The sequence below is a fragment of the Drosophila nasuta genome, chromosome 2L, assembly GCF_023558535.2.
Source record: "Drosophila nasuta strain 15112-1781.00 chromosome 2L, ASM2355853v1, whole genome shotgun sequence".
In the NCBI taxonomy this organism is placed as follows: domain Eukaryota; kingdom Metazoa; phylum Arthropoda; class Insecta; order Diptera; family Drosophilidae; genus Drosophila; species Drosophila nasuta.
Window position 1 is genome coordinate 21,643,090 of NC_083455.1, and position 277,358 is coordinate 21,920,447.

General features: G+C 39.4%; 43 protein-coding genes, 2 long non-coding RNA genes and 1 pseudogene across 71 annotated transcripts; 24 read left to right on the forward strand and 22 right to left on the reverse strand.

The window, feature by feature from the left end:
* Nucleotides 1-10,000: 10,000 nt before the first annotated feature.
* LOC132796533 (insulin gene enhancer protein isl-1) lies at nt 10,001-36,815 on the forward strand. The gene is made up of 9 exons (XM_060807737.1): nt 10,001-10,887; nt 29,366-29,555; nt 30,253-30,383; nt 30,462-30,650; nt 33,647-33,767; nt 33,833-33,995; nt 34,057-34,272; nt 34,979-35,165; nt 35,254-36,815. Exons 1-9 carry the CDS (start codon nt 10,743-10,745, stop codon nt 35,526-35,528), a joined length of 1,617 nt encoding a protein of 538 aa, XP_060663720.1. The 5' UTR covers nt 10,001-10,742; the 3' UTR covers nt 35,529-36,815.
* Nucleotides 36,816-37,146: 331 nt separating this feature from the next.
* On the forward strand, nt 37,147-41,121 carry LOC132796512 (large ribosomal subunit protein uL13m). Of its 3 annotated transcripts, XM_060807710.1 has the most exons (7): nt 37,162-37,320; nt 37,384-37,507; nt 38,728-38,984; nt 39,160-39,308; nt 39,368-40,106; nt 40,169-40,497; nt 40,555-41,121. In XM_060807710.1, the coding sequence occupies exons 1-7, from the start codon at nt 37,297-37,299 to the stop codon at nt 41,021-41,023; spliced, it is 2,091 nt and encodes a 696-aa protein (XP_060663693.1). In that variant the 5' UTR covers nt 37,162-37,296; the 3' UTR covers nt 41,024-41,121. The 3 variants fall into 3 exon arrangements, with proteins under 3 accessions (XP_060663709.1, XP_060663693.1, XP_060663701.1); XM_060807718.1 differs by lacking the exons at nt 37,162-37,320; nt 37,384-37,507 and adding an exon at nt 38,541-38,657; XM_060807726.1 differs by lacking the exons at nt 38,728-38,984; nt 39,160-39,308; nt 39,368-40,106; nt 40,169-40,497; nt 40,555-41,121 and adding an exon at nt 37,747-38,179 and having other exon boundaries at nt 37,147-37,320.
* Nucleotides 41,122-41,374: 253 nt separating this feature from the next.
* On the reverse strand, nt 41,375-52,855 carry LOC132796543 (uncharacterized). Its single transcript, XM_060807749.1, is given in 7 exon segments — nt 41,375-42,158; nt 42,324-42,567; nt 42,569-42,610; nt 42,676-42,807; nt 43,426-43,620; nt 43,693-44,214; nt 51,707-52,855. Coding segments are annotated over 6 exon segments (1,140 nt in total). The 5' UTR covers nt 44,017-44,214; nt 51,707-52,855; the 3' UTR covers nt 41,375-41,955.
* A 452-nt stretch (nt 52,856-53,307) lies between these two features.
* LOC132798082 (histone H2B) lies at nt 53,308-53,776 on the reverse strand. Its single transcript, XM_060809806.1, has one exon. It carries the CDS (start codon nt 53,740-53,742, stop codon nt 53,371-53,373), a length of 372 nt encoding a protein of 123 aa, XP_060665789.1. The 5' UTR covers nt 53,743-53,776; the 3' UTR covers nt 53,308-53,370.
* A 163-nt stretch (nt 53,777-53,939) lies between these two features.
* Nucleotides 53,940-54,443, forward strand: LOC132798072 (histone H2A). The gene has a single exon (XM_060809797.1). It carries the CDS (start codon nt 53,998-54,000, stop codon nt 54,370-54,372), a length of 375 nt encoding a protein of 124 aa, XP_060665780.1. The 5' UTR covers nt 53,940-53,997; the 3' UTR covers nt 54,373-54,443.
* Nucleotides 54,444-54,848: 405 nt separating this feature from the next.
* On the reverse strand, nt 54,849-55,299 carry LOC132783421 (histone H4). The gene has a single exon (XM_060788562.1). The coding sequence runs from the start codon at nt 55,256-55,258 to the stop codon at nt 54,947-54,949; it is 312 nt and encodes a 103-aa protein (XP_060644545.1). The 5' UTR covers nt 55,259-55,299; the 3' UTR covers nt 54,849-54,946.
* A 1,804-nt stretch (nt 55,300-57,103) lies between these two features.
* LOC132783417 (histone H1-like) lies at nt 57,104-58,045 on the forward strand (annotated as a pseudogene).
* Nucleotides 58,046-58,405: 360 nt separating this feature from the next.
* Nucleotides 58,406-58,853, reverse strand: LOC132783419 (histone H2B). Its single transcript, XM_060788561.1, has one exon. The coding sequence runs from the start codon at nt 58,825-58,827 to the stop codon at nt 58,456-58,458; it is 372 nt and encodes a 123-aa protein (XP_060644544.1). The 5' UTR covers nt 58,828-58,853; the 3' UTR covers nt 58,406-58,455.
* Nucleotides 58,854-59,039: 186 nt separating this feature from the next.
* On the forward strand, nt 59,040-59,488 carry LOC132783418 (histone H2A). Its single transcript, XM_060788560.1, has one exon. It carries the CDS (start codon nt 59,084-59,086, stop codon nt 59,456-59,458), a length of 375 nt encoding a protein of 124 aa, XP_060644543.1. The 5' UTR covers nt 59,040-59,083; the 3' UTR covers nt 59,459-59,488.
* A 548-nt stretch (nt 59,489-60,036) lies between these two features.
* LOC132783422 (histone H4) lies at nt 60,037-60,459 on the reverse strand. Its single transcript, XM_060788563.1, has one exon. The coding sequence runs from the start codon at nt 60,416-60,418 to the stop codon at nt 60,107-60,109; it is 312 nt and encodes a 103-aa protein (XP_060644546.1). The 5' UTR covers nt 60,419-60,459; the 3' UTR covers nt 60,037-60,106.
* A 1,799-nt stretch (nt 60,460-62,258) lies between these two features.
* On the forward strand, nt 62,259-63,205 carry LOC132795725 (histone H1-like). Its single transcript, XM_060806600.1, has one exon. It carries the CDS (start codon nt 62,329-62,331, stop codon nt 63,103-63,105), a length of 777 nt encoding a protein of 258 aa, XP_060662583.1. The 5' UTR covers nt 62,259-62,328; the 3' UTR covers nt 63,106-63,205.
* A 348-nt stretch (nt 63,206-63,553) lies between these two features.
* On the reverse strand, nt 63,554-64,031 carry LOC132795744 (histone H2B). Its single transcript, XM_060806623.1, has one exon. It carries the CDS (start codon nt 63,984-63,986, stop codon nt 63,615-63,617), a length of 372 nt encoding a protein of 123 aa, XP_060662606.1. The 5' UTR covers nt 63,987-64,031; the 3' UTR covers nt 63,554-63,614.
* A 151-nt stretch (nt 64,032-64,182) lies between these two features.
* LOC132795736 (histone H2A) lies at nt 64,183-64,688 on the forward strand. The gene has a single exon (XM_060806612.1). The coding sequence runs from the start codon at nt 64,242-64,244 to the stop codon at nt 64,614-64,616; it is 375 nt and encodes a 124-aa protein (XP_060662595.1). The 5' UTR covers nt 64,183-64,241; the 3' UTR covers nt 64,617-64,688.
* A 415-nt stretch (nt 64,689-65,103) lies between these two features.
* LOC132783442 (histone H4) lies at nt 65,104-65,547 on the reverse strand. Its single transcript, XM_060788597.1, has one exon. The coding sequence runs from the start codon at nt 65,493-65,495 to the stop codon at nt 65,184-65,186; it is 312 nt and encodes a 103-aa protein (XP_060644580.1). The 5' UTR covers nt 65,496-65,547; the 3' UTR covers nt 65,104-65,183.
* A 1,784-nt stretch (nt 65,548-67,331) lies between these two features.
* LOC132783439 (histone H1-like) lies at nt 67,332-68,280 on the forward strand. Its single transcript, XM_060788594.1, has one exon. It carries the CDS (start codon nt 67,403-67,405, stop codon nt 68,228-68,230), a length of 828 nt encoding a protein of 275 aa, XP_060644577.1. The 5' UTR covers nt 67,332-67,402; the 3' UTR covers nt 68,231-68,280.
* A 355-nt stretch (nt 68,281-68,635) lies between these two features.
* LOC132783441 (histone H2B) lies at nt 68,636-69,105 on the reverse strand. The gene has a single exon (XM_060788596.1). The coding sequence runs from the start codon at nt 69,069-69,071 to the stop codon at nt 68,700-68,702; it is 372 nt and encodes a 123-aa protein (XP_060644579.1). The 5' UTR covers nt 69,072-69,105; the 3' UTR covers nt 68,636-68,699.
* A 182-nt stretch (nt 69,106-69,287) lies between these two features.
* LOC132783440 (histone H2A) lies at nt 69,288-69,772 on the forward strand. The gene has a single exon (XM_060788595.1). It carries the CDS (start codon nt 69,327-69,329, stop codon nt 69,699-69,701), a length of 375 nt encoding a protein of 124 aa, XP_060644578.1. The 5' UTR covers nt 69,288-69,326; the 3' UTR covers nt 69,702-69,772.
* A 434-nt stretch (nt 69,773-70,206) lies between these two features.
* Nucleotides 70,207-70,629, reverse strand: LOC132783443 (histone H4). Its single transcript, XM_060788598.1, has one exon. The coding sequence runs from the start codon at nt 70,586-70,588 to the stop codon at nt 70,277-70,279; it is 312 nt and encodes a 103-aa protein (XP_060644581.1). The 5' UTR covers nt 70,589-70,629; the 3' UTR covers nt 70,207-70,276.
* An 893-nt stretch (nt 70,630-71,522) lies between these two features.
* On the reverse strand, nt 71,523-75,160 carry LOC132794011 (coatomer subunit beta-like). Its single transcript, XM_060804226.1, has 7 exons — nt 74,690-75,160; nt 73,356-74,638; nt 72,637-73,292; nt 72,412-72,573; nt 72,073-72,346; nt 71,904-72,009; nt 71,523-71,833 (listed from the first exon to the last, which is right to left on the reverse strand). The coding sequence occupies exons 1-7, from the start codon at nt 74,999-75,001 to the stop codon at nt 71,768-71,770; spliced, it is 2,859 nt and encodes a 952-aa protein (XP_060660209.1). The 5' UTR covers nt 75,002-75,160; the 3' UTR covers nt 71,523-71,767.
* Nucleotides 75,161-75,641: 481 nt separating this feature from the next.
* On the reverse strand, nt 75,642-79,548 carry LOC132798554 (ionotropic receptor 25a). The gene is made up of 9 exons (XM_060810454.1): nt 79,376-79,548; nt 79,016-79,165; nt 78,678-78,953; nt 78,183-78,621; nt 77,995-78,109; nt 77,672-77,917; nt 76,972-77,564; nt 76,392-76,907; nt 75,642-76,333 (listed from the first exon to the last, which is right to left on the reverse strand). The coding sequence occupies exons 1-9, from the start codon at nt 79,479-79,481 to the stop codon at nt 75,943-75,945; spliced, it is 2,832 nt and encodes a 943-aa protein (XP_060666437.1). The 5' UTR covers nt 79,482-79,548; the 3' UTR covers nt 75,642-75,942.
* Nucleotides 79,549-80,127: 579 nt separating this feature from the next.
* On the reverse strand, nt 80,128-82,807 carry LOC132798559 (etoposide-induced protein 2.4 homolog). Of its 3 annotated transcripts, none has more exons than XM_060810464.1 (5): nt 82,703-82,807; nt 82,399-82,578; nt 82,021-82,319; nt 81,127-81,801; nt 80,128-81,068 (listed from the first exon to the last, which is right to left on the reverse strand). In XM_060810464.1, exons 2-5 carry the CDS (start codon nt 82,411-82,413, stop codon nt 80,549-80,551), a joined length of 1,509 nt encoding a protein of 502 aa, XP_060666447.1. In that variant the 5' UTR covers nt 82,414-82,578; nt 82,703-82,807; the 3' UTR covers nt 80,128-80,548. The 3 variants fall into 3 exon arrangements, with proteins under 3 accessions (XP_060666447.1, XP_060666449.1, XP_060666448.1); XM_060810466.1 differs by having other exon boundaries at nt 82,399-82,566; nt 82,703-82,791; XM_060810465.1 differs by lacking the exon at nt 82,703-82,807 and having other exon boundaries at nt 82,399-82,667.
* Nucleotides 82,808-83,227: 420 nt separating this feature from the next.
* Nucleotides 83,228-86,581, forward strand: LOC132798560 (major facilitator superfamily domain-containing protein 1). Of its 3 annotated transcripts, none has more exons than XM_060810468.1 (7): nt 83,228-83,319; nt 83,974-84,512; nt 84,571-85,098; nt 85,158-85,635; nt 85,698-85,816; nt 85,884-85,983; nt 86,160-86,581. In XM_060810468.1, exons 2-7 carry the CDS (start codon nt 84,320-84,322, stop codon nt 86,206-86,208), a joined length of 1,467 nt encoding a protein of 488 aa, XP_060666451.1. In that variant the 5' UTR covers nt 83,228-83,319; nt 83,974-84,319; the 3' UTR covers nt 86,209-86,581. The 3 variants fall into 3 exon arrangements, with proteins under 3 accessions (XP_060666451.1, XP_060666450.1, XP_060666452.1); XM_060810467.1 differs by lacking the exon at nt 83,228-83,319 and adding an exon at nt 83,521-83,610; XM_060810469.1 differs by lacking the exon at nt 83,228-83,319 and adding an exon at nt 83,843-83,941 and having other exon boundaries at nt 84,026-84,512.
* A 204-nt stretch (nt 86,582-86,785) lies between these two features.
* Nucleotides 86,786-93,504, reverse strand: LOC132798555 (eukaryotic translation initiation factor 4E-binding protein Mextli). 6 transcript variants are annotated; one of them, XM_060810458.1, is made up of 10 exons: nt 93,402-93,504; nt 91,614-92,207; nt 91,210-91,555; nt 91,069-91,140; nt 90,651-90,711; nt 89,957-90,291; nt 89,817-89,890; nt 89,346-89,748; nt 89,137-89,255; nt 86,786-87,796 (listed from the first exon to the last, which is right to left on the reverse strand). In XM_060810458.1, exons 2-10 carry the CDS (start codon nt 92,013-92,015, stop codon nt 87,683-87,685), a joined length of 1,926 nt encoding a protein of 641 aa, XP_060666441.1. In that variant the 5' UTR covers nt 92,016-92,207; nt 93,402-93,504; the 3' UTR covers nt 86,786-87,682. The 6 variants fall into 6 exon arrangements, with proteins under 6 accessions (XP_060666441.1, XP_060666442.1, XP_060666438.1 ...); XM_060810455.1 differs by having other exon boundaries at nt 86,788-87,796; nt 89,817-90,291; XM_060810456.1 differs by lacking the exon at nt 93,402-93,504 and adding an exon at nt 93,094-93,345 and having other exon boundaries at nt 86,788-87,796; nt 89,817-90,291.
* Nucleotides 93,505-93,754: 250 nt separating this feature from the next.
* LOC132798558 (uncharacterized ENTR1 family protein) lies at nt 93,755-95,627 on the forward strand. The gene has a single exon (XM_060810463.1). The coding sequence runs from the start codon at nt 93,938-93,940 to the stop codon at nt 95,504-95,506; it is 1,569 nt and encodes a 522-aa protein (XP_060666446.1). The 5' UTR covers nt 93,755-93,937; the 3' UTR covers nt 95,507-95,627.
* A 92-nt stretch (nt 95,628-95,719) lies between these two features.
* On the reverse strand, nt 95,720-96,729 carry LOC132798561 (small ribosomal subunit protein uS2m). The gene is made up of 2 exons (XM_060810470.1): nt 96,621-96,729; nt 95,720-96,561 (listed from the first exon to the last, which is right to left on the reverse strand). The coding sequence occupies exons 1-2, from the start codon at nt 96,643-96,645 to the stop codon at nt 95,765-95,767; spliced, it is 822 nt and encodes a 273-aa protein (XP_060666453.1). The 5' UTR covers nt 96,646-96,729; the 3' UTR covers nt 95,720-95,764.
* Nucleotides 96,730-96,806: 77 nt separating this feature from the next.
* Nucleotides 96,807-98,905, forward strand: LOC132798557 (vacuolar fusion protein MON1 homolog A). Its single transcript, XM_060810462.1, has 3 exons — nt 96,807-97,545; nt 97,613-97,764; nt 97,826-98,905. The coding sequence occupies exons 1-3, from the start codon at nt 96,893-96,895 to the stop codon at nt 98,665-98,667; spliced, it is 1,647 nt and encodes a 548-aa protein (XP_060666445.1). The 5' UTR covers nt 96,807-96,892; the 3' UTR covers nt 98,668-98,905.
* A 430-nt stretch (nt 98,906-99,335) lies between these two features.
* LOC132792103 (metabotropic glycine receptor) lies at nt 99,336-126,444 on the forward strand. Of its 8 annotated transcripts, none has more exons than XM_060801338.1 (15): nt 99,336-99,438; nt 100,915-101,305; nt 113,287-114,143; nt 120,260-120,493; nt 120,564-120,622; nt 120,761-120,880; nt 120,948-121,028; nt 121,089-121,437; nt 121,502-121,570; nt 121,626-122,027; nt 122,093-122,287; nt 123,766-123,947; nt 124,005-124,116; nt 124,515-124,535; nt 125,021-126,444. In XM_060801338.1, the coding sequence occupies exons 3-15, from the start codon at nt 113,406-113,408 to the stop codon at nt 125,216-125,218; spliced, it is 2,760 nt and encodes a 919-aa protein (XP_060657321.1). In that variant the 5' UTR covers nt 99,336-99,438; nt 100,915-101,305; nt 113,287-113,405; the 3' UTR covers nt 125,219-126,444. The 8 variants fall into 8 exon arrangements, with proteins under 8 accessions (XP_060657321.1, XP_060657353.1, XP_060657345.1 ...); XM_060801370.1 differs by having other exon boundaries at nt 123,820-123,947; XM_060801353.1 differs by having other exon boundaries at nt 99,353-99,438; nt 101,063-101,305.
* A 3,219-nt stretch (nt 126,445-129,663) lies between these two features.
* Nucleotides 129,664-136,106, reverse strand: LOC132795773 (chorion transcription factor Cf2). 4 transcript variants are annotated; one of them, XM_060806668.1, is made up of 5 exons: nt 135,926-136,106; nt 133,155-134,336; nt 132,804-133,069; nt 132,053-132,231; nt 129,664-130,804 (listed from the first exon to the last, which is right to left on the reverse strand). In XM_060806668.1, exons 2-5 carry the CDS (start codon nt 134,163-134,165, stop codon nt 130,629-130,631), a joined length of 1,632 nt encoding a protein of 543 aa, XP_060662651.1. In that variant the 5' UTR covers nt 134,166-134,336; nt 135,926-136,106; the 3' UTR covers nt 129,664-130,628. The 4 variants fall into 4 exon arrangements, with proteins under 4 accessions (XP_060662651.1, XP_060662642.1, XP_060662667.1 ...); XM_060806659.1 differs by having other exon boundaries at nt 132,804-133,084; XM_060806684.1 differs by having other exon boundaries at nt 132,137-132,231; nt 135,926-136,105.
* Nucleotides 136,107-136,611: 505 nt separating this feature from the next.
* LOC132795764 (serine/threonine-protein kinase RIO3) lies at nt 136,612-139,033 on the forward strand. The gene is made up of 3 exons (XM_060806647.1): nt 136,612-136,872; nt 136,941-137,667; nt 137,722-139,033. The coding sequence occupies exons 2-3, from the start codon at nt 136,942-136,944 to the stop codon at nt 138,826-138,828; spliced, it is 1,833 nt and encodes a 610-aa protein (XP_060662630.1). The 5' UTR covers nt 136,612-136,872; nt 136,941; the 3' UTR covers nt 138,829-139,033.
* A 1,029-nt stretch (nt 139,034-140,062) lies between these two features.
* Nucleotides 140,063-158,186, reverse strand: LOC132795835 (uncharacterized). Of its 2 annotated transcripts, none has more exons than XR_009633468.1 (3): nt 157,666-158,184; nt 156,649-156,787; nt 140,063-140,805 (listed from the first exon to the last, which is right to left on the reverse strand). It is a non-coding gene; the product is annotated as an uncharacterized LOC132795835 (long non-coding RNA). The 2 variants fall into 2 exon arrangements; XR_009633469.1 differs by lacking the exon at nt 140,063-140,805 and adding an exon at nt 153,688-153,818 and having other exon boundaries at nt 157,666-158,186.
* LOC132795824 (uncharacterized) lies at nt 144,495-146,087 on the forward strand. Its single transcript, XM_060806735.1, has 2 exons — nt 144,495-144,906; nt 145,099-146,087. The coding sequence occupies exons 1-2, from the start codon at nt 144,607-144,609 to the stop codon at nt 145,855-145,857; spliced, it is 1,059 nt and encodes a 352-aa protein (XP_060662718.1). The 5' UTR covers nt 144,495-144,606; the 3' UTR covers nt 145,858-146,087.
* Nucleotides 147,028-162,233, forward strand: LOC132795794 (sialin). The gene is made up of 8 exons (XM_060806696.1): nt 147,028-147,664; nt 150,409-150,463; nt 160,040-160,111; nt 160,182-160,661; nt 160,722-161,092; nt 161,157-161,289; nt 161,351-161,592; nt 161,658-162,233. The coding sequence occupies exons 2-8, from the start codon at nt 150,424-150,426 to the stop codon at nt 161,835-161,837; spliced, it is 1,518 nt and encodes a 505-aa protein (XP_060662679.1). The 5' UTR covers nt 147,028-147,664; nt 150,409-150,423; the 3' UTR covers nt 161,838-162,233.
* An 820-nt stretch (nt 162,234-163,053) lies between these two features.
* LOC132795803 (probable serine/threonine-protein kinase ndrD) lies at nt 163,054-169,730 on the forward strand. 3 transcript variants are annotated; one of them, XM_060806724.1, is made up of 4 exons: nt 163,054-163,202; nt 166,674-166,761; nt 167,015-167,463; nt 167,563-169,730. In XM_060806724.1, the coding sequence occupies exons 2-4, from the start codon at nt 166,752-166,754 to the stop codon at nt 168,250-168,252; spliced, it is 1,149 nt and encodes a 382-aa protein (XP_060662707.1). In that variant the 5' UTR covers nt 163,054-163,202; nt 166,674-166,751; the 3' UTR covers nt 168,253-169,730. The 3 variants fall into 3 exon arrangements, with proteins under 3 accessions (XP_060662707.1, XP_060662700.1, XP_060662691.1); XM_060806717.1 differs by lacking the exon at nt 163,054-163,202 and adding an exon at nt 163,815-164,058; XM_060806708.1 differs by lacking the exon at nt 163,054-163,202 and adding an exon at nt 165,377-166,572.
* Nucleotides 169,731-171,034: 1,304 nt separating this feature from the next.
* Nucleotides 171,035-173,884, reverse strand: LOC132795756 (serendipity locus protein H-1). Its single transcript, XM_060806635.1, has 4 exons — nt 173,753-173,884; nt 172,929-173,690; nt 171,782-172,805; nt 171,035-171,726 (listed from the first exon to the last, which is right to left on the reverse strand). Exons 1-4 carry the CDS (start codon nt 173,792-173,794, stop codon nt 171,242-171,244), a joined length of 2,313 nt encoding a protein of 770 aa, XP_060662618.1. The 5' UTR covers nt 173,795-173,884; the 3' UTR covers nt 171,035-171,241.
* A 13,658-nt stretch (nt 173,885-187,542) lies between these two features.
* Nucleotides 187,543-189,820, forward strand: LOC132790653 (fork head domain transcription factor slp1). Its single transcript, XM_060799280.1, has one exon. It carries the CDS (start codon nt 188,410-188,412, stop codon nt 189,511-189,513), a length of 1,104 nt encoding a protein of 367 aa, XP_060655263.1. The 5' UTR covers nt 187,543-188,409; the 3' UTR covers nt 189,514-189,820.
* An 11,285-nt stretch (nt 189,821-201,105) lies between these two features.
* LOC132798846 (fork head domain transcription factor slp2) lies at nt 201,106-203,724 on the forward strand. Its single transcript, XM_060810835.1, has one exon. The coding sequence runs from the start codon at nt 201,376-201,378 to the stop codon at nt 202,804-202,806; it is 1,431 nt and encodes a 476-aa protein (XP_060666818.1). The 5' UTR covers nt 201,106-201,375; the 3' UTR covers nt 202,807-203,724.
* Nucleotides 203,725-217,861: 14,137 nt separating this feature from the next.
* LOC132794996 (uncharacterized) lies at nt 217,862-218,932 on the reverse strand. The gene is made up of 3 exons (XR_009633401.1): nt 218,805-218,932; nt 218,330-218,749; nt 217,862-218,264 (listed from the first exon to the last, which is right to left on the reverse strand). It is a non-coding gene; the product is annotated as an uncharacterized LOC132794996 (long non-coding RNA).
* A 20,183-nt stretch (nt 218,933-239,115) lies between these two features.
* On the forward strand, nt 239,116-243,653 carry LOC132793135 (tubulin monoglutamylase TTLL4). Of its 2 annotated transcripts, none has more exons than XM_060802819.1 (8): nt 239,116-239,266; nt 239,837-240,420; nt 240,948-241,413; nt 241,481-241,861; nt 241,916-242,102; nt 242,164-242,334; nt 242,392-243,400; nt 243,465-243,653. In XM_060802819.1, exons 2-8 carry the CDS (start codon nt 239,863-239,865, stop codon nt 243,612-243,614), a joined length of 2,922 nt encoding a protein of 973 aa, XP_060658802.1. In that variant the 5' UTR covers nt 239,116-239,266; nt 239,837-239,862; the 3' UTR covers nt 243,615-243,653. The 2 variants fall into 2 exon arrangements, with proteins under 2 accessions (XP_060658802.1, XP_060658811.1); XM_060802828.1 differs by having other exon boundaries at nt 240,960-241,413.
* A 531-nt stretch (nt 243,654-244,184) lies between these two features.
* On the forward strand, nt 244,185-250,010 carry LOC132783477 (uncharacterized). Of its 2 annotated transcripts, none has more exons than XM_060788652.1 (9): nt 244,185-244,629; nt 244,707-245,088; nt 245,173-245,510; nt 245,576-246,763; nt 246,826-246,966; nt 247,025-247,164; nt 247,469-247,608; nt 247,678-247,968; nt 248,029-250,010. In XM_060788652.1, exons 1-9 carry the CDS (start codon nt 244,483-244,485, stop codon nt 249,681-249,683), a joined length of 4,422 nt encoding a protein of 1,473 aa, XP_060644635.1. In that variant the 5' UTR covers nt 244,185-244,482; the 3' UTR covers nt 249,684-250,010. The 2 variants fall into 2 exon arrangements, with proteins under 2 accessions (XP_060644635.1, XP_060644646.1); XM_060788663.1 differs by having other exon boundaries at nt 245,176-245,510.
* Nucleotides 250,011-250,477: 467 nt separating this feature from the next.
* LOC132783480 (sterol carrier protein 2) lies at nt 250,478-252,884 on the reverse strand. The gene is made up of 5 exons (XM_060788678.1): nt 252,723-252,884; nt 252,106-252,429; nt 251,853-252,043; nt 250,898-251,781; nt 250,478-250,832 (listed from the first exon to the last, which is right to left on the reverse strand). The coding sequence occupies exons 1-5, from the start codon at nt 252,765-252,767 to the stop codon at nt 250,642-250,644; spliced, it is 1,635 nt and encodes a 544-aa protein (XP_060644661.1). The 5' UTR covers nt 252,768-252,884; the 3' UTR covers nt 250,478-250,641.
* Nucleotides 252,885-255,140: 2,256 nt separating this feature from the next.
* On the forward strand, nt 255,141-256,791 carry LOC132786059 (sterol carrier protein 2). Its single transcript, XM_060792449.1, has 4 exons — nt 255,141-255,265; nt 255,327-255,650; nt 255,713-255,903; nt 256,072-256,791. The coding sequence occupies exons 1-4, from the start codon at nt 255,221-255,223 to the stop codon at nt 256,733-256,735; spliced, it is 1,224 nt and encodes a 407-aa protein (XP_060648432.1). The 5' UTR covers nt 255,141-255,220; the 3' UTR covers nt 256,736-256,791.
* A 25-nt stretch (nt 256,792-256,816) lies between these two features.
* LOC132787279 (uncharacterized) lies at nt 256,817-266,894 on the reverse strand. Its single transcript, XM_060794223.1, is given in 17 exon segments — nt 256,817-257,165; nt 257,167-257,303; nt 257,305-257,737; nt 257,794-258,173; nt 258,229-258,552; nt 259,802-260,072; nt 260,133-260,632; nt 260,634-260,772; nt 260,836-260,939; nt 260,941-261,210; nt 261,641-261,943; nt 263,749-264,031; nt 264,088-264,533; nt 265,227-265,425; nt 265,493-265,878; nt 265,941-266,217; nt 266,766-266,894. Coding segments are annotated over 16 exon segments (4,782 nt in total). The 5' UTR covers nt 266,199-266,217; nt 266,766-266,894.
* A 5,689-nt stretch (nt 266,895-272,583) lies between these two features.
* LOC132792402 (uncharacterized) lies at nt 272,584-272,951 on the reverse strand. The gene has a single exon (XM_060801767.1). The coding sequence runs from the start codon at nt 272,949-272,951 to the stop codon at nt 272,688-272,690; it is 264 nt and encodes an 87-aa protein (XP_060657750.1). The 3' UTR covers nt 272,584-272,687.
* A 60-nt stretch (nt 272,952-273,011) lies between these two features.
* On the reverse strand, nt 273,012-273,793 carry LOC132792411 (uncharacterized). The gene is made up of 2 exons (XM_060801779.1): nt 273,186-273,793; nt 273,012-273,111 (listed from the first exon to the last, which is right to left on the reverse strand). The coding sequence occupies exons 1-2, from the start codon at nt 273,227-273,229 to the stop codon at nt 273,012-273,014; spliced, it is 144 nt and encodes a 47-aa protein (XP_060657762.1). The 5' UTR covers nt 273,230-273,793.
* A 1,936-nt stretch (nt 273,794-275,729) lies between these two features.
* LOC132798450 (uncharacterized) lies at nt 275,730-276,099 on the forward strand. The gene is made up of 2 exons (XM_060810309.1): nt 275,730-275,910; nt 275,978-276,099. Exons 1-2 carry the CDS (start codon nt 275,870-275,872, stop codon nt 276,072-276,074), a joined length of 138 nt encoding a protein of 45 aa, XP_060666292.1. The 5' UTR covers nt 275,730-275,869; the 3' UTR covers nt 276,075-276,099.
* A 122-nt stretch (nt 276,100-276,221) lies between these two features.
* On the forward strand, nt 276,222-276,651 carry LOC132798449 (uncharacterized). The gene has a single exon (XM_060810308.1). It carries the CDS (start codon nt 276,231-276,233, stop codon nt 276,450-276,452), a length of 222 nt encoding a protein of 73 aa, XP_060666291.1. The 5' UTR covers nt 276,222-276,230; the 3' UTR covers nt 276,453-276,651.
* Nucleotides 276,652-277,358: the final 707 nt, after the last annotated feature.

A 277,358-nucleotide genomic window follows, 5' to 3' on the forward strand; every position in this document is an offset into this window, starting at 1 on the left:
TTGCCGCTTCAACGCATTCGCAAGTCACAATTGCTAAAAAGGATTCAAAGCATTTAAACGGCAACACGCGACGTCGAATCATGGATTTTTTTGCATTGCATTTCCAGTAAATTTGACAGAATTGTTACATTTGCCAGCCGCATTAAAATTAATGACAATATGCCACTGATAATTGAACGACCTGCAGCGACAACTCCTTCTCCTTCTCCTTCCCTTCTGCTTGCCTTACATATGTATCTGGTTGTGGGCTAAGCCCTGGCAACAGTCTAGGTTGAAAAAGGGTTGTCAAGTCGCCGGCTAAGCCCCAAGTTCGCAATCCTGAAAACCGAAATGATTTTGCTTCTGGCAAGCCAAACGGTTTATCTTTGGCATTATGTTTTATTATTACGCTCCTGCCTCAGTTCTTCTTTCTCTCTTCCTCAGCTCATTGCTGCCCGAGGGACAAAATTTTCCCCAATCGCCAACGTTTATGGTACGTTCATGGTACGCATCTTTTGCCTTAGCATACCCAACTTTTTCTTATTCCCATTTACTACTTTTTCTTTCTTTTTTGCTAGCCACATTTCTGCGCTACACTCACAAAAAGGTCGAAAACTAGCCGCATTACTGGAAGGAAGTTTTTGTCATGGCTTTAAATTGAGTTAACTTCTATTTTCTCAAATCTGAGACATCAGATCAAAGATGGTTAGATGATTAACAAACACAATTGTAGAAAAATTAATAATTATTATTTTTCATAATAATTTAAAATTAATTTTTGAAATTTAAATTCTTGGGAAAATTGTAAAAATATTCGATATCTTCAACTGACTTTCGTTACGTTACAAATCGATAATAATAAAATTAAATTTACTTGTTGAACTGTATTCCTAATCAATATATCGATTCTTTAAAGAAATATGTTTCTGAACTGTATTAACAAGAACGGTAAAAGTTAGAAGAAAATTCTATCTGAATTTAATTAGTTGTTGAACTTTTTTAACAATCAATATATCTAAACCTAAATTTATAAATAAGAAATTCAAATGCAGACACATTTTATTTCCTGCTCATCACTTGACTTTAGCATCTATTGTGCTATAAATCTATCTGAAAAATTATTTAAAGAGTGTGTTCTTAAAGTACATCAATCAATCAATCTTCAAAATTCTTTAAACAAAGAACACGAATAGTTTCTCAAATCTGGTCTGCAAATTTTGCAGCGCATTAAAATAGTCGCTTAGGCCCAACAACGCCATTCTTGTTTCTGCATTGTTCTTATTTTAACAAATTGTTGTTGTTGTAGTTTCTATTGTTATTGTCGATGTTGTTGTTGTTGTTGTTGTAGCTGCGCACTTTTGTTCACCATTTTTGCTTTGGCCAACGCGTCGCTGCTTTGGCTTTTACTGCTCTGCATAAATTTCCCCTCAAGAATTGTCGTTGCTGCTGGGTTAGGGTTTGCTTCTGGGTCTTATGCTGAGTTTAGCTGGGGGTTTGGGTGAAGCAACACACACAAACACACACACACACACACACACACACACACTTGTATAATAGCTCTGGGCGATGGCGCGTCGAGTCGCAGGTGCCGGCAACAGCAACAGCAACAGCAACGTTAGCGACGGCTTCGAAAGGGTAGCAGCGACAAGTGCAATGGGGGCAGGTGGCCAAAAGGGTGATTCCCAGTAAAGAATAGAAGAAAGGGAAAGAGGAGACTGCTGCTGTTGCAACTTGTCTAGCAGCAACGTTTGTTGTGTGTTTTGCCTGACAACAACAACAACAAGCAAGCGCTTGCCGCCATTTTTAATATGGCGCACAGCAAACACACCACATCAACACACACATACCCACACACACACACACACAGAGAGTAACACCCACACAGTTGTAGAGTGTTATACCTCAACTTGAAGGTAGAAAAATGAGCTGCCCTTTGCCATCCGCCCGCTGCCTTTTACTTTTATGGCTCCTCTGTTGGATTTGCATATAAAACATTTGCAAATGTATGCGCGCGCACACACACACGCACACCCACATAAACCTACAAACACACTCACACACTCACAGATATCGCATATGGTATTTGCATTTGCTTCGAGGGCTGCGGCTACTGTTGTAGGAATAGGGAGGGGGAAAGAACGGGGGAGCTCTGTGTGCGCTTTACCGTCATATAAATTTTCGATTGATATGCAAACTTAAAAGGAACCGCAAAAATTATGCTCCACTGAGCTGGTTGGACTACGGAGCTCCATCTGCCACACACACCCCCGTATATGGGTGTGTGTGTTGGAGTGTGTCTGTGTGTGTGTATGAGTATTACTACAGAAAAACGCTAGCGAGGGATGTTTAGCAAGTACGTAAGACAAATATTCTTTGGGAATCATACATTAAAAAAATTAGAAGAGCAATTGCTTAAAATAGATCAAAAATACAAATTCTTCTAAATTTAAATTTTTGCAGAAATTGGTATTACCTTAAAACAAAGTTGTTTTAATTTGCGAGCAACTACTGTATAACTATTATGCAGTTGTAAATATTTTCATGAAGCTGGTTATTAAATTTCAGTAATTGGCTTTTTAAAGCACTTAAATATTTCAATAAAAAAAAATGTTAATCCTAAAAATATAGATAAGTTACATATTGGTCTATTTATTAAGAATGTCATTTATATTATTATTATAACACATTGAAATATAATGACTAAAAATGCAGCACAAAGTATGTTGTTCTAGGGATTCTAAATGTATATATAAATGTATAAATTAGTATTAACGAATTTGATTGCCCAAATACACGAGTCTGTAAAAACACACAATTTAAAATATTGAAAAAAAAATTAGATTAAGTGAATAACGAATTGTTAGAGGTTATGCAATGACAAGTGCTGCCCTCGCATATAGACAAAACTTTAGCAAATAACTGTGTAATCCCGAGTATGTACGTGTATTAATGTGGGAGTAGTTGTCAGTGTATGTGTATTGCATGTGTGTGTGTGTGGCCACGTTATAAAAATTCAACGAGCTGCTGCTAAGGCAGCCCGCCAATGGAGCAGCTTAGTCCAACGCTATACAAATAGCTCTCTGGTTGGGTTTTGAATGCTGCTGAATAAAATGTGGCCAAAGAGCGGGGATACTGAGCGGGGTGAGGAGGGGAGGCCAAGTGGAATACCGAAGCTCGCCCTAAAGCATCAATGGGAACTGGAAACCAAAGCCCCGCTTAAACATTTAACAAACTGCAGGTCAAAAGCTGCACTGGCCGCGTTTGACTGACGTTTGACTGTTTTGCCATTTTTGTTGCAAATGGTTGTTGCTGTAACAGTTATTGTTGCTGTTATAATAATTGTTGTTGTTGTTGCTGTTATTTTCTGGCCATGCATATTGCAATAGATTTGACGCATTGAACACAGAAACCAATGAAATATATTTCCAATCAAATTGAAATGCAAACATGTCAATGCTGTCGATGCTGCAGCAATGCATGTGGCAAGTGCCAATGTGGCAATGTGGATATGTGGATGCCGCACATTCGTATGCTGCCAATGCCGAAAATTGGAATTGAAAAAAGTCATGACAACCAAAATTGCATGCTCTGTGACTTTGAATGACAGATGAGCTGCTGCTGCTGCTGTTGCTGCCATTCGAGTTGCTGTTGCAGCAAGCATAGCAACAACTGCAACAATAACTACGACAACAACTGCAGCAACAAAAACAATGGGACGCAACTAAAACGACGATGGCAATAACAGCAAATGCAGCAAAGCGTCAACAATGAAAATGTCGCGTTCGCGTTTGCCAAAAAGAAAGAAAAAAAGATACGAAAACAATGACAGCTGCAAAATGGCAGTTCGCAATAACAACAACGCGAGCAACAACAACACCAACGAGAACGAGAACAACAACAACAACCTTGTGTGCGGGCGTTTGCTGGCTGGAAACTTAATTCAAAATCAACAATAACAACTGACAACAACAATGAAATGAAACAACTGCCAATCGCAAAGCCGAAATTTGCTTACACTGACCAAAATTATGGATAACTTTTGTAATTTGAAGAGAAATCAAATCTAAATATTTGAGTGAATTAAATAACAGGAATAATCTTTCATAGCAACTCAATTGGAAGAGTTGTAAATTAATGTTGTCTTGAAACATTATGTAATAAAATATATTCATTTAAAGTTCATTTTAAATCAACAAAGTAATAATCTTAACAAAAAAAAAAATGTACAGAATGTTCAATTTTAGGAAAGTTATAAAAAATCGGAATAAGAGAAGAATATATTTTATAAATCTTGCTTAAATGATTTAGCTGTAAAATGAAAACTAGTTCTTATAGATGAAACATAATTTTATAGAAACGTAATCACTTTAGAAATAATATTTCCTAGTTTTAACGCACTTGTTTAATATTTCAATATTTGCTTATGATAGGAAGAAATAAATATGAATATAATCCTTAATATGAAAATATCTTTATAAGGTTACAAGCTAAGCGTATTAGCTAATAGTGTCTAGGTGTTGTAAGTTGATACTCAACCTGTTCTGGCAGACGGAAACGGAAGTGGCAGCCAGCTACAGCGCCAAAGACGCTCGCGACAAATGGCGGTCGCAACAAACTGCGTACAAGAGGCAACTGAATGAATGAATGAATGAGTGAGTGAATGAATGCATGACTAGATGACTGGCTAACGAACTGAGTGGTTGACAGAATGAATGAATGACGCTGTTGATGTTGATGTTGTTGTTGATGTTGATGTTGTTGTCGGCCTTTTGGGCTGCTGCCTGCCTCTGCCTGCTTGCTTGCTGCCTTTGGCTCAACTGACTAACTAACTGACTGACTGCTGTTTCCGCTTTTTACGTTCATTGCCTCTGCCACAATTTTAATTTTCCTAATGGATATCGATCCCAGTCGTCGGTCGCCCAACAACAACAGCAGGAACAACAATAACAGAGTCCTCGACGTCGTCGTCGTCGCTGGCAAAAAGGATAATAGACTTCTTTATTGTGCATGCGACTCTATAAAAGTCAACTCTGGACTTTGTTGTGTGTGGCGCTGCTCAGGTCTACGGACTGCGGACTATGGGGCGGACTGCCTACAACAACGGACTGACACACAAACTGAAGCTTACACACAGACACAAACATACACACACACACAGAGTTCAGCACACCTCAACAACCTCACACAATAAATAAATGCTACGTCATGCAGCGAAAACAGTTGGCAACTCTCTCTCGCCCTATCTTTCTTCCTTAACTTTCTTAGTCTATTCATTTTTGAAGTCCTAGCTTTGCTCTTTAAAGCACACACATTGAAAATTAGATTTTGCTGCACGCCTATAAAAACCAAACTGACCATAAGAGTTCACATTAACCCACTCTCCTTCTTTCTGCTCTACAATTTTCGAAGCTGTCCGCCCGGCAAGTGCGAAAATTAAATGAACCGCAAGTCGAAGACCCAGAATTTCACATACTGTTGATGAGCTCCAGCTAGAAGCGTTCTCCTCTGCTCCTCCTCTCTTCTTTTCACCGCGTTTTCCCTCCGCTGACTTGCCATATTGCCTCATGTTTGCGTAGGTGTTTTGCGTGTTTCTATTTGCATAAATTTTCGCTATTTGCTTTGGCTTGGCAAACGTGACGGGGCCAAAAGATCCAAGCCAAGTGAGCTAGGGCCAGAGCACGCTACTGCTGCTGCTGCTGCCACAGCTGCCACAGTCAGAGATTGATACTAGGAAACTAACAGCGGTAGTAGAAGCTGCTGGGCAGAATGCCGACGACTCGTATTTGAAATTGAAATTGGAATTTGGAATTTGCATTTCGTTTGGTTCGGGTTAGACAACAAAATAAAACGGGTTTCAATGGTTTTGTTGTTGCTGTTGTTGTTGGTTTTGATAAACAGTCACATTTTATGCTAAATATTAGCAAACACTCACACTTGCACCCGCACTAGCACTCACATTCATATTCGTTTTCATTCTCCTACTCAATTCTATCTGCCACTTTGACGCGCTGTTTCAAAATCACAACGATAGTCAACAGCCTTAAATTAACAGATCTCTGGTAATCAAAGCAAAAACATTTAAACGATTCAACTAAAAGAATTCTAAACAATCGTTCCCTCAATTATAATTATAAATATATGCAATTCGCTTTTAAAATATCTGTCAGCATTGTTAACATTTCAATAAGTATATCTGGAATAATTCAATAAATTTACTGACAAATTGATATATTCGAAAAAAAAAACATTTGTAGCTGATATTTTCAATTGACGGACTTTGGCGTAGACTTAACTTTATTTATTGGCTGATTAGCAAACTATTTGCATTAAAACCCTTGATTTAACATATCAGGAGAAAAACGTGCAATAAATTCTAAGATTTATGAAGTTTTTACAGAGCTTTTAAATATGATTTAAATGGTTCACTTACCGATGCAATAAGGAATCTGAAAATATAGAAGAAAAACATTTAATTAGAAAAACACTCAATTAAAAGGAATTCGAAAGTAATACAGTAGAGAGACTTTTACTTTTGATGAATACCCCCGATCCCAAATCAGTTTGGCATTGAGCAAAGCTGTCCAAGTTTTAAAGAGAACGCTTTAACTATGCAGGAAGCACAACGAAAGCTATGCACACAGTACATCGTAGAGCAACGTCTTATCGGAAAGAGAGCAATATTGAATTGTATGTTGTCTAGAGTAACTGACAACCAACAGGACTGCCAAATTGAATACTGATTGGACGACGCCTCAGTTGTTGGGCAGCAAAGCAGCAGCTGCTAACCTTAAGCTGTCCATGCCACATGAGGCAACATGGAGGCAATCAATAGCTGAACCTGACTGTGGCAAACACACACGGGAAGCAATCAAAGTGCAAGACAGTTCAGATTTACAATGGGCGCAAACAAAATGTTAGTTCTGTCCGACATTTCTAATTAACTAGTTAAGAGCAGAAGCTGTCAGTCAAGGGAGCAATTCAACTTGTTAAAAAGTCGACTTACAGCTGCAATTGATAGACGTTTTCATTTTTAAGTGCAACTTGAATATCGTTATATTGTAGGGCAAAAAAAGACGTGATGCAACGTTCTTGGGGAAGGTGGAATAGAAACGCAGGTGGAGCTTAATTTGTTTGAATGGAAGTGGGGGATTATTGAAGGGAATATATTACATTGTATGAAACGAATTTGGCGATCTAGAATTTGATTTAATTATTTTTCCAAACATTCGAAATGTTTTTAATGAGAATTTAACTTCTTCTTTATACGTTTGAAGAAATTTAACTAGATATAAATATGTATATTTTAAAATAAATGTTCTAAGGTTATTATAATAATATAAAACTATAACTAATAGAATAGAATAATAGAATAGAACATTCCGAAACTATATTAATATCTTATCTTAAAAAAAAATATCAAAAAATTGAAAAATTACCAATGGAAAAAGTCTATTAAAAATATGAAATTTATGTTCATTGATGTAAATTGATGAGTAACATTATTAATAATATTCGATGTATTTGGAAAATATGAGCGGAATGAAAATAATAAGTGTTTGCGAAGCTTTTTTTAAAGTATACTTTAAAGAATTCAAATAAGTATTCTATAGTAAGCTTATCAAAAATTAAGCAATTCCTGTTTATTTAAAATTTTCAGGGAAATAGAAAGCAGAAGTAAGAGTAACCAAGAGTAATCAAAGGCAACTGGGAGACAAAAGCAAAAGCGATAGATTCACCAACAAGTTGAAAACATTTCATTAAGTGACAAAATTTAAGGGGAATATGCAGTGGGAGAGGAGAGGTTTAGATTGTGGCTACTATGGCTTGAGTGACATGTCCTAAATTTGAAAATGCGCTGCTTCCCATCATCATCGCCACCGACGCTGTAGTCGACGTCGTTGTTGCTCGTCCAGACTTTTACCGGCATTTCAATTAACCCAATTAATGGACGGGACCTAATTAAATTTTGAAATCATGCTGCCTTCCCTGCACACACACACACACACACACACAGACACAACAGCAACAGCAACATGGCCAGACATCAGTCAGCTGTTTTTGCTGTTGGCCAGCTGCGTGTGAGCGAGGGTGTGTGTGTGTGTGTGTGTGTGTAAAGGAGATGGCGCGAAAGCTTTTACAGTTGCGGCAGCGATGCCTCACAGTGCGATACGTGTAGCGAGTGTATGTGTGAGCGACTGTGTGTGTGTGTGTGTGTGTGTGAAAGCATGTACTAATGTCAGCGTCTGGCTAACTGCGAATGCGACTACGACTGAAGCGAAGTGGCCCAAGCGGAGCTGATGACCTTGATTACAACATGACGAGCCCTTCACCTCCTGCCACACCTCCTCCCCCGCCTCCCATCGCATTTGACGACGTCTATTTCTTCTACATCTCTCTCTCCCTCTCTGCTCTGCTCTGCTCATCCACAGCGGAAGCAGCGGCAAATAAAAACGGTAAAAATAATGGCAACTGGGGAACAGCAGTCAGCAGTCGGCGAGCCAGACAACCAACTGGCAACTGGCAACTGGCAACTGGCAAACTGTAAGCGGGCAACTGGCATCGTCGCCACATACAACAAATCATGAGGCAAAGCTGGTGAACTGGGTGCCAAGTCAACGAACTGCTAACCGCAACAAAACACACACACACACGCACACACACTCACACGGTGTGCAGACATACACATTTTGTGGGCGGTGCGGCAGGCGTGGCAGATGTCATTAAAATTGCAACAGAGCCTTGAACGTAGACAACAAGCCTAAGCACAAGTACCCAAGTATACTACAAAATCAAAAGATCAATAATTATTATGATGTTGCTACGAGGCCAAAAGACGACGTTGCCACAGCAAAAGCAAAAGCAACTGCAGCAGCAGCAGCATCAGCACCAGTTGAAGTTGTAGCTGTAGTTGTAGTTGTAGTCGTTGCCACAGCCGCAGCCAAGAGTCAAGACAAGGTGCGGCTGTGGCTGCCAAAAACTTCGACAAGCGCATTACACAGCCAACAATTGCAGCCAACAAGCAGTAGAAGCAGCCTGAGTTGAGGGGGGGAGGAGTTGCGCACCCAACACGAAAGGGGAGAGCGGAGCGGGTTGGCAGACGAGCGGCATTTGCTTACAAGTGCAACCATTTTGTAGTACAAACTTCGAAAACCAAAAGCGAAATTGGCAAAACAAAGGCAAAAGACAGCCAGGCAGGCAGGCAGCAAAAGGATCGAAGAAAGCAAAAGGGGTGCAAAGAGGAGAGGGAGCAGCGACGGGGACGGGGACGCAGCAAGGCAAGGGTGCGCTGACTGCCTCCATTTGCCTGTGGATTGCCAAAACATAGCGACGGCAAAATGTTGCAACACACACACACATCGAGTTTTACTACAGCTGGGCTGCCGCCACAGTGGGGCGACTCATGCGCAGTGGCGCCAACCGATTGGCCCGCTTGGACGCCATTTAGAAAACGTGACGAGCGAGACGGCATGCGGCAAAGTGTGCGAGCAGCGCAGCCAAACACCTGTTCCTATATGCGCTACAAACTGCTGTGACTGTGGTTGCTGCTGCTGCTGCTGTTGCTGTCGCTGCTCGGCTGCTGCTTCTGATTCTGCTGCTATTTTCGAAGTTCGAGACGCGCCCCAGACCCAACACAAAAAGGCCAAACCGGTTGCAGCTGCTGCAGCGACGTCGCGTAGTCAAAACACTAGCTGCACTGCTCACACACGACAGCCCTGCCGGTGGCGTGTGAAGAGTGCAAAGCGTGGCCAACCAACGAGGGGGTAGCTGCGCTGACGTCGCTCGACGTCGACGTCAACAGAGCGCACGACACGACACGAAACGAACGATGACGACGACAACGACGAGCGACGAGGCGTGTGCATGTGCATGTGTGTGTATGTGAGTGTGTGCCTGTAAGTTTGCCTGTGAATCCGAAAGATACACACAGTCAGCCGGTTTAGTCGTTCAGCAGTCGCAGCGTCGTCAGCATCGCTAGATACGCGTTCCGTATATTATTGTAGTCGTCGTTGTCGTCGTCGTCGTCGTCGTCGTTGTTGTTGCTGCTGTTGTGCGTTACGTTAAGCAACAACAACATCAGCACACACACACACACCCTAACAATTGTCGGTTGTCGTCATCGGTAACTGCCGTCGCATTCGCATTCGTCGTCGTCGCTGTCGTTTTGTTTGAGAATTGAGAAACCAAAACGGTTTTTTGGGCCGTCGCCTTTTTGGATACGAGATAACCGAGAAAACTCTGCGAAAACTCCCTACCTATGGCGTTATTACATTTACCTGTTCGCGTGTGTTCCCAACTGTGACAACAACAACAACCAACATCACCAACCAACAACAAGCCACATCCAGCAGCTGCAACCACAATCTCAACCACATCGTAGGCTCAGCTTAAGTCTCCCCCGACAAAAGAGTGCGTGCAAGAAAGTAAAGTAAAGCAACAAAAAAAAGCTAACAAGAAAATAAGAAATATATCTCGCTATATACCGCAACAAGATACAAAAGTATCTCAAGCTAACTAAACTGTATCTGTACAAAAAGTGCCTTAAAGCCGTAGTCGCAAACGCAATCGCATTCACATTAAACGGAGTCGCAGCGTCGGATCCAAATTTTTGGGAGAACAGAAAACGTAGCAATAACACAACAACTTTTTGCTCAAATGCACAAAAATCATTTGCGCGATTTTTGAGTTACCGACTTTTTTGAGTTTTTGTTCCGATTAATTTCTCAATTGTGTTTTGGGTGGTTGCCGGTCTATAAGCCAAATATATGGTAATGGCAGAGATTGGTGGCCATTTGGCTCACCAGCTACCATTGCACAATCATAATCACAATCACAATCAAACTGGATTACAGCCATCGCTGGTGATGAATCATCACCTGGATTTGGATTGTCACGGCCATGATGTGATAAGTAAGTACAACAACAAAACAATTACTACCTTCTCCCCAAATACTACGTCCATATATAGTATGGCAGATATAATCTCAAAGTGCCCATAAATCGGTTCATGCATCACATTCTAATTGCCCCCAGAACAGCCGTCGGTATTTCCCACGTCTCTTTCTCGGTTCGAATAAAAACCAGTTTACAAATCACAGAAGCCGGCACAAATATCGCAAAATCTAAATGAGAAACTATAGTAAAGATCAAGTGGAAGATACAATATATAATACTTGTTATAATACACTTAACAACACTTTCTAATTTAAAACAATTGAGTTCTCACTAACTCCGCATTTTAGAAACCAAAGTACTTTGTTTTGAAAGACCAAACACTTTGAAAAACATTTTCAGTATGTCCGAAATATCTTTAAACCTTTTCTGAATACTGTTCGGTTTTTAAAACTTAATCAGATCACATATTTGTTTAAGTACCACTTATTTCTACTCTCACCCAATGATCAGATGATTACCACAATTATTTTGTGATAGAAGTAGTTTATCGAGGCGTATCTAAAAGCTAATCCTTAATTATAGCGATCATCACTGAACAATCGAATCATTTAACTGGGGCAAACGAACTCAATTACTCACATTACGGCTAACTATGTAGTCATAGAGCTAGAACCTCCACTCATCACATCCCGTATCATATGCGACTAATAAAGCTATTTAAACGAGTTAATGACTTATTTATTGTCATTGTCGCGGTAAAAAACAAATTAGACAGAAAACAACAAAAATTTGCAAATTAAATTGCCATTAACCTTTCGAAAAATGAACAAAAACAAAAAAAAAGAGAGATCAAAGTTAAAAAAGTTAATATAATCAGAAAATTGACAAGTAAAAGCAATTCGTTCAACTGTAAAATAAAAAAGACTCATCCATATTTTGTGGAATTGTCACATAATCAAATACAGAAAAAAAACATAAATTTGTTGACATTAAAGGCTAATAAAATGACAAAAGGCGTTAAACATTTTGATTGCTTGGTTTGTCTAACAAATAGACAACTCAGTTTAAGTTTTTGTTAGTTTGTTTATAAGGTGAAACACTTGTGGCATTTAGGAAGAAATCTTAGCAATTTAAAGTTGATAATTTAGGTCAAGGCTAGCATTGTAATCGAAGTTTAAGTTCTCTTTAAAATAATCTACATTTAAATTGTACCTCATTATTGCTTTATCAATATTAAAAATACTGAAATGGATAATAATCAAAGCATTAATCTGAATTTCTTCGAGGTTAAAACAATTATCTTTAATGCAATTTAAAGTCAAAAGTTAATTTAGTGAATTCACATTTTTTATTCAAGCTTCAGAGAATAATTAAGATTTATATTTAAATATACTTTATTTGCGTGCACTGATTAAAATTATAAAAGATAATTGGAACGTTTTAAGAAACAAATTATTGTTGATTTATGCCATCTCCCAGGAAGCCATAACTCGTATAATGCATCTTAAAGATACAAATGCATAACCATATATCAGATATATTGAATTTTAAGTACACGACGAGAACTTAAAGCCCTGCTATCTGACAATTACACTCGAGATGCAGTCCGAAGATTATATGGCAACAAAAAGCTGATTTAATGGTTCCTTTTTTTGGAAGGTCAACCAAAAAACCCTTAGACTTTGGTCGTTTATTGCTGTTATTGTTTTGTTTTTGGGCATTGTGGCGGCATTAACTTTTAAATTATAGCTGTGTTTTATTTTAAAGTAGAATATAATTTTTTGTGCCAGCCGCCCAATTAATGGTTGAATGACATTTTAATGCGCACCGCGCAATTAAAGTGCGCGAATGCAAAAAGTAAATTTATCGCATGCGATAAATGCATCAATTTTACAACTGACAAATTTTTTCGGCTAGCCCGGAAAAATGTTGACCATATTTTCATACCACTGAATTTCTAAATTATTTTCATGCATTTTTAAATGCTTGCCAGCCCGTCCATGAGTTAACCAAAAGTGTCATTAAAAAATGTTCATGTGTGTGTTTGTGTTATAAATGTGGCAAAATATATTTTATTTAAATTTTATTTGACGCTAAATTGTGACAAATGTTAGCTGCCAATTTTCTAACCAGACAAAAGACCGCAAAAACATGCAGAAAAAAACAAGTAAAAAATGTTTTACGTTAGACGAGAATACACGACTAACGTATACTCAGTGTCATTGCTATAAAAATAATATAAATATTAACAAAAATTTTGATTCTACAAACAAGGCATTATCTTTGAGGAAACAGAAAATTGACAACATTTGGTTGATTGATTGAAAAGCCAAAGTTATATTATTTTCCCTCAAAATCTTTATATTTTAAAGTGCAGAAGGGACTGCAGAATACAGAAAGACAGTCGCACATAAAACGAGAGAAAGACGAAAAATCATAATCATAAACACGTTGTTCATGCAGTGGACACTGAATAATAGATGAGCCAAAAACACCAGCAACGACTCTAGTGAGTGCTGCAGATACATTTTGTATCTAATAGACAGTGGCTGGATGTTAGCTGAAAGTGTAACTGCAACTGTCCAAAATGCAGCCGCATTGTAATTTCAATTTTAATTAGTTTGCACTGCGCACACACTAAATATTTAATGCAACTAAATTTTAATTTAAAAACTTTGCCAAAAACTAAAAGTTTGTGCTCGAAACCAAAAAGGAAGGTTGACGGAGGGGGAAATAAATTGAAACTTGCGCACAGAAAACTAACAAAACTGAAGGCAAAAACTTATTGCTCGCTCGTCTCGAGTTGTGAGTATTTCAGATTTTGTTTTTTTCTTTAGTTGAATAATATTTGAAATGAAAACAATTTCAGTTGCCGTATTTTATTTTCATTTTCAATTTTTGTTTTTCAACTCGTCTGTTTGTCTGTCTGTCCGAGTGTTGCTTTTGTTGGTTTGTTGATTTTGTGCGCCTGTAAACATTTTAATGAGTTTTTCATGTCACAGGCCCATTGGCTTTCCCCACAGCTAACCCCGTACCCCCCCCCTCTTTGGCTAGCTCGCTCGCTCGCTCGCAATATAACCGGACACACACACATGTCGTTGCTAACTTCTCAAGTAGTCGTTAAATTAATTAAATATAGTAGAAGGAAATACACAAAAGCCGCTCGAGTTGAAGTTTTGTTTACACAAAGCGACACTTTTTTTCTTCATTTGTTATTTTTTGCTCGGCTCGAGTGGAGTTTGCCAATCTTCAAATGAAGCAGAAAATAGTGAACCGAAATTAAGTGCGTTGTGATAATATCTATATATTGGATTTATGAAAGAATACTCTTCGAAGGGGATTTATGAAGGAATGAAAATATAAATATAAGTTTGACTGTATTAAAGAACTTTTCTTTAACTTTTATAAGTTCTAAAATGACTTTAGTCACAAAAAATATGAGTTCAAACTATTTACTAATCTTATTTCATTCTTTTGTTTATTTCGAAAAAGATTCTAATCACACACCACAAGAACCAATGAAAACTTTTCGGATTAATAACTAAAACAAGCGTTCAAATAATATACAAATTTTGTTGCATACTTCGTGACAAATAACAGTTTTGTTATTCGTTATGTTATTGGCAGATTTCCCCTCGTTCTTGCCACTCTTGATCTGGTTTTGCCGGACGTCTAATAAAATCCATGGTTTTTATGCCAAACTCGTTAAAAATTGACAATTATTTGCGGTCATAAAAATCAAAACGATTTTCATTTTATAGTTTGAGGCCAATTGGCCTCAAAAATCTGCATGCATCGCGATGCTGTGTGTGTGAGTGTGTGTGTGTGTGTAAATTTGTTTACCATAATTTAATTAAAATTAATTAGATTTAAATGATTCGCAAGCTAATTTAAATTTGTGAATTGTAAAAAAAAAACTTTGGCAGCAGCAACAACAAACAACAAAAACGTTAACAAGTTTTGAAAGTTAATTGTGAAAAATTGACTGGGCAAATGTGCAGACAACAACAAGAAGAAGCAAAAGCTAAAATAATTTTACAAATAATCGGTTAAATGACAAAAACAACATCAGCAGAGCTAAAGAGAAATGTGACTTTAAATGTTTTGGCCATAAAAGGCAAAGTTGTTTTTTTTGGCGAAGCTGTTGGAGAATGGCACAAAGCTTACGGATGGGATTGCGAGATAGAAACGGACAGCTAGATGGATAGATTAACTACATATATAGGTAGTAGTAGTAGTTGTATGTAGGGTGGCTGGTTATATTTATAAAGTGTCTGAGCGTGTGACAGTCATAAAGCTTCGTGAAAGGCGAATGGGTAACAGATTGCCTCTCGTGGCCATAAATGTTCTACACACATCATTAATCGTACATAATTTGATTTTGTTCAAGATACGAAAAAGTCTCTAAGAGCTACTTAAAAAATACTAAATGCATACAAGCTTCTTGATTAGCTCTTCTTTTTTTGCTGAGATTTCAAGTCACACTTTAATATGAGCTGTGTGTTGAAGGCTAGTGGAGCAAAAGTGAAATAAATCGATTTGAATTCAAATTACTTATAGAGATTGTTGTTTAATTTTTCATTTCAACAATTTACTGCCTTTCCAATATTAGCAATCTATAATTAAATTTCTCTGCACTTTAAATTTAGCTTTGAAATTGTGCTTTTAAGATTAAATTTAATTTTCTGTTTGCTCATCTACTTCGTAAACTCAATTTTCACATAGATTTCGAATTGTAATTCCAACTAATTTGCTTCCTCTCTGTATGCCAATTTTAGCCCCCTTCCTTTTTTTATTATCATTCGATAACTCATTATCATTTTTACGTTGGCTAATCAGTAAAGCAAATGGGCAAAAATGTTTGCTGCTGTTTTGATTTTTTTTTTGGTTTTTTGCTCATCTGTGAACGGAAATTCCAGGCATAATTTTCTAATTTCACAAGTCAAACGGACGCTCCAAGAGCTGTTAATTAAAGAGAGGCTACGAAAACAAACACAACAACAAATCTCGAGCAGCATTTACCTGAAATCAAAATCAAATTCTACTTTTGCGTATCTCCTCCAACTGTCTCACTGTCTGACTGCCTCGTCAGTCGCCTGTTCGAAGTCCCTTTCAACACACAGACTGAGAAATACATGCGACAAATGCATTTCAAATGTGACAACAGGCGCAGGCGCACAGCTGTCTTTCGGGGTTCTCAAATTGTGGTTCGGAATCTGGGTCCGGTATTTATTTCGTTTTTGTTTTTGTTTTTTTTTTTGTTTTAGTCCCCCGTATCAAGCGCAGCCCGCACAGGTTTCAGGCTAACACACAAGTAGTATATATATATTGATCTAGTGCCGGACCCAAGTGCAAAATCAGATAAGCTTCGTTCAGGGTTCTCAGTGTGTTTTTTTGGAATTTATGATTTGCGCCTAAATAACTTTATCACCCTATGCAGACAGCCTGACAGCGGGAGCAGGAACACACAGAGCAACATGAACAGAAACTGGAGCGGGAACGGGAGCGGGAATGGGATATACACAGTGGACAGTCGACAGTCGACAGTCGACAATCGACATAGTCAGAGACAGGACAAAAATACCTAATATCGGGCCGGAAACCCGAAAAAAGCAAACCCATAAAATATAGACGAAATTTTTAGCGAGTGGCGCATAAATTTTGTCATGTGGGTGTGCCAAAGGAGACCATTTCAATGCCCTATAATCAAAAAGGGTTAACGCTGCAAATATATTTCACACATTGTTTATATTTATGTCAGTCGAACATGACAAAATTAAAATGCCAGAAAAGTTAGCTTTAAATATATGGCTGTGCGATTAATTGAAGAATTTTTGGTAGGAACTTAGGAAAGTATAACAAACTTTATTAATGCAAGCATTTTTGCATAAACTAAGAAAAGTATAACGAACTTAAATGATGAGTAAGCATTTAGAAGATAAATGCAATGAAAGTGTTGGATTAGCTTTATTTGGAATATAAGAATTAATAAAAAGAACTTTTAATTTTGAGAGAACTTCTTATTAAGAAAGTCAAAATCAATAAAGAAAAGTTAAATATGAAACATAAATAAAATATTCTCATGCATGAATTAATAGCAAAACTTTTTAGTTTGAAGAGAGAACTGCTTATAGAAAAAGCAAAATTTATTAAAATTCACAAATATTCTTATTTACACTTTAAAGAGTATCTCTTAGACGAATACTAAATTCTAGCATTGCAAAGTCCCTTGTTGTTTGAATGTTGCATTCTAAGTTGTAAAATATTAATTGCATAAGCTCGAAAGCTGCAGTTTAACTCGGAGTATCCGACAGATAGTACGCAGCTTAAAGACCAAATGATGTTGTGGCCTAATTACAGCGCGTGTGTTCAAGTGCGAGTTCGAATGGAGTCGCTGTCTGACCTGGGGACCCAGGCCTGGGCCTGGGCCACTGGGCATATTAAAGCAGACTAAAGCGGACTATTAAAGTGCAATTAAAATTGTGAGCTCTTAAAGTTCAGTCAAGGTGTCAGCGCTTGTCAAGCGCGCTCAGCTACTGTTTACCGACCAGGCAAAAACGAATATTAAATTTCAAAAAGAATAAAGAGACAGAAAGAAGAAAACAAAATTAAAGAGAGCGAGCGCAGGGCAAGGCAGGCAGACTGAGGAACTTGCATTTTGAGCGAGTTGCACATAAATCAACTGATAAATAATGCCAAAATTGGTTTTTGCCTGGCCAGGGCTTGTTGCATGCCACGCCCGTTTATCGCGTGTGCTTTTTGAATGGCCAGCAACAGAAATGAGAACCAGAACGAGAACCAGAGTCACAGTCGCAGTCGCAGTCAGAGAATCAACCACCAAAGTGAAACTCCACAGAGTTTCGTTGTTGTGTTGTGTCTCTCCAGGCGCTCATTAAACGGCGCCTTTTGGCGTCGCATTTCCCGCTGGGATTTTCGGGGGGGGCGCATGTTAGTTTTGGGCTGCCGTTTCAACTGGGCTTGGAACACCCGCTGCGCCATATGACACCTCTCTACAGCGAGTGTGTGTGTGTGTGTGTGTGTTGTGAGTGTGTTGTGAGTGTGTTGTGAGTGCTCAGGTGCATTCGTCTGACTGTCAGTTGGCCAGCAATGGAGCTCTGCGTCACTGTGTATTGCTGGCGTGTTGCATGCAACGCGCCACAACTCTTTAATGGCGTCGTTTTTAAAGCTCTTTTGGGGGGCGCCTCGCAGCCCATATATCTGTCTCTCTCTCGCGCTTGCGCTCGCGCTCTCTTGCCTCACTTTTTACGAGTGTCATTTTTATAACCCGCTTTTAATGACTAATTAACCATGAGACAATAAAAACAAAACAAAAAACAGTAACAGTAACTGAAACAATAACAAGAGAGCAATAACTTCCAACAGGATGCAACTACAACGCATTCTCAATGTTAGATTCTTTTAAAACGAGAGCAAAATCCCGAGATTTGGTTACATCAAATAAAAATAGAGCAAAAGTCGCCGACAAGTCGCCAATGTGACGATTGAGAGACGCCACCGGCTCAATTGATGGCGTCAGCTGAAGTACACCAAATCGAAAAAAAAGAACTAAATTTGTAAGCGACACTTGTATGAAGTGGCAGCAGGACTTGCCTTATATAATAGGCATCTAAAGCAGATATATCGCATTACACATCAACTACTTTTCCGCATCGAACGAGAGAGAGAGAGACATTTAGCATGTCGCTTGTTTGTATTGAGAGCTCTTAATCTCAAGTATCGTCTGGATATTCCAGCCAGCCAGACGAGAGGCTATCAACAGGTTGACCGCCCCTCACAAGCACTCTCTCTCTCTATCTCACACACACTCTCATTTCCTTACTCGCTCTCTCCGACCGCTTGCTGTGACGATGTCGAACGTCGGAGGGTCGCGCTGCGGGGCAACTCATTCAAAAATTAGATGACGACGTTGCGGTCTGGAGACTGGAATTGAAGAACGAGCGTAGACCGTAGACCGAGGCTGGCAGACAGTAGCCTAGTCTGGCTAATTACCGTTACCTGCAAAATATTTTGACTTGCAGCGAGGATATTATATCGTTATATGCCTGCCTGCCTACCTGCAACTAAATGTGGCTCATTATGTCAAATTGAAATGTTGCCAGACATCAAACTGGCCAAACAAGTTGCACATCTCAATGTTGCCAACTTTGGTTTATGTGACACTATTATTTCGACCATGGTTTATTACTGTTTCCCCTTCCACTTCCCCTTCCCCAAAACAAAAACAATAATTTGTTGTCATTTCGTACACAACACAACACAACACAAAAAACCAGAATTAATCAAATCAAATAATTTGTGAGCGAATAACGAAACAACGTCACAATTATGAAACATAAATCAATGCAAAAACAGAATGCTAAACTCTTTAAACTGGTTTCGAAAATTTACACAAAACTTGTTGTCATCTAGTTATGGCTATTGAGAGCTTGTCGAAATATGAATTCGTTTTCATAATATTTATGATATTGCCAGCGTACAGAATTTCCGAATATTGCAGCTAGTTAATAAAAGAAATAGTTATAAATATATCAGCAGATAAATCAACATCCGAGTTGAAGTTTATTATTCATCTGTGTAGATTTAACAGAATTAATTCAATTCAAAATTCTCTTATACATACTCTGAGGAATTTAAAGCAAAAACTTTTAATTTCATTTAAAAATTGAAATGGAAATACTTTTTATTGGCTTTAATATTTTATCAATATATCAGAATACTAGAATAGAATCTGTACATGAAGCCATAAAACTGTTGGCAGACATTTTAAAGTTATTTTAATGCAAATGGAAATTGATAACTTACGCATCAAATTTAAAAAAGCCCTGTGAACATAATTTATACACATGTTTTCTTCATATGTTGAGGCTGCTAAGATTCTAGTGTTGGCATTGGTAGCTTGACCATCTGTGGTTATGCCTACTGGTAACAAAATGTAGCTCATTATGTCAAATTGAAATGTTGCCAACGAAGTGTGAAACTCGCTGAACAAGTTGCAGTTGGTAGGATATATGTAGGGTAAAAAGGGGATTCGTCTTTAGTTTTCAGTTCCAGTGCCGAAGAAGTTCCCCCTCAGCAACGTTTTGTCGCCTAAGTGGGCAGCAATAAGTCTTCGAAGCCAACGCCAATGAATCATAGCATCAGGTGTGAGTGTCTGTGCCTAGTGCACAACGCAGCAGAAGTGAGTGCAATGTGGAGACCTCAAGCAGGACCATAAAGCAGGCCTACTTAAAACGCCATAAAACCAGCAATTTATATACCTTCATTGACCAGTTTGCCGGCATCACAGTCAGACTCAGACTCAGACTCAGACTCAAACTCTGACTAAAACTGAGACTGAGACTGAGACTTGCAGTTGGACTCGAGTTGCTGCTGCTGCTGCTAGCAATCAACGCCGCAGATCCGGGGACAGTTCAGGAACAGTTCGAACATGCCGCAGCGGTGCAATGCTCCTTTGAAATTCAAATTTTATGAAGCTCATTAAATATAAATTTGTCGTTCGTTCGTTCGTTTGGCGGTGTCCAAAGATGCAGATGCCAAGAGGGACAGAGAGAGAGAGAGAGAGGCAACGCCAACAACAACGACGATTGCAGGCAGCCACAAGGCATGTCAACAGCAACAGCAACAACAACAACAACAGCAACATCAACCGAGATCTGTGGCTCTCGCTTGTATACGACACCCAAATAAAATAATATAAATTAATTAACAAAACGAAGCCGAAATGAAGTTAAAATTTGCATGAACAACGCGCAGCCTTTGGCGGCCTTCCTTTATTTTGTGAGCCTGACTCCAAATGAATATTTTGATCGGCAACTTTAGACTTTAGACCATTTCTGCTGCGTTCGTTGCGTTCCGTTCCGTTGCGTTGCGTGCGCGTAATCGACCAGCTTCAACTTTATGCACATATAAATATTCACAACATATATACGTATAGTATATATATTTTGTAGTTACTCTCAAGCCAAGGCATATAAAAGGACCACAACGAGATGCCAGAACTGAGAATGACTATAAGATGACGGCGTTAAATGGTCAGCGCGATCTTCACCAGCCATAAAGCAGCGGCGGCCTCTTTTAATGAGGTCTTAAGTTTTTATAACGGTGTACACACACACAGTCGTACTCATACGCACTGCGCAATGTGCATAGGAATGTGGCTTTAAGGCACACCTCAACTCTCAATGCGAGGGCCAAGTGAGCAAAGCAAACGCTTAAAGGCATCTCTAGAGATGAGCACTCGAACGCATGCTTAAATTTAAGCATAAGCAAAAGTTCTTAAAAGCTTAACAAAGTTGGGGAAAAAATGTGGAAAGTGCGAAAGAACAAATAAGGGCTTCTAAAAAAGAATAAAAATATTTAAAGTTATGCTGAGAAGTTGGCGGCATAAAATTTAAATAATCAGAAATATCTTACTTTAAATATTATATTATAATATTATTTTCAATCAATAACACTTATTAGCAACAACTTGAGTTGAATATTAATCATATAAGACTGATAAAGTTATGCAGAAATAAATAACTCTAAAATCATTCACCTTAAGCTTAAAGTTCTGTCTTTATAAAATGATTTTTTTCACTATTAAATTTGGATAGTTCAGCATTTTAAGCACATTTCGACTAAATTTGTCTCTTTTTCTATCTTTTTCAAGAAATTTATGTATATTATTGTTTACTAATTGGAATATTTTGATTGATTAAAGCTTAATAATGATAAACCATAGCTTAATAGCAAGTTCTTTAAATAGAGAAATATGTATATTAATATTCGAGTTTATTCTAACGAAGTTAAACTTGAACTGCAGTCAATTTAAGCTTCCTTTGCTCCACACATTTCACATCATTAATTAAATCCCATCCTGCTGTTGATTTGCTCCTCTCTAGCTGCAGTTTTTTGTAGAATTTGCAGCATTCAAGTGATATTTTGCCGACTGCTGCAAGTATGTTGCTAACGCATGTTGCACGCTGCACGTGTAGTCGATAGAAGGGGACTGTGGGGGATGAGTGGGGGCTCTGAACAGCACAATGCAAGAACAGCAAAAGCAACACCAAGAAACAACAACAATCGCAAGTGCAAAAGGTGCGCGCATGCGCAACAAAAACAGCAACAACGACAACACAACTTGAACATCCCCGAAGCCCGAAATGCAAACAAGACAAACGTAGTTGTTGTTGTTGTTGTTGCTGTTGCTGCCACAGACAGTCAAGAGTTAGCTGGAAGGAAGGAGCTGCCCGAGAGAAGAGGAGAGCTAGGCTAGAGAGGGCGGGGAGTAGGAACGAAAGGGAGCTGCTTCGCTTGCCTGGCCATGTTTGCGCAATATTTGCGACAAATAAAGCATAAAAACTGTTAAAGTTCACACGCGTCAGGTCAAATATTTACACAAGCCGCCTGCCATCGAGAGCAAAAACAACAATTGCAAACACACCAACACCAACAGCAACAGCAACAACAGCAAACAAACTGTAATGCAACAATGTGCCACACGCAAATCCCCACAACAAATCTTAAACTCACATAATCTTGGCCAAAAAGCAAAACTGTTTTGCTAATTAGTCGAAAAAAAATGGAAAAAGAACACGGCAAATGCCAAACGCATTTATGATAACAGCAAAGCAAAAACTGCAAAACTAGTTGAATATGTAAATTCGTTTATATTTGGTTTTTTTTTTTGTGGGGCGTCTGAGCTGTCAGCATTTGCAACATGTTGCATGCGGCCTTAAAAGGTTAAACTGCATTTTGATTTCCAATTTGGATATCGAATTTGTATTTGAATTTCAATTTGTTGTTTAGCTTTAATTGCTTTTCTTTATACACCGCGCAACATTTGCTGTGATGTGACGCGCGACTTTTTCGAGGCAAGTTTTCCACGTTCAACTTGAAGTTGAAGTTGAAGTCGAGTTGACGTTAATTTGACACTTTTTGACTCTTTACTGACGCTGAGCCGTCAGTCTACAAAAATTGGATTCGAATTGAATCGATGGCTTTCTCTCTGTGAACCTTTCTTGTCGCTTGTGTTTTATTGTTCACTGACTTTTTTGTTGTTGTTAGGGATTCCGATCGTTGGTTTATTTCAAGGCGCCTTTTTTTTTGGCCATTGGCGACACTTGTGTTAAAACACCATAAATAAATGTCGCGCGCTTATCAAACAGAAACACTCACATACTCATACACACAGAGTACACACCCAGTGGGATCCTTGCGTCGGCGGTTGGGCCAAGACAAATGCGTTGTCAACGCAACCTGCCTAATAACCCATCATGATCATCACTTAGCCCGCGTGTCCAAGATTCTCTCTCGCTCTCTACTTTGTTGCCGTACAATCGAGCCGGTTGTACAAGAAGCTCAGAGGAGCTCAGGCTCCGACACTATCGCGTCTTGTCATCTGTCTGCGCGCCAAGCAACACGCAACACGGCAACAGCCACAGCAACAACAACAGCAACAACAACAACGGCAACAATCTGTGGCAGCATTCTGAACCGCAGTCGAGAAGAACTCGGTCGGTTGCAGTTGCCTCGTCTCGACTCGTCGGCATTTTGTTTCACACACACACACACAGACACACACACTCACAAAAAGGTCATTTCCGTTGCTGCTGCTGCTGCTTGCAACACCACTCAAATATCTCCCAGTGTATGTGTGTGTGTGTGTGTGTCTTTTGGCTGGCATAAATTGTGTTGCAGGCCCATGTCCATTTTGAGTCCAGGCACTCTTTGATGTCGCGGCATTGGCAGCTTCTGCCGCGCTGCTGCTTGCTGCTTGCTGCATGTCTCGTATTCAAATTTGGCTTCAATAAAACGACAGCCAACAACTACAGCAACCACAACAACAACAACGATCGGCCAATACGAAAATCAAACACTTCAAAGTGTCTACAGCCGGCGGCTTCTTTTGGTTTCTTCTCCGCTGCTTTTTTCATCTCCACTCTCTGTTTTTTTTTTTGTTTTATTATTTCTTTAGTTTTATTTTTTTTTTTATTTTGGAATCGATTGAATTGATCGAGCCGATTGATTCGAATTCGAAGCCAACTGTTCAGTTCTGTTATATTTATATTGACTGCGCTTGGGATTACACACATTCATTGGAGAGTTTGAACGCCACGCGCGTGACACGAACAAATCTGTCTATCAATCAAATTGGTATACAAATCAGGCTTAAAGTTAGCTAAAGAGAGCAGAAAAGAGTCTGAATATTCAACACACGAATAGCTATGCTCAAATTGTTGCAAAAATAGCTCAAGAGTTATGCGAAATTTAATATCTTAATAGCTAGAGGTGGAGGCTCAAATTGTGTCTAGCATAAAAAAATAATAAGAAATAACATTTTGGATAGTAATCATAAAAAAACAACAACAAAAATGATATCTACAATTTTAATAAATCTCAAATTGCTTCCTTATTTGGCTTTAAATTCCAGCTCATCTCTGGTTTTTAATATCCCAATTAACAAGCAAAACAATAACAAAAATTAAGAAACTTTAATACAGGGAATCTTCTAATCATAAGAAATCTTTTTTTTTTCAATGTCAATTCAATAGCTGATTATTCAGCCGTTGCTGTCATCTCTAGTTTCTAGATTCCAATATCAAACAAAATAAATCCTAATCTCATCACTTATATTTTCACCATAGAATTTAACTCATTTTGATATAAGTTCCAACAGAATTAAAATCTCTAATATTAAAAAATTCTGAACATTTTTAAATGGTTTCAAAATGAAGCTCACGTTGTCATCTCTAGTTTTACAATTTACTCTTTCGCTTCATCTGTTTCACGGCCTGTATTTGTTTTATTATTGCTGTGCGTTGTGTTCCCCCAACCGAAATGCTCTTTGGTGTTTTGTGTAATTAATTAGGCAAATTTATATGTACAAACATACATATTTATGTTGTATGTAGTATGAAGGTACAATGTATATTTATGGAGCGGTCTGTTGTTTTTGATGTGGCCCATAGCAAAATGAAGATTACGTTGTCATTGTCAAAGCAACTGCACTTAATTAAGCCAACTTAAGACACACAATCAGCACGATTGGGGACTGCAGAAACCCCAAAATTGCAATACACAGAAAGAGAGTGAAAGATAAGAGAGAGAGAGCGGGAGTGGAGGAGGCTTGGACACAGACAGATATAGAGGGACCACATAATTGATAGGATCCAGCAAGCAGAGACAGACAAACAAATCAAAAACCACAAAGCTTCCTTCCACACAAAAACCCAATGACCAGCTGGACAGACAGAGAGACAGATGAACACCGAAAGGGAAGTAACCCAAACCCAAACCCAGCCCACGCAAGCACAGCAAAACAATGACCAACGAATGTTGCCTAATCAGTGGAGAACGTCCAAAAGGACCGAACTGAATGGACAGAGAGAGATATAGGAAGAGAGAGACGGAAAGGGAGGAGGATGAAGGCTGCGTTCGTTTCGTACTATCTACAAAATTGATGAGTCTGTCAAAATGTGAATTCGAGAAATCGAAATCAGCGGTCGATTCCGTGCATTCGGCACGTGTTCCCAAGCGCTGCTTGCTTGTCATCATTAATTTTTTAAGCGTTTCGCTTTGCAGGCCAACTCAAAACGAAAAAAAACAAAACAGGTAAACCATCAAGGAAAGGAAAAAATCGGTTCGTTTTATTCCTGGAAAAATGACAAATTTTCGTAGAAGTCACGCGGCAGCAATCACGAAAAAGTTGATAGTTTTGCCGTCGAATATATATTGTGGGGGCGACTTGTTGTGTAGCTTGTAGCTTGTATCTTCGGTGTCGCTCGTCGCATTTTTATGAGCATGTGAAATTCCTAGTTTTCGGCGGCGGCACTTGCTTTTCAACTGTCAGTGGCTGCGCTTTGTATTTCATTCAACAAATGCGCCATAAATCAAAAGGTAGCTGCTGCAGACTCCACACAAGCTACACACACATACACATACACACAGACCCCAATCAGGCAGAAGACCCGAAGCAGACTTAAACAGTAGTTGCTTTTGAAATCGCGCGCATATCCGCAGAGCTTCCATAATTTTTTCATACCTCAACTGGGTGCTGCGTACTGAGTGCGCTGGTCTCTCATCGTTTTCGTTTTCGCTCTCGCTCTGGCATTTGTATCTTATCGATGCTTTGCATTTTGCATGTTGCTGTTGTCGACAACAACAACATGGCTGCAAAAGCGATACTGCCAACAGAGAGCACAAGGAGCAAAGACTGAGCACAGCCATTGCCATTGCTGAAGACAACAAAAAAAACTGGTTAACTCTGCTTGCATTTACTCTTCGTTTTTTTTTGCGAGTTTCGATTTGGACCTTTTGAAAGATTGCCGACTGTGATAAGGCAGCTGCCGGTTAGCTGCACATCTCATACCATTTTGGCCACATTTTCGATGGGCGTTCATTATTTTGCCATGATATGTTTATTGCGAAATCCGTCAAGCTAGCACACAGCACAGCTTATAAATATCCATCAAGCAAGCACAAACACTTTCCTTTCTCCTCTGCAACTTCTACACGAACGAAACGCGTGTAATTAGATAAAAACGCTTAAACGCGCCAGATACACGTTATCAAATCTATTTGCTGTTAGTTAGCAGCCAATCTTGAGATACTTTTAGCTTCATGTTGTCTATGTATTTACAACGACAAATTGCTAGCTGAAGTAGATATATATTCTGGCGTTTTTTACCCTATTTAAAATTGGCAATAAGGAAAAAAAGGTTCAAGTATGGTACAACCATAAAACAATTTAACAACAAACCAAGCATAAAAATTCAACTTAAAGCCAAGATCACAGCGAGAGCAAACAGCAATGACATTGGACAAAAAACAAACACAACGTGTTGCCAGTTGTTGCTGTTGTCAGTTGTTTAATTGAAAAATTTATAGCCGAAAAATGGCAAAGACATGGAAAAATGACACGCAGCTTGCAAATGCTGCAAAATGTTGCAAAATGCTGTGCCGAAGCATTGCTCGTTAAAAGTGAAAAAGCCTCAACAGCCGCATGTGCCACACCTCATACACCCTCGCTTTGCCTCCTCCTCTGTCTCTTCCCCATTTTTGGATCTACACTCTCAGACACACACACACACACACATACAGCGAAAGCGTTGCCGCAGTGGCAAGGAAAAATTCATAGACGACAAACACGGAACGAAAATTGCATTTTTGCCGCCACCATCTGTCCATCCGTCCGTCTGCCAGTCTGTCTGTCTGTCTGTCCCAAAGTGTGCCGCAAAAAGCGCCGAAAAACGAAAAATCGCGCAAACCACGACGCGCCAAATGCCAAAGCCATCCCCCGCAGTGGCAACAACCCCCAAACAGTTTTTCGGGGGTCGGTTTTGGGACACACAACATGCAAAAGATACGCCGCAAAAGCGGAAAGACCCCCGAAAAACTCCCCAGCAAAAAAAAGATACAAACACAGCGGCAACGTTGGAGTTGCGCTTAAATTCCCATTACGACTCGTAATGGCTGCGGTGTGTGTGCGTGTGTGTGTATGGGTGTGGGTATTGGGGGTGTTGGAGAGGGGAGCAAAAGAAAAATGAAAACGCAGTGCGCAGGATCATTAAGGCCAACACCAACACACACACACACACATACAAGCACACGCAGGCAACAAACAATGAATGCGAAATGTTAGTCAGCAAAAGATACGCAGCCTGGAAATTTATACAAAAGAAGCTGTCCAAAAGCAACAACAACAATCAGAACAGTAAACAGTTCAAGCAATAACAACAACGAGGAAGAAGAAAAATGGTGGCCACGCACACACAACAATAACAAGAACAGCAACAGCAACAGCAACAACAACACATGACTGACTATATAGGGTAGCTTTATAGGCAATGCGAAATGCGAGCGAAAGCGAGATCGCACGCATTTTGGCGCCTGAGTGTGAGCGCAACAGCAATGTGAACAGAAAAAAGCGCACATGCCACGCAAAAAGGCAAAGGCAAAGGCAAAGGCTGAGGCTGGAGAGCTTCAAGCATGAAGCTTTGAGCTTGAGGGCTGCTAACGAAGGCCGACTGCTATGGGAGTGTGAGACATGAGTGAAGAGAGTGGAGGAGTGAGAGAGCGAAGAGCGAACGCAGTGTACATGGAAGTAAATGCTGGCGTCTGAAGTGCTTGGAAGCATGAAAGCAACAAATACACACAAGCAAAACGAGAAACACAGGCGAAAAAAAACTCGCCAAAAACGAAAAAAGAAAGAAGGCAAAAACAACTATAACAACAACAACTACAGCGGCAGCAAAGAAAAAGGAACAACAACGAACAGCAGCAACTTGTCTGCTCCGCCTTTATAAATAATTCATGTGCAGAGGCTGCGAGTGCGAAAGATACGCAAGATACACACACACACTATTACATTTATATGTATGTGCGTATACAGCAGCCGCTGGCTGATATACAAATACAACAAACTGCGATACGCAGCCACGTTTAAAGATACAAAGAGGAAACAGCCACAAAGCTTCGTGTGTGTTTCTCTCACTCCTCGTCTGTGTGTGTATGTGTGTTGATGGGGCGGGGATGAGGAGGCCTCAACGAAACATTTAAAACGTGCTAAACGCGCGTCAAAGTTTTTCTTAATTTTTCAACAGGCTAAAACTTTTTCCTGTTGCAAAAGTTCTTTTTACGTTTTTTTTTCTTGTTACGTTTGCCCTGCCATGGATTACAGCCCCACACACAGACACACTCACATACATTTATACAGAGTACTACAAGACGGAGGCTGTAAAGAGAAGGTAACGAGGAGGAAGCGAGAGGGCGCGAACTGGCTCTCGTACATAATGTGGCAATGATTGCATTGATTTTTTCTGCTATTCGCGAGAGAGGACAAGAGATTTGGAGACGGGGGCGACGCACGAAAACTTTTACCCCGAGTTGCAACTTAAATACTTGAAAACTGTGCGCGTCGCTTGGCAGATTTATGAATTTTTCAAATGTTTTTCGACAAAAGTTTTTGTTGTTCTTGGTTCGACCCCCCTGATGCCGTGGATTATTTGGTTTCAGTTTTGTTAATTAGCGCCATCTTTGTTTTTCGTACTTACTTGTTTATATTTGCTTACAGTTATTTTCGGACGCCGCATAATTGGCAAAGAAAAAAGTGCAGCGCCAGCTAAAACACAATTTAAGCGTTATGCAGACGCTTTGCATTTGCCGTCGGCAATAAAGCACATTATCACAATTCACAATACAATCACTATATATTTAAACACATTATTTATAAAAAAAAAAATGGTAATTTTGTTACGTTTGCCGCGCGCGATCGCATTTTTTCACTTAACAGTGCGTGGAACTGTCAACTTAACAGTGGTGTTAGAAAAAGCTTTACAGCTGATGTTTAAATGTAAAGCGAGTGCCATAGTGGCGAGCTTAACAACTGCAGTCATACCAGTGAGCTTATTAACGGTATTCAAGCAGCTGTAATTAAAATTTCAAATCCAAATGCATTTCTAACGGATATTTTCTTTTTTTATCATTGCAGAAAAACAACGTTTATCACATTGCGTGGGCTGTGGTGGACAAATACACGATCAGTATATATTGCGAGTCGCACCCGATCTGGAATGGCATGCGGCGTGCTTAAAGTGCCAGGAATGCAGGCAATTTCTGGACGAAAGCTGTACGTGTTTTGTGCGCGATGGCAAAACCTATTGCAAGCGTGATTATGTTAGGTAAGTCCACAAGAGAATCAATTAAAAATTGCCGCAAATACACTTCTCGACATTCCTAAGCATGTTGTAATCGGAATAATTAGTTTACTCTGACAATCTCAAATACCCTGCTACACGCTCCATTGAGCTGCTGATCATGCGCTTGGCCTTTTTCAATAGAAAACGCTTGTTGGCCATGTTAATTAGATGGAGCATGCCAACGGTTATTGTGCCAACCAGTTGTTGGGGGAGGCAGAGATTCTTGGCAACAGCTGTCGCTCTCACGGGTTTCATCATTTTTTGCGCTAAACTGTGTCTATGACGCGCGCAATGAGGTTTGAATAGTCAGTTGACTCTATTGAAGTGGATATGCCAAGTCTAGCCAAACTACTTGTATTTTGTGGTATTTGCCAGGCAAATCTTTGAATAATTGATTAGCACGTGCATGGCTATAAATTAACACTTTACTTGCACAAATGATTGATGTTCGCAGCGCAGCAGCCGCTGTCGTCGTTGCTGCTGCTGCTGCTGTTGATATTTTATTTTTATTTATTTTTGTATTTGTATTTGTATTTTTTTATGTTATTCAATAGCCATAAACAAGAGGCGGTCAGCACTTGAACTTATTCAAGGCTATTTACAATACAATACATTCACATTGCCAGCTAATCATGAGACTAAAATTCACTCTCTATATACATATTTGTATTTATTGCAGGTTATTTGGTACAAAATGTGATAAATGCGGTAACTCCTTTAGCAAAAATGATTTTGTGATGCGAGCCAAAACGAAAATCTTTCACATCGAGTGTTTTCGTTGTTCAGCGTGTGCCCGACAATTGCTGCCAGGTAAATACTTCACATCTCATCGCAATTTTCCCCTCCTTCTTTGGATAAACAATAATATTGATTTCCCCTTTTTTTTAGGTGATGAGTTCGCGTTACGCGACGCGGGCGCATTGTATTGCAAGGAGGATCACGATGTGCTGGAGAAATCATCGCAGAGTAGTCTAACATCATCATCGGTGGAGAGCAACAACAACATTAGCAGTAGTAACAACAATAATACAAATCTTAGCAATAATAACCATTCCAGCGAATTGGGTTCAATGTCAGGTGAGTGACATCAACAACTACTTTAAGCCAACCTCACCTTACGACTACCAAATAACAAGGCATTCAAGGCCTATATTCATCTCTCATTTAATTGACTCAAGTGACTTTTAAGTTGTCACTTGAGTTCGAGTTCGACTTCTCGTCTTGACATCGACTTGAAGTGCGTTTTATTATCCCATTGTTTATACTCTTAACTTTAGAGAATCTTGTGGGTTACCTTTAAGGGAGGATTTCGTAGGGATGTTTAGGTGATTTACGTGATTATAGTTGCTGAAAGATTAAGAAACTCTTTTCTTGACTGAAATAGAGTGCATCAATTTATTTGAAGCTGAGAAATGATTCTAAAACATAATTATCTTATGCTACAAATAGATTAGGTACTTTAATTTAGGAATTACTTCAGAAATTCCTTAAAGAAATAATGGCATCTCATTCATATTTGTAGTTACATGTTAAATAAATCTAAAGGATTGTTTGGGAAGATTTCAAGATTTGCCCTTATATAAATTTCCAGCATTATTTTTATATTTTAGTATAATTTGTAAAGAATTCGAGATAAATAAATTCTCAGTATTATTTCTCTTTCATCTATTTTTCTTCCAAATTTCTTATAAATTATGTTTATTTAATGTTATTCCTCTTTTGTCAAAGATTTCTTCTTCTCCTCAAAGTTCCAAAGACCTTCGCCCAAAAGTTCTTGCAACTTTATCAAAATACTATCCATAAATATTCAGTATTTTCAATAACCAGAAATAAGTTGCACCTGTCAAAACGCAGTCAACGCTGCTTGGCTAGTTTCCAAGGCGTAAAACTATTGCCAATTAGCGTTAATTGCGAAAAGCGACGACGACGACGACGACGGTTAACAGTGCTCATTGTTGTGGCCTAGTTATTCGCATAGATTGCAATTGCATCCTAATTAGGCTAAATAGCTTTTCACTCAATGAGGTAGTAAGATAAGGAAAGAGAGAGAGTGAGCATGAGAGAGTGGGTCGGCAGGTACAAAGGGTTGCGGTCGTGTTTTATTCTTAGAAAAACAGCGTTACATCCTTGTAAGCGATACGAGAGTCAATAGAAATCGGCAAACGTCAAACGTCAAACAATGTACGACAATTGTCAAACCATATCGTCAACATAATCTCATTGTTTAACCTGAAGAAGACGCAAGCAGTCAGCTGAGTGGAGAGTGGAGAGGAGACGCTGCAGTCGTCGAACAAGCCAACAGACCTTATCAACATGCGGCGGTGTTGTCAAAGTCAATGAAGCTCGTGTGCGGGCTTGAAGCGAACACACCGATAGAGAGCAAGACAACAACAAGTGTGAGGGGGGAGGGAGTCAGAAAGAGCGAGTGAGAGGGAGTCTCTAGGTGCCTAATAGTTTGACGGGGAATTCGCAAAAAGGTGTCAGGGGAAGGGACAGGGGCAAACAATATACTCGGCATTGCACTGAAGCATTCAAGCGGGCAAACATTGACAACTTCTTGGGAATTTTTCGTTTTCGTTTTCGTGCTTAGGAGTGAATCAAGTTTTGGGTTCTACGATCGTCGGATCTTCGATCTCTTGCAGCGCCTGATCAATCAGCTTCTTTCCGCCCGTGACTGCCATTCATAGGTTTTGCTTGCTGCCTGCCCACTTGTTGTTAGTGCCTCTGTTTGCTCTCTACTCGAATGCGGCACGCAGCGATGCCTCAACCTCTACCTCAAGTGTGTTTGCCAAACTGCGGGCCTTTGAAGTCAAGTTCCCCTAGTGGAATCTCCATTCGCAGTTTCCCAACTAATTCTCTTGGTTGCTTCTTGACTTCAGAAGTTTCCTAAGTCATATTTACAACTTCCTTTTTGCTTTTGAAATTCCTTGAAAAAAATGTGAAGTAATATTAGTTCTCTCCTTTCATTTGACAACAAAATCAGTAGTTTTACTTTTACTAGTTCCTTAAGAAGTTATCGATCAGATAATTCTCTTGGTTGCTTCTTGACTTGAGAAGTTTCCTAAGTCATATTTACAACTTCCTTTTTGCTTTTGAAATTCCTTGAAAAAAATGTGAAGTAATATTAGTTCTCTCCTTTCATTTGACAACAAGATCAGTAGTTTTACCTTTACTAGTTCCTTGAGAAGTTATCGATCAGATAATATTCCTAATTTACAAGTCAGTATTTCCCTTCAAAATACTACCTTGATATTCTCCAAGCTCGCTGAGAAATTTCCTAATCTTTAGAGAGTTTTGTTTTAGTTTCTTCCAAGTGTGAGAATTTGTTATATATAGTTTTTTGTACTCTTTATTTATTACGAAATAATAAGCTGCGCTAGTTTTTTATATCCTTTGAAGACTTTATTTCATTGATTTCGTCAGGACAATTTTCTCACTTAGTACTTGAACCCATAGAAGTTTCTCTACTGGAAAAATAGGAAAAACAATTTTTGTGTCAAGTTCGTGGCCTCTTTGATCTTTGCAAGCGCATCTCTTTAATTTGTATAAAAGTTTTTGGCAATTTGGCATAACTGAGCAAAAGACACAACTGTTTACAATATGTTTTTGTCAATATTTTGGAAGGCGGCTGCACCTTCAAACGAAACACCGCACCTACGATGAAAGATATCGCGATCGAGATCGATCTGCTTATATATTTGTTGGTGACTGGCGCTGCTTTTCATTCATCGATGTGATCAAAAATTAGATAACGATAACAACTTGTCGCGAGTGTTGTGAAACACGACTTAATTACGAGCCCCAAAAAAAAACTAAAGACAAAAACAAAAACAAGAACTTGAAGACTGGAATCACGCATGAATTTTGCCCGTGCCGCCGTCGAACATTCCAATTACCGCCTCAGGGAGGCTGACAAAAGAAGGGGGATCTATTTTTGGGGTGACATTGGAATTTTCAACTCATTGAGCGAAAATTTATCATTGCAACTTCAAAGCGTGTGCGAAAATAGCAAAAATGATTGCGAATCCATTGGCAACAATGCTTTAACTCTCAATTCTTTCTCTCTGTTGCAGATTCTGGCAGTGAATCGGGCTCACATAAAAGTATTAGGGAAAAGCGTCCCTCGGGTCCATCGGATGGCAAACCGACGCGAGTGCGCACCGTGCTCAATGAAAAGCAGCTGCATACGCTGAGGTAAGTTTCTACTCCCCTCGATTAAATAATGCAAAACTTAACAAGAATATATATATATATTATAGAACCTGCTACAATGCTAATCCGCGACCTGATGCGCTCATGAAGGAGCAGCTGGTTGAGATGACAGGACTTTCGCCGCGTGTCATCCGCGTGTGGTTCCAGAACAAGCGCTGCAAGGACAAAAAGAAGACCATTCAAATGAAACTGCAAATGCAACAGGAGAAGGTATGCATAATTTATTGAACTACATTAACATCAATTAATATTTGTCTTAAATATATTTCAGGAGGGGCGCAAGCTCGGCTATGGCGCCATGCAGGGCATCCCCATGATTGCCAGCTCGCCGGTGCGACATGATTCGCCTCTCAATCTGCAGGGTTTGGACGTGCAGACATATCAACCGCCATGGAAAGCCTTAAGCGATTTTGCCCTGCACGCCGATCTCGATAGCAATGGGGCCATCAATACGCATACGCCCGCATTTCAGCAACTGGTCAATCAGGTAAGAATAACAACTTCAAACACTTTTTGATAAGAAAGGGGGAATTTTAAGAGAATTTCATTATTTTATGAACGAGAGAGTCGATGGCCTTAACAGCTAGCATTCCCTTCTTTTAGTTATATATATATTATTTGGTATAATAATTAACATGAAAATAAATAAATAATATAAACGAGAAATATCCTGTAAAGGCAATAACTTCTTCAATACTAAATACAATACATAAGTATTTGAAAAGAATTTAGATTATTTGGGTAAATATAATTTGGCGTTTTTAATAAGCAAACTAAGTTTTAATATTCAAATATGCCAAAAGGTGTTAAAACATTTGTGTAAGTGATTTAATTTGACTACATTTATAATAATCGGAAACATATTAAGCATAAATATATTCATTACCTCATTACACACATTAAACACAAAATTAACACTTGAAACGTTTTCAAGGAGAGTACTGGCGCCATCTAGCGCTCGTTGCTTAACAGCTGTTGCATTTTATACTGAAATCAGTGATGAAAAGCTTCCCACAAAATGCCACAAATGTGACTAGATAGATATGAACATAAATATATATGTATATGTTAGGCTTATATAAAAAGTATTTATGTATGTATGTACTTAACATCATCATGGGACCCTTTTTTAAATAACAAACTTATAACGATTTAATTAAAATGTTGTGTTGCTTGTTATCTTTGCATTACAGATGCATGGCTATGATTTGAATGGAATGCCGGTGCTGCCGCCGCATCCGCCGCAGGGACCACACCCACCACCGCCGGGTCAGCAAATGAATGGGCCGCCCGGGGGCAGCAGCATGGACTCGGGCATAACGTCGCACCATCATCCGGATAGCACAGACTCGTACGTGACCTACCTGGAGAGCGATGACAGTATGCAAGGCAGTCCATAGGCATAACATGTCTATGTCACGAAAACAAAACAGATCGAATCTAATCTCAGCTTCTTTTGTTGCTCCAGAATCCAAGCTGGCGCTGACGCCATCGTCCTCGTCATCGGCATCGGCAGCCACATCGATCTCATCGCCGCCATCATCAACAGCTGCTGCCGGTGGTGGTCTTGGCGGTGGTCTAGTGGGCGTGGGCATGGGCGTTGGAGTGGGCGTGGGCGTGGGTGTTGGACTAGGTGTGGGAGGTAATGGCGGTGTTGGTGGTGGTGGTGGCAATCAGTCGGCAACGGAGCAACTCATGCAAATGCTGCAAAAAGTAACCGGCTCGCCAGCCTCAGTGCTCTGAGCGCAAGCGAAACTTTGTCAGCTGACAGCAACAGCAGCAGCGACAGCGACAGCGATACAGCTGCAGTTACAGTTACAGTTACAGATAGAGATACAAATGCAGATGCGGATGCAGATACATTTGTAGTTGCAGCTGCTGTAAAACAGCTTGCGGGCTTTTGTGCAATGTTGGCGCAATTTTACTCGTCTCGTTACGTTTTTTTTATTATGTTGTTGATTCGGTGCCAAAAATAGTCTGTAGGCCATTGGCTGGCTTTAAACTGGGTTCTCTCCTCCTCCTTCTCCTTCTGCCCCTCCCTCTCCACCCGCCCTTCACACAGCCCCACGGCGCCCTGCTCGGCAGCAGAAACGGAGACAGTTGCAAGTTTCATTTTTTTGCTGTTTCTTTGTTATGTAATATACACGATTTTTGTTGTTCATTTTTCGAATTAAATTAATTACACAAAACCAGAAGTAAAAACAAAAAAAAAAATACAAAATGCTCATACACTTGAAAAGTTTTAACAATAATTTCGCATTAAAAAAAAAAACAACACAAAACAACAAAAAAGCTCGTCAAGTAGGGAATTTCATTAAACACACAAAAATTGTACATAACTTTTATATATAGAAACAAAAACAAATCATATACATATATTTTCATTAAAAATGCAAACAAAAAACCTAAATGAAAGCAACAAAAAAAAGAAACACACAAAATTCATATGCATACATAAAAAATGGAAATGAAAAAACGAGAAAATTGACTATAAAAACAAAATAAAAGAAAACACAAAAAAACCAGAACCTCGTGTGTATTATATGGTATATATATCCCTTTATATATATACGACAAAAGTAAACTATAAAACCGCACTTGGCAAAGAGTTGTAAATCGAATTAATACAAAACAAAAAACAAAAAAAAGCAACTATGTTAAGTTCATTAAATTGTATTGCATTGCGAATGAAAAAGAAAAAAGAAAACATGGAAACTTATATAAGTGAGAAACTGTAACTAAATCTAGACTTATTTGTTAGTTTTTTAATATATATACAAATATATATGTGTATATATATATTTCCATTAACACAAACAAAATAAAAAAAAATATAGTAAATAAAACGAAAGCAAACTGTAAGGCAGCGAACGTACCAAGGATGTTTATAAATTGTTTCGTGAAACAACTAATGTATTTTCAATAATATTTAACTAATATTAATAATAAACAGTGCATAAGTAATTTTAGTAACTATAGAAAATGTTTAAATGAAATTACAAACGAAAATAAATAACAAAAATCATCACACTCTGACGTTGTTTTTCTTATACACAATTTGAATTTGGAATTTTACGCGCGCAGCACGTTATCCTTGCGCTTACCAGTGCTGCCATTTAGAAAATCTACGTAAGCGCAACCAACCTTAAGTCGGCTCTCATTTGCGTCAACAGCCTACTTCACGTGAGTCAAAAATTGCGCACAGCCTAATTCACATGAGTCAAAAATTGCGCAGTCTACTTTGAACATGTTGGAAACAACCAGCATTGTTTAATGCATTTCCTGTCATAATTTTTAAGTTTTATTACGAAGAAATTCTAATTTTTTAACAGACCAAATTTTTTTTTAAAATCATAGTAAAACCAATCAGAAGTCAATCTAGTATTATTTTCTGCGTGCAGTTGTATTTTTAAATTTGGCGCTAACGGTCACACTGGTTATAGGCACGTAAATAAATTGTAGTCTTGTTTTAGACTGTTTTTAAATTATTTTCAATCAAATTGAAAGAAACATGTCTATAGCTAAACGTGTGCAGGTATGTTTGCAACCAAACATTTTTTAATCAATATCAATAAAATTAATTGATGTTTACCTACAGCAATGGGCCACATTTGCCAGACAATGGCACATTTACGATTGCACTTGGCAAAATCCTTTCGAGTCCGCTCGGCTGGTCAAGACACATCTGATGGGTCTGCACAAGCCCATCTATCATCCAATGAGTAAGTTGAACACAAAACCAAGTTTCATTATAATAGTTTTAAGTGAAAACGCGTGAAAATACGTTGTTCATTTTACGCGCGTTACGTCACGAGTGTCGCGTGTTTTTGTTGCTGTTATTGTGAAGCCGGTCGAAGTGAAATGCAAGTTGAGAAGATTTCCACAAGTTGCAGCAAGTCTAGGTTAGCTTTAACACCATTGTTTCCACAATCAAGTCTAAGTCCCAAAACATAAATTGCAGATGATTGCGGCGATCATGTGGTGCTTATTAACACCAAGGAAATAGCGCTACCTGGCGACGAGTGGGTGAAGCGCGTCTATTTCCATCACACAGGCTATCCAGGTGGCGCTTCGTGGACACTTGCTTGGCAACTGCACGAAAAGGATCCCACTATGGTCATGAAGAAGGCCGTGTACAATTCAATGACTGGCAATCTGCAGCGTCGACACACAATGCAACGTTTGCATCTGTTTGCCGATGATCAAGTGCCTGAGGAGATTTTGGCGAATGTCACGAATCAAATACGCACACCACGTACTGTGCCGCAACGACTAGATCATATTGATAAGGAAACGCTGGAGAACTTTCCCGCAATTATGGATTATCCCAAAGATTATGTGCTGCGTTAAAACTGTATTTATTAAGCAAAATATACAAATGGAAAAAGTATAAATCAAGAAGGCGCGACAATTACTTTTCACAAAGCACAGGGTGTCTCCGATAGAATTTTCGATTTACTGATAAAGCTATCGATATATTGTTTCAGCCGGCGTGTCGGTAGGCAGTGTGACCAATGGTTGTATATGTTTAGCTTTCAACAATATTCGCTTGAAAAATATTAGCGTTTGCTGTTGATATCTTTCAATAATAGACGAATTTCGCTGGAAATCTGTTTACATTTGTATTGTGTGGCAAATTGGTGTAGACGCGTTGATATAAGTAAGTTGTCTAAGGTTTACGGGTATATTTGGTATATTTTGCGATTTATGGTGAAAGTTCCGGTCACGCTCAATTTTTGCAACACCCACACAAACTTGAAGTTGTGATTGTGTGTGATCTCATTACTTGCAGTTTTTAAGCGTTGTTCCGCGCCAAACAGCTGCTAACGTTGCATTAATTAATCTATTAACCGCAAGCCTACATTGTTGATTGTGGGCAACGCCTTTTATCTTATCGCACAACTCGAACTAAAAAGCATAAACGTTTGCCTTTTGTTTGCAGTCTTTCGGCGAAACTTGTGCACAACACAACAGCCGGCAATTCATCAGAATAGTTTGTCATTAGTACCGATTTATACGCTACAACAACGCCGAAATATGGGCCGTTTGGGTAAAGTTGATCCTAGCAGCTACTCGCAGCCAGAGCTGATAACCACCGAGCACAGCGCCATCAATTGGCAGGTGGACTTTACTAACACTAAGTTGAGAGGCAGCGTCCTGCACAAATTTAATGTGCTGAGCAATGAGCTGGACAAGATCGTAAGTAGTTGAGTTAACATTTGAATGTTGATAATTTCAAACCCCAGCTGGGTATAAAATACAATCAACCACTATCTGCTTTATATCTTTTATCATAAACAAATTGCATTTAATTGCAAATTGATTATTGACATTGTATTCTAATTAAGCTTTCGTTAAAACTTAAATTTCTTAGTTGTTGGATGTGCGCGATATTGAGGTGAAGAACGCCACGTTGCTAGCTGGCGGCACTGAAGTGCCCATCAACTACTTCATCAGCGATCCCGTGGCCGATATCGGCCAAAAGCTGACGCTGGAGTTGCCAGCCGGCACAGCAAAGGGCATGTGAGTGCGATAAGTAATCTTTATGATAATTGTAAATAATCCATGCTTATCCTTATCAGTTTAAGCGTACGCATTGATTACGAGACCGCAAACAATGCCAGTGCCCTGCAATGGCTGAGTCCCGCCCAGACGCTGGGTAAACAGCATCCCTACATGTTTTCCCAATGCCAATCGATACATGCGCGCTCTGTCATACCTTGCCAGGATACGCCTGCTGTCAAGTTCAGCTACGATGCGGTTGTTGAGCATCCCAGCGAGCTGACGGCGCTGATGAGCGCCATCATTGACAAACAGGAGGCGGGCAAGACTCACTTTAAGCAAACGGTGCCCGTACCAGCATATTTGGTGGCCATTGCCATTGGAAAGCTGGTGTCACGTCCACTTGGCGAGAATTCAAATGTGTGGGCTGAGGAGGGCATTGTTGATGCTTGCGCCCAGGAGTTTTCGGAAACATCGACTATGTTAAAGACCGCCTCGGATTTGTGCGGTCCTTATGTGTGGAAACAATACGATTTGCTGGTGATGCCTCCATCCTTTCCCTATGGTGGCATGGAGAATCCTTGCCTGACTTTTGTCACGCCCACTTTGCTAGCTGGCGACAAGTCGCTGGCTGATGTGGTGGCCCATGAGATTGCGCATAGTTGGACGGGTAATCTGGTGACCAATAAGAATTTTGAGCATTTCTGGCTTAACGAGGGCTTCACGGTGTTTGTTGAGTCCAAGATTATGGGTCGCTTAGAAGGCGACAAAGAGCTGGACTTTAGGATGCTGAGCAATCTTATCGAACTGCAAGAGTGTGTAAGTACCTAATTGATGTATAAGCTACTTTTGTGTGAATTTAAATTCCATTTCGTTTGCAGTTGCGTTCACAACTCTCTGATACACCCGAACTCACCAAATTGGTGGTCGATTTGAGTAACTGTGGACCCGATGATGCCTTCTCGCAGGTGCCTTATTATAAGGGCTCCACATTCTTGCGGTATTTGGAAGATCTGTTTGGCGGTCCTTCCGTTTTTGAACCTTTTCTGCGAGACTATCTGAAGAAGTACGCTTACAAATCGATTGAAACCAATGACTTTAAGGAAGCGATCTACGACTACTTCAAGGATTCAGCGCAAAAGGACAAGCTGAGCGTTGTCGACTGGGACTTGTGGTTAAAGGGCGAGGGCATGCCACCCATTATTCCTAAGTAGGTGCAGCTTAAATCATATTTTATAGAACTGGAGAATTAATAATTACTTTGTAGATTCGATGAAACCCTGGCAAATGTCATCAAGGATTTATCGAATTTGTGGAGCACCCAGACTTGTGAGCAATTGGTCAACAACCCTGAACTGAAGAAACCGATTTCGGTGCATCAACAGATTGCCTTCTTGGGCAAACTGATTGAGAGCAAGGACATTGTTGAGCTAAACGCCCAGAAGATTGATCTGCTGGAGAGCACCTACAATCTTAAGCAATCGAAAAACGCTGAGTTGCGTTTCCGCATCAACCGTTTGATTATTCGTGCTCGTCTAATTGAGCGCCTTAATGACATCATTGATTTCGCCAACTCCAATTATCGCATGAAGTTCTGTCGCCCCATCTATCGTGATTTGGCTGCTTGGCCCGAGGCTAAGCCCAAGGCTGTGGAGAACTTCCTGAAAGTGAAGGATGAAATGATGGCCATGTGCTCGTCGCAAGTCGAAAAAGACTTGGGCTTGAAATCGGCATAAAGTTAATGTTGTATAGACACGTATATCATTTTGAGAATAACACCTGCATTTTTGAGAATTTAAAATTAAAAGAGAAAGAAAATTTGTTAGTACTCGTATTTCATTCTTGAATTATTTGTTTTTATTAAAAAATAAGCAAAACTACGTTTATAACAAGTTGATTTCCATTTCCATTTCCATGCTCATTGTATGCAACCCACTCTCTATTCCCCTCTGCTTTCTCATAATGTGAAATTGCCTTCCCTTTGCTTGATTCGTTTTTTTTTTTGTTGGGTGTTTTTGAATTTTGCATTCGAATTGTCGAAAAATTTGTGAATCGCTTTTTGTGCAATTGGCCCAAAGCGTTGCCAATTATTTATAATTTCTTCATATTTTTTTAGCCCAGTTTCATGGCCTTCTAACATTTATTATTTTTGTACAACTAACCAAATTGTTGTTTACGTTTTGTTTTGTTTTTTTTTATGTTTGCTTCAATTTACGAGTCCTAGGCGACAATTTGTTGTTATACATTTAACTTAAAGGTTGTTTAATCTTCAACATTCTTCATCGCTTCTTTTTCTGTTGTCATACAATTTGTTCTTGTCTTGGTTTTAAATTCTTTAAATTTCTGCTCGTAATTTACCTTGTTTTTTTTTTTGTTTATACACACACACACAGATATTAAATTAATTATTGTTGTTGCTTGCGGTTTTTGTTTTCGTTTTCCAACTTTACGTTTTGCTTTGTTGTATTTTGTTTTTGGTTTTTGGTTTTTTGTTTTAAACTAATCAACAATTTGTTTTGTTTCTGCGACCCAAAATGCAACCTCAACTTTTTATCTATCGCTGACATTTATAGTGGACAAAAATTTGAGTTTTTTAGTTGTGGTTTTACTATCATCATATAAATTTCATTTTCTTGTTGCTGTTGTTGTTGTTGAGGAATAAAAAGTATCACGCACTAGAATTATCATTGGAACGGGACGTGGATGGACCGGCACCCAGATCATCGCCTACGACGAATGTGGGACTCTGGCGGGACGTTGACGCAACCGGTTGGTAATGATAGCCCTCGCGATAACGCTGATTCGGTTTAATGCGTGCGGTTTGTGTGTGACCCAATGTTGGACGCTGGTTCAGCTCATTGGGTCGTTTGGCTGCAAGTGGATAAAAGCAATAAGTTAATAGGATTCAACTCAAGATATTCTGAAAATTTCATAACAATTTAACAGTTAACAAAGCAGTTATTTAATGATAAAAGCGGGCAATGAAATAAGAACTCTGAAGTCGATTCGGGGTATCTATTTATCTGCAAAACTCACCAGGTATATAAGGCTTTTGATTATAGGACGATTGTTGTTGGTTATATGCATCGGCCGCCGTTGCATTGCCGTTGGTTTGGCTGCTGTGCTGATACTGCGCCAGGCTGTGATTCGACTCTGGCTGCAACTGCAGATCGGTGCTATTAATGGGACTCATCGGCGTCATCTCGCGATCCTCGATGAACAGCTCGCTGGCATCGTCGGGCACCTGTCGATACTGCGACCAGGGCCACGAGGCGATGCCCCGACAGCAGTAGCGCCTCCAAGGCGCATATATAGCCAATCAGCTACAATATATCAGAGAATATATATAAATCCTAGAATATATATTTCGCATATTATATTTGCTTACGCCTGTCGCTAGGAGCGTGTCCCTGGAGTGCTTGGATACCCATGTGTACTCAGTCGCATACAGCACCATGTGGACGAGAAGCGTGGAGCTCAAAATAAATATTAATCCAATGCTCAGGTACATCCACGTATTCTAAGCAAAAAATAATTGCAAGTACAAATGAATTAAATAGTTTAATTCACTTATTGTTATAGTAGTTAAAAAAAAGGTTTGAAATTTGGATACTAAACATTGCATTATTTTTTTTAATTAAATAAAAATAAATATTCCAATTCGTTTTCAGTGAGTTTATTAAAAGTTCTGACTTAAAGAAATATATATATAGTATTAAAAGCCAAGTCTGTCTATGCAAAAACTAGATATATATAACTAGATAAATAAATGAGCAAATTATAATAATGTTCCTTTGTAATTAATTATTTTAACAGTTTTTGAAGTTGGCAATATTTTATAAAATTTATTATTTTTAATAATATATAATAGTATGATTTTTATATTTAAAAAATACGTCAAAAGATTTGTAGTTAGTGCAATCTAATCAAACAGAATGATGGTCAAATCGGAGCAACTTTTTTTTAAGGTTTAAGGGTCAATTAATAATGCTTTAGACATATTCCTAGGTATGTTCATTTTATAAATTAAAAAAAGGAAACATTTATTAGGAATTCTTATATTCAATTTAAATAAAAAAAATCGATTTCATTGCAAATTCTAATTATTATAGACAATCTTTCTTTTTTTCTAGCTTACCACTTTCGTCCAGTTGAATGGGAACATTAGCGCTATATGCGATATATCGAGAAAGATCATGAGGCATGTGATGAGTAGCGAGAAGAGCGCACAGAAGACCATCAGCCTCAGGCGTCCGATGAGTGGCAGTAGAAAGAGGCCAACCTGGACTGTGCCCGCGGAGCATTCGCAGGCCAGGCAGACGGCCGAGGATAACTGTAAAAGTGTATAGAAAGAATTTAATAATACCTTATATACACTCGACAACAATGATTGACTCGAACATACCACCAATAGTATGCGCACAATCCCTGTAGGCGTTTTCAAGTGTTGCGGATCACAGTGTAGGGCAACGCCCCATGGCAGCGGCGTTTGTTGTTGCTGTTTGTAGTTGGCATGGGAATCCCATGAGGTGCATGTGCCCAATGGCGATTCAAGGGATAGCGAGAGCTCGCCGGCCCTGCTGCCAGCTATTTCAAAGTCCTGCTCATCGTCCAGCTGACAGCAGACCGGCTCCAGCTCCAGCTCACGTATCTCGTCCAGCAGCAGTTCTATCTCGTCCGTGCCATATAGATCAGATACAGACGGTATATAACGTTGGGGTTGTTGCATCGCCCGTTGCGGGATGTGTCCCACATCACCGTTGCGTCTCCTGGGCGTGCAAAATTTGATGCCTCCAGCGGCGCTGACTTTCTTGTCTCTCTCTCTCTCTCTCTGACTCTTCTTTACGTCACTTGTATTTCACCTGCTCCGTTTTGATGTTTCTCTATCTCTCACTCGTATATCTCTCCGTTTCGTTTTCGACTGCTTCTGCAATAGGTTAACATCATCCATCAGTTAAGAGCAGTCGATTCTCCCTTGTCGCTCATTAGTCGTTCCCATGTTCACATAACCATAATCGTAATTTGATATGAACTGTCACTCATACGCCGCGTATGCCAATCAGCTTTCACTTCATGGAGGCGTCAGGGCTTGTCAGCTATGACAACAAAGTTGCATAAATAAAAGCTGATTTAAGGCAAACATCAAAATTAGATTACAATTGTGAAAAACGAACTAAATCCTGATAAGTTTTTTTATGAAATATTATTGATTTAATTAATACTAATAGTAATCATTCATTTACTCAACTGCCGTTTTTACTTATTATTATTATTATAATTTTAGGACACTTTAATACAAATGTATAACAAAATCCTGAAGTTCAAATTTTTTGAAGTTTAATATCTATTTTTATACATTAAAAAAAGTTTCCAAGTACTTAACAATATGAAGTAGCTTTTATTGAGTACTGGACTCAATATAAAATATATAAAATATTTGTTTGAGAAACTTGACGAGTTAAATGTCAAAACTCTATTAAAAGATCTCAAATTTAGAAATTAATTTACTTAATTGAATTAATTATTGACTGGAAGTTCGCTTAGTGATTATTGATTTAAGCGTAAGCAAAAAAACAAAAAGAAAAACATAACTGCAAAGCGGCTGAGAACACAGCCACAATTAATTGCCACGACTTAACCCACATGGCGTATACTTAATGGCCATGCAAAGAGCATTTCGATGGCGGTCTGTGCACGTGCACGCCTTTTCCGAGCATTCAATTTAATTACGTGTGATTCGGAATGCGATATGCGAGTTGTCGTGAGTTGTGAGACGTGAATGTTGCTGCCAACTCGAAATGAAATCAATTTGATTTCCCTGACTGTAATTCGAATTGCCCCTGCGCGTATGCAATGCTTTTTTTAAGAATACGTTTTTTATGTCACACGCCCAGGCAATTAACACAGATACAAAAGAGCATGCCACATGAGAGTGTGTGTGTGTGTGTGAGATGCCTGCATGAAAGCGATTCCATGGAGAATATAGTGTACATATCGAAAGTCAGGCTGCATTTCCTTGAGTTGTCATAATCAGGACATACAAATGAAGGTGGCTGTCGTTGCTGCTGTTATTACAGTTACAGTTATTGTTCGTGTTGTTGTTGTTGTTTCTGTAGTTAGTGCAGGACAAGGACTCGTTTGCTAGCAGCAGGACAACAAACAGGCAGGCAGCTGCAGCTGGCCAGTCGACCTGTGGATAGAAGACGCAAAGTGAAGATGCCACAGGCAGCTGTGTTCCTGCCTGACAGATTTCTGCCTCACTGCACATATGTCTACATGTAACTCTTTCTCTTTCTGTCTTTCTCTCTTTATTTCTCTCTCATTCTCTCTCTAAGTTTGCTGTCTCTCTCGTTGTCGACAGTCGACAGGCAATGTAACCATTTGTGCTCTCATTCGTGTTATTTTTATGTGAAGTTGTTGCTGCTATTGCTGCTGTTGCTGCTTCTGCTGTCGCCGTTGTCCTTGCTCCAGTTTGCGCGCGAGGTTGTCGCAGCTTCCCCGCTCTCTTCCTCTCTTTCTCTCTCTGTCCCTCTCTCTTTCTCCTTCTCTATATGCTTATCTAAGGCTGTTATCGCTGCACATCTGCAGCTGAACTGAACTGAACTGAGCTGAGCTGCAGCCAAAGCTTCAAGTGTCTAATGAGTGCGCTCTGCTTTCAGCACATCATCTTCATCCTCAACAAGCGGTTCTCCTCCTTTGCCTCCATCTCGACCTGGACGTGTGCTATCTATCGTGGCATCTGCTGCTTATGCCGTTAAGCTCTTCACTGTCAAACAATAGAACCAGCTCGCTCTTAGTCCTCTCAACCCTTCTTCTGGCTTCTTGTTACCCATTTGAAATCAATTATGCTCATCTGCATATAAACCGATTTGGACCTGGCTTCCAGTCGAAAAAGTTCGCCTTTCTCCCTCCATGCGCACGTAACGGAAGTGCTTCGCATGTAAATTTATTGTCAATCCCTTCTGCTTGTATTTGCTTCATAGTTGAAGCCTGTTACAGTCTCGTGTGTGGGGCGTCGTCGTCGTCGTCATTGTCGTTGGGTTTGATGGAGGTGCCAACGTTTGCTGCATTTCCTATTTATGAACATGCATAGACAATGACCTGACACTCCTCTTGGCCTGCCTTCCCCCTCCCTGCATTAGAAGCACTCCTCGTGGCTTTATATTACATAAGCCTAGATATATTCATAACGGATACTTGGCTGCTCGAGCAGCTGCTGCTTTTTGTTGCACTCAATGGACTATGATGTGTGTGTGTGTGTGTGTGTGTGAGTTTCACTGTGCTGCATTGGCAAATAACTTTTAATAGAATTTCTAATTGGCTTGACTTGGGCATGCTTCACACTTGTGTGTACATTGAAGCACTCAGTTGTTGGCATTAATAATACCTACATATGTATATTGCTTCTATGTGTATTCTGTTTTAAATCAATGTTATTGAATGTGAATTCTATTGTACTTTAAGTGAATATTGTAAGCATTGAATTCACACTTTTCCGCTTAAAGAATTTCATTTAAGAAAAACTATTGGTCCTTAAAATTAGTTTTGGAAATTGATGAGCACTGAGCAAGAAGCAATAGACAATTCACAATTTTAAGTTTTGTTTGCGAGTTATAAATGAATGTAAATATATTTTATTTGCTGTCAGTGATTTTACCAACAATTAGTTGAGACATATGTACTTATAAGGAAAATTAAAATGGGAAGCTAACCATGGAATCATTTAATGTGTTAATGCTGAAGTTGTTTCCGATGTATGCATGCTAGTTACTAGAAGTAAATGCAACCGAATCCACTTCTTCTCCGCATGGTCTCACCTTTAATTCTTTTGGCTGATAAAATATTTACTGAACCAGAACTGATTTTCTACTAACAGTTAGGCTAAGATATATTTGGTCATTGCTCTCTACCAATGTAAACACCACTCCATTTAGAATCCATTTTAGAATCGAATGCAAATAAGTGAAACTAGTCCCTTTATATAAATTATTATTATGAAGAATACCGACTAGCCAGCATATGTTCTATATGTCGCTTAATATTGATTCTTGGTTTGATCTTACAAATATTTAAAAAGAATCCTGCGTAAATATAAATTTTAATCATATATAATTTATATTATTTAATACATAATTATTTATAAATACATTTTATTCTTAAATAAAAATATAACATCCTCATACATCTTAGCATTAATATCATTATTGAATTTCATTTAATTCGCAACCATAAAGCGATAAACTCGCACTAACGATAAAATCGTTCTGGTTATATACATATATTGCCCATGCTTAGATGTTTGATCATTGTTATGATAAATGTTTATTTTATGCAATCGAGAATATAATATTCCACACACACACACACATACACAGACAGAGAACAAAATTGCATTTTTCGAAGGGCGATTTAGACTTGAGTATCTGATTATGTTCTCGCTGATGTTGATGACGATGATAATGATGATGGCCTGACCGACCTGGGACAGCACCACTTATAATATATACATATAGACGCCTATATATAGAGCACTCATATCACCGTTGCGCCATGTGGCCAATGAGGCAGCATAAAATGTGCTGTCGAGCAAAATGCTGCTGCGATTTATACCGGGCCAGGCGTCGACTTTTGCCCTGCAAGTTGCGTATATAAATTTGTGCTAAAATATTGGAATTTTATGTTGTTTTGGGCGAACTGTTGTTCGGTCTGGCCTGCAGACAACTTGACTCTCGTCCTCAATTCGATGGCCGTGCTCAATGGCGACACGCTCAATGCGGCAGTGGAGCATTGGAGCATTGGAGCAGTGGCAGTGGCAGTTGCAGAAGCCTGAGCTGCCAGTTGCTGTTTCGGATTTTGCCTTTGGCTTTTGGCTTATTATGCCCGGCGCTGGCTGCCCTGGTGCGGAATTATCGATTACGAATGAATATTTCATTAGCAGACATGCAGAACAGGCTTTGGGGGCAAATCGTTTGCTACCTTAATACGCTCGCTCGACTATGCTATGCTTTGCTATGCTCTTTGCTTATGCTGACTTCATTGGCTTCCATTTCCGGTGATGGTTCCGGGTCGAGACATTTCTTGCCATTCAATTAAAATGCAGTGTTTTTTTTGCGTCCATCTCCTCTTCGCATTTGCAAATGCATTTGCCAAGTTTTTACTTAATGCATAATTCCATTTTTTTCCGTTCCTTCTTTATAATAATTACCAGCAACTGGGTAATTAATGCGCCATTGCGTTGGATGGTGCCAAATGAGCAGCGCGGCGACCAACTGCAGGTCAGTGAGGGGCAGGGGCAAAGTTGGGGTTCGAATCAGGTTAATAGTCGTATTCATTATAAAGCCATAGAAAAGCGGCGGGTTCTATTTGAATTTCGGTATTATATTGCCAGAGAATAAAGTTTGATTTTTAAAAAGTTTTGTGACTACCATAAGTATAGCAAACATTGCTGGCGAATCGAGCATTGTTAAAAACCTATGATATGAAATGAAACAAAATTATATAAAGCGACCGTAGAGTGCTCTTCTACAGTCCAAGAATATGATATTATAAAGTATTTATTTTATAATATAATATTAGAGAAATTAAATTAGGTAAAATATGTAGAAATGAAACATCTGCCTAAAGTTCATATTTTAGAATTTGACTCCAAATAAATAAAGGAAATGACAATTTATTTATGCAATTATACAGCTTAGTTTAAAACTTTAGTAACATTTGAAATCTGTACACTCAAAATATACTATATTATTATTTATTGCCAACTGTACTACTAAGATAGATGGATTACATTTTATGATAGTTCGCACATGAATGTTGAACGTGGAATCATTTTTTTTTTTATATAGTATACTTCTAAAGAACTTTTTATATATATTTTAGTTTTGTATATATTTTAGTTTTTGATTAATAAGTAAACTTTAAATGCGGATGCCATTGATTCATGTGGCTTGTTGTTCATCAAATAAATGTAAGATGCTAATAAAGTCTGCAATTTAATAACGAGAGAGCCTTAAACTTATTTCGTATCAAGTAAGTACTCCCAAAGCACATTGAACATGTAGCTTAATTACAAGTTTTCTCTCCCCTTGTGTCGAATACGAAATTCAGCCATTTATTCGTGAAATTCTGGCACTGTTGTCTCCACAGATTTTCTGTATCGCCGGGAAGGGAATAATACTTATTAACAAACTCATGACAGATCTATTAGGGACTCATTACCCACTCACGCATGTTCACGCATTCTCACTCGTTGTGCCCAATCTCTCTCTCACACTCACACTCTCACTCTCTCTTTCTCTCTCGCTTCGCTCTCTCATTTCATCTGCTTGTTAAATCCCGTATAAAGGTGTTTAGAAATAATTATATAGGCAGCTTTCGGGCGCAGATGTTGGCGCTTACGTAAGCTCCTAAAGGGATATTTAGCCACTGGGTAAGCGACTGTATATATGAGTGTGTGTGTGTGTATGTGTATGTGTGTGAGTGTTTTATGCATATCATTGTTTTATGTGTGTTTATGCGCGTCTCTCGCTCTCTGTCTGAAATAAACACCTCAGCGCCTAAGCAGTGGCGAAAAGGCCGAAGCTTGTCCGCTCTGTTTGCTCCCCAGACACGTGAGCTTCTCGCCCATAAGTTTATACTGTGTATACATATATATATATATATTATATATATAAAGTAGACCTCGCCATGTCATGGACATGAATGCCGCGACACGCAATCCCCACAAGTCCCAGAACTGCCCCCCGCAACAAAACTCCACGGCCGCATCGCGTTTTCACTTTTGTTAGAAATCTTCGTTTTGGCCTTTTTGTTTTTTTTGTTTTTTTTTTGTTTTACACTACATAAACAGGGGCATTAAATGTGAATGTGAGTTGTGAGTTTTGAGTTGTGAATTGTGGATTGGGAGTGAACGCAAATTGTGGCCACAGCTGCGAGAATTCCAGCAGCAAACGTTTGACCACGTCGTGGTCCCAATTTGCGCCCCTCTCAAAAGTGGGTGACGAAGGCGGTGCAACAACCTCGTTTGTAGCCATAGTATTTGATTGCTGCATGCAGCACGCGAATGACCTTGAACCAGTTTCATTTCTAATACGGGCCTTTTTGTGTAGCACAAGGGGATGATGTAGCGTAGCAGGCCAACTTAAATGAGAGTATTAATAATGACCAAGAGCCTAAATGCAACTTAATTGCAGACACAAGTGGTCAGTATATTTGTGTAAGTATTTTAGTGTGGGTGTGTGTCATCCAATTGTAGGAATGTGCGTGCGTGTGTGAGTGGGAGGTGAAAGTATATATATGTGTGTGTGTGTGTGGCAGCTACTATGACAGCAACTAAAAATAAACAAATGAGCCAGCGACTGTGAGTTGGAGTGGAATTTGTAAGCAAGTCTTCGCGAGCCTGTGAACTATGAGCTATGAACTGTGAACTGTGAACTGGAACTAACCAGCTAGCTCATGCGACTGCGTGGAGAGAGAGAAAAAGAGTACAATAAGAGGGAGAATGAGAGAGAGAGAGAGAGAGAGAGAGTGCGAGCTTAGCATACTAAGCGGAGAGCGAAAAGGCTGCAGCTGCTGCTTTTGCTCTGCTGTTGTTGTAAAGGATTTCAAGGAAGTAAAATTGCTGCAGACAGGAGTTTGCACAGTTTGCTCTCCTCCACCCCTTCTGCCTAATTCATCCCCCTCGCAGCCCGCCTGTAACTTCCTGTTCTTTTGTACGTCTGTATGGATGTGTGTGTGTGGCCGAGCATTTTGTTTGTTAGAAAACACGTTGGGCCTGGCCTATGTACCACAACTGCCACCTCGCTTCAGCGCTTCCCACTCTTTTATTTAACTTTTCATTTTGCTCCAGCCCTGCCATTGCTCCAGCCCTAAACCTACTGCCTGATCCCACTCCATCACTGCTTCCTCTGCTTTCTTTCTCCTATTCCTAACTCCTACTCCACGCTCTCCACTCCCTTCCTTCCCGCTACACCATTTCTACTCCCTCACTACCCTGCGTTTGCTCCACGCTACTTCAAAGTGTTATATTGACATTTGGCTACAATTTGAGCTGTCCAAAACATAATGATTTATGCTGTTCTGCATATGTACACACACACACACACACACACACACACACACACACACACACACACACACACACACACACACACACACACACACACACACACACACACACACACATAGACACGCAAACACAACTAATGTATGTATGTGTGTGCCATGTAATCGTTGCTCTATTTTTGGGCAACGCTGCAAAACATGCTATGCGTTTTTTTTTTTTGGATTGTGGGTGTTTCGTTCGCATTTCGTGTATATAACTAGTTAAAATAAATTTTTTGCTGTTTTTTTTTCTGTTTTATTCGCATTGCTTTTCCATTTTCATTTTCATTTCGTTTTTCTTTTTGCACTTGACCCACCTTTTTTTTGCTTGTAGTTTTATTTTCAACTGCTGTGTGTGAGATTATGGGTTTTTGTGTGTGTGTGAAATGCGCGGCACGTTCCAAAAATGACAAGTTTCTATTTCGGTTTCGATATTTCTATTGCTTTGACAAGGGCACAACGGGAAATCTATGAAAATGGCCTTTTTATATGCTTTTAAATGTTGACTGTGTGCGAGAGCTTGTGTGTTTAATGTGTATGTGTGTGTTTGTGTTTGTGTTTGTGTTGGTGTGTGGGTGTGCTTGCGTTAGCTATGCTCGTCAAGTTTTATGTCAGTTCATTCATCGGCCAAATTTCGGGCACAGGACGCAGGCTGTTGTCGCCTCTGCATGTGTGTGAATGTGTGTACTGTGAGTGTTCTGTGTGTGTGTGTGTGTTTGTGTGTTTGTGTGCGTGCCTGCTGCTGCCAATGTCAGATTTGTATTTCAGCGTAGTCGCTTCGCCTGCCTGCATATTTTCATTTTCATTTCGAAGCTTTTCCTTTTCCCTTTTTGTTGTTGCTTTTAATTTGCATTAAGCACTTGCAATTATTGGATTTTCCTTTTACTTTCGATTATTCAATTTGTAATTCGCATTTTCTCTTTACTTTATTTTTTTCGTACTTTGTGCTGTGTTGTGTTGTGTGTTTTATTTGTATTTCGTATTTTTCACACACGCAGCGGGCACACAAAAATCATTATTCGGTGCGCCCAAAAGTATGCAACGTTTTTCAGTGCTGTCTTTTCGGGCCATGCTGCTTTCAACATTTGCTTACACACACATGCACATAACACATAGAAAGACGCACTCACGAACACAAGCACACAGGCTCACAGGCTGTGGCACACACACATACACCCATATACACAATAGGCAGAGATAGCCTAGGCAGCAGACACACGCGTTCGTCCGCGGCACGTTCTGCCTTTTGGGTGTGAGGTCGGAGCGCGACAACGACGACAACAACGACAACAACGATGACGGCGACGACGACGACGTGCAACGCAAAGTAGCAGCAGCAGCGGCAACAACAGCAGCAGCAACAACAACAACAACAGCGACAACAAGCCACGGGCAGCGAGGAAAATAGCCTCAAAGAATTATCGAGTTGGCCACGAAAAATTGACGACAACCGACAATGTTGAAAGCCAGCAAAAGACTGAGAGCCAAATTGCCAATGAACCGCTGTAGGTTGCAGCTGAGACCCAAAGCTAAAGAGAGTAAGAAAGAAAGATACTGAGAGAGAGCGAAATCCTTTGCAGAATTCAACTGGTTCCGGAACTTGGTAATCGTTTTGCTGTGCGGGCAAATTAAAAGTAACACGGAGACGTGCATTGTGTCGATTTACTAATACTCTGCATAAATTTATGTATTATATTTAAATTTCATAAAAACATTACTACGATACCAAACTTAATTTAAATTATATAGAGCTTGCCGACCTAATCCGCAGGTTTGGTCGCGAATGTGTTATTATTATTTCTGACTACTACGAGCACTGGCTTTGCGATCTTTGGCTATCTTGTTGAGATTTGCTTTAATATCTGAAGTCTTTGTACATTTAAACGTATCTATATTTACATTTAAACTCTTTGGATAGGTAATTTGTGGCCCTGAAAAGGGCCTTTTACTTTAGGTGTGTAGGTTGTGCAAAGAAATCGAATTACTTCGAGCTCGTGTACTTGGTGACAGCCTTGGTTCCCTCACTGACAGCGTGCTTGGCCAATTCTCCGGGCAGCAAGAGACGGACAGCGGTTTGGATTTCCCGACTGGTGATAGTCGAGCGCTTGTTGTAGTGAGCCAAACGGGAGGCCTCGGCAGCAATGCGCTCGAAAATGTCGTTCACAAAGCTGTTCATGATGCTCATTGCCTTCGATGAGATACCGGTGTCAGGATGGACCTGCTTCAGCACTTTGTAGATGTAGATGGCATAACTTTCCTTCCTCTTGCGCTTCTTCTTCTTGTCATTCTTGGTGATATTCTTCTGCGCTTTGCCAGCCTTCTTGGCTGCCTTTCCACTAGTCTTGGGCGGCATTCTTCAAACTCACTTTCAAAATTCACTTCACTGATATTTTGCTAGAGATCCAAAACACGTCCAATTTATACTTTTATTGTAGCAACGCTTTCCGTTAGACGAGCTCTCAACGCGACCGGTTTTCAGCAGCAGCTGTCATCCCTTAACGGAACGAGTAGGTAGCTGGAAAAAGTATAAATAGCTGGCAATGGTTGCATGTGGCAGCAATATTCGAGTTTTGTGTGTGAAACAGTGAAGTAACAAATAATAATAAAAATGTCTGGTCGTGGTAAAGGTGGCAAAGTTAAGGGAAAGGCAAAGTCTCGTTCCAACCGCGCTGGTCTTCAGTTCCCCGTTGGCCGTATTCACCGTCTGCTTCGCAAGGGCAACTATGCCGAGCGTGTTGGTGCTGGTGCTCCTGTGTACTTGGCTGCTGTGATGGAGTACTTGGCCGCTGAAGTTTTGGAGTTGGCTGGTAACGCAGCCCGTGACAACAAGAAGACTAGGATTATCCCTCGTCATCTGCAATTGGCCATCCGCAACGATGAGGAGTTGAACAAACTGCTTTCGGGTGTCACCATTGCCCAGGGCGGTGTTTTGCCTAATATTCAGGCTGTTCTCTTGCCCAAGAAAACCGAAAAGAAGGCTTAAATTAAAATTCAAACTCGCATATAAAACAAATCAACCAAAACCCAAAACGTCCTTTTCAGGACGACCAAAAATTTACTAAAGAGAATAATTTTTCTAATATACAAAAATAATTATATTTATATTTATTCATTCTTGAGCAAAGTATTCGCATGGCGCAACGAGGTACAGTTGCGTCAAAAATGACTTTCAAATTCCGATCTTTACAAGAGCAAAGTATCTGCTCTGTACAAGGGGTACAGTTGTGTCAAAAGTATTTTAAAATGTACAACACGCTGCATCAGTATACTATATTCTTATTTCAGCGGTTTTGGTTTTTTTAAATATTAACATCTCACAAATGAACAAATTTATTTATTTGTATCTTAGAATTAAATTCTACAGAATAACAGGGGCAATCTGGATGAATTTGAAGGAGTTATTCTCTAATGTTAATCAAAATATTGTTTTTAGTTTCTTTATTTTTAACAATAAATACATATTGATTTTATTCTCTTTAATGAATTTTTTGGTGGTCCTGAAAAGGACCGATTGATGTGGGTTTTGAGTTTGTACTTTGTAGTAGATACAAATTTTCTTAGCCGCCGAAACCGTACAGAGTGCGGCCTTGCCTCTTCAGAGCGTACACAACATCCATGGCTGTGACTGTCTTCCTCTTGGCGTGTTCGGTGTATGTGACTGCATCACGGATAACGTTTTCCAAGAAAACCTTCAGCACACCACGAGTTTCCTCATAAATAAGACCAGAGATGCGCTTCACACCGCCACGACGAGCTAGACGACGGATAGCTGGCTTCGTGATACCCTGGATGTTATCACGCAACACTTTGCGATGACGCTTTGCGCCACCTTTTCCCAAGCCCTTGCCACCTTTACCACGACCAGTCATTTTTCACTTTTAATATTTTACTTTACACTCACCGAAGTCAGAAAGATACTGTTGTTCGGTTCGACTCAAACGCCTCTATTTATACTCAAAGATACAAAAACCAGAAAGAGTCAGCAATATGTATTTACGTGCTGCTCGCACGCTGGCACGCTGGCATGGCAACAACCCGATCGCTCGTTCTCGCTCTCGCTCGGCAACCCACCACCAGTTTTACTATAAATACGAGTGCCGAATCGCTTCGTCCGATTATTGTGTTTTAACATTTGCTGTGTGAAGTAAAAATTGTGAAATAAAAATGGCTCGTACTAAGCAGACTGCTCGTAAATCGACCGGAGGCAAGGCGCCTCGTAAGCAGCTGGCAACTAAGGCGGCTCGTAAGAGTGCGCCAGCCACCGGCGGTGTGAAGAAGCCTCATCGTTATCGCCCCGGTACTGTTGCCCTGCGTGAGATCCGTCGTTACCAGAAGAGCACAGAGTTGCTGATCCGCAAGCTGCCTTTCCAGCGCTTGGTGCGTGAAATTGCTCAGGATTTCAAGACCGATCTGCGTTTCCAGAGCTCTGCCGTGATGGCACTGCAGGAAGCTAGTGAAGCCTACTTGGTTGGCCTGTTCGAAGATACTAACTTGTGCGCTATCCATGCCAAGCGTGTCACCATCATGCCGAAAGATATTCAGCTGGCCAGACGTATTCGTGGCGAACGTGCTTAAATTGTGACAACCTTGTGCGTTGTGCTTGTCAAGCATCAAATTATCAAACAATCGGTCCTTTTCAGGACCACAAATTTATTGAAAGAAGATTTACATTTTTCTTTAATTACTTTAGTATTATATTAAAAAATTGTACAAATTAAAAATAAATAAATAAGAGCGTGCTTAGTGAATCTCAGATACTATTATATCTACATTTATATTAAATAAAATTTAGCTAATAAAAATAGCGCCGTCGCTGTTACGCTGTCGAAATGTGGTTTTATTTGCTAAACAAATACTGCATATTGAAAGTAAGATACACTTCAAACCAGTGACAATTTCTCTAGAAGATACATTCAATAATTTAATAATTTATTATAGATCAGTGTATATGAATAAAATAATACATTTAAATTAATAATAATACGAGAACGTAAATATTTATTAAATATCTTTTGCATTACACTCTTCATACGTTGAATGTTATGTATGTACATATGATTGTACTTACTTTGTACTGTCTAATGGTAAAGATGGTTTTATACGAATGAAATGCATATTAAAATGATAGAATTTTGTAGATATTGAACAAATCGTTAAGAAAATTATATTATATAAGTAATATATTTAAAAATTCTATTTTTTACATTTATTTCGATTTTTCCATATCAATTTTCAATAGCTTCTAACTCTATGAGGTCGCTTGGTTTTCACTGTACATGGTCAAGTTTGAACCAAAATTAAAAATATGAGCAATAAATTATATTTATATTAAATAATACATTTAACAACATAATTGTTCAAAGAACTTGTTTTCAGATTCAAATATTGTATTTTTATTGTTTTTATATTTATAAATTGAGTTTTTATATGATAATTGTTTTTGTGTAGACACAAAGTTGAATTTAAGGTGAAATTTTAAACACAGTGAGTAATTGTAGATGAATGCAATTAATTTTATTTGGTTGTTCGAATATTTAAGCAAATATTTCGATACATAACTATTAAAATATCAAAATATTAACTATAGTTAATATTAAATAAAGAATAGGTTAATGGCAAACTTGTTTGGCGGAAACGTTCACCGCTGTAAACATTCGCGTTGCGCCTTTCTACTCGATTCTCACAGAATCGGGTGACCAACCAAATTCAACCACCAACTGTAAATTCCGTTAAAATTGATTTTAGTGTGAAAGTAAAGCAAAACAAAGTGAAGTGAAATATGTCAGACTCCGCAGTTGCAACATCCGCATCTCCTGTGGCTGCCCCGCCAGCGACACCCGCAGCCGAGAAAAGGTGGCTGCCAAGAAAGCAGCATCTGCATCGAAAGTGAAGAAGCCGGCAGTTCCTCCATCACATCCTCCAACTCAGCAAATGGTGGACGCATCAATCCTGAACCTAAAGGAGCGTGGTGGCTCGTCGCTTATGGCAATCAAGAAGTACATCAGTGCCACATACAAGTGCGACGCCCAGAAATTGGCACCATTCATTAAGAAGTACCTGAAGAGCGCTGTTGCCAGTGGAAAACTTATCCAAGCTAAAGGCAAGGGCGCATCTGGTTCGTTCAAATTGTCTGCATCTGCCAAAAAGGAGCCGAAGCCAAAAGCCAAGGCTGCCTCAGTGGAGAAGAAACCGAAGAAGGTCGCTGCATCAGCAGCAGCAGCTAAGAAGAAGACTGCCGGCACCAAGGCGAAGAAAGCAGCTGGGTCCGCTGAGAAGAAACCAAGCAAAGCTGTAGCAACCAAGAAGACCGCTGAAAAGAAGAAGGCTGAGAAAGCAAAGGCTAAGGAGGCCAAGAAGAGTGGTACAGTAAAAGCCAAGCCCACAACAGCAAAGGCGGCGGCCAAGTCGAGTGCTGCAAAGCCAAAAGCACCAAAGCCCAAGACCGCAACTGCCAAGCCGAAGCCAAAGAAGGCAGCAGCGGCAGCATCGCCAAAGAAAGCCGCAGTGGCTGCTAAGAAACCCAAGGCAAAAAACTGCAGCTGCAGCCAAGAAATAAGAAGAGAGCACAAGGACATTGAAGATTGTCGTGCACAAGTTTCAAGACTATGAAATTTGTTATTTAACAAAGCCCTTTTCAGGGCTACTAATTTTATATCAAAAGAGAAATGAATTTTCAAGTTATGTGATATTAAGAGATGACTTTTATGACTATAACAGAATCGTATTTTTAACACAAAGCATCATTTAAGGCGTGAGCCAGGTAGCTAAATAAAAAATCCCTATAGCAACAATAGTAATATAAGAAACTGAACCTTTCGACAACACGCAATACCTCTGTAGTGCTTCCTCACTTATGAAGTTCTCTGTTCTCACTAAACCAAAAAAAGTACAGTCCCGTCTCGGTTGAAAATTTGTAAATGCTGGTCTAACGTCGTATTTTTAGGTATACCTTCATTATGCACTATTATTAATATTTATATTTAAATTTCAACTCTTTGGATAGGTAATTTGTGGCCCTGAAAAGGGCCTTTTACTTTAGGTGTGTAGGTTGCGCAAAGAAATCGAATTACTTCGAGCTCGTGTACTTGGTGACAGCCTTGGTTCCCTCACTGACAGCGTGCTTGGCCAATTCTCCGGGCAGCAAGAGACGGACAGCGGTTTGGATTTCCCGACTGGTGATAGTCGAGCGCTTGTTGTAGTGAGCCAAACGGGAGGCCTCGGCAGCAATGCGCTCGAAAATGTCGTTCACAAAGCTGTTCATGATGCTCATTGCCTTCGATGAGATACCGGTGTCAGGATGGACCTGCTTCAGCACTTTGTAGATGTAGATGGCATAACTTTCCTTCCTCTTGCGCTTCTTCTTCTTGTCATTCTTGGTGATATTCTTCTGCGCTTTGCCAGCCTTCTTGGCCGCCTTTCCACTAGTCTTGGGCGGCATTTTTCAAATTCACTTTAAATATTCACTTCACTGATATTTTGCTAGAGATCCAAAACACGTCCAATTTATACTTTTATTGTAGCAACGCTTTCCGTTAGACGAGCTCTCAACGCGACCGGTCTTCAGCAGCAGCTGTCATCCCTTAACGGAACGAGTAGGTAGCTGGAAAAAAGTATAAATAACTGGCAATGGTTGCATGTGGCAGCAATATTCGAGTTTTGTGTGTGAAACAGTGAAGTAACAAATAATAATAAAAATGTCTGGTCGTGGTAAAGGTGGCAAAGTTAAGGGAAAGGCAAAGTCTCGTTCCAACCGCGCTGGTCTTCAGTTCCCCGTTGGCCGTATTCACCGTCTGCTTCGCAAGGGCAACTATGCCGAGCGTGTTGGTGCTGGTGCTCCTGTGTACTTGGCTGCTGTGATGGAGTACTTGGCCGCTGAAGTTTTGGAGTTGGCTGGTAACGCAGCCCGTGACAACAAGAAGACTAGGATTATCCCTCGTCATCTGCAATTGGCCATCCGCAACGATGAGGAGTTGAACAAACTGCTTTCGGGTGTCACCATTGCCCAGGGCGGTGTTTTGCCTAATATTCAGGCTGTTCTCTTGCCCAAGAAAACCGAAAAGAAGGCTTAAATTAAAATTCAAACTCGCATATAAAACAAATCAACCCCAAAACCCAAAACGTCCTTTTCAGGACGACCAAAAATTTACTAAAGAGAATAATTTTTCTAATATACAAAAATAATTATATTTATATTTATTCATTCTTGAGCAAAGTATTCGCATGGCGCACGAGGTACAGTTGCGTCAAAAATGACTTTCAAATTCCGATCTTTACAAGAGCAAAGTATCTGCTCTGTACAAGGGGTACAGTTGTGTCAAAAAGTATTTGAATATTTTGATCTTCACATGGACAAAGTATCTGCAGTGTACACGAGGTACAGTTGTGTCAAAAAGTATTTTAAAATGTACAACACGCTGCATCAGTATACTATATTCTTATTTCAGCGGTTTTTGTTTTTTTAAATATTAACATCTCACAAATGAACAAATTTATTTATTTGTATCTTAGAATTAAATTCTACAGAATAACAGGGGCAATCTGGATGAATTTGAAGGAGTTATTCTCTAATGTTAATCAAAATATTGTTTTTAGTTTCTTTATTTTTAACAATAAATACATATTGATTTTATTCTCTTTAATGAATTTTTTTGGTGGTCCTGAAAAGGACCGATTGATGTGGGTTTTGAGTTTGTACTTTGTAGTAGATACAAATTTTCTTAGCCGCCGAAACCGTACAGAGTGCGGCCTTGCCTCTTCAGAGCGTACACAACATCCATGGCTGTGACTGTCTTCCTCTTGGCGTGTTCGGTGTATGTGACTGCATCACGGATAACGTTTTCCAAGAAAACCTTCAGCACACCACGAGTTTCCTCATAAATAAGACCAGAGATGCGCTTCACACCGCCACGACGAGCTAGACGACGGATAGCTGGCTTCGTGATACCCTGGATGTTATCACGCAACACTTTGCGATGACGCTTTGCGCCACCTTTTCCCAAGCCCTTGCCACCTTTACCACGACCAGTCATTTTTCACTTTTAATATTTTACTTTACACTCACCGAAGTCAGAAAGATACTGTTGTTCGGTTCGACTCAAACGCCTCTATTTATACTCAAAGATACAAAAACCAGAAAGAGTCAGCAATATGTATTTACGTGCTGCTCGCACGCTGGCACGCTGGCATGGCAACAACCCGATCGCTCGTTCTCGCTCTCGCTCGGCAACCCACCACCAGTTTTACTATAAATACGAGTGCCGAATCGCTTCGTCCGATTATTGTGTTTTAACATTTGCTGTGTGAAGTAAAAATTGTGAAATAAAAATGGCTCGTACTAAGCAGACTGCTCGTAAATCGACCGGAGGCAAGGCGCCTCGTAAGCAGCTGGCAACTAAGGCGGCTCGTAAGAGTGCGCCAGCCACCGGCGGTGTGAAGAAGCCTCATCGTTATCGCCCCGGTACTGTTGCCCTGCGTGAGATCCGTCGTTACCAGAAGAGCACAGAGTTGCTGATCCGCAAGCTGCCTTTCCAGCGCTTGGTGCGTGAAATTGCTCAGGATTTCAAGACCGATCTGCGTTTCCAGAGCTCTGCCGTGATGGCACTGCAGGAAGCTAGTGAAGCCTACTTGGTTGGCCTGTTCGAAGATACTAACTTGTGCGCTATCCATGCCAAGCGTGTCACCATCATGCCGAAAGATATTCAGCTGGCCAGACGTATTCGTGGCGAACGTGCTTAAATTGTGACAACCTTGTGCGTTGTGCTTGTCAAGCATCAAATTATCAAACAATCGGTCCTTTTCAGGACCACAAATTTATTGAAAGAAGATTTACATTTTTCTTTAATTACTTTAGTATTATATTAAAAAATTGTACAAATTAAAAATAAATAAATAAGAGCGTGCTTAGTGAATCTCAGATACTATTATATCTACATTTATATTAAATAAAATTTAGCTAATAAAAATAGCGCCGTCGCTGTTACGCTGTCGAAATGTGGTTTTATTTGCCAAACAAATACTGCATATTGAAAGTAAGATACACTTCAAACCAGTGACAATTTCTCTAGAAGATACATTCAATAATTTAATAATTTATTATAGATCAGTGTATATGAATAAAATAATACATTTAAATGAATAATAATACGAGAACGTAAATATTTATTAAATATCTTTTGCATTACACTCTTCATACGTTGAATGTTATGTATGTACATATGATTGTACTTACTTTGTACTGTCTAATGGTAAAGATGGTTTTATACGAATGAAATGCATATTAAAATGATAGAATTTTGTAGATATTGAACAAATCGTTAAGAAAATTATATTATATAAGTAATATATTTAAAAATTCTATTTTTTACATTTATTTCGATTTTTCCATATCAATTTTCAATAGCTTCTAACTCTATGAGGTCGCTTGGTTTTCACTGTACATGGTCAAGTTTGAACCAAAATTAAAAATATGAGCAATAAATTATATTTATATTAAATAATACATTTAACAACATAATTGTTCAAAGAACTTGTTTTCAGATTCAAATATTGTATTTTTATTGTTTTTATATTTATAAATTGAGTTTTTATATGATAATTGTTTTTGTGTAGACACAAAGTTGAATTTAAGGTGAAATTTTAAACACAGTGAGTAATTGTAGATGAATGCAATTAATTTTATTTGGTTGTTCGAATATTTAAGCAAATATTTCGATACATAACTATTAAAATATCAAAATATTAACTATAGTTAATATTAAATAAAGAATAGGTTAATGGCAAACTTGTTTGGCGGAAACGTTCACCGCTGTAAACATTCGCGTTGCGCCTTTCTACTCGATTCTCACAGAATCGGGTGACCAACCAAATTCAACCACCAACTGTAAATTCCGTTAAAATTGATTTTAGTGTGAAAGTAAAGCAAAACAAAGTGAAGTGAAATATGTCAGACTCCGCAGTTGCAACATCCGCATCTCCTGTGGCTGCCCCGCCAGCGACACCCGCAGCCGAGAAAAAGGTGGCTGCCAAGAAAGCAGCATCTGCATCGAAAGTGAAGAAGCCGGCAGTTCCTCCATCACATCCTCCAACTCAGCAAATGGTGGACGCATCAATCCTGAACCTAAAGGAGCGTGGTGGCTCGTCGCTTATGGCAATCAAGAAGTACATCAGTGCCACATACAAGTGCGACGCCCAGAAATTGGCACCATTCATTAAGAAGTACCTGAAGAGCGCTGTTGCCAGTGGAAAACTTATCCAAGCTAAAGGCAAGGGCGCATCTGGTTCGTTCAAATTGTCTGCATCTGCCAAAAAGGAGCCGAAGCCAAAAGCCAAGGCTGCCTCAGTGGAGAAGAAACCGAAGAAGGTCGCTGCATCAGCAGCAGCAGCTAAGAAGAAGACTGCCGGCACCAAGGCGAAGAAAGCAGCTGGGTCCGCTGAGAAGAAACCAAGCAAAGCTGTAGCAACCAAGAAGACCGCTGAAAAGAAGAAGGCTGAGAAAGCAAAGGCTAAGGAGGCCAAGAAGAGTGGTACAGTAAAAGCCAAGCCCACAACAGCAAAGGCGGCGGCCAAGTCGAGTGCTGCAAAGCCAAAAGCACCAAAGCCCAAGACCGCAACTGCCAAGCCGAAGCCAAAGAAGGCAGCAGCGGCAGCATCGCCAAAGAAAGCCGCAGTGGCTGCTAAGAAACCCAAGGCAAAAACTGCAGCTGCAGCCAAGAAATAAGAAGAGAGCACAAGGACATTGAAGATTGTCGTGCACAAGTTTCAAGACTATGAAATTTGTTATTTAACAAAGCCCTTTTCAGGGCTACTAATTTTATATCAAAAGAGAAATGAATTTTCAAGTTATGTGATATTAAGAGATGACTTTTATGACTATAACAGAATCGTATTTTTAACACAAAGCATCATTTAAGGCGTGAGCCAGGTAGCTAAATAAAAAATCCCTATAGCAACAATAGTAATATAAGAAACTGAACCTTTCGACAACACGCAATACCTCTGTAGTGCTTCCTCACTTATGAATTTCTCTGTTCTCACTAAACCAAAAAAGTACAGTCCCGTCTCGGTTGAAAATTTGTAAATGCTGGTCTAACGTCGTATTTTTAGGTATACCTTCATTATGCACTATTATTAATATTTATATTTAAATTTCAACTCTTTGTATATGTAATTTGTGGCCCTGAAAAGGGCCTTTTACTTTAGGTGTGTAGGTTGTGCAAAGAAATCGAATTACTTCGAGCTCGTGTACTTGGTGACAGCCTTGGTTCCCTCACTGACAGCGTGCTTGGCCAATTCTCCGGGCAGCAAGAGACGGACAGCGGTTTGGATTTCCCGACTGGTGATAGTCGAGCGCTTGTTGTAGTGAGCCAAACGGGAGGCCTCGGCAGCAATGCGCTCGAAAATGTCGTTCACAAAGCTGTTCATGATGCTCATTGCCTTCGATGAGATACCGGTGTCAGGATGGACCTGCTTCAGCACTTTGTAGATGTAGATGGCATAACTTTCCTTCCTCTTGCGCTTCTTCTTCTTGTCATTCTTGGTGATATTCTTCTGCGCTTTGCCAGCCTTCTTGGCTGCCTTTCCACTAGTCTTGGGCGGCATTTTTCAAATTCACTTTAAATATTCACTTCACTGATATTTTGCTAGAGATCCAAAACACGTCCAATTTATACTTTTATTGTAGCAACGCTTTCCGTTAGACGAGCTCTCAACGCGACCGGTTTTCAGCAGCAGCTGTCATCCCTTAACGGAACGAGTAGGTAGCTGGAAAAAGTATAAATAGCTGGCAATGGTTGCATGTGGCAGCAATATTCGAGTTTTGTGTGTGAAACAGTGAAGTAACAAATAATAATAAAAATGTCTGGTCGTGGTAAAGGTGGCAAAGTTAAGGGAAAGGCAAAGTCTCGTTCCAACCGCGCTGGTCTTCAGTTCCCCGTTGGCCGTATTCACCGTCTGCTTCGCAAGGGCAACTATGCCGAGCGTGTTGGTGCTGGTGCTCCTGTGTACTTGGCTGCTGTGATGGAGTACTTGGCCGCTGAAGTTTTGGAGTTGGCTGGTAACGCAGCCCGTGACAACAAGAAGACTAGGATTATCCCTCGTCATCTGCAATTGGCCATCCGCAACGATGAGGAGTTGAACAAACTGCTTTCGGGTGTCACCATTGCCCAGGGCGGTGTTTTGCCTAATATTCAGGCTGTTCTCTTGCCCAAGAAAACCGAAAAGAAGGCTTAAATTCAAATTCAAACTCGCATATAAAACAAATCAACCAAAACCCAAAACGTCCTTTTCAGGACGACCAAAAATTTACTAAAGAGAATCATTTTTCTAATATACAAAAATAATTATATTTATATTTATTCATTCTTGAGCAAAGTATCCGCATGGCGCACGAGGTACAGTTGCGTCAAAAATGACTTTCAAATTCCGATCTTTACAAGAGCAAAGTATCTGCTCTGTACAAGGGGTTGTACAGTTGTGTCAAAAAAGTATTTTAAAACAGTGTACAACACGCTGCATCAGTATACTATATTCTTATTTCAGCGGTTTTGTTTTTAAATATTAACATCTCACAAATGAACAAATTTATTTATTTATATCTTAGAATTAAATTCTACAGAATATGGATGAATTTGAGGGAGTTATTCTCTAATGTTAATCAAAATATAGTTTTTAGTTTCTTTAATTTTTAACAATAAATACATATTGATTTTATTCTCTTTAATGAATTTTTTGGTGGTCCTGAAAAGGACCGATTGATGTGGGTTTTGAGTTTGTACTTTGTAGTAGATACAAATTTTCTTAGCCGCCGAAACCGTACAGAGTGCGGCCTTGCCTCTTCAGAGCGTACACAACATCCATGGCTGTGACTGTCTTCCTCTTGGCGTGTTCGGTGTATGTGACTGCATCACGGATAACGTTTTCCAAGAAAACCTTCAGCACACCACGAGTTTCCTCATAAATAAGACCAGAGATGCGCTTCACACCGCCACGACGAGCTAGACGACGGATAGCTGGCTTCGTGATACCCTGGATGTTATCACGCAACACTTTGCGATGACGCTTTGCGCCACCTTTTCCCAAGCCCTTGCCACCTTTACCACGACCAGTCATTTTTCACTTTTAATATTTTACTTTACACTCACCGAAGTCAGAAAGATACTGTTGTTCGGTTCGACTCAAACGCCTCTATTTATACTCAAAGATACAAAAACCAGAAAGAGTCAGCAATATGTATTTACGTGCTGCTCGCACGCTGGCACGCTGGCATGGCAACAACCCGATCGCTCGTTCTCGCTCTCGCTCGGCAACCCACCACCAGTTTTACTATAAATACGAGAGCCGAATCGCTTCGTCCGATTATTGTGTTTTAACATTTGCTGTGTGAAGTAAAAATTGTGAAATAAAATGGCTCGTACTAAGCAGACTGCTCGTAAATCGACCGGAGGCAAGGCGCCTCGTAAGCAGCTGGCAACTAAGGCGGCTCGTAAGAGTGCGCCAGCCACCGGCGGTGTGAAGAAGCCTCATCGTTATCGCCCCGGTACTGTTGCCCTGCGTGAGATCCGTCGTTACCAGAAGAGCACAGAGTTGCTGATCCGCAAGCTGCCTTTCCAGCGCTTGGTGCGTGAAATTGCTCAGGATTTCAAGACCGATCTGCGTTTCCAGAGCTCTGCCGTGATGGCACTGCAGGAAGCTAGTGAAGCCTACTTGGTTGGCCTGTTCGAAGATACTAACTTGTGCGCTATCCATGCCAAGCGTGTCACCATCATGCCGAAAGATATTCAGCTGGCCAGACGTATTCGTGGCGAACGTGCTTAAATTGTGACAACCTTGTGCGTTGTGCTTGTCAAGCATCAAATTATCAAACAATCGGTCCTTTTCAGGACCACAATTTTATTGAAAGAAGATTTACATTTTTCTTTAATTACTTTAGTATTATATTAAAATAATGTACAAATTAAAAATATATAAATAAGGGCGTGCTTAATGAATCTCAGATACTATTGTATCTACATTTATATTAAATAAAATTTAGCTAATAAAAATAGCGCCGTCGCTGTTACGCTGTCGAAATGTGGTTTTCTTTGCCAAACAATACTGCATATTGAAAGAAAGATACACTTCAAACCAGTGACAATTTCTCTAGAAGATACATTAAATAATTTAATAATTTATTATAGATCAGTGTATATGAATAAAATAATACATTTAAATGAATAATAATACTAGAACGTAAATATTTATTAAATTTCTTTTGCATTACACTCTTCATACGTTGAATGTTATGTATGTCATATGATTGTACTTACTTTGTACTGTCTAATGGTAAAGATGGTTTTATACGAATGAAATGCATATTAAAATGATAGAATTTTGTAGATATTGAACAAATCGTTAAGAAAATTATATTATATAAGTAATATATTTAAAAATTCTATTTTTTACATTTATTTCGATTTTTCCATATCAATTTTCAATAGCTTATAACTCTATGAGGTCGCTTGGTTTTCACTGTACATGGTCAAGTTTGAATCAAAATTAAAAATATGAGCAATAAATTATATTTATATTAAATAATACATTTAACAACATAATTGTTCAAAGAACTTGTTTTCAGATTCAAATATTGTATTTTTATTGTTTTTATATTTATAAATTGAGTTTTTATATGATAATTGTTTTTGTGTAGACACAAAGTTGAATTTAAGGTGAAATTTTAAACACAGTGAGTAATTGTAGATAATTGCAATTAATTTTATTTGGTTGTTCGAATATTTAAGCAAATATTTCGATACATACCTATTAAAATATCAAAATATTAACTATAGTTAATATTAAATAAAGAATAGGTTAATGGCAAACTTGTTTGGCGGAAACGTTCACCGCTGTAAACATTCGCGTTGCGCCTTTCTACTCGATTCTCACAAAATCGGGTGACCAACCAAATTCAACCACCAACTGTAAATTCCGTTAAAATTGATTTTAGTGTGAAAGTAAAGCAAAACAAAGTGAAGTGAAATATGTCAGACTCCGCAGTTGCAACATCCGCATCTCCTGTGGCTGCCCCGCCAGCGACACCCGCAGCCGAGAAGAAGGTGGCTGCCAAGAAAGCAGCATCTGCATCGAAAGTGAAGAAGCCGGCAGTTCCTCCATCACATCCTCCAACTCAGCAAATGGTGGACGCATCAATCCTGAACCTAAAGGAGCGTGGTGGCTCGTCGCTTATGGCAATCAAGAAGTACATCAGTGCCACATACAAGTGCGACGCCCAGAAATTGGCACCATTCATTAAGAAGTACCTGAAGAGCGCTGTTGCCAGTGGAAAACTTATCCAAGCTAAAGGCAAGGGCGCATCTGGTTCGTTCAAATTGTCTGCATCTGCCAAAAAGGAGCCGAAGCCAAAAGCCAAGGCTGCCTCAGTGGATAAGAAACCGAAGAAGGTCGCTGCATCAGCAGCAGCAGCTAAGAAGAAGACCGCCGGCACCAAGGCGAAGAAAGCAGCTGGGTCCGCTGAGAAGAAACCAAGCAAAGCTGTAGCAACCAAGAAGACCGCTGAAAAGAAGAAGGCTGAGAAAGCAAAGGCTAAGGAGGCCAAGAAGAGTGGTACAGTAAAAGCCAAGCCCACAACAGCAAAGGCGGCGGCCAAGTCGAGTGCTGCAAAGCCAAAAGCACCAAAGCCCAAGACCGCAACTGCCAAGCCGAAGCCAAAGAAGGCAGCAGCGGCAGCATCGCCAAAGAAAGCCGCAGTGGCTGCTAAGAAACCCAAGGCAAAAAACTGCAGCTGCAGCCAAGAAATAAGAGAGCACAAGGACATTGAAGATTGTCGTGCACAAGTTTCAAGACTATGAAATTTGTTATTTAACAAAGCCCTTTTCAGGGCTACTAATTTTATATCAAAAGAGAAATGAGTTTTCAAGTTATGTGATATTAAGAGATGACTTTTATGACTATAACAGAATCGTATTTTTAACACAAAGCATCATTTAAGGCGTGAGCCAGGTAGCTAAATAAAAAATCCCTATAGCAACAATAGTAATATAAGAAACTCAACCTTTCGACAACACGCAATACCTCTGTAGTGCTTCCTCACTTATGAAGTTCTCTGTTCTCACTAAACCAAAAAAAGTACAGTCCCGTCTCGGTTGAAAATTTGTAAATGCTGGTCTAACGCCGTATTTTTAGGTATACCTTCATTATGCACTATTATTAATATTTATATTTTTATTTATATTTAAATTTCAACTCTTTGGATATGTAATTTGTGGCCCTGAAAAGGGCCTTTTACTTTAGGTGTGTAGGTTGTGCAAAGAAATCGAATTACTTCGAGCTCGTGTACTTGGTGACAGCCTTGGTTCCCTCACTGACAGCGTGCTTGGCCAATTCTCCGGGCAGCAAGAGACGGACAGCGGTTTGGATTTCCCGACTGGTGATAGTCGAGCGCTTGTTGTAGTGAGCCAAACGGGAGGCCTCGGCAGCAATGCGCTCGAAAATGTCGTTCACAAAGCTGTTCATGATGCTCATTGCCTTCGATGAGATACCGGTGTCAGGATGGACCTGCTTCAGCACTTTGTAGATGTAGATGGCATAACTTTCCTTCCTCTTGCGCTTCTTCTTCTTGTCATTCTTGGTGATATTCTTCTGCGCTTTGCCAGCCTTCTTGGCTGCCTTTCCACTAGTCTTGGGCGGCATTTTTCAAATTCACTTTAAATATTCACTTCACTGATATTTTGCTAGAGATCCAAAACACGTCCAATTTATACTTTTATTGTAGCAACGCTTTCCGTTAGACGAGCTCTCAACGCGACCGGTTTTCAGCAGCAGCTGTCATCCCTTAACGGAACGAGTAGGTAGCTGAAAAAAGTATAAATAGCTGGCAATGGTTGCATGTGGCAACAATATTCGAGTTTTGTGTGTGAAACAGTGAAGTAACAAATAATAATAAAAATGTCTGGTCGTGGTAAAGGTGGCAAAGTTAAGGGAAAGGCAAAGTCTCGTTCCAACCGCGCTGGTCTTCAGTTCCCCGTTGGCCGTATTCACCGTCTGCTTCGCAAGGGCAACTATGCCGAGCGTGTTGGTGCTGGTGCTCCTGTGTACCTGGCTGCTGTGATGGAATACTTGGCCGCTGAAGTTTTGGAGTTGGCTGGTAACGCAGCCCGTGACAACAAGAAGACTAGGATTATCCCTCGTCATCTGCAATTGGCCATCCGCAACGATGAGGAGTTGAACAAACTGCTTTCGGGTGTCACCATTGCCCAGGGCGGTGTTTTGCCTAATATTCAGGCTGTTCTCTTGCCCAAGAAAACCGAAAAGAAGGCTTAAATTAAAATTCAAACTCGCATATAAAACAAATCAACCAAAACCCAAAACGTCCTTTTCAGGACGACCAAAAATTTACTAAAGAGAATAATTTTTCTAATATACAAAAATAATTATATTTATATTTATTCATTCTTGAGCAAAGTATCCGCATGGCGCACGAGGTACAGTTGCGTCAAAAATGACTTTCAAATTCCGATCTTTACAAGAGCAAAGTATCTGCTCTGTACAAGGGGTACAGTTGTGTCAAAAAGTATTTTAAAATGTACAACACGCTGCATCAGTATACTATATTCTTATTTCAGCGGTTTTGGTTTTTTTAAATATTAACATCTCACAAATGAACAAATTTATTTATTTATATCTTAGAATTAAATTCTACAGAAAAACAGGGGCAATCTGGATGAATTTGAAGGAGTTATTCTCTAATGTTAATCAAAATATTGTTTTTAGTTTCTTTATTTTTAACAATAAATACATATTGATTTTATTCTCTTTAATGAATTTTTTTGGTGGTCCTGAAAAGGACCGATTGATGTGGGTTTTGAGTTTGTACTTTGTAGTAGATACAAATTTTCTTAGCCGCCGAAACCGTACAGAGTGCGGCCTTGCCTCTTCAGAGCGTACACAACATCCATGGCTGTGACTGTCTTCCTCTTGGCGTGTTCGGTGTATGTGACTGCATCACGGATAACGTTTTCCAAGAAAACCTTCAGCACACCACGAGTTTCCTCATAAATAAGACCAGAGATGCGCTTCACACCGCCACGACGAGCTAGACGACGGATAGCTGGCTTCGTGATACCCTGGATGTTATCACGCAACACTTTGCGATGACGCTTTGCGCCACCTTTTCCCAAGCCCTTGCCACCTTTACCACGACCAGTCATTTTTCACTTTTAATATTTTACTTTACACTCACCGAAGTCAGAAAGATACTGTTGTTCGGTTCGACTCAAACGCCTCTATTTATACTCAAAGATACAAAAAACCAGAAAGAGTCAGCAATATGTATTTACGTGCTGCTCGCACGCTGGCACGCTGGCATGGCAACAACCCGATCGCTCGTTCTCGCTCTCGCTCGGCAACCCACCACCAGTTTTACTATAAATACGAGAGCCGAATCGCTTCGTCCGATTATTGTGTTTTAACATTTGCTGTGTGAAGTAAAATTGTGAAATAAAAATGGCTCGTACTAAGCAGACTGCTCGTAAATCGACCGGAGGCAAGGCGCCTCGTAAGCAGCTGGCAACTAAGGCGGCTCGTAAGAGTGCGCCAGCCACCGGCGGTGTGAAGAAGCCTCATCGTTATCGCCCCGGTACTGTTGCCCTGCGTGAGATCCGTCGTTACCAGAAGAGCACAGAGTTGCTGATCCGCAAGCTGCCTTTCCAGCGCTTGGTGCGTGAAATTGCTCAGGATTTCAAGACCGATCTGCGTTTCCAGAGCTCTGCCGTGATGGCACTGCAGGAAGCTAGTGAAGCCTACTTGGTTGGCCTGTTCGAAGATACTAACTTGTGCGCTATCCATGCCAAGCGTGTCACCATCATGCCGAAAGATATTCAGCTGGCCAGACGTATTCGTGGCGAACGTGCTTAAATTGTGACAACGTGGTGCGTTGTGCATCAAGCATCAAATTATTAAACAATCGGTCCTTTTCAGGACCACAAGTTTATTGATAGAAGGTTTATGTTTTCGTATATAAATCCTAAGTGTTCTAGATGCATTAATATAAAATACAAAGTTCAATTAGGGTCCTTTTATATTTACGAATTCCAAGAAGTTGAGCTGATATGGTAAATGTAAAATAAATAATTATTTAAGATGTTTATTTTTAATAACGATTAGTGTATATTTAATTTCTTTACATTTACAAATTGAGTTTTATATGATAATAAGCTAATAATGTATAAACTAAAGGAATTCCCCTCAGGAGCAACGAAGAAGATGGCTATAAAATAATACATATGGAATAGACGCGGACACTTGAAGCAAAAACCATCAAATTGCGCGGCCAAGGCGAAAAGAAATCCATGTTGATAGAGAATGGTAAAGTGGCATTTATTCACATATTAGGCGACCTGCACCGCCTGCTTTTGTGAGGAGCTAATTTTATCGCCCAGGCTAAGTGCCATGCCCTAAATAAATGGTCATAGAAAATAAATTAGTAATTAAATAATAATAGCAAAAATAAGCAAATAAACCTACCTGACTCTTGGCACGAATTCGAATATGGCCGGTCACCTTTGAATCTGGATCATCAACTGGCTTCTCAATGCTGAGATTAGCTAATGCATTCTCCCCGAAAATGGATCTGCAAAAGGCAAAATACACAATTAATAGTATAAGTCGAAGAGGAGTAAGAAGAGACACTCACTTGGCGTATATATTGGCGGCCAAGAAGCCGCATTGACCTGATAATGCTTTCTCGGGCGTCAGGCATTTCATGTTCGTGCTCTTGAGCAGATGCTTCAGATACTCGTGCAGATCGGTGAAGCTGGTGTTAACAGTGACCTTGTTTTCCCACTCAAAGTCCTGCCACATCTGACGGAACTCGGTGTCTGTGCAGCTAGCCGGGATTATGTAATCCATGATGTCAATGTGTATGGTATTGAGTACCACCACATTTGTATTCAGCGCTGTGTCATAAACTGTAAGGACACCAAATTTTTACAATTGATCAGTAACAATTAGTAGGGTAGTAATACAGCCTTACCTATGTTGCCGAATATGATACCGTTCTCGGTGGAGGAGACCTTCACATTGGCTTTAATGTTGCAGAAATCATGCGGAGCCAACACAACGGGTTGCGGACGCTCTACCAGTTTCAGGTCGCCTAACGTGGCCAATTCCAATGTGCAGCTTTGCAGTGTGTCATCTACGTAATTGAACAAGGAACGAAACTCATTTAGGAGCATTTCAATTGATTGATTTCACTCACTTGTCTGGTTCACGATTAGCACATCCAAGACAATGTCATATTGATTAACATTGACATACGCCTCTGCATAGACGGGATCCGAGAAGCCCGTTAACTGTGTGACCTTGTTGAGCTTATTATTGGGCGACGAAATGTCGTTGATCTGGGCGTTCTTGGTGCCAGCCAAAGCCTGATTCAGACTCGACTCGAACACATTCTCTCCCAGCTGATTGTCGCGTCCATTCGAGAGCTGTGCAAAGTTCACAGGCGAATCTGGTTGTACCTTAGCCGTGACACGTTGTTTCTCCTTGAGCAGGCGCTGATCTTCCTCATGCTGGGCATCTAACATTTTGCCCAGAGCATCGCGACAATCATGCATAAAAACAGCAACAGCTTCGGGCGTGCGCTCGCTCAAAGTTCGCAAACAAATCATGATGCGATCAGAATCATCGTGTGTTATGGGTTTCGTGGGGAAACCAGATTTGCCCAGATGCAAAATGGAGCTCATGATAAGCATCACCTGTGTTGTGAGACGATTCTGTGTGCGTGCATCTGGATGTAGTTCAGCATATCGCAGTGCCAACTTAGTCAAGGTAGCCGAGAGGGCGGCTCCAATGAAGAAATCACCATCCATTAAATACTGACGCAGTGGCGGACGCTTCTCCTTCTTGGCAACACTATAAAAATGAAGAGAGACATAAAATTTAAATTACTTGAGAGTTTTGGTTGTCACTGCTTACGGTGCCAAGCTGTAGGCGCTCTGTGTGGCATAAGTGCCATCGGAGGTGACCTTGCTGCTGCTATTGGTGGTGTTGTTGACAACTGCTGCCTGTTGCTGCTGTTCCTCGCTCTGGTCACCAGCCAAACGCCTCTGCTCTGCATCCACCATGGGAATGTCACCCAGTGTTTGCTGAATGGCCGCAATCACCTCCAAGATTTGTGCGCCCTCCACATACTCTCCCAATATCCAAACAGCAGCGCGATGTATCTTCGAGGACTTGATTTGTGGAAAGGCTTCAATCAAATGCTTTATGATCAGAGGTTGCAATGCCGGAAACTTTTGTATGGCTTCGCGTATAAAGATCAGAACATCAATAGCAGCCAGTTCATTAGTGTCCGACAAGAACTCAACCAGCACAGGAATCACATGGCTGGCCACATCGGGGAATTTGATGGAGCACGTATGCAGGGTGCGCACCAATAGTTGACGATATTTTCCCGTATCCTCGTGCTCCACATTATGCGTTTTGGCCACCTCCTTCTGCAGAACCTGCACCATCTCGTTGATATTGCGCGAAGACACCAAATCCATGGCCAAAGCCAAAGTCTTGCGTCGCACCTCAATATCGGGTGCGGCAAGCACACGCAGCACATCCATCACCAGATCCTGCATCACCTTCTCCATATGCTCGTTCTCCTTCATTGCAATCAAACGATCCAGAACAATCAGCTTCACATTATTGTCGCTCTCCTTTACGATCAACTCAATATAACAACCAGCGGCTGCCTTGATTGCCGTGGGGGCCAACGAGAGGGTGACAAGTGTGCCAGCGGATTCGTAGCGCACTGCATTAGATGAGGAGTTTAGGAGATTGTAAATGCAGCGTATAAAGCGTGAACGCTCGGCGGGATTGGCATGGCACACCTTATAGATGAGCTCCACAATCACCAACTGCAATATGTCACCAAAACTCTGCACCTGATCAATACACGATGCCAAATAATTGAGGGCACGCTCCTGATCCGCATGGAGAAGCATGAGGAATGCGTTACGCTTGCACGACATATCCTGCTGTGTGTCCAGAAATGTGGCAATCAATTCGGGACCATCGGGCACCAGCCAATCAAAGTTCTTGTAGATGGTAAAGATCGCCAGCACTGCATTGCGACGCACATACGAGTGACGATGATCGAGACAAGCGCGTATAGCTGGCATTAAAGGTTCAAGGAGCTCGGGCTCCTTGAGCTTGCAGAGAAAACGCAGCGTGGAGCCGCGTAAAAACTCATTGGGATGTTGCAGATCCTAAACAATAAATAATGAATCGATAGCTGCGTTGATGATTTGCTAACTTACCTTGCGAAAGGCATCGCACACGAGTATCATTTCTTGCAGCAATTTGCCATCGGATGATGTTTTGGGCACAATCTCCCAGAAAATGAGCAACAGCTTCTTAATCGTATGATTTTGCACCGGCAGCACAAAGCGTATGATGGTCATAATAAGACCAGGATAGCGTTCACCATTTAGTAGCAGCTTAATCACCTTTTTCAGCGTCTCAATTTTTACATTCGTGTCGCCTTTTTCGAGGTCTTGCTTCAGTTGCATCTCGTTCGGCACCTCGAGATCCGGTGAGTTGATGATCGTGTAACACGGCACTTGACTCATTTTGACTATTGGTGTTAAACGGCAATGCTGTCCACGAATTTAACTAAGTTTGAAACAGTAATTTGTATAAATTCGAGGTGATTTATTTTACTATTTGTCTGGCACCAACATCCAATTCACTCGACGTGTCATTTGTTTTGGAGCTTATTATCGGTGTGACCAGACCGAATCGCGGTATGCCACAATTGGTTACACTGTAGTGCACAGCTGTGAGTAGTGTTAAAAAAATGTGAACGAAAAGTCGACAGGTGGCGCCAGCACGTCATTGAGGCTGCCACTGTGCTAACTTGCAGCGTTGCCACTTGTCAAATTGATTTTTGAAATTTACTGAATATTTAATAAATGATTCAGATTTGTTGTACTAGTTTATTAATGGAGACATTTTGCTATTAATTATCAATTATTTATCTACTCGAAAATAAAAGATATTTTATCACTCCATGATGATTCTTAATTTATGTACATCTCGATTGTGCCACCCAATAGCCCCTCAACCCATAATGCTTCAAAATATCAATAAAATAAGTATGCTGTAGTGGAACATAATTTTTTAAGATAACTCCTAGAAATAGATAAAACCGAATAAATATTCCAAAAGAGGGTAAGAATAAGATGAGTAAGTAAAACACATAGAATTTATTTGAAATGACATAGATTGATTAAAAGTGCCTCCAAATGGTGAAAAGGTTTGCAAAACATTTGCATTGTTACGACGTAGACGATCTCAGTGTGCGATGCTCAAATATTACATAAACCCATTCGTATCTAAATATATCGTCACCTTTTCGGGAAATTATCGTTCCATTATGGTATAAATTTATCAGATGGTTTATAAGTAGCTTTGGAATAGGCTTGCACCAAAGTCAATTTAATAATTATGTATATGATTTTATGCCGTACGATAATTTCCCTCAAAATGGTTCGATATATTTGATGGTTCCTTAAAAACGCGGCTTGAAAGTGGCCGGATATTGTGTGAAACGAGGACGAAGGGCAGCATTTGACTTTTCAAACTTCTCGCCCGTATGTCCTAGTATAACACCATCGGCCAATTTGCCGCCATCCTTTGCGTTGGGACGCTCTGCATTGGCTTCGGCCACATCGATGATGCGTGGATTCTTGCGATACTTGTACCACCAGTATTCAAAGACGAGCGTAATGCAGGCCATACCGATGCCCACAAAGATGACGATGAATACGCCACCGATATTCTGTATGGATATGCCATCTGATTGATCCTCGGGCTTCTCGCATTTGGCCTGCGCCTCATCGTTTTTCCACCACTTCTCCTTGAGTTTCTCCAGCTGTCGCTTGTTAAGCAATGTTAATATGCTAGCAAATTGAATATGAATTACATTACTGTCCCCATCAGTGAGTCTAAATAGCTTACGCATTGTTAAATTGATCCTTCAGATGTGATCCCTGCTGCACAGCAATTGCATATGGTTTGCGGGAGAACTCCTCGCCAACCACCTGAAGATCACAATTGGTTAGCTGCAGATAGCGAATATCGGTGGCATCGCCCAGAAAGGCAAAACCCGTCGCTGTGCTAGAGTTGCGGACACGCTTCACTGCCTCCTCCAATGTGGCTGGCAATCCTGCCTCCTGCATGGCTTGCCACATTTTCGTATACTTATCACTAACTGGATAATCCCAGACAGCCAGCTTCGAACGCTCCAAGGGGGTGAGTGAATCGTTCAACGATAAATCCTTCCAGATCTCGTAAAACATCTGTTCAATATTCGCCATACGCTCAAAGTATGTCATCGCTGCCGAGCCGTTCAATGGAGCATACAGTATCTTATATTGCTTGGCCAGATCATCCAGTGACTCCACCGGTGTATCCAAACGGGAGACTGTTAAAAAGGCAGCCAAATTGGCCGTATACGAAGCAATGATAATGAAACTGTCGCAAAAAGAGAACAATTATAAATTACAAGTGCAAAGAAACGTTTGAAAGAAAATGTTACCCGAAGAGCCACCAAGTGGCTGCCACAAGACGACCAGAGAGATTTTTGGGTGCTTCACCGCCACCTTGCGGTGTTAGCGAAGTCATGCAAAACCACAAGCATTCCTTCAAATTAAATTCACGCTTCTCCTCATCATCCTTGTACTTCTCCCGATTGTTCTGATAACTGTACGGACTCCAGCGATCGAAGATCCACATCAGGAAGCTGGTAAAGAAATATGCAGCCAATATGCAGAGCCAGACATTTGTTTCCAGCACAGTGAGGAACTTGAACAACGAACTCGGCGATGTCGGACGCTGCATCATAATGGTGATGCCCACAAGATCATAATACGGCACCGTGAAATCGATGACAATCTCACGTTCGGCCATCACGGACATACTACCCAGTCCAATGTCAGCTTTTTTGTCAATCAATTTCTTTACAATGCCATTCCATTCGCCCTTCTCATCCATGTTGCCGAACTTGCCATCCTCCACCTCCTGTATCTCATAGTCAAAGTGCACAATTGCCGCAATCTCATCAATCAAGTCGATGCAGTAACCCTTGTAACCCTTTGGCGCTGTCTCATCGCGCATTATGAACGGTGCTTGCTGTGGGATTAGGAAACATATTAGCCGAAAAACAAATTGTTGAACACTTGTTAACCAAATTACTTGCCAAATTACCTCTTAAAAAAGTGTTAGAATTCAGAACTTACCACCACTGTGTAGATGCGATAGACTGTGTCGGCAGTCAGATTCTTCATCTGCTCCTCATCTTTGACGACTAACGGCGAGTCGAGCCCAGCTGTCCAAACACCAATCGATTTGCTGTTCACCGAACTGCCGCCACGTATCTGGAGCACATTGATGTCCATTTCAAATTTCATATAGCTGAAGCCGTTAAAGGGTTTCGTTCCTTGCGTGACCAGGTCAAAAGAGCCATAGGATGTCGGTTCGCTAACCTTTGTAAGCCAAACAGAAAAAAACCCAAAAAAAATGTCCATAGCCAAACTAATTGGGGCATATATGAAAGACACACCTGTGTGAAATATTGCCGGAGATCAATATTACGTTCAGGTGTGTTTCCTCCCTGAAAATCGTCACAGTTCAGATATTCCATGTCCTTTGGCCAGGCGCCTGACATCAGCATTTCTCTGGCAAATGAAAACAAAAACAAAACATAGGCAATAAATATTGACCAATTATCCAATTATTGATTATGGTTACTTGATGGCCAAAAAGCTGCGCAGCGCTAGATCAAAGTAAAAAGCAGATGCCAACTGCGGTTCCTCATTCAGATTGAATGTGGTGCGCAGCAGACCCAAACGATCACGATATTGCGTATACGCCATGGGCTTGAGGAACATAATGGTCGCGTTATCACGCTGACTGCTGACCTCGCCTTCGCTCTGTGTGATCGCATGCCAGGCAAAGTTGCGCTCAAAATACGCCGGCTTCACAGACTCCAACACCATGCGTATGGACTGCAGATTGCCCAGAACAAAGAAGTTGTTAATGTCCAGATTGCGTAACTTTTCGATTTGTTCCTCTCGCTCCCGTTTACCATCCTTGGCAATGGCTGTAATCACATGACGTGTCTGTATGTTTTGCAAAAGCGACTTGTACTTGTGATCCATCACAAATGTATCATCGTAAAGAATGGCAGCTGAAGTAAGAGATTACTCTAAAATTCGTGTAGTCTTTAGGAAGGGGATCGCTTACCATTGGTGATGTTGAGACGCTTGACAATGCTTCGCACTGCTTCCGGTATAATGTCGGCTGGTGGCATCACCTGCAACAAATACTTTTGTTTCGATTCATCCAAATCACGCCACTGCCGCAAATCACCCTCCTGGCCATAGGAGGCGCTTATTGTGGGCAAACCCAAGGCCTGTGTAAAACTCTTGACCGTCTCAGAGGCAACACCCGATTTGGTTGTGTCAAAGATCAAATGCGGCGTTTGTTTCTTTTCAATGCTTTCCGCATATTTGTTGCAAACTAGCAAATTATTGTGGCTCGAATCAGTTGATAGTATGACCATTAAAGAGATGAAAACTCACTTGCTTCCAGTAATATTTTGGCATCGGTTTTGTTAGCCTCAATTGATTCAATTTGGACAGACAAACCATAGCTGGGATTCTTTTTCAAATAGGTGAGTACCACATCAACGGCCTTGGTCGCTGGCTCATTGTCCACTTCATTGATGAAAACTAGTATAAACGGGTTACGTGGATCATTAAAGCAAGGACACGACAGTAATTCCATACTTATTATTTATCTACACAAAGTCAATCCAACCACCCCAAATACTCAACCTCAACTCAAAACCAAGCACTTAATTAGTGTTTACCCAAGACTTGTGAGAGATATATGTACATATATGCAGATATAGTATATAAATCGATTTCATAGGAACTTACACACATTAATATTCTGACTCGTTTGTGCTGCAACTTTATCCAAAGGGATTGCAACAACTTGCAGCAACCACAAATACTTTAAAATCTTCAACCACTTGTCTATCATTGTAAAGGCGCATCCACAGTCAACACAACTTGCACCACTCGGCCCGAACTTCAAATGAGAACTGACTGAAACTTCTGACCAGCAATTGCTGGACAATTGAACGATTGCAATGTGTGGACATATGTGTATCCTTGGTGATAATCAATTGACCCGCCCCTCTAGCCATGGTCCTGACCGCACAATTTCGTTCGTGCCAACACTCAATGCGCTAATTGGTGACACCCCAGCACCGGAAATGACCCAACTGTTGGACTAATGAAATGTGGTTAGAAACCATATGATGATGTGTACAAAGTTTCAGCAAAAAAAACCTTCAAAAAAACCCGGCGTACAGGCGAGCAAACGAAGAAGGCAATGATAACAATCTAGTTGGGGTGTTTTATATAGATCTGTCTTAATCTTAATGATATGCTTTACAATAATGAATTACATATATACTTAGGTAGAAAAAATCGATGGCTTACATTTTTATATTATAATAAAAAATATTAAATTTTAAACCATAATGCACTTCGCTATGCTATCAATTCCATATACTTATAGATAGGATTGGCCCAAATAGCTTAGCCAAGAAATCCGATATCATTTATGCAACTCATGCAGATGCAGCAATTATATGTCTATAAATAAAACCATTGCATTTGACGAAAATACAAAAAAACCAAATGTTTATTACAATTTGTCAGCCCGCCCGCAAGTTTAACAAGAATTGTCGCAAGGGTCGCTTTGCTATAATCTCTAAATGAAACGCTATCAATTATGCATTAATTGGGCGTCGAAATACACGTAGTCTTATATAGAAACATTAGATAAGTATAGCAACTAGTTGTGGACAGCAATCCCACGCTGCTCGCTAGGCATTTGCCAGTTATTATTACTATTATTATGAGTAAACCTAAAGTATAAGTTTTTCCCCTTTTTTTTTTTTTGTTAAACATACACAGTTCTTGGATGTACATTAATATATATACAGAATAAAGCCTATGATATTTATATTATTGTTATCATTATTATTATTGGTACTTCTATATATATATGCGATAAGTCTGTATAAGCAGTATAAAATCTCACAAGTTCCAGTCATCGGGTCCCGACTCCTCACGTACCACAATCGGTGCACGTGGCGCTCCAGGCACAGGCGTGGGCACCAGGGGTGTATTGCTACGCATTCCAGCAGCAGCCGCGCCTCCAAAGTACGGTGGTGCCCTATAATTTGTGCTGGGCGTGGCCGCATTAGAGCTGTGCGTTGACGACGCCGAAGAGTCACGCACACGCGATGCATCAAACACCGGCGGCTGGGCATAACGATACGCCCCCTGACCAGGTGCAGCATTCTGCGGTGTCTGGGAACGCGAATGCGGTTCGCGTCTGTGGTGCAGATCGTGCTCACGCTGCTGTTGCATTAGATATTGCTGCTGTTTCTGCTTGAGCAACGTCTCCTCGCGCTGTAGCATTCGCTGGCGATGTTGCAATTCCAGCTGTTTGCGTTGCTGGGCCAACAGTCGATTGGCCTTGCTCCAGGGATTGCCGCCAAAGCACATGTTAGATATGAATACCACTGGCGAAAACAAGCGCAGCGAGAATTCACTAAAGAAACCCGAATGAATAAAATAAGGAATTGTTAAATGTTGTGTCTATTGCTTACGTGGTATCCACAATGGGCTTCGCCTCATTGCCGCTGAGTATGAAAAGCGGAAAGAATATGGAAAATATGCAGCTACTGACAATCACCGAGCTGGACATATTTGTGAGCACCGTGAGTGGTATGCCAAAGCCGAAGAAATATGGCCAATTCTTTTCGATGTAGGTGAGACGTCGATGCAGCTCCCAGCCCATGTTGAACCATTTGTACTCGAAGGAATACAGCGAATACAGCAAGCACAGGTGCACAAAGCATAGCGTGGAGCCAACATATTTCACCGGCACCAAATTGACCAGCATACTCTGCACCAAAAACAGCATTTGAACCACCATGCTGAAGAGGAAATCCGCCACCAGCTTGCTGATGCTGGGTATCAGTTGTGGACGTCCCTTGCGCACACGATACGCAGCATTCGCGATGTCAGCGAACCACAGTGAACTGACAATTTTGGATAACATAAATATGGGCAGCACCCACATCATGCCAAACAGCAGCGACAGTATCGGATGCAGCCAACTCCAAACAAATGGCAGTGTATCGGACTGTGTGCCATAAAAGATGGTCAAACAAAACTTCAATGTTGGCAGCAGTACCGACTCGAACAGTACAATGCTTAGCCAGGTGAAGCCGCCATTAAGTAGACAGCATTTAAATAGTTTCTTGGCGATTTTTTTCTCGCTGCAAATGCATAATAAATTTATATATTAGTCATTGGTTTGGCTATTAATATTATACGCCATAAACAGATTATGCTGTGTAAAGTTGACATACATCTTGTTTTTGTTTTTGTTTACGTTGAGCATTAAACAGCTGTTTGAGTTATCGATAACATTTTTCAATAGCATAATCAGCTTGGCATTGAACCCCCTCCCACCATTTCATGCAGTTCGTACTTACGCCTGTGGCTCTGCCTTCTCAGCAGGTTTCTTTTTCAAGATCTTCTCCAGCGTTCGCTCGTCAGAATGCGCCTCCGCACGTTTGGCATACTCTTCGCGTATCATTGCGGCTGCTGAACTTGGAACTGGCGATGGCGTTCTTTGTGTGCGTTCCCTGTATTGTTCCCTGTCCATTCTGCGCAGTTGGCGCATTGTCTCGAGCTCTGCATTCTGGCGCGCCACCTCATTGTCAATGTGCAACACCAACGTCATGCCCCGTATGCTGTCCCACAGGCCATACAATATGCCCAGAGCGATGTTCTGCGTAAACATGCGAAACAACGTGTAAGCGTGTAAATTTACAACTCACTACAAAATAGTCACGTATTTATCAACTTACTTTTATCGCTGCCATCTCCTGACTGTCTCTGGCTGCCGCCTGTCTGTTTTGTTTGGTTACACGTTACAACAGCTGCTTTAGCCAACAACACTAAGTACAATTATTACGCCTGTTGTGAGCATTACAAAAATAGATGCGTGTATTACAGTTTGAAACGTTTTTGTTTCCCTGCAATATGCGCTGTTGTTGAGATGACATTATTTCATAGTAACACAAATTTCGGGTTTACACGATGAACGCACAAAACACAAAGAATTAATGTGTGATAAATTGTATAAACTACAGTTGTCTGCTGTTAACCTACTTGTTGCTTCGTTTTAAGGGATTAACCTGTCCTGTGTGGTTCACCACATTTGAACTTTGTGTCGCAGTTAAATTTATTTATTTACGTGATCTGTGTGTGATCGCTTAGAGGTGGAGGTACATCGATAACACTATCGATAAGCCGATTATTTACAATCTAACATCAAGAAACCTAATGTAAATTCATTACTGAATGAATTATTCTTTTTTTTGGAAGAAAATTGAGATATTCTTTATAAAAAATGGGGGCTAAATAAGGTTTTTTTACCACCTGTATCGTTTAGATGTAATAAAATACAGTATGACTGTTAATGGTCATCTGGTTACACTTTAAGTGGTATATTGGTATATTTTCCATATACATGTCGGAAGGCGGCATTTTTAAAACAGCTTGCTATTTACGCGTTTAACAAAAATACGTAGACGATGACAACCCCATTTTTCTCGCCAATCCTTATCAAACTTACGTTAATAAAAAGCAATTTTCAAAAAACTATTAATTTACAGAAAGGGCTGCATAACGATAGCCAAGTTATCGATAGAACGCAGCCGTGCCTATGCATGGAGCCAAGTGAAAAGTAAATATTTCAGTTCGGTTTTTCCGCTTGCGGAAAACAGGTAGGAAACGCTCCAAGCTGACAGGTGGACTTGCCACCAGGACATTTTACTGACTTGTTGAACATTATTTCATACATATTTACATTGTGCATATGTGAACGTATTGTGTTTGTTTTGGAAATGGAAGAATAACAAATGAACAAAATGTTGTTATCAGTGGGTTTAGGGCAGTGCTTTTGAATCAGGTGGCGCGCGCGCCTAAAATCTAATTTCAAAACAAACTCAATCATCACATTTAAAGTCGTTGATTAATTGTGTTGTGTGACGTGCGTAGTTGGCATTGATAAAAAGGTATTTTTTACGTTAGTTGCCGTCGGTGTTGTCTCTTTGTATTCCACCTTTGTGTAGATGTGTGTACATATGTTTGTATGTAAATGTTTACATAGTATATGTATATGTGTGTCTATTTAGGTAGCCTGCAAGAGCTTATTGAAATTTTAAACCAGGTGTCTATCACTTAATGCTTCACTAAAGCCGCGCACAATGCATGCACTTAATTGATTAGCAACGCATTTACCGTTAGTCCAACAAACTGACAAGATTTTTCCTCTTGTTTGTGTAACGGACTTGGAACGAGGTTCCATTCACTCGTCGATGGCGTGACTTTTAAACTTCTAACTATGTATGTATTTCTAAATCCATTTTCCATGGCAGATTAACTACAAACCAACCTCCTTCTCATCAACCCCCGCCCCATAACATCAAGCAACTCGAACCAGAGTGACGACGCTAGAGGGCGCTTGCACTTGCAGTGAAATAATCAATAAAGCAACAACAACAACAATACAATACGATGTGGGCCAGTGATAAGCAGCAACAATAGAAGTCAGCCGCAGGCTGCAAAAAAGCACAAAAAAACAGGCGAACCCCAATCGAAGCCCTAACCTCATATTCGAACTCATCTAAGCATCAGCATATATTTACATACATTCCCATCCACACATCCTTAATTCATTACTTCCGGTCTTCGTTTATCTTTGCTGTGTACTAAGCAAGGAAAATGTCTCGCGAGGAGCGTCTGCCCATTGTGGATTGCTCGAGCAGCAGTGGCGATGATGAGGCGAAGCCTGTGGTGCGTAGACGCAGCACAAGGGATACGGTTTTGGCTGTGCCTAAGGATCCGGGATGCTGTGATCCTGACAGCACACCGCATCGATTTTTGGCCTTGGTCTTTATGTGTTTGCTGGGTTTTGGTGAGTCCACTAAATAGAATGGAGTTTCCCTTAATTATATTGCCACTCCTTGCAACAGGTTCCTATTTTTGCTATGATAATCCGGGCGCATTGCAGGATGTATTTCAGAAGGAGCTAAATTTAAATGCCACCGAATTCACGTTCATTTATTCCATCTACTCCTGGCCAAATATTGTACTCTGCTTCGTTGGCGGCTTTTTGATCGATCGTGTCTTTGGCATACGCATGGGAACAATCATTTATATGCTAATCGTGCTATTGGGCCAACTGATATTCTCCACTGGCGCTCTATTTGGCCATTTCTGGCTAATGATTGTGGGTCGCTTCATCTTCGGCATTGGCGCCGAGTCATTGGCCGTGGCACAGAATAGCTATGCTGTGTTATGGTTCAAAGGCAAGGAGTTAAACATGGTCTTTGGTCTGCAATTATCGGTGGCACGCTTTGGTAGCACTGTTAATTTTTGGATAATGCAACCACTCTACGGTTATGTGTCCAAGTTGTATGCTGGCTATACTGGCTTGGGCGTGGCACTCTTCATTGCCTCGAGCACCTGTGTCATGTCATTGATATGTACTCTCATTTTGGGTAAGTCTATATCGTATATATGCAATAAGCTCGCGAATAAAACAAATATTTAATTCTAGGATGGATGGATAAGCGAGCGGAGCGCATACTTAAAAGGAATAACAATCCGGGCGGCGAGATTGCCAAACTGAGTGACATCGTCTCATTTAAAATGGACTTTTGGATGGTCTCCGTAGTCTGTGTGGCCTACTATGTGGCCATATTTCCATTTGTGGCGCTAGGACAAGCCTTCTTCATATCCAATTTCCAAATGACGCCCGAGCAGGCGAACAATGTCAATTCGATTGTGTATTTGATCTCGGCGATAGCATCGCCGCTGTTTGGTTTTATTATCGATAAGGTGGGACGCAATGTTACCTGGGTGTTTGTGGCGACAATTGCCACGCTTGGCGCGCATATGTTGCTCACATTCACCCATTTGAATCCCTACATTAGCATGTGTATTATGGGACTATCGTACTCCATGTTGGCTGCCAGTCTCTGGCCGTTGGTGGCATTGATTGTGCCCGAATATCAGCTGGGCACGGCCTATGGCTTGTAAGTAGAATTACGTGATTGCAATAATTGCATATATAAATTACTTCATTTTCGATTTATAGCTGTCAATCAGTGCAAAATTTGGGTCTGGCTGTGGTCACTATTGTCGCTGGCATGATCGTTGATAGCAGCGGTGGCAGTCACTTCTGGTTGCAGCTCTTTTTTATGCTGTTCCTTCTGAGTAAGTAATCTTAGTTAAATTTGATAAATCATAGAAGTAATATATTCATTCATATCGTTGCTTGCAGTTTCGCTGTTGGCTACGTGCATTATATGGGCCTATGATCGCAAACATCAGGGCAATTTGAATATGTCGCCGTCACAACGGGCCACATATCATACATCAATGTACGTGAATATTGAGTCTAGTTGATCGTGAACTTGCTATTGATGTTGTATTGGTTTTGGTGTATTGATTGTGTGTGTATTTTGTGTGCTGATGGCGCAGATTCAGCATTATGACTAACTTGAATCATTCTTTTCCCTAAAATGCCTGCAACTCTTGACTTTCTCTCACCGAAAAGCTCCACCCAACGTGGTACTACGGATCGACGGCCTTTATTGGGCAACTAAAAACTATATACACAGAAAAAACGAAGAAAAAAAAAATATATATATATTAAAATATCATATATAATATGCATATATGCACACATATATAGTACGATAACCAATGTGATGTTGTTTGCCATCTCTTTAGCTCCGTATTTGTCTCCTATTGCGTAACTTTGGCACATATAATATATAATATATATATGTGTAGTATTATCGTATATCCTGGATAACCGCACAGTTTTCGGTTTTGTATTGCTTAAGTTTCAAGCTTCAATATTTATAAATAATTGATCCTTTACATATCAAGATTGAAACTATTGTTATTGTGATTGTGTATTATTGTTGTTTATATTCAGTGCCAAAGATAAATGTTAAATAAAATAAACATATCTAGCAAATCGTTATCGTTGTATTATTTCGTGTTTTGTTGGAGTAAAATAAAAAACAAACAATGAATGAAATGAAATAAATTCACTGATATTTATTCAATTTATTTATATAGCATATGTGAACGGTTTCATTTTTGTTGTTGTTTAGAAAATATATAATTTATAATAAATTAATTAAATTAGCTAAAACATAAACAGAAATTCCAGAATTTTGGCATTGTTAAATATAGAAAAAACTAAAGTTTCCATAACGCATTGGACTAGAGAAAATACAATTACAAATCTTTCAACCGATATTCATTGTACAAAAAGAATAAATCAAGTTAATCGAAAAATACAAAATTCGAAAAAAAAAACATTAAATACATTTTCCATTTTTTCTTCTTGAGAATTGGTTACGTACAAAAAAGAAAATAAAGATGAATTTGAGAGAATTATGAAATGTTGCTGAGAGAAAATTAAGATTTCGTTTACTATTGAATAAAAATGCAAATTTCCATTCATTTTGGCCGTTATTAAAGTTCGAACCGCGTTTTCGTAATTTGAGTAATGCCGTTACGTTTCGAGCGTTTCCATCAATTAGTTGCATTTTGTTATTTGTTTATCTCATAGTAAGTATATTAGTAAAATATATATTCATCGTTTCTATATACTTAACTAAGAGCATCGTTTGATCATCAAAGTCTAAGATGATTGATTTTCTTGAACATTTTCCATATAAATCGTCGTCGCTTTTCTATATGTAATAGCTCCTAACTTAGGTTAGTATTTAGAATTCATTTTGATTGATTTACTTTTTTTTGGTCGATTTTTTTAATATTAAGAAATGTAAGTGACATGCTAAAGCTAAAAAAATCATAGTACAAAAACAGAAAGATAGTTCGTGTGTATTGGAAGCAAAAGTGTTGAAATATATAATCTCAATATACTTGGGAATTTAGATATCCCTTCCCCCAATGAGTCAATAACTCTCAGACACACTCCTACACATAAAGATTAGCTATTGTCAGTTATTTAGTTTGATTCTTCATCATGCTCTTCGTGTTGGTTTTCCAATATCTATATCGTTTATAGGTTTTAAGTGTTATACTCTTCTTTCATTGTTATTCATCCAAATTTTCAGTTTCGTCGGCGGCCACAATATTTCGTTTGGTAGCACTCTGAATGCTAGCTAGATATTTCTCACCATCGAACCGCTGGCTCTCATCCTGTAGATCCTGTGCAAACAAAACAAACATTTTAAGTCGAAGTGCAAAGGAAAACATTAATCTTATACCATCACTTATGGACATACAATTCTTACCTTCAATGTGATAGTGTGTGTATTATGTGTAAGCGTGCAGATGTGAGTTTGTGGAAGTTATGGGCATGTGAATTGGGTATGTCGAATTTGCAGTTAGATAAAGCCCAAGCATTTTGACTTTGCAAGTCATTATTTTATTTTACATATGTATATATGTATGACTGGTATGAATCTATATAAATTTGATGGGAATGTCTTAAAAAACGCTTACTTCTAGATTTATTACATTTAACCCTTGGTTTTCCAATTAGTCTTGTTAAACATTAATTACAGTGTGTGTGTGTGTATATATGTAAGTACGTTTGTTATTTGTAAGGGTGTGAGGTGTTTTGTGAATTCTGAATTTGCTTCGGGTTGACCGGCAACGTTTAGAATAACTCTAGCGAACACTAAAATCTGTTTCACAGCCAAAACACAGATTCTTTTTAAAGTTATACGTTAATTTCCACTTCGCTTCCTCTTTCAATGAAAACTTTAATAATAATATATTTATATATATATATATATATATAAGAGAATCATATTTGTTTCGAAGATAAAGCCTACGACTAGAAAAACTAAATGTTATTTGGATAAAACTTTTTCTTTTTTGGTTTTGTTCTTTGGATGCTATAATATAAGAATACTGAGCATAACTTTTATGAATTGGTATTCGATCAGTTTGTGAATTGAACTGCTTAATTCGAAATATTAAATTGTCCGTATATATTTGTAATGAGATTGTTATTAAAATGTCTTTTAGATAAGAGCACGATTATTATTAAACTCCTCGCTGGAGTATGCATCACACATGGCCAGCGAAAACTCATCGTTCTCGCTATAGCGCTGGAATACGGTCTTAATTTGTGATTGCTGTTGCAGCGGCAACTGCAGCTGCTGCTGATGGCTGCGGCATTTACTTGATGCACTTGATGCTGAGGCAGATGCCTCCATTGTATTTGTTATTATTTGTAATTGCTTGTTGTAGAGCTTGCGATCGCGTTCATAAGAGATCACTTTGCGTTCGGATGTGTTATCTAGCGTTACAGTTATGATCTTTGATTGCATTGGTGATTGCTTGTTAATTACATGGTTCTGATTGCTTGCATTTTGATTATTGGGGACACAATTGATTGTGGTGTTATTTGGGAGTCCAGAAAGCTGATCAGCGTCTCCTATGGTGGTGGTTGTAGTAGTTGTTAATGGCGAACTATGTGCTAGAGTGATATCAGCGCTGAGCGATGCAAAAAGATGCACATCAACGGGTTGAATTACCTTATTGCGTAGAATCGACGGCACAGTTTCCAGCATCTTTAGCCACTCTGTTGGCAGCGCCCAGGCGTGCGGACTCTTCGAGTAGTACATCAAATGTTCAATATCATAAGAGACGCGTGCTGCAATAAATATCAGTATATTTGACACTATTCAAGAACAATGGCAAACGAACTGAAATCCGTTTTACGACGACTAGTTGCACCACTTACAGGTATTCGTCTTGAGAGAATTGACAGCCTGTTCATGCTCGAACTTTTCGCGAACAGCCTTTGATTCTGGTGTAGACTCCTTACGTGAGAAATGACTGCGACGAGAGCGCGCGAGGCCATTTTGATTGCTGCCACCATTGGCGTTGACTGGTTCGGCAAAGACTTCGTCATCGCCATCACCATTGTTGTTGCCTTGTCCAGCCGCATAGTTGAGACCGATGCCGCTATCAGCCAACGGCAGTGGGTTGCCCATCATAAATTGCGGCGGTCCCGACCCAGGTAATGGTGTGGAAGGTGTTGTCACCGGACTGACCAGCGAAGTACCATCGAACGCAGCGCCCGCCTCTATGGAAGCCAAGAACTCTGAGCTGCTAAAATAGTCATCCAGCACCAGCTTTGCCACCTGCCAAACAAAGTAATAAAAAATGCAATTACTTAAGTGTAGATTATAACCAATAATTTGATACTTACGCGCACTAATTCGCAGCAGTCGCCGGTGATCTTGATGAGATGCTGGCCCACGTTCACCGTGAACTTGTATTCACCTACGGAAGCATCGTTTGTGGAATATGAATGCATAAGCAGCTGCTGATTGGGTCGCAAAACTTTACCGGCAGCAGCTGTTGCCGCCGCAGCCGCATTGGCAACCTGCTGCTGATGGTGATGATGCTGTTGCTGCTGCTGGTGTTGCTGCTGATGATGCTGCGAGATCTGCTGGGCCGCCGCAGTGGCGGTCATAAAATTCTGTGCCGAATTGAAGCTTAAACGATTGGCCAGACTGCTGCTCCCACCTGGAGTGCGTGGTTGTACGACAACGGCATCATCCGAGTTCGATGAGTTCAGCGACGAACAAGAGCCACCGGCACCGCCAGCCGATGGTGCAGGCTCCAGACGCACTGGTGAAGCGTTGCGACGAATGGTATCCTCCATCAGTTGTTTGGCATAACTGCAATATACATCAAAATGTGAGAATTTAATTCAGTAATCTTATACGCTTAAGCTTAAAAGCTATTTCTTCTGTAATCACGGCTGCAATATTTGGTATTTTTTTATAACGAAATTGGAATATCTTCTGACTGTTCATATATTAAATAGTTCCTACATGAAATTAACATTTTATTGTTTGCCAATAATAATATTCTCAAATATAATTCTGCCACTAAAAAATTTAATTCATTTTAATTAGAATATTCAACTCATAAAAAGGCTTTTCGATTTCAGATTAATATCTCACTACATCCTTCTCTACAATTCTTAACTACTGCTTACCGATTTAAAGAAATATAATATTATTCAGTAACTTACTTGATTTTATCTTCGGCCGGTCCGGTAATCTGCACTAGACGTTCCTTAGCACCAGGATTGACTGCGTTTGGAGTATATCACATTAATAGTAAAATCAGTAATCACAATTTTAATAGTTTGCAATAATAAGTGTTATATACAAATGCATTTATATGGTTTATTCAGAAATAACGAGCCGTGATCCAATTAGTGAAAAACAAAAATGCAACTGAAAATATATGGATTTCAGTGAAACGTGCTGTTTGTGAATGTGTGTGTTTGTGTAAGTTGTTCTTTAGATGCATTAGCAGGTCAATTAATATTTATAAAATGTGCGTTAACCCAATTGAAAACAAGCCAATTTGCAAAACGAAACATAATGAATGTTTGTGGACTTTTTGCTGTGTGCTTAAAGTGAAAGTAGCTGCTTTTTGGTTACCTCTTTGAAACGATATTATTGTTTCGCTAAGTTCCTCAATCATGTGAACACGACGCCCTTTAATGCCCATCACTTGTGGCCAATAGATAAGATAAGAATGTATAGGATAAATGTTGTAGTCAACAACCAAATAATACTTACCTTTGCCAGAGTCAGCATTGCGTATGACAACCTCATCCTTGCAGTACGTCTTGCCTGGAATTTTGGTGGGCTTCGGGAACTTGCCAGAGTTGCGGATGACTTCACCAGGCGGCAACAGCAGATGCTGTTGATTGGGTGAGCCGACCGCAGCAATGGCAGCTGCCTGGGCCGCAGCAGCAACTGTTGCTGCATTGAATGCAGCCGCAGCTGCTGCAGCAGCGCTGCCGCCGCCAAGAGCGCCCAAGCCGCCACCGACGCTGACACCAAATGTGGGGGAGGTGCTGAGAAAGGCTTGCTGGTTGCCCACGATGCCGGTGGCATCGTGTTGATATTGTTCAGCGGGTAGCTACAATTAAACAAAAGACAATTATACATTTACTACACTTTAGTCATTACAAACTCACCTCAACATTGGACACCTGCTGCTTGGACTTGTAGTAGGCAATTGTGTCTTTGTCTTCCCAGCTATTGGCACGTAATTCGATCAGTTCTAGCAGCTTGAGACGCGTCATTATGTTCAATCGTTCGTCCTGCGAAGCATTGCGGAACACAACAAAAGCTCGATCCAGCGTATCCTTGGAAACCGCCTCCAGCTGCGGTCCATGGACGCGTAAGTTGTGCAACAGAAGTGTTATTGATTCCGTCGTCGTATTGCACGACTGCAGACCGACAGTCACATTATCGATCAGCTGTATCAGCTCTTCGATAACCAGGTAGCTGTTCTTCAGCGACGACCGCGACTGTGTCTTGAGCGGACGTGGTGCCTCAATGTTTTTGACAGCCCTGCCCAGATGTGTGTGTGCCATTCTGCCTCTGTTTCAGTTTCCGCCTATGACTCTCTTTTCCTCGTTCGATTGATTGTGTTTTGTTAGTTTAAGAAGCTCTGTTTTATTATCTCTCTGGTTTGTTGTTCGTTCGTTTGTTTTGCTGTGTTTTGTTGAATGTTGCGAAAGTTGAGTATGGAAGAAGAAGTCGTAGAAGCGATTCCGCACCTCCCCCTGTAAAGCAAATTAGGTCAAACTTTGCTGCAACTGTTTTTTTAATTTTGATCGTCTTAGACTAACGATAACGATAATGTAACAGCCATTGAAGTTATCGGTATCATTTACAAGACGTTTTGAATGTGCTTAAATTGCGCCGCAGCAAACGCGCACATACATATGTATGTATGTATGTATGTAAATACATTTGTATATATTGGGCTTATGTACATAATATATGCATTGTGTATATCGCATTTGCAACTGTATGATAAGCGCTAACTGATAAAATGAGATTTATTATAGTTCCAATGCCTGGCCTAGTCAAAAAGTATTAACGTACACTTAGCATAACCTCTTTGGAAAGAGCTCTGTGATTCATTGCAAAATATGAATGACAATTGCGTACGAACATTCCAAAAAAAGGTTTGCACAAAAAATGGGCACAATGGCCGTTTGTTAGTATGAATACATGTAAGTGTGTGTGAACACGCCGTGCGGCATTTAAGTTTCATTAACAAAAATAAAGCGTGCGACGCTTAATTGTTGCTGGCTTTCGACTCTTTCGCTTGGTGATGTTGCTGCTACAGATACACATAGATTCTGATTTTAAATAGCATTTACACACACAGAAATATTACAAAAAACCGCCACAGCGAACAGCAATAGAAGAAGCAGTAGCAGCAACAACAACAGCGATCATGTCCACTTATTGAATCATATGTCGAGAATAGCAACAACAAATATGACTGTGACTCTAGACTGCGACTGCGACGCCATGATGTTGACGCAGGCAGAGACTGTGGCAGCGACCGCGCTGTTAACGTCGTCTTGGGCGTAGGGCAAGTGTGCCGTTAAATATGATGCGTTACTTCACAAATGCAATCAATTCATACCGACTTACATCAATTTTATTTGACTTGACGATTATTTAGTTGAAATTTATGTGCCACCGTTTGGATATTCTTATAAAATTGAGTAATAAAATTATACGTGTGATGGAAGAAGAAACTACGCGTTGGCTGCGCAGGCAGCGCTTCACTTGCTGTTGTAACTTTTTTTTATTGTTCACCACTTTGCGAGCAAATGCCACGCTGAGCCACGACAAATAATTGTGGCCGATTAGAGTAGTTAAATGACTACATGCGCTTTTTTGGAATTGCAATTTACACAATTAAACACTAAATACAAAATAATTCACTGAAAGCTTACCAAAAAATCTCTGCGACTACTAGATCTGCAATATCGTTATCGGTGCTATCGGTAGCAATGGTAATAACGATTAATCGCTTTATTTGAAATGGTAAAATGCAATTTGTAATTAATTCAGTTGGAAAATTTTGTAGCTACTTATAAAAAACAGATGTTAAATACACTAACTTTAAGAGTTTTACTGGGATTGTTAATGCTAAAATTAATCGATATGCTTCTTTAAGATATTTTTCGATTTTTAGCATTAACAGAAGTCATTCATAAGTACAACATATATTGAATCATATTAGCCTTGAAAAACTTATTATTAACACATAAAAGTCATAAAGTTATTAATAATCTTGGCATTGTTATTGATAGAAACAGTCGTGTGGCAACCATAATCAGGAACGCAAAGCAGCCCTGGACTATCGAGAGCACCTGCAATAATTTATCGGCCTGATTTCTAAGTTTTCACGACAACCACCCTTCGTTGTTGCGCCCGTTCTTAACATTTAACAAATAATTATTAAGTATAAGTGTAAAATATCTATTAAATGGCCGAAAATACGCTCACTGAAGGCGACAAACCGCCTTTGGAGGCGACGATGAAAAAAGAATCTCAGGACGATGCAGCCGCCAAGCCGCTGAAAATGTCTTTTGCAGATTGGAAAAAGTGCAAGGAGGCTGAAGCCAACAATGAGACGGAATGCGAGGCAGCAGCAACAACAACAACAGGACGCAATGGACGACAACAGAATCAAAACAAATATGACAAGCAACACAGCTTTAATGGCAACGGCAATCGCAATAACAACAATAACAATCATCATCATAACATCAACAATAATAATAACAATGGATTCTCACCCATGAATCGGCCGCCTCCGCTGCCTTTTCCCCTTATGTCCATGGGATTCAGCAACTTTGGACCCGGTCCCGGACCCTGTGGACCGCCCCCAATGATGCCACCTCAACACGGCAACATGATGGGTCCTGGTCCAGGCCCGCGCAAGAATCAAAGGGCGTTGCAAGCGCCGCCTTTTTGGCAGGACATGATGTCGCCACAGCATCGCTCACCGCCCATTCAACCGCCCATGCCCAAGTGTCCCAGTTTGTGGAATCTCGTGCCCAAGGACAAGGGCAACAACAACAACGCTCAGCGACAGGGGAACAACAACAAGAACAAGCAACAGAATCAACCAAACAAAAAATATAAAACCAACAACACCCCAAACAGCACTTCAAAGGATGCAGCACTGATGCCGCCGCCTCCAGTACCAGGAACAACAGCAGGAAACAGCAATAGCAACAGCACCACGAGCAACCAAAATACAGCATCGCCCACTAAAGCAGTGGTGAAGAAGAAAAAGAATGGGGGAACATTTGTACAAATCGATGGAAAGTGGATACAACGACCCGAGGCGCCGCCACCACTCGAAGAGGCACCTCCCGGCACCAAGGAGGATCGACAGCGCCAGTGGCGCGAGTATCGACAGGCGATGAAACCGTTCAAGAATCGTGAATTTCACAATTGGAAACGCACCGTGCAACGGTTGAGCAAATTGCCGCGCAATGAACTCGATGAACGGCAGCTGGAACGTTTGCAAAAGGCCGAGGACTACATTGGTGCCCACAAGGCGATGTTGACTGTGAAGCATGCCGAGCACTGGGTGCAGCAGAATACACATAAAACCGATGCCACTGGTGGACAGGTTTATGTGCGCAAACAGGCGGTGACCAGCTGGGAGCGCAAGGATAACCCGAATACATTTCACCGCGGAATGTTGCCGATGCGCAACAAACAGCAAACCTTTGGAACAGGACGTGCTATCAAAGGTGGCATTGGTGGGGAGCTGACAACAACGACATCAGGAACAACTGGTCAGCCAGCTGGCGTCATTGGTGCGCCGCCACCGCCACCACCAATTGGACAGTTTCCCGATATAACTGCTGGTTACTTTAGCCAATCTCAGGGGTACAACAGCAATGTGTACGGTGGCCAGGATGTCGCCATCACTGCCGCAGGCTCCGGAAGCAGTAGTGGCAACAACGGCAGTAGTAATCCATTTTATGCTAGCTACAACACCAATTTCGTTAAGGGTGGCACTTTGCTGCCACCCTAGAACGTGGCTTGGAGTGAACGTTATACTTAGTTTGTAAGATGGACGTCGTTTCATCACTTTTTAGCCTGATATCTACAATACATGTAACATAATAAATGTAATAACTTATTCCAAGATGTAATCAAGTAGTTTGAACTGTTATTAATAACGGAATTGCTCTAGAAACATTTCGAAACACAGAAATAGCGTGCGTCGGTTTTCTTTTTTACATATTTTTATTAACAATTTAATGGTTACAATAGTAAAGCATCATTTCTCCTAGTTCTTCTTAACAAAACTGCGACTGCGTCGATCCTTGGATGACGATCCTTCCTCCAGTGGCGGTAGCCCTAGAAGTTCGCGGCGCTTTCGCTTGCCACGCCATATGGCCTCCTTGAACAGATTGCAATAGAGCTCGACGGCAGCAGGCGAATCGTCATTACCGGGCACCGGATACGTGATTAAATTGGGATTGCAATTGCTGTCCACAATGCCAATTGTGGGTATGGCCATTTTGGCAGAGTCTCGCACAGCCGTATGCTGGGTGAGCACATTGTTTTGCGTGTTGAGGAAAATACATAAGTCAGGCAGCCGAGTCACTGCATCGAACTGTACATTGGCGTTGGTAAAGATGCCGCCACGCCAGAAGCGTGTGTGCGAGAATTCTCCCGCCTCCCTCGCTTTCTGCTCCACCAACTGAGCGTTGAGGGCGTTGCGATTGAAGAACAAGATGATACCATCGCGAAAGGCAATGTGTGCCGCAACATTGAGAGCATCACGCAAATGGGCGGCCGTTTTGTCCAAATCGAAGATCAGGTGTCCCAGGCGACTCCCATAGAGATATGGACGCATGCGATCGTCAAGAGAGCCCTCTTTGTGGCCATAGTGGACGCGTGCGTTAAACAGATCTCGCACTGTGAACAGATTGTGTACCTGGAAGTAGTCGGCATGTTTTAAAATGCGCTCTTCAACGTTGGAAATGTCCTCGGGTTCGACGTCATTTGTGGCCCCGGCGGCTGCAACTTGTGTGCTTTGTGGACGTACTTGGCGTGCGCACAGTTGGCCAAAGCGAGGCACTGCAATGTGCAAGAAGCAATTTTAATAATTATATGCAGTTTAATTCAATTTAACTTACAATTATTAAAAGTTTTCCTCAACATTGTTTTACGCGTGCTGCAGCCGCTGTTTTCATAACATGAAAGCAGTGTGGACGCGTTTAATAAGACTGTGGTCAATTGCTTATATGGTATATTTTTTGAATAACTACATATGGTCCGACTGTTCGCGAAGAATATAGTTATATGGTATTTTTTATCGAATTGTAACTTGTGGGCACACTTATTTCGCGAGAGTGCCAAGAAACGCAAATAATGTTTACGTTTTGTTTGCAAATTTAACAATTTAATCATGGAAATTGACCAAACGCCCCCAAATGCCGCCACATCCGACACGAATTCAGCGTGTGGAGAGTTCATGGATGCGGAGAGTGAGCCAGAGCAAGACGAACGCGAGCTCAGCGCTGGCGATCTCTACCAGGAGGCGGAACTTGAAGCAGAGGCTGAGCAACAGCGTCATAGTATTATCTCGGAGCTGCGTGATGAGCTGAGCACGCGTTCGAGACCACGTTCGGCGCTCAGCCCAGACGGCGATGGCCCAGGGGCAGCTGCGGGACAATCTAGAGATTTAGCTGCTTCCGTAGAATCGCTGGCGCTGAGCACTTCAACGAGCGCCAGGACCGAGGATAGTGGCTCATCAAATGCATTGGACGAAGATGCCTTTGATTATCAGCATGACAGCGTGTGGCGTGGTCAGAAGAAGCACATATTTATATTGAGCGAGGCGGGCAAACCAATTTATTCGCTGCATGGAAACGAGGATAAGCTTGTCACATTATTTGGCGTCATACAGGCGCTGGTAAGTTTTGTACAGCTTGGTCAAGATGCCATAACATCTATACATGCGGGCGGCATTAAGTTTGCCTTCATGCAGCGTAATTCGCTGATTCTTGTGGCTGCCTCCCGCACCAATATGAGCATTCAACAGTTGCAACTTCAACTTAGGTGAGTAATCAAATTAATTGTGATTAATCGCAGCTAATTCTTTTTGTTGGTCATGTTCCTTTTCCAGCGACGTATACTATCAAATACTCTCCACGCTCACCTATTCACACATTTCTAAAATTTTCGAGAAGCGCAAGAACTTTGATTTAAGGCGACATCTAACCGGTAGTGAACGTTTAATCTACAATCTGCTGGCGAACGACAGCAGCAATGCCAGGGGTAAGTCTTTAATTATATGCTTGTAATATCTGATATATCTTATGTACTTGTTTGTTCGCAGTCAGTAACAATATCTTCACATTTTTGACCAACTCTATACGCGTCTTTCCACTGCCAACAACTGTGCGTTCGACTATTGTGAGCGCCATACAAAGCAATTGCTCAAAGATCAAGAAACTGGTGTTTGCCGTGCTGATAGCCAACAATAAATTGATTGCTTTGGTGCGGATGAAGAACCATTCCATTCATCCGGCGGACTTGCGTTTGATCTTCAATCTTATTGAGTGTTCGGAGTCGTTCAAGAACTCCGAAAATTGGACTCCGATTTGTTTGCCCAAATTCGATATGAATGGTTATTTGCATGCACATGTTTCTTATCTCACAGATGATTGTCCGGCCTGCCTGCTCCTCATGTCGGTAGATCGTGATGCATTCCACACATTGTCCGAAGCCAAGGAGCGCATCACGGAAAAGCTACGTCGCAGTCTTTGTCTTCAGGCCATCAAGGATGAGCTACAACAGCCGTACAATGCGAAGCTATATCAGCAGGTGGTCAACATACCCGATTTGAGGCATTTTCTGTACAAGCCAAAGGCAACGGCTCAATTGCTGTGCCCCATGCTAAGGCATCCATACAAATCTTTGCAAGAATTTGAGCGCCTCGAGGCCATCTATTGCAGCGTGTTGCATCGCATACACAACACTGCAAGGCCCCTGAAATTAATCTATGAGGTGAAGGAACGAGAAGTCGTGCTTGCTTGGGTAACAGCCACCTATGAACTGTATGCCGTGTTTGATTCGATTGTGGACAAGGCAACAGTCATTAAGAATGTAGACAAGCTAATCAAATGGATCGAAAAGGAATACGATGTGTATTTCATACGTAACCATGCGACCTTCTAAATGATTTGTATAATATTCGAAGCAATTATGACACGTGAATGTATTAACGAATGCCTGCTTAATTGTTTAGCAATACGAAACTGATGTTGTTGTGTTTGCAGTTGAAATTACTATACTACAATATAGTATATATTATGAATGATTTTTATACATAAGTCTATATGTATGCCATTTAATAAGCATGTACATTTGTAATTTAAAGCATTAAGTAAACTGAACAAAGCACTGATGTGTTTTTTTTTTCATTTATTAATTTTTCAATAATCGGAAGTGTTAGTTACGATCAGTTTAAATAACGGCTAATATGCAAATAAGCATTGCCACAGTTGTGAAAGTGTAGTGAAATTGGCAAGTAACAGGAAATTGGGTCACGCAAATTAAAACAAACATACTCTAGAAGTGTTTTAACAGAAATCTGATTAGTGGAATTAATATACAGTTTTGAATAGCACGACAACCACAAAAGCTTCTTTTAAATCACGCGCCTATTTTTACGTTGTTTAGATATTTATCGGAATCGCTATGGAATTGTATTATCGCCGTTTGAATGTTGGTATATCTCATTATCGGTGTTAAAACGTATATTTTAGAAAATTTACTTGTGGTCACACTTCGATACAGGAGCTTTGCAACAGCTTTTTTTAAGGAAACAAAAAGTCTGAATTCATCATAAAAAAGGCTTCCTTCAGTTGAGTACAGGATATAAGCGTGAGCGGTACAAAAGCGCGCTACAGCAATCGAAGCTCGGAAAAATAAGACACACATACACAAGTATGCAAGTAAAATAGGAAAAAAGTTAACTAGTGCTCTTAAAATAAAATGAAATATTCAAATTTAATTTGCAATTGTGAATGTGAAATAAGTGATTGGAAAAATGAGAATATGAATGCAACTGTAGAATATCCAGTTATTTCGAAGTTGCTGTTGTCACTGCCTGATTTACTCCCTTTTTAACATGCGCCACGCAATTTTGGGTGTTAAATGCTCGTGTATCTGTCGGTTTTTGCGCGCTAAGCTACGTCGGGCAACAGCAGCAGCGCAGCGGCGGCATTAATACACGTCGTCTACTCCGCTTCTTTACCCGCACCCAATCCCACACCCACGCATACACTCGCAGTCGAAGTCGAAGTCGCCGTCGCAGTCGCACACACACACATACACAGAGAGAGACAGGCAACGGCGCCCACTGTGCACGAAAATAGGCAGAAATCAAGCAACGAATATACTACTATTTATGTATTTATGTTCATGTCCTTTTGCTCTGAGTGTGTGTGTGTGTGTGTTTTATGCTGTCACTGCTCCGCTTCGTTAGTTTTGCGCGCGTGTACGTGTGTGTGTGTGCGTGTGTGTTTGGGGTTAGTGTGCAAATCATTTAATTTATTACTAAATGTATTTTTATACACATTTCTCGTGCACTTGCGTTTCGCTTTCATTCCGTTTGCTCAGCCATTCGTCGTTAATTTGTCGTTCGCTTTTTAAGCCAAATTCGTACACTCTCATGATTATATCAACAGCCAGTCAGTCAGCAAAGAACAACAGCAACAGCAACAACAAGCCGTCCTGGCAGTCAAAGTTTTACCTTTGTGCTTAGCAGACGCACACACACACACATACACACAAACACTCATACGTACACGAAAACCAATACTAACACGAACCAAGAGCAACACGGACACGGCGTGTCTTTTTGTGTATCCTAGAGTTATTTTTTGAAAGCAGCAAACTGGCGAAACGCGCGCGTGTTTTGCGAGCGGCAGTAGAGCGCTCTGTCGTCGCTGACTTGGTTTTTTCTTAAAAGAGAGAGGATAACACAAAAGTGTAGGAATCTATTTTTTGCGGCTAAAGTTTTGTGTCGTCTTTTTGCTTTTATGGCATCGCGTCATATTTGTGTGCGTGCGTGTTTGTGTGTTAAGTAAATTTTCGGGAATTTTTCAACAATTCTAACAAGAAAGAAAGAGTTGTTCCAATAACAGGAATATTTGTGTGCAATAATTTTGGCGTCAACATATTGATATGTTAAAAATCGTTGCATACTTTTGGGCATATTCACAAAAAATCAAAAGTTGAATAGTTGAAGCATACTTTCGGGCTGCATTACACATATCTAGTATGTATAGCCGCAAAGCAAAACAAAATAAAATGTCGATGCCGTTCGTCAAATCTAATCCATTTCACAATTTGATTTAAAACCCACAAAAAGAATTCAACGCTCATATAAATAATTAAATTTAAAAATAACATCAATAGCTAAATACTATTAACCGCTGCAACAACTAAAAGCCCTCAAACAAAAATAATACAAACAAATAAAAATAGAGAAAAAAAAGCAATCTCCCCTAACAACTGCAACAATCTAAATACAACAATAAACGCAACAACAACATCTACTCAACAGCAACAACTACAACTACTATCACCGAAAAAAGAAAATACAAACGGCAATTTCGTATTAATTTTATTTGCGCATACATTTTGCCGCGTGCTTATAAAAATTTACATAGAAACCAACACCAAAGGAAGCAACAACAACAACAACAACAACAACTACAACAGGAACAACAACAACTGCTGGATGGCAAAGTGGAGTACACGAAGAGGGTCCTGGTTAACTGCTGACCCAGCCAGCCTACGACTTTAGGTTAGTATGTCTTCTTCGTTGCAAAGCGCAAAACCAACTGAACAACACAAGCGATGGCTACGATTAACTATGTCACGACTAGTAGATACCCTGTCTAGTTAAATAGCACAAGGCATCATTAGCCCTAACTGCTGCACAGATCAACAGATGGAGTAGCCAGATGCCTTTGATGCCTGCTGTATCCTCCTCCTTGTGTTATCTATGACACTTATTTACTCAGCGTTATTCAAGCCAATGCTTGGCAATTGCCGTCTACAGGGTACTCCAAATGTCCCTTTTTCGCTTTTTCCCTTTTGCATTCGTTTAACTTGTGCTTCAGCTTCAGAGCGTATTCTTCTTTTTGTTGCTTGGCGCTTCATTTTGCTTATCCTTTTGCCCGGCTGCTGATCAAATAGGCATCATTTGCCTGGCAGGCAACACAAAAAGGTCGCCAGCAATTTCAAACGACAGTCAGTTGATGACTGTGTTGACATCAAATTGAAGACTAGAGCGAAGAGATGGAAGTGGAATGTGGAAGAAAAAACAGCATCTCTATATTTATCTATGTGTATAAGTGTGTGTGCGAGTGTATGTGTGTGTGTGTGCTACATTAACCCTATTTTTGACGTCAATTAATGACTCGGCACTCGCAGACGTTTCGGATGAAATTTAATTTTTTTTTGCGCCATATTTCTTGGGGTCGACAGCGACTTCCGGTCACATTTCGTGCCCTTTGCCGTTCGCGTGGCCGTTGCCTATTTTTAGGCGCTCTATAAGAAATTGAAAAAATGAAAACGAAAACGAACGTAAATTAAGCGTATGTATGTGTGTGCGTGTGCGTGTGAGTGCTGCGAGTGTGTGCATGTTGTGAAAATAAAAGCATCATGGCAAAATCGTGTCTGTGTGGCTGTTGCTGCTGCTGCTGCTGCTGCCAAGCTCGTTTAACCCCACGTGCAGAGAGTCAGAGACAGAGTCAGAGTCAGAGCTCTCTGCTGTTCGTTTTATCATGCACGCACATACACAGGCGCACCCACTCACCCATACACACACACACACACATACACCGGGGCAACATTACGAGCATTGTGCGGAATTTATTGAATTTTTATTGGATTTCTCTCTTGCGTAGCAGCAGTAGAAGGCAGTCAGGCAGCATTTCTAGCGCCATGCTGGCTGCTGCTGTGTTGTCTCGTTAGGCGTGGCATAATTCATTATGTTGACTCACCCGCCCACCCGCCACCCGCCACCCAACCACTCACCGCCCACTCATCATCCACTTTGACAGCAACAGAAGCAAAGAGGGGCAACTGACTGGCGTGCTTTGCATATTAATATGCATTCCTGTGGGCTCAATTTATGATTTAAAGAGCTGTCGACTGGCGCTTTCCAGCTCTCCTCCAGTTTCGCGCTCTGCTACTGTGGGCTCCTCCAGCCTGTTGCCTAATCACTACGCACTTTTTGTGTTGCCTCCACATTTGCCAACTCATTTCAGATTTTGCGCTACATTATAATAAACATAACAAAGCCAACGCCTTGTGATTAGCAAAAAGTCAAAACGATTTTAAAGAAATTATTACGCTGCAAAGATCAAAACCAAACGCTTGAGGCCCATGACCCATAATCTTACCTTTCTCTCAGGTTTTCGTTTGCTGCTTTGCCTATTGGCCAATTGTCACGAGACGAAGGCTTCCTGCTTCACAGCCTGCCAACAAATTGTTTGTCAGTCTTATGATTGCGGCAGAGAAGGCTTTAAAAACTTTTGCACATATTTTTATGACAGCAGCAGCAAAGTTAAAAGAACTTGTTTGACAGCTGAGATTTGGCACAATCAGCAACTATTTTCAACATGTAACACTTTAAAGTATGCTGAATATCTCAAATATCAAATAAGAGAAATGTTTAAAACAAAAATCATATATTGTGGACTTTGGCTAATGAATTTATTTTAACAAAATTTTTATTTTCGATACGTGTATATCACTTTTCAACATCACAATATTAAATGGGGCTTAAATAATTCATAAATTTCAATATAACCTGCAAAGAAAACACTTTTGAAATTTTGATATGCATTTCGTTTGCTCAAAATTTAATTATTGAATAAATCTGGTTGCACATTTTCGATTTTAATTTTAATATTTTAAATAGTTTTGGAGAGCATGGAATAAAATACTGAGGAAGTTTTGATGTGCATTTCTTTTGAGCAAAATTCACTTTTCAGAACAAAATGTTTTCATATTTGACACTTGAAATGATTCTCAAGAATTCAATATAACCCGAGAAACAAAATGCAATAAATTACTGTGGAAATTTATTTGTGCATTTCTTTCGGCAAATATTTTAGAATGTATCTGTTTTCACTTTCTCAGAGTTCAGAGTAATCTACATATAAGTGTTCTCGCTTCCTGTGCTGCTGCACAATAAAGTTGTGCTCAAGCATTCATACTTCATACACATTTTCGAAACTTTTGCTTAAAGTTCTTCATCAAAAGTTTTCAATATCGTTGCGTCGCGTTGCGTTGCGTTCCGTTGTGGTTGCGTAAGGGATGCTATCGTCTGACCCCTGACTCCTATCCCCTGTTGTCCTCTGCACCCAAAGCAAACGTTTAATATTCACGCTTGAGCGCACTTTCAGCGAATGAAGTGAGGGACAGAGAGAACAGAACAGAGTAGAGTTTGGACAGTGAGAGGGGGGGAGATGGGGATGGGGGTGGCGGTGGCGGTGGCGGAACTCGGAAACTGACAGGCCCAGTAAAATGTGTGAACTGTTTGACGCTTATCTATGCTTCTGCTTTTGACCAAATTTTATTGCCTCTTTCCAGGCCAAGTGTTTCGTTCCGTTACTTTACCCATTCTCCTCCCATTCGCATTCCCATTCGCATTCACATTCTTTCATTTCTCCTTCTCCTTCTGTTTGTCTATGTGTGTTTGTGTGTATAGCAAAGCAAAAAGATGTCAGACAGAGAACAGCTGCTACGCTGTGGCACTGGCAATTAGTGACTTGGGGTAAACCAATGTTGGCTGTTCATTACTTGCAACTGTAATTATATTAATCATACGCCATGTTGTGCGCACAACTTGTCCACTAATGAAGCAGCGACCGATGCGACGCGATGTCGCAACCTCATCGCAAAATGCAGCGAGCATCGTCCAGCTAAATGCAAAGCATTTGAAGCACTTTAAATGCAATTTGAAATGACGCTTGTTTACATAGCCGGCCATGTCCTGGCCTGTGTCTGTATCTGTGTCTGAGACACAGGCAGACACAGTGCCAACGTAACGCCAAAGCAAACGTGATGGCCCAACGAACGATTGCAAAGTGTCTTTTGCTTATATAGTATTCTTGTTGCTGATGTTGTCGACGCTGTTGTCCGGGTTCGTGATTTCAGCTGCCGGCGCTTGCAACTATCATTCAACTTTTATGTGAGCCACTGTCTATCTGTGTGTGTGTGTGTGTGTGTGCTTGTGGCAGGCACAAAACAAGCCCTGCCATGCCACAGTAGCAGCAGCAGCAGTCTGTGGGTCTCTCATTCACTGTGCTAGTCAGTTTCTAGTCCAGGCCATCAACGGAAGTGCTCGTCGCCATTTTTAGTGCACTTCTTGAAAGTGCGCACATTTCCGTTTGGCATCAATGATTCGCCCACTGGCCCAAGGCATACGACACGCCTCCTCCCACCGCCCATCGCCCACTAGCAAATGCTATACAACAACCACACACACACACATTCTCCCTCTCCCTCACTCCATCTGGTTGTCTCTCTCTCTGCTACTGCTTGGCTCTTCGTTTTTATGTTTCGCCTCTGGCTGTTGGCTTTTTACTTTTGCTGATTTTAATTTTGGTAAAAGTTGTCACATTTGATTTTTAGCAATTGTTTGGTTTTATGTATCCGCCTCGTTCGCAGTTGTTGTCTTAACTTACTTCGCTTTTTCGTTTCGTTTCGTTTCTTTCTTTATTTTTTTTTTTATTGCCTTCTTTTTTATGTGCTGGCAAGGCATTCTTAATGCCGCTTTCAACTGGCGCTAGTCCAGATTGGCTTTAATCGAGACTCTGGCTTTCTGCTTTAGTCCCTTTGCCTTTGCCTTTGCCTGTTGCTTATGACTGCAAAAATTGCGGTTAAAGCAAAGATTTTCGAGTGGATTAAAATACGACTGTGTGAAGTCGAGTTGTGACTGCGAATTGAAGTAATTTCAGAGGTTGAAAGGAGTCGACTGATAAAAAGCAATTACCATGGCAAAAAAAAGAAGAGGAAATGAATAGGAAAAGTGACTGCGACCAGCTTAGAGAACTTTGGGTAATCACTGCTCCACGATGTTATCGCAGACATTGAGACATTGGACACAATTCAGATACACAAGCTGGATAAGTCAATGGGAGAAATGACAACTAGATGCCAGAGTCCATTTAAAAACGCGTCGCAATGATGGCGAAATAAAAAAGTGCGTTCTGTTTAGCAGACTTATTTAGAGTCATTTTAAATAGATTGATTTGAAGATTTCAAGTGAAATAAGAAATAAACACATTTATATTTATAGCTGTGTAAATTGTCTTAATTTTAAATACCAATAATATCAGAATATACAGATTAACATTTAAGTAATAAATATATTTATATCTCTGGCTACTTAAATTACAATTGGTTTCTATCAATAAATACAAAATTATCAGATTAACGCTTCAAGATCTTTTGATCTTTAATTTTGTATTCACAAATCGGATTCAAATCATTCAATCAAGATTTAAAGATTCGAAGATTTAAACTGAAATAAACACATTTATATTTATAACTGTTTAAATTGTATCAAGTCAGACTTATTTAGAATCCTTTTAAATTACTAACTTACACAGAAGTTATAAACACATTTATATGTTATCTATGGCTGCTTAAATTGTATCAATTACCTCAGGCTATTTATTTAATCCATAATTAATACATGCTGTCGAACTCTTAATTATTAATATAGACACAAATATATTACTCATTTACTATAATCGACTGCACTAAAGTAATCGACTGCACTAAAGTAATTTATTAATAATGCATTTAATGTGTGTGTGTTTTATCATGGCATAATTAATTGGCTCTTTTCGGTGAGAGTTCATTGTTCATTTAAGTTTTATATGAATGCAATCTATTTTGCGCCCCAAAGCGGCATTTAGCTAAGCCAACTTCGTAAATTATGCATTGCTTGGTAATTTGGTGCCAAAGGTTTAGTTTTAGTTGAATGCAATACAAGTGTACTTAAAGTGATTGTTTTGTGCATTTCGCCCCTGGGTTGCTTAGCTCTGTGCTCTGTGCTCTGTGTCTGGACATGGATATGGCTTAATATTGAAGGCAAGCGTCGCTTTCTCTCTCTCTTTCTATTTGTAGTGTGTTTAGTGATTATACAACCAAAATGTTGCCCACTCTGTCGTGTCACTCTCGATGCCAGCTTCTGTCTCTATCCTTCGTGTGACATTGCCGCCTGGCTGCATTTTGTACGATGTACGACACACGAGATGCATGTTTCCACTACAGATACATACGCCCAGGCAGAGACACAGACGGAGGCTCAGACTCTGACATAGAGAGCGCACATGCTGTGACAGCAGCGCCAAAAAAGCAAAACATAGAACTGAATGTGCCACGAACATATACACTTTATTTCATAGAGCATTTTTTAACAAAATATTTATATGAATATGAACAGATTCAATATGCATCGAAAGTGTGTTTAAAATTGAAGTTATTGATTTTGAAAAAGACTCAAAAGTGTGTACAGCTTGTGTTTAACCCATTTTGCAGGGTATACGCTGAAGAGATAGCGAAATTTGAAACATTGTTAAGCAGAACGCTACAAATTTTCGTTAGCATAGAATTTGGAGCGACATTTTTACGCTCTTTCAAGCGAAATAAACATGAAAATGTTTGCGACTATTTTATGCGATATATTTATGCCCAACTCACTGTATGTGTGTGTGGGAGTGTATTTATGTGCTTGTGTGTGTGTGTGTGCGTGCTATAGACCCACAACAAAGCCAATAAAATGCTGTAACCTCGAAAAGTTCAATTTTTGCTTTTTTTTTTGCCGTATACATTAACATTGAGATGTGCTTGACAATTTTTCACTTCAAGCAACAAATTATGCCGTAGCACAACATTGGGGCGCACTCATCTAAGCTTCGTTGGGTTTTCAAGGATGCCACGCCCCCACGCCTTTCCCCCCCCCCTCCACTTTCTGCCGCCGCTTCTTGGCCGCCGCCGTCGCCGCTCATGTCCGCTTTGGATGTAATGCGTGCCTTGCCGCCTCGCCAGCGACTTTTATCTAAAAGCGCACTTAGCCCAAGTAGGCCAAGTAGATTACGGCCAAAGCGCTGCTGCTGCCTTCTTTAAGTGAGTGTGTGTGTGTGTGTATGTGTGTGTATACACACGTCTAGATGTTGCACGTATTCTCATATAATATAGCAACAATAATTGGGTTTAATAATCTATTAATTTTTTTACCTTTCGTCATTGAATTTCAATTTGCAAAATGTCATTACTTTATTCCAGACTTTGGCAAATTCAATTTTGCTATTAACTTGCATTTAATTCTTTCTTAATCACAAAGGGTCTTTAGACATAAATCTACATAATAATCTAATATTTGTCACATTCAATTTACTACACTAAATCTATAAATACAAAAAGTATCTTTTGTCTCTCAAAGATCTTTAAGAAATTAATCACTTATTAGATTAGAGTTTATAGATTAAAGCTTAGATATTTATTTAAGTATATATATCTGCTATACTTATTTTATATTATTCAATTGGTTTCTATCATAAATACAAGAAGCAGCTAATTGTCTCTTCAAAATCTCTCTTTATGTTTATTTACTAATCAGATTAAGATTCAAAGATTTTAGATAACATCTATTTAAATAGTATTCCAAATGTAATGTAGTCCTTACATTATATTAAGTTGACTCAATAAATATGAGTACTATAATCTGGACTTAAAAGCGTACAAACATTATTCACAAATCAGTTAAAAAGCTTTGATATTGTGATACAAAGATTCTAGATTAGATATCTATTGAATTTGACTGCATCTTAAGTTGACTCTTTAAATACATGCACATGTCTAATTATTCCTTTAGAAATTAATCGCAAATCAGCTCAGAAGAGTTAAGATTTTGTTCCATAGATTATAGTCTAAGAGCTGCTGGATAATATGTATGTGGGAGGCATCTTTATGTGCTGTTAAAAGATTGTTCAAGTTCATAAGCTATGGGCCCATTATCTACATTGCTTATTTACCCAAAGGCTGTGCCATCATCAAGTTGTGCTTATGTTGTCTTGGGCAACTTTATAGACAATGCATCCTGCGATGTTTTAATGATATAAACAGCAAACACTTGAGCAAATTGCGCATGTAAACAGCCCAAAGAAGCGCTTCCAAGTGGGTTAAGCAACAGCAGCAGCAACAGCAACAACAACTCGAATACCGGGTGCTAGATCCTGAAAAGTGATTAAAAAAAAAGGGAAGGAATGAAGAAAACTTGTTGTACAACAACGGGAACACAGCATCGGCATTCGGCAGCGGAAGCGGTGTTGACAGCGTTTCTGGTTATGTCCTTGGAAGATGTTTTCAAGCGAGCGAGCGAAGCCAAGTCGAGACCAGACCAGACCAGACGAGAGGAGACGAGTTGAGTTGCGTCGAGCCGAAAAAAGCCTTTTGGCGCAATAACGGCACAACCGTTACAGTTTTTCATTATAGAAAACCCTAATTGGAAAAGTGTTTTGGGCTGCCACTCGAAGCTTTTAGCTCAAATGTCAGACAATGGCACAGGAGATGAGCGGCGAGATGGGAGAATGGGAGGATGTGAGGCAATGTTGTCCGATTTGTTGGCTTTTGAGGGTCGCTCTAGGGGGTAGACCTAAGTAGGGTAGAAGAAGGGTTCCCTCTTCTTTTTTTTTTTTTTTTGGGTGTTGGCATTAGGTATTGCGCTTGTCTCTCCGCTGAAGCGCAGCTGCTTCAAATTATTTAAGCACAGAGAGAGAGAGAGAGCAGTACTGAGGCACAAAGGATACGCCATAAAGGATAACAAAGCGTCGAGAGGCGACTGTGGCAGCCGGCACACAATTTGTCCTCAACGTGTTGTGTGTCGCAAGCATTGCAATCGCTTTGCTTGTTGCTTCAGCCATTGTCTAATTGTTAACCATTTTTAGTAGTAGCTCTCTCTACAAAAGTGTGTGTGTGTGTGCTTGCATTTTGTTGCATTGTTTGATTGTCACACGGCTGCAACATTGTCTTTGCTGGCAGCTGGACAAAATATCATTTGTCTAAAGCTGCACAAAACGTTTTTACCTGTAAATTATTTTATTGTTGGCAATATAATAAAATAATTGAGATTGAAATCTATAAACAGCTGCAGGAATTACAAAAGTGTCTGTCCTTATTGAATAGCACAAAGATGGATTGAAATTGCATAATACACATATTTGTTGCTTATAATTCATGCATGACTATTTGCTAAATGTATTGTGCAATCAAATGTATATATTTGGTGTCTGTAAGCTGCTTATTAAATTCACGAGACTATTGCAATTTTCGTACGTCAGTCCTGTGGTCAATTACAACATGACAGACAGACAAACAGACAGACAGACAGACAAACAGAGAGACAAGAGAGCATGAACTGGAAATTCTAATCAGCAACAACTGATGTACATGCATCACAAAGAGCTGGCAAACAAATTGTGATTTGCTCGTTGAGCAAGCCGCAAAAATTGCAATTACTTGTGTGAGTTGAGTTGTGGTGCTGTTCTGCAATCTGTGCAACAGACACGCAGAGGCAAACAGACAGACAGACAGACAGACAGACAGCGAGAGAACAGAGAACAGTCTGAACTGACAGGGCATGTTGTTGTACATGTTTCCAAATCGAAGCGAACCAATGCAATGCAATGCGATGTGGAAAACTATGCTACAATAATTTCGCAACACAACAACAAGCTCAATGTTAATTGAAAACTTTAGCTGTGTATGTGTGTGTGTGCTTGTGTTTGTTCATTGGTTTTTGCAGTTGCTGCTGATAGACTCGCAACACACAAGCAACCACATTAGCTGCAGTTGAACGAGTGTCAAGGTGAGGCCAGGTGCGCTCAGCGAGCCAGAAAACAGCCAACAACTTGTCAGCAGCAGCGACTGCAGCAACAACAATTGCAAAATACATATATCTGCTGCATTCTTTAGTCATATCTGGCACGCTGGCATCTGGCCAAATCACGTAATCATTAATTTGTTTATAGCGCATGTGCCAACTTGCCAACTCGCCTCGCATGCATTGGCCACATTTCGAATAAAAAATAATAATGTAAAATTAATTTCAATTAGCGTCAATTTGTTCAACACCTGTTTAAGTCATTGTTTGCATTTAATGTTGATTTCTACAGCGCATACATAAATCACATTTTATGCAATTAAATGCTGACTTTTTCTTTTTTTTTTTTGCTCTTTATTGCCAATTGCCAACCAATTTCATTCACTTTGGCAAATGCAAAAATTATAGCATACAGCTGAGCGCCACTTAAAAAACCTTTTTCCGTTTTCCATTTGCCACATGCCACGCCCAGCTGCACTGCATTCGCATTCGCATTCACATTCGCGTTCTCGTCCACTGGGACACTTCTTACATTATTTGCATTTGTTGTGTTCTCGTTTTACACCAACGACCCATAGGGTAGTGTATGAACACCTAAAAATAGCGAATAGCAAGAGTAATTTCTCGATATAATACAGGACAAATATAAATCGTAGAAGATATTCAAATTATAATTTTATACTGAAAAGACCGTTAACAGCTGATGGTATATTTTTTACTTAGTGTTATATTTTGAATGTAGTAGTATATCAAAATACTGAATATAGCCTGCGGTATATTTATTCAGGTACAAATCGTAGAAGATATTCAAGTTATAATGTTATACTAAAAAGACCGTTAAGAGCTGTATATTTTTTAAATAATGTTATATTTTGAATGTAGTAGTATATACAATATACTAAATATAGCCTACGGTATATGTATTTATTCAAGTTATAATTTTAAAAGTCATCTGTATGCGTCTGTAAATGTACTCAATGGTATATTTTTAATGTTATAGTATATCAATATACTAAATATGACCTTCGGTATATTTCTGTACTTGTACGGTATAAAAAAACTAATAACTAATGGGTATTTCACTGTTGGGAACACTCGACAGTCGCTTTCTTAGTTGTTTTTTTGTTTGTTTGCTTTACTCAACTGCATTTGCCTTTTGCTTTTTTTCTCATTCTCGCATTCGTATCTGGTTGCCCATTACGTGCTCGGTTGACACTCGCTTTGGGGAGTACTCAAGTCCCTAGCGCGATGACAGTTGCTGCCCCACGGCACTGGCAATATGAGCAATCGTTCTAATTAACATATGACTGCAAGGTAATAGGGTAGAGAGTTTAAGCGTGATTCATCTTATTGCTGCTGCTCTTGCTGTGCAGTTAATTTCGCTTTCTATCAATTTCAATTTATTGCTGGTAAATGCATAACCTCTGGTGTGTACTTCAAAACTATATATAAACTGCTCTATGCACTATGTTTATGACAGGTTCTTTATGACTCGCCATTAAACTGCAATTTGTGTTCGTATCAAATTGCAATTGCTGTAATGGGTAATTGCTTGTGACTATTTGAATGTCTATTTAATCTGTTGGCGGGCATAATCGTAAGTTGTTTACAATTGAAAAGGTAAAATAATAAAGGTTTTTATAAACAAGCTGTAGCAACTTGGATAAAACTTTCAGAAGTCATATTCAAAGTACAACTTATCTGTCGTGGCTTTTCATAGGCCAACCTTTGACTTTGTAGATATTCGGTACCCATAGTGTAAAATGGTTTTATATTGTTGTGGCAAACGTAGAGAACATGCAGATTAGTTGCTTTGGTTGACACATTTGGTATATTTTGTTCGCTATGGTATATTTTGAATATAGTACTGTATCGATATACTAGATATATCATTCAGTATATCAATTTGGTATATTTTAACAATAAAACATATAGAACATGCAGATTAGTTGCTTTGGTTGACAAATTTGGTATGTTTTGCTTTCTACTACTACTAGATATATCATTCAGTATATCAATTCGGTATATTTTAACAATAAAACGAATAGAACATGTAGATTAGTTGCTTTAGTTGGCATATTTGGTATATTTTGAATGTAGTACTGTATCGATATACTAAATATATCATTTAGTATATCAATTCGGTATATTTTGATAATATTAGCAAACAGTTTAGCTTTTGCTAAAAATACTTAACGGGTATATCAAAGTTAAGTACATTCGATCACAATCACGCTTGTTTTAAAAGCACTTAAATTGCAAATGCGCATGACAGCACAGTTTTTACGATAAAAACCAGTTAAAGTTAATTGGTTGTAAAAGCTGCGGCGGTGTCAGCGGCCCATTGGTAATTACATATAAATAAGCAATTATCAATGCAGATATGCAGATGAGCTGCCATAAAATCAGATAAAACTTTCGTATTCACAATGTGCCACACAAATTAATCAACAGCGAACTATGTGAGGATTAACTCACTTAAAATTAAACTGCATGTGGTTTACAGTCATAATGCTGACGACATTTGAATTAAACTAAGTAATTTGTACAATGATTTGCATAATGCAATAGGTGAGAGCTGTAAACTACATTTCACTACGAGTGGCTTAAATATTTAACAAAAGTTTTTCAAACACTTTAAGCGAACAACTGCAAAAGATACCAAAAAACTTGGTCTGCCTTCGCTTTAAGTTGCATTTTTAATAATGTTCATAAATCAGGCAAACACACTTGCCGACAGCTAAAACTAAATTTAAATATTTAAAGTTGCTTGAATTCAATTTCGTATGCGAAAATCCGAAATGAAAGTAGCAACAAGATAAAAAAAGTCTCATGTGTGTTTCGACTAAAATTGGAAAAACTTTTCACATTTTCAGATGAGCTCTTTGTGTGACACATTAAATTTAAATCCGCCACGCCCACAACGAGAACGGAGAACGAAAAGTGCTGCAACTGAAAAACATTTTTATACAGAAACCCAAAAAGCAAACACTAAATGAACAGCAGCAACAAGCACAAAAGGAACAACTTTAGTGATATGGAACTGTGCATAGCAATAAAGTCAAAAGCTCAAAGTTCAATGCAAAAATGCCACCAAAATCAAATGAATCAAGTGAATACTCAACTAAGCAGCCGCCAGCAGCACAGAAGCCACATCAACCACAGAGATCGAGACCACCTGAAAAAGCAACAAGAAAACCAACGAGTAACTCCACAAGAAAATCAACAACACATCAACATCAACAGAAGCAAAACTAGCATCATCGAAATCATCCAAAACTATTGCCAGAGACTTTGTCAGCTGCTGCTGCCGCTGCTAATGTTGCTGTTGCTCCTGGGCCTGGCCCAGCCATCAGCTGCATCGCCAGGCAGCAGCAGCAGCAGCAGACGCGATGCTCTCCTCGCCTACTACAAACGTGCCCAGTTGCGACAGAGCGACTCCTACGGCATTCCAGAGTATCAACAGCAGCAGCAAACGCTGCGCGAAGCTGCCGCCTTTGATTTTGAGGATCTAACGCCCACGGGCAACGTGGTCTCGGTGCTCAGCAACGCGGATCGGCTGCGCAAGCGTAGTGCCACCTCAACCACTGCCCAAACTGCAGCGCCAACAACAACAACAACTGCAGTCCCAGTGACAACAACTGTTGCAGCAACAGCAGCCGAGGCGGCTGCTAGCAGCAAAGCAACTGAGAAATGCGAGCCAAAAGTGTTGGAAACGCTGCCGGATGAGCCTGTGAGTATTCACTTTATGCATACTTGAAAGAATATAATTTATTATTATTTACATGTTAATTATTATTCAAAATAATAAATAACGAAATGAAGGGAGTGCTAGCTACTAAGGCCATCAACTCAAAATATAATATCATTCACAGATTTTATAGCATAATCTGCTCAGCAACAAGAAAAATTTCAAGTTTAACCAAACATAGTCTCAGACTTTATCTTCATATTGCCAAGGGATCATATTAAGCACTTGTTATCCAAGTTCTACAAGAGAAAGTTGGAAATGTATAAATATATATATTTAATGTTATATGTTAGTCTGTTGTGCGACCTAATAATAGTTCTGGGCTGTACAAGCGAGTCGTAAAATCTTCGTCTCAGATAAATTTTGATTTCTACAAAAACTTCATATTCTTATAACCTATGGATTAAGCAATGATCTATTTAAAAGTAGTTTTTATCTAATACAAGATCTGAGGTCAAAGTTGGTTCAACAAATGTAAAAAAAACGAAAAACTGATCTCCGAAGCAGACTTCTGTTGTCATCTTCTTGTCTTCTGTTGATGTGCTTTATTTACGACAAACTTAAAAGAGTATTGATACAATGCTATACAAATATTCACCTGAGCATCTTGGAATATCTCTTGTATTAATTTATTTAAATAATCCTTATTAGATTTACGGGAGAAACTTCAAAATAATATGACAAATTTGTTCTCATCATTTTAACAAAAGCCTCTTTATATTATTTTTGTTTAAGGATTTAGAAAACCTCTTTCTGGAGTTTGTTTATCAACCGAATTTTCTTGAATTATTAATATTAAGCAATTCGAGAAAGTTCGGTTTGAGTTTTATAGTTAGAATAGTCAAAACAATGATGAGCAATGTTTATTTAACTACAATTCTCGTAAACGTCTTATTAAAACTGTAATAAGGCTCCTTGCCATAAAAATAATGAGTCAGTTAAAATTTCAAGAATGCTATGAACAGATAGCGATCAAAAGTATTTTGCAGTAATTAATTATTTATTCATACACATTGAATATCTGAATGCTGCCTTAAAAAATAATCACAATTGACAAGTAGTTGTTTTTTTTTCCTAAAATAGCAGCTGACTGCTGACATTTAAAGCCATCCACCCTTGTTGACAATTCACCCAACTTTCGAGGTCGGCACTTTAAAAATAAAAGTATTAACTCAACAAACAATAGAAGGAAATGCTTTCGTCCAACGAAATCTCATCCTAAATTTATATATATAAAAACAAAATAGAAAAACCTTTACATAACTCGATGGCAATCGTGTGTTTGCGTTTTGTGAGAAAAAATGCAGCTTGCAATCGACCCAAAGGCGGACAATTAACATGAATATTTAAAATTGCTAACTTGACAGTTGATAAAGTACTTCACGGTCGTCGCTGACAAAATGAGGGCTGAGGGCCAAAAAAGCAAAAAGAGAAAAAAAAAACATGAAGAGGAGGCGGACTTGCTTTCCGTGTCTAATCAATAAAGTTGCTGAGGCAGCAGCAACAGCAGCAACGGCAGCACCCATTCCTCCCTCCTCTCGCTGTGCGTCCTGCTGCCACCCTTCATAAGTTGGTTGCAGACTTCCAGAGTTTCATGCTGACAAAAATCTTTTTCCGGAAATCTGCGCGCATGAAATTGCTGAGGAAAACCGCTCTCGTTTCCCCTCCCCGCCCCCGCCGTTGCCACAATGTTGATGGTCGTAAAAAATATTACGCATACGCCATGTCTGACGTAGAATCCCATACGCACATAGTAGTAATATCTCTAGACCGCGCGTGGGCGTGGCCAGAGGAAAGAGATGCAGGTATTATATGGGATTTGCAAGCAGTTGCCTGTTTGACAGCATGTCACGCGTTTTGCTGCTGCAAGTTAATTAAAAGATACTAAAGAAGTCAGACACAGCCACAGGCAGCGAAAGCGACTGAGGCTGAGACTGATACTGAGGCTTTGGCTTTTTCTGACTCTGGCCCGTATCTGGTTGCGAGCCATCAACGATATTTTAATTGAATTTGCATGACAATTGAAACGAGAACTTGAAATTTAAAGATAGTCCCCATTCGTAGCCACAAGCTCATCAGGCAGTCAGCCAGACAACCAGACAACGAGTCTCGAGTCAGTTCAGTTGAGAGCTGCTTTTGCAGCTATTTTTAGCCAACTGCGCGATTTGTATAAATGTTCAATAAGACGGTGTGTAAACAATGCGCCACGTAGCTATCTATGTTTTGCTGACTTCTTCTCGTTCTCCTTTTTGCTCATGACGTACAACAACAGGAAAACAGGCGATCGATGGCGTTAGCCGCTTTCTGCTTTCCACTTTCCACTTTCCGTTTCCCGTTTTCCTTGACGCAAGCACGCAGCTGTGTGTGTAAGTGTGTGTGTGTGTGCCATAATTAAAAGATACAATTTCAATGTGCTCTGCATGAAAATGGCAAGCAAATTTGTAAATTGCCATTAGAGCGATTTGGATCTCTCTCTTCACTCGAGTGTGTGCTCCTTAGACACGTACATGCAACCAACAAAATGTGTGCTGTATAAAATAATAAATAAAGTGGCGCACATGGAACAACAGCTGGACAGTAGACCAATAACGATGCCTGTGCCCCAAACCTGCTTCTGTTCCTGTTCCTATTCCTGCTTCTGTTTCTGCTTTTGCTCCCGCTGCCTTTTCCCTTGACGGCTTTTTGTTTTCTCTGTGGCGACGCCGGCTTTTGGTCAACAGCAGCGGACGCGTTGTCGAATGCCTGTCAAGCATTATTGTTGCTTGTTGTTCTTATTGTTATTGTTATTGTTACTGCTGGTCCTGGTCCTGCTCCTGGTCCCGCTGCTCTTCTGGTTCAGGCCTCACGGTTTTTCGCTTTTGTTGCGCTTCAACAACAGGCGACATTTGTATTCCTGCAGCGGGTGTGGCGAGCCTATTTGTGTTTGCCTTTGTCTCTGTCTCTGAACAGCAGCAGCAACAACAACAACAACATCAAATGAGCACAATAGCAACAGCGACAACAGCTGGAATGTAACAACAACAATTACTAATATTAGACAATGCAAGGCCAAAAAATATTTAAGTAATTGCAACCCAATGATTTTCGGCTAACGTTGCACATCGCATTGTCTCGAAAACATCGATGCATTCCTTTAGTCATAACTAAAAGTTGCATGCATCGAAATGTGGCACGTTGCATGAATTATTCGTTAATGGTTTATAACATTGCTCCCCAATCAATAAATCACAATAAAAAGCTTTCAGCTTGCACGCAATATGCCATAATAAATAATTAGAGACACTTTGCTTAAATCGATTGTGCACTGAAAACTGTAGCAACCTGGACCTGGAAACAAATAAATATTAATAAAATCTTGGTTTATCATGAATAGTACACTAAACAATAGAGTTTAGATTTTCTAATTTATTTACTATTCTATTTCGATTGAAATTAAAGATATTCTTAAAGATTTATAGCATTATAAGCTATAACAATAATATTATTTGAATTAAGCGACATTGTATTGTTGTACTATAAAATCATATAAAGCTCTTTGCTGCACAATTATTATTTTATTTTCCCATTTAGACGTCTTACATAGTTGTTGTCTTTTCTGTTCCGCATCATTTGCTGTTTTTGCAGTGCTACAAAAAGTGTTGCATAAGCAAAAGGCGCTAACCGGAAACGCTTGCAGTAGACGGTGAATTATTTGCAAGTTTTATGCAATTTACTAAACTACCATTACATTAACATTTCGAGTACTAAACAACAAAAAGAATATGAATGAATGGGAATGTGAATGGTGAATGTGAATGCGAAAACAACGGAAGGAAGAAAGCAGCACTCAAGCAGGCCGACAGAGATGCTTTGCATAATGAAAGATGTGTAAAGATGTGTAGTACATACTTGGGAGCTGCCCAGATGAGATTTGCAAGTGTCAACAACAACAACAACAACAAGAAGAACAACAAGGGGAGCAAAACAGCAGCAGCAGAAAAGCAACAAAGCAGCTGACATATTTTATTCATTAAGCACAAAGCGAATAACACGATGACAAACATGCAAATGACAACAGCAACAACAACAACAGCAACAGCGGCAGTGAACGACAACAACTAAATGCCATATGGGCATGTAAATATTTTTATGGTCATAAGTAAGAATTTTGTATACACACACATGCACATAAGCATGTGAGCGTGTGTGTGTGTGTGTGGCAAATGCCGGCATATCCGAGTGCGCGACGAGATGTCGAGCATGAGACATTAAAAAGCCAGTAAAACGCGCTTTACGGATTTCATTTCAACTGCTTGGGGTGCGCTTTTCTGTATGTGTGTGTGTGTGCTGCAGCACTTGGCATAGTTGCTGTGTGTGTTTGTGTGTGTGTGTGCTTGCAAATATATGCATGTTTTATTGCACAGTCGCTTCTGTTTGTGGTTTTTGCTATTTACAAGTGTTTCACATTTTTGTTGTTGCTGCTGCTGCTGCTGCTGGATTTGTTTGTTTCTTTGTCGGAGACCGCAACACGCCTCAATGATTCTACTGTGTGTGTGTGTGCGAGTTATTTGTGTACAAATATGTTTGTTTCTTGTTAATAATTCATTTGGCTTTTCATCTGGCACATAACGTATACGCAATGTGGTCGCCCCAGCGTTGAGCATTGCTAATGGGAAATATTTGTTGGCAAAGCCAAAAGGTGACTCACCCACACACATACACCCATACAAATACAGATGCTCACGCACACGCACTGTGAAACGCTCCCTTCAACCCCGTCAGCTGGCTGCCTCCCCTGACCCGTGCTGCGGTTACCTTTTGTTTCCAAAAAGCCATAATGATGTCATCAGAGTTTTGCTGACTGCCACAACGTATCCTCTGCGTATCCTGTGCTCATTGTAACGTGTTAATTTTATACAAACAAGAGAGACACACACAGCGAGAGAGAGAGAGAAAAAGACAGAGCGAGAGCGAGAGAGAAGAAAGTCTGAGGCGAAGCGGTATTAAAAACATTTTGCAACCCAGCTCGGACATTAAATCCTATTATTTTCAACAGCAGCACATAGCTGGCCAAAAAAGGTGTTGGACCATGCAAAACGTGCGCCATGTGCATAATTAATAGCTAGTCGCAAGTCCAACTCCGACTCCAACTCCGACTCCGACTGCATGACTAGGCAGAGGCCTGGGCATCTTATTCACGTATCCTTAATTTTCTTCGCGTTCACACCAATTATGGGCGCTCGCTTTACCTCGCCTCGCATCGTCTCTCCTCTCTTCGCCTCTTCTTGGAATATTCCGTTGTGTTACAATTTATATTGGGGCTTAGCTGTTGGCTCAAGTATACAAATACCTTTGATGGCCACAATAAGGCCAAGCCTGAGTGTGCAACGCATGAAATATGTTTATTTGGGGCAGAGATAAGCATAATAAGCCTCTTTAGACTCGCCTCTTTGCCTTAGTTTATTCTAATGCAATCTGATTTTCGCTCAACAAATGGCAAACTATAACGATTGTAGAGAGACTGAAAGACAGAAAAATATAGAGACATAAAACATAAATTATATGAGTAGGATGAGATTGGACTATTTGGAATATAGGTGGGTGGTAGTTTTAAATTAAAAGAGAATTCTTAAAATATTGGAAAATGTTTTTCATAGAGAAAGATTTTTTATGGATAATAAACAAGTAAGAAAGTTACAGTCAAGTGAAGACAAGACTGTGAAATACCCACTAACCATTTTCAATGGAAGCAAAGCAGAGCGATAATTGTTTTAAAATATACCGAATAAATATACCGCAAAAATACAAAAATATACTAATAGATATATTCGGCATTCTGATTTATACACACATTCAATATATACCATAAAGTTCAAACTCTATCTATATAGTTTGTCAGACAAAATAATTACAAAATTTTGAAATCGACAAAATCTATGAATACATATAATATAATATATAAAAAAAATGAAGAAAATTGAAAAAATGGCATAATCAAAATATTCAAAATAAATAATACACCAAACTATATAGTAGAAATCCCATCAAATTAAGCTTGAATGTTAATCAATAACTACCTCTAAATGTCGCTAATGAATCTCTTTTCTTGTTGCTTGCAGTTCTACGACTTTAGCGAACTAGCTGCGGATGCAGCACGCCAATTCACAGAATTCCTCACGTATAAATATGCCAACACGCCCATTCCCAACGATGAGCAGACACGCTCGGAGGTTAGTCGACGAGCGAACGCCATTGCCAGCTATGCACTCAACGAGGATGAGAATCTGTTGGCCTTTGCCATCGCAGCGCCCAGCATACACACCGTTGTCGTTAAATTCAGGGACAATGTGACGGTCAGTGTGTGGCAGCATAATAATTGAAAAGCAATAGCAAAATGCATTAACTGCTCTCTGGCTTTTTCAGATACCACCGGATCAGGTGCATAACAAGGCATATTTGGGCTCATATTGGCGTGAGTTGGGGTAAGTTTGCCAATCGAAATTGATTGCTTTCGGCCAGGCAAATACAAATGTTGGCAGCACATACACTTTTTGTTCTGGCCTCGCGTGTTTGGTGGCAAACAGCTAATTGGTTTGATCCCCCATCGAATTTGATTGCAGAGCCGCGTGGAACAGCAGCGATGGAACGAGGGAGTGGGGCGCACCATTTCGTGACTGCAACCTGTTGACGGGTCGCTGGTTGTGGCCATTTCGCATATCATTCACCGAGCAGCCAATCAAGTTAGTAAATTCGTTTATTTCTTGTTTTCTTTTGTGGACACATGGCTAATGCACTCTTTTCGTTCAGAATTGTTGCAGCCGCATTTGTGGCCGCCGATGAGGATGTGTGCAACGATGGCCTCGAAGAGGTCTTTGGACGACGTCACGGGTGAGTTGTCACTGAAAATAAATATCTGTTTTGTCCCGAGCTTAATTCTATGCATTGCAGCTGCGATCGGAATACCACATTCTGTCTGCTAACTGAGAACAAACCGATGGCCACACGCGATGTCTACACGTGTCTGTGCCGCGAATCCTTTTACCTGCCAAACTCAACACTTCAGGGCTTTCGCGGCGATCTCGTTGAGATGAGCGAGGGCTACGACAACTTTTCGTGTGTGCCGTGTCCGGGTGGCTGCACCAACTGTGATCTGCACGGCGTTTGCCTCAACTTTCAGGAGGAGGATGCCATCAATCTGGATGCCTGTCTGCGGCTGCTCGTTGCCATTGTGCTTGGCGCTTGCATTCTCTGCTGCGTTGTCCTCAGCGTCATTGTCTTCAGGCAGCGTAAATGCAAGGTAGTTGAGAGCTTTTAAATATCTCTCTCATAGTTAGCTGTTATAATCGTGTGTTCTATTGCAGGCCATTGCATCGGGAATGTGGACCGTGCTGGAGACCATACTACTCGGCATTGTTTTACTTTATGCATCGGCAAGTTAGAAATTTGCAAATTTGAAGAATACTTTAATAATTACCTGACGTTTAGGTTGCCGTCCATTTCTTTCCCGCCTCCACCGAACGCTGCTTGCTGGAGCCTTGGCTGCGCGAGATCGGCTTCATCACCTGCTACGGTGCCATAATTTTGAAGCTGTATCGCCATCTCGTTGACTTTCGCACACGCAAAGCGCATCGTTGGGTGCTCCGTGACGTTGATCTGCTCAAATATCTGGGCACAATGGTGTTTGCCGTTGTCTGCTACATGGCTGCGTTTACGGCCTCGTCGTTGGATCTGCTGGAGAGTGCGCAGCTGAAGAGTTTACGTGAGGCGAGCACCAACACTTGTCATCCACTCAAATGGGAGCTGGTGACGCAGACAAGCGAGATGCTCATACTGTGCTTTGGCCTCCACTTGGCCATCGCCAGTCGCAATGCCAACACTCAGTTTCGGGTAATGCAGTTCGCTTTTTAGTATTATTGTCTACTTTCATTCATCTCATTCACCTCACCTTACAGGAGCGACAATTTCTGGTCACCACGCTGACGCTGGAATTTCTGGTGTCGTCCAGTTTCTATTTTCTGCGCTTCGTTTATCTGCCGGAAATGAGTCCGGGTGCCATTTTGCTGGCGCTCTTTATACGCTCGCAGCTAACGAATAGCTTTGCGTTGGGTTTGATATTTGTGCCAAAATTGTGGTATCAGCACAAGCAGGTAACAACAACCGTTAACAGTTTTTGACAGTTTTGCCTTTTGCGTTTTTTGTGCTTTATTTTTTTTAATTAACATTCATTATTTTCACAATTAACTTTTCTGTTGGAATCATTGCGATTTATTTCTGGTTGCTAACAAAGTGCGTCCAAAGTTTGTTCGAATAACGAGCGAGTATCATGAAAAATAACATACATTAATTGTTATTATTAGAAAGTTGAGACAATTGTATTTTAGGCTCAATTTTGTGCTCATTTGTCCGTCGTCATCGTCGTCGTCGTCGTCTTCGTACTCACATTTGTATTTGGTATTGACATTTGGTTTGAGGAAACGATTTTTGTAAACAAACAATGATAAAATAATGTAAAAACAGTTGACAAAAAAAAATGTATAAAAAATCCACAACAAATTTAAATAATCAAATTGCCGAAGAAAGCTTTTTGCTAAACAAAAATGATTTAATTTCATTTTACGATTTTCGTTTGTGACGTTGATTTTTGTGTTTTTTTGTTCGTTTGGATCGAAATCCAAATTTTAGAATTAAGCTAACATTTCATGAATTTTAGTCAAGCTATGAAGTTGCTGCAAGTGTCATAAATTGTTGTTAATTATTCAGAATGTGTTGTCTATATTGTGTATTGTACTATTTCGATTTGATTTCATTTCATCTCTCAACTCCATTCCATTCAATCCATACTTAGTATTCAGCTAAACGCACCCAACTTTAAGTTGCACAAAGTAGTGTCGTTAATCAACACTGTCCAAAAGCATGTTTTTTCGTTTGTAACACTATTCCTTTGTAATTTTGCATGCACAAGTTTTGTTAATCATTTCACAACAGCTGAAAACATGACAAGATGATGACAAAAATCGGTTTCCTTACAATCCCCAAACATGCATACCAAAACTATATAGAGTATTTGTTTTAGCCACACTATTTACTACTACAACAAATATGTAACTTAACTCCCCCTCTCTTTGTCTCTGTCTCCTCCCACCCATGTACTCTAAAATTAATATGTCTAGTCTCTCTGTCTTTAAAACTATTACAAGTAGTTGTAGCCCAACAACTTTTGGTCGTCGTTACTTTGACCTATGTTTATCTCATTTACAGCACCACAAAACACACAATCCCGCCCCATAGGCGTGGCACAATTACAATGACATCAACACATCAACTCGAATACCAACAAATACATCACATAAACATAAATCTATACGATAGTAATTAACAATCTCCAAATCCAAATACACAAGAAAAAGCGCACAGAACTACTTCAACTTTGAATTTTCTCAACCTTGACTCCACGCTCTGTCTCTCTCTCTCTCTTTCGCTGTCTCTCCTGAGTTTGATTTCCATTTCTTATGTTACTTCTTTGGTTTTCTGTATCGATTTCCGTTTCCGTTTCCGTTTCCGTTTGGCTTTTGTGTTACTTCCTGAGTGTGGTTTGCGGTGTTTGTTGCATCTTCATAGCTTGCAGGTTCGTTCACTTGCGTACGATCTATCAATGCGTTTACCTGTGGATGCTTTCAAGGGTACGTCACACGATGCCGGTCAACGCTTGGGCGGCGGCTATGCGGGTTTATGCCTGGGTGATCCCGACATTGGTGAACTGACCATATCCGAAATGAGTCCCGAGGATATACGTGCCGAACTCAAAAGGTTTGTTTCAAAAACATCACAATTTCACACACATTCTCAATTCTCAATTCTCTACAGACTGTACACGCAATTGGAGATTCTGAAGAACAAAACACTGCGTCAGGATAATCCGCATATTAGCAAAAGGCGCGGAGGTCGCAAGGCGGGCCATCGTCGCTTCTCATTGCAAGTAAGTGACTGAGGATTGACTGCCAGCCTAGTCTTAGTCCTCTCTGTGAAATACATGTTCATCATGGGCCAGTCTAGCCAGTGAAATGAATAGTCTTACTCTTCCAAAGCAAGCCTAGTTGATTCAATGATCCTTTGTGCCCCCTTAAAAACAGTAAACAAAAAAAGAAAGCCTCTCTTTCTCGTTTAACTCTCTCCTACTACTTCTATAACTTTCTTAAATTCTCTATCCCATTTGTTAAATCTTTCTGTGTGAACATACGTATTAATCTGAAATATATCTATATATATATATATCATTGTTCTTGTCATGACTTGTACTATATACAAACAAAAAAAACAAACAACCAAACAAAAAAAAACTCAAACCCACCAACAAAAACCAATATCTAAATGTAGAAAAAGGGCAGCAAAGATAAGGTAAGAATTGTCAGTCTCTCAATGTAACATACTCGTAATCTCGTAAATCAAAACTAAAACCTTAAACAAATCCTAACTTTGTGTTGTGGCTAACCAAAAAGCAAAAACAAAACTAAATGCGCACGTTTGTGTATAGCGCCTAACTCTACGTAACATATCAATAGAGGTCTATAAAATCTAAATCACTTAGCATGCAGTCCTAAGCTATCCAAAAAAAGTCCAACTAAAAAAAACAATACTAAATACACAACTTGATTGTACTGTTTCCATTAACGAGTCTGTTCTGCGCGTCCCCCAACTAAACTTAACTAAATGCATGTCCTCAATATAATAGCACTATCATACTTTCAACTTAAAACTAAAACTACTCTCAAAACTTAACAACAACAACAAACAAAACAAAACAAATGCACTTCAATTGCAAATTTACGAAACTGAAACTATTGAAATATCAATTTTAATGCAAACAAAACCAACTTTCGCAGGCTTTAAGTGCCAAACATCGCAGCAATAAGCATCATCAGGATATTGAAATAACCGAGGCAGAACCTTCACGTACACCCGAGGATTCAGTCTGCAGTGGGGAGGGACCGACCGATACCTATGCCGAAATATCCGGTATATCGCATTCAATGCTATCACATTCGATGGTCTCACATTCTGTTGTATCGCATTCCAAGTAAAAATAGAAGAAAAGTAAAAGTAAAAGTAGAAAAGCAAAAGCAAAAGCAAGAGCAAACGTAAAAGCAAATCAATGATGATATGTGGCTAATTGCCAAATTGTATATAAACTTTATGAAAACCAAATCAGAAAACATTAACAATACGATATATATTATATATACTATTATTATACATATACACATATTTATACATAAACAAGTGAATGTATGTAACTGAGAATTAGGTGCAGCATTATAACAAATAGCGCAACAACACAAACAATAAAAGAATTACTTTAATTTTTGCAATGATGCTAAATCATGATCAAAAGCAAATGTTGACAAATGAAATGAAAAAGATGAGCAAAATATACAAACAATAAAAAACATTACTTTATTTTACCAAAATGGAATAGAACGTGTTGAGTAACATACTTACAACAAATGAAAATGAAAATGTGCATGAAAGCAAAAACATTTTTGTACAATTTTGATAAATTTTTAGAGCTGTTTTTTGTGCGTGTGGTCTAAGTTTTGTTTTTCAAAAAATAGAGCAAACGAGTTGTGTGACAAGAGCAAAATGAAAATGAGACAAACAAAACAAAATGTTAAAATGAAAACGAGAAAAATTCAAAAACAGAGCCCACCTGTGTAGGTAACGTTAAAATAACTGAATGTATAAAGCAAATAAGACATCTATCACTTATTTGTTATTGCTAAACATTTTCTTGTTCATAATTAATCTCAGTATCTAACTTAACTATTTCCGTTGATGCCAACTAAGTTCCTTGAAAGTAACTATACACAACAGACAGACAGACTTGTTAACAATTCAAACTCTGCGCTAAAAACTATGCTACATTTTTTTGGCCAAATGAGAAATTGCGAACAAGTCTGACTGACAATAATTTGCCCTTAATTTGTATCCAAATAACGTAATGTAATGAAAAGAGAATTCCTAATGGTCGATTGATGGCTAGCTAAATCATTTAATCAGCGATTAATCAGTTGTAAATTTGAGCTTATAGGCATTAAAACGTACTAGAGAATTTCCTCCCCCCCCCAAACATAACACTACACAATCGACGCCTAGATTTTAACTATGTATGTACTTTAATAACTTTAATAATTGTATTGTAAAACCACACAAAACTATTATTTGTATATATACTCAAATATATAGATATATATGTATACATATATACAGATTTGCATATCTGAAGTATGCGCAAAAACAAAATATAAAATATACTCGTACATTGTGAGAGCAAAGCCACAAAATACCAAAGAGAGGCACTTGTTAACTTTGTGACAGAGCGAATAAACAAAAAATAAAACAAAACGCAAAAAAAAAAACGTGAAACAGAAACAAAAACAAAAAAAATATTGTTGTATAATTTTACAAAAAACAAAACAGAAAAAAAAAGAAACAAGAAAACAGAAAAATAGGTAAACAGTGTAAGGATCGTTCAGAATGTTAGTCTGTAGTCAATAGTTATGAATAATATTTAGTCAAGTAGCTGAAAAATTTGTCCAAAAACATTTTTCACAATTCCAATTCCAACAAATTGAAATCATGTTTAACAGTTTTTGTGTAGGCTATTTTTGAAAATTCTAGTAATTTACCTATTTACGACATACATTTGAAATGTATTCGGATAATTACTCGTATGCGATTCCATTCTGAATTCCGTTTTCGAAACAATTAAGCAGAAAGCTAAGAAAAAAGAACGTATCTCATTTCTGCAGTGGAGTTCAGAGTAGATCGGTTAATATAGATATAAATGTATAGTTAAGTAAAATGTTTTGACGCTTGTTAAACAAAATGAGAATAAGAAAGCGTAAAAATTCTGAATATAAAAAAGTCCAGACAAATATGAAAGCTAAATGAACATAAAGTACATAGGCATTTATATGTGGTAAATTCAAACACAGACACACACACACACACACACAAACACAGGTTGACAAACATACACACACACACACTCACATATATGCATGCAACAAGTTGAGCATTTAAAACAAAAACAAAGACAACTTTTTGATTGCGTTTGATCAAAAAGGATTGTGTAAAAAATACAAAAATATTGATAATTCGATGAAATGTAAAAGCAAAAGCAAAAATCAGATGGCATATACAAGTACATATAAATATACATATATAACTAATTATATTATATATATAGTATATATAAATATACATATTTATTATATGTGTGTATCGGCATTGCAATAAACAATAAAACCAAAGGAAGAATCAGAATTAAAAATAGTTGCTCATTGCTAACGAAATGAAATCCAAACCCAAAAAAAAAACCCCAAAAACAAAACAAATTTGCAAGTGTGATAGTGTTCATAATAATCGTTCATTGTAATAAACGTAAAGTAAACTAAAGAGATGATCTTGAAAATGTGTCAGCAATTAAATGCATTAAGCGTTGCGTTGTCTATATATACAAATACATTCACACACACACACACACATACATATATTGTACGTGTTGTATTCCCGATTAGGGTAAGGGGGGTTCAAGGCCTGCGATTATCTACAGAATAATGCAAATTCAAACGCAACATTGTAACGCAAATACTTTCAAATGAATTACAAAAAGCAAAAATAAAACCCAAAGAGAAAAAAAAAACAAAAAACAAGGAAGATCAAAAACAAAACAAACAAAAAATGGTACTAAATAAATATAAATAATGATTAAATCAAAAAAAAAAAATGTTGTTTATATTGTATTTTAATATTTCAGGGAAAAGATATATACTTGCCTGGTTTTCCACCAACCTGAAAAAAAGGAATATAGTAGATCGCTCCACTTTGAAACTTTTATAGCTACGCTGCTCTGTTGAAACTCTCTCTCTCTTTCTTTCTCCACTACTCTCATTTACACATTCATATTTATATAATATTGCTACAAGTCGGACCTTTATTCGCATCTAAATTTTGTATATATACTATATCTCTTGTTTTTAAATATATAATTGAAATATATTGCTCGAAGAGTTGAAATCATTTTACCGTACTTTCTTGTTTTTTTTTATGCTGTTAGATCGCAATTACATACACAGTTATTAATTTTGCTTTTAATTACATTTACATTTACAGTTATAGTTACAGTTACAGTTATCGTTACAAGTATAGTTACAGTTTTAATCACTATTTACTCACTTTGCTTGCTTTCATCTCATATCTCCATCATTTCGCAGTTTAGTTTTAGTTTTTTATTTAGTTAGGATCTAGCATTTAGTACGTATCGTATTCATTAGCAACAATTGTAGTTTGGTTTTCATTTGCTGACTTCAATCGCTTGTGTTATTCGTTTTAATTTTTTTGTTTTTATTAGAATTGATTTATGTAGTTGCTGTTAGAGAGAAGCGAAGTTTTCCATTGGTTTTCGTTTTTTGGTTTTTGTTATCGTTTTTTTTGTTTTTTGGTTGCTTTTTGATCGTCAACTTGGTTTATTAAAACTTAAAAAATTACAATAATTAGTTATTACTTAGAATTTATTTTGGTTTTACATGCGCTGCGCATTTTGTTGCTGTGCTATGTGCCATTTTAGGTAGACTTTTTGTTTGAGTGTATTATGCATTAAGATTAGTTGTAAATTATACATTATACATTTATATAACACTAAGTATATTTGTTTTCGTTTTTTTCTTTTTTCATATTCTCTTCTTCTCATGTTACGGTAAAAATGTACAATTTTATCGTTTTGGTGTTGCTACAGTTAAAGTTTTTTTTTGTTTTTAGTACATACAACTTGCAAGTCAATTAATTGATTAAATGTTCATTTAAAAAACGTTTCATTATTATATTACAAAAACAATTATAATTATTATTAATATTTATATTAATATTATTATGCATAAGCTTGTTACGTTACGACTGGTTTTTTTTTCACTTTCACTTTTTTGTTCATTTCTTTTGTTTTGTTTAAAAGCTTAGTTTATAAAAAATTGTTAATAATATATTTATGTATATATATATATTGTATATGTTTGTTGTTTTTTTAAACTAGTTTGGCGCGTAAAGCTGTGTTGCGTTTTGCATAGATTTCGTTCAATTTCAATTTGCTCTTAAATACTTTTTGTCTTGCGTTTCAAATGCGCTTAAGAAACTTAAATAATTTAAAAACAATGGTTAACATTTAGAATGTAAGAACCGTTAAAACCGATCAAACAAACAAACAAAAAAAACAAACAAACAAAAAAAACTAATAAACAAATTAAAATCAAATAAAGCACTAAGTTAATTAGTTAATAAACAATTTTTGTTTTCTTTAATTTAACGTAAATAAATTTAAAGCCAAAACAAACGAGATCCTGCTCGTATGCAAATTAAGCAAAGCGTTTTCTTTTTCATCTTTGAAAGTTTTGAGTAAAATTTTGAAAAACTTCTTTGTTCAGTTTTCAATCTTGAGAATAAATAGAACTTGTTCTGTGTTCGAATAAGTGTGTGCGTATCATGTTAATTTGTTTTTTTTTTTTCCTCTTTCTTCAACTTTTCACTTCTATAAAATAATTTAAGTTTTGCGCGTAGAGTTTGTTTTGATTTTGTTTTTTTGGTTACCTTGAAACAAGTTTAAGAAATAATATTTCCACAACAGTAATAAAAAATATTTCTCTTTATATGTATAAATAATATAGATGTGTGTCTGTGTGTGGGTGTGAGTGTAAGTGTGAGTGTGAGAAGGCGCAGTGTGTGAGTGTGCGCGTTTAAGGTCGCTATAAAAAAGGGATTATCCGTTAAGATATAAAAATAAAATATATGTATATATGTATGCAATAAAATCTCAGGGAATAACAAAATAAGTATGACATACAAATAGAAAATCGCAAAAATAATCTGAAATAATAACCATAATAATGACAATAATAATCATTGATTCAATTGCAAAACATTTACATTTAACCAAATCATAATAAAAATCGATTGCACTTATTTAAAAAAAAAAAATAAAAACAATTAAATGGTACGCCATTGCTGTAGTACAATTTGTTACTATATATCTTTAGTTAGCAAAAATTCTAATTTAGAGTCTAGCAGCACTTTGAAGATTTGCCAGTCGTTGGTTGCTTGCTTGCTTGCGTTTTTTGTTTGTTTAGATTTGTTTGGGGCGTGCTTCTTCTTTCTTCCTTTTGGGCCATTTCTTTTTGTTGGTCGCCCCCAATTTTTGTAAGTTTTTTATATATTTTTTTTTGTTGTGTTTTGTTTTAACAGTTTCGTCTTTGAAAACGTCTTTCATTTACTTTCCATTCTTCTCCTCGATCATCCGCCATCCGCCATCTGCTGCTTTTGCTACCGCTCCCGCTGCTGCTGCTTCTGCTGCTCCTCCTCCTCCGCCTCTTCAATCCTCAATTAAGCCAGGTCGCTGCTTGGTTTCTTTGGGTCAACTATGGTGCGCCCCCCACTGGGCCTATCCTAGAGCGGATGCAGCTTTGTCGTGTGCACGGTGAGTGCGCTGCGTTGCGTGAATCGTTTATCACAATACGGACAGGTGTACGGCTTTTCGCCGGTGTGTGTGCGTATGTGTTTCGTGAGATAGTCCTTCACGCTAAAGGACTTCTCACAGTACCCACAATGAAATGGCTTTTCACCTGCAATACGGAAGAGAAAGGCGAAAAGAGATATGGCCAAACATTAGATTAGCATTACGCCTACCAAATTGCTGCGTGATGTTTGGTTTTTCTGGATGCCGTGCAGTACCAAAACTTTGTTTGATATTATAGGTACAGTATTTATATGATTTGCACGTAAAAATCAAACTAATTTATTATATATATAGATATATTGATATATGTGTGTACATATTTTGATTGTTGTTGGTGTGTTAAAATGCGTACGAGACATATTATTATTACGTAATGAGATGAGGCGGGCGATACGTTTAAGGTTTCTGGTTTATTTTTTAATTTGATTTGTTTAATCACATTTTCCATAAATTGCTCTACGCACTCTTGCAGATTGCAGTTAGCAAAACTTTGTGTTTCAAATTAATATTAAATGCGAAAAATATAATTAAAAACTTTTTGTTCGCTTCTATAATCAATTATATTTCAGATCAAATTACTCTCATAAAAATTAAATTTTAATGACACTTTAAATAGTATGTCTACTTTAATATTCATATTCAAAAAGCTACTTTAATTACATACTTTTATTATACGTTATTTACGCTCTGCAAGATGGTAAAGCTTTTATATTTTGTTTTCAAGTTGTTCATATTTGAATTTTGTATTCAATTTCAGTGAGGCGCTTTTCTAGCTGAACGAAGACTATGGCAAAAAAAAAAAAGAACGACAAGAATGTCGAAAGATTAAATCGAGATGCAAAGTGGAGAATAATTTTCTTTGGTAGGCGTGAAATTTCGAAAACATGCGACCCCCAATAAAAACGCCAAACGCCACACAGATCAAAACTGTACATTTTTAGATCATGTGTGTGTTTTTGTCGTCGTTCCATTGGGGGGTGCTCTCAATAATATAGTTCTCTCTCTTTGCCATATTCTTCAGCGAGTGAGCTGCTGCTGAGCGAGTGAGCGCGCGGTGAGAGCGAGTTTTGAGTATACTGAGAGTATGATTGAATATGTGAGAATGTATGGAGGGCATTTTGCATAAAACAATTCATTTTTTTACTTTTTGGTTTTTTGTTTCATTTTCTTTTTTTTTTTTTTTTTTTTTTTTTTTTTTGTTCTTACAATCATTGAGTGAGTGTGTGTGTTTTGCACTTGAACGAGACGAGAGTTGATTGATCGATTGATTGATTGATTGATTGATTGACTGAGTTGAGTTGAGAGTTGATTGACTGACTGAATTGATTTGATTTGAAAATAGATTGCTTCTCACCCGTGTGAGTCGTTAAATGTTTGTTCAGGTAATCCTTAACAGTGAACGCCCTGCCACAATAGCCACATCTAAATGGTTTCTCACCTGTATGAATGCGAGTGTGCTGTTTTAGTGTATTCGATTGAGTGAAGGACTTGCCGCAGTAGGAGCACGTGTAGGGGCGTTCTTTGGGCGTGGCGCTGTTTTTTTGGTTGTTGTTGTTGTTGTTGATGATGTTGTAGTTGTTGTTGTTGTTGTTGGTGGTGGCGGAGTGAATTATTTATTTATTGCAGTGCGGGGTAAAAATAAAAATAAAAAACAAAAGAAGAGAGAAAGAAGAGAGAGAGAGAAGAGAGAGAAAGAAAAATGAGAATTATTTGATTAGTAATATTCGTAATTCGTAATTAATCAATTTTGCTTAAGTTGCATTATAGCAAAGCAAAAAACACTTAATGAGAGAACACAAACAGTTTTGCAACGCATGGACCACGCCCCCATGGCACATTGAGGACGCGCCCATGCGCTCTGCCTCGCGGTTACACTGATCTTAAGGAAAACAAACAAAAATATAAATATATATATATATGTAGATCAAAATTGGTTAATTGGTCAAAACAGTTATTCAACAACAACGACTGTAACTGCAACGATCTATGCGAAAGATTCTTTACTCTTGCTACAATTGCAGTCACAGTTGTGTCTTTAAGTGTGTGATTTTTCTGTGTGTAGCATGTTTAGAGGAGTAACTTAGATATGAAATTGAAAAATTTACTCTGCTTCGCCCGTGTGAATCTTGCGGTGCATGGCCAGCGTGCCGGGTGTCTTGAACGTTTTGGGGCAATCGGGGCATTTGTGTCGTATCTTGTGCGCCAAATCCGCTGGCACCGTTTGTGTGCTAACCAGCACACTGCTCGTCGCACCCGCTGCTGCGCCTGGCTGTTGTTGTCCCACTGGATTCGCTTGGATGGCATAGACAGGCACCGCATTGACCACATCGCCGCTATCGCTCAAACTGAGCGGCTCCTCCTTGATGATCACCTGCGTGAGAGGAAACTATTGATATATTATAAATGCAATTAAACTCTGCACTCAACACTCGTATCTCTATAAATTTCAATTCTACCTGTGGATGTGTTACTGTCGCACCATTGCCATTCTTTAGCAGCTTCACCGTCAGTGGCGGCACTTTTTGCGTTCCCGGATTACTTAGATCGTCTTGATGCTGCTGCTCTTGCAGTTCCCTTTGTCGTTGTTGTTGCTCCTGTTGCTGCTGCTGCTCGAGTTGCTGGTGATGGTGTTGTTCCTGTTGCTGTTGTTGCTGCTGCTGCAACTGTTGCTCCTGCTGCAACTGTTGCTGCTGCTGGTGTTGCTGCTCTTCGGGCGTCAGTCTCATATCACGCGGCGCTATGGCTGGCAGATCATCTGGTGTCACCGGCGCCTCCTGGTGCTCCATAAACGTTTGCTGGCCAGCAGCCAACATCGCTGCCGTACAAACAGCGCCGCAATGCGTGCATTTGTATTCGTTGGGATTCTGCGTTATCGAATTGACGCCATAAATGCTACAGACCATACAACGGGCCAAAAATGCCGTTGCCTGGTGCGTCAATCGATGGTGTTCATCCACCTCCAGTGCGCTCCCAAACTTGTCATCACAGTTGGCACACGGATAGCTAAGTGACTTCAATTGTTGCTGCTGCTGTTGATGCTGTTGTTGCTGCTGCTGTTGCTCCAGTGTTGTGATTGTTTCGTGCGTTTGCAACGAGATGCCGTGACAGAGCTGCATATGATCAGCGGCATGCTGGGCTCTCTCGAACTGCTGATGGCACATGGGGCAGTAATGACTGATCACGTTCTGATCCATGCTGAGATTAGGCAGAAAAGCTGTCTTAAGCGTATCCATGTTGAGGCTGCTGGCTGCTGCAGCTGTTCCTGTTCCTGTTGCTGTTGCGGGTGCTGCTGCTGTTGTTCTTTCAGTTGCAGCTGTTGAATTGTTACTTGTTGTGTTGTGTGCTATCACAGCGGCCACTTGATGCGTCGGTTGCTCCTGCTGCTGTAGGTGTTGGTGTTGTTGGTGTTGGTGTTCCTCGGGACGTGGCAGACGCAGTTCCTGTGTATTGAGGCTAGACTTTAACATTTCTCTCAACAGCTAGCAGGGCAGGCAGAGCAAGCAGGCGGATGAGCGGATGAGCAGGCAGGCGGTTCGCGAATCGCGAGGCAGTCTGGCAGGCTTTGAGAAGCGCTTTCTTTACTCGACTCTTGCTTAAGCGGGTTAGTGCAACAAAAGAATGGCCCCTTCTCTCCCTCTCTGTAAGAAGCAAAGCCACAATGCCATATTGTAAGCTCTCAAAATTAGTGATTTTAGGCAAAACAAAGCAAGAGTTTTCGCTATTTACTTTTAAAGGTATAGAAGATAATTATTTGCTGTTTTTTAAATAATTTGCGACTATATAATAAATAAATATAATAATCGTAATAAAAGTCGAAACAGACACTCTAAAAAGATACTGCAGAATCTAGAATCTTTAGTTTTAATTATCTTAATTTGTTGTTTATGGATCTTGAAGAAATCATTCCGTTTATTATTATGTACAGCATTTTATATTTTTAACTTTAGGTGTTCTGAGAACATAATGAGAGTGAGTAATCATTCAGTTTAAAGCTCTAACTGTTTTAATCTGGTTAGTATACAGTTTACAATATAAAATAATAGTCACTCAATATTAAATAAATATGTAGAAATCTCGCTCCTCTAGCTATTATAATATCAAAGTTCTAGCTGATCCTACTGATTATTGCTTTGAAGTTTACCAAACAGTCGTAATAAATCTATACTGCTATAGTATTTAATGCTAAGATCTATAGCTGCTATAATCTCAGAGATCTTGGCGATCGTACTGATTGAGAATGAATATTAAATAATACAAAAAAATAATTGTGTTGGGTTGGCTATAACTTCTTGCTATAACACTTGTTTTTCCGCGGTTATCAACAACCTCTCTAAGATTTTTGTTAACGGGTATAACCCAATGTTAAGCTCGCGCCCTTTGCTCCTTAACTAAAGCGAGATGAATTAGTTGGCAAATGATTCAATCAGAAAGGATAGTGCTTAGTCAACTCGTTGCTCAGATACCCGGCAAGTGGCGAGATCGTGGCACACTTGAAGTATACCCCGCATGCGAAGATGACGCCACAAGTCCTGAGCTGACTCAGAGTTGTTGAATCTCAAGAGAATTGTTTAGTGCGGCGCATGAAGCAAAGTGTGAGCGAGTGTTTCACGAGATAACGCAAATGAAAAGATATAGCTGTGTGTGTTTGTGTGGCGTGCTTGTCCTTTCGCAGCAAGTGCAAGTGGCAAGTGTAAATCACAATAATTACACCACAAAACACATCAAGAATAATGCAGAACTCTGAGCACAGCAATATGGCAATCAGCAAAAGGCGGCGCAAATTAAGCGTAAATTAGCACAGAAAATCAGAAATGTTTTACGGCAACGGCAACGACGTCGACGACGGCGGCAACTGCGGTGGCGATGGCGGTGGCCGCTTCTCGCCTCGCGCGCAAAAACGAAACGAAATTGGAAATCAGTTGGCACTGCTGTCGCTGCTGTTGCTGCTTCTACCGATCTCTGTTTTCTGTGTTTCTCGTGTGTTTCTCTACTTCTGTGTTCCCCCAAGTTTGACCCCCAAGTCTCCCCCTCATACACACACACACACATTCACTCTCACACACACACACACACACATGGGAGGACAGGCAGGCAATGCGTTCGAATCGAAAAAAAATTTTTTTTCGGTCCGTCACTGTCATATTCTAAATTCGGAATTCTATTTTGATTTTTTTTGTATGTGCTTCTGCTGCGTTTGCTGCGCGTTTTTTTAGTTGAGCTCGCTTACCAGCGTATCCACGTATTGCACTTGTATTATTACGGCCGTTTTTAATGGCGAAATTGCCAATCAATCCAACAACATTTTTCTTTGTATTTGTACAACAAAAATACATTAACTTTTCACTTTTATTATTATTTTTGGCGAAAAATGTACAAGTACAACAAAAAGTATCGACGACATCGATACTTTTGCGTATTTCACTTTGCACAAATATTCTACTATCGATAGAAGAGCTTTGGCGTTGCCACATGGGCACTCTGCTATTTAACATTTTGTCGAGAGCTATCAGCGATATTGGGTTGGGTATTATAGTGCGAAATGATAATTCATTTACCCAAAGTTAAAAAAAAAATATGCATATGCTACAATAATTATGTAATATAATAATAATTATAACACGAAAGGCTGACATTCTGGAATGCAGTTTGGCGCCAGTCACTTCGCAACTTACACATTGCTCCACACTTAACAGTGTTACTCCACCGCTTAGAGAATAAACATGATTTTTTCTCAGCAAATGTGTATATTTAAGTCAAATCTGTACAATCGCAAATATTATTCTTTTGTAAAGAAAATATTATTTCAAAAAGTGTCTTAATCGTTTTAATACCTATACATGCGTTGCAAAGAAATCAAAATGTTAAATGCAGTGTTACCAACTTACAAGTATAGGTGTATATATCTCTTAAATAGTATATTTTTGATATTTTGCTCACGGTTACACTACAACACAGGTGGTAAAGAAACAGCTTTAAAGCTCTTCACTTTATTTAGAAGAAGTTGTGAAATCACAACAAACTTGAAGATTTCGCCAAAACAAATAAATTTCGTATAGCTAGTAATTGTTTTTATCGTATATTACACGGTTAAGCAGCCAACTTGGTGGCCAGATCAACCGATATTATAGAATACTCAACAGCAGCTGCTCATCGTCGAATTCAGTGCCAAATAAAGTTTGTTTATCCATGCATTTAAAATTTAGAAGTTTACATTAAACGTGTTTTTTCTTGATTGTTTGCAGCATGTCGTCGCCATGGTCCAAAGTGGCCAGTGAGCCCGTGCAGACAGCAAGTCTGGCCGATATTATGTCCGAGCAATATGCACATCAACTGCATGACAAAGAACTCCAACAACAGCAAAAGAAACAAACCCAAAAGCAGCCACAGCAATCTCCAACTCCAGCGAGTTACTCCGATGTGGCAGGCACATCTCACAGTGCAACAGCTGCGGCTTCCAACGATGCTGATGAATGGGAAGATTATTCCATTCTACTCTCTGGTGGCATGGACAAAGAGACGCTGCCTCCCGAGGTGTTGAAGCTGCTGGAGGATGAAGAAGAGTCGGATGCAGTCATAGCGCAGATGCTGCAGTCTCAGTTCGATCACGAGTACAACGAGGAGTTGCGTCGCATAGAGCGTCAGCAAAATAAACAGTCCAAAGTCACTGTGACCCTCAACAAATTTCTGCGCAGCGGCGATGCGGAATTTCTGCACGACACAGAGGCGGACGAGGACGACGAAGAGGATGAGTTGTATCGTCAAAAGCGGGATTGGGATCGCTTTGAGACAAATGAAAAGATGTTGGACGCCATACCCAAGTGTGGCTTCAAAGTAGACAAAGAGGGCGAAATGATAACCAAGCATGATCCACAGCTATGCGGTGTGCGTAATGCCCAGAGAGTGATGTCGTTTCCACCTGAGTTTCCCACCGGCGATGGCGCCTGCTTCGACATGAAGCTGTCCAATAAAGTGAGTAGCTTCCTCGCCGATCATGAATGTCCAGTAATGCATGTCTTTTGATAGGTCTTCAATCAGCTGAAGGCGTATTCGCGACGTGGACGCGCCGATCGTAAGGAGAAAGTGGCCACCGCCGAGATGGGGGTCGATGCTGCCACACGTCTGCTGCTCTACAAGCTTATCAACAATCAGATACTCGAACAGATCAATGGTATCATCTCCACCGGCAAAGAGGCGGTCATCCTGCATGCCAATTCAGATGCCAGCTACACAGGCACCAATGAGCATGGACATGGCAATGGTGTGTTGATGCCGCCCGAGCTGTTGCCCAAGGAGTGCGCCATCAAGATATTCAAGACAACACTGAATGAGTTCAAGCAGCGGGATCGTTACATTAAGGATGACTACAGGTTTAAGGATCGTTTCAGCAAGCAGAATCATCGTGTCATCATCAACATGTGGGCCGAGAAGGAAATGCACAATTTGATGCGCATGCAAAGCATTGGACTCAATGTGCCCGATGTTGTCGTTCTGAAGAAGCATGTGCTTGTCATGCGCTTCATAGGTGACAATCACAATGCGGCGCCCAAGCTTAAGGATGCTCGTCTCACGGTCGCCGAGCTCAGCTGCGCCTACGAGGAAATTGTGGCAGCCATGCACAAGTTGTACAATGAGGCCAAGTTGGTGCATGCCGATCTCAGTGAATACAACATATTGTGGTACGAGGACAAATGCTGGTTTATCGACGTCGCTCAAAGTGTGGAGCCCGAACATCCCAGCGCCTTGGAGTTCCTAATGCGTGACTGCGGCAACATTGTCAACTTCTTTGAGAAGCGTGGACTCTCCAACATCTACACGAAGGAGCAGCTCTTTGAGTCGATTACCGCGCTCAATGCGGAAAAGCATAATACAGCGATGCTGGAGCGCATTCACACAAAAGGCGCGTCCATCAATCAGGCAACTGTTCCCAATCAACAGGAGTGTCCCGATGAACTGAAGCCTCTGGACTATCCCTTCGAATTGGCCTGGGAGAAGTCTCAGCAGGAACGCGAAGCTGCCGCAGCTCTGCAAGAATTGAAGCTGGAAGCTGAAGCTGAGAAGTTGGAGGATAACGATGATGATAAGAAATTGCAGGACAACGATAACAACACTGCCAAGCAAGAACAACAGTGACAATCTTTAAGAACTTAATTAACGCAAAACTAGACTTTGGGTGTCTCCTAACAGTTTTTGAATTTGTAAAATTCGTATTGCATATTAAAAAATGTACAAACCCAAAAAGGCAAATGTATTTATTACGAGGGTTCGTAATCGAAGAATACGAAATTTGAAACTTCAATTTTTATTTATGAATTATACAATAATTGATGCTATATTAGTTGGAAAAAAAAATTGTACAATTGTCTTTAAAATTGTATTTCATTAATATTCACAGGATGTAAAGTAATTCGACACATTTTGAAAATGATTATACTATAATTTTTAAATAAATATTGAAGTTGAATTATTATATATATATTATATATACACAAGAAAACAATTCAGTTGCTAGGGTGCTTAACAGCTCTGAACTTAAAGTATGGTCAAGTGAATAGTAATTAATCAATTAATGCAAATAAATGTCAAAACAGAATTCTAAATTCTGTTGCACGCGCCACGCCTTTGCCTTTGCCTTGGCGGTTTGCTGTCGCTGTTGCTAATGCGGTGGCCGCTTGTTGTCTGTGTTGTCTCTGATGCCTTCGTCCGGGTTTAGCCTGACAATTGAACCCATTTGAGCTGCGCATTTTGCCGTTAATTGAGAGATTTCAGTGTTGGGCCAAGCATTCAATTGATTAAATCATTTCCATGCGCATTCGAATTGCACTCGATTGGATCATCGTCATCATTGTTATCGTGATCATCATGATCATCATGATCATGGGGCATGCGTCTTCCCGATCAGCAGTTTTTCATTTATTTACTTTCATCGTAATGTCCATCAGCTGTAGTGGACTTTAGTAAATACACAAATAAGTAGATCGACGGATCGGATTAAAATTTAGTTTGATACGTCAGTGTTTAATAAATAAACAAATATTAGATGCGAATGCACGACATTCGCAAATGGAAATCAGTTTTGATTTACTCTATTTAAGCGTAATTGCAATGACGCTACGTCCATTAGCATCTCGGCCCGATGTCTGCTATGGAATAATCCTTATCGATGGAAATTTCTACCCCTACTAGGTAAATATTATTTAACTGTTAGCGACGTCTTGCTAATTTATTTAAATTTCATAATAAAAACTATAACTATAGCTTATGAAAGGCTAATAGTATTTAATTCAGTAAATCACTTATTTATTATTCAATTTTATGTTTGATTATTTTAGATTACTGCAACTTTAAAAAACGCACTATAAAAGTAATTCAAATTACATTAAATACATTATGCAAATAAGTATTTCATTTTGTATTTTGTCAATAATATCTAAATTTAATATATTGGTTTTTTTCTTTATTTTAATTTTCGTATTCACACTTTTCTAGTTTTCAGTCCTAATTATTATTTTGAATAATTTACTTGACAGCGTATTTAGCATTCGTCTATTGCACATTAATTTATTGTGACAGATTCGTTAAGTTTTATATTATTTGTTTTGTAACAAGACATCAATCAAAATTGAACTCACAACAATCAGCAGACGCTGAACTGCAAAGTATTATTATTATTATGGATTTATATGGCTTGTGCAGCTTTTATTAGTACATTTTGTTTTTCTTTTTTGTGCGATGAGGCGACTTGCAATTTTATTACTTTTTGCCATTTTTTTATTGCATTATTATTTATTTATTTTTACCTTTGACGTTGCATTTCATGTTGCCAACAGGCGACAGGCAGCGCCAGCAACAACAACAACTACAGCAGCGACATCTATTAGCGTGTGTTGAAACCACGGGAACACACACACACACATTCACATAGTCCGCGTTGCGTTTGTATGTGCATATGTACGTATATGGATCCCAGCATTAGGGGGGCCCGACTGCTGTCGACGACTGAACGCGTTGCTGGTGACGCAAAGCAGCGACGGAAATCAAAATAAAAGAATTGTGCGGCGTCCGTCTCGGGTGTACGCACACGCATATATATGTTTGTATGTATATCAGCTGAAAATAGACAAACAGCGGCACTAGAATCAAATGCGCCTAAGAAAATGATACGTATTTAAAAATGAATAAGTGATGTAGAAAATATTTGTACCCTGCGATCAACAGTTAAGCAGGCAAAACAAAGCAGTTCACTGCTTGTTTTACTCCTTGTTGCAAGCAGTTAGGCTTAGCATCAAACAGAGCAATTGTATAAATATTTATACAGGGTGCCCACTGGTCGAACCGCCCTCAACTTTGTCTTCTCTTGTTTGTATAAATAAATGTGTCATTTTTGAATTGATGCGAACAAAAAAAAAAATGAAATAAATGTATTTCACAATTGTGTGATACTTAATTTTAAAATGAACTTATTAAAATGCACTTAACAAGAAATTAAGTATACATTATAATGGAGCAAGTGTTTTTGTGTCTGGCTGAAAACAATTTCAATAATAACAACAAATAGCCGCTTAATCAAAGAACAACAAATTAAGAAAAAAAAAGCTCAAATTGCGGTCGCGACCATGATAAGGTCAAATCGATGAGACAATCGTTGGACACTCTTCTTTGCTGTTGAATTCCAATACACATAACCAAAGATGAGTCAAGGCAACGTGACAGTTCATTTAAGTAGATAGAATATTCTACACTGAACTGAATTCAATGCTCATAATTAAATTATGCTCTTTGCTAGGGCATTTCATTAATGACGCCCAAACAATTAATGCTTGAGAGCTGATAAACCAGCCTTAATTACGAATAACAACTCACAGAGCAATAATCATAAAGACAGCAGCAGAAATGCGGCCCAAAAGAATTGCACAGCATGCATTGCAGTGCCATCAATTAAAATGTCTTTAGGCCTGTAATCAAAGCAACAGTGCTCTATCTCTTTCTGGCCACAGTAGCTGCAGCCTAGGAAAAAAGCTACAAAAGCTAAATGCACACATTTTTTCAAGTGTAGAAAAAGACACAACAACAAGAAACACATACATATACTCCACTCACACTCACACACACACACACACACATAAACGCATGACTGGCTGGCCACTTGACAGCAAAGCAAAGCGAAGGAGGCTCGTCGCACTCAGATGCTGCGCCGCGACTGCGCAGTCAGCTTTATGCTGACCGAATACAATGTGAAATCGTGACCGAAATGGCCTCCTCAAGTGGCCCGCGTCGCAGTCGCAGTCGCTATCGCTGCTACAGCGCTGCTGCTGTAAATCGTTGAGCATACTCACACACACACACATACACTTTGGAATTTGCGCGTTAACAATTTATTTGCATTTTTAATTTTCATGTTCCTGTGCTGTCGCTTGTTTGTGTGTGTGTGTGTGAGATGTGCAAGAGAGTTGGTCAAGCTGCGTGGCATGTGTACAGATTGCGATTCAGATTCAGATTCAACGTGTGTACACATGGCTTCTATTTTAGGTCTAACTTGTTGCATGGCCAGTCGACTACTTTTAGCCTGGCCAAGTTGCAGTCGCATCGTTGTAATTCAAGTTAGCTACAAAAATAGAACCTTAATTTATTGTTGCCGCCGCCTGCTGCCCTTACATGGTCATATCATTTTCATTTTTCATGCTTGCTCGCTCGCTCCCTTGCTCACTGACGTTGTCTATAGTCTATAACCAGCTATTGGCCATGTACTCGCTGGCGTCCGAGTATCAAAACGTTTTTTAAACGAAAGTGAAATGTGTGCTCTTGCGGCATTCTAGTGTAGTCAACTACAGTAAGCACTACCTATGGTGATCCCATAAAAGAGAAGTATTTTCGGTGGCATTCAGTTATTGAACTATATTTTGCCTTACCAAATGAAGTCCAATCAATTAGGCGAAGAGACTACTCTTTGAACTTTTATTTCCGGTTGGCTTTGCGTAGAACTCTATAAACTTTTAGCTGAAAGTTGATCTACCGGCTTGCAAAATAAAATCTAATTATTAAGTCAACTACAGTCTGCACTTCTGATAGTTGTCCTGTAAAAGTAAAGTACATTAAATTTTATTTATAGGTAACGATTTATTTGATATCATAAAATAAACACAAATGAGTTGGTAACAAATTTAATCTTTGACCCTAAGCAGTAAATATATTATTAATCATCCAGCTACCGTCTTTCTGTCTGTCCGCAGCTTTAAGTATTTTTATCCTTATAACTATAAGAACTAGAGCTACCAAATTTACTGAAGAGGTTTATCTGTTCTGCAATTTTTTATTTCAGTTTAAAGTACAAACATCCTTAAAACTATAAAAACTAGAACCATCAAGTTTGCTGAAAAGGTTTATCTCTTCTGCTGTTTTTTATTCCAGTTAAAAATACAAACATAATTGAACCAATTCAATTTATTAACACAAAGTTGTATGTTTATTCGTATTCGTCACAAGGAGTCCCCACTGTACTGCCCTGCTTGCTGCACTATATTTAGAAACTGTAGTTATGTGCCATAATTGTTAACCGCTTGGGGTTAGCTTGGGGGCTGCAACTAGGAGACTGTTGTTAATTATGGAGCCGCCGGTGGAGACCGAAACAACGTCGTCTGCTGTTAGTTTGGTATGCAGCATGATCCATGTAATTTATAAGGCAAACTGATATAATGATATATGCAAGTGGAGCTTGGACACAGTCTGAGCACGCGATGATACATCGATGATGATGCTGTTCTGTGACTTAATTGCCAGACTCGCAATTAAAAAATGTGCTAAGTCTATTTACAAACAATAAACACCCGAAAAAACAGACTCATAAATGTGAACTACTCGACTAATTCCACTGTGTTATTAAAATTTCACGCGAAATTGTTGCACAAAAAAATTGACGACCACATGTTAATGGCTATACAGCAATAACAATAACAATAACCGCAAAAAAGATTCATTTAGCTGAAGTGGTTTATAAGGCATTTGCTTGATTGCAAACAAAAAAGGAAATAAATAAATAAAAGAATATGCAAATAAGCGTTAAAAAAACGTGTTTTTGCAAATAACCCCCGAAAGCTGAAAGCGTCACGTGTGGCCATCAAAGGGGGGAGATCAGAGTGTGGGAAGACGAAATTTGAAATTGATTGTTGTTGTTGTGCTTGTTGAGAGAGTTGATGACTCAGCCAAGGCAGTTGCCCCAAAGCGATCTCGACGCAAACACGGTACAATAACAAGGCAGACGGACAGACGGTCAGACGGATGGACAGACAGACGGACAGCATTGCCCTTGACCATGTTTGGACAGACCGCAAGGCAGAGAGATACCGTTAAGAGCCGAACTGCAAATAATTCAAACTATTGCCTCACTACCTGGCCAATAACTCAACTTCGTGTTTTTCGTTTTTTTTTTGTGGTGGCAAAACCAATCCTGATTGACAGTGTCGGAGCAAATGAGGCAGATGTTCTTTAACCTCTGGAAATACTCGACTCGGAACTAGCTGCTTAGAATTATTTACCTGGTCCCGTTCTCTCTGCTTGCATTCAGATTTTGCTAGTTTCGAGCGGATTCTTTTGTCATTTGTTGTTTACGAAACAGCAGCGCAAAGCGTAATTGCGATTGGCACATTGAAACTTGAGAAACCTCGATCACGCTCAATCACGATCCTAACTGATCGGAACCGATCGATGCTGAAATCTTAAAGCGTAGTTTTCCCATAAATACTTTGTATAACAGTCACCTATATAACATGTAGTAAACATATGTATGTATATAGTAAGCTGGGGCTCTCAGTGAGTCAATTACAGACACAGACACAAAATCTATATTTATATTTTATAGCTGCTAGTTTAACTGTTTCAATTGTTTTGAGAAATTTTTAAAGTTCGCTAATCAAAATGCCGTATCTTTATGGCATAGCGGACACCAAGTTTCTGGTCAAGAAGAGCAGCAAGGTCGAGACGGCAAATGTTAGCAAAACTTTTCTGCCACCCGTCAAGTTCCGACGCAATCATGTCATACCCGAACGCATCAAGTTCAATCCACATGAGTGGCCCATTCAGTTTCGCATCAGTGCAGCGACTCTCGTCGAGCTCTGCATCAATGTTGTGGACAAAATGCCAATATCATCGGTCTATGAATGGGATGACATGGACATAAGACGTTGGATATGCCGCTATGGCTATCCGCAGTACATGGTGAGTTGGAGTGAAAGGATAGTACGAAATCTCATCCAGAATTTATTGAAGATATTTCAGAGAACTCTCTCATTAGTGAAATATACAAGTAAGATCATCGAAAATTCCTTTGAAATCCTGGATGTTTTAATAATGTTTTTGAGGGTTTAAAAAGATAATGAGTATCTCAGGGCTTAATTTTGTAATCCATAGAACACCTTCCGGATCAACATGATCAGCGGCAGAAAACTGTTGCTGCTGGACGCCGATGCCTTGCAAGCGATGAATATCAAGGATTTCGATCACATTCGCCACATCAGTTATGGCATTCGCATGCTCTTCCACTTTGAGTTGACCAAGTTCTCGCACAGCATTTCGCTGCCCGACGAGAAGCCCAACGAGCTCTATTTGCTGTGGCACACACAAACGGGTGTGGGTTACGATAAAGTGCGCCGATCGGATTTGTATAGACGCATGAAGCTAATACGTGAGCGTGCCCTCAATCTCGATCATTGGGACATGCTTGAAATGTGGCTGCGACGTGAACGTGAACGCAAATACACTGAATTGATTGCCCTGGTGCCGCGTGTCAATCTGTTCGGGTGCCCCAAGGATGAGACGATCACGCAGCATGTGATACCCGAGAGTCTGTCGGAACGTTTGTGTGATCTCTGCATTCCACCCTGCGACTGCAACTGGACAGCGAAGGACACCTTGCTGCCTTGGCGTTTGAGTTGCCTGCGTAAGGGATTGCCGCCTTCGCACAGTCGTTGGGTGGCCAACGAGCGGAAGTGCAAGCTCTGCATACCGCCCTGCGAATGCAGTTGGCCATCGCGTTATTATCTCACCGGTACAGTCATCAAGTGTCTGCAGCACAATTTCCCCGAGAAGTTTTCGCCCATCTTCGATGAACGCATCACGACGGTGGTGCGTCCCAGCTTGATAGAACGTTGGACTCGTTTCTCATTTTAGTTGATAGCTGGAGTATATTGGCATCAAATGTATTTTATAATTATAATTGCTTCAATTTTATCTAAGCATCGAACAGTCACAGCACAAGTGTTATACTGGCATACTGTGCGCGTGTATGTGGGTGGGAAAAACACACACAAGATAAACTATGTACGTTGGGTGAGCAAAGAACTATTCGACTGTGAAATACCCTGTCTTGAAATGCGGAATAAACAAAAATTAGTTTTATATTTGCAATTGCTTTAATTTTAGTTACGCGTCGAACAGTTGGATAATATCCGTTATACTGTACGTGAAGATAAACTTCTAACATATTTAATAGGCAGAACAATTCGACTTCGAAATACTCTGTATTAAAAAATAAAATTTTAATTTCATCAGAAAAGAAATGCTTTCATACTGCTTTTATGTTGGTGAGAGAATACCCTGTCTTAAAAAGATCAGCCAAATATGCATTTTATAACTATAATTGCTTCAATTATAGCTTAACAGTTATACTACAAGTACAGATGTAGGTGGGAAGAAGTCGACAATTATGCTGTATGCGACTTCCAAATACCCTGAGATCACTGTAAATAATCAAACAATAAACTTACACAAGAATAGCAAACAATTAATCAGTAATATTTTCTGCATTTCCGTATATAGTTTCTTGCCTTTACTCATTTTACTTGGAAGATGTGTTGTGGTTGTGGCAAATGTTGTAATTACTATGTAGCATACCCTTTGTGCCTGCGTAATCAGGGCAAACCCAAAGGTACTGTACAAAAATAAAACAAACGACAAGAGAAACAAAATAAAATTTGATTTTTGCATCCCACGACGACGACGACGACGGCGGCGACGTCGACAGCAAAACCAACAACAACAAACAACTGCGAAAGCAACACCGAGAGCAAGAAGAGTCATAACACTAATACTCGCGCATTCGCGCGATCCATTGCATTGTAAAAACGGCCCCATTGAACCGAACGCCGGCAAGTCAGCGGCAGCCAGCCATTGCTGCTGTCAGCGCCAGCGTCGACGCTCGCGATACGAACGTCAACGCGTGCGTCGGCTCCGGCATCGACATCGACATCGACAACGGCAGTGAAGTCAGCGTCGACGCAACGTTGCGACGTCAACATAGCTGGCTCGAAGCAAAGAAAAAAGCGGTTGTATCGCAGGCAAAATTTTCAGTTCAGTTCCAACAATCGGAGTGTAAGGCAGCAAACCAAACGCAGCAAGCAGCAGGCAACGGCATTCGGTAGTAGGCGAGAGCAGAAGTATACGGCAAAGAGCCAGCAACCAACTGTTTCTAAAACTGTTGAAATAGAATCAAGAAAATAGCTACAAAAGAAAACAAAAACAAACAATTGCCTGCGCATGCGCTGCTCTCCAACATTTTGAACACAGCAAAAAGTGTTTTCTGTCAAACAGCTGCCGCATAAAAGTTTCGAAAACAATTTCCCAAAAAAAAAAATAAAGAGAAATAGAGACAATATTGTGAATCGCGTGTGTTAGTTACGTGTGTTTACAGTGTGCATTTTACACCAAAAAATACTTGTGTGTGTGTGTGACTGTGACAAATATTATTTTCATTCAGTTCAAAAATCCTTTTCGCGCGTGCATTTTGCTATCGCATTTTGTTGTTTGTGGCGTCTCGCGCGTTTTGTTTTTTGCCTTTTGCCGCCTTTTGCAACGTTGTTGTAACAGGCGTTAAATACTAGTAATTAAAAGCTGTTCTATATCAGAGGCGTGTGTCGACGTGCAAATTACATAATTTGCTTTTGAGTAATTTGCGTTCTCAGGCGTCGTCAAGTTCAAGGTGAGTGCTAAATAGATCGCATATAATTCGAAATGTCATATGAAACCGCAAATATTCTCGTGTACAAAATGTGGCCAGGCAAATAATATTTAAATGTGGCGTTCGATTTCATTTTAAGGAAGTCGCGTACAGCACAATTAATATACAAAATTAAAATTTGCATTTCTTATTAAATAAAATTCACGTTTTTTATGTAATATATTGCAATAAATTTAATTTGCATTTTTTAAGGTGTCAACTTGTGTAATAAAAGGCAAATTACATTTATTTGTGTATTTTAAATTGTGTTATTCAAAAATTTGAACGTGTTAATCAAAATATTTAAAAGAATCAAAATATGTGTATTAAAATAATAAAATAATGAAATTCCAGTAAATTTTATCGAGTGTACAGCAATGCAATGACTGCTAAATTATTATTTCTATAATTAAAGTCTTGTAATTTTCGCTGTTACAAGCAATTTAATTAAAAAACCGAGTGCAATGCATTCGAGACAGAAATGCGTTGATGGGATGACGACCTGCGACATTTTGGGCAAAAAAGCAAATACACCCAAATAATTATAATACATATGCATGTAGAGTAAAGTATATATTTGATATATGCCCGAGATAGCCTTGTTAGTCAGCAAATGACGTACGAAAAGAAATGGGAGAGTGAATGCCTCAATGTGTTGCATGCGTCTCGACCGCGTCGCTCACTCTATGTACATACATGCTATATGGCCGTATCGTATATAGCCAATGCCCAAGACATATAAATATATTTACTCGCCATTAAATAGAAACAGACGCCGCCGCCTTTTTTCCTTTTTTGGCCAGAATATGTCTCATAACATGGCAACAACACGACGCTGCCGATGCTAATCATCAAACAAGGACAACAAACATGAATACACACATATATTTATGTATGAACAGACATGTAGTTGTAGTTGTAAACCACCCCCACATATGAACAATTGAGTTGGGGTTTGTTGCCAGGAGGAGCTTGCCAAATATTTGCATACTTCAATACTTAGTTGCTTTTTTTTTACAATGGCCTAATGAATGCTTGTCGCTTTTGTTGTTGTTGCTCTGATAACAAGTGACACTGTGTTTTATGGGGTTGCTATGGCTTGCTGATTATAAATAATTATTATGCAGTCTGGACACAACATGTGCAGTTTGATATTAGCATATTTGTGCACTGAGCGAAATCGAAACGCAATTAAAGAATCAGAACTGATGGCGTAATTTATTGTTGCCATTAGATCATTTCAGTTTGAATTTAACATGCGAAACCAGAACTAAATATTCAGTATATATCATTTAAATTAATTGGTATAGATTATACAAAAATTAATAAAAAAAATGTTAGACTGAATTAGAAATGAAAACAGCATAGTTTATTAATGAATACTAAATCAGGGCTTTCAGAAATATAATTCCCAATTTTGCAAGCCAGAGCTGATAATCTTACTCTGTATATTGTAGAATTGAAAAATAAAAACCACACGAGTAACTTAAAATGATAATGTTTCTAATATAATGTACTTTACATTCCATAAAGCATAATCTAAACTATTTCACAATAAAAAATTGATAAATATTTAATATAAAATCAGCATTGTAAATAACATCTTATATTAATGAATATAATTCCCAATTTTGCAAGCCAGAGCTGATAATCTTACTCTTTATATTGTAGAATTGAAATAGTTTCAGCTAATACCACATGAGTAACTTAAAATGATAATGTTTATAATATAATGTACTTTCCATTCCATAATTCATAATCTAAACTATTTCACAATTTCAGACTCAATTCCATTAGAGAATTTTGTATTGCGAAATATGTTCAATTCGATAAAAAAAAAAATGCAAGATATAATATTTGAAATTTGAAATGAAAACTTTCCATACGATAAGTTGAACTTCTTCAAGGTTAGATGATAAAACTATACTTTTAATATTTTTGGAAATACGAAATTTCCCTCCTTGCCCCCTCTGAATTTAATATTGCACGCAATGAGTTAGCATAGTCTATTCAACTGCATAGACATCAGGTGTCTGTTATCGATGGCGCCAGTAAATTTTCCCTACTCACTTTAATCTATAGCGACTCTTGCCCTGGAGAACTTACGAAGATAACCATTAATATAGCAGAGGGAGCACAATTTTTTATTTATAGTAACCATATGTATGTGATTTCTTGGCGGTGGCAATTGAAGCAAGTTCCCAAGATAAGAAAATGCTATCACATCATATCTTAACTGTTTAGTTTCGTTATGAATGAGTCTGGTCGTGCATTAGCCCCAACTTCCTTTCCAGTGTCTGACTCACTGATGATGATGAGGTACATGCCCACTTTTTCTTTTTTCTTTTTCGTTATCTGTGCGTCTGTTTAAAGTAGAATTTTTAACTTATCGTTGGCATTCATTTAAAGTGGGCTCGCTTCAGGACGCGGTGCGAGCACGAGACGATCGGGCTGATAACTGTGATAAGATACATACAACGTGCGGCATTACCCAAAAAAAAGTCTTTTCATTAACTATGAACTCTATAAAGTTGATGCATATCACGCACTTGCACATTTATCATTTTATGTCACATGACTCTCGGTATCATATACAATGTATCTAGCTGCGTACTTTACTTTCAATTTGAATATTTCTTTTATCTTCGAAGTGTGTAGTTTCATTTTTTTTTTGCGTATTTGAAATTCCCATTTTAATTAAAATTCCTTCTTATTTTTTGTTTCAGTTTTCAACGGGCGACATGTCGAACACGGAGAAACGAGGTTTTCACAGAGTGCGAAGTAAGTATCCTATACAAAATTGTATACAACTTGTTTACGCTATGACAACTGTACACCAAGAGACGAGCCCCCTTTTTTGCTATATTATTGTTTAGCTAGTGTTGAATGTTTGCTTTTTTGCTGACATACAAATTAAGTATCACGCCCCTGGCAACTTAATTCCCAGCTTGGCTTCAGTTATAAACAAATTGATTGGGATCGGACCGGACCGGCCCTCGATGCCACTCAGAATTCAGAATTTGGAATTCTCTTGCGATTGGTGTCAAACGCTACAAACGTTAATTGAGGCTACAAATCAATTGAATGCGTTTCAGTTCAATAAACACCAAGTGCTGGGGTGTGTTCTCAAATTCAAAACAAATTCTTCCTTTTGTTATCAATTGATCTGGATTTCATTGCTAGAGTCCTAGAGTTTAAATTAAGGCTGAGATCAAGGCGATGGGTATCGATTTGCAACCTCCAAGCTACTACTTTTTTTTACAGCATCTAAGTTCTTGAAATGTTATGCAACCTTCTTAGCTTTAACATTTTTCCAACTATTCAGCTCTCTCGCTTTTTGCAACCTTCTTAGCTCTTACTTTTATTGGGACCTCTTAACTCGTACCTATTTGTTTGCAACCTTTTAGCTCTTACCGTTGAGTGTCAGTTAGTCAGTTTTATATTTATATGGAGCTTATTGTCCAAGCTGTCAAGTTGTGATTACGATTATTATCCTTGACAAACACTCGCCATATTAGCAATGTCATCAACTGGCTCTAGAGCTGGAAGTCTTTATTCAGGGCGTTGTCATGACCCCGACGTGTCAAAATGTGGATGATACAACTAAGTGTGTGTGTTAGTGTGTGTGTGTGGGTGGCCCTTATGACGCCATTGTTGTGACATTTCGAGGATTACTCATAAATAGATAAACTATTCAAACAAATTAGCGCAGTCACGCCAGCTGGGCACGTTGTTGTCGTCGCTTGACTAACTCTTCTCGATTCTCCAATGTGGGTGGCCTGGCTGGCTCAGGGACTATATTGAAATAGAAATTCCGCATTGTTGTCGAAGGTGCAATTAAAGCAGCTGTTGTTGCTGGATTCTAAATTGCGCGTTAACAACAAAAAGAATGAAAAAATGAAAAAAAGTAGAACCCAATAGCCATATCAGCGTTGGTTATTTGAGTATATTTGAGCTATTTAGCACTTTAGTCGCAGACAAACACAGGGACAACAGAGACTCAGACAGACAGACAGATAGTGGCATAGCATTCTCATAGCGTGAATTGGCAGACAGGCGTCATAAACGAGTGCACATGATATGACACTTGGATATACCGTTGACATTATTAGATTATGCGGATGTGCTAACTGAAAATTAAAGTTGGCAATTATCACATACGAGAATAGACATTTATTTACGTGCTAGCAAGAGGTGCAATAAGTGTGTGGGGGGGGAAAGCAGACAGAGATTAAATATCGAAAAGTCACACGACTCGAGAGAGTTTTATTCACATTCATTGACGTCCTTGTCCCCTGGCGCGTGATTCATGTCAATAACACAAACGGACAGTCAGTCAGTCAGTCAGTCAATTAATTGTGTTAATTTAAATGCTTTTTCCATTCACAACTGAAACGCCAGCATAATCAAATAGAATAAAAAGGTAGTAAACAAATGCATTTTGTATGCAGTTAACACCCACTGACGAGCTGAGCGACTAACCCACTAATCAAAATGCACCACAATAATAAGACTTTGCCATGACGTGTTTGTCCCTGCACTTGACTAAGCAACCAACCAAGCAATCAAGTCACTAACTGAAGGTGGCAAGAGTAAAACAACAACAGCATTGAAAAACCACATTGCACAATTGCAGCAGTTGCAGCTCTGCTCTGAAGGTCAACTGTATCCAAGATTGACTATGAATACAAATATAATACTACACATAAATACATCAATCGACTATTGTTCAACAATAATGTTGTTTTTACAATTTCCTAAAAGAGGCTTACACATTTTTATTTTTATTTTTATTTTTATTTTTATTGTAGCATATTCTGGCAAATTCGAAATTCTGTTTCCGTTCCAATTTTGCGGAAACGTTTAAAATAAATGGCCAAATTAAATATTGTGAAATAATTCTCATTGAAATAGTGTTTGTCAAGTGTATATGGAATTATCTAGAATTTTTGGTAATAGATAAATAATAAAAAAAATTGCTATTTGCGAGGAAATAATTTCACTTTTTATAGTTTTGTTATATATTTATGATTGTAGCTTTAATCTGCTATTTGGTTTACTGCTATAAAATATAAAACAAATGATTTTATAGATATGACTAAACTATGCAAATTCCCTCACATTTTTTCATATAATATCTTTAAAGGCCTCACTTTGTCTCTTAATTCAAATTAGAAATAACCAGAATAACGATAAGATCTCATTTCTTGAATTGATCTTTCAATGCCCATTCATTAAAAACGTTGATGTTTATGTGCTGATTAAAACAATAGAAAGTGTGAGTAATACTTTTACTTACAACCAATTTACTTGAATTTAATTGCCTCGCTTATTAATAACTTTATAAGCGCCTCGTGCATTGTTTAATGACAATTGTAGTGGGGGAGATTTTTTTTTCTCACTTATGATTTTTTAATATGCATTAATTAACTCAAGTCTCTATATGTTTGATGTATGCGTTTTAAGCACGTCGAGTGAGACACAGAAAGAGAGATAGAAAAAAAATATGTGTTTTTTTTTGTTTTAAATTGACGTTAATTAATTTCTTGGAACTTGAAGTTGTTTACCCAATTGAGCACGTTATTGTCTCCGACTTCAAGTAGTTATTTTTATTAAATTTGCTGTGGTTGCTGTGCAGTAAATGAACTCATAATTACAACGTAAATCGATGTCGAAAACCTGTCAGCAACAGACACGATAATACAGCGATTTGTGCGCTCATAATTTCATGTTAGTTATTTCCGCTCCATGGCACACTTTTGTTGAACGCAATTACTATAGACAACAAAAAACACTGCGCATTAAAATAACACACAACAATAACAACACGAAAACTGAAAGTTCAAGAATGCCTGCGTCCAATGATCGTTTAATTTAATCAAATCACATCAACTTTAAACTAGAATATATAGTAAAATAATGAAGACGCGCATGCCGCGACTTTGAACCCATTCGAAATTCGATGTCAATCGCTGTCTGAGCTGAGCTGAGCCGAGCCCGATAAGCCAAGTTCTCCCTCCCCATTGCTGGGGGACTAGAAAAATCTAGTATAGCTTGGCGGGCCCCCTGTCTGGCCTTAGACCAGAGCATTGGCATTTTTAGAATACCCTCGAAATGGGCTCGTCCAACTCGACAGCTGAAAACAAGTGAGACAGCTACAGTCGAGTGTGCTCGACTGTTAGATACTCTTGACCCATTTTATTCTTAAAAATACCAATTTACTGTATCGCAAAAATACTAAAATAGACCGAATGCTATAATTGGTATATTGATTAGTACTATATTCTAAATATACTATAGATTACTTAAATATACCAGATTGTCATTATAGATATATGTGCTTTATTGGGTCGGAGATGACTCCTTCTGCCTGCTATCTACATATTTGGTATATTGATGTAGTACTACATTCTAAATATACCATAGATTACTTAAATATACCAGATAGTCATTATAGATACTATAAGTATCTACTTTATTGGGTCCTTCTCCCTGCTACCTACATATTTGGTATATTGATATATAAATAAATATACCATTTAGTACTTAAATATACCAGAATGCCATTATAACTCTATTTACTTTATATAGATTTCGAGGTGCCTTCTTCTATCTGCAGGTATAAAGTTATAATACTCTTCTATCTTATTTTTAACGGGTAGAATAACGTAATACAAATTAGATATTATAAGGAACAATCGAGTTTAGGGTATAAATGAGATATTACAGGGTACAATCGAGTTCATCACAGTCCGAATTTAATTGATTTTTGAGCGCTGTTACTATGAGTAGTGCAATTAAATTTGGTCGTAGAATCTGTTTTGCCATTCTTTTTTTATGGGATTCTATACTAAATATAAATATATTTTTATTTACTTATTGTCAAGTGGAAAAAATATAAAATCTCTCGCTATGAAAATGATGAACAATTAAAAAAATGTTTATGTGTGTACAGATGTGTTTTAAATTACCCGACTCACACGCTGTAAATGTGAGTGAGTTCAACTCGTGGACGAGCCCCTCGCAATTATTTACTTATAATAACAAATAAACAAACAAAATTTAAACAGCGCGTGGCATAGAATTGCTTACAATTTGCCGACTTAATGATGAGTTGTTAATTATAAACTTAGAGGGAATTTCATGATCAGCTGATTTACTAGACAAATGCAGCTTATCAGCCGCAATATATGTAAATTGAGCTTGTCTCCGTCCGTATCATTGTTGTAATCAACGACGACGCCATCAGCAGAATTTTCCTTGTTGCACTTTGTACTAAAGCGCAACAAGTGCAGCACAACAGCAAAGTGTCCCCCCAATCGCGAGACAGATTCCCAATCCCAATCCCCAATGCCAATTGGCAATTGTGAATCTGCAATCTGCAATCTCAGCAAGTTGCAAAAATTTTTCCACGATTCGAACGTCATGGAAATTGCCCGCAGGAAACTAGGACAATGTTGAAGAGGCGCAACAAGATGCAGCTTGAGACTTCAGTCAGACACCCATTCAGCATTCAGCATTCAACATTCATTTCATTCGCTTGAATTGAAGTGAATGTGATAAGAGAGGAGCTGTGATTGCCATTGTTATGCGGATTCCATTGATATGAATGAAATCTTTCTCTCCCTCTCTCTCTATTGTTGTCAAACATAAATTGAATTATAACAAAAACCAGTTATATAAGTAGCAATAATTATAAAAATCACACAACAACAATGAATGCAAAACAAGGCCAGTTCCGTAAAAATGTGCATTGGAAAACAGTTGGCAACACAGGAAATGTAGCTAGAAATGTTACCGACTTCTGACAAGCTAATATTTGTAGCTGGAAGGCAAGCTCACACAATGCCATCGATTGACGGCAATCTTTTTGTCGGATATACGGAATACATTGTAGTTATTCAGACAGTCTCGAGTGCAAACAAAACCCACAACACAATTGACTTGTAAACTACATACAACAAACACATACATAGATACATATTTCTAGAAAACCATCCCACTATGTAGGTGTTATATATATCTGGAAAATAGACTCATGATTTTTTGTATTTTTTTTTTGGGCGCGCCTTCGACGCACAAGCATAAATACAAAGATAGCAAAATTATTGGCAAGTGGTCAAATCGAAAGAATACCAAAGCGTATGACGTCGATGGGGGACAAAACTGATTCTAGAGGAAAATCACAGATCACATGGCCTTTGGATATATGCCACACGTTTCTACATACGTATATAACATATTTGGAACAACAAAGAGTCGGTCGAGGAGACGACACATAAATGCAAATAGTATAAAAGAAAAGTATTATATATTAACCTGCTAAAAGCATCCTACGTAACGCATTCGGCATTTTGAAGGTCAGGAAACGTACCTAAAAGTATTGTTAAATATTCAGCGAGCAACTAACATGTATATTTCAGATAATAATTTATCTGTTCGCATTTGTTGTCGGGTGTAACGGCCCGACACAGAAGCCGCAGCGAGTGACTAAAAATAGACGAGCAATTGTAAAAGTGGCATTAAATGTGCTCACATATTTGAAAGTGCTAAAGAAATAGCTACGACTTTGAGATACCCTGCAGTTAATTGGATAAAAAAAAACTATTAAACGATATTAAAATAACTAATCAAAAATCACATAATTTAAACTTTTTCATTCGTCTGCAACATTTGCACTTAAAAAGTTGAACTACCTTCAGAAAAATTTGTTAATTTCTGTACAGCGCATTTCAAGATGTTTTGTACGTCAAGTCAAATATATTATTAAGCAAACAGAAAAACGGCAACAAAAACAAGCTGCCGGAAATACGTCTTTTCAAATACATATTCAATTTAAATTTTCTTAATTACTTTACACTTTTTTCCTCGGTCAAACAACAAGTGCAATGCAATAACAAACAAAAGTGCAAATCTTGCAGTCATATTTACATATGTAAATTCTTATCTGAAATCAACGAACTCACCTCAGCGAAAAAAAAGTAAAATGACTCAAATCCTAACTCGAAACTCGATTCGCAGATGTAGATTTAAAGACACCGAGATTTCGTTGGCAATTCCAAATCCAATTCCAGATTCAGATTCACATGCTGCTGAGTCTGGTGTCTGAAAATTAGCATAAAAAAAATAATTTTAGTATCACGTTTGCCCCCAAAACATTGTTTCTTCTCCAACAACTTCATCATCTGCTTCAATACTTTTTGTTATTGTTTTCTTCTTCGAACTTTTGCCGCTTTTTAATGAGCTTTGCTTTTTTGTGAGGTTGCTATTTTTAAACATTTTTATGGACGTTTTATGCTCGGTGAGCCCAAGTTTTCGGTTACTTAAGATTGAAAACTTGTTTAATTATTTGCTCAGAAGCGCAAATTAAATTGTTTCAATATTCGTCTGGCTAAAAAAAAAACAAAAATAATAAACTTAAAATCGAAAGCCAATAAATGCTAAAGTGCATTTCTATATTTTGTTTACGACTGTGCAAAAAATAATAATTTATTGTGTAAATGTTGAATTTTTAATTAATCGCGAGACATCTCATTTCTTAAGCAGAAAATTTGCTAACCACGGGGATTTTTTTTTTATTGTAATTCGTTATATTTTTTTAATTTTTTACAAACCACATGGTTCAGCCTTCAAACAATTTGTTTTCGAATATGTAAGGCGCAAAAAATGTTAGTTCTGACCGGTATACGGCTGTTGTTTTGAAAAAACATAAAAGCGTTTCAAGCGACAATTAATCAAAAAATAAAGCAAAAGCAAAAAAAAACTTGCTCAAAGGCGGACAACTTTGAGAATTCTTGGAAAGCGTAAACATTTCTGGGATGAGTCAAAGCAAAAGCAGTCAGTGTACCCTTGGATCAAATACAAAATACAAATGCACAGATACAGATACAGTGGAGAAGTTCAAGTTAACGTGATGAACTCGAGAGGTTTGAGTATATGTTAAACAACAAAAGAATAAGAATATTAAATTGCAATAAAATTACTTTAGTATTTGAATTTGAATTGAATTGATAATGAAGTCGAAACTAGTTGATTGGCAGCCCACGTATTTGAAGTTGGCAGCACTTTTCATCGTCTTGCAACACTGTTCATTGGCAAACAGATTCGTTTTACAACACCGTCTCGGTGTTCTTATCATTGAATTTTTTTGAGTTGAAATTCCACATTTAATTGGGTTATTTCCTGTGATGAGTCTAGACTTTGTGTAGTACTTAACCTGTATGTTATTTATAGATCTTGTAAATCAGCGCAAAAAACAGATTGCTATAAATAACTTCATTTGCCTGCATGTGAGTTGTGAGTCGAAAGTTCTTATCAAAAGTCTAATCATGTGGAGGCACACGTTCGTTTAGCATTGATTTAAAGTGGCATTTTTTGTGAATTATTTATATGGCAGAAATTATCGATTTCGGATTTGTCGTGCCAAATAATCCAAAGTTTTCCATGACGTATTAACTCTACGAACAATGACAATGCATGCAATGCCAATTAAAACCTGACTCCATTTGAGATATTTATATTTACTCCCTCCCAAAAAAACAAAGACAAGATTGAATCAGGAACGTCTAGAAACATAGAGATTAAATATATATATATAAAAACAGGTTGCAATTTTGAAACATTAAAAATGTGATACTTATTATGTATTTTTGAAATTTATTTCAAAACGTAAATTCGTGCACGTTTTACTGGTTTGCTTAGGATAAGAAACTACCGCTAGGCGGTCAACGGACAGTTCGTTGTTGTCTGGGAATTGAAATTAGAATTGGGATTGGGCCAGTTTTATTTTTTGTTGCTGTGCTTATTTGAATACCAAGTGCAAATTGTTGTTTCTGATGATGGGATATCTTAGGCAGGTCTGTTCGCCGTCTTAGCATGTCATTAGCATTCAACACTAAACTGTCGCCCCCTCCTTCTCAGAGGGGTATTAACGGGTATTCCACAGATGGGCGTGTCACCAGCTAGACTGTCGCTAGACTAAGCAGACGATTATCTACATTTCTGGTCTTGATAAGCCGAGCAACTTGCTATACGAATGGATTTTTATAAGTAAGCAGCTTTCTCAACCGCCGGACGGCAGTTCAACAAAAGAGACTCTTCGAGTTGAATGCAGGCTAAAAGCAGCTTTAATCAGAGAGCCAGCTTATACAAATTTATGCACACGCGCAAATGTCGCAAATTGAAGTTGAAGTTGAAGTTTAAGCACCACGACAAAGGTTCAATGGCATGCCAAAATTAATGCAACGCTTTACTTTTTTTTTATTAAAGTATCTTTTGCTTGCGGTTGATGCACTTTGGCACTTTAGTAACTAACCGAACTGATGAAGAAGATGATCATAATGAAGAAATTATTATTATCGACTTAAGTTCTTTTTGGTGGACAATCTTGTAATTTAATAGCAACTGCTGCTGCACCCAAAATGATTCTCAAATCAAATTAATGTGGCGCATTATTGAGGTCAAATATTGACCAGTTGAGTTGTTCAGTTAATGGCTTTTATCCCATCATTAATAAACGTTAATAAATACACCTTATCTTCTCACTTGAGCGCCGTGTAATAAAAACAACGTATTACATCAGTTTTTACAACAAATATCCAATAATGCGAATGCGTTTCGCTTTGATTAGTTATTGGTTAAGTTATCAGTTTATTGTCTCTCTCTCTCAATTGGGTTGACAATCCGGTTCCGCACTTTATTGCGAATTGGTTTCAAGCGGTTACGATTTCGGTTTTTGTTTTTTGATTGTTTATTATTTATTGTTTTAGTGCTAAATGCGAACTTCCGATCCTAGATCACAAAATATAGTCATCGAATGATTACTCTACGGCTCTAGGAATATTCCACACGCGCGCTTTTAGATGTCCGCTCACGATCTTTAAATTAATTCATTATTCACATTTTGATAACAATTAGAACATGTGAGCAAGATCATCTTCTTTTCTTTTTTTGATAATCGCGCCAGACGTCTCGCAAATTAGTATCAGCATTTAGCATTAGTTAAAATAAATTTCAACGATTCTTAATTAAGCTAAATTAAAGTAAACATGTCATCATTATATCGCCATATAATGACAATTATAATAATGATTAGAGTGCAGTTTTTGAATAGATAAATATTTCGCACATTTTCGACAACGTTAGGAAAGTCTAGTAAATTGGGATGCAAAATAATAATAAAAAAAAACGGAAGAGGAGGAAAGGAACAGGGAATATAATTTATAAGTTAATACGATATTTAAGCAAAAACTGTTACAATTTGAAGTACATCATAAAGTTATTCAACACAAAGCTTTTTATATAAACAAAGCATTTTCTTAAATCTAATCTTATGGTATTTTTCTGTTTTATTTGCAGACATGCTCTCATGTCGCCAAGTACTCAATCTGCTGACCATGCTCGGTTTCATGTTGAACTATGCACTGAGAGGTAAGTTAACAATCTTTTGCGGACAATCAATTCAGCGAACTCTTCTCTAATTGTATCTTGCAACTTGCAGTAAATCTGACGATTGCCATTGTGGACATGGTCGTGCCCACTGCAACAAACACAACTGCCAGTGGCAACAATACGCTGACGGGGAATCTCACGGACACCAGCAGCTTAGCCAGCAGCAACATTAACATCAACAACACATCCACCGATGGAGTGGAAGTGCTTGAGGAGCGCTTCAACTGGGATGAATATCAGACCAACTTTGTGCTGGGTTCCTTCTTTTGGGGCTATGTGCTCACCGAGTTGCCTGGCGGTCGTCTCGCTGAATTGATTGGTGGAGTTCGCGTCTTTGGACATTCCATGCTGTGGGCCAGCTTGCTGACATTGGTGACGCCGCTGGCGGCGCATCTGAACTACGTGGCATTGATTGTGGTCCGTGTGGCACTTGGCTTCATGTTGGGCGCCACCTGGCCAGCCATTCATCCCGTTGCCGCTGTCTGGATTCCACCAATGGATCGCTCCAAGTTCATGTCCAACATGATGGGTAAGAAAATGAATTAATTTCCACTTTTCACAGCAATTAATAATTGGATTTCTCTTGTAGCTTCTTCGCTGGGTGCTGCCATCACAATGCCCGTTTGTGGCTATCTCATCTCGGTTGCCGGCTGGGCTAGTGTCTTCTATTTGACTGGTGGCATTGGACTGTTGTGGTCGCTGTGCTGGTTCTCGTTTGTCTATGAAACTCCAGCCACCCATCCACGCATTTCCGCCGAGGAGCGTCGTGAAATTGAGGAGGCCATTGGCACATCCACATCGAAGAAGCGTCCCAGCTATGTGCCTTGGTCTGACCTGCTCTGTTCGCCTGCCGTTTGGGCCATCATCGTCACACACGGTCTGTCGGTGTTTGGCTTCTTCACGGTCATCAATCAGCTGCCCACGTTCATGTCCAAGATGCTGCACTTTGACATCAAGAAGGTGAGTTCAACGAATCATCTATTCATTTGAAATATTTCAACTAACTACTTTGTGCACTCTACAGAATGGTTTGTTCTCGTCGTTGCCTTATCTGGGCAAGTATGTGATGGCTGTAGCTTCCTCCTATCTGGCCGATCATCTGCGTCACAAGGGCACTCTGAGCACCACAGCAACCCGCAAACTCTTCACCAGTTTCGGTAAGTTAACTTTGCCGATGATGCCCTTGAAACACTTCTAATTACTGATGCACTTTTATAGCTTTGGTTACGCCTGGTCTGCTGATGACTGCTCAAGTGTTTCTGGGCATGGATCCCACCTGGTCGGTGACGCTCTTTACGCTGGCCTTGTTCGCACATGGCGCTGTCACTGCCGGCTACCTGGGCAATGGTCTGGACATTGCACCCAACTTTAGTGGCACCATCTTTGGCATGGCCAATTCGCTGTCCTCGTTTGGCGGCTTCTTGTCCACCTGGATGGTCGGTGTCTTGACCTTTCACAACGTAAGTGCCGAGCTCTAAACATCCATCGCAATTTGTATTATAAAATTTGTTTTCTTGCCACACAGCAAACGTTCCATCAATGGCAGATTGTCTTCTCGATTCTTGCGGCCACCTACATATCGGCTGCCGTTGTCTTTGTGGTTCTTGGCACCGGTGAACTGCAGGCGTGGAACAATCCGCCAGAGCGCAAGAAGATCGGCGATGTCGCACAGGAGGAGGGCATGCCTCTCAAGACTGAGAAATAATTTTGGCGTTCATTGCGGAAGTTTCAAAACTCAATTCAATATTAGTTGACAACAGACAAAAAACCCACCACATCCGCACAAGTTATATTAGTTTCTATTGCACATTTTGAGATTTTTTTTTTAAAGTACCGGCTCTAACTCTGATACTTTAAATAATATTTCCATTTCATTCGTAAAAACTTGCAACACACACACATACATACATAATAGAAGACATTAGTTTTAGCAAAAGTTGTAAAGTTTCTACATCTGTATACCCACTAATGATGAACGACTATTTAGCCTTGGATAAGTAATATTTACTTTATGAATGCTTAATTCTAAAAGTGTGGCCATGTAGCAAGTTATTTTATGCTATCGAGAGCCGCCTTTATAATATATTAATAATTTTATGTATATAGCTTAGTATATTGATTATGTCTCTATGTCCATGAAGTGCACAGAAATCGAATCGAATGTTAATGTTTGTACAAAATGAAAAAGGATAGATTTTTGTGCACGAAATGTTCTGTTATTAAGTAGCCTCTTAATACATCCCTATGTACTCGTATTAGCTAAATATATAAATGCATAGCTTAGTTAAGTATAATAACTCTTGTATACTTCATTATTTATGCAATTTATTTATAGATTCTTTTCTAAATTCATAATAAAGTTTAACACTGACAAGAAAAAAATATTTGAATCTAGCGGTATCGATTTTTTTACTTGCAGCGAGCTTTCGACTATCGCTGGAATATGCTCACGACAAATATTATCGATAAGCGTGAATGCGGCGCAGCTTTTGAATTTTTCTCAAAGCTTTAAAACGCAAGTAACAATCGTAAATTTTTTTACGCTTTTTCTTTTAGCATTTGTTAATTTGGCTTTAAATATTAAATTGATTGCTTCAAAAAAGCAAGCCTGCTCAATAGGAATTGTAATTGTAATTTTAATGTAATGTATTTGCAATAATTAAATAATACAAATTTCTTGTACTATAATTTTTTGTTCTCTTCAGTTTCTTTTTAAATTTGATTTGCGGTCAAAAGCTCAATGCTACAAATGCCTGCCTCTTGATCAAGCTGCACAGTGCGAATGACAGGGTCATTAGTGACGTCATAATTTCCATACGATTCTCTCTCGGTCTCTGGGTTCTTTGATGGTCGCTCAGCTGGTTTGACGGCCCCTCTCTTTCTCACCCACACTACTGCCATTTGCCGCCTCTTGTTTTGTCGTTTTGAACAACAATCATCTACATATCAGACCACAAATTCAAGCCGACTGGAAAGCAAATCATCGCAAGCCGATAGCAAAAATTACCAACGATGAAGGGATGACGTGCCTCTAAAAAACAAAAACTAAAACCAGCGACTACTAAAACATGTAAGTTTGATGGGGGGAGAGCCGGGAAATTGTGTAGTAAAATGTAATAGAAAGCCACGCTGTCTGTATTGTTGTTTGAGTGTCGTGTGTGGGTGCAGCAAGCAGCGCAGCAAAGCGCCAAAGCGCGTCGCGACTTGACATTGAAAAGTTAATTGCATTAGGCGTCTACATAAATGTTTATTGGGTTGCCATTTATGCAAGCCACGCACAAACAACAAACACAAGCGACAGAGAGAGAGAGAGAGAGAGTCGGGAGAGAAAAGCAGCACGCCAGCATCCCAGGTCTAAAGCGTTGTGGATTTTGTAGTTGGCGTAAAAGCGCTTACAACAGCAACAATTTCACACGCACACAGGCAAATACATACAATACGTATACGTGTGCACGAGTGTGTATGGCACGTTCTCTCATTGCCTGTGTGTTTGTGAGCGTAGTGTGTCTCTCTATCGCTTGCGCTTGTTTTGTCAATTCTCCAAAAACGCGTCGCGTGCTCCAACAACAAACACCACCCCAACCTGCGCCTGCCGCCTGTCGCCGCTGCTACTGCTGCTGCCGACGTCGTTGTCGTCGCTGCCGTCGTCCACTGCTGGTGAATTGTACTACAAAGCAGCAGCCCCATTCATCGTTCGACACTCACTGCTGCTGTTTTGTTGCCCAGAGTCCGGATCATATAGTTTTTGATTCCCATTTTGCTCTGGCGTAACACAAGAGGATTCCGTTCATTTTGTTGATTTCCCCCTCTCACCACCTCACCATCACACTCAGCAGCAGCAAGGAAAAACAAGAAACAACATGGTAGCTCAATGTTCGCGTTCACATTTTGCATAATTGTTTAAAAAAGGAAAATTGTGACTCCAAGTAAGTTGTAAAATTATGATACATTGTTAAAAACGATTTTCGCGTGCAGCACGCATTCAAATGCAAAAGTGTATGTGTGCAGTTGCAAAACGAAAAAAATGTAAAAGAAATCCTTGCGAAGTTGCAAGCCAAAGTGCTAAATTTAGACCTGAAACCAACAAGGCTGCAGCACGCAGTCGCTGCTTGGGCTGCTGCTTCTTCCTTCTGCTGGCCCCCCACAGCCAAAACACCCACACCACAAACTGTATGCATAAGCACACACATACAAACAAATATACTTACACGTATGTACATACTTCAGTTGCTGGTGCTCTCGCTTACTCTCTGCGTGAGGCTCTGTGCAAATGCACTTATGCATGTGGCTATGTGTGTGTATGTGTAGTATGAATGGAACAAAAGTACTTAGCGCTGCCAACAGCGGCGCAACTACAACAGCTACATCAATGCGGAATCGATAGTCAGACGACGTCAACGTGGACGACGCTGTGGAGGAGAAGAGAGCGACAGCGAAAGAGAAAGAGAGAGGAGGTCTGCTCCGGATAAAACAACGCTGCAAAGTCGTTTACGTTTTACTGTCGTCGTGTTCTCCCCGTTCTTCTGTGTACGTGTGAGTGGATGTATATGTTTGTGCTTGTGGGGCACGTAGTTGTCGTCGTAGTATTTTCCGCGTAAATTGAAAGCAAATTGAATGTGATTGAAACTGGCAGCAATACTTTCAACTTGCATTCAATTTTGCACACACAAACCAGACAAACTTGCTAACCATATTTCGAGACGTATCTCTGTTTTCTATGTCATGTTTCCACACATTTTTCTGAATTCATTTTTCATATCAATAACGCAACGACTTTCGCACGCTTTGGTATTTTTTCCTCTTTTTTGTTGCATTGCTTGCACTGCTGGCTGTCGGCGTCCATTACTAGCGCTGCTGCTGTTCGTGCTGCTTCTTCTGCCCATACAAAATACTATGTACTACGACGCGGGCAGCACGCTGCATTTCTACCGAAAAATCCCGAAGCCTCGTCGAAGGCACACGAATCGTCGGCACGAGTTATGCGCGCATGTTTGGCCCCTAGTCTACTGTACCCTCCCCTCACCAACATGCCGCCCTTCGCGCGCCCACTATTCACACACAGTCCAGACCAGCCCAGCCAGTCAGTCAACCAGTGCAAAAAGCTCCCACACACATACACGCATGCACACACGTACAGAAACTGCAAGTGAGAGAACAGCAACAACAACAACAGTAGACAGCAGAAGCAGTAGTCGCAGAGCTCCAGCGCCAGCGCAGAGATTTTTTGGCCATAATTTTTCAGTTTGAGCGCAGCGCTAGCCGGTGACGGGTGATGATAGTAATACGTACATAGTAGTAATAAGTCGGCGAGCCGAAAAGTCTGCCACACACAGAGAGCAAGTAAAGCATTGCAGTGCAGCCCCCAAGTGCAATTGCAGTTTTGCAAAAAGTTTTTCGTGATTAACCCGGGTTATAAAATACATAGACATACGGCAAATATTAAAAACATGTACTACTCTATGCAAAAAATATAAAGCAACTACTACTTATTCTAACATTTGCTGCTGCTGCTAATGCTGCTCCTGTCTGGCCGTGGGGTCCTGTTGAGGCAGAACTTTTTTTGCTTCCGCAATACGACGGACGACGACGAGACTGAAAATCGATAATTTCGTGCTGTATAAGTTACGGCGAAAGGTGCGCGCTCACTCGGTTCAGTTGTGTGTGTTCGGCTCTCGGCGGTTCGGCTTTTCGGTGTTCGGATTCAACGACGAAAGCAGCATTCTTATTGTTGTTGTTGGTGTTGGTGGCGTAGGGTGCAGATTACAACAAGAAAACGCCGCGCATGAAACGTGATTGAAATTATTGCACAAAAAGGAAACGGCGCTTACACGCGCCATACAGGCGTGCGTAGGCGGCAACAGTGCAAAAGAGAAATACATTGCAAGTGTGTGTGTGTCGGTGAGAGAGGGCGCTTAAGAATAGACTGAGCGCGCACTGGAGCTCGCTCTCTCGCGTAAATCAGGAAGCAAAAGTAAAGCAAAAAATAACAAACAAAAATACACACACACCGATGGCTGCTGGCTGGCGAATAAATAGAAACCGTAAAGGCAAAAATTTGTACTAGCATGTAGTAATAGTAGTAGAGAAACGTGTGCAAGTGCGAGAGCGAGAGCAAGAGGACCCCACGGACATCCAAAAACACCCATACACGAAACGGGTGGCTTGACGGGGACGTCGCAGTCGCCGTCGCGTTCGCAGTCACCGTCTCCGTCGACGTCGTCGCCGTCGTCGTAGTAAGTTTTTCTGTGTTGTGGGTGCAGCGTCGCGTAAACACGAACGTGTGTGCTTGTGCGAATGTGTGTCTGCGTGTGGAATGTGTAATACATATAAATAAAGGAAAAAAATAAAGCACACACAGCAACAAAATCATGATAAAGTTTGTCAGGCACAAAAGTCGCGAGAATTCATTAAAGGCATCGAAAAATTTTCTGCGTAAAAAGGTAGCACTAAACAAAATTACACTACGTGTAGTCGCTATATCAATAAAATTCGGTAATTGTAATAACACAACACTTTCGATTTGTTTTTTATTTGTTTGCAGCGTGAATCGAATGACTCTGGTACCGAATCTGATGGTGAACTTCTCGATGTGGAAAACAAACGTCACTTAGACGTGGATATGGAAACTAGTAAGTAACGCCTCGACCTTTTGAGCAGCCATTTTGTTTTGCATTGTTGTCGCACCAAAGAAACGATCTCAGCTATAATATTGCAATCGATAATCATAAATTTAAAAATGAGCATTTTTTTTATTTCCCTGACATTTCTGAAGGACCGTTTTAAGCTATGATATCGATATCGATAACCATGTCTTAAAAGCTTTCAAACTAAATAGTTTTTGCAAATATTAAATACCATTTTATTTGTGTATCCTCGTAACAGGTTTGAGTTCCTGGACGGATGCAAACTCACCTACAACCGATACTGCATGCTCATCCGAGTCTTCTGCCACTGCTGCTGCTGCAATGATGTGTCACCATCAAACGTCGTCGTCCTCATCCTGCGCCCATCTCATGTACGATCAACACAGTTCTGAGGAGGAGCTCGAGGTGATTAATGGGCCCTCAGCCGTGGCTGCGGCCGAGGCAGCTGCTGCTGCCGCTGCGGCGCATACAACCACAACAGCAACCACCAGCGGTGGCGGTGGCACAGTGGCATCTTCGTCGTCGTGTGCATCGCGTCTATCGAACCGGGGATGCACCTCATCGCTGGATACGGAGGCGCCATACGATGAGCAGCGCGCCACAACATCAGCGAACTCAAAGCGTTCCAGCTCAACGCTAATGGTTGAGAATCGAAAGCGTTCTTTGGCCCACAGCTCGGATGATGAGGTGAGTAATGAACAAAGTATCCAAGTACACATTAATTAGTGATGATGATTAGTAAGCAATTTAAACTTGATGATAATGATGTGATTCGGTTGTTCACAGTTGCGCAACTCGTTGGAGCCGATATTGACGCCCGTGAATTTTCGTACATCGCCGCCATTGGAGGCATTTAAGCCAAATCGTAGCCATATGATGTTCCGCTCCACAACGCCACTGATATTATCGGAGGCCAGATGTGGCATCGAAAATATTAAATTATGTGATAATAGTGTAAATGAGGAGAACGGTGACGGCAACGGCAGCAACAATAGCAACAGTAACAATAGCAGCAACAACAACAGCAGCAGCAACAAATGCCCCAAACTGGGAGCGGGAGGAGGAAGCAACGAGAACGAGCCGAGTGTTATTAAGGCATGCAGCAGCAGCTTAAAGATGAGCAACAGTTCGCATCACATTTATCAGCCGCAGCCCAAGTATAGTTTCCATTACAATAGCTCTAGAAGTAGTCCGGCCTCCACCACAGGATTGGACATGGAGGTGCGTTCGGTTAGTCCGCCCGCGAAATTATTTCATTGCGCCATCTCGCCGCGTCGTCGACCCAGCAACAATGTTGCTGGAGGAGCAGCTGGAACTGCTGGAGCAGGAGGAGCTGGAGCTGGAGGAGCTGTTGCAGGAGCTATAGGTGAAACAGCGAATGCTGCCGTTGCCGTTGCCGCTGCCGCTACACAGAGACTGCAGCGACCGCATCGGCCGTGTTTAGATTTTGATAAGATGCAGCAGGTGAGTCTCTAATGCAGAGCGCGCTAACAGCGAATGAAACGGAAAAGGCAAATCAAAGACTTTTTATACAAACAACAACAAAACAACATCAACAACAACAATACTGCAAACTGTAAGAGAGCATAAATAGAGAGACAGAGGTAGAGAGACGAAAGAAAGAGTACCTAAGCAACCAGTGTTGATCAACACTGGCCTCACAATTAGGCGCACACTACACGATCAAACGGCATGACGGGACTTCATGACGGTCGATCGTCAGGCATAAAAACGACTCAAACACAGGCATACAATAAACAAAAAACAGCAACAAAAGATATCATCAAATCAAATTATGTAAAGCTAAAAAATAATTGAGAAATTTTAAACAGAAAATACGCTAACAACAAAGGCAACAACTAACAATAGAAGCAGCTATTTTTTCACAATTTTAAACCAAAAAAAATAAAAAAAAAAAATGGAAAAGAAAAACAGAACCCATGACAAGTTTGACAGCATAAACAGAAAAGATGTTTAGATATATGTATGTATATGGATAAATGTATGTAGTAACTACAGGATTGTAAATAATGAATTTGTGTGCGTTGACAGAAAAAAAAGAAAACCATAAAACACAGAAAAAAGCCGAAACCGAAACCCAAATCGAAATGGAAACCAAAATCTTTTTGAAAATTGGCATAGGGCTACGTTGTTAGCGAATGTTTTAATTTTTTTAATCGTCAAACATGCAAGCAAAAGAAACTTAAAATTAAATATTAAAAAAAAATTGAAAAAAAATAAAATTAAAAAAAAACAGAAATAACAAAATGTGGTGTGATGTAGAACGAAGACTCGAAAACTTTAAAGAGCAAAATTATATTTCTATAAATTGTGTAATGTGCAAAGCAAAAAATAATAATATTGAGGAGAGAATAAGCGAAATGTGAGCGGTTAGTGGGAGCAGCAAGATATGGAAGGAAATAGCGTAGCAAACACTGGGGACAAACACAACAAACAACAAAATAGCAACAGGCAACAATGTGAAGCAAACAATAGTAAATAAAATTAAAAACCAAAAACCAACATAAACTTTTGTAAGCAAGCAAATACAACCTAAGTTGGGCAGTTGAAAAGGAAAAAAAAAAAAACGACAACCAGTTTATTATATGTTTAATGTACAACAAGATGAAATAGTAAGCTATTTTATAAACAATCTTTAAATTTATCCACAAACTAAAGAAAAATTATAGAAACGACGAACGAAAAAAAAAAACCAAAATGCTGCCATCAGTTAAAACAATTCATATGTGCATGTATTAAATGAAAGATCTGATCCTTTATTTACTATATGATTGATGAGATTGATGATGGAACAATAAACGCAACAAAATAAAACAAAATTGGACAAAACAATTGCAGGCGCATATTATGTGTATTAGTAAAACAGAATTCATTTTTCTTTGTCAAACTTAAGTAAACAAAAACAAAATAAAAATACAAAAAAACCAAAACAACCAATAATAAGCCCATATTAAATTAAAAAAAAAATGAAACAAAAAAGAAAGAAGAAAAAGCAACCAGTCGATATGAGAAACCAAAAGAAAAGCAACAAAAAAGTAAAAATAAAATAAAAACCGTAATTGTGTGCAACCATAGCAAGCAAAACAGGCAACATACATTTTTAAGTATATATATTATAAACGATATTCAAAGTAATGCTAATTTTAAATCATATTTAATGTGAGAAGCAAACAACAAGATTTCTGTTAACTCCAAAAGTAGTTGAAGAATTTCGTAATCCATATTTTCAATAACCATACCCAACCAAACATTATGACGATTTTCACACAGATTCAACACACACACACACACATTAACCACACCACACCACAGTACACCACAACCTACCAAGACAGCATAATCCACACCACCAACGAAACTAAAAACAAAACAAACAAGAAAAACAAAAACAAAAACTATATCCATCAATGATCAGGCAAGTAGTCGAGAGCTAGCTGGAGGAGAGAAGGGAAGTGCAAGGTACTAGGCATGCAGTTTTCATCATTTTTAAACAAAAATTAATTAACGAAACAAACAAAATGATAAGAAAAAGAAATTATATTATATATACATATATATTATTATAAATGGAGAACGGAAGATATCATGGACTGAGCGTATGTTAGAGAGCAAGTGTGGAAACCACTACTAGGTTCTAGATTTTAAGTTGCAAAGTGAAAGATAAATTGTGAAAAAGGCCATAGAAAGGCTACAAAAAACGGTAAAGCACACAAAAAAAAAGAAAAAAGGAGGCATCTTTAAAGAAAATTTATGTTGAATATTTTTGAGACACAAAACTAAAAAATAATGAAAAGAAAGAAATGATGAAAAACCAGTTAAGTTGTAAACAAATACAAAGATTTCATTACGGCTTGGGCCTGCAGACAGCGCCCACGCCACTTGTGTTGTACATAGTTACATTAATATTTATGATATATATTTAATATATATATATATATCTAAATATATATATATTACTCATTAAAAAGATGGATGAAAAAAATGAAACCTTAAGAATTAAGACGATGAACGGTACAAGTGCAAAAAGAATGAAAGAATTATAAAAAGAAAAACAAAACGAAAAAAAAAACAACCAAAACAAAGAAAATGAAAATAATAAAGAAATGCTCTGCAATAGAAAGCAAAAACATTTTAAACATTTTTAAATATCCCATTCCAATTTAGCAACTGACGATAAACTAAACTAATTGCAATGGAGATGTTATCGTCTATCGGCAGAGTGGAAATCGATGGCGTTTTACATATTTAAAATTTTATTCGTTACTTTTATGCTTAAAACACTTATAAACAATTACTAATCTACACAGTGTGGTCAGTTCGTACTTCAACGACGTTTCAAGGAGCTGATGTATGTACATATCAATTACAGGCATTCTTTATATACTATATCTATATATATACAAATAGTTTAATACTATTATTTTGTAGAAACCTTGGCACATGGCTATAAGCCCAAAATTTCCTGCTCATTGTCGCCGCAAACGGCATCAGACTTGTTATTCAAATTCATCTCATCATCGTCCTCATCTTCTATTTGCTTCAATTTTTTGCTCGTGCCACGCGTAAGTTTTGCTCCTCTGCCAGGTTCGTGGATGCGAGCGTGCCGCTTTAGATCGCCATTTACGCGGAACTTCTTATCGCAAATGGTGCAAGCATATGGCTTTTCACCAGTGTGTATCTTAACGTGGGCAACCAAATAGGAGCTGGCCCGAAACGTTTTCTCGCAATACTGGCAGGCATAATTACGCTCACAAGTGTGTATCCTTCGATGCACCACCAGCGAGTATTTACGCGAGAAATTCTTGCCACAGAATTCACACATGTGCGGCTTGAGTTTGCTGTGCTTCGAGTCCGTGTGATACTTGAGATCGCCCCACTGGCGGAACCTCGTGTCGCATTGCTCGCATTTGTAAGGCTTCAAACCGGAATCTGCAAAGAGGGCAAAAGATTAACCAATGCTTTAAACAATGCTATTGTGACTTACGTGTCCTAGCGTGTGCCTTCAAGGCCCCTTGAGTGTAGAAGGCGCGATCGCAGGTAATGCAGACAAAAGCTCGCTCCTTCGTATGTGTAAACTGATGATACTTGAGCGCATTGTACGAGTTGAAATCCCGTGAACATTTGGCACAACGAAACTTGCGCTTGAGCTCACTTCCTTCACCATTGTCGTTATCGCCCGGCTGCTTGCCGGCCTCCTCCATGTCCAGCATATACAACTCAGCACTATCATCAATCACTGAGGCAGCTGGCGAAGATGGCATGCTGTCTGTTGGGTCCGCATTGCACTCTTCCAGTTTGAACGAATCGTTGATTATCAGAGGCGAACGTTGCAGCTGCTCAATGGTCGATCCAGTAGCGGTGGGCGTAGGAGTTCGCACCGGCAGCTCATGCTCTTTGTCCAGCTCGCCGACCTCATTTGCCTGCGTTGTCTCAATGTAGTGTTTTTTGTGGCACATGTCCAGCTTGGATTGGTGATGTTGTTGCTGCTGCGTTGTTGGTTGCTCTGCTGGCGGATGTTGTTGAAAATGCAGTGCCATTTGCTCATTTTCGATTTCTGTGGACTTCAATAGCGGCGGTGTCGTAGGTGGCGGTGGCTCACCGGGCAGCAGCAAGCCGGAGAATGCAATGTCGGTGAAATTATTGTTAAACCAAGGCGCACGCATGCCACTTGAGGTCAGCTCCAGATCGACCAGTTCGTCACAGGTATCTTCAATGGATACTTTATCCACCACATTGCGTATGCCCTCCAACATATCCTCGGTATCGCTGAATTCCACATCGTCCACCACATTGGCCACATCATTGGATGTAGATGGATTTGTGGAGCCAACGTTGGGAGTCAATTTATCGTCAGCCTTATGCAGGGACAAGGCATCTGAATGTATGACCATATTGACGCCCACATCATCCACTACATCGTCATCCACATGGCTAATATTGTGAAAGTTGTCAAAATTCAGCTGCACATCGTGGAATACTTGATCCAGCTTCTCCTGCTCCTGTTGTAGCTGCAAATAAGTAGAGCAAGGTAAGTGTTTTCTTCTTACATTCTTATTCAGTAAGAGTAATCATTCATCAGTAATCATTGAATTGCTAATTGGAAAAACAAAAATTACAATGGTTGGTCCTACCTTATCTTCTGCTGAAAGTCCGCACATGTCCAGTGGCTCCTTTTGCTGCTGCTGTTGTTGCTGCTGTTGCTGTTGGGGTTGATCTATGCTGGTGGGGTCGTAGTGCTCCTTGAGATGCGCATAGAACTCAATTTGTGTGTGTACAGCATAGCCACAGATCTCACAACTGTATGGGGCCACCACTGGCACTTGATGCTGATGCTTGTGCTGCTCCAGTTCCAATTCCATGCCACCCAGCGAACCCTTGAGCTTACGCGAAATGCGCTTCTTGTGTGGTAACACTTTGCGGGCATTTGTCGTGGACACACTGTGCGCATAGAGCAGTTCATCGTCTTGCAGTGCCGGACATGCCACATCAATGGGCACAGTCGGCTCTATGGCTAGCGCTGGGAAGGTTGGTTGGGAGCCTTGTTGAGGCACCACATCGTTGAGTGTTAGAAACTCCACATCCGTTTCCTTAGGATAGTTGTTGCTGTTGCGTGTGCGTTCTTCGCTTGAAGCGGGCACATCATTCGAGCTTGTTGCATTTGGTTCATCCACAACATGTTTGTTCACAAATTGGAATATGGAATTGTGAAAATTAAGCTCTGGCGGAGTCAGCGTGTGATGCTTTTCCACATAGTCGACTCCCACGTTGCCAGTTCCTGTGCTGCTGTTGGTTGTGCTTAGATTTCTAGGGCCTTCGGCTTTGGGAAACACTCCAGATTGGTCCATTAAATCCATCATAAAGTTGTTGTGCATCAACTCTGTCGCCAGCAGCGTCTGAATGGATAAACACATAAAATACAATTGAATTTGGAGAATTAATATAGCCATTCACTTACGTGATCGATGAACTGTTGTGTATCCACTTCTTTGCGCTCCATTTTGTTCGTTTCACACAAAAATTCATTAAAAATAAAAGATCAACTTTGAACTCGACAAGTACAAATCTAAATTGCAGAAATTCCTACAGCTGTTCAGGCTGACCAAAAGTGGGTTTCAGAAAATAAGTTTGCTCATGATGAAAAGTACTATAATTACACCTTAAATTAGTAACTTGGTCACACTTTTGCGAAAGACTATCGAGCCACGAAGCGTGAAGTCGAAATCGACAATTTTGTATTATCGATAAGTTTTAGTAAGACTCGCTAAACATTTATGGGCAGCACTTTTCCATGGCGCTAAATTCAAATGTTTCGTGAGGCAAACGAAGGCAAACATTTTTCAAAATATATTTAGTTCTGTTGTTAAATGTCAGTGAGAAAACGGTTCGCTGGGACAATGGCATTAATGATGCTTGTAATTAATGCAAGAGTCATGCCTCAGTCATCAGCAGCATCAACTTAATGCAGATCAAAGCGATTGCGACTTGCATATACAATCTCCACTTCAATTGTTGCCCGGAATTGCATGTCAAACACATTCGAACGGCATCTTTAAGGTGTTACCGCCTCGGCACTGTGGTGGCAATGATGGATTTGGATCTGTTATTGTTATGATTCGTATGAATTTGGTGCGTAATTGCTTGGCACAACAACACTACTAAGTAGAAGCTACAAATGTTCATCTAAACAAAAAGAAAAGAGAAAAAAAATGTTGTCTCGCCGTGTGGTTTATTTATTTTTATATCCACACTGTGTAATGCAGGCGAAAGGCAGATCAAAAGATTTACCAAAAGCCACACAAAATATATTGTCTAATAATTGTTTATTAAACATTAAAAGACTTATGCCAAATATTAAACAGCCGCCAGCCATCACATAAAGTGTCAGAGAGAAGAATAAAAGTACATAAAATTTTATTGCGACCAGTTCAGTTCAGTTCAGGCTGTTCTCAATTCCTCTCTGCGTGCCCCTTGCCCCCCAAAAATATCGTGCAACATATGGCAACCACAGAGACTTGCTGACTTGCTGACTGTCTCGTCTCTCTGAGCGCACAATTTGTGCGCTAAGCCCTCTGATCCATTTACCATAAATATGTTGATATATCACAGCGCAGGATTAGCTTCCTGTTTGCAACCATATGGAGTTCCGACAATTTTTTGTTCTTCGGCTCACTCGAGATGCAGAGAACGAGGGGGGACGGATCATCATCTGCGGTGGCTGCCACTTGAGCGTGTTAAATATATGAAGTGTTAATTTGTAAATGCATGTAAATTGGAATGTTTATTGTTATGTTTGTGCTTTAGTTTTATGTGGCCACCAATTGGTTGGATCCGCTCTTGAGCTCCCTGAGAAAGGGTATCTCTTAGTCATTCATTTTCTTTCATTTTCCCCATTTTTTATGAGCATTTCTTTATTGGTTGTATCTACTTGCATACACTTTTTTGCTTAATACTTTAATCCAAACAAATTCGCAGATGTTTTTGTCGCTGTTTTGAATTTGTTTTTATTGATTATTGCTTTTGTTGTTTGGTCTTTATATTCATATATATTTTTCTGATATTTTGAAGCGCACAAATATTATTTTTTCATTAGCCGAATGCAAATAGATTTTACTGCCTTGGCGGCGAAATATGGTGAACGCCCTCAGCTCTCATTGCTACCTGATCGCAAGCTGATCTCTTGACCAGCTCGCAGTATTTCCTCTTTTCCTCTTTTCCACTTTTTCATTTCCCATTCTGCAGTTTGTTTATTTTGCTTTGCTTTCTTTGCTGCCCACATTTTTATTTTTTTGGGAAAGGTGTTTGTTGGCAATTCAGTTTGTTTTTGGTTTAGCTCGATTCAATTTAATATAAATAAATAGAATGCTTACAAATATTTTCGACAAATATGTAAGATCAATATTTGTTATAGGGCTTCCTTAGCTGACTGAGCAAATTTAAAAAGCAAATGGAAAACCTGCTCGAAAGATTTTCGAAATGGGATTTGTGATCTTTTGTGGGTTTGCTGAAAGAAATCATCTACAGAGGCATCTGCATGATTTTTAATAGAAATTCTTTTTCGCATTAAAAAAGAATGCTAAAATGATCGTACAATATGAGAATAAGAATGATATCAAGAAAAATACGTCGAAAGTAATATTGAGAGGATAAAAAATATTAAAATATTTCTGCGAAAGATAAAAAATAATATAATTCCAATGTTTATATTTTCAATATTTCTGTCAGATCTTAACTATATATTTCTTCACATTTTGTTGTCGTTTTCTTTCTTGTTTATTTATAATTCGCGACTGGTTTATGTGCAAACGTGACTAAAGTTAGAAGTCATTAGTTGCAAAATTTGCTGAAGCACAATATGGGAATCTTTGTTAACCAAACTGAGGCAGCAACTTCACAAACTGTCAGCTTGCCATGTGTGGCAAGTGTGCTGTACATTTCGGTGGCTGTTGCCACATGCTCGTTAGAAAGTTTGTGCAACAAAAAAAAAAAAGAAACTGCGCAAAGAAAGAGGCTGTTTTTCGTTTTGTTCGTTTTTTATTATCGCTGCTTTTACAATACATAATGACATTATTATTATAAGCGTGCTTTTTTGTGGATACAACAAAAGCGGAGCAGAGCAGAGCACGGAAATGAGGGGAAGGAGAGGGTGGGAGAGAGGCACAAGGACTCGGACCGCCAAAGGAGCGAAGCGAAGCGAGAGAGTTGGGAGTGTGAGAGAACAGGAAGTATGGAAGTGGGCAAGTGCCTTCTTTTGTTCTTCGTCACGTTCTGCGGTGCGCACTCGGGAGCCAGAACAGTAACAATCCACCTTGCCCCAGCTGGAGGAGGAAGCGGAAACAGCCGCAGTAACACAGCAATAGCAGCAACACAGCAATAGCAGCAACAACAACTAGAGGGGGGTTGCGTTTCAAGAGCTGTTCGATCGTTGGAGAGTTTATGCCAAAGACTTTTGCAAAACAAAAGCTGTGAAATGTAACAAAAATGCAAAAACAAACAGCGGGCGAGGAGGGTGAAAGGTGGGGGAGGAGAGCGATGTGGCACGGGCTGTTGGTGCTGCTGCTGCATAAATATTGTCGACAACAACAACAGCAGCAGCAGTAGCAGCAGTGAGTGACAGTGGCAAGTTCCACCTCACTCCCTCTTACTGCCCCTTTTTCTGTGTGGCCCCGGGGCCATTGCTGCCGCTTTTTGTGGCGCACGTTTTTCATAATTTTGTGCGCATCTCAGCGAAAAATCTGTTGACGCAATTGTCACGTGCTGCTGTGTGTTGTTACTATGTTTTTTCTCTCATTTTTTTTTATTTTTCTTGTCTTGTTGTTGTGTTGTTATTGTCGTTTTTCACTTGTCCAAAAAGGATGTGCCACCCGATGAGGCACGCGCGTATTGCGCATAGTTTTACCCACATGCTTGCCCCACGTGCCACTTTCCATGTGGCCCAGACAAAGTGCTCGACGCTCATTTTAATCAGATCGAGCTGAAAAAGAACATGGCATCTACATAGAGGAAAAGGCTACACTATCGAAAGCAAAAAGTTCTGTTAAGAAATTTGGCATAACTTTGATCAATTTAGGATTGAATTTGTTTGCATTTTATTATTATTATTATTTACATGTTAATTGTTATACAAAATCATATAATAACTAAAAGAAGAGAGTGCTTGCAACTAAGGCCTTCGAAAGTTAACTTATATGTTGTTATGTTTGCATTTTAGTAAATTAATGTTTTACTGAGCGAGCCTCAAATTTTGAGATCAATTAATACACCAAAAACAACTGGAATAAAACTTTAACTTATTTTATTTCATTCGGTTTTCTTTCAATTTTTTTTTTATAATTTAAGTTTTCTTTTATTTATTTCAATGAAATGACATTTAACAACCTTGTTTTAAAAAGCGTTCAATTTGTTTAATGATCTTAATTGTATCGAATTAACAAAAGGAAATTCTGTTACGCTATTGCATTGAATTGAAGTAAAAACATTTTTATAAATTTGCTTAGTTAAATGAATTTGATTTATTTGTGCAATATTTTTTTGGGGACTTACTGTCCTTACTTGTCCTTCAAAGTAGTATTGAATATCAGAAAGCAACATATTTCTATTTAAAAAGTGTTGTGGATGTTGTTGTGGATGTGCTTACATCTACATCATCATATGTATATGTATAATATTATGTATTTTGAAGTAAATATTTTATATTAAATTAAGGAAGAAAGTTCTATCTCAAGAGTTGTTTTTGAGATCAAAAAGTTGTCAAACTTTTGGTTTTTATTCTTCATTTAGAATCTGATATTTCCCTCTTTAAAGTATAATATAAATTGTGCAATTTTGCAAACCAAATTGATTGAAATAATTTTCTCAAGTGGGAAAAATATGTGAATATTGTATTTAAAATATATGTTAATCACATAAAAAAACACTCTGCAGTATTTTATGTGTTAAAATTCAGTCGCGTTTCTTGCAAATGCCAAGTGCACGAGCTCAATAGCTATGCATGGCATTGTTTTGGGATCATTAAACTCTGGAAGTAGGCATATCTAACATATAGGGTCTACCATATAGGGTCGCCGTTGTTGTTGCTTTTGGATGCCCGCTAAGCGAAACCACACGCCCAGCTTTGGCTCTACCTTTTTGCCAATATTGTTTGACGTTACGTCAATCCGAAAACACCCCGAAAGCATCGAAAAAATAAAATAAAACGGAATTGAGATGAAAGGAGAGACTTCTTCGGCAAAGCTCTTGATTGGGATCGATGTCGTTATGTTCGGTTGGCAGCAATTGCTGCGATTGCTGCGATTGCCACAGCGATAGTTTTCACATGTTTTGTTCAAGCATTAATTCCGTTTAAATGATTTCCACTTTATTTTCGCTCGTTTTTTATTTTTATTTGTTCTTGTTGCGCACACATTTTCGCTTTGCGCGTAATCAACTGGAAATGAATTTGACCAACACAAGAGGTTCTCTTACACGAATATATTTATAATATAAATACATATTTTGCAGTTTTTATATATTTGATTTGTGTGGTGGCCCATTAAAATGATGATTGTCAGGGCCATTGAGCCGTGAAAATCACGGCAATAGCACACACAAAGAGCAGAGCAGAGCAGAAACGTATTTGATCATTTTCGATTCGCATTTGATCAGCAAGGTCAAACGATGGCCACGACTCAATGCCAAACAAGCTGAGCTTGGCGTTCTCTCTCTCTCTGTGTGTGTGTGTGTGTACGGTTAACCAGCAAATGGCCAAAATATGCCATTTACATTGGCCACATCGCAGACAGCGCTGGGCTAAGCCAAGGACAGCACTCGATTCCAAGGACAAACTAGACTCGGACAGCTGAGTTTTTCCTCTCGGGCAACAGGCAACAGGCAGAAGGCATCAAGCATCAGGCATCATGCCTGTCAACAGCATCATCAACAGTGCAGTCCACAGCGGGTGCAATGTCCTTTCACGACTCATCAGCGTCCTGTTGTGTGTTGTCTCTCGCTGTGGATCTGTCGCTCTCTGTTCCTCTGTTCAGTTCCTCTCTGCCTCCTCTGGTGCGCTGCTGGTGCAAATCGCTGGCATTTAACACTAACTTCAGTTGTAGTTGCTGCTGCTGTTGTTGCTCCTCCCGCTGTCCCTGCCAAACAATTGTCACTGCCAAAACACCTGAAGTCGTAAGTTGCAACTGCAAACTGCAACAACTGCAGCAAGAACTCTGACATCTCTGCTTTCTATTCCCAATTTTTGTGGAGCAATACAAATGTGCAACAAGTCTCTTGTTTTGCTTTCCTTTGATCTGCTGCCGTCGTCTGTAATTCGAGTCATCGCATCACACTTTGAACAGTGTCTCCTCTCCCACTCAAGTGTTTCGGAGGTTTTGTAATTAACCGACATTCGAACAGCGACATCTCCAGTTGCCAGTCGCAAGTTCCCAATTCGAGAACTATGTCCACGCCTAAACACTTCACTTAACGCATGTGTGTTTCGTCTTCGTCTTTGTCCCTGGTGTCGCATTTCCACATTAGCTGCAGGCGGCGCCGCCAACGTCATCGTCACCGTCATCGTCACATTCACCGCCTGCCGCTTTGCTCCCCCCACTTCAGCTGACCGCCCCAAAACAAAGCCAAGGCGTTAATGAGAAAGTGTCACTGATTTGACGTCTGTCGTCAGTGCCCGCGGCGAAAGACCAAAGATTTATCAACTTGTCAGCATCTGAGACAAGGCAGAGGCAGGCAGAGCAGAAAGGGAAGGAAAGAGCAGGAAGAAACGTGTGGATCCCCTTTGCCGAGAGGCTGGAGACGTTGTTTAGGAAGTTCCTCAATTAAAGATCAATGAATTGTTGCCATACACAATTCAAATAACTGACACAATTACAAAGTGATTAAACATTGCGGCAGAGTATTGAACAAAACTTGTTATAAATACGAAGAATTATCATATGAGAATGATATAAATTTAAAATTAAAAACAATATATTGATAACTAAGCTAGGCTACATACTACATTTATCGACATGCCAAATGCAACCTTCGGTATATTTTTGTACATTTCGGTGTATATCTGGTATATTTTGTGCTGTGGTATATTTATCGACATACCAAATATTACCTTCGGTATATTTTAGTATTTTTCGATATATTAATTTGGTAAATTTTTAGAATATGTTATTTTTTTACTTGTTTTTTTATCCAATGCATTTAAATATTAAATTTCGCAAATTTGTTTGATTCGGAAATAAATTGACCGAACAATTACTTTACAATTCATTCAACTTTTCTCTGACTTTAGCATATTTCTTAAATACGAGATAATATTATTGTAGTTTCTTAATCTACTTCACTTCTATCCACATCAGTTGATCCTAAGTATTATATGCATTCTTTATCGATATGCTAAGCCGTTGATCTTGATTATTACTATATAATCTGTAGCATCGCCCATCTTGACCTATTGACAACAGTTGGAGGCATCGTAAAACCTGCCAGCCCATTAGCAGCTGTTATCCTGTTGCTGTTCGATCCTGAGTTCGATCCTGTCGTTGCATAAATCAAAACACAGAGCATTTTCCTATTTTTGTTGGACAGTAAAAGTTAATTGCTGTGTTAACACGTCCACACACAAAAGCGGACAACAATACAAAAGGAGAGGGAAAAGTCAAGGGAGAGAAAGAAGAGCACTGCTCATTTCAATGCGACCAAAAAAATCAAAAAAGATTTCGAATTGAAATTCTTTAAGACTATTAAAAAACCGAAAGGCAAATGCTAACAATCCGCTTATGACGTCGTCGTCGTCGTCGGAGTTCGTTTGTTCTTGGCTTATGGATCAGTCAGTGGCCGATGGATTGGAATTGAAATTGTTGCAGGCAACTCGAATTGGCCAGCTGACTTTTGATTCTTTTGATCCTGTCCTCTAACATTTTGCACGCGCTGCAATGATTTGTGTTTGATTTTCCTCCCTCACTCTCCATCGCTCTCTGTCTCTCTCTTTGATTGCGTGTGCTATGCCCGCTAGGATCAAGGATCACCGTCACATAAATCAAGGACTCCCGCTGCGTCGCAACGTGCACAATTCGGCATTCATTTGGTTTAGTCATCTTGTGATTCTTCGCGTCATTGCTGAGGTTGGAGAACAGAAATAAAGACATCGATGAGCGAGCGGGATACAAGAGACTTCAAGGCGTTGACTCAGTTGCCAGTTGCCAGTTGATCCTGCACATAATTGAGACATTTCGCTTGCGGCTTGCCTCGGTCCATGCCTCAGATCTTTCTGGCGGCTGCTTTCTTGTTGCCACCGACAATGTGATAACGTGTTTCTAAAACAATGCCATCAAAGTCAACCGATCTAGCCATGTGGCTTCTCAATGTCCTTTTCCCTCTATTGTCTTCGCTCTTGCTCTTTTTTCATTTCGATTTTAGTCTCTTTTTTTCCGTTTTGTGTTTTGTTCTCGAACGGCTGCATTTTTGTGTCAGGTGACATTTTTGCTTTTATTGCGTTAACAGCTTTGTTGGCCATCTTTCGGCACGTTGGCAACAATGTAACTCATTTGCCCCCGCTCTCCTCGCTTTGATCTGCTTGTCCCACTGTGCGGCTGTTGTCATCTTTTGCCGCCAGCTAATGCTTGATAATGTTGTCATCTTGGTGTTCAAATCTAAGGATTAGCCCAAAATCACGCGACCTGCAACTCAAAGCAACTTATTGTAGTAATTGAGTTTGTTCAACGAAGCTTAGATTGTCCTTTGAACTGTTCAGAGAGTAGGGAAAGGGGAATAAGAATACTTGGGAAATGGATAATACTTTAATGTTCAAAAGTGTGAAATATGGATTACTATGTGAAATAAAAACCTAATTCGCTAATTGAAGATTTATATATAAGATTTTATATAATATATAATATATGGTTAACTATTTGAAATAATATCTTTAGATAGAAAATCATTATATTATATATTTCGCTAATTGAAGATTTTTTAACAACATTTGTAAATGCTTTTCAGAAAATGCTTTACTGATAGGATGTTAAAACTATTATTATATTCTCATATTCATTTAAATTCGCTTTCGCTGAAAATTTCAATAAAAGTACAATTAATATTTCTTGAAGGAATCGAATTCCTTATTGATATTGGAAGATTAAAACTGTAATCTACAATATGTTTTTCCTTAAAAATAAATAAATGAAATAGTATAAAGTGTGTCAGCTGTACAACAGTCTAGAACATATGATTACATTTGCAGCTTGTTCAATCTAAAAACAGCTGCTTACCATATCTAACTAGGTCTAACTACTCTATATGGTGTGCCTATAAATCGCTTACTAAACACTTTATGGCTGCTTGAACAATGCGGTCTAACAACCACATTAGGGTGGCTCATAAAATACCCAGCGGACAATTCAGATCGTAAGCGTCACTGTCGTAAAACTGACAACACCCACTGTAACTGATCTGTTCCACAAAAAAAGAAGCAACGACGAAAAAAGAAGGACAACTGCAACTTATTGATTAAGTTGTCGGTGCGGTTGGACAGGACCACAATCCGTTGCAGGACGAGAATGGGAATGGGAATGGGAATGAGAACATATGCCAGACAGGATACATGGCCATGGCCGAGATAGCGAGAGTTGATCGAATTATAAAGGCAACTGGTTGCAGATTCCCAACAAAGAGCAAGAGCGAGCGAGCGAACGTTAAATTGATTCGTCACACAGATTTGGATACATTAAATGCAATCATTTGACAACAGGACGAAAATATTTTCATCCATTGTGTCCTAACAATACAACAGCAACAACGTTCGTTCGTCTGTATTCGTTTTCGTATTCGTATTCAGACTCCCCCCCAAAGCGTAGCGAATTCCCTTTTGAGGACGAGTACAGGATGCCTCCTTATCCCACACGCTGACAGCAAGACTGTGTATGTGTGTTAGTGTATGTCTGTGTGTGTGTGTGTGCGAGTGTATTGTCTGTATGTGCTTGGAACAACGCCTGGGAGCCGGCGATAATTGCTCGTTAGTAGCAAACATTTCCATTGCCCCTGTGGAGTAAGATATCGCTGTCCGATGAGATGATCTGAAAATTGAGATTTTCTCGCTTCGTGTTGCGAATTGGAGCTGAGAATTGTATGGCTGATAGATAGCTAATGAATTCCCAGCTTGACTAAGCAAAGCACTTCAGTTAAAGGAGACTTTTTTGAGGGCGCTAGCGAGTGTGGATTGCAAGTGGATGCTAAATGTGGAATGTGCTTTAAATGAGGAAATCGTTTTGAGTTGAAATTTAAGATATTTTAAAAAAAATATATTTTTAAATGAAAGGAAATTCAATTAATTTATGTAAAATATGTGTTTGATTCGTAATGAAATAAAAAACTTTTAAAATACGAATTCATAGTTGTGAAATTGCTTGATAGAAAAATGAGAAATAGATCCTTGCATATGTATAATAAAATACAAATATGTTTAAGATATATTTTATTAATTCTTTCCTATATTGTAGTTCTAGAATTTTTTGTTTTGAACTTCTACAATTATTTTTTTTGTAGGTATTTCATACTCGTTGCGGAATTGCATGATAGTTGAAATAATGTCAGAAAATAATGTGGAACTGTTGAAAAAACATATGCAGCTCATGTGGAAGGCCGGGAGATCAAACGAAGCGAGCGAAACTAGCAAAAACAAGAGAAATCGAAAGAAAAACAACGAATAACAGAAGGAAATACTTGGACAAGTGGCCTTTGTTTTGAACACTTGCTCGACAAATCAAATTTGAGAGTAGACTATATACTATACATGGTATATATGGTTGGATGATTGGATGGTTGGATGGTTGTATGAATATTTGTAGTAGCTGTATGCTCTGTTTTTGTTGGAACAATTGTGAAAATAAATCGACCGAAAGTCAAGTAGAGACAATGAAGACGTCAGCGCTGTGGGTTATTAGAAGACGACGTCTTCATTTGCCGGCGTCGGCGAAGCGCTTTGATATCTTAGACAACTTGACAAAACAATCAAAGCAACGCCAGCACGTATAGACAACAAGCAGCAACCGACCAGCAAAACAACCAACAACAATTGACAACAACAGCAACAACACATGTTCAAATGACTGTCTATTAATTTGCGCCATAGTTTACTACTGTTATTGAAGTTACTCATGTTCTTCTCCGTCTCTTTTTTTGCCCAAATATTTTGTACGTGTGCAACAACAATAGATCGGGGAGTAAAAAAAAAATAAAGAGCGAGAGAGCGAGATGAAAAAGTAGGCAGCGCACTTTGACGCAGTAGTCCAATTGCCGATGATAATGATGCACTCAGTCGGCAAAGTTGAAAGTAACCTCCGTCTTCCCATCTTCGTCGCCGTCTACATCTTCGTCTTCGCCTTCGACTCAATCCCAAGTCCAAGTAGAGAGGCAGAGGCAGAGGCAGAGGGATAAATGTAGATTTGAACGCCTCGAATTTTCATTTCTCTTTTGTGGCTAAGCGGCTTCTCTTTTCTTGCCTTAACAATTCATTTTGTGTTTTGTTCTTTTTTCCCATTTTTTAATGCTCGGCGTGGGCAGAGTTCAACTAATTGAGTTGGAAATATGTTTTTTTTGCAAATGCCATGACCAAACTAGAGAGTAGAGAGAGTGGGACCTGCTTCAAAGGACCTGCCGCCACTGCCAGCTAGCATGACTTTTCGACTTTTACCTACACTAGCTGGACATGGCTTCTTCGGTGAGTGATCCTCTGTGATCCTGGCGCATTTTGACAGCCGCGACAAAACTAATTGATTTCAAAACGGCGCAAAGTCGACAGATCCTTAAAATGCTCGCCCACACATGCGCACAACAGTTGCGAAATGTAGATAAAACCAAAAGCAAGCCGACAAATTTTGTGTCGAAAAGTATGAATCTTGATAGTTGTATTTTTTACTCGATTGAATACAGATAAGGATATGGGCGTCAACTTTTTTTGTTTGTCTAAATCGTATATTTTGGCGTTAAACAAAATATTTTGTTGGTAAAGAATTGAAGCATTTCATTTTAAAGTCTTAAGTATTATTTGCTTTATCGATTTGTGAATTTATCTATTATTTATTTGAAGAGAATTTAGTCGTCAATTTTCATTTTTTATTAATATTATATAGATAAAATACAGAAACATTTCTATAATTTTATTTTAACGAACTATTTATTTCTTTTTTAATTATTGATGAAAATTTATTCATTGAGTTCCTTAAAAGTAAAAGTGTAAGTACTCAAATATTGTAATCATTTTGAATATTTTCATTGACAAGTTTTGGGGTTGAATTTTCGGTTGAAGATAATTTCGAATTTATTTGTTTTATTTGGATTTTCAATATTGTGATTCATTTTTTTTTATAGTATTAGTTAGATTAGTCAATCATTTTGCTGAGTAATCCTTTTTATATTCTTTTTTCTTTTCTTTAATTGAAAAATTGATGCTCTCTTGCATTACAATAGCAACGTGTTAAACCAAATAAGTAACCATAATGTGGAGTGCTCAGCGCTCAGTGCGATTCTCTAGAAAACTATTGCAAGTGACTTTCGAGTGCAAAATGAGCAAAAAAGGTTGTAAACGAGAGAGTAACTGATGCATTAGAGTCACTGATCGATGATCAGTGCCAGCTCTATGGTGTCCAGGCCATGATCAGACCGCCTGTTGGCTGACATTATGGTTTCATTGCCAGACCACACTTAGGTGAGAGCTTCACGCTTCGTCCTCGCTCTTAGTCCTGGTTCAGTCAGTTCGCCTTGTCACGCCTGGCATATTACCAAAAAGAAAAAAAATATATACATTGACTAGGCGAATTTCCAAGTAGACTCCGTGGCCACGGCACAATGTCCATGTAATTTTGAATTAATGCCACAAACATTTTTGGGTGACAGGGGGAAAGTTTCATCCTCATTTCGTTACGCCGCTGGTGTTCCATTGAGTCTCATAATTGATCGTAATGTGCGATATACTACGTTCCACAGCCTGTCAACAGACATTCGTAGTGCTGTCAACAGCAGGACACTCACTGTGTCTGTGTGTGATAAAAAGGACATTCTTCGTTGCATTTGTCGCGCTCGACAGACGCTCGCTGTGCGATCGTTCGCTCGGCCCACACACTTTGGACTTTGCACTCAGTCGAGGCACATCCTTGCCGATTTCACGGACACACAATGCACATGATCGATCGCCAGTGTTCAGTGTTGTCGCCATTTGCCTGCAATTGGCATGCAAGGATCCCTATCTGAATCTCTCTTCCTGATCCCCACCCCAATTGATAAATCGCGGTGTTAACTGAAGATTTGAATGAATGATCCGCGTTCTTAACTTCTAGGTAGCCCAGATTTATGCTATTTTATTGCTGGCTTTATGACCCGGCTTTATAGCGCAGGTACAATCCAAATTTACAATTTGTTCTTCACTCTTTTCACGAAATTTATTTGAATTGTTTTGCAAAATATCGTATTGAATTGTAATATTACTCTCCTTATTCATAAATCAAAAAAATAATATGCATCAAATGTTTATTATAAGCCATAAATTATTTATTAAGTTCTCCCTTCAATAATTTTTACGGCTTAACATTATTTAGCTATGTTTTGTCATCTTAAAAATAATATATTAAAAAATGGGAATATTTATTTTCAACGATATGGGAACTAATTTAATAATTTGCCATCATTTTGCATCTTACTTCTGGTTTATTCAAAATATTATTATTTATTGCACATTTTTTTCAATTTTGTATTCGCTGTATTGTGATATTTTAAATTTTTTGCTACAATTTTTTTGAATTAATTAAAATGAAAATATAAATTTCCATATACAACCCGTAATTTTTAACAGTTTTTCTCTTTCAGCAGATATATTCCTTATGCTTGATAGATGTACATATTGTGTTTAATCATTTTACCAAAACATTATTTAGTAAATCCATTTCTTAACATTTATCCATGCTTAACATATAAGTTTATCTGGGAGATTTATGCATCAAACCCTCACAAAATCTTCTAGAAGTCGCTTAAAACCGACTCACTAACAAAATGTTTACTAGGATCCATGTTGTATATCCACAGCATATCAAAAGGCAGCTTGGCAAGGCCAAAGTGTTAGGATTTTCTTAAGAAGAGCGATTTAATTAATCTGTCGCGAAACTAGAACAAATCCCGCCAACTGCCTGAACACATGATTAACCCTTTTGCTTTGGCCAGGGCAAAAAGGGATTACCTGCTACTTGAGCTCCATTGAGCTGTTGAAAATCAGCGTAAATCAGCGTCGCAGAATGTTAAGCCAACGTGGATTTCAAGTAATCCCACGCTGAAAGAAAATCCTGAAACTGAAGCTGAAACTGGAAAACTGAACTAATTTCTGAAGTGGATTAGAGAAGCGCAAAAACATTCCACGAATCTGGAATTTTTGATAGCAGTGCAATACAGAAAATATTTTGCGTTTTTCGTACTCGATATGTGTATTTATTTATTTATTTATTATTGTTGTTGCAATTAACAGTGTGCAATATGCTGACATCACAACAAGCAACAATATGGAATGATAGAGCGAGAGAGAAAAAAGAGACAGAGCAATGTCAGTATACAACTGGTATAGAACGCCTACAAGCAGGAGAGACGGGGCCGAGCATCCCCTGTTTGGATTGGATGTAATGGATATTTTGACGCCGAAGCATGCAAAGGGCTGCAAATAAACATCCACAAGTTCCAAAACAAACGACGACAACAGCAACAAATAAATACTGGCCAGCTGTGGATGGCAAGTGGAACAAAATGGTCTGCCAAACCGGTTTTCAGTGTGAAGAGATTAAGAGGCGGAGCCTGCTTGCTTGCTTGCGCTTGTGCGTTGTATTGTTCTGTCTACCTAAGCATGCGCTCTCTCTTTGGGGTGGGTGCGAGTGCAAGCGTATGCGTGTGTGTGTGTATTGAGTGAGAGCATGCGCAAGGCGCGCTCACTGAGCCGAGGGGTATAAATAGCGCGGTCAGCAGCCGAAGAGAGTCAGTATTGAGTTACGCAGCGCAACGTGCACATCAGCAACAGTTACTCTCGTGTGTGTCAAGAAGAAGATAAGAAAATTTGAAACACAAATTCAAATAACAAAAAAAAACAAAAAGAAAACATTTACAAAAATGGTGAAAAGTGTCTGCGAAATGGAATTCAAAAGCAATTTCTCCATCGATGCCATTTTGGCCAAGAAACCCACAGCAACAACAACAGTCACAGCCACAGTGATCAAGCATGAACCAACAACAGCACCAACAATGGCAATGCCATATCATCAACATCAACATCATCATCATCGCCATCCCATGCCATATGCCAACTCCGATGGCGAACTCTCCGCCTCCGAGGACTTTGACAGCCCCTCTCGCACAAGCACTCCGATGAGCAGCGCCGCTGAGTCGTTGTCGTCGCAGCACAACGATAAGCTCGATGTGGAGGAATTCGATGATGATGGCGACATTGAACTGGATGGCGAAGATGACAGCGATGGCAGCGACAATGCCAGCAGTAATCCCAGCAAGAAGCAGAAGATCAGCGCCAGCAGCAACGACAACAAGAAGCCACCGTATAGCTACAATGCTCTGATCATGATGGCCATCCAGGACAGCGCCGAACAGCGTCTGACCCTCAACGGCATCTATCAGTATCTGATCAATCGCTTCCCCTACTTCAAGGCCAACAAGCGCGGATGGCAAAACTCCATTCGTCACAATCTCAGCCTGAACAAATGCTTTACCAAGATTCCACGCAGCTACGATGATCCCGGCAAGGGCAACTACTGGATCCTGGACCCCTCGGCCGAGGAAGTCTTCATTGGCGAGACCACCGGCAAGCTGCGTCGCAAGAATCCCGGCGCCAGTCGCACTCGCCTCGCCGCCTACCGTCAGGCCATCTTCTCGCCCATGCTCGGCGGTGGTTATGCCGCTCCAGCTGCTGCCGCTGGTTATGGCTACCCTGGTATGCCATTTGCTGGCGCCGCCGCCGCTGCTGCCGCCGCTGCCATCTATCAACGCATGAATCCCGCTGCCTATCAGGCTGCTGCTGCTGCCGCCGCTGCGGCTGCTGCTGCTGGCTATGGACAACCGCAAATGCAGTACCAACCGACATCGGCTCCACCACCACCGCCACCGCAAGCTGCGCATCCCCAGCTGCAGGGTTATCCGGGTGCTCACATGAATGCCGAGCTCTTCCAGCGCATGCAGTTCTTTGGCAAGTTCCCCGCCAGCTAAGCGATGTCAGCGACAGCCCAGCGCTCAGCGTTTTGGTTAAAGTCAGTCGTCAGTCAGTCAGTCAGACAGTCGAGACTGTCAATCGGGCAGTCCGTCGGTCAGTCAGTCAGTCAGTCAATCAGTCGGTCAGCAGGACAAGCATAAGCACTTTGATGTCTAGCAATCGCATTCATTTGTGACCGCCGTCGCCGCCGCCGGCCTGGACAGCCGGCAATTCTTTTTGGAGGAGCAGCGCCCCCACCTCACCTCCCCTTGAGCACTCCAGTTACGCCACAGACTGGTGGCAACCCTAGCATTAAAATTAAAAGCAAACAATTAAATAAAAATGCATTTCAAATGGAAAAACAAACGAATTTTTTATATTTTCAACATCTTTTTGAATTTCAGCTTTTTTGTAGCTACTTTAGCCGTATATCGCTAACTGCTTAGCTACCTTTTTAGCTGCTTTTAGCTGGCTGATGACTTAATTAGCTGGCGGCAAACATGAAATCCGTTTGAAGCTCACAAAACACATACGAACAACGAGGAGGAAAAAAGAGCGTTCGCCCTTTGTTGCTGTTGTTGTTGTTGTTGTCTCAATTTCTTGGCTCTTTACATGCCCAGTGACAACTCCAGCTGTGCCCAGCACCGCAGGTAACCCAACAGCGATCGGAATCGGAATCGGGACTGAGACTGAGACTGGGATGAAGACTCCTTGCCGGGGTCCAGTTCCAGCCGAGCCTTTGTCTAAGGGAAGCAAGCAAGCAGCACACTTCTATTTGCTTAAACTACACTTGGTAGTTTTTCTTTAACTTTTGTTATACAATTTCTCAACTAATATGCGATGGGTAAAAGTGAAAGATGAGAACCCTAGAAAGGGGCACCGACAGCAACCCAGGGGCCACTTTTCCAACAGGCAAGCGGCGAGGGCGAAGATCATGATGAAGATGAAGATGGTAAAGGCGAGGGCGTTCTTCACAATTTCTCAAATTGTTGTTGTTGATGTCTTCATTTTCGAATTTCCAAAATTTCAGTTAGAAACCGACTCAAAAAAATGCGGCATAAATCTTTGATCACTAGTCATCTATGTATGTGTGTGTTTGTATGTTTGTAAATGTGGCGGCTTAAGTGCGCATTTGAGTGAAACATGTGAGAAAAACAGAGCATCAACAGCAACATCATTATCATCAGCATCACATCATCATCATCATCATCAGCTGCTTCAACTAGTTCTTTGCGCTCCCAAAAACTCCAAAAACATTGGTAACAAGGCACGGTCATATCATAAATACTGCTTTACTCCATCTCTCTCACTCTCTATCGGAGCGATTTGTAAATGAAAATGATAATTAATATGATCGTTAGTAAGCTGTGTGTAAGCCTTTGGGATCGGTAGCAATTATCATACTCGTATTTTCTTTCTCGCTTTTCTTCATCTTTTTCTATTCTCTTTTTTTTGTTGTCCTATCCATTTTCAATAATTGTAAATTATTGCCGCACTGTCTCTTCGACTGTGTTTGTTGTGTTTGGTGTTGGTAAATCATGTTATTGAAACGATTAGCTGGCACTTTTATAGGGTGCCAAGCAGCTCTACACAACTGTGTGGAAAATGTGGAGATATCTGGGGAATGGAAAACTAGTTTCACACAAGGAAACTGAAGTTGACTTTGGCATTTAGAGTAATGAGATCATTTAGAGAGGTTTTGTTGTAGTAGTGAGTTTGGATTTTAAAGCGCCTAAAAGGAATCAATTCCTGAGATATTCTGAAGTTTTAGGAACAACATTTTGTTTGTGCATACCTATTTTTAAGGTATTTTATAATGCAATTCTTATTAAGAAATTGTTAAGTGAAATTCTTGTTCGTTGTGTTTACTTATTAAAACATATTATACAAATATTTTGCAAAAACTGATCAAGTCTTCCAATGTTTAAACATCAGTGCTAAATTTATAAAAGAAGGTTGGGAAAATTAAGAAAGTAATCTTTATAAAAAAATCTTCTATTTAATTAAACTTAAAATAAATTGTTTTTGTTTTGTGAACTTTTCATTTTAGAATTAGGAATTGCCACAGCTAATATCATAAAATTTTCAAAGTGAGTACGATTTTATGTTCCTTCTTTTGTTCCTTAACGTGTCAATGATATATCTTTATTTTGATGTTTCCCTTTATTATTCTGATCGTAATCCTTCGATCCTCATATGTTCACTTTACTGGCTAGGCAAATCCTTTAGTTTGATCCTTTTGCCAGTTTTGTGTTTAATCATATGAGCATATGTGTAGATATTTTGGGGCTTAGATTCAGCTTAAGGCGAGGGCAAGAGTTAAATCGGCTTTCGGGCCCACACATAAACCCATCGATGCCATCCAATATTTTGCATATAGAAGCCAAGCTTAGCCAGCGACTTAAGATATGCAACTTTGTGTACGATTAAACAAAGGGTCGAACGAGTCTGAGACAGAATAGATACTGAAAATGTGAACTATATACGAGTAGTTGGCGATGCTGAAAGAAAATCCTAGCAAACGGAATCAGGTCATTGTTTGATTGGGAATTTGTTGGTTGTTGGTTGAGTTGCCCAGCTTAAGTAGTTGCTTGTTATTGAAATATTGTAGTTCGGATGAGCGCATTATATACTTAACACATTTCTTCAATTATGTTCGACGGTGAATTGGATTCGCATTGAATCCACTTACCTAAGCCAGGATTGAGAGTTCGAGACGAGAGTTCGAGCGTTTAAGTCGCTAAAGCAGTTTGCAGTTTGCAGTTTGCCAGGACCAAAAGAAGTTTGCGGGTTGATTGTCCTTCTGTGTGTGTCCTGTGTGTGTGTTGAGGGCATTGTGGCCTTATTATTTGGCTCAGAAGCCGCTTGGATTTATTTAACTGTATCAGAATGTTGAGGGATCGCTTTGAGTTTCGAGCACGCGCAGAAATGATCTTAACCAGTTTTCGGTCTCTGGTTTCTGGTTTTTGCCCTGAATTGGCTTAAGTGCTCGACGTGCAATTTACAAAGATAACAAGCAGCATAAGCAGAAGCAGAAGCAGAGGATCTGCCTTACTTATCTTATTACCCGGGTTAAGTGCAGGGATTACGATGTCGAAAGAGCAGCAGAAAGAGTAGTTGCAGTAGTTCTAACCTGGTTTGCTGCTGCACAATAGTTGCAATAGTTGCCAACCAAGCTAGTCCAGATGCCCAAGCTGATTAGCTTCTCTCACTCTCGCAGTCGACTCTTTCTCTACCTCCCTGTTTGCTTACTTCCCTTTGCTCTTCCTGCCCAGCATGCAGTATCCTGCGTGTGCCGTTTGTTACACTTTTTCTGCATTTAGACTGCCCAGGAAGCGAAACAGTTGATGCTTCATCTTATGTGTTATCCTTCTTCTTATCCCTTCAGCAGTTTCGTCGACATCTTCATCTGTTGTCTGATAATCTAAGCCCAAATTCATTAATGATTCAAGCCCATCTCGCCTACGAGTTGAGCTCTAGCTCTCTCCCTCTTAACACCAGTTGTTGTCTCTGTCTTTTTGGTTCACTCTTTCAGTGCATAAATATTTTTATATTGTATATTGTTTATAGATCAGTTATTTTGGTCGCTTTGTTGTTTCTGCAGTCCGCTTTAGGACTCGTCTTAGGTTCTTAAGGCGTTGTATAGAGATCACATAGCATTGATAGCTTCTTGGTTTTAGTTTTTAGCTGCTACAACACAACTTTGTTGCCACTAAGTGGACGTAGATGTGTTGGGCATTAGTATAAGCTGCTGGATAGATATGATGGAGTCTTTGATATGGCAGATTGAACTACATTTAGCGGGGTTTATCATATCATAAGTTGAATAAACCATTTCAAGAGGCAGTCGAAATGAATTATTAAATTCAATCGTATACTTACTTTTAATTCAAGTGTAGCTTTTCTTCCATAGTGGATTGTTTTCTCTATTCTATCTCGTTATTGTATTCTTGATCAGCGTCAATAGCCGAGTCGATCTAGCCATGTCCGTCTGTCTGTCTGTCCGTCTGTTCGTATAAAACACTGTATCTCAGAGACTGTAAGAAATAGAGCTATAATTTTTTGCTACAGCATTTGTTATGTTTGCACGCAGATCAAGTTTGTTTTTTGTCATGCTCACTTCCGTCCCCGCAAATCAACAATCTTACCTTATCTTATTTATTTAGTTCAGTTAATAATTTTATTATACATTAAAATGAATACTCAAAGTGTATCTCTGCAATGAAGATTCCTTAAATACAAAACTTGTTGAACTTACTCTTATTTTCAATTATCTTAGAGAATATTTTTCTATTACTTCATATTTAAGCTGGAAAAAAACATGAAATACAGATATTCATGAATTTGTTATTCATTAAACAAAATATAAATAATAAAATATAATTTAAATTATTGAGCTAAGCTCATATTCTAGATTCTGCAATATTTCCATTTAATGCCATAAACAAAATCAAGACAAATCTAATTATAACTCAAGCAGGCTAGAACAATGTTGCCTCCGTCATCAGTTGTGAGACAAGCTTTAATGATTTGATTTACGAGCGTATTTTCAATTGTTATACGAGTACACGACCTACAAACTGACACTAAGTAGTTGAGTTACGTAGAATATTTAAATTGAGACTATCGATCAGCAGTCGATGGTTATTAGAGGGGAAACCCCCTCCATTGTTGTGGAAGCCTTGCAAGTTGCACAGTTTGTGCAAGTCGGGTGTGTCAGCTATATAGCTTGGAATAGCCTTGTTTCCCCCTCTCTAGTTGTAGAGTGACCACAGAATGTGTTTTTAATTGAAAGTGATGTGTGGTCATAGCTAAATGCAATGGTTCAGATGAGGGCAACACGACAAAAACAACAACAACAACAAAAACAGCTACAACAACATTCTAAGCACATTCAAATATTGTGTATGTGTGATTATTAATAAAATAATTGTTAACCCAGGGCGCACAAATAATCAAATAACAACAACAATATCAATCATCAAATTGCTGCCGAACAACGATGAAAATATTTGAGAAAACATATATAAATAGAGCGCTGCAACCCACATGCTAGAATGAAAACCCAAGAGAGTAACTGCTCTTTAATTAGTTTCTTTCATTAACTTGGCCTCTCTGTTGACCCGAATTTCAATTAAGTTAATTTACGCGCCACACATCGAGGGCAGCTTCGGGGGCACTCAAACTCGGACTCTGTATTGGACTCAGACTCAGACTTTGACTGTGACCAGTGGCAGAACCTCTGGACCTCTCTGCAGTAATAAATGAATAAATATATGTGTATTGTATGGTATGAATGAATGCATAAATGAATGAATAGTACTCGCGTACTCACTGCGAACTTCTGCTGGCCAATTGTCATCGTAGCTCTAAGAAACGAACAATTAAACGAAGAGATGCTGAATGAGCTGAGTTGAAGTAATGCGCTCATCTCAGTTGATTGGGGAAACTTGGGGAAGTCTTGGAACGGAACGGAAGTGAGTTCAACCGGGTTGACAAGCAACAAAACATTACTATTATGTTCCCTCTGATGAACTCGGCATATTATTGAGATGAGAATTTGCAAATTTGAATAACATTCGCTTTGAATCATTTTTTTAGGAATCAACATCATTAAAAAAGTCAAAACTGCAGAGATTATATCATTGAATGTATACTAGATTATATTGAATTTGAAAATTGGAAATATGCAGAAGAGTACAAAAGATTGAAATTCTTAAACGCTGTTTTGTTATTTCAATCAATTCTATTGGTAGTTACATTTAGCTTTTTCTTAGTTCTGTAATCTTTTTGTAGTTCATAACTATTCAAAACTTTATAATTGTAGTTATTTTTAGTTTAACTTAGAGAAGTAAAACTTCTTGCAGTTGTCTAAATAACTAAACAACAATAATCGACTCAAATATTAAAATAGTATTTGTAACACTTAAATACATAATACTTAAATATATACAATACTTCAGATCTAAATTATAGTACATACATACTTCGCAGATATATTTACCCGTTTACGTTTTTTGCTTTATTTGTACTCCCCTACAATTAGTAAGTTTTAATTGATTTGATCAGTTGACACCACATCCTTTCAATTGCTCTCGCTAACCTCACTTCCTTTTGCGGCAGATCTTGCAAGATAGTGTTCATGTCTTTGGTCAGATTTCACACTGATATAGCGGCATCATACAGCATACAGCATCAGGGTCGGAGTCTCTCGCTCTGTCTTTCTCACAACCAGCGACAAATTAAGCCGGGCCAAAGAGGCCAGCGTTAGCACTGAGAGACTGGACCTCAATTAAATTGATTTGGATCAGTGCCAAGTGAGGAGGAACAGTTGAACAGTTGAACAGTTGACCAGGCACCAGCATATAACACCCATTGACTTTGCTTTCTCACTCTTTTGCTGCTCTTGGGCTGGTGTCCGATTATGTAGCAATAAATCCGCAAATGAACCCGCAGCATGCTGGATGCTGGACAAACAGTGGCCACTGACTTTGAGATGCCAGTTGCCGGTTCCCTGTTCTCCTTTCTCCGTTCCCCGTTCCCCGCTTCCCTTGTTGCGCTTTATTTGTGCTCGTTGTTGCCGTTAATTGTTACGCAGTTCATTAACACACAAAAACACAACACCACAAGAGAACACCACAAGCTCGTGCAGTCGCATGTGCCACATGTGCCCCTTTAAGTTGCCACCCTCGCGTGGCACACGCGACCACTTCCCATTTTCTCCACTTCCACTTCCCCTCCCCTTTCTCATAGCCCTTACCAGTTCATCAGCAGCAGCAGCTAACGATGACATCTAAACGCTTGCCGGCGACGCTGCTAACGACGCGACTTTATTGTTGTTGTTGTTGTCAGTTTGTTGCTGTTTTCCCTTGTTGTTGTTGATGTTGGCGCTGCGTGAGTTTTGGCAGTGTTTCTTTTCGTTAAATGCGTGTAAATCAGTTTATAACACATTGTCAACAATTATCAAAAAAAAAGGGGTGCTTAAACCATTGCTTAGACGATGAGGGCAAAAAAGTGTGTGTATCTGCGAGATAAAAAGCAAAAGTGTATATTGGGGTAGCAATTTTTTAGCTAAGCACTGCAATTTGTTGCAGTTAGACAACATTATTTATATATTAATCTTATTTTATGAATCTTAAGAATACTCTTTTAAAATAAGTAACACAACTCTTTTTATTTATAATTATTTGCAACCATCTTCTTAGTATGCTTTTTTTTTAAGTATAATGACTTGTAATTATTTTCAACAATATTTCTTTTGTCATTTTTACCTTGAAGAGATTATTTAAATTATTTTGAGAATATCCAAATTCTTCGATGAATGTTTTCTTTGCTTTTTCATCTATAATTAATTCTCAATTCATGTTGATCAAAAATTGTGTTCTGGTCTAGCTTTTAATTTAAATTTATTATATTCGAAATAAAAGGAATAGTATAAAAAAGTATTTCATTTAAATTTGAAAGGAAAACATTACATAGACTCTTAAGTTAGTCCAGCTAAAAGTAAAAGTATTGAAGTAGATATTTCTAGTAGAGTATTTAATAGTGAGCTTACCTCTCTTTGTCCCTGCCTAAGCTCAGATTCCCCCTCGCCTGTTTTGCCCTGCATCCCCCGCTGTTAACCATACGCTTTTGCAACAACCATCCTGCCCCTGCCGCACATACTTGCCACACTTGTAGCACACTCGTTTGGCTGTTTATTTGCAAAACGAAACACACGATAATAACAACAATAACAAGTTGATGCCAATGTCCAGGTCGTGTCCTTTTGTCCTGGACCCCAAAGACCGGAAAAGCTGCTGAGCGTGATTTCCACAAAATTTGGCCAATTTGCAGTGTCGACTGGACCGGGACACAAAACCTCGCTACGTCTAGTATCCCCTCTCCCACCCTTCCTCTCTCTCGACCAACCCCCGCATGGAAAAAGGCCAAACAAATGTAACTGTAACAGTTGTGAGCAGTTTAAACGCGGTTTTCACCAGCGCCTTAAATGAAATCAGATGTCGGCGTAGAAGAGGGCTTAACCTTAACCCTTGACACTCAACATTCAACACTCAACACTCAATACTTAACCTTAACCCGTTCGTGACGTGGCATGGCTTTAATCGAGACAAATCCGCGTGGCCGCCGCTCAAGTTGGAAAATATTTGCGTGGCTAAGCGACGGCGATTAAGGTGAAAAATACTCCACAGAAGTCTGCGAAATAAGATTAATACGCGCTAAGCTAAGTCCGCTAAATCCTCGACGAACTGCCGGACGGACAGACAGCCAGACAGACATATCTAATCCTTGCTTAACTCTTTCGGGGAGGTCTGAGCGAACAGAGGCGAGTGCTGGGCGTAGGTAAGACCAATTTGCAGGCAATTTTGGCTACTGTGCCGCGTCTGTCCGCATGTAAACAGACAATATAAACAACGGAAGCACAATGCTACTTAACCCGTTCCCAGTTTCCCGATCTTCGATCCCGAGCTGAGTCCATAGTAGTAGGTAGTCCATACATACACCCGCATTTAGGTAGCTGTTTGTCCTGTTTGCATGCACCGCGCTGATCCGTTGGACAAACAAGCTAATCCTGCGGTTAAACTGCCATTGAGATGTATCAAAATAAATGCCAGACGGGCATTCTAAGTGTAACATACTCGTATGTTAGATGCTACCCGGAAGAGCATTCGCGACATTGGCGATATAGCGAGATAGCGATCAGAAGCCAGGGGCGTGGCAACTTTGTCGAACCGGTTGAGCCCGGATCACAGGTCAAGCGTAAAAGGGTTAAGACGCTCGATACACACATGGATCCGGTTCAGTTTCGTTTGGTTTTGGTTTCGTTGCAGTCCCGGTGACGGATTTGTTTGCCCCTTACGGCTGTATCAAAAGTGTCTGCCACAAAACTAACAAAACTAAATGCCAGCTATAAATCTGGCTGATTAGTAAAATATCCTCGCCCTCACTTTGCCATCGCACAGCCATAAAACCCTGCTTACCCCGACCCCTCACCTCTCAGCCCTTGGTCCATACCCATATCTCTCGCTTTAAGTCCTGTCGAAATTCCCGTTGCACTTCTTTGAGTCAAGCCGCGACATTTGTTTGTTATATTTGTCCTTTTTATCAATGGACAACACTTCCGTTGGGCTTCGTGTTGTTATTTGAGCTATATAAATTGTCAAATGAAAAGGTTAATTGCTGCCTATATAGTTTTGAGTTATATTATTTTACATTTTAGTTTATACAAAAGGTTTATGCATTTATCTTGCATAAAAAATATTCATAAATGTATTTACTTTAAAAAGTTTATGGTTTTTCGATATTCGTTAAACTATTGAAACTATCCAACTCTATTAATGAATTATATACTATAAAGACAAAAGTACTTTGTTATATTTGATGTTGTAATAATACCTATATTCAAAAATTGCATACTCTAGAGTCTAGACTACATTTACATTACATTTTTAATTTATAAAGTTTATGTTCCATACGTATGCATAATTGAATATTCAGATTTGAACTTTTAGTAGATATTATAGCTCACATGTGCCATATTTATCGTTATTAGATATTTTTTAGTTGCAGTGTACGAAGCTCATAATAGTTGTATGCAGCAAATAACGAAAACAATTGCAAAACAATGGCAATAATTGAAATGAGCGCATACAATGAGGCGACTGCCGTTACTTGCGCCATTTTGTTTTGACCTGAAGCCCCCTTGAGCGGCTGCTTACAAAGGCAGAGAGAGAGAGAGAGGGGGGAAGGCCAAAAGAGAGGTGGAGAGAGCAGGCTTGCTGAGCATGGGGAGAGTATGGAGCTTGTGTCTGTGTGTGTGCTTTTGTATGTCGAAGCTTTGGCGCGCATGTCTCCACTCTCCAAGCAAAGCGCACGTCCAATAACAACACACAACACGCACACACTCACACACAGACAGTTACGCTCATTCGGCATTCGAGCCGACCGCATTCCATTGTTGTATGCGCATCAGCAATAAAAAACAACAACAATGTGTAGATTACAGTTGCTGTTGTTGTTGCTGTTGTTGTTATTGTTGCGCTGTTTGCACACACAATACAACGCCAGCAACAACAACTACGGCAAACATGGCGTCCGACATTTATTTAGTTGTTGCTTTTTTCTCGTTCCTTTTTTTTTATGTTTTTGCTGCCGCTGCATTTTTATTTTAGTTTTTTTTTTTCTTTTCTTTTTTCTGCTGCTGCTTGTGCACAGGTAAAACATGTTTCACCTTTTGCATTTGGTGGTTTCTTGGCTCCAATCAGAGCACGTTCTTCCTTTCACAAATACACACACTCACTGTGTGTGTGTGTGTATAATAATCCGAGTACACGCCCCCAATAAGCGAAAACAATTATTATGATTACACAATAATTTTGATATTAAGTTGAAACTGACATGCGGTCGATGTCTTGAGATTCGTTGCAGCTGTTGCAGTTGCTTTAGAAAATTCTTAGAAGAGCATTAACTATAGCAAATATATTTAATAGCTCTTTGTCTCAATAATTATGTATTTAAAATCGAAATTTGTTGCAAGAATTTTCAATTCAATTTCTGAATTTACTGAAAATGTTTTAATATTAAAAACTTTTCTGTAATTTTGTTGTTGTAATTTGTTTTCTTTTTCCAGTGTACATTGTAAACTTAAAAGACTGATTTTCTTAGTAATATTATTGTTAACAATATTTTAACGTTAATTTAAATTATATAATTTTTTGTAAGATTTGAATTATTTTCTTGAAAAATGTTGGTATTCAAAATGCTTTGGATAATCTTTGTTTTTAATATTATTTACTATATTTAAATGAAATTAAGTAATAATAGAAGCAAAACTTGCATACAATTTCAACAAAACTGAAATGTGATTATTTCAATTATGAAAAGTTTCATCAACTCAATAAATATGCTATATGAACATGCCAAGTACAAACAAATCGAGAACAACTACACAATTAGTGATGGCAACTATAGCTGTGTGTGTGTGTGTGTGTGAGTAAATAAACGAAATCCATTAACTGAGTCCCTTGCTGCAAAACAGTAACAAAGGCAACAGCAACAACAACAACAACAGCAGCAGCAGCAGCTGCTCGCAAAAGAGCAACCGAACAAAACCTGGCGTATCAAAATGCAACCCACAATATCCCAAAGAGATTGTGTGTGTTTGTTTGCACGAGCCCCAGTGGCTGCTTGCTTCTCTTTTTCTTCCTCTCCCACTCTCTCTCTCTCCCTCCCTCTGCCACTGCTCCCCTTCCACCCTAAACGCTAAAAGCAACAACAAAGCGTCGTTCGCAGTCGTTGTCGTTGTCGTTGTCGTTAACCGGCGTGTTCGTGTCATGTCAGCAGCAATTAGCAATGAATGGTAAAAATCTGTACACACACGCACACAAGCATAAACACAAGCATAAAGCGGAGAACGAGCAAGCGTACGAGAGCGAAAGCGAGAGAGGTATATGCAGCGTAGCATGAGAGCAAGCAAGCAAATACGATCCACAGCTGCCATTGGCCGGTTGGCCGCTAGGTGGATGTAGACGCAAAACGAAGGCAAAAGCCAGCCAAATGCATTGAGATTTTGAAATTCTTCGTATTTAGTCTACACAAAACGCCACAGCGCAGCGGACGTGCGAACGAAAGCAGCGTGAAAAGAAAACGTGCAAACGGCAGCGGCAAAACGGTAAACGAGACAAACGATAAACGACTTGCGATAAACGATAAATGTAATATCCAATTTGAATAAATATATATTACATATTGAATACAATATTGACGCGTTGTGTGATATCAATTGAATTGAATGACAAATAGAAAAAAGTAAATAATGCATCGTTAGCATAGCAAAAAAAACATCAAATTTGGAGCAAACTGCAAATTGAGAGTGCAAAATGGTGAAGATCGTTGACGAGCTCAATGCGCATCATCCACACAATCACACACCACACACACACACGCACACACACACACACCATCCACATCCACATCCACTTCCGCATCCGCACCTGAACACCGTCGGCGCTTTGAATCTGAATTTGAATCTGACGCCGGCAACGTTGCTCATGAAAATGGCACGAACGCCGCATCTCAAGTCGAGCTTCTCCATCAATGCCATTCTACCCGAGACCGTGGAACAGGACGAACAGGAGCAGGAACAGCTGGAGACGCAACAGCATGCGCAGCAGGCTCAAAAGTTCAATAACAACAACAACAACAGTAGCAACAACAACAATAACAACAACAACAATTCGCCGCTTGGCTCAGAGCCGGAAAGCGATGTGGAATCGGATCTCGATGTGACTTCAATGTCACCGGCGCCAGTCGCCGATGTCGATGTCGATGAACCCGATGAAGATGATGTCGATGCCGATCAGGATGCCGATGCCGATGGCGATGGCGATGAAGATGTGGAATGTGATAACGATGGCGATTCAGAGACCAAATCAACGGATGGCAAACCCATCAAGGATAAAAAGGGCAACGAAAAGCCACCGTACAGTTACAATGCGCTCATCATGATGGCCATACGCCAGAGCCAGGAGAAGCGTCTGACCCTCAATGGCATCTACGAGTACATAATGACGAATCATCCGTATTATCGGGACAACAAACAGGGCTGGCAGAACTCCATACGCCACAATCTCAGCCTGAACAAGTGCTTTGTGAAGGTGCCCAGGCACTACGATGATCCCGGCAAGGGCAACTATTGGATGTTGGATCCCTCCGCCGAGGATGTCTTCATTGGCGGTTCCACGGGCAAACTGCGACGTCGTACCACAGCAGCAAGTCGTTCCCGCTTGGCGGCCTTCAAGCGTTCGCTGATTGGTCCCATGTTCCCGGGTCTGGCGGCGTATCCACAGTTCGGACAGTTCCTCACGTATCCACAGGCGGCGCCCAGTTTGCTGGCCAGCATGTATCAACGCTACAATCCCTTTGCCCCAAAGAGTCCGTTGCCCGGCATGGTGCATCCAGGACATCCAGGTGGCCATCCGGCCGCAGCGCCACCGGCTGCGCATCCCGCCTCGTTCGTTAGTCCCGCCAGCAGCCAGGAGCTGTATCAGCGTCTGCAGTATCAGCAGTTGTTGCATCAACATGCCGCCGCCGCCGCTCTGGCGGCACATCAAAGGCAGCTCAGCGCTGCGTTGCCCACGGCGCCGGCGCCACAGCCTCACATGACACATCTGGGACAGCCGCCGTCGTCACCAGGCAATCAACAACAACAGCAGCAACAGCCGGGGAGTACTGGAAGTGGAGCTGAGTCGAGCTCCCGTTCGCCTGGACCGCTGATGAAGCCCGTTACAGTTGTCAGCCGCAACAGCTGAACGGGCGGGGAGTTAGTCAATAAGTATTCACTGTACATAGAACAGCCGCGACTGAGGCGCTAGACGCTTGTATATATAAACTATATAGAGAGAGAGACAGAGAGGAGAGAGGCAGGCAGCTAAAGAGCTTCTACTTCGGCTAGCCGAAGATCGAATACTCATGCAGAAGTTCACAAAGCAACAAAAGCATCAAGAAATGTCCTTTTTAAATAACTAATTTCATTAATCTAAACTAAAGTCTAAAAATCAAAGCTATCAATTTTCTAAAATTACAAGTAAAATCTTTAAAAGAGTGAGCAACAAAATTAGCTTCAATCTTATTCCTGTTGTCCTTTTTAAATAAGTAACTTAATAAATCTAAACTAAAGTCTTAAAATCAGATCTATAAATTTTCTAAAATTACAATTAAAATCCCTAAAAGAGTGACTATGATAAATTAATTTATGGTTTGTCTGTTAAATCTAATCTATATTGAATTTGAAAAATTATTCTTATTGTGTACAAATTTGCTATAACTTCAAAAACATATTCATATGTATTTTGAATTAAACAAAATTTATCATTAAAGATCTTAAAGATTTGTTTGCTAACCTTTTAAATGTATTCAAATGTGATTGCTTTTAATTTTGTGAAGATCCACAAATTTCTAACAAAGGTACCAATTAAAGTATTAAATATTCCTTTAAATTAAATGTGAGTATTTGCAAGAGTATTTCTTTAGCTGGAAGTTCGCGACGTTGACGATACTTAAGCGCAGCAGGCAAATTGAAATTAAGCACTATTTAATTTATATATTATTATTATTATTACTATTATTATAATGCAGATGATGATTGTAATTATTAATGTGTACTTTAGAAGGCCGACATAAATCAATTGAGATTCTATTGAAATAAAAATTGCAAACGAACACAATTAGCTTTCAATTTCAATTTCGTTTTCAATCTTCACTGCCCCAGACATGTTCAACTAAATTGAACTGCAGTGCGTTAAATTAATCTGTTGTCGCGACAAAAAGATGCTGACGGCCAACAGGAAGTCCTTAATAAAACCCCCACACACACATACAGACGCATAAAACACACACACACACACACACACTTTTACGATAGCTGTGTAAAGAGTGCGCTAAAAGCCACTGCTAAGTGTCAAATCAAATAAAATTTTAGCGCATGTCCCACACACGCCAACGAAATGAGGGGCGCGTGGAGCATGCGACGGCAGAGGGAGGGGCAACGGCAACAACGACTGATTAAATTGTTTTACTGACTTTGCTAGTCATTATGTTGTTGTTGTTGTGGTTGTGGTTGCACGACTCACACACAGTCAATAAGTATGTCTGGAATGGGAATGGGAATGGAAACGGGAATTGTATTTGGTATACAGGAAAATGCGGGCCAGACATTCGGCGTTGGCGTTGGCGTTGATCTGTGAAGATGCAACCACATGGAATGAAGTGGCATTTGAATTACATTCAACGTACACCAACATAACATTCGACCACTTGAATTTTATAAAGCTACAATAGTCAAAATAAAAAACTTGAATAATAAAACAATGCTCAAGGAATTTGTATTTTACATTTCAATTTTGAAAGCTGCAAAAACAGTTTAATTTTAAATTTTAAAAAATTTAATAAATATTGGAAGACTTCTTGAACAAATAAACTACACTTTGATTCAAGGAATTATGAAATAATTTGTGCAAAGAAAAATCTCTTGAAATTATTAACCAATATAATTAAAGTAAAAATAAATACAAGTAATATACATATGTGAAGTTAGTCGACATATTCAAATTGATTATTAAAACTTTCTTCATATACATAACTAAAGCAGAAACAAAATCTTTATTTCCATTTTGTTTTTATTTTATAGTCAACAAATCTAACATATTTATATGCTTCTGAGTTCAAAACTCAATTTCATTTCTCTGCACTGTAACAAGTTTTTTATATGCTGAAGAATATTTGTTCACAACATTATTTATTTTCAACAAATTTGTTCTTTCTGCATGTTTTTTGTAAACTCCTTAAGTGTCAATTATTTACTAACTGAATATATTTGAAAAATCTAAAATTATAGAAGTTAAATTAAAGTAGTAGTCAAGCAAACTCTTTTTACAACACAATTTGCAAAGGTGCTAACAGTAATGTTGCAGCAAAGGCAATCGTGCTTCGTATCCACCATTAGCCATGTTATCTGCAGGTTTTTCATCTCGTCCTCAAGCTGATTCACTTGCCACAAGGCATGAATCATTGTGCAGTGTGTCAGGTTAATAAACTGCAGCTCAGCCAGAGAATCAGACTCGAGAGCATCACTTGTGTGTGTGTCTGTGTTATGGAATGACAACGGGGCGTATGTGGAATGGAATGGAATATCGCATCCATCTAGCTGACAATTGCCGGCTGACATTTAACAGTTGCACATTTCAATTGAGGAGAATCTTAGACAACAATTGGCGACAATGCGACGCCACAAAGTATTGCCACATTGACTCAGTTTGAGTCTGAGACTGGGAATCAGAGAATGAGAATGAGATTATCCAATTCAGTCAGTTAATGCGCGAATGCATAGATATGATGATGTGGATGATTGTTGTTATCGCTGCCTTCTGTGTGTTGTTACAATTTCAATTGAGTTTGGAGCATCTGTTTTGCCTGCTACTCAATTCCATTCAAGTTGCCAATTATGCGACCATTATTCAATCAAAGTAAATTTATTTGTTTGTCTCATTTCCACGTAAAACTGACGAACAGCTCGAAATCATCATCGTCTCATCATCTGCTGCAGCAGCAACGTAAAATTTCTTTCAATTTATTCGCCTTACGCGACGGATTATTGTCTGTGTAAACATTTCGAGTGAATTATCCTATATATGATGTCACTTCTAGTTGACTCAATTGCCAGTCAAGCTGTGTCAAGCTGCGCAAGTTCAAGAAACTCTCCATGGATTCGAGTTACGAGAACCGAGAGAGAGATCCAGAGATTTACTCAGATTTACATAGATTGCATCTGGCGCCAAGATTTTCATTTTTTTTCTTCATTTCGTTCTCTCTCATTCTTTAATTTGTTGTGATTTATCAACTACTTGTAATGAAGATTCATAGTATGATCAACTTGCTTTGACTTTTGTGGGTTATTGAGTGGTTTTGTTAATAAATAAAATTACTCGGAAACTATCAAAAATATAATTAAGTAGACTAGCAAATATTTATTTGGAATTTAGTTCTTCTAATATCAAAACAATTATATAAAAGTACTCTAAATGAAATGCAATTTGTTGCAGCATTAATATAAGAAGTATTTTGGATAGTTTTTGAGTTAATTCTAAAATTCTATCTCCGACATTTTTATTTAATAATCAACTGAAAATTGCAAATTGTAAAATTTTATAATTAATAGAAAGTGAGAAAAACAGTTTGAACAATATTACTTTTGAAATACTGATTTCATTAGGCAGTGATAATAAAATGCTGTAAAAATTATTTAATCATAATATTTTTTAAAAATCAATATCATTGTGCAAAGCACATTAAAAAACATAAATAGTTTTTTTTTATAATTATTTCGTAGTATATTTGTTTTTAAAAAATATTTGAAATATTGAAAGTATTCAAAGCATTTACACATTAAGAAAATATTAATTACATTAACTGACTTTAAACTGTTTCTCCCTTTGGGTGACCCATAAAAAAGTGAATATAAATTATTAAAATGAATGCCCTGAAACAGTTTTATGAGTTGGCAAATTGTTGCTAAGAGAATAGTTCAACTCAACTGCAATTAAAATCGAAGCGAAAAGAAATGAGTGGATTTTGTTGTATGGAATGTTGTTGCTGAAAAGGCTGCACGCTTAAGCACCAAGTCACGCCTTCATCGAGGGCCACACCCACAACAATGAACAACGTTCGTCATCGTCAACTGGACGCCAAGTTGACTTGGCCTAAAGGCGGCAGCAACTCGATGTTGAACCCAGTCAACATGAAACCACATGAAAAGGCAGCGAAACTTAGTTTTGTATTTTTTTTGTATTTTTTGGCTGTCATGAATTACAATGTTTAAAATCGCTCATTAGGAGCTAAATTTGTAAACTTAACGCGATAAAGATCGGACACAAATGGCGCCCCCTGGCGGACAAAAGCCGCAGCGACCAATGGCTGCAACCGCGAACAATGGAGGATGAAGAAGAAGAAGACGAAGAAGAAGGCGAGGGAAAAAAAGCGTGTGGAAATAATTTGGTTACAAATTAAATAACAAAAGAATTTGTTTGGCAACTCTAGTGCGCATTTTGGCCAACAACTGTGGCAGGTGGCAAGTGGCAACATGTCGGCGCATTACAAAGCAAAAATACCAAACTCCCCTCTCCCCCCTCTCCCTTCTCTCCATCACCTTCTCAGCCGTGTCCATTGTTGGGTGCATTGTGTCCAGTTTGGCGGGTGAATTGTCCATTGTCAGCTGCCACGCCAGTTACCGCTCCAGATTAAGTCGCGCGGCTTTATAATTAAGCAACGGGGCAACGCTTGAAAAACTGACTGTTTACCATAACAATGAGGCGCGCGGCAGGGAAAACACCTTTTGCAGCTTCGTCTCAGCAGGCGGAGAGTGAGAGATCAGGTGTTAATGTCTGTGTTTATGGCCTAAGTGAATAGCCCAGGCTCAGGCCAACACAACACAAATAACAACAATGAAAGCGAAGCATAGAGAGAGAGAGCGAGAGAGCGAGAAAGAAAAAAGCATAGCCGACTTATATGAGGCGCGCAATTATCGTCATTAGTCGACGTCCCAAGTTCCAAGTTTCAAGTCCGTCCCCTGCTCCCTTTCATTGTTCGCTTTGCCGCTTTAGTTGCGGCTTGTTGTATATCGATGTGCATGCTATAATTTTAAAAAATGATTTCTTCATGCCAGTCACAAACACACACACACACACACATCCATACACACAAAGTCACAGTGTGTCCCGTCCGTCACAGTCATCATAATACATAATCATCATCATCACCATCTCATCATCAATGCTCGCCTCAGCTCAACTCAACTCAACTCGAGTCGACTCGACTCGGCTCGCCTCATCCAATTATTACAGTTTAGCCATGCCACAAGTCAAACAAAAGATACCCCCGCACTTTCCCCTCTGAGGGGTTAAATTCTCACTGCTTCTTTAACGCTTCTGCGGCCTACAATTTTGACCAAAATTTTAATTATATTATGCACTTTTGAATTACAGTTTAGTCAGCTGCTCAAAATGTGACTTAAATCCTTTAGGCTATTTCTCATATAAAATACAATACGAGATACTTTTCATAGCATTCCTATTATAAAATTAGTATGTGGTATAGAATTTACTACTCAATTATTAATATTTGCAAAAAATACTACATTTTATTTGTATTTTTACTGCATCCAACTTTGTTTAATTAAAGACAATCTAAAGTTAAAAATAAGAAAAGACAAAAGAAAACAATCCTTAAGTTGGAAAATTTAAATAAAATCTGTATCTTCTTAAAATTAATACATTTTAAATTCTAACGATTTTTAATTTACATATTTGGGAAAATAAAAATATTCTTATTTTTTTTAAGAATACTGAACGTTCAACAAAATTGCAATATACATAGCAATAATCCGCAGTAAGTAAGTATATATTTTTTCTACAACATTCCTTTAAACTGTTCGATATTTATAATCTTGATCATTTCTTATTCTACAATTTCAGTAACTTTAAAAATGCAATATGAAATACTACACAAAATTTGCACATAATTATGACGAAGCCATTACAAATTGGTTATACAATCTGTTGCAATAATTAGGATATCATTTGTGAATACCTCTTGAGATTTCCTTTGTTCAACTCGTGTCAAATGACAGCTGATACTTCCTTTTGATTCTGTGGCCTGATTAAATCCTTCAACCAGCTCATATTAGCACAAAATCCTTTTTTCTATTGTTGTGTGTGTGTAGAATGTAGAATGTGCAATATCATTTCGGGTTAGAAATTGCAATGTATCATTTTGGGTAACTCACTCCTCTGCTAGCTGGGATTAGACCAATTGCAAAATGGCCAAAAGTGAGAGAAAGTATTACAATTGTTTTATCTCGTATTTTCTTTTCAATTGTCTATTGCTCAATATCTTGTAAGCAGTTGAAGTTATCTAAACATCTGCTCGGAGGAAAGGTCAAAAGATCGTCTGTGGTAAGCCTACACCTTCGACCAGATTAAGATTAAAATTTGTGGGCAACGGGCAGCTGTAAGATAAGTAAGGCTATTTTGCTATTGGGTAATACGAGCAATAATATTTTCATAGATCAAATTGGCTTTGGTTTTGAGGCTGAGAATTGTTGACTTTGTGGCAGCCACAGCCACAGCCACAGCACTTGCAGCTGTTTGCAATTTCCTGGGAAAGCTTTGGTAAAAGAAAAAAATGTATAAAAACACTTGAGCACTTAAAAAGGCGCATGAACATGAGCCAAAGGACTTTCCGTACTGACTGCTTCCTGCTTCCCGAATCTGTGTGTTTCTCTCTGTCTATTTATTCGCTTTGCTCTCTCTCTTGCACTCGCTGTGTGAACGGTTTTTGTGTGTGCGGCAAACAAACTGATTGTTTCAATACGTTGCATTGGTCGTTTTGTATTGTTGGGAAACAGTCGAAACAGAAATGAACTCATTGATTCCAATTGACTGATTCCCATTGCAGTTAAGTGTCTGAGCGCGCGTCCTTGCAACGAACGTCGTTGCCTTGTTGACTTCTCGTTCTGTATTTTTTACACGCTGGCAGCTGAACGTCGCTCGCTCCGTGACTTGGGGGTGACTCCTGCCCAAGCTCTGGCTGGGTTTCCAACTTTCGAGTGCCTTGTTAGCTGCCGGCAAATGTGCCACACAAGTGGGTCACATCAGCGGGGGCAACAACAAGAGCAATCGAAGCAATCGCCGCTCGCCGCTTGCCGCTTGCCGCGCCCAAAAAAGTTCCCAAGAAATCCAAGTGCAATCCAAGAACTCGACTAGATCCAAGTCCGATGTCAGGCAGGCAAAGTTCAAAGTTGCTGACGTTGCTTCCGTTCAATTGACAATTGAACTCCTGCCCAGCTAAGTCAAGTCATCCACAAGACACAGACGCAGACAGAGACAACCACAAGTTGTGTGTGTAAGTGTGTGCGTACTTAATTTCCCGCTTAAAACGCCATTCATTCAATTAAGCCAATGAATTTGAGGCACGTCAAACGGCAGTCCGAATATGCTCCACAGAGACATTCAAGAGAATATTTTTTTTGGGGGGAAGCGGCAGCATCTCTCAACTGATCTTCACGTTGTCGTCTTCCACTTTTACTAATCAGACGCGGGTCAAAATATTTACCACTTGACCCTATTGATTTAATTAAATAGTTGCAAGACATTCAACCATTTGTTGTACGCACAAAAGCAGCCCCAAACCTCTCATCGTCATGCCACACATCTACTTATATATGTATGTACATCTTAGCATACAGTTGTGTCGCCAGTTCTCTGTCGATCTCTCGATCTCTCGATCTCCACACCGAGTTGCTCCGATCTTTTTTTTTGCGGTCAACGTCATCGGCTGTCAACACAGATTTCGCGTTCGCTGCCCACTAAAGACGTGTTAATTAACGAGAGTTAACTAATTGTTGTTAGCAAAATATTTTCGTAATTTGATACTAAATTAATGTTCCGCTCAACTGGCTGCCTGGTTGTGGGCTTTTGTGTTATACCGAAACGATCACGTGCACAGTGCCGCTAAAGCTAACTAGAATTTGTTGAATTATAGAAAATTATAATATTATATATGTATTTATAACTTGGAATGGAGTTCTAGCATAAAAAGATCAAGTTAGAGTACCTCAATTGTGACGGTTTTAGAAAATATATTGTATTAAACAAAATAAACATTCCTTATAAAAGTTACGAAAACTTGACGAATTATTTATTATTATTTTATTTACAAAAAAAGCAATCACACAGATTTTTAAGCAACCTTTTTATACTTAAAATTTCCATTTAACAATTTGTCTAAAAAAAAAAAATTTCATTTATTACTACAGAAAAATAAAATAAGAAAAATTGATGAATGAGATTTTTTGATAAGAAAAACTATGACAGATTTTAATATCTTGTAATAGAAAACGAAGCTAATTTTTTTGGCTTGATATTTTTATGATTAATGAATGAAACATTGTTTTCACTCACTTATACAGAAATACAATATCACTAGAAATATAAAATAAATAATAAGAATAACGCTAATTTAAAAAAGGAACTTTTATGCATCAAACGTTTTCATTTAAATATTAAAAAGAACTGTTTTTTTTTTTATTCCAAAAACATCTTTCATAATTTATATTTACAAATATATGTATTTCTTTCAATTTAAAGTTGCTAATTTGATGGTACATATATAATATTAGCTCCACTGTGCAGAGTTGTATGCTGTCGCAGCAAACAACGTTGTCTTAGTCGATGTTGATGTTGATGTTATCGTTGTTTTTGTTGTTGTTGTTGTGGTTGTTGTTGTTGCTGCTGCTCATGTCGTGGAAGTGGGGAATCGGATACCTGACTGCCGTCCAATGGCCCAATGGCCAAACAGAACAGAAATTTGTTGTGTTTGCATTTCGCGCGCGCTTGCCTCATGCGTCTGAGCTTTGCCTCAGGCTGAGGCTGAGGCTGAAGCTGGAGAGGATGAGCAGCGAGGCAAGACAGCAATGGATCGTTTGGGCAACGCCTCAAATGTTTTATTGTTTTTCTTTTATTAAAGAAAGAAGAGGACGGCGCCGGTTCGGTTCGGTTGTATGTAGTTGCCAGGACAGTTGGAAGTTTCATAAATCAAAACCTATAACGTTTAAATATTCATGAGGAACGTGTGAACAAGAGGCAAAGCAAATGGCAAGACAAGAGAGCTGCGTAATGTATTAATTTCATTTATTGCCATATTTATTCTCATGACAAGAGGCAAGCAGTGAGCGAGGAGGGAAGGGGAGGGGAGGGTGCAACGCGCGCAATTTAACGGCATTGATGGCAGAAACGGGAGCAGACATTGCGACATATAAATGACAAGGACACTCCCATATTTAGCACGTTTTAACACACACACACACACACAGATACAGAGGGACAATGGCAACTGTGGCCAGGATCGGGCGAATGCAGGATGCGAAACTGCTGCTGATAATACGAGTAGTTATGGTGGTGGTGGTTCGTCCTGTGGCACCCTGAAATCAGAATCATTGCCCGGGTTAAATGAAATGGAGAATGCCATTCCTAATTATGTGTTCCTGTCTCGCTTGCTGTCTCTCTCACTCTGTTGCCTGCGTTATCCTGGCACCCTTTTTTTCCAATTTTTATATGTGTGTGTGCGGCATTTAGCTTGAGCTGTCGTCGCAGCCATTGTTGCTGCCAGCCGCAGGATGAAAGATTTCGCTTTACGCATTTTCTGTGTTTCAGTTTCAGTTGCTGTGCCTCGTTTGCTTTCATTCGTGCATCCTGCCACAGCCGTCGTCGCTGCCTCGGCTGCTGTTGCTGCCCCAGGACTTTTTGTCGGCCAGCCGCTTTTATTTATTTGTGTTTATAATACAACAAAATCAGTTACGCTTGCACCCGGTCCTCCTGCTCGGACTTTGACATGGCTGCTGTGCTCTGCTGTGCTCAACACCAAAACTGGTTGCCAGCCACCCCTTGCTCCCCTCCCCTCCCCCTCTCCTCGGCAAACTTGCTTTCGCCTCGCTTGTTCGCCTTGTTGTTGATTATGACGGCAATGTCGACGTGATGTTTACATTTATGCATTATTGTTTCCGTATGTCGTGTCCTGGTTGCCTTGCTCCTGCTCCTGCTTCTGCTCCTGCTCATAAGTTCCGCACCATCATGCTCATCAGCATCAGTTATTATGCTGCACAGTGGGCAAATTGTAGCAACTAGCACAGTTTGTGGTTACTTCTTAAGTGCGAGACACTTCAAGCTTAACCACTGAGTTGCTTTAACCTTAAACTTTCAGTGGTTGATGATGATTTATGCCAATTGCCATTAATATTACGAATCACAAATGAATTTCTAAAGTTTTAGTTATTAAATAAAAAAATATAAAACAGGCTTGGAAAGCTTTTATATAGTTTATATGGTTTATTGCTGCGTCTAGTGAAATTGCAAAGCATTTTTCTTTTAATTTATATTTAATAAATTTAATTTATTTTATCAGCATTCTATTTGACTTTAAGTAACATATGCAATATTAAAAGTCCTTGCATAGTTCGTAGCCCAAAATAAACAAAATTAGAACTTAAAAATTTAATACTGTCTTAATATTACTTGTTAGAAATCTTCTTTGTGCTTCTTAGCTATGTATATCCAAGAAAAACTTTGATTCATCATTTTTTTATTATTTGCTTAAATTTACCCATTAGATTTATTCTTTAATTTTACTTCTTGAAGCACTTCGCGGCGTTTGACAGTTTTCTTTAGTAAAGTTTACGTTTAAAACACTAAATATAATTGTGATATTAGTTATCATTATTTGCTTAAAACAGTTTGAATATCTTTAAAATTTTAAAAATAAAGAAAATATGTCGATTATATGATTTTTAGTTCAGAACAACATTTTGTCTGCTTCTATAATTTAATTGTGTTACTATTATTTATTTATTTACGTGTTTAATAATTATACAAAATTATATTATATAATAACTAAAAGAAGGAAGTGCTAGCTACCAAGGCCATTGACTCAAATTGTGTTACTAGAGATTCTCAATTCCTTTATAGATCTTCAGTTTCGATCTTCGTTTATCGATTTGAAGCTTGATCATTTCCCTTTTCATTCTTAAGGTTGCATAAATTTGCTTGTGGATCGTGGATCGCATTCAATTCACATCCAGTTTAATCTATTTTTCACCACTGTGCGAACACTATTTCCGTGTTCTGCTCTACCTTTTAGCGTTTGCGTTTTCCACTTGAATTGCATTTGACGGCTGCTTATGAAATTTCTTGCACGATCACACACACACACACACACACACACACACACACACACACATTTGAATGTCTTTGTAGTTGAATATTTGTTTCATTCCGCATTGAGATTCAAATAAATAAAATAATATTTGGAATTTCGCACCCTAAATACTGAGGCAAAACAGCAGTCAGCAGTTGTTGTTGTTCCTGCGTCTCTCTCCCTCTGCTGATTACACCTCTTCTCTTCACTCCTGCTTCTTTATTTCTCTCCCCCCCCCTCCACCCCTCTCTTGGCAGGCATTAGTTCGGCTTTATAACTGTTAAAGAGACGCTGACGTTGAGGCTGTGTTGTTAATACATATTTCTTGATATTAATTTTTTTATGATTGTTGTTGCTGTTATGATTCGCTACGACATTACACACATACACGCATATGTGTGTGAGTGTATAGAGTTCTATATGGCATTTTGGGCCCGCTGTGCTGAGGTCTTAATCTGACCAAAAGTGTAAACCAGCAAAGCAACCCCGAGGGGGTTTCTGCAAGTCTCAAGTCCCCGAGCAGCGCATATGCTGCATTGCATTACTCGCTCTCTCTCTCTCTCTCTCTTTCTCTCGCTCTCCCTCTCTCACACACTCTGTGGCGCATTACACGGATTTATATTACGCTCTATTGACTTTTGCTATCGTTGCTGTTGCTGTTGCTGCTTCTGATGCGGCCAAGTGGCCTTTGGTAACGAGTGGGCTTAGTTGGGAATTGCGATTGGGATTGGGATCGGGATCGGGCATTACCTTGCTTATATAGAGGGTATGTTCCATGTGTGTGTGTGTGTGTGTGTGTATTTAGTTTTTCGGGGTGTTTGCCATAAACGCAGATTAAGACATTAATTTAATTGCCTGACATAGACATAGAGAGGTGCGAATCATGCGACGGCAGAACTTGGGTCTCTAAATTTCTGGCTTGTTATTTGCGCATTTGATTAGAGACTCCTGTCATTGTCACTCTCAGCATTTCACTGTTTTGTTCTTGGGGCAAACTCTGTTGATTTATGTACTGTTAGTAAATGTTGATTTCTGTTGATTTTTCCCATGGCAAAATGTTGACCGAGACGGAGTTTGCAGCAGGTTTTACTTGCTGATACTTTCTTTGCAAGCAATAAAGCAGAGATTGTCGGAGATAGAGAAATAACAATTTTTGCTATAAAGTGAGTGGAAAAATTCACAATAAAGTTGACAGATTATAAGGATGTATTAAAGCTTATCTTATCTAAAGTTTTTAGTGATTTTATTTTATTTTGTTTAAGTGCTCAATTCACTCTTCGACCTATAAATGTAATAAGTGTATTTCGTATATCGAACACTTCTATCACATAAAATGAATCATTTTTATGGCATCCTTCTTTCAATCCTGGGATTAACAAAGCCATAGTATTCTTAAAAATATTATGTTAGGTTAACAAATTTATGTAATTTAACTAGTTGTTCTAGAACTTTATTGATAGTTTTAATTTCATTCTTGAAAGTTTACAAATTAAGAATATTTTATGATACAAAGCAAGTATTTATACTGTCTGTCTGTCTGTCTGTCCGTCTGTCCGTATGAAACACTAGATCTCTGAGACTATAAGAGATAGAGCTATATTTTTTCGACAGTATTTATTATGTTTGCACGCAGATCAAGTTTGTATCAAATTTTTGCCGCGCCTACTTTCGCCCCCCTCCAAAACAACAAAAATCGAATAAGAGGCATACCCCTGCTAACAATCTGGTATATTATGTCGTCTGTGGTATATTTTGAATGTGGTACTATACCATTTGGTATATTTTTAGTATATGTTGGTATATTTTGAGGATAATACCGCAATATTTTGCTTTTATTCAAAATGGGTAGCGGGTATCTCACAGTCCAGCACACTCGACTGCAGCTTTCTTTTTTGTTTTAATTGTTAGTACGAGTATTAAAATATTAATTAATCTGTAATGTTTTGAAGTATCAACAACTGCTGCTCTGTAGAGAAGTTCCTACCATTGCTCATAGGCCACAAATTGAGACATTTACTTGGCGCACGATTAAATGGGCAACTGTCTGTTGTAGCATTATATTGATAGTATTGGTAGCCAGTCAGCATTTGGTAGTCGGGATGCGAGTTAAGTGCCCGGCCACAAAAATATTATCAATAATAATTTTCACATTTTCAAACAGCAAAATTCGCACACAACGGCGACGGCAATGGCGTGGAGTGTGTAGACTTGATTTCAATATGGCTAAGCAGCTAACTTGGCCAGCAACAGCAGCAAAAGCAAACGTCGACTGCAACTGCTTCTCGTAAATCGCCGCGGCGAGGCAATAAGAGATCTGAGACTTGAGCTTGCTGCGAGTTGGAGTCCGAGTCTAAAGTGGTGAACGCTTTTTTTTGTGGCTGGGCAAAAAAATGTTAATTAACTTTTCAATCCTTAAATAATGAATGATCAACGCATCCGCGGCGACACGCTGAGTTCCTTTTTATCACTGAGGCAAACAACACAAACCGAGAGAATGTGTGTGTGTGTGAGTGTGTGTGTACGAGTTGTTGTTGTTGTTGCTGCTGCTCTGCTGATCTGGTGATATTGCCTTATATATAATTTATATGCAATGCGATAAATTTATGCGCAGTGCGCGCGCATGCGCCCCCCTGCAACTGTGAGGCAGCGACTACCGTCGGCTGTGGCAACAACGGCCAGTTACTTGCCACGTCGCAGCAGCAATAACAACAGCAAAAGGAAAAAAAAACTGAACGTCTCTACTAAGCGCAATGTCAGCGGGTGAGCCGAGTGTTTACACGCAAATTTACACTCTCATTTGTTGGCCAACGAAATTGTCTTGTTGCAAAGTTAGCAAATCGGTGGCTGCTGCTGCCGCTGCTGCTGCTGCAAGTTGCGCGTTATCCCAGCCGCCGTTTGCCATAAATAAAGTTTTGTATTATGCGCACTCGCATTTGGCAGCGCATCCCACAACAGCCAAACACTACACACAGAGTGCACTACTCACTCTCTCTCTCTCTCTTTTTCTCTGATAGCTGCAGGTTACATGCTGCAAGTTGCAAGATTGCTGCAGTTCAGCAATTATCGCTCACTGTGCTGAGAAATTGGTTTTTGCCACTTCGGACTTTCATGATTTTCAATCACGTTCAATTTTAATTGAAAATATTTTCAAATGCTTTTACGCTACAAAAATTGTTTTGCAACATTGTTGTCGCCAGTAGCCAGTTGGCCAAAAGTCGCACATCCATTGTTTATTGCTAACGAATATGTCATATATCATATACCATATATTCTCACAAATACTGTCAATAAATACAGCAAGTGTTCTCAACTGTAAGTTATGCATTTTAAGGAAAAGCCAAGGAATACCATATTATATACCATATTAATATACCGCAAAAATACTGAAACACATCAAAATTTATATTTTGTTTATTTTAATATACTATGACATTCATAGCTATGCATTTTTCATAAAAGCCAAAGAGTGCGGTAATGTCGATCAAATATACCATACAAAATATACTGAAGAAATACTGAAATATATCAGAAGCTATATATTGTTTATATTCATATACTACGACATTCATAGTAAAATATCGATCAAATATGGCAAATTAATATACCGATAAAATACTGAAACACATCAAAAGTTATATTTTGTTTATATTAATATACTACGACATTCATAGCTATGCATTTTTCATAAAAGCCCAAGAGTGCGGTAATGTCGATCAAATATACCATGTAAATATACTGAAAAAATACTGAAACACATCAAAAGTTATATTTTGTTGATATTAATATACTACGACAATCAAAGCTAAGCATATTTAGCTCAAATTTGTCAATAAAATATACCAAATTAGTATACCGAAAAAATACTAAAATATATCAAAGCTATAGACTGTTTATATTCAAATACTACATTCTTACCAGCTATGCATTCTAGAAAAACACCAAAGAGTGTGGTATTATCAATCAAATATACCAAATTAATATTTAAATACTGAAATATATCAAAAGCTATATATTGTATATATTAATATACTACGACATTAAAAAACACCAAAACATATATGAATATATGCGAATTTGAATTTAATGCGATTTATTAAAGAATTAAACTTAATTATAAAGACATCACTATACACAGTATTTGTAGAAGTAAGCATACCTACGAGTATGTGATTAAATGTATAACTTCCAGTGAGCAAAGTATCCTTTTTGATGCAATGGATACTTTGGTATAAGATAGTCCATTCGCATATTACGGAATAAAGCGCATTCCATATACTTCGACCACACACTATACTTGACATCATGGCACTCCTCTGAACGTCCATAGTGATACATTTGATATCTGAGGACATCGTAGAATGCGCGATGATTAAAAAGGTTAACCTGGACACTTTTCTTTAAATAATATAAAGGGAATGGCCAAATGTATTGTGTCGACCTTGCATAGCAGACAGTTGAATGCTTCCTTCTAAATAAATCAAGAGTATTAGTTAGAGAAATGAATTATCGTAGGAGTATTTGGATGGTAGTTACCCAGGCCTATAGTTGATAACAACAACATCTTTCGTTTGGAAAAGCCAGTCAAGGCCCGTCGCATGCAAGCGTGTATCCTCCCAAATATTGTTTGGAGTTGGTCGCCAATTGATTGCGATCCAATTTCCATCCGCATCTCTTGTATATTTCGGTATGTATATGGTTAATTCCCTAGCATCGTTATCGACTCGTTTCTGTTTGTCCCTCACAATTTTGGACCAATAATTTATAAACTTTGTTGTTTTAGTATCTGATTGATGAACTTTACTCATATTTCGTGGCTGGGGTACAAATATTGGCTTTTTTAGTTTGGGAAAATAAATTCATCGGAACTTCATCTGATTCCGATTCGTAAATGTCCGATTCATCGATTGCCGCTGCATCGGATCTGTTTAGTGAGCTAAAAAAACTGCATTGGGACTTTAATATATCAATTTTCTACAGCACAGGTAAATCAATAAAACTCAGAACTTACGCTTATCATGCAAAGCAATACAAGTGTATTTATACACAACATTTTGAATATTCTTACTACGAATTTCTGTGAACTTCTGAGAACAATTTATTGATTTGGGTGACATAAAATGAAAATAAAATTCGAAGCGAAAACGACATGGCAATTGATATTTAATAAAAATGGATATATATTATTAAATTACAGAAATCAAAATGTTAGTACTTATATAGTAAGTAATATTTGCTATAAAACCAATCCAAACATTGGAGTACTTGCAAATAAAGTTAAATTGGAGTGGTGCTCGACTGTGAAATACTAAAATTAGTATTGGAATATACCAAATAAATATCTAATAATGAAATGTACCAAATATTATATTTAGTATATTTTATATACCATCCGTCTACCCTCACCGTAACGAGTATAATAAGCTTAAAGCTACCGTTGTATATATTATAAGTTACTTTGTTTGAGACAATTGAATCTATTCAAATAGTTGTTTTAATAATGTAGTATAATACTGATAGTATATATGCAGATACACATATTTGCATTGCGTATCTGCATATATACTATCAGTATTATACTACATTTCTATCGAATCTCCTTTGTTGACCCTTCCGTCAATATGTCGCTATAATTCATTGTATGCGACTAACTAATTTACATAGTTTTGCCTACAACAATTAAATAGCTGACCACATTTTGCCAGCACGTTAGACGAGAAAATGTTACATGCATGAGTGTAATGAGTGTATTCGAACAATACTCCTAGTTTCCCTCTCTGGATGCATTCGCAAAACAATCGAAGAGGCGATTATAAAACATAATACTCGTACTCTATCCAAGTCTGGCACCTTTTCATGTGAGTTTGTTCACTCGAGGCGACCCTTTTGGCTAGCTGCGAAGACGTAGATGATGATGATGATGACGACGATGATGATTATGATGGTGGACGGTAGATGGGGTCGCTTGGCTTCTTGGCCCGGTTAGTTGCATAACGTGTACAGTATGTAAAATGTATCGAGTTACGATCACAGATAAGCTGCTGTGCAAATACACATATAATATTTATACGCAAACTTGCTCAAACAACAAGCGACGACTGACAGACAGACGGACAGACGGACGGACGGACAGACGGATAGAGCAGACAAATGTGCTGCGTGCCTCATGCGGCATGCTGCAAAACAATAAAACAAACGGCGAATGTGAATTTGTAACGATTTTCTAATATGCAACAAACAACCCTCGATTATTATTATTGTTGTTGTTGTTGTTGTGCGTATCTGTTGAAATCACTGCAACAAACACGGCAACAATGAAACGAGAGAGAAATGTAACAAAATGCGGATTACGCCGAGATGATGGCAAGCACCAAAAAACGAATACGAATCCGAATCCGAATGTGAATGCGAATAACGAATAACGAATCGTAGTATTGAGTTCTCGTGTCCTTCGTCCTGTGTACACATTAATGAGAATATTGTTAAATTAGTAGGCTTTGAAATGTGATACGCCCAACCACAGGAACATCGAGGGTCCTGTCCTGCATGGACTGCTTGACTTTAGCCAAGCGAGCAGCGAGCAGCTGTGCGGCAAGAGGAAACAACAACAGTGGCAGAGGGAAGAAGAGGGGAAGGGAATAGAACATTTCATTGGCACATGCTGATTGTAAATGTCATAAAAAATGGGTTATTTCTATAGCTTCACATTTATACTGTATATCACTCCCACAACGGACTCTCAAATGCCAGATCCTTTGGGCCAAAAGCTCCCTTAATAGGCTTATGATAAACATGACACTTGACTTTTGTGTGCCCTGTCCAAATTGCCAGTTGACACTCAATTTGACACACGAGTCCCGCAAAATGTCGCCAAGCCGCGTCTCGAGTCAACCATCCATCCACAATGTTGCCGTGCCACATGAGGCAACTTCAAGTGTGCTCCATGGTTACTTACTTGCTTGGGCTAATGATGTGCGCCGTTTGCTTTGGCCTCTCTCTTGCTTACGGCTACGATTTCAGCCCCAGACATATGAATAGCTAAACATTCGTCATTATGTGCAGAGTCTCAATCTCCGTCTTCGTCTCCGTCTCTGTCTCCGTCTCCAACTTCAACTCAACGCTCAACAGCAGTTACAATTACACTTACAACTTTGGCTTTTGTTGGGTTTGGCTTTCAGTTGTGTGGCCTAAGAATATAGTACTTCATAAACTGTTCATGAAGTGTGTGCAAAATCTAACCAATTAGAAGTGAAACTATTGTGAAACCATTTGAAAGCAGGGCAACAACTAAGTTAGTAATAAGGCACTTATTGAGGCAATAGTTTCCACTTAAGTTTAAAGGCTTTTTGGAATAATCACGTTGTAGTTCTAAAGATTTATATTTAAATAATAGTTTCAAGAATAATTTTAACAATAGGCATTCATTTTCAAATACAAACTACATAACTATCAAACAAATTATAAATTGATAATCTAGAGGATATTAAAGAATCTTAAAAAGAAGTATAAAATATTTTGCTAACATTTTTGAATAGTAAAAGAAACAATTGGAATATTTAAAAAATGACAACAATATACAGCAACAATTCCAGTCCATAAAAATGTTGACAAAATACTGAAATTGCTGAACACGAAAGAATATTACGATCTCCATTGACTGCCCACTGAACCTTTGACAATACAAATACTCGATCTATTTCACCTGTGCTTAACTTTTCTATTTTGAATACTTCCCATTCATTATAAAATTTGAAGCTAACTTGTAGCTTATGCTGTTCCTATTATGCTCGAATCCAAATCGTATGTTTTATGGGAAACGATTTAGGCCTAAAGAGGGGCTGTCATCAGGCAAATCGAAATCGACATCGAAATCGATCCACATTGGGCATCGGAACTGAAACTAAGCGGCACCTCATCAACACATCAGCATTATCATCATCATCGTCTGTCTGTTTAGTTCCATATAGCATATAATTTAACCAAATGCCAGTTGAGTATGGGACGCTTCAGGCATCAGCATAATGATAGCAATAATAATAATAAAAAATTTCAAACCATTGGCTGCATTTGTGGCATTAAAACTCGTCCCATGCATTGAGGTACAAAAATATTTATGATTATGAGAGAAATACACGGCAGGCTTATTATAAAATATACAACAACTTTTCCGAAATCAAAAGAAAAATCAAGCAAAGCCGACGACGACGACAACAACGACAAACACACAACAGAGACAGAGACAACGACAACGACAACGAAGCATTCAGGTGAACGAACAGCGAACAACGATCTGAGTTTATTTAAATATGTGTCCCAGGTCTCTTAAGTAGCCTCCAAAACCTGAGCGAACGCTCAGCTTGTCTGCTTTGGGGCATATCGACAGGTAGCCCAAATATTTATAGTGTTCAATAATTGAGATACACATTAATGAGTCCGATGCCGAACTGATGCTGACTATGGTGTTGGGATTGGGATTGGAATTGGAATTGAGTTTGGGATCAAGTCAGAATAGTAGTAGCGCCCATTATTTTATATTGAATAGACCAAGCAATGCTCTATATTGAGTTGAGGAGTATTCGCATTCAAAGATGCTTGGTGTCGGATTAAATAATTTGGGAGAAAAATATATTAATATTTATAATGAAAGAAGGTTAAAGATATATGGTAAGTATTATAGGTAAAAAGATTTAAAAATATAGAGATAACGATATAGGAATTTGGAGATATAGAATTTAGGGATGTAGAGTTATTGAGTTAAACAATTACAAGCTATAAAAAGTTTTTAAAATACAGATAAAGAGATATAGGAATTTAGAGATATAACGATACAGAACTATAGAGATGTAGAACTATCGTAGAAAGTGAGTTTTAAAGATACAAAATTTAAAAAATTTAGAGGGAGAGATATAGAAATAGAGAGTCATAGAAACATCGTAGGCATCGTTGAGATACTTTTTGTAGAGCATCTGCAGTTCGATGTTTTCTATTTGCCTCATTTCGATTTTGTTTGTTGTTGTCACTGTTAATTTAAATAATAATTTCTTGTATTTTACTATGTATGCAGTCAGCTCTTTTGGTCGCTTTTCTCACTTGGCTAGAAACGTGGGCTTCACTCACTCAGTTAGCATTTGTATCTTTGGGTTTGTTGTATTGTATCTCTGTCGCGGTTCCTTTTGTCGGCGTGCAAACGCTTTGATTGCGATGCAACTTATTAGTTGTTGTTATTTGTTTGACTAGACACAGTCATATATATCTGACTGGGGGCATTATTATAATGTTGTTGTTATATCGATTCGAATCGAATCGAACTGAACTGAACCGAAGGGGAAGTTGCCAGTTGCCAGTTGGAAGCCGCCGCTGTCTGTGGTGATAATGGGACAAATGTCGAGAGAAATAACCTGGCTTAATCTTCAGGTGTATGTGTGTGTGTATGCGTGTGTGTAATCATTTGTGCCCTTTTCTTTGCGTTGTCAACATAGCTGGCTTATGTGAGTCAGAATTATGTGACGATCGTTCGCTAGGTCGGTCTTTTTGAGGTCCAACTCCAGCCCGGACTCTGGCCACATGTTGTTGCAGCTTTAATAAAGACATCAGCCGCATATAATTATGGATTTGTAGTAGCACAGTCACAGTCACAGACTCCAACTTCAGTCCAGCCTCCATCTGCAGTCTCCATCTCGAATCTCTGGCTGTGCTCTCACAAATGCAATTCGTTCAGCTTCGTTTTTCAGTTGGCTTTTTTCCATAAGTCGTAGATTGGCATTATTGTCATGACTTTTGGAACGTTTCCTCTCTCACTCTCTCTCTCTGTCTCCCTCTCTCTCCACTTCTTTCTTCTGCCAAGTTATCGCTTAATTCTATTGCCATATGGCTTCGTTGGCATTCCATTTGCAGTCCATCGCATCGTGCTTCTTCTTCTTCTTCTTCTTCTTCGACTGCATCACAGTCCAATGCAAATGAGCTCTATTAAATTTATATCAAATATGCCCACTTTTGGCTACTGCGTGACTCTTTAGAAGCTGTTGGTTTAAGTGCAGTTAGTTCCTGGGCTTTTAAAATGTAATAAAAGTTTTGTTTTCGGTTTCTTACTGTTACGAAATGAGATAAATTTCTGATTGAAGCTTACGGTAAATGTGAGCGATTTAGTAGCATAAACATAACCTTTTTTAACATTATATAATATATAGAAAAAGAAAAGAATAATTTAAAAAGAAAACAATTTAGTTTTAAATATAAAACAGAGCAGAATAGAAAACAACATCTAAATAATTTCATAAATGTTTGCTTGTAAAAGTAAAAGTTGTAAAGATATTTCACATTAATACTCATTTATTCTATATTCTCTGAAAAATCCAGAAGCTGCTGCTACAACCTCATTTAGAAAGCCTCATTCCCAGCAACTAGACAGCTTTAGCGGATCATTTTCGATTCTCATGGCAATGCTGTTCGAGTTGATATTTCCATTCCCATGAATTGCCATCCAGCTGTTTTCTAAGTTTTTTTGCAAACTCGTTCTCTCCATCTAATAATCTGAGAGGCATTGACAAGCTGCGTTGACATGGCTGTCATAAATAGATTGCAGATTGGAGATTGGAGATGGGACCCCATTTAAGCTGAGTTCTAATAAGCAGCAAACACCTCTTATCTTTATTGAGACACCCCCGTAGATCGCTTTGGGATCGCTTCGGATCGTTTCGATTCGACTCCTTCAAGTTCATTGTTCAGTTTTGTGCAACGATGTTGAAACATATTAAAATTAACAAATGTGTTTTAATCTCCGACAACAAATTTGAATTGGAATTGTATGCAATGTGTTGTTGTTGTTGCTTGAAATGTTTTTTGGTCGAAATTCGTTGAGTTGATCACCCGCTGCTCGTCAGGTAAGTCTTGGACTCTGTTTCGCTGTCCTGGAATTGTGGATGAGCTCAAGTATTTTGCCTCCTGCGTTTGCGTTTTTGCTACTCGGTTAAAATGCGCTGACCCGCTGTCGTTGCTGGCTGACTGGCTGACTGGCTGACTGGATGGCATTGTTGAACAGGTCGATCGATCTATGACAGATGAGATCATGTTGACTTTCCACAAAGAGGCAACAGGCACAACAGCAACAACAACAACAGCAACAGCAAGACTGTAAGTCAGCAACTGTGCTTGCTGGCGTTTCCAACATATCGAGTCCTGTTGCTTTCGATGATGTATCGTTTTGGAGTCGCAACCTCGCCCATACCCATACCCATACTCACACTCACACACATTCACATTCACATACGTATTCACTTATACACTCATTGGCCATTTGGCTTCACGCCATGCTGCGTTCGTCATCTCGCTGGCAAATTCTCATTCGAAGTGACATTTATGCCATGCTCTACACATTCCAGGCGATATGATTTGACTGCCTGACAAACCTTTTTGCCTTCCTTCCTTTCTTCTCTCTCTTTAACGTTTAAGTATAGCATTTGCCTGCACAAATGCTACTTAACATATATCCCTCGATTCTCTCTCTTGCAGATTTGAGTGCGTTCTGTTCCGTTGGGACAATCGCTGTTTATTCTTGTTGATTTCTGTTTTATTTGTTGACAGTTTATTTAGCTTATCAATTGCATTGAGCCGTTTTGTCAGCGCTGTGCATCCATTTTGGCATTAATCCTACTGTTTCCATCTAAAAATTAGCATTGCCTGCACTGCACTGCAAGAAATTTATGGACTGTAGTGTTGAAAGTGTAATAAAATTGTAATTCTGCCCAAAGATTCTACGTATAAATAGTATTTATTTAATGTTCATCACTTTTTATATTAAGGATGGAACAAAATTTGACTTTTTTTTGCAGAATTTAAGCAAAGTTTGTTATTTAAATATTATTTGTTTATATAGATGCTCATATATTTATTACTAAATACTGTTTTCAATATATTTTTTTAAGTATTATTTATTTACCAATTAACAGAATAAAATTCGTGTCAATATATTTCATTTATATGAAATCGCAATATATTTTTCCATTTTATAAATAATAATAATTAAAGAATCAGATATTCTTCTATTAAATTTGCAAATTTAGTTCATGATAAGTCTTTAAATTGTAGTCGTAATTTTGAACAGCATTAATTGAGTCAGTCATTTCTCTCAGTGCACACGCAATTTGCATGTGCTTAGAATATTTTTGACAGATTATCAGTTGCCAATTCACAAACATATTCACACCTACTCAAATATACACACACACACACATACACCTAGACTTGCATTCATACAAAGCAAATCGAGTTCAAAGTGTGGACATTTCTCGTGCTGTGTTTAGTGGACATTGCCTCTTATTGTTGCTTCCGTTGCAGCAGCAACAACGACAACAACAACAACCTTGATTTGACTGTGCTGTGAAACTGGACCTCGTTCATGTGCATGTCCAGCTGACATTTTTGTTGTGTATGCATGTGTGTCCGCGTGTGTGTGTGTTTGCTCTTTCACATCAGCAGCTCCGCCCGTTTTGTGCGAGTTTCTTTTAACCATTTTGTGGCTCGCTTCTTTTTAGCCTTATGTCTTTTGCAACTGTTCAAGGGACCAGGGACAAGGGACAAGCGGCAGGGGAATTGGGAATGGGATTGGCAATGGAAATGGGAACGAACATGACTGCAATTGTGGGCCAGAGTTTGACGTATGCGCATTTCTTGTGTTCTGTTTGTTTTCCAAATCGTGTTGACAGCCAGCCAAGACTATGGCCACGCAAAAGAGTGTAGCTGCAAAAAAAGAAATATCAGAAGCAGAGAGATGAGTCTTAAACAGCAGCAGCCTCTCCTCGGGGCAGCAATCAATCAAGTTGCTGTTGCTGCTGTTGCTGCGAACCTGGTTTCCATATAACTGCAATGACTTTGTATAGGCCCCATGGGGAATTATCGTAGGGAGTTGGAGGGAGGCGTGCAGTTTGCAATTTGGTCACAGTCATTCAAAAGTCTAGAGAGTAACCGCATTCGGCGTAATCAATTGTCTGTTTTGTTGTTGCTACCAATACCAAATTCCATAGAGAGGGGGCACGCGTGGCAACAATGGATGCTAACGGTTCTACAGCTGCCTCTGCCTCTGCCTCTGCATGTTGTTGTTGTTTTGGCCTGGTCAAGCGCATTGCCCCAAAACAGAACTCGAAGTCTCCACCATGCGCCATGAGTAATTACAATTTAATACAAAAAACAATTCAACAACAATTTTACTGAAAAAATATCAAAAAAAAAAAGAACAACTCATACTCACATTCATACACACATAAGAGGAAGGGAAAAGGGGGGGGAGACTTGCACTCATACGTGTATCATTTGGCGCGCCAAGCCGCTTTGATCACAACAACAATGCTTGCCACAACAAAACAACTTCGTTGGCTTTGTCTTCTGCGGCAGAAAGACGAAGAAATGTTGTCTGTGTGTGTGGAAAATAAGAAAAGAAATCCATCTTCGCGACTGCTTCACACTGATCACCAATACAAGCTTGATTATATGTGTGAGTGTGTGTGTGTGTTTGTGTCTGCGGTGAATGCGCAGCTACAGCTCCATTTAGTCACACAATGGCCGCCATGGCCAGCAGTTGTCTGCAATACCCTACAACTTGCCAACAGCAAGCAGGTATACTCAACTAAAAGCGTATTTGTACTTATAGCTTGTATTTACAAAATTACTTATTTAAAATTTAGAACTTATTTATTTATTAATTTTTGATGGTTTTTATTATTATCATTTACCTAAATAATTTATATCAATTTAAAATGCTATTAAATGTCATCATAATTACATTACATATATAAAGATTATTTTATTTTTATATTAAACTTCTGAAAATGTTTATATTTCATTTTCACATTTACATTTACATTAATTCTGAAAGTCCAGAAGACTTTTCCTTACGCATTCAACTTTTAATTTTTCTACTTTTACAATCTTTTTACAATGAATCGTAATCTGTAATCTGTAATTTGTAAATCATCATTTTCCTAAAAAATTTAAATTTAATCAATAATATTTTTAATTTTCATGTTTAACTTCTTAAACTATACTTAATTTTCGAAAATATACTTTTTCGCTACTAATCCGGTTCTCATTTGGGATACTTCCACCCAAATCATTTTCGTGAGCACCATCTTCGATTATTTACAGGGTATCACTCAGCCATTGTTGCTCCTTTAATGATCTATTACTTGTTTTCATTTGTGTGGGAGTAGCTCGCGCCGTGTGGAAAAACATTTCGTACTTCTTGAATCATGGATTTGTAAACAAATACGGCCAAACAGCCGAATTCCCCGCTCGTTTGTCCAGCTTCTCCAGTTAAACTAAGCGGCATTCCGCTTACAACAACGACAACAAGAAAAGCCCAGATGTTGTTGTTGTTGTTGTTGCTGTTGTACAAAGTTGTATTCATATAATGCCGCAAAGTGTGCGGCGTTCCAGGCAGCGTAATGATAATGGATGATGGTCCATACCATGAATATTCCTATAGAGTACAGTGGAACTAACATTGTGATGAGATTTAAATTAAGCAGAGTGCAACTTATTTGAATAAATATTATACATAAACGGGGATGCTTTCGGTAATTATAAATTTTGAATTCAATGCGAAAAGAATACAAATTTATTTGTGTATGCCGTTAAATGAAAAGAAATAATTTTTTTTAAATTGGTAAAATTATTATTATTATTTTTTTATTTTATTATTACATGGAAAGATATTATTATATTATTAAAGTTTCATTTATCGATTGTCTTATTTAATTTTATAAGCTTGTCACAGGAAAACATTAAATGAAAATTAAATGTTAATATGAACTTTTCATATATTAATTTTCAATTTTATGCAAAAAGAATACATTTTTTTTTGTGTGTTTCCTTAATTTTGAAAAAATTATTTTTATTTTCGAAAAACTGGTAAAATTAGTATTTGTTTCTTTCATTATTTTATTTTTATATCATTTGCCTTATTTATTTTTATTTTAGTTGTTATTTATTTTTATGAAGTTATTTTATTTTTATGAAGTTATTACGGGAAAACATTAAATGAAAATTTAATATTGATATAAACTTTTCATTCTTATGTAGGAAATATTAATAAATGTTGTTTTTGAAAATAAGTCAATAATGAATTTTATTGAAAAATACGTCAGGAAATAAAATAAATTCCTTTTAAGTTTTTAATATTACTGAAAAATAAGTTCTATTTGTTCTATCCAATTTGATTAGAACTTTGCTAGAATTAAAGAGGCAGTTGCCCCACTGTGGGGCACAGGCATGGTTTCCAAGTGCTTTGGCCCAAACAATTCAATAATACAATAACAACAATCATAATAATAACACAAAACACCAGCAACAGCGGCTACAATGAGTGTATTACAACAAAACAACAACTCAAATGTTAAAAAGCGCAACCACATACCAATTGTATGTATGTATAAACACCCCCCACACACACACACAAACACACACATACACGCACACTCTTAGAGACTGGGAGCAGATAAACATACATCATAACGCACCGACGCCGACGACTGACGAACGACCTTATTCCACTCACAATCAGTCAAAATTGAAAATTTATTGAATAACGAACTTTAAATACCTCACCAAACGAGTGTGTGTGTGTGTGTGTCTGTATTGGTGTATGTTTGTTAAGATCAACAAAGGATTTCTTACCAAAATAGCTCGTGTCAAAAGACTTTGATCCATTAATCAATATGCCGCAGTCGCAGCCGCCGTGTGCGAAGGTTTTGCCAGGTTGCCAGCTTCTTTCTCCCTTTTCTCCCCTCTGAGATCTCCAGCAGTTCTCCCCACTATTTGTTGTAAGTCTGTTTGATGATGAGTCTCAATCCCAAAATGCCCAATCTCAGTACGAAGTCTTCAGATACAGATACAGATACAAAAGCCCAGCTCAATAGGAATATTTACTTATTTCTCTCTTCTTGTATTTTTCTCCTTTTATTTCGCTCAAGATCATGATGAGGCTGTTATTTGTTGTACGAGTATTTTGGTTACTTGAGACACGGCAGATATTCACGATATGATGACGATGATGACGTTGAGGAGCATGATTGTTGCTGGACCCCATTGTCATTGGCATTGTGGGGCATCGCCTGACGCCCATTGTTACAATAATGCTCGAAAAGCATGTGACATGTGTAAGTGATAGCGTTAATGCTGCTCTTAAGTAGTAATTACTACTTCAATTGGGTCTTTGGCTCAATTGTTGTAAAAGTAAAAACATATCCATAGAGAGAAAGACAATGCAAAAGAGTTTGGGTAATTCAACTATTATTCGAATGCATTCGATATCGAAGGGGAATTGAATACTTTTTAAGACTTTGCACGTTATAAACAATATAAAAATATGTTATTAACATTTGACACAACATTTATACTATATGCGAAAATAACATGCCAGTTCTGAAAGATTAGAATTTATGTTAAATAATCAGGGAAAAGCAAATTGAATTGAAACCAATTGAATTTAAATTTATAGAAATTACAAAATAATATATTATATAACTTACTTCCTCATTATTTATGTATGTACAATAATACAAATAAATTCTTAAAAATAAAGCTCACAAAGTTTTTATCACATTCCATCTACAATTTTTAAGATAAATTAGAACTCATAAATGAATACAACACTTCATAAATTTTAACTAAATCAAATGCAATATATTTTGTAAAATTGTATATCTTAATTAAATCATTTCATTTTTTTTTTAATTTTTATATTTCCTCTTATAAAATTACAGACAATTTTACGTTTTTTTCCATAAAAGTATTAATATTGAAACTATAAATAAATTATAAATTTGTCAAAAGAAACATTTGAAACATTTTAATCAGAAACCATTTTAATTTATAAAATACATAAATAAAGTAAACATATTCTATCGATTTTCTACATATTTTCAAGGAGTAATTTGTCTGAAGTAATTCAAATAATTACTTAGCCACAAGTTCCGTCTCTGTCTGTCGTCAATTGAGTTGCTTCGCTGTGTATAAATAGATGTGTTAAGTGAATTCTTGGTAAGGACATTCTATACCGGCGCTTAGTTAGAGCAACTTGAGGTCCAATTGAATGTGGTTCATCTTGTTGTTGTCGATGTCGCTGTCGTTATTTTCATTTGTTGGCTCAGTCAAAAGCATAAAACCAAAACAAAACAAGTAAGAAAGCTACAGTCGAGTGTACTCGACTGTGAGATACCCGCTACCCATTTTGAATAAAAAGCTATATATTTTGCATTATATTTCTCAAAATATACCAAATATACTGCAAAAATACTAAAAAATATACCAAATGGTATATGTTGTATATCGATATAGTACCGCATTTTAAATATACCATAGACGGCACAATATACCAGATTGTCAGCCAAAGCAACTAAGACCTCCAGTAAGTAGGCGTTTTTGCCCATACAAAAGTATTTCTTTAATAACTTCGACAATTTTTGTCTGATCGTAACCAAATTTTCAGGAATCATAATTACTATAGTTGTTATTGTATAAACCAAAATTCGTAACTCTAGCTTTAAAATTACGTTTGTCATTCGATTTTTTTGATTTGCGGGGGCGGAAGTGGGCGTGGCAAAAAATTTGAAACAAACTTGATCTGCGTGCAAACATAACAAATGCTGTCGAAAAAAAATTATAGCTCTATCTCTTATAGTCTCTGAGATCTAGGTGTTCATACGGACAGACGGACGGACGGACAGACGGACAGACGGACATGGCTAGATCGTCTCGGCTGTTGACGCTGATCAAGAATATATATACTTTATAGGGTCGGAGATGCCTCCTTCTACCTGTTACATACATTTCTTGCCGGCACAAAGTTATAATACCCTTCTACCCTATGGGTAGCGGGTATAAACACAAGCACGTCCGTGTGAAGCAATAATTGCCCCCTAATCTCTAGCAAGCACAGCGATGAGGTTGAGTTTCTCGATCCTCAAGGCAGCTTTTGTTTTATATTTAGTTGTCTCTTTATAAGGCGACGGCTGTGCAGCTTTTTGCTTTTATTGTTGTCATAATTATTGTTTAGTGGCGCATCCTGCTGCTGCTTCTTCTCCTGCTGCCAGCCAACTTGTGTCCTGGCCGGATGGCAAACCCTCCTCCTTCCTCTCCTGTTCTCCATCCCTGGGTAAAATACAAATGTTGTACATAAATCGCGCACACAAACGAATGGCTGGCGATTGGGATGCGGGATTAAAGAGCAAAGATATCGAATTACACACCTGACGACGGGCCCCAAATGCTAAAAAACAGAAAAAAAGAAGGAAGAAAAAAACCCAAACCAAAATCAGCCAATGGACTCGACTCCGAAGAGGAGAGGGGGCCAAAAAATCAGACAAAAGCTAAGCCGTCGTATTTTATTGTGAACTTTCATTTGCGGATTTTACCAGAAGACTGTGTGTATTTGCAGAGCACTGCACTCCACAAAGAGTCTCTCGGAGACTCCAACATTTGCCAAGTGTCAAAGTCAGCTGGCTGCTCGGCTTGCCTGTTGCCTTGGCTTGCCTGTTGCCTTGGCCGGAACAGCTAATAACCAAGACGCTGCAAGATGCAGTGCATCCTCTCTGCTGCTGCTGCCTTGGCAGCATCTGCATACTTTATGGGCATTAAAAATTCAAGTGGCAGCAATTTTTCGTTGGCAACTTCAAATGGCGAGCCGCTCAAAATGAGTCTCTGGCCAGGCCGTGGTCTGGTCTGGGACTCCTGGGCCCAATTTAATGTGTCGGCGTGTTTATCGGCTAATGAAGTTGACAACACGCGGATTAGCGCATTTAGTTGCCAACTGCTGCGACGACAACGCTGACGACGATGACTCCCCCCTCTTAGATTCTCCATTCTCCATTCTCGACACCGCTTTGAGCAACTTGAGAGTCTTGGCCAAGTCTTGGCCAAGTCTTGGCATTAGCGCAAACAACATAAGTTAATAACGATAACGATGAATATTATTTTTATGCGCAAATTGCGGTACCTGGCAATGCCTCTATATAGCTTCTATAGCAATCATCTTTCCCTTCCCCAGTCGACTGCCCTTCTCCCCACCACGTATCTAGCATCACGCCTAGCGGTATTTAAATAAATAGCTGCTGTGGGAGCTTAAGCCAACTACTAGTTGCATGTGGCTTAGTCTTTGGCTGGATCTGAATCTGAATCTGTTTTTATTTGTTATTCATAGCAAATGTAAATTGTTGTCTTTCATGTTTATACCGCGCAACCGACAAAGTCTCAAAAAGGTAGTTGCAACTAAATAGTTTGGCATCTCATATATTTTGAAAAATGCTATAAAAATGCATGCTGCTTGAAAGAAGTTTATCGAGTCAGTGATATAGTTAATATAATATTCATATTTGAGAATTCATTTTTAATTTTCATAAATAAATATTTCAATAAAATAAAGTTATTCTGATTACAAAAAACATATAATAAGGTACTTCTTGTATTTAAGTATTTACTATATAGTATATAGTATATTATAGGATATAGTATAGTATAGTATAGTATATATAGTATATACAAAACAAGTCAGTAATACTATCAATTTAATTTGAATAAGTTGAGTCCAAAATTTAAACTGCGGGTCAGCAAATATTGCAATCAAATTGAATTTTATCGAACAACAAAAACTAAAACATTGCTATTTAGTTCAGATGTAAGAAGTTTACTTTGATATTATTAAATTTAAAAGTTTAGTGATTTAAAACATTTAATTTATAATTTTGATTTTAAAAACTAGTTAGAGATAATGTTATAATATTATGAAGTAGTATTTGCATCAACAATTTTATTAATATTACTAGAGATTAATATAAATTTCATCGATATAAATTTGAATCAATTATTTTGAACTTAAACTAAGTTAAAAACTTGGCTACAATACCAAAGGCCAGTGCTTTAGAAATACGGTTATGTAAATTTTAATAAAGCTAAGTTAAATAGCTCACACCTAAATTATATATTTTTCATAGTTTAGGTATTGCAATTCATGGATTAATATCTAAAATAAATAAATAAAGCGCATCTTAAAACTCTCTTGGCAATTCCAAGCAACTTTTTTTGCTAACTACTGAGCATCTTTTAGTCGATCAACGAGTTTTGTGATGCGACGAGTTTATTACTTGTTGTAGCTTGCTCTATTTCTATTCCATCTGGTTTGGAAGTTGGCTGTGGTGACACCGCAAGTTATACGATGTGATAAGACAATAAATATTTTTACCATTTACAGTTCAATTATGAATTCGTTTGCCATATAAGCCACATAAATTAGTCAAAGCAACGGCTGTTGAACTGAGCGGCTACCGAATAAGCACTCAAGGGGGAAACGTGGAAAGGTGGCAAGGGGGAAAGGGGGGAAGGCTGATTGGAAGGGGGGACTCTCAGTTGAAGCTGAAGTTGAAGTTGAAGCCGGTGCCGCTTCAGAGTCGAAGCTAAAGCCGCTTTCTGGACTTGTTGGCTAATCGTTTTCGGTTGCCATCTCGTTTTTCACATTCAACTTAAATACAATGGATATCATTCGATTTCATTGGCTTGTTTGGGTTTAATGAGCGACGCGCTTTAAGATCTTCTTCTCTCTTTTGTAATCAATAGAAGATTCGCTTAATAATTGCTTCAAATATATAAATATTTTTATGTTCTACATAATCTGTTGATTTTTATGCGAAGGTAATAAAACATAAATAAAAATATATTGAATGAAAGCAATTATTTTTGTTTGCATAAAAAAGTTAAAGTTTACATGCAAATATTGAAAAAGATTTTAAAAATATTTGGCAATAAAAGTGCTGAAGGTTGCATACGTAATTTATGGAGATGTTAAGATCAGGAAAAGAATGCAGTTAATTAAAATAATTTATACATATTGAAGAAATTAAAATGAACAAAACATAACAATCAAACATATTGATACTTTAAATTCGGAATTGAATATAATGTTTTCCGAATTAATAAATGGTATATTGAAGAGAAAAACTAGCTAATAAAAATTCGATATACCTAAACTAATATGTATACAAAGTTATTGTTAAAAATAATCTAATTAAATGTAATACTCAATTTTCATAAAATCTAAATTGATTTCTTAAATATTTGAATACTTCTCAGAAATTTCAATACATTATTCGGCATTCTTTCAGGTTTATTCAGACGTTTTTTCTAAAGAGTGTGAATAATAAGAACTCTCTCAATATTTACTTACACAGTTCTCATAGATTATTACAAATCTTTTATGTATGGCAAGAAATTCTCATTTATTGAATACATATTAGTTTTTCGATTGTAAAGTTTTCAAAAGGTCACATTCCGAACGTCAGCTGGTAGTGAAGAGCAATTTTCCGACTGTTCGATAGCAAATATTTATAATAATTATATACAACAGTAGGAATATGAACTGGTGCATCATGACAATACAAATAAAATCATTTAGAAGCGAGGGGCAAGGACATAACCCAAGTACCGTAACTCGCAATTTGTGTACAAACATGCGACAATGAAAACTAACTTTCTGGACAACAAATCGTGCTGTTCGAACCACAAATGTCGAAGCCGTATAATTACTGCAGCCCCCCCCTCAACTTGGACTAAAGGATGAGCGTCATGCGTTAAAGACGCTACCAAAAAGGCAACATTGGGTAGCAGGCAGTCAGAAGGGGAAGGGGGAACCGTATCGAGTACTGCATAATTCATGGTTTCAATGCCTGAAATTATGTTAAATTGCTCGGGAACCACACAAGCGGCCAGCCTTCTCCCCCGTCCCGTCCCGTCCCGTCTCCCCCGTCGGCAATTACTCTACGATTGTGGGTGGTGCAGTGCGGGGGTGTTGAACGACATGTAATTTAAACCAAGTTCTCTAAATTGTTAAGTATCTTGGCTAACGGACAGTGTGTGTGTAAGTGCGTGTGAAGGTGTGTGTGTAATAGAGCGTCACCAAGCGCGTCACCAGCTGCTGCTTTCCCCAGGTGCATGTCCCTTCCCCTTCCCCTTCCCCTTCCTGCTATTAACGTTGCCCACTGCGTCCGTTGTGTAATTTGTTGACGAACCCCAAACTGAACTCTTAATACGCAAACCCAACTGAAGTGAACCGAACTCAAATCACAGCCCACAACGTCACGTGGCATTTGTTGCCTTGACATCGATTGCCTCTCTCCCTCCCCCTCTCTCTCTCTCTCTCTCTCTCTGGTATTAGTATGTTTTTCCCTTTGTTGTTGTGGCTCATCTGGTGGCAAATTAATTCCAAGTTCTATAACTCAGCACACAATGCTGTCAAAATATTGCATTTTTTATATTTGCTAAATTATCAACGTCAAACAAGCTACCAGAAGAACAGCTTGCCAAGAATATTTCACTAAAACTTACAACATGCTTGACTAAAGTATACCCTAGAAAGATATTAATTGATGAAATAAATACTAAAGGCATTCATTTAATTATTATTTGCTAAGCTTGATCAAAATTTTAGTATATTGATCACTATCTCAATAGCTAATATGCCCGCTTTCATTGAGTACAGGGTATAAATTCGCGAAGTTGTTGTCATCATCGGCATCATTACCTTTTTTTTTTTGAATATGAAATTTCGCAGAAGCTCAAGGTATTCCAAATTGACAGCCCCTTTTGGACCCAAATTCAACGCGAGAGAACGAGAGTGTGAGTTAGATAGAGAAGGAGTATGCGTGTGAGTGAGAGTGAGAGAGCAAGGGAGCTTTGTGGCCAACCCATAACGACTATAAATTTCCAATTTTATTTTACCGCCGTCACCGACCGAGAATGAAATACACATAACCCAGAGAATCGGAGAAACAGAGAGTCAGAGTCAGATAGAGGGTACAGCTTTACGCTTCTTCTGATGGGCTTTTATTATGAACGCATGAAAACAAAATAAGCAGTAAAATTAATCGTCGACTTAGCTGCCGATTAAGTTTTATACGCGACTCGAATCGAAGACAGCATCCATTTTGTGTCGTGTTGTTTTGGTATTTGTGATGCTCGGAATGGAACTTTAGGCTAACTTGATGTCTGCTCTAAGCTATATATGGTCAAGTGAAATATTTACAAAATGATTTTCTCCACTCTTTTAGTAATTTGTACCAATTTGTAGCCATTGCTTATCTGCGTTATAAAATAGTTAATTGAACAAGTTTGTATTTTAAAACGCAAACAAATTTAGGTCTAATAAAATGAGCATTTTTCAAATAGTTAGCTATAATACTTTAAAAGAAATTATTTCTAAAATGGTTAAAGTGCGAAAACAAATTCGACTTTGTTGCTATTTAATCTGGCAAATTTTCAAAAGAATTTTTTGCTTTTCTTCACAATTATGCTATTGATAACTTTACACCTTTTACTACTTATTACATGTTTGGAATCTTTAGAAAATCTATAGAAGAAAAGAACTCTCTGGATATGATCTCAGTTGAAGGTGAACTGATGCCAGCTCCATTACGTAACAGATGCGATTAGATCGAAACCATATGTGAGTGCCATCCACATATAAGAAAAGTACAATCAATAGACGTAGTCGAGAAGAAAGAAGGGGAAAACCCCTTTGTAATTGAATAATGGCAAAGTGAGGCAGCTCAGTTTCGTCTTTGGCACACCTTGACATGGTGTAAATTGAGCTGTAATCAATGGGCGACGATCAAAAGGAGCGTACGAATCCTTTCAAATTCTCTTGCAGCCATCTCATGTTTACCAAAAGGTGCCGAAAATAGGCAAAAGGCTTGAGGGAAACCCTTCTGCAAGATAGCGAACCCAAAGCACACACATGCAATAATCAGATTTGGGGGATTCTGGATGCTTTGTTGCTAAAGAATAGAGCCAAATTAGTTATATACACGAGTTTATAAGGAACTCGAATGCAACGTGCAGAGGCTGCAAATTAATTGCATTTTGTTGCACAGAAATTTGATATTTTTCAAAAAAAATGCCGCCGCCTACGCTGAAATGCTGAAATTCTAAACTTGAGCAACCTTCGAGTAGTTTGCTCCCCTGCGATATGTTTTGATAATTAATTAATGTGCTAATTAATAATATTTTATAAACAAGTGAGGCACTTCAAAGTAAGAGTGCCTAGCTTAGAGGATTGCATTGATCGTCAACACCGAGGAAGAGAGGACAGAGGAGAGATGGAGGCCACACGCAAGCAGCAGCTACTGGGATTAGGCACATGGCCATAAATACATCTGCCATCGTCCAGCCACTGCACCGCAAAATGTCTCGAGAGCCAGTGACACACACATACACACAAATGCACAGAATTGAACAGTTCCAAAGATGAAGATAAGTTCCATCATCATCGTCATCAATGCTGCATCGTTTCGCCCTGGTCTCTGAGTGTTGACGTTTTGTAGGCGGTGCCTTGAGAGCCGTTTAAACGCTCATAATGCCGCCGTCGCAGCCACAACTTATCGACAGATTCATATCGTCTCTTGGACTCTTGCTCTCTCTCTGTGTGTGAGTCAGGTTCTTATGGTCGTCTCTGCCGCAATGTGCTTGTGTTGCCGCTTTTCGGTTTCGAGTTTTGAGTTTTGCCGCAGGATCTGCGATAAATCACTTTGTACATCAGAATCAATAAAAAAAACCAACAGCAACCGAAGGTGTATAAATTGAAATGTTGATGTCTTCATCAACAACATGAGCGGCGTTTGATCTGAGCATTCGTTACACTCATGTAGGTCGTCCATTTGATGTGTGTGTGTGTGTGGTTGGGCCTTGCAGGTAGAACTCTGTTGTGAGTTGGACTTTGGGTTTAGTCATGTGCTTGATTTATGTGCTTAGAAATAAAAACAAATGTATTGCTCGTTAATTTGACAGCTACGCGATGGCTTAATTGCAAGCTATTGATGTATTATTATTATCTTCAGTTTTATTTATTTTCACCTCATAAGTTTTAGTGTAGCTGCTGCCCATTAGATTTGAAGTTGCCGCCACATGTTTGCGTAATTGATTGGCAGCACTTGCTGCTGGGCAGCATTTTATAAATGGCCGCACTTTAGTCCGACTTTCCCATTCAGTATTTTTTTTGATTTGGCATACTGTTGCACTCGTTCACGGTCACTCTGGTTTGTGTTTGTTTTCTTCTATCGATGGTTTTCAAATGAATTACTGTTTTAAATAATTTGATACTGCACAGTGACCATAAATTGTGTTATATTTACTTTAGCGAAAATTAAAAAAAAACTGTTTTTATGTATTAAATTAAAAGAATAATTCATTCACATAATTATTAAATTAATTTTGAATCGATGTTTTGCCATGAAAAATCGATATCTAAACCATTTTGAAAACAATGTTGCAATCGATAGTGCCTTCGATGTTTCTCCACCTCTACTGTCCGGCTTTTTGTTTGAAATTAAATAAAAAGGTTTTAGTTTTGATCTAGCATTCTAATTAATATAAGTAAACACAATTTCGGTTAGTTTGCTAGCTACACTTCCAAAATTAATAGTGTGCGTGTAAATGTAAAAGGTAAGTGAGCTTTCTATTTGAACTGCTGTCAAACGAAAACAACGCCACGCCGGCTGCACAAGGGCAACAACAACAAAAGGAAAAACAGCCAAGGCAGAGAATTTGCTGCAGCCCCAACAACAAGAACAATGTTTACGCGCGCTTCGTTATATTTAAAAAGCGAGCATATCTAGAGTCAAGTATTTTGGCCAGCGCCCAGCGATCTTGTATCCATTGATATGCACGATTGATTGCTCGATAAACGAAACTGAAAAAGATGCTTCTTAACGATTACAGAGCGCAAGCAATGTTCGATGCATTGTTGTCGTTTTGTGTGTCACGGGGGGATGCAACGGTGAGGGGAAGGGGGAGGTGTTTGATCTTGGTGCTGTGCCATGATCGAAAATAGCAGCCATTGACAACTCGCAGCAGAGCAGCAGAGGCGGAGATATCTCGATAGACAAACAGACTATATCGCTGGCTGGCTGGCTAGAAGTAATGGCGTTACACAGCTGGCAGAATCATCAATCTATCGTCACATAATCCAAACAAATAACAATATATATTGTGTTTATATATCTGTTTTTGCAGCATTCAAAATTTACTGTGGAAACGATATGGCACAGATTACAACTGAGAAACTGAGGACAACGCCAGTCATGCGTTCACATGCAACACCAGCAGTCAATGCTGCCATAGTAGCCTCGGCTGGTGCTGCCACAAAGGAAAATGCTGCAACAGCCAGACAGCGAACGTCGCCATCGACGAATGGCAAAGGCATCGAAATCTTAGACTTTCACGAATCGTGGCTGGAAGAAGTTGAACTTTATAAGGATAAGCTGTTATCTCATCATAATCATCACTCATCAGCGACTCATCATCATCATCATCAATCAACGCACAATTACAATTACAGCAATCGCAGTAGTCCACATCGGCAATCAACGCAATTGCGTAGCTCACCTCCATTGACAACTGCATCGAAAACAACGAAATCGCCACAGCAGAAATCCCCGCCATCGCCTAGGCGATCAACAAAGATCACAGCTTCGGCTGCTGCCGTTGCGGCTGCAGCACCCGCGAAGTCGCCGCCACCGCGTCTCACACCCAAGTTGAACTCTGTGCCAGCGCCAATTGTAGGAGTGCTACAGTCTGAGCCATACAAGAAAGTTCAGGTGCGTATTTGCCGTCAACTCGCAGCAGCATCTACTCAGCTGTTCCCACTCTACTTTGTTACATCTTGTAGTTCGCATGATTATGTTGCATGTAAATAGTATTCTTAAAGAAACTTAAACCAGAACTAGGTTAAAATGATTATAACTAATATATTTATAAGTTACTTAAGTTAGTAGTAATGAGAAAAGTACTAGAGTAGATATTGTAACTACAGTTTGAGCTTAGTAAGTTAGTACTAAGATTTTTTAATGAGAAAAGTACAATTACGTGATAATACTATTATATTCATATACTGTTAGGACTGTTCAGAAAAGGGTAATCATACTGTTATAGTAGTTAATCTAGAGTCTAGTTTGACCCTAAGAGCTTTTTGTTTTCGGCACGCCGAATCATTGAAATATTTGTTCATTGTTATTTGGTTAATTGTTGATATCGTTCTTTGTTCATGTTCCCTGTTCTCCCCACCCAAATCGCATTCCTTTTTGGCTGTGCCTTGGCTTTGCTTATTTTTTTGCTAACACCAAAGATGCTTTTAAAGCGTGCACGTGAAGATGCTCTTGCCAAAAATGCAACGAATAGCAACGGCAATGGCAACAGCAGCAGCTGTAAGCGTTCCAATAACAACAACACCAACAATGGCACAAGCACAAGTCCACCAAAAAGCGGAATAGTGGCCGGAAGCTCCAGTGCAACCACACTGAAGGCGCCCAGCAAAATAGTCGTTAATACGTTCCATGCCAGCAGTATGCTCAATGGACAGCAACACGATGAGAAATCCAAAATATTAACACAAAATGGTCTTACCAAATCAGCTGCATCGGCCCTGGAGACATCGCTCTATGCATCGCTGTATGCGCAGCCGTCGCAGTTGCCATTGCAGTATGTTGGAACACGGATCGCGTCTGGTGAACAAAACTACATGGGTGTGACGCTTAATAAGTGTGTCAGCATCAATCACGAAGGTCGGCAGAATGATGATGATCCTTGTGCCGGTAAATGAATTTTAATTGAATTGAATAAATTTATGTAAACCTTTTAATCTTGCGATCTTATTGACAGCCATTGATGAGATAACTAGCTATGAAGACTCCGATTCGGAGGAGGAATATGTGGGCTCACCATTTTATCTGGACGAGGACAACGACGAGACCAGCCAAAGTAGACACATTCGCCTCAAACTGGATAAACAGCCATCGAAGGCCTCAGTGGCAACCACAAATACCACAGACTCAGAAGCATCTGTTTACTATAAGCCAGAGGCGATCTTATCGCCCAGTTTGTTCCCAAATGTGCCTCCATATTTGAACTTCACCTCGCATGCCGATAAAGGACCGCCTATGCCGGCGGCCTTGCATCGTGTGCTCAAATGGAAGCTCAGTCCAGTGATGCCTAAGATCGTAAAGCGTGTTGTGCTCAACTCTGGATTTCGCATCATTAAAAGTGAGTGTTTGCTCCGGAGTAAAAACATAATTAAACTCTTGAATCATTCAATAGACACTACTGACTGGATGGCCGTGTGGGAAAAGCACATGAAGAGTCCTGGTTTTCGAACCATACGCTCACACCAAAAGTACAATCATATGCCAGGCTCATTTCGTATTGGACGCAAGGATACAATGTGGCGCAGCATAGCCAGCAACATGAAGAAATTCGGCAAAAAGGAGTTTGGCATTATGCAAAAGTCAGCTAACTAACATAAAATAATTAGCAACAAACTAATCATGTTTGAAATTCACTTGCAGATCGTACATAATGCCGGATGATCTGGAAAATCTGCGACAAGTGTGGCCCAAAAATGCCTCCAAGCTGACCAAGTGGATTGTGAAGCCACCGGCAAGTGCTCGGGGCACTGGTATACGCATTGTGAACAAGTGGAGTCAATTCCCCAAGGATCGTCCTTTGGTTGTCCAAAAGTAGGTAACAAGAGTAATAAGAATTGAACCTTTTGTAAATACTTGTTTCTGTTGCAGATATATTGAACGTCCGCTGCTTATTAATGACAATAAATTCGATATGCGGCTATATGTGGTGTTAACCTCTATCAATCCGCTGCGCATCTACATGTTCAAAGATGGTTTGGCTCGTTTCGCCTCTGTCAAGTACAGCTCAGAGTTGGGCAATCTGGATGAACGCTGCATGCATCTGACCAATTACAGCATCAACAAATTCTCACAGAACTATGCCAAAAACGAGGATTTCAATGCGTGTCAGGGCCACAAGTGGACCCTGCAATCGTTGTGGTCCTGCCTGGAAAATCGTGGCGTCAACACGAAACGCCTGTGGGCAACTCTGAGGAATTTGATCATACGTGGCATTGTTAGCGGTGAATCCGGTCTCAATCGAATGTATCGCCAGAATGTCAATTTCCGATACAATTGCTACGAGCTGTTTGGTTTTGATGTCCTACTGGATGAGAACCTGGTGCCGTGGCTGTTGGAAATTAACATATCGCCCTCGCTGCATTCCGAACTGCCGCTCGATTTACATGTGAAGGGTCCGATGATACAAGCCGTGCTCAATACGGCGCTGTATCAGGTGCCGCCGAAGCTAAACGAACGCCAACAGCAGGAGATACTTGAGGAACTGCAGATGCAGGGACCCCTTGTGCATGACAAGCGTATCTTTACCACATGTCTAACTGCAGAGGAGGTGCGAAAACACAATCATTTCACTAGTCGCGCCATCGAATTCCGCGAAGAATATGTCGACACCATACTGGACAATCTGCTGCCCGATGATGTGCGCTGTCTGATCATTGCCGAGGACGAGTTGGCGCGTTGTAAGCCACTGGAACGCATCTTTCCCACGCCTGGTACCCACACGTTTCTCCCCTACTTTGAGAACGCACGTTATTACAATCGCCTTCTTGATGCTTGGGAGACCAAGTATGCCAAAAATCGAGAGGCGGGCATTGCGCTCTTGTCGCGACTATGTAAGGAGAAATATCATTTACAGGTGTCGGAAGCAGCCATGGAAAAGGTATGTGCTTTAAGTACATAATCGCTTTTATTGAACTTTGTTTTTAACGACCTTCTTTCAACAGGAACCTAATGTGGCCCTCACTGAAATTGACATGTTGCATGTGAAAAAAGACGAAATGCTGGAAAATCCTACCAATCTGCCAATGAAGCCGGTTGACGATGGCGAAACTGTCCAAAAGTCAAGAAGTCCAGAACCAGCGATAGATCATTAAAAAAAAACTCCAAGACTGAATGTAAATAGAACCGGCAACCATAGCACTAGCCCTTTACCGTTTGTTGTTCCCGTGTTCGTGCATGAAAACGATGAAAACATGACGACAGAAAAACAAAACTGCAGTCTTTTAAAAGAATCAAAAAAAAAAACTCACGTTCAATATCAAATGAAATAAAGTTCAAACATTTCTGGTTAATACTTATTAAAACATAAATCAATTTTTTTTTACATTGCGGAGGAAAACATTTTAATATAAATAAATATAGTTCTCAGCTGATTAATTCCAAATTCAAAAATTGCGCGAAATAAGTGAATCGGTCACAAAAGCGTTATCGATATGTTGTGCTTGTTGCTTCACCTTAATAAAGTGTGACCATGACGATACAAAAAATAGCTAATTGGATTTTAATTTATTTATGAAATCAAATGATATTCGAATTTTGTGATTATTTACATCTTAATTCCCTCACCGAAATAGGTGAAATGACTTTGCAAATTTTAAAATAGTATTAATTTTAGACGTAAAATAGTATATTTTTAAATGCAACTGCGGTCACACAGGCTATAAGTTATCGGCAAGGCAAACAATGAATGCACGACGTATAACGACGTCTCGTTCTAGAACGAAAACGCGAAATTGTTATTAAAAAGTGAGCAGGCGTACAATTACGTGTAAAAACCCGGTCACCACCACAAATGCAAGTGCAAGTGTATGCCAAGCAATAGCAACAAATTGCGCGTGAGATTTAGATAGCTTCCTGAGTAGCGTCACGTAGACGGCAAAGCGATTTGCAAATCGATATTCACACTCACACACACAAACGCACGCACACACACACAAATAGAAACACACCAGTACAAACAGTATGGAAAACACATTAGAAGGTGGCGGCAGCGACGGCGGCGGAGGCGATGATGGCGAAAATAATATTTTGCCGCTCGCAACCATGTGTCAGGACACCACTACCGCACCCAGCACCACGCCTGCTTCCCCAGTTCCAGAAGCATCAGCGGTAAGACAATCTCGTAATCTGCCGCCCAATTTTTGCGCCTAATTCTTTTCATATCCATTCCACATACACACACATAGACAATGATAAGCAGCGACGCAGAACTTGCTGCGGCGTCATCGGTGGTAATGGCAACAAACAACAACAACAGCAGCAAAAATTCGCAATTGGAGAACGAAGAAGAGACGAGCACGTTGGCGATAGAACAGAAGCAACACAACCACCACAACAATAATAATAATAACAACAATAACGAGAGCAGCACTAAAACTAAGCAAGAGCAAGAGCAGCTGTCAAAAGGGGTTGACGATGGCAATGCAAATACCACAACAACTAAAACTACAACAACAACAGCTACAACGAATAATGTCAAAGTGACGGAAACAGCGCCGACAGCGACGCCAACAAAGGCAGCGACAGCAGCGGCAGCGACTAGTGCCGAATCAGACAGCAACAAAACGGGTAAGCAAAGCTGCCAAATGATTGGTTTTTGTTGTGTACTGTTGCGTTTGCTTATATTTGTTTTAATGCATCAACCTATTTTAGCAGAACGTAATCACAAGAAGAAAAAGAAAGATAAGGAACGCGAACGGGATGATGATAAGCGCCACAACAACAGCAGCAGTAGCAGCAGTGATCCACGCAAGGATCGCGAAAGCAAGACGGGCAGCAGCAACAGCAGCAGCAGCAAATCCTATACGAATCGTCATAGCAGCGATTACAAGAACAGTTCCAGTTCCTCATCCTCCAGCAGCTCACGTAGCAAAGATAAAAAACCCCATAGAAGCGATCGCGATAGGGATCGAGAAAGGGAAAAGGATCGGGATCGTGAGAGGGATAGAGAGAGAGAACGTGACAGGGACCGAGAGCGGGATAGGGAGAAGGTAATCATACTAATATATATTTATAACTGCTTTATTAGTCATTAATCAATCATAATTATGCACAGATACCATCGTCATCGTCAAGTTGCTCATCGAATTCACATTCAGATCGGCGCCGCAGTTCGGACAGCAGTCGGAGCAGCAGTAACAACAGTTCCAGCAAGCTGACTGTCATAAAAGAAGAGAAGGATAAGAAAAAGGACAAAGAGAAGGAATCGATCGTGGAGCAGCCAATCAAAGTGGAAGTAGAGCAGCAGAAGCTGAAGGAACCTGGAACAGAAAACAATGTACTTAGTAACAACATCATAAACAACAGCAAACACATTAAGTCGGAGAGTGAGATCAAAAAGGAAGCAATTGAAACGAAGCCTTTGCTCAATGGTGATTCTAACAAAACAGTGATAAAAACACGTGAGGAAATCACGCGACAACTGAGCTTTAACTCACAGCCAGATCCTGTAAAGAAGGAGAACAACACAAACCCAGATAACATAAAGAAGGAGAACAACACGAACCCAGATCCAGTAAAGAAGGAGAACAATAATTCAAACACGAGCACCGCAACCAACTCCTCATCCGTTTTAATGCCCTCACCAGCGCCAAAAAGTAATAGCGGCAGCAGCGGCAATCATCATTCCTCATCTTCATCTTCATCCTCCAGTTGCAGTGTACGCAAATCGTCATCCAGCTCATCGAACAGTCATCACAAGACATCGTCATCGTCGTCCTCCTCATCATCGTCCTCGTCACGACATTCGTCGTCGTTCTCCTCACGCGACTGCTCTAAGTGTTATAAACGCTCCAAGATAAGACGCAGCAGCGTTGGCGTTCAATGCCTGCAACACGCACCGGTTTCCGGAGCCTGGCAAACGGTTCAGAGTCTGCCTCCGCCACCAGTGGCAAGTCGCAAGGCTCCTGGGGGATTGGAAAATCTCAAATACGGTCAATACTTTCAAGTGGAACAGTATCCGAATGGTGGCGCCTCCGTTGTGCATTTGTATCAGCATGAAATCGATGCACTGCCGCCCGATGAAATGGAGCAGCTGGTGGATGAGTTCTTTAGCGTATGTTTTGCCGAAGACGAGCAGGGTAATGCGCATCATGTGATGGGCATTGTGCACGATTCTGCGCGCTATATACCCGATCTGCTGGAGCACATGGCCGAGAACTATTCAACGCTTACAGTTAAGGCAGGCGTTCTCGGTCGCAACTCTGACATTGAGACATGCACCATGGCGCAGTACAATGAACAGGTTAGTGAATAGATCTCAAAATTGATTGAATTGAAATAACTTCCTTTATTATGCAATTGCAGGTGGTGCGCAATTATTGCCAAGGCACATTTCGCTATGGGCCACTGCATCAGATCAGTCTGGTGGGAAAAGTGCACGAGGAAGTAGGCGGCTATTTTCCGGATTTACTTGGTCGCATCGAGCAGAATCCTTTTCTATGCAAGGCAAGTATATTACACAAAGCATTTTCAAAGAAGACTTTTAATTTGGCTTATTTAATAGACAATGCCCTGGGGTGTCAATTCCATATTGCAAACGGATCCGCGACAATCAAATGATGGTCCAATCTTGTGGATACGCGCCGGCGAGCAACTGGTGCCCACGGCGGAGTTAAACAGCAAGACGCCACTCAAGCGACAGCGGTAAGCACTTACATTTTAAACTTTACTTACAATTCATTTATTCATTTAAATATTGATTTAATAAATACTTTGCCTCATTTAATCACTAACCTTAACTTAAACCATCACAGCTTTTTAATTGTAATTCAACATTAAATAGCATTTATGATGATTAATAAATAAATCTCATCTATATTTAAATCAATTCGCTTATTATTAATTCCATTGTTTACATATTTAAGTTACAAATTATTAAGTTTACTTTAAAATTGCATAATTTCCTAATATAAATGTTCTCGAAATTAATAATGTCTTTCTGCTACAGGACTCGCATCAATGAGCTGCGCAACTTGCAGTATCTGCCACGTTTATCAGAGGCACGTGAAACAATGATTGAGGATCGCACAAAGGCGCATGCGGATCATGTGGGACATGGACACGAACGCATCACCACCGCGGCAGTTGGTGAGCTATATAAATGCAATAACTGTCAATCTGAACTTTTCTTAACGTGTTCACTCATTCTGATTACAGGTATTCTTAAGGCTGTGCATTGCGGACAATCCTATAACCAAAATCGCATCACTAAAGATGTGGTCGCCTTTGCCGCTCAGGACTTTAATACATTGGTGGAGATGCTGCAACTCGATTTGCATGAGCCGCCAATATCCCAGTGTGTGCAGTGGATCGAAGATGCCAAGCTCAATCAGCTGCGACGCGATGGCATTCGCTATGCGCGCATTCAGCTATGCGACAACGACATCTACTTTCTGCCACGCAACATTATCCATCAGTTTCGCACTGTGACAGCTGTGACGAGCATAGGTAAGCTGATCTTTCTTAGTGAATGTCATTATATTACTAATCAAATGAATTGTTTTGCAGCTTGGCACTTGCGATTGCGTCAGTATTATCCCGGCCAGGAGGTGATCAACGAGAAAAACAATCCCGTGCTGGCCGAGACGCCTCATTACAAGGAGAAGCAAACCATATTGCCGAATCCTATTGGTCACGACGAGCCTGGCAAGAAGACGCCTTCGAAGCGTACACACGACGGCAAGGCGAAGCGCAAGGCCATTGATATCGATGGCAAGGAGCGACGTTCCAGCGAAAGCAGCCTTGAGGATCACTCTCCAGCCAGTGCTTCGCCCACACAGCAAACCAAAAGCAGCAGCAATAGCAGCAGCAGCGCCAACAACAACAGCAACAGCAGCACGCCTAGAAAGAAAACGAACAAAGACGACGCTAAGATTGATATGCGCAAAATGGTTTTGGATCACACTTACAAGTTGAAGGCAGCATCTTCGGCTGTTACAGTGCTCGAGAAGGAGAGAAAGGTGTCCAGCAAGGATAAGGACAAGTCCAGTCGTGACAAAGATAAGGATAAAGACAAAGATACGGATAGAGATAAGGAAAGGGAAAGGGAAAAGGAGAAAGATAAGGAGAAGGAACGCAGCAGAAAGGAGCATAAGTCCGATCAGACAACACCCACAGCTTCGCCAGCAAAGATGCCACGCCTAACCAACGAAACTAGCACAGCAACAGCTTCAGCAGCTGTCACTGCAGTTGCGGCAGCTGCAGCGCCTCCACTGCCTGTCATGCTGCCGCTGCTGCCTCTAGTGCCTCAGACACCCTTCATGCATCGCGAAGCGTATGTGAACAGCTTGAATCAAAAGGAGCCTGAAATCAAAATACAAGTGAAAATGGTCTCTGATGAGCCCACAGCTAAGAATGAAGTAGTCCCAGCACCACCAACAGCAACAACAGCAGTAACAATAACTCCATCCTCTCCCCCACCGATTATTGCGCCCGATCCAGTTGAAGATGTGGGCAATGAGCTAATTGTAGAGAGCACGCCGCAACTCGTAGTGGACCACGAGGAGGAAGTATGTGAAGAGGTTGTTATACCACTGGACATAGCACCTCCACCACCACCGGCACCGCCGATACCGACACCAACGCCGCCCAAGACAACCACAATGCCCGTTGTGCGCATTACATCGACGCAATCAGCGACGACAACAACGCCACAAGTAGTTAAAGTTGTGTTGCCGGCTGCGTCGCTGACGCCGCTTGTGGGTCGCCTGTCCGCTGTGGTGTTGACGCCACCATTGCCGCCAATGCCATTGCCACCACCACCGCCGCCACCTCCACCACCAACAGCAGCAGCAGCAGGAGCAGCAGCAACAGCCACAATTGTGACAACTTTGAATAGAAGCACGAGCTTGCAGAAGACAACAAGCAGCAGCAACAGCAACAGTAGCAGCACCACAACCACCTATAAAACGTTCCATGTACCCTCGCACAAGATCATTCTAACCGGCAGCAGAGCTGCAGCCAAATCCGCATCCGTTACCCCAGTCGATCTGCTTGGCTCGATCATGGCCAGCATGGACAATAAGCCCAGTATAACCAGCTCCTCAGCAACTGCCGCCACAGCGTCCGCATCATCAGCGACAGCCTCAGCTGGCAACAGCAAAAGTTCGACCACAAATACTTCCTCGCTGTCCTCCTACGCCAACTCCAATAACAGCTACTGAGAAATTGTCGCCGGCGCAGCAGGAAACGCAGCAGCAGCAGCCCAGAGGCTCCTTCTCCAACTCCTGAATGCACGATGTCATCCAGAGCATCGTGCAACCCATTATTAATTATTGCAGCTACACACAATTGTTGCAAATTGTTTCTGTAAATTTGTTTGTTTTGGAAGCAACTCAAGAGCATAGCATTGAAGCGTTTAACGCAACTCAAAAACTTGTCTTGAGTTGGTTCCAAGAATCGTTTAACTGTATATATAGAAAAAAAAGAAAAGGGGAATTAAGTACGTATATGAAAGCAACTAAAGCCTAAACATATACATACCCTATATATATTATATTTGATAACTGTAGAGAATTAAGCTCAAAACAAAATGCTAAACACTTTTTAGACATGTAGAAATTTTAATTTATTATCACAGGCACTTTAAGCTAAACAAAAACACAGACATTGGCAAAAAACAGATAGACAAGCTTTGAGATACTTGAATAAGTGCATCATACTATATATATAGTATATTGTTTTTTTTTTGTTGAGTGTGGTCGAGTATTTTTTGATTACCGACCAACTACAAAGTGCAAAAAGCGTTCAATTATGGTTCGGAAATTAATTCAGTTTGTGTTTCCTTCTTTTCTTAATATATATTTTGAAATGTTTTCGAGTGCGGATTAAAGAGCACTTTTCACACTGACACACCACAACTACACACATATATATATCGCTAATTATATACATATATATACAACACATATGTAATTGTAGTTTTTAAAGCCAATGCACGTTGAAGAAACAATAAAGATTCGGATCGTACAAAAATCAAATATATAATCGTGATCATTTACAAACTACAAATAATATAATACAAAATGCAATTAATTACAAAATAATTCCATTTAAACACTACGCTTTATTCGCTGGCCAAATCCAAAGTTGGTGAATAAAGCATATGATGGGTCCTCTAATTTAGAGCTTGGAGCGCAGCGCCTCAATGCGACCTTGGGCAGAGCGCTGCAAGTCCATCAGCTTCATTGCGAATCCCATGTTGCCCTGGATCTTGATCTTGCCCTGCATGAACGCCTTCTGTGGTGGCAACTTGCCCGTCAGCAGTTCAAACACATCGTCATCGCTGATGATAAAGGTAACATCACATTTTTCTGTACGAACGAATAATTATAAATAATAATTAACTTATTTATTTCACAGTAGCTTCTTTACTTACGTGTGCCATTGAAGATTACTTTGCCCTTGCCCTGCTTGGCATCGATCACCCAGAAGCCACTCTGTCCCTGGGGTCCATTGTTCACCCTGAAGCCGTATACAGCTCGCACCTTTTCAATCAGATTATCCTTGTCTTCCTGCATGGCCTGCTCGAGCAGCTTCAACAGCGGCGACACCTTGAAACCCTCCTCACTTGTGGCCGCCTTGACAGCTGCAGTCAGATTATGCTTGATGTTGCTGGCAGCCGGGAAACCAAGGCGATAGAGACCCACAACAACAGCGCCTCCCAAACCAAGATTATGCTGCAGTGCCAGCTTTACATTGGCCACCTGGCGCTTCTCGGCCTGACCACGCAGCTGCCAGCAGAGCTCAGCGCACTGAGCCAGACCTGTGGCACCCAGAGGATGACCCTTGGAGATCAGTCCACCACTGGGATTGACCACAAACTTGCCTCCGTAGGTGTTGTCACCAGCATCAATGAACTCGCCAGCCTTGCCCTCGGCGCAAAGACCCAACGCCTCATAGGTGACCAGCTCGTTGGCCGAGAAGCAATCGTGCAACTCAACAACCTGCACATCCTGTGGCTTGTAACCACTCTTCGCAAACAGACGCTGTGTGGCCAAGCGAGTCATGTCATAACCAGCAATCTTCATTAGGCTTTTGTCAGCAAACGTCGATTCGGGATCACTGGCCATTTCCATGCCCACGATCTCCACAGCCTGCTTCTCTAGACCATGACGACGCACGAACTGCTCAGATGCAAGGATAGCAGCACCAGAGCCATCGGAAGTGGGGCAGCACTGCAGTTTAGTCAGTACACCTTCGACCACCTGCGGCGACTTCATAATCTGATCCAGAGTATATTCATCGCGGAATTGCGAGTAGCTAAGCAAAGCATATGGAGATAAGATTATGGTTTATGACACCCATAGAGATAACGTTTTCAATGCACTTACGGATTATTAACGGAATGTTTGTGGTTCTTCCAGGCAATCTTACCGAAGTGCTCGGGCTTTGTGCCGTACTTCTTCATATGTTCTTTGCCAGCATTGCCAAAAATCTGAGCAGCCATGGGACCAGCTCCGATCTCGGTCAGCTCACCCATTTCTGTGATGTGGCGCTCCATGGGATTGGCACGATCAAAATACTATAGAAAGAAGCGCAATTTATTCACGGTTTATGCTGTTAATCGCAGTTAATCAAACTTACCTTCGATGAGAGCGAACCACGCTCCATCTTCTCGAAGCCAAGGGCGAGCACACAATCAGCATTGCCCGACTCGATGATCTGCTTGCCCAGATACAAGGCACTGGAGCCCGTGGAGCAATTGTTGTTCACATTGTACACCGGGATACCTGTCATGCCCACCTCGTAGACAGCACGCTGTCCGCAGGTGGAGTCCCCATAGACGTAGCCAACGACAGCCTGTTGCACATCCGTGTATTGCAGCTTGGCATCCTGCAGAGCTTTGGTGACCGCCTCCTTGGCAAAGTCCGGATAGCAAACATCAGCACGGCGACCTGGTTTCTCGAACTTGAAAGGAAAATAATCGAGGATTCGATTTATTTATTTATAAGACTTAATCGGCACACTTTTAGATTATGCTTATAGCTAGAGATTCAGATTGCTCGACAAAAAAACAACAAATACCACTCTTCAATAGGCTTTCTACTTTGACCGCAGTGCACTGTAGTTCAAAGTCCGGTTGCGATAATTGCTGTTTTCCAGCAGCTTGGGATTGAGCAACTTGTCTTGCAGCCGCTTAGAGAGGGTTCGATCTCTTTGTTGTGTCGTCGCAATGTTTTGGTTTTTATGTGTTTATTTACCTTTGTCATGCCAACACCAACAACATAAACTCGAGTCTTGGTCATCTTGTTAATTACTTGTTTTTTTTTTACTTTTTTGATAGAAATTATAATTCCAACCGCTGCGACTCGGCTTTAATAATTTACTAATAAGTAAAGTAGTCGTTGGTAAACGGGCTAGTCAAGTAAATATCAGCAGTGTGACCGTAAGTTGTATATCAAAATATGCTACAATTACCTGGGAAATAATGTAAAATATACCACAAGGGAAATTTTCAAAACTAATTTAGTTTAGGCGCGGCACTTTTTGAATTATGTATGCGAGCGAGGATTCTGTATATGATGCAGTGCCTCTTTTAAATAGTTAAGTTTTGTATTTATATTTAAATAAGTATATATACATAAAGTATAGAATAGTCTGTAAAGTGTATATTTGATACTCTAAGGAAGTAAATAAAGAAATAAAAAATAAAGAATTTATTGTTTTATTTGGTCTCTTAAAATCAATAAACGACTTTCGGAAGAGGTAAGCAAGGTAAGTATATAACTTAAATTTAAATATTATATATCCACCATATCATGGTGATCCTACCAATAGGTATGCTTTATAGCTTTTTGGAATCACAATATCTAGTACTATCAAATGGCATTCAAGGATTTTAAAGCTTTAAATACAAGATTTTCCCTAAAATGCTTTTAAGGTTTCAGAAAATGTTGTTGCTGTTGCTGTGCTAGTAGTTGTTGTTGTTGTTGGTCATTTAAGTACGACAGAAATGCCGAAAAAGTGTCATATCGTCAGATGAAATACCAGGCGAACATAAATCAGCAGCAAGCTACTTTACACAAATTCATTCAAACTATTTGGGTCACTCAAGTGCTACGAGATTACTCATAGATCAGCTCATGCGCTCAATCGTCACTGAGAGAAATTGAGTTTTTTTATTTTTTGTGTGAGAAGTTAAACTGCTTGCTGCTCTATTATGTTCGCCTGGTATTTCACCTGATGATTGGACATTTTTTGACGTTCGCGGCCGCTGAAAGCGAACAACAACAACATCTACGAGTGTCGGCTAATAAAATAAACGTTGCCTATCATAAAGGCGCAGTAAAATTTGTATTAAATTTACATGCAATACTTACTTTTTTTTACTGAATTTTTCGGATTTTTCAAAAACTATCAATAGATCAAATCAATACAAACTAATTGGCCTTCCAAAAAGGACGAATGTCCTGTGAACAGCCTAGTTACAAGCATTTTTTTATTAATAGAAAATTGCTTATATCTCGGGTGTATCCTGTCAGATCCTTGCAAGTCCTATATCAAACGAAGTCCATTAGTAAGGACTATCATCTATCCGAAGGACTTTCAAATCGTCCTTTTAGTTTTTGAGATATCCTGTATTTTATAAATTTCACATTTTAATCAGCAATCGATAACCAAAAAGTTTCAACCAGATATCGATACATTTTACTGATGCCTATCGATTAAGTTGATCATATCCTTTAAAATTATGTCAGGATATGGTCGAGTTATGTTTAATTTTGTCCTTTTTAATCAATTTAATTTGTTTGCCCCTAAAAGTATGCAACATAAAAGGTTTCAGAAAATGTTGGTTAAAATTCAAATTGAAAAGGCCGTTAAAATTTAAATACAAGATTTACCCTATAATGTTTTTAAGGTTTCAGAAAATGTTGTTGTTGTTGCTGTCCTAGTAGTTGTTGTTGTTGTTGGTCATTTAAAGACGACAGAAATGCCGAAAAAGTGCCAAATCGACAGATGAAATACCAGGCGAACATAAATCAGCAGCAAGTAACTTTACAGAAAGTCACTCATACTATTTGGGTCACTCAAGTGGTCTTTTTCGCTCCGAGAATACTCATAGATCAACTCATGTGCTCAATCGTCACTGAGAGAAATTGAGCTTTTAATTTTTTGTGTGGGAAGTTAAACTGCTTGCTGCTCTATTATGTTCGCCTGGTATTTCACCTGATGATTGGACACTTTTTGACGTTCGCGGCCGCTGAAAGCGAACAACAACAACAACTACGAGTGTCGGCTAATAAAATTAATATTGCCTATCATAAAGGCGCAGCGTAATTTATATTTAAATTAAATTTACATACGTGCAATATGTACTTACTATTTTTTTTTACTGAATTTGACTTTTTTGCTTATACCCATTATTACCCTTTTTTTTTTTAATTATATTCTGAAAATTACGTTATGAAGTGCAAGTTATATTGTATTGTTTTCAATACTATAATTGTTTCGCAAATAATTTAAATAATTTATTTTATTATATTTATCAATGAATAGCGAGCATAATCGATGTTTAACAAATAAAAAACATCGATGTAGCGCGAGTGCTATCGATGTTTCTTTGCCTCTAATCTAATCTCTGCCGTGCCCAACAGCAATGTACAACAGTATGACAGTATAACAGCGATCTCACCCGTTGTATATAAATTTGAACGAACACTTGCTGTTTGTACGCCAGGAACAACAGACGGAATACAAAATGACCAAGACAAAAGTGTACGTTATCGGAGTCGGCATGACCAAGGTACAAAGTATGAAGACGACCTTTGATATGGCCTGCTAACAAAGAGATCTTTATGTTCCAGTTCGAGAAGCCTGGTCGCCGTGCCGATGTTTGCTATCCCGACTTTGCCAAGGAGGCGGTGACAAAGGCTCTGCAGGATGCCAACATCAAGTACGACGAGGTGCAACAGGCTGTCGTTGGTTACGTCTATGGTGACTCCACCTGCGGCCAGCGTGCTGTCTACGAGGTGGGCATGACAGGTATCCCGGTGTACAATGTGAACAACAACTGCTCCACGGGCTCCAGTGCCTTGTATCTGGGCAAGCAGATCATCGAGTCGGGCAATGCTGATTGTGTGCTCGCCCTTGGCTTCGAGAAGATGGAGCGTGGTTCTCTGGCCTCCAAAGTGAGTTAGCTTAATTTGCATTAATAGCATAAACAACAATTGACTTCCGTATTATTTAATAGTACTTTGATCGTGCCAATCCGATGGAACGCCACATCACAGAAATGGGTGAGCTGACCGAGATCGGAGCTGGTCCCATGGCAGCCCAGATCTTTGGCAATGCTGGCAAAGAACATATGAAGAAGTACGGCACAAAGCCCGAGCACTTCGGCAAGATTGCCTGGAAGAACCACAAACATTCGGTCAATAATCCGTAAGTTTTAGCCGCAAACGAAGTCGAAAGTTCAATCTGCCAGTAGACGCGGCTTATCTAATCTCTTGTCGTTGGGGGCCATCCTCTGGCTGAACATTGGCCATTCGATTAATCTGCTGCACCCTATGGCATGTTATATATATCTACTTTTTCACTCTTCCCCTTTAGATACTCGCAGTTCCGCGATGAATATACTCTGGATCAGATTATGAAGTCGCCTCAGGTGGTGGAAGGTGTACTGACTAAGCTGCAGTGCTGCCCCACTTCCGATGGCTCTGGTGCTGCTATCCTTGCATCTGAGCAGTTCGTGCGTCGTCATGGTCTAGAGAAGCAGGCTGTGGAGATCGTGGGCATGGAAATGGCCAGCGACCCAGAGTCTACCTTTGCCGACAAAAGCCTAATGAAGATTGCTGGTTATGACATGACTCGCTTGGCCACACAGCGTCTGTTCGCGAAGAGTGGTTACAAGCCGCAGGATGTGCAGGTTGTTGAGTTGCATGATTGCTTCTCGGCCAACGAGCTAGTCACCTATGAGGCGTTGGGTCTTTGCGCCGAGGGCAAGGCTGGCGAGTTCATTGATGCTGGTGACAATACCTACGGAGGCAAGTTTGTGGTCAATCCCAGTGGTGGACTGATCTCCAAGGGTCATCCTCTGGGTGCAACAGGTCTGGCTCAGTGCGCTGAGCTCTGCTGGCAACTGCGTGGTCTGGCCGAGAAGCGTCAAGTGGCCAATGTGGAGCTGGCACTGCAACACAATTTGGGTCTGGGTGGCGCTGTTGTTGTGGGTCTCTATCGATTGGGTTTCCCTGGTGCCAGCAAGGCAAAGTTGTAGATGTTGAATTTGTTGGTTTTTGTAAATATATTCTATGTATTATTGTTGTCTTTTAAATAATCACAATTGATTAATTGTTCATTAATTGCGCTTGGATTTCTGCTTCCGCTTGGGCTTGGAGCGGCAGCAGAGACGCCAGAGTGCCACAAAGCTGATGAGGATTATTAGCAGCACGCCAGCAATGGCCGAGTACACGTCCAGCGAGTAGTAAACAAAGCGACTGAGATGCACAGCACTGGGCTGCAGCAGTGGTGCACCACGTGTCTCTGCCACATGCTCCACCCACCACACGGCAGTGTCCAACGGCGGCTGTGGGCGGTTATTGTATGCGGTGGCAATCCTTTGGGCATTCAACTTGTACTCCGGATTCAAGGCAAGGGACAAAGCCTCAAAAAACAGTCTCCTCACTGAGGGTGGCAAAGTCCAGTTTCACTGCATTGCCACGTTCGACCAGCGAAGCAATGTTCAGGAACTGATCACCACAAATGGGCATACCAACGATGGGCACTCCACTGGAGACGCCTTCGGTTAGGCCAAGCAGTCCACCATGTGTGAAAAAAGATGCGCACATTGGGATGTCCCAGTATGTCTCTTTGTGGCAGCCACTTCATGATGTGGACGTTTGATGGCTGATTGGGCAACGTTTCGTTCTCCCACTTCCAGATCACCTGTTGCCTGAGACGCGCCAATGCACGCAGCAAGCCATCACGCTTCTCGCTATTTAAAGAATGCGCCTTGAGTTGCGATCCCCAGCTGATGACAATCACGCCATGCTCGGCATTATCCAGTAACTGCTGCAGCTGCGAACTTAAAGGCTTAGGCTGCCGGACGTGCACGCCGCCCACCTCGATGACATTGGGTGGCAGTGGCTTGGGGCCACTCAGCGAGAAGTGCTGGTTGAGGAGTATTAATGAGGTGTTCTTCACCAGCTCAGCAGTGCTTGGAATGCCAGGGCCAAATCTTTGTAACAGCAGCTCATCAGCAGCAGGCACATTCCACAACCTGAAACGTAATGCAGAAATTCAGTTGCAATCTTCGCTAGCTATTAAGTTACTCACTTGTAGAGCAAGTTGAGCGAGTGTGTGGCCACCCAGTTACCCAGACGTGCGCCAAAGTCCATCTGCTGTGATTGACCCAGAAACAGAGCAGATATATACGATGGAATCAAGGGAGCGCCCACGCGTTCGTAGTGCCAGGGCATCATGGCGGAGCTGCAGAGTGCCACAACCGGAGCTTTTAACTTGTAGGCCACGCCCATTAGGCAATCCGTGTTGAAGTGCTCCATGAGTATGACATCATAATAGCCTGGTGGATGCTTGAGCACCTGCTCCAATCCATCGCTGTAAAGTGTCTCGCGGCAAGCATCGTTGCCATAGGCATAGAGATAAGAGAAATCCACATAAGGCAGCAGAAATAACAGGCGACGTCCCTCAAAGATCTGCGGGAAATACACTTTAATGTATACTCGACCAATCCAAGAGAGCAATACTCACATTAAAATCCAGTGTAATGCTGAAATTACTGGCTAGCGGATAGTCTGTGTAGCCAAGTGGTGGCTGTGCATCCGGATACGGACTAATGACATCCACGTTGTGACCACTTTCCGCCAGACCGCGCAGAATCGGGTGAAAGAACTGAAAGTGACTGATGGCTGGATGCGGAAAGAGGCCCAAGATCTTAAGGGAATGACTTGTATCCAGACAGGAAAACAGTGAAAAGAGCAGCAACCACATCCAATTGCATTTTGAACCCATTTTACACAGATTCATAATTAATTTTCGAATACTTCGCAAGTATTCTTTCGAATATGTAATAGACTATTTATTATTTATATATGTTATGTGTACGAGTATAGAGGCACTGCTATAATTAACCTCTAGATAGGTAATGAACTTGCTCAAAATTGCTCAATTACGAGTGAGCGAAAGAAACACTTGTGTTTCTGAGAGATCTGCTTCACCGACAATGTGAGACCCGAAAGAAATTACGCTTTTTCACCGGTTCGTCGATTAAGGGAAGAGAGAAAAAGAGAGGCACCCCAAATCTTGGATCATGAGTATTGTAAAAGTAAAATCATAAATAAACAAACAATATAAAAAAGGCAACATTTGTGTGCCGATGACGAACTCGAAATACCCTGGAGCATTATTTCGTAACAAGTTCAAAGTACCTAATCAATCATTACCAAGGTCACATTTTTTTGTAACTTGAAAAAATAATTGAAGAGAATCTTGAATTGCTGCCAGCATTAAAGGCTTTACTCTAACAAATATTCGGTATACCTCGATTTATAAATATTATATTGAAGAACTTTCAGGAAAGGGTATTTCAAGTACGAACAACCCGCTTTTTGCTATGCGATTATGATTGCCACCTAAGCGAGAGAGTAGGTTGTTAGCACTTTCTGATTGTGCGACGATTAAATGTTTTTTTGTAGTATTTGTTGCTGATAAAGTTTAAACGTCTGGAAGATATGTTTGGAAATATTAAATGTCTGTAGATTATAAGACCATTACAGTGCAAATACTCTAAAAGCAACTTTGTCGCAAATAAACGAAAAGTAAATAATTATATCAAAGACACACAGTGCAGTTTTTACTTTTTTGGGGTTAAATTGTATAATAGCTAATCTTATATTATTACGTTATCGTTTTTTATCATTTCTTTGCTTGCGAGCTTGCCGGAAACTTATGTCTGAAGATATTATATTTCATATGATTGGCATTGCAATCGATTTTATTGAAATTAAAGTTATTATCTTTTAAACAGGAAAAAATAATATTGCAAATAAAATGTTTTCGATTAAAAAAGTATTTTAGAATCGTTTTGCTCATTGCAAAATATTTATAAATTACAATTATTGTCATGGAGATAATATAAATGTAATAGACAGATAAGAATGACATAATGACAGCTACAACCATTAAACTAAAATGATTTTAGTGATTAAAATTGCGAGGCAACTATGTTATCTTCTATGTAGTTTAAGAACTGGACAGACTATAGTACACTAGGAGGACATACACATTTAAAATATCACATACACTACACCAAGATCCCCTCTTAATCCCGCTTGTTTTTCTGCTCTGGTCTCTTGCCGCGGCATCGCTGGATGAGGGAAACCCAACTAATAATGACAATGGCCAGAATGCTGCCCACAACAAGGTAAACATCCAGTGAGTAGTAGACGAAACGTGACATCTCCACAGAACTAGGTTTGATAAGGTGATCTCCGCCTGTGTGGGCAACATGCTCCACCCACCAGATCGCTGATTGCAACGCCTGCTGTGGTCGATGGTGGAAGGAATGGGACACAATCTTGGCAGCCTCGGCATATCTGGAAAGCACGAAAGGGAATTTAGTAAAATGACAAATGGAGACTGCATAAGTAACTCACTTAGGATCTAGGGCACGCTTCAAGGACCGCATTACGCTGTTCTCGGAAATGTCCTCGTAGTTAAGCAGCTCTCCCATGCCACGCTGCACCAAAGCAGCGGCATTGAGGAACTGATCACCATACATGGGCGTTATAACGGTTGGCACTCCACAGTAAGCCGCTTCCGAGCTGCCCATTAAACCGCCGTGGGTCATAAACACCTTCACATTGGGATGACAGAGAATATCGCGTTGTGGCAACCACTTCATGATGTGCATGTTGGCTGGTTTGTTGGGCAACGTCTCATTCTCCCACTTCCAGATCACCTGCTGCTTAAGTCGAGCCACGGCACGTACAATGCCATCCCGCTTGGCGGTCGACAACGAATTTGCTCGTATCATGGAGCCCCAACTGATGAGGATGACGCCTTCCTCAGCACTGTCCAGAAGTCGCTGCAATTCAGCACTCAACGGTTTGGATTTCTGAATGTGTAGGCCGCCCACCTCGATGACATTGGGGGGGCAGAGGCTTGGGTCCACTGAGGGAATAGTGTTGATTTACCAGGAACACAGATGTGTTCTTCGCCAGCTCACCCACTGAGGGCAAATCATGGCCAAACTTGTACTGCACCAAAGCATCCGCAGCGGGAATCGAGATCAGTCTAAGGTCGATGAATAATTAATAGGCTAACATTGAATAGATCTCTTCTGGCAACTGCACTTACTTGTACATCCAGTTGAGTGCGTGAAAGGTGAACCAATTGGCCAGGCGACCTGCAAAGTCCATGTCCTGTGATTGGGCCATAAAGAGTGCCGGGATGTGGGAGGGGGATTATGGGTGCTCCCATGCGTTCATAGTGCCAGGGCATCAGAGCACAACTGCTCAAGGCGACGATGGGGGCTTGTAGTTGATGCGCCACGCCCATCATGCAGTCCGTGTTGAATTGTTCCATCACGATGACGTCATAGTAGCCTGCCTTCTTCTTAAGGATCGTCTGCAACGCATCCGAGCGCAGTGTCGAATTGCACGACTGCTTGCCCCATTCGTGGAGCAAAAAGAATTCCACAAAGTGATTGTAGAAGGCGCGCTTTTCGAAAAACTGCAAAAAAGAAAAATAAAACCAAATTGTTGTTGTTTGAATTTTACTTTCGCTTTTAGCAAAGTTCATTAACAAATTCGCAGTAATGAATTGTTTATAATAATAGACAATGAAATGTAGCAAAAACTGAAAGTGAAAGTTCATTTCATGCGTAATGCCTTGGGCAATCCTTGAGTGAGGTAACGAACTTGCTTTTATTTTGTAAACAAATTAAAAGCTAAATACGAAAGCACTGCATGCCATTCACAATAGACCCGGCGGTTCACTGCTTGCTTAGAACCGACATACAAATAAAGTGGTATACTGCTTGCCAGTCAAATAAGAATAAAATAGCGTAAGCAGTGCAAGCAGTGCCGACTCGTAGTAAACGCACGCACGATATTCCGTTATGTTTTGGTACTTTCACATTGCTGTTGTTGTTGTTGCTCACCTTGAGGTCCACACTATTCGTTAGCTTGTCCATGCCGGTAAGCGGAAAATCCTTGTAGCGTATGGGTGGATTTTTACTAGGAAAATGACTAACCACACTGACGTCGTGTCCACCCTCGGCCAGCGCATGCATGATGGGTTGAAAGAAGTGGAAATGACTGACGCCGGGATGCGGAAACAATCCGAGCACCTTCAGTGGACGACCTGCATCCACTTGGTGGCCCAAGATGTGCAGCGTCGACAGCAACAGCGGCAACATCAGCAACATTCGCGACATCTTTTTAGTTGGTGAATATGTAGAATTCTGTTTTGTTACAGAATGGTATGCAGAGTAAATTAAAATTAGAAATTAGAAAAATCGAAAATAACACTTGTTGCCCTTCTTGATTATTTGCAAATTGCAATAATTTGACCTTGGCTGCAGTTGGCAGCTCTGCGCATGACACAAACAACACAAAATTATGTAAATTTCACTATAGGTTCAACACACAGGTCACACAACAACAACAAGAGGTGATATTTCGTTAATTAAAGCGTGATTTGCACACTCACTTTTGTGTTGAGCAACACTTTATTTTATGAAAGACGAAGCTCAATTATGTATGTGCGTACTCTTGGCAGCGACAGCGAACGCGCGCACACATGTGATTTGTTTGACTTACGGTGAGCGACTGACAAATCAGCAAACGCAAGTCGCTGACTATGGCCAGTGCACATCTCTTCTTCACACATAAAGCTGCGCTGCTCGGCTGCAGCGTCAAATTCGACAATGTACATATGTACGTGTATACGTACTGATCAGGCTATTGTATTTTGCTTTCTCTTCTTAATTGCAAGGGCATTGTCAATGCATTTTTCGTTTGCACTTAAATTGGATTCGGCTCTGCTCTATTTTACTCTCTCTCTCTCTCTTAAAGAGACTCTTGTACTGCTTGAAATTTTGACCGGCAAATTTCCATTCTCTCTGCAAGCTGTGCATTTTTTTTGGAAAGCTTTAAAAGTCTTGCTGTGCAGTGCATTGCACTCTCTCAAAATTTTGCCTTGTCATTGATCGCTCTTTGGCAATGTATACAAATGGTGTATTTATATGTGTGCGTGCCATTAAATACACAAATGTATGTATATAAGTCGGAAGTGTTGTTGTCTGGTCGTCTTGCTCATCAAAAACAACCGGTTGACGTTGCACGAGACCCATAAACAATAAGAAGCAATCGCAAGCGTGTTCGCTTATCGCTTTCAGTTCTGTAGACGGGCACCTCGAATGTTATGCCAAACATTTGTTATCAACTTTCTCAAGTGCCACTTGTAGTAGTATTATTATTAGTGCTTTTATTATTGATGACTGTACCTACTAAACGGTAGTTGGATAACTTTATGTAATAACAGGGTATCTAAAACTGAGTCTAATCATTGTAATACGTGGTGCTAAAAAATTTAATGTACAGTAATCAGTACAAGGCGAAATCCAAATAAATAACTACTAGTGTTAAATCGACAGTCATTATAAAACGATTAACAAGTCTCAAGTAAGCATGAATGTGATCAATATAATTGTTATAAGGAATTATTATACTCAATATGGAAATACAAAATTTTCTTTTAATCAGCTAAATACTAAAATCAAAGATTATTTAAGAGGTCAGCTTCTAGGGCTTGCTAGCTAAATAAACAAAAAAATTTATATTATATAAGATTATTTAGTAGGTCGTCTGGAAGGGAATTAAATTTCATAGTGATAGTAAAAAACGTTTGTCATTCAAATAAAGCAATTTAAACGTTTAGAGTTAATTATGGTCAACAATCAAATGAATCACTATTCCAGATTATTTCAAGCACTTCCACGAAGTATTTGGATGATTTTTTATCAAGTCGATGAAGTGGATCGCAAATTACACTTGTTTTAAGCGTCGTCAAGAGCCGATTATTTTGATATTAGAATCATAACAATCTCTTGGAAATAAGAGCGGTCTAGTCAAAACAAATGTGTTTTTAAAGGGGAAATTGATAACTGATAAATTGTTTTTGACTCAGCAGAACTCTCTAAATATTCACCATGACTTGCAATAAATAGTAAACATCTGTCCTAGAAATGTAATATCTTTATTGTTGTTTTGTTTTGGGTTTCGTCGAACTGCTAAACTTGTCACCAGCCCATTTGAGGAGCTTTGATAGCTGCCAGAGTGCGATGAAGAACAATAGAACGATGCTAAGGCAGAACACGTAGATGTCGAATGAGTTGTAGACAAGCCAATTGATATTCCTGGCCACACTTCGTGATAGGGGAGCTCCACCAGTGGCGATCACATGCTCGATCCACCAGATCGCCAGTTCGAGAGGTTCTTGGGGCCTCTCTCGGAAGGCAACAGTCGAACGTTTCATTTGTGATGCAAAACTGAAAATACATAAAACTATTATCACACATTCTGTTCAGACTATAGCATTGATTACTTCTCGTTCAGTATGGTGTTGAGAGCCTGGCTTAGATGTGGCTCATCAAACTCATTAAAGCTGACAATAACACCAAAGCGTCGTTGTTCTACCGCTCCAGCATTGAGGAACTGATCTCCATAGAAGGGTGTCACCAGCATTGGGACGCCACAGTAGACAGCTTCCGTGGTGCCCAAGAGTCCGCCATGTGAAACGAAGGCCTTGACCTTGGGATGACACAACAGATCCCGCTGTGGCAGCCACTCGTAGTTGAAGAGATTCTTGGGCTTGCCCTCGTTTCCAGTTTGATTGTTCATGCGCATTACAAAGGTGTAGCCGGGCAGCTTAGAGATTGCATCATATAAGGCCTGACGCTTGAGAGGAGGCAACGTACTGGGATTGACCATCGAACCCCAGCTTATATAGATGACACCTTGACTGGATGAGTTGAAAAGTTGTTCCAGGTGCTGAAGTAGATAATCAGCGAATAAGAATTTCATGATATTAAATATAATTGTTTGGTTTTTAAATATTATGCAAACATTTTTGCATTTGAAAAATCTGTACTAAATTTATCTAAATCTAAAGGCCTAATTCTCTTGTGAGAACATTTTGGTATTTAGAATATTTTGTGTCAAAAAGTTAGATGCCTGAAACTAGTTTTAGAAAATGATCTAAAACTGTTGTTTAAAATTAAGAAAATAATCGACAAATTTACAAATCAATTAAGAAGTTGAGCAAACTCAAAAAAGTTTAAGATAAGAGATAAAGAAATAACAATAGCCAAGGCCATTGAATGTGTATATAAATTGATATATTTTTGTGTGTGTAAATAAAACGTCAAGAATGCTATATTAAGAACAATGAATTGCTCAACTTTACCGTAAAAACGAGAATACGATGAATAATAAAATTCTTATTCTTGTTTTTTATGCCCTATCAAAAACATATGTATGTGACATCTTGATATATGTATGTATGTATAATGCAAAACTCTTAAATTTTCTTGTAAACTTAATGATCTAAATTTTTCTAAAAGACTGGTTGGGTTGTCAAAGTGTATGCTACAATTCTTAAAGTATTTAAGTGTTCTTTATGTATACGAGATGTTAAGCTTTATATACTATATTCACATACTTTACTATCGTATATAAACCTACCTTCGGAAGAGGTTTTGCCTTTCCCACTTGCAGCCCTCCCACTTCGACTACGTTGGGAGCATAAGGCTGGGCGCCAGTCAGGGAATGATGTTGATTTATGAGCATGAGACTTGTGTTCTTCACAATTTCATTAATCGGCGGTAGGCCAAAGCCAAAGCGTTGGCTTATCAGCGCGTCCGTGGCTGGCTGTGTAATGAAACTGAAAGTGAAAAGTGCGACACGAGAGATAGAGACAAAAGAGAAAAATAAAATGAGAAGCAACTCACTTGTAAAGCACATTGACAGTGTGAAAGTGTAAGAAGTTATTGAGTCGAGCCATAAAATCCATTTGATCCGTGTAGGTCAGAAAACTCATGGGCATCGTGGGGTTAATGAACGGTGTGCCCATGCGTTTGTAATGCCACGGCATAATGGCACAACTACTCAGAGCAATGACTGGAGCATCCAAGAGGTGCGCCACAGAAGCCAAGCAATCGTTGGAGAAATGCTCCATGATGATAACATCATAGCGCAAGGGGGAGCTCAACAGATCGGCAATCAGCGGTGAGTTCAAGGCCACCTTGCAGGAGCGCAATCCCCAATCGTTGAGCATGAAGAACGTGGGCACCTTGAAGGGAATGAAACCCAATAGTTGCGACTCCTGTTCAAAGATCTGCAAAACCAGAAATTCGAGTGAGTAGATCAACTTGATGGTTATCAATCAACTCAACTCACCTGCAGATCCACAATGTCTGTCAGCAGCGGCATGCCTTTGAAAACATAATCCGTGTAATTGGCCACTGGCTGCTTCAGCGGGAAATAGCTGTACATGCTGATGTTGTGTCCACGCTGCGCGAGTTCCACAAACATGGGGCGAAAGAAGTCAAAGTGACTCTTGCCGGGATGTCCAAACAGTCCGAGTATCTGAGCTCCTTGGCCACTCGAGGGGGCTGCGATCAAACCCAAGAGCAGTATCAATGCTTGATTAAGCATGTTGATGCCACACCAGGTGCTGCAGATTCGTTTGTAGCAGTTAAATAGAGACGCCAAGTTGTTACTAAATATTACTGGATGGAATATCTTTTTAAAAGATTTGATTGCACTATCTAATAAGAGATCGCTTTATACCGTCAAACTGTGCAAGATATTTTTGAGTATGTTGAAAGCAATATGATAATTGCCTTTGCCAGTTGCCTTTTTTATCACACACTGCAACTTCTAAGCCAGTTTTTAAATGAAAACTACTTTTTTATATATAAAGAACTCTTTTAAAGTAAAATTTAAATTTGTTTTTTACCCCACGCTGTAGATATTCTTGTATCTTTTAATTGGCATATCCGAAATTACATATGTATATGTATGTGTTTTTGATCGCTGCAAAGTGTTCAATGCAAATTGCTATCTTTGGCCATAAATCGTGAACGTTAACACTTTTTTATTTATATATGTATATCTATAATTTCGGTCAGTCAGCAATTGTGTTGCAGTTGCAAGTGCTTAATTATAGATGCCGCCTGGCATTTAGAGACACTTTGGCTACAATTTTATATGCAAAACAACCTTGACTGACTCAGCAACAGCAGCAGCAGCAGCACAATCCCTTTGTCAAAGCACAGAATTGAAATGCAGTTTTTTGTGTAGTTCCGTTATTTGCAACTTGTCTATTGGACGCTTCCAGCGAGACTGAACTCTACTTGTTGCTGTCGGTTGACAACGACTGCAGCAGAAACTCGACTCACAGTTTAAACAAATAACAAAGAACTCGAGACTAGGAGTTGCAATGGGAGTCGAGCTCAGACTCAGACTTGAAATCGTGATTGTTGCAGTGGTTCAGCCCTGCGGCAGCTTGGGGATAAGGTGATGAGTGGGGGAAGGGGGCAGCCACACTTGCCACAAGCCCAATCAAGAGTGCATTTTGTGGCAACGTCAACTTCGATTACGTTCGGCTCTCCGTTGATTCAATCAATGTAATTAATATGCAAATTGCATATGCAATGAGATTTATTGCAATTACAATACATAACACACACTCTCTGTCTCTCACTCTTTCTCTCTCTCTCTCTCTCTGTTGCACTCCTGTTCTCATCACTTAAATTATAGTTAGTAAAATATTAATTTATTGCAAGACCGCAAACAATATTTGCAAATGCAATTACCTACACTAGAGTGAAATTCTCATATTTGCAATTACGTTAAACAAATTTCACTACTAGAACACGTTTCACCTGGCATATTTAACAAGTTAGTCTTCTTTCTGCAAATAATATTGATATTTTATGACGCTTTTAATTGGCAAATAAACGTATGCGAATTTTAATTGCAATTTTCATATTGAATTCAATGCGACCATATAAAACAAATTTCAAATATTTAACTCTGCTGAGTTAATTTCAAAAACAACTGCAATATTCTTAAGACTCATAAAGGTGCCATTCAAACAATTTTAAACAGCGCCCAGAAGAGCGCCATAAATAAATTTTTTAATTTTCATCCGCTGTCAAACGCACCTTTTTCGTAGCATACTTTCGTGCTGATATTAGAAATCGGAAGTCTTATTAGAATTTCTTGAGGGCGAGGCGAGCATTTGAAGCAATGACAAAACTTGGAGTAACTTGGCTTATTAAAATTCACTTGGCTGATAATGGGTCGAATAATAACCATAATTTTTGAGATACTTGCAGTAATTTCAAAATGTTGCACACTCTATTCGTACAATAAAATATCATTGCCTGTGAATGCTGCCGCCCGTGGCAAGTCGTTAAAATTAAGAAAATTATTTAATTAGGAAAAATTTTCACGTTCCGCTCAATTAGCAGAAACTTGACTGAGATTTTGAGAAGTTCGACTGGGAAAAACTGGACTCTGGACGCTGTGACGACAACGATGTCAACAGCTGCTTTGTCAAAAGGGGGATGTGTGTTTGAGTGAGGCCGGAGAGACAGGGGCAGGCAGGGGAGGATGATGGTTGGCAGGAAGTGTTGTGTTAATATTTGCGACACGTCATTAAATGTGCCTTAATTGTGAAAATTTTCACAAGCGAAAAGTGAAAATGCCAAAAGCAGCAAAATTTACGACACATTATCAAATCAAGTGTGGAAAAACTTTTATAAAATCACACTCACACACACACACACACACACAGCCAAACATAGAATAGCATCAACAGCTGGCTCTGGAAAATTGAAGGTATGCCTTTAAGTGAGTTTTCTTGAAAATCGATAAGCATCCGAAAATTGAAAATGTATCAATTTATTTTAACGTCTTTTGCACTCGCAATGCTATTATTCGCTCCATTTTTCTATTCGCCTTTTTTTTGTATTTGCTGATAAACGGCAATAAAATGGAATTTTAAATGATAGAAATCGTATTGAAAAGTCACAAGATAAGCGAATCAACAGAAAAAGGGTTACGGCCAGCGCGTGTCCGTTTCTCTTGTGAAAAGTGGGCGGGACACTTTTGAAAATTTTCCAGCCATTTACATTTAATCGAAGTGCATGAAATGATAAGCATGCGAGAGTGTGTGTGTGTGTGTGTGTGTGAAATTTATAACAAATCAATAAAATGACAATAGGTGCAAACTTTATCGACGGCCAGGGGGGAGGGTTAAGGTAGCAGCGGACGACGTTCCATTGTGCAAAAATATTCTCAGTGCCAGGGGGAGCATATACATTATAGTCATGGAAAAAGAGAGAGAGAGAGAGAGAGAGAGAGGGGGCACACAAATGAAAGTTTTCGATAAACAATTTTTCGCACGGAAGTGCAATTTGAAGTGAATGCTTTGGTTCCATGTCCTGAAAATGCGGAAATTATACAGAGAAAGTTTCTAATACATTTGTTACCGCCAATCAATCGCTTTGTCGTAGGTGTTTTCGATTGCACAGCTCGAAAAAAGGGTTGCTCACTGTAAGTGCTAAGAAACTTTAGCGTCAGATAGACATATTGCTATCTCAGGGCACTATCCGGTAAATCTATTCTGGAGGGGGGCTAGAAAACTTTCTAGGCACTTTGAAAACATTTTAAAATATTGCCAAGGTAATGACTTCTAGAGTGTAGCATACTTTTAGGGAGGTTTAAAACTCAACTACTTGCTTAGGCAAGTATGCTAAATAAAGTGCCTAGAAGCATGCTATGAAAAAGCAGTTACTCATTAGCTTTAATTTGTATTTATGTATTAAGTATTCGAGGCATGTGTCAAACGCACAATTTGCTGCCGTGAAGCATGTGGCAACTCAAACACTTCTACTCACCTGCTGCAGGTGTCCTTAATTGACAGCACAAAACTATTTACGGCCACGTCACGTGATCTATAAATGCTCCCAAAACACACATAGATTCAGTTCTCCTACTCCCCAAACAATATTTTATCCATATGCTGCATTGATTTAGTCGTAAGCTGCTTTTGACTTTGGGACAGTTGGAGTTGGCTTCAAGTCAGGTGTCGTATCGTAAACAAACTTTCAGCATAACCATCACATGTGTAAGTGTGTAAGTGTGTCTGTGCGCTGTGTTGCTGTTCTAGCTATTTCCGTGACAGTAATCAATTTATTTTTGGCAGTGCGCCGATTGCGTTTCCGTTCCTTGGAGCATTGGATCAACTTTTTAGCCCAGAGCAAGAGAGAGTTCTTGTGTTCCGCATTTTGGTTTTGGCGTTGCGATTTCCGCCAACATGTCGATAAATCATGCTACGTCCCAAAAGCAGCGAATAGTTCAAGTCTTAGACAGCGACAAGAATGGAAATTGTAATGGCAATTCCCAATTCGATGGGGGGAATGGATAAAAGTTTTTGGGGACAGATCCTTTCAGGATGTTGGCGTGATAGATAAGCTGCCCCAGAGAATGGGTTACGACGCTCTCACTCTTCTGTCTCTCGCCGCTGTCTGCTTAATCAATCTTCTTTTTGGCAATTAATTAATTTCGGGCCAAAGTCGACGGCACGTGACCATCAAAATGAAGCGAAAACATCTTTAAAATTTAAGTCCCTTTCCCCGCCCCCGCCTGGCAATTTCGTGCAATAATAAAATGTGTTGTCCATTTTGTTGGGCCGGGGTCAAGTGCGGCTGGAATTGATGTTTCGTTTATGATTTATCGTCAATAGCTCTGGGCCCAGTCATTGCTCCATTTAATGGCCAGCATATTGCACAGTAGCCATGCAAAAACCAAAAACTACACTCGCCTTGGGTTGCGATTGTTCTTCCATAACCAACATCATTGTTGTTGTCGTCGTCGTCATGCTGTCATAATCATCAGAAGACACAGAACATTCATCCATCGCCCGTTTTGCAACGCCCACATGTGCTCGCCCTGTCTCTCTCTCTCTCTCTCTGTCTCTGTCTCGCTGCAGACAACCCCCAACTGCTGGCATCCTGATGTAATAACCATGTTTTCAGCTTGTAATGCGGCAGGGCAACAGTCCTTAGCTATTACAGCGTTGCGGGGGTTAAAGTCAAGTCCTGGCCGACAGGGGGAGGCCAAGAGGGTCGACATCGACATCGCAATCGAGATTGAAACTGAGGGTGCGACGGGTTTTGCTACTTGTGCGAGTTGTGAATTGTTTTTGATGTTAAATGTGTGATAATTTAATGACTGTCGACGCCTGACGCATCACAGGACTTTGCTTCCACCTCCTCCACCTCCTCCTCCTCCTTCTTCGACTTCTTCCCAAGCTGTGCCTTTCAAAATTGAGTCGCAATCTTCACTTGAGCTGAGCGTTTAATTTAGTGGAATAATAAAAACGTTTTTCGGGCATAAAATTCTCTGCGGCTGGAGATGATTTGTGCACTTTTGTGCCATGTAACAGATTGTCTTTTAATGATTTACCTTCCTCTCCGAGGGTTGTTTTTGCCTATCACTCCAATCACAAAGTGATACCACGATTAGCCTGTGGGAAATCTGATCTGAGTGTTTGTTAATGCAAATTGTTAAACTGAAAACATTAGATAATCAGACGAGTTATACGAGTTTAGCTACGACTAAGCATATACTCTAAATTCCATAGCATATTATCTATATCTATACACTTACTCATCGCTTTCAACAATTGCATTCGTTGTTTCGCTGTTTCAGCTGTTGTTCTGTTTTGTTGTCAGTTGTCAGTGCTTAGAACCAGTTCAGAACATTCAAACACTATTCGAAATTCATTTGCATACTTGCACAGCGCGTTTGATTTACATAGTCACATTTTCTGCTGGCGATTTCAATAATTTTCTTTAAGGCGATGAGTAAGTTTAGAACTTGATTATGATTTAAAGTAGATTTTTCGACTAACTAGTTTTTTGCTGTCAAATATGGAAGTGGAAAGAGAAAGAATTATTCGACTATTTTGAATTTAAAGACTATTTTATCCACGTCCGCTTTTTTCGTTGTTGCCATGGAAATAGGTTTCCCAGTCTTAACACTATCTGAATATAATTTACTACAAAAAAATATCTATATTGCTGTATTTTAATTTTGCTTATTAGATTACTTAGTTATAGGGGGATCGTTAGTCGAGTTGAGTGCTTGATTTTAATAAAACATTTGCATACATTAATATTGATACAATTTACCAAGTTAATGTCTGAGTTTCATAGGTCAAGAGTAGACAAAGGAAGTTGCTCATTGATTATTTTATGACCTTCAAGAGACAGTGATATTTTCTTTTTAATATGCCCCTTTTTTTTATTCTTTTTTTACATTTTTAGTTGTCGTAAATTTATAAATGGTTTATCATTGTATTTCTAAATATTTTCTATATTCAATTTTGAAAACAAATGTAATTTATTAGTAATTAAATGACATTATTTTAAAACGGAATAATCTTGCACTTAGAAATGTTTCCTATATTTAAAGAATTTTATATTTAATGCTGTACCCATTTCAACCGTAGAATTAAATAAGAATATAACCATTACCATTTGATGGCTTATAGACGTCTTTTCTTTTGTGGCTTAGTGAAATTGGGCTCAAAGCTAATCACAATTTATGCAAATCCAAGCGAACGTTTGCTTTGCTTTTTGTTGGCCTTTTGTTGATTTTGCGTCTAATGTGAAAATATGGCGCATATGGAAAAAAACTGAATTTCAAATGTGCGAATTGTGGCGAAACCCCACGCAAACACACCCACAAACACACAGACACACACACACAGAGAGACACACACACACACACACATTGGGTTGATTTGCATATGATGACAAAGTGCTTGCAGACAGCCGCAAACAATGAAAAATGTTTTCAGCCGGCGGCTTTTGCGGAACGGATGCTAATAATTTAATTTGCCAAAATGCAAAATGGGAAAACGAAAACTGAAAGCAAAAAAAACACTTTTCGCTGCACAGCAAATGTGACACGTGACTGCGATTTATGTGTTAAAACAGGCGTCAAGAAATTAATTGTGATATATATTATGAATATATATTTATTGCAAACAAAATGCGAGCTACATCATAATGATCAACTCCAATTTTAACTATCCTCCTTCTCCTCGTCCTCCTTCTTCTCTGCCTAGCAGAAATGCAGGGCATTGAACTGCTCACGATTGTTGTTCACCATATTGTTGTATTTGTAGGCCGTGGCATTGGCGCTGTAGCTGCTGCTGTTGCTGCCACTTGAGGAGCTGTTCACGGTTAAACGGTTGTTGCGCAGGAAGCTATCGGCCGGACTGGCAGACATGGCGTACTTGCCACCGGCTACCACATCCATGCTGCGCATGGGACTCAGATGCTTGGCTGGGATGGCCTTGCTGGGGGTACGATTCTGATGGACCATTTTGAGGGATTGAGATTTTCTTTTCAACAGTTACAGCGGATAACTAGAGCTTGAACAAAGTCAGGGCACGTTGGTTAAAAGTGTGAGCACGGAGAATTCCAGACGATTGCCGCAGTTGCTGGTGCGTGAACCCTTTTTGGAGGATAGATGTTTAGAGAGACTGCAAGGGGAAACAGAGAAGGAGAAATGAAGTTAGTAAATTTGCAAATGTTACAAGTTAAAGTTCAAACTAACCTTATATTATTTAAAAGCTTCGCTTTGGTATCTGGTGTCTTCATTGACACATTTGTTTTTTCACGTTATGGAAAAAAGTTGAGGAGCCTTGTTGGTTATGGTTTTGGTTTTAGCCACGTATCGTGCCGATTTGGTTGTGTGTTCAAGGCGGCTGCTGCTAATCGCTTTTATACCCCAACCGCTGATCTAGTTGGGGAATCGGCAATCGGCAAACAACATCATCATCATGCGGCCGGAGCGTGATAAGCTGACGAGGAAACCAGTCTTCGACATGTGTGTGTATGCAAATCACTGATGATATTGTTATGAAAACAGTCCCAAAAAAAAATAAGAAACATTTGTAGCAGACTGTTTATCGCTATGCGTCAATGCTGGCCGAAAACAACAAGAGGCACGAGAAACATCTCTCCACAAAACCAGATCGACGTCATCGCAATCGAGAAATGGCAAATGCGAATCAATGAAAACATATCGAAGCATATCGAACGGGAGTTCCCTAATCACATAGAATGTTTACGAAAATCAAAACAAACAACTAGCGATTTATAGTTGAATTGAATTAAGGACATGATTAAGCAATGGAATATCAAGTGAATCATTTGACCAAATTGTTAAAAGATTGTTACTAAGAATTTCAATTAAAATTCATTTGAATTAATGTATAAATTTATCTTATTGAAAATTATTAGCTAGAATTCCAAATTCTAAATAATTTGAATATTTTTTTCTTCCTAAGAACTTTAATTCAAAATTAATCTGAGAAATTCCCGATCTTTGGAACTTTAAGTTCAATTATTTTTGGAAACATTTTCAGCTTGACAACATTGCAGCTTAAAGTGTTGCCACTTAATAATTTCATGTTGCCACACCTCAGCTTTATATAAGAAAATTTAGTATGGACTTTATTTGCTGGAACACTCATAAGGAACCTGTCCAGTCTGGAATATTTCTTTTTTTGGGATCGCACGCTTCTTAATAAATAATCCATATGTCTGGTTGCATTTGCATATTGCACATCATGATGTTTTTGGTATTTACCTGTTTGTCAGACATCGATAACGAGATATTGTTGTTAAGGCCAGACAACAAAACCGCAAATCAAATGCAAGTATTGACATTTAAGATGCGAGGACCTAGACGTTCAATGCCCTCATTTGAACCAATTTGTAAAACTACGTCAATGCTGAGATCATAAAATTAAATTGTTTTTATGCAAGCTAACTGTTTACTGTATTTTGTAAATTATTCTCATGTTGTTTGTCATTAACTGCATAATTAAAAATTAATTTGTTTGTAAAGCAATTCTACTTTATGTGACTACGTAATATAAAAAGTGCGGTCCTTCATCTTATCGATTTCGATATCGAGAAAAACAAAATTGGGTAATAAAAAATTAATAAATTACTAAATATAATTTGTTGGGATAATACTTATTTTGATTTTTAATGATAAGTTTATTTATACATATGTATAAATACTATGAGAAATTAAAATTGGTTTTTTTTTCAAATAGCATGAAACACTTATTTCTTAATAAATTAAATTAATAAATATTAATATTATTAAAAAGTTATAGCACTGTAGCATTGAAGTTTTAATCATTTTGAGGTTAGGTTGGATTATGATGAACTCATTCTTAAAGGTAAGAACACTATTTCTGCGTAATTTATGGTTTTAATGGTTGCTATATGACAAGCATAGATAAGATTCAAGTACAACTATATACATATGTGTATATATATGGCCGACAACAACAGATTAAAATACTAAAAACAGTCAACAGGCTTTCGAGCTGATGGCTCTTAAATAAACATTGGCTGATGCAATGCAGCGTTCATTTTTCATCATCATCATCATCGGCATCAGCATCAGGCTTTAAGGCAGGCTCCGATATTCGATGAATATGCGACTCTATACGTGAGGTATTCATACATATTCATAGCACTCACACGTGAGTTGCAACAATGTAACTAGAATAGAAGATGTTACATATTAGGGTAGTCTATAGTACCCCTAGATAGATGTACTCCATATAGAGCCGGCCGGCCGGTAGAGTCGATAGGGCAAAAAGCTTGAGCCAAACTCGAACTCGAACTACGTGAGTGACAGCAGGCGGTATGTTGGCTAAGGGGGTATATAGTATATATAGTATACATATAGCAGTGGAGAGATATGCATATTATCTTGATCATTATAGTATATCGGTTTGTTATTGTAAATGTGATAAACCAGTTGGTTGGCAACTCTAATTTGCATTGCTGTCGCTCGAACGGGTTTTTGTCTGCGTCTGCTACGCTGTCTGGGGTCTTGAGTTTTTTTTTCTGTGTTTTCTGTGGTATGGACTTCGGGGTCTCGGCATTGGGAGGGGGGATCCAATACCGGGGCCGGGGCTTTCTTCGTTTGCTCATGCGACACGTTGTCAGCAGCTGGCTCGGAGTAGTGTTCGCAGTTTGCTTTTAGAATTGTGACGAGACATTTTTGCAGTAGGTTTTTTTGTTTTTGCATTCGAATGCGCGGTATTTAAAGCAGTTGCAGGCATCGTTAGAGGTTCAGTAGAAAGTTGAGTACTGAGGCGAGCGCAACCTGCAATCGGCGGTGCACGTGTTCGGGGATTCCTTTAAATAAATTCCAATTACTTCCTTTTTTTCTTTGTCAAATGTGCAACTTGCAAAAGTTTTGTGTCAATGCCAAAAATTAGCAAACTCAAATTACTTAAGCAATTCAGGTAAGTCAAGGGTCAAATCAATGAAAGACATGTGAAATGTACTTACTATGGACTTCGTTGTTTGCAGATTGAGCAGTCTGTCATCCAGCAAAGGATCACGCACGGGCAACTCGGCCAACAATAAGGAACTTAAAGTGCTAACGCTGCTTCAAACTGTACCGTGAACTTTGAACTCTGCCCACTCAGCATTCCAGTAAACTGCGCAGTTCAATCTCAATTGGAAAAACACGGAATTTCAAAATTCAATCAGCAATTTTACAGCAAATTGGTTTGAGTCAACTTAATACCCAACGGAAAAACAAAAGATAAATCCATCGAAAATGGTCTATACGGAACGCACCGACAAGTGTCTGACGTCCAGTAAGGATAATGCTGCTTCCAGCAAATCCCAATCGAATTCCACGTCGTCGTCGCCTTCGAAGACGCACTCAAGCAACAGCTCGGGTGCGTGGAGCAGTCAGGCTTCCAGTTCCGAGAAATGGAAATACAATAACATGGTCAAGGATAATCGCGATCATTTCAATTCCATGCACTTCTCCTAATCTATTTTGGGAGTAGGGGGTATGGGAATGGGATCCTTGGGCACCTGGTGCCCGCAACGTGATTGAGACTTAAGTTCTGTTGTTATTTTGGGTTCTATGGGTTAACTTTATATTAGATGTAAACTTACTTATTTACAACTGCTAGATCATCTAAAATTCTAAATTTAATCAACAAAATTAAAAAAAGATGCGCAACAAACACGTTTTTATGAAAATTAGGTAACATTAATGAGGTTAGGGAGGCAATTAATATTGCGAGATGGTAATATATTGTTACAGATAAGTTAGAAAGTTAAAAAGGTAAGTTTAATAACTTTACAGGTTAACATTTAATTTATAAACAATGTCAGTTTATATAGTTAAACTTTCTAAAATGTATTAGTGAGGTTATGTTGGGTTTTTAAATCAAAATGAGGTTAAGTTGAATTTTGGATACATCTAAAATTGCAGTTAAATGGTTGTGAAGTAGAAAAGTATTCCTTAATGTAAAATGTTGTACTATTTAGCAAAGTTGTTCAGATTATATTAATATATTGCTAGTCAAGGTGTCAGCTTTTATTTTAGAAGTGTATGCTGGATTAAATATGATTAGCTGTGACTTATAAATTATATTCTAGACAAAAACTAATTGCACTAAGTCTACCCTAACACCTTGCAATTATTTATTCATATTCCCTTGCCGCCTTCAATCCATCATAACTCCAATGCAACGACCTTGCTACTTGACTTCTATTGATGTCTATGGCACATTTGCATGAACTGTGGCTATTACCATGATTAGCTTATGCTTTTGCACGTCCATCCCTTGTCACTTCCTTCCCATTCCCATTCCCATTCAGTTTCAGATTCCCATTCCCGGATAGACGGAACTTTGGGTAAAGTGCACTTAATACACATTAGCTACGC

Coding starts and splice junctions, on each gene's coding strand:
- LOC132796533 (XM_060807737.1), top strand. CDS start 10,743: ATGGTAATGGCAGAGATTGGTGGCCATTTGGCTCACCAGCTACCATTG. Junction 30,384..30,461: donor TGCCCGACAATTGCTGCCAG/GTAAATACTTCA, acceptor CCTTTTTTTTAG/GTGATGAGTTCGCGTTACGC. Junction 34,273..34,978: donor TTCAGCAACTGGTCAATCAG/GTAAGAATAACA, acceptor TTTGCATTACAG/ATGCATGGCTATGATTTGAA.
- LOC132796512 (XM_060807710.1), top strand. CDS start 37,297: ATGTCTATAGCTAAACGTGTGCAG. Junction 40,107..40,168: donor TTATCGAACTGCAAGAGTGT/GTAAGTACCTAA, acceptor TTTCGTTTGCAG/TTGCGTTCACAACTCTCTGA. Junction 40,498..40,554: donor ATGCCACCCATTATTCCTAA/GTAGGTGCAGCT, acceptor ATTACTTTGTAG/ATTCGATGAAACCCTGGCAA.
- LOC132798082 (XM_060809806.1), bottom strand. CDS start 53,742: ATGCCGCCCAAGACTAGTGGAAAGGCAGCCAAGAAGGCTGGCAAAGCG.
- LOC132798072 (XM_060809797.1), top strand. CDS start 53,998: ATGTCTGGTCGTGGTAAAGGTGGCAAAGTTAAGGGAAAGGCAAAGTCT.
- LOC132783421 (XM_060788562.1), bottom strand. CDS start 55,258: ATGACTGGTCGTGGTAAAGGTGGCAAGGGCTTGGGAAAAGGTGGCGCA.
- LOC132783419 (XM_060788561.1), bottom strand. CDS start 58,827: ATGCCGCCCAAGACTAGTGGAAAGGCGGCCAAGAAGGCTGGCAAAGCG.
- LOC132783418 (XM_060788560.1), top strand. CDS start 59,084: ATGTCTGGTCGTGGTAAAGGTGGCAAAGTTAAGGGAAAGGCAAAGTCT.
- LOC132783422 (XM_060788563.1), bottom strand. CDS start 60,418: ATGACTGGTCGTGGTAAAGGTGGCAAGGGCTTGGGAAAAGGTGGCGCA.
- LOC132795725 (XM_060806600.1), top strand. CDS start 62,329: ATGTCAGACTCCGCAGTTGCAACATCCGCATCTCCTGTGGCTGCCCCG.
- LOC132795744 (XM_060806623.1), bottom strand. CDS start 63,986: ATGCCGCCCAAGACTAGTGGAAAGGCAGCCAAGAAGGCTGGCAAAGCG.
- LOC132795736 (XM_060806612.1), top strand. CDS start 64,242: ATGTCTGGTCGTGGTAAAGGTGGCAAAGTTAAGGGAAAGGCAAAGTCT.
- LOC132783442 (XM_060788597.1), bottom strand. CDS start 65,495: ATGACTGGTCGTGGTAAAGGTGGCAAGGGCTTGGGAAAAGGTGGCGCA.
- LOC132783439 (XM_060788594.1), top strand. CDS start 67,403: ATGTCAGACTCCGCAGTTGCAACATCCGCATCTCCTGTGGCTGCCCCG.
- LOC132783441 (XM_060788596.1), bottom strand. CDS start 69,071: ATGCCGCCCAAGACTAGTGGAAAGGCAGCCAAGAAGGCTGGCAAAGCG.
- LOC132783440 (XM_060788595.1), top strand. CDS start 69,327: ATGTCTGGTCGTGGTAAAGGTGGCAAAGTTAAGGGAAAGGCAAAGTCT.
- LOC132783443 (XM_060788598.1), bottom strand. CDS start 70,588: ATGACTGGTCGTGGTAAAGGTGGCAAGGGCTTGGGAAAAGGTGGCGCA.
- LOC132794011 (XM_060804226.1), bottom strand. CDS start 75,001: ATGAGTCAAGTGCCGTGTTACACGATCATCAACTCACCGGATCTCGAG. Junction 74,639..74,689: donor TGTGCGATGCCTTTCGCAAG/GTAAGTTAGCAA, acceptor TTTATTGTTTAG/GATCTGCAACATCCCAATGA. Junction 72,574..72,636: donor GCTAATCGTGAACCAGACAA/GTGAGTGAAATC, acceptor TCAATTACGTAG/ATGACACACTGCAAAGCTGC.
- LOC132798554 (XM_060810454.1), bottom strand. CDS start 79,481: ATGATAGACAAGTGGTTGAAGATTTTAAAGTATTTGTGGTTGCTGCAA. Junction 77,565..77,671: donor ATCGCATCTACACAGTGGTG/GTAAGTTCTGAA, acceptor CTAATCCCACAG/CAAGCACCGTTCATAATGCG. Junction 76,334..76,391: donor AAGGATCAATTTAACAATGC/GTAAGCTATTTA, acceptor TCAATTTGCTAG/CATATTAACATTGCTTAACA.
- LOC132798559 (XM_060810464.1), bottom strand. Junction 81,802..82,020: donor GAGAAGGCAGAGCCACAGGC/GTAAGTACGAAC, acceptor ATGCATTTGCAG/CGAGAAAAAAATCGCCAAGA. Junction 81,069..81,126: donor AAGCCCATTGTGGATACCAC/GTAAGCAATAGA, acceptor GGGTTTCTTTAG/TGAATTCTCGCTGCGCTTGT.
- LOC132798560 (XM_060810468.1), top strand. CDS start 84,320: ATGTCTCGCGAGGAGCGTCTGCCCATTGTGGATTGCTCGAGCAGCAGT. Junction 85,099..85,157: donor GATATGTACTCTCATTTTGG/GTAAGTCTATAT, acceptor ATTTAATTCTAG/GATGGATGGATAAGCGAGCG. Junction 85,817..85,883: donor TTTTATGCTGTTCCTTCTGA/GTAAGTAATCTT, acceptor CGTTGCTTGCAG/TTTCGCTGTTGGCTACGTGC.
- LOC132798555 (XM_060810455.1), bottom strand. CDS start 92,015: ATGGCACACACACATCTGGGCAGGGCTGTCAAAAACATTGAGGCACCA. Junction 89,256..89,345: donor TTCTCTCAAGACGAATACCT/GTAAGTGGTGCA, acceptor TATTTATTGCAG/CACGCGTCTCTTATGATATT. Junction 87,797..89,136: donor CGTCGATTCTACGCAATAAG/GTAATTCAACCC, acceptor TTGTTTGCACAG/GATCTACAGGATGAGAGCCA.
- LOC132798558 (XM_060810463.1), top strand. CDS start 93,938: ATGGCCGAAAATACGCTCACTGAAGGCGACAAACCGCCTTTGGAGGCG.
- LOC132798561 (XM_060810470.1), bottom strand. CDS start 96,645: ATGTTGAGGAAAACTTTTAATAATT. Junction 96,562..96,620: donor GAGGAAAACTTTTAATAATT/GTAAGTTAAATT, acceptor TGCACATTGCAG/TGCCTCGCTTTGGCCAACTG.
- LOC132798557 (XM_060810462.1), top strand. CDS start 96,893: ATGGAAATTGACCAAACGCCCCCAAATGCCGCCACATCCGACACGAAT. Junction 97,546..97,612: donor CAGTTGCAACTTCAACTTAG/GTGAGTAATCAA, acceptor TTCCTTTTCCAG/CGACGTATACTATCAAATAC. Junction 97,765..97,825: donor CGACAGCAGCAATGCCAGGG/GTAAGTCTTTAA, acceptor GTTTGTTCGCAG/TCAGTAACAATATCTTCACA.
- LOC132792103 (XM_060801338.1), top strand. CDS start 113,406: ATGAACAGCAGCAACAAGCACAAAAGGAACAACTTTAGTGATATGGAA. Junction 114,144..120,259: donor AAACGCTGCCGGATGAGCCT/GTGAGTATTCAC, acceptor TGTTGCTTGCAG/TTCTACGACTTTAGCGAACT. Junction 120,494..120,563: donor AATTCAGGGACAATGTGACG/GTCAGTGTGTGG, acceptor TGGCTTTTTCAG/ATACCACCGGATCAGGTGCA.
- LOC132795773 (XM_060806659.1), bottom strand. CDS start 134,165: ATGTTAAAGTCTAGCCTCAATACACAGGAACTGCGTCTGCCACGTCCC. Junction 132,232..132,803: donor ATTCACACGGGCGAAGCAGA/GTAAATTTTTCA, acceptor CCAAAAAAACAG/CGCCACGCCCAAAGAACGCC. Junction 130,805..132,052: donor ACATTTAACGACTCACACGG/GTGAGAAGCAAT, acceptor TCCGTATTGCAG/GTGAAAAGCCATTTCATTGT.
- LOC132795764 (XM_060806647.1), top strand. CDS start 136,942: ATGTCGTCGCCATGGTCCAAAGTGGCCAGTGAGCCCGTGCAGACAGCA. Junction 137,668..137,721: donor ACATGAAGCTGTCCAATAAA/GTGAGTAGCTTC, acceptor GTCTTTTGATAG/GTCTTCAATCAGCTGAAGGC.
- LOC132795824 (XM_060806735.1), top strand. CDS start 144,607: ATGCCGTATCTTTATGGCATAGCGGACACCAAGTTTCTGGTCAAGAAG. Junction 144,907..145,098: donor ATGGCTATCCGCAGTACATG/GTGAGTTGGAGT, acceptor TGTAATCCATAG/AACACCTTCCGGATCAACAT.
- LOC132795794 (XM_060806696.1), top strand. CDS start 150,424: ATGTCGAACACGGAGAAACGAGGTTTTCACAGAGTGCGAA. Junction 160,112..160,181: donor GTTGAACTATGCACTGAGAG/GTAAGTTAACAA, acceptor TGCAACTTGCAG/TAAATCTGACGATTGCCATT. Junction 161,593..161,657: donor GTGTCTTGACCTTTCACAAC/GTAAGTGCCGAG, acceptor CTTGCCACACAG/CAAACGTTCCATCAATGGCA.
- LOC132795803 (XM_060806708.1), top strand. CDS start 166,501: ATGATAAAGTTTGTCAGGCACAAAAGTCGCGAGAATTCATTAAAGGCA. Junction 166,573..166,673: donor AAAATTTTCTGCGTAAAAAG/GTAGCACTAAAC, acceptor ATTTGTTTGCAG/CGTGAATCGAATGACTCTGG. Junction 167,464..167,562: donor CCCACAGCTCGGATGATGAG/GTGAGTAATGAA, acceptor GGTTGTTCACAG/TTGCGCAACTCGTTGGAGCC.
- LOC132795756 (XM_060806635.1), bottom strand. CDS start 173,794: ATGGAGCGCAAAGAAGTGGATACACAACAGTTCATCGATCAC. Junction 172,806..172,928: donor GACTTTCAGCAGAAGATAAG/GTAGGACCAACC, acceptor ACTTATTTGCAG/CTACAACAGGAGCAGGAGAA. Junction 171,727..171,781: donor GAAGGCACACGCTAGGACAC/GTAAGTCACAAT, acceptor CCCTCTTTGCAG/ATTCCGGTTTGAAGCCTTAC.
- LOC132790653 (XM_060799280.1), top strand. CDS start 188,410: ATGGTGAAAAGTGTCTGCGAAATGGAATTCAAAAGCAATTTCTCCATC.
- LOC132798846 (XM_060810835.1), top strand. CDS start 201,376: ATGGTGAAGATCGTTGACGAGCTCAATGCGCATCATCCACACAATCAC.
- LOC132793135 (XM_060802819.1), top strand. CDS start 239,863: ATGGCACAGATTACAACTGAGAAACTGAGGACAACGCCAGTCATGCGT. Junction 241,414..241,480: donor TGATGATGATCCTTGTGCCG/GTAAATGAATTT, acceptor TCTTATTGACAG/CCATTGATGAGATAACTAGC. Junction 241,862..241,915: donor TGGATTTCGCATCATTAAAA/GTGAGTGTTTGC, acceptor ATCATTCAATAG/ACACTACTGACTGGATGGCC.
- LOC132783477 (XM_060788652.1), top strand. CDS start 244,483: ATGGAAAACACATTAGAAGGTGGCGGCAGCGACGGCGGCGGAGGCGAT. Junction 247,165..247,468: donor ACGCCACTCAAGCGACAGCG/GTAAGCACTTAC, acceptor TTTCTGCTACAG/GACTCGCATCAATGAGCTGC. Junction 247,969..248,028: donor GACAGCTGTGACGAGCATAG/GTAAGCTGATCT, acceptor ATTGTTTTGCAG/CTTGGCACTTGCGATTGCGT.
- LOC132783480 (XM_060788678.1), bottom strand. CDS start 252,767: ATGACCAAGACTCGAGTTTATGTTGTTGGTGTTGGCATGACAAAG. Junction 252,430..252,722: donor TTGGTGTTGGCATGACAAAG/GTAAATAAACAC, acceptor TTTCCTTTCAAG/TTCGAGAAACCAGGTCGCCG. Junction 250,833..250,897: donor AGTAATCTTCAATGGCACAC/GTAAGTAAAGAA, acceptor TCGTTCGTACAG/AAAAATGTGATGTTACCTTT.
- LOC132786059 (XM_060792449.1), top strand. CDS start 255,221: ATGACCAAGACAAAAGTGTACGTTATCGGAGTCGGCATGACCAAG. Junction 255,266..255,326: donor TCGGAGTCGGCATGACCAAG/GTACAAAGTATG, acceptor TTTATGTTCCAG/TTCGAGAAGCCTGGTCGCCG. Junction 255,904..256,071: donor AAACATTCGGTCAATAATCC/GTAAGTTTTAGC, acceptor CTTCCCCTTTAG/ATACTCGCAGTTCCGCGATG.
- LOC132792402 (XM_060801767.1), bottom strand. CDS start 272,951: ATGGTCCATCAGAATCGTACCCCCAGCAAGGCCATCCCAGCCAAGCAT.
- LOC132792411 (XM_060801779.1), bottom strand. CDS start 273,229: ATGAAGACACCAGATACCAAAGCGAAGCTTTTAAATAATATAAG. Junction 273,112..273,185: donor AAGCTTTTAAATAATATAAG/GTTAGTTTGAAC, acceptor TTCCCCTTGCAG/TCTCTCTAAACATCTATCCT.
- LOC132798450 (XM_060810309.1), top strand. CDS start 275,870: ATGCCAAAAATTAGCAAACTCAAATTACTTAAGCAATTCAG. Junction 275,911..275,977: donor AAATTACTTAAGCAATTCAG/GTAAGTCAAGGG, acceptor CGTTGTTTGCAG/ATTGAGCAGTCTGTCATCCA.
- LOC132798449 (XM_060810308.1), top strand. CDS start 276,231: ATGGTCTATACGGAACGCACCGACAAGTGTCTGACGTCCAGTAAGGAT.